Here is a 281,523-nt window from a genome sequence, read left to right as displayed (position 1 = left end):
CATGTCTCTACCATACACGTCTCCAAAGTCGTTTCAGAGAATTTGGCAGTACATCCAACCAGCCTCACAACCGCAGACCACGTGTAACCACACCAGCCCAGGACCTCCACATCCAGCATGTTCACCTCCAAGATCGTCTGAGACCAGCCATTCGGACAGCTGCTGGAACAATCGGTTTGCATAACCAAAGAATTTTTGCACAAACAGTCAGAAACCGTCTCAGGGAAGTTCATCTGCATGCTCGTCGTCCTCATCGGGGTCTCGACCTGACTCCAGTTCGTCGTCGTAACCGACTTGAGTGGGCAAATGCTCACATTCGCTGGCGTTTGGCACATTGGAGAGGTGTTCTCTTCACGGATTATGCGAAGGAGATGTGTTGCACTGCATGAGGCAAATGGTGGTCACACCAGATACTGACTGGTATCCCCCCCAATAAAACAAAACTGCACCTTTCAGAGTGGCCTTTTATTGTGGGCAGTCTAAGGCACACCTGTGCACTAATCATGGTGTCTAATCAGCATCCTGATATGGCACACCTGTGAGGTGGGATGGATTATCTCAGCAAAGGAGAAGTGCTCACTATCACAGATTTAGACTGGTTTGTGAACAATATTTGAGGGAAATGGTGATATTGTGTATGTGGAAAAAGTTTTAGATCTTTGAGTTCATCTCATACAAAATGGGAGCAAAGCCAAAAGTGTTGCGTTTATATTTTTGTTGAGTATACATACATACATACATACATATACATACATACACATATATATACATATACATATATATACATATACATATATATAGGCCATAGGTATTAAAGGCACTGCGCTGCGGTGGTTTGAATCATATTTATCTAATAGATTACAATTTGTTCATGTAAATGGGGAATCTTCTTCACAGACAGTTAATTATGGAGTTCCACAAGGTTCTGTGCTAGGACCAATTTTATTCACTTTATACATGCTTCCCTTAGGCCAGGGGTGGGCAATCATGTGCCATAAAGGGCCAAGACACTGCAGGTTTTCCGTGCAACCAATCGCCTCAGCAGGTGATTTCATTAATGATCAGGTGTCTCAGCAGGTGATTTCATTGACAACCAGGTGTTTATGTTCAGAGCAGAAGCTCATCAGCAACCCACCTGCTGAGGTGATTGGTTACATGGAAAACATGCAGTGTCTCGGCCCTCGATGCCCACCCCTGCCTTAGGCAGTATTATTAGACGGCATTGCTTAAATTTTCATTGTTACGCAGATGATACGCAGCTTTATCTATCCATGAAGCCAGAGTACACACACCAATTAGCTAAACTGCAGGACTGTCTTACAGACATAAAGACATGGATGACCTCTAATTTCCTGCTTTTAAACTCAGATAAAACTGAAGTTATTGTACTTAGCCCCACAAATCTCAGAAACATGTTGTCTAACCAGATCCTTACTCTGGATGGCATTACCCTGACCTCTAGTAATACTGAGTCATTTTTGATCAGGATATGTCATTCAATGCGCATATTAAACAAATATGTAGGACTGCTTTTTTGCATTTGCGCAATATCTCTAAAATTAGAAAGGTCTGTCTCAGAGTGATGCTGAAAAACTAATTCATGCATTTATTTCCTCTAGGCTGGACTATTGTAATTCATTATTATCAGGTTGTCCTAAAAGTTCCCTGAAAAGCCTTCAGTTAATTCAAAATGCTGCAGCTAGAGTACTGACAGGGACTAGAAGGAGAGAGCATATCTCACCCATATTGGCCTCTTCATGGCTTCCTGTTAATTCTAGAATAGAATTTAAAATTCTTCTTCTTACTTATAAGGTTTTGAATAATCAGGTCCCATCTTATCATAGGGACCTCATAGTACCATATCACCCCAATAGAGCGCTTCGCTCTCAGACTGCACTCCCACTGTCGCCAAGTGCTTGCTCACAGGGGGTCACTTTGACCGTTGGGGTTTTTCCGCAATTATTGTATGGCTTTGCCTTACAATATAAAGCGCCTTGGGGCAACTGTTTGTTGTGATTTGGCGCTATATAAATAAAATTGATTTGATTTTGATTTGATTTGAAGTTTACGTTGATATTTGGGGATGATGAAATCATTTTTCAAGATGATAATGCATCTTGCCATAGAGCAAAAACTGTGAAAACATTCCTTGCAAAAAGACACATAGGGTCAATGTCATGGCCTGCAAATGGTCCTTGACAAGGCTCCAACCTGCAAAGCTGATCTGGCAACAGCAATCAGAGAAAGTTGGAGCCAGACTGAAGAAGAGTACTGTTTGTCACTCATTAAGTCCATGCCTCAGAGACTGCAAGCTGTTATAAAAGCCAGAGGTGGTGCAACAAAATATTAGTGATGTGTTGGAGCGTTCTTTTGTTTTTCATGATTCCATAATTTTTTCCTCAGAAATGAGTGATTCCATATTTTTTTCCCCTCTGCTTGGTCTAAAAAGTAACCGTTACTGACTGCCACAATTTTTTTTTTCCTGATTTATTATAGCGTTTCCTAAAGCCAGAAAGTTGCCATTTGAAATGACTTTAGTTTGTGTCATGTCTGTGATCTGCTTTTTTTCTACAAAATTAAACAACTGAATGAACATCCTCTGAGGCCGGGTGATTCCATAATTTTTGCCAGGGGTTGTAGATATGCTTACTTAGTCAGGGGCAGAGAAAGGAACAGACCTAATCTGCATGTTTTTTGTTTGTTTTGTTGTTGTTGACGGTGTAAGGAATGTGTGTAAAGAGTGCTACCAGACACTGGCAGAGCATGCAAACTCCACACAAAAGAAACCAGGCACAGGTGGAATTCAACCCCAGACCTTCTTTGTTGTGAGGCAAGAGTGCTAACCACTGAACCACTGTATGTATAGCAGATGATCATTAGTCACGTTCATAAGAGTATGGATAATGCCAATTTCTGTAATTTTGTTTTTTTAAAAACCACCACAATGGAGTTATAATGAAGCAAGGGTCTGGGTCGTGGATAGCAACCACCCAAACAGATTACAACATTCCTCAATGAGGCGTGTGTCTCTGCCTGCTGTCCTCACGTGGATAAATACAAAACATCTTTTGCCTTTGCACCAGGCTGCAGCGGCCGGACACAGCGCACCTCCTTCATGTCCTTGTTGATTTCAGGCATTTTTCCCCACACTGATTACAGCCCAGCGATGGTACTGCAGTGGTAAAGTTTCCATCTGGTAATCAGAGCCTACGGGTTCAAATCCCGTGAGTGACTTTTTTTTTTTTAACCAAGGTTATTTAACCGCAGGGTTCTGTATTGTGTCCCCTTTTATGTATTATTTATATCAACCCAGTGATATTCACTAATTATACAGCTGTTTTTTATTTTATTGTTCTCCACATCAGCAGTGCGATGTGGTGCAGCTGCTCGCACTGTGTTCCTGCTCGAAAGACACCGTCACGTGCACGAACTGTCGCACTGGGATTATGCATCCCTGCCCGTCTGCACGATGTTTTCGTGGTTCACTCATAGGAGCTGTTTCGCCGTGAGTCGCCCTGAGTTGTACTTATTTGTACTGTGTGTGAAGGGGCCTTTAACATATTATTAGACATAAGATCATGAAAATTTTAAACAGATTTTTTTTTTCATCTTGCAAGACAACAAAACTACTAAGTAATTTTACTTAGTCATATTATCCAAATATGGGACAGGAGATTTAATTAGATTGAATCCTTAACGTCTTGGGCTTAATTTGTCCAGTATGTATTAACTGTAGATAATAAAAAGGTCCAATGTCCAATGATGAAGATTCTCTGCAGTTACAGAAATGACAGTCACTGGTGTTAAACACATTTAGCTGCTAACCAGACATTTCAAGGTCATTTTGTGCCGAGGCACTGTGCAAATGTTGCCATTTCCTTTTTAAATCCATTGCTGGCAGTGGGATGGAAATCGCCATTCCTTGCATCTCTGCATCACACTTGCTTCCACCCCTCCATGCCCCTTCTGCCTGCCCCACTCTCCAAGGTCACTGTACTGACACAAAGGGTTCATCTGTACAGAACCAGCTCCCCTCGGACAGACTGAAACACAGGGCTCCTATTCTCACTGGACCATTATGCCTCCATCCTCCCTCCATCATCATTGTTGTCAAGCTCCTTTTCTTTCATTTTGCCCAAGGTGGTCACCACTTTTCTGTCTCATTGTTACCCTGCTGTAAGCTGCAGTGAGGACAGCACAGAGCATATGTACAGCTTTTATCAATAAAGCCAGGTCCAATGTTTTAACCAAGTCCTCTCATTTTTTTTTGTTTAACAGTGATTTACCTAAGAGCTGCATATGCCAATTTTTGCATTGTTGCTGCAGCAGGGTCTGTTATATCTGTGCACATGCCCAGCGCAGATGAGCTGAGCTCGCCATTTCTGTGTCAATCACTTTTCTGCTAACAATGGATGACAAAATTTATGTTACTAAAAAAAGTCTACTACAACAAAGTTTAAATGAGCGGCCTAATGTCAGAACACCAACACTGACACATACACTGATGTCTGCTTATTGCAGAGGGAAACAAACGAACAATAAGCTAAAGTTTTTCAGTGCCTGTGTCTAAACATTTGAATATTTCCTTGTGACAACCAACCAAACTGTAACATAAGATTTTTTTTTTTTTTTTTTTAAAGTGGTGGCCAAGTGCTTCTAAAAGAGAAGGTTGCTGGTTCAAGGCCACTACACTATTTTTCATGTTTGTGGACTGCATTAGGAAGGACATCCTGTGCACATTTGCATGATTGAATTGCATTGACCGAGATTGTGACTAGGGGCAAGAACTGAAATTTAGCAAGAGAAAGAATATGGATGTGTACACATACACTAATACATGCTACATCTATTTGTAGCAATGCTCAATGTATTGTCGGTAAGAAAAAACAAACATCTTTCAAAATGAACTAATCACTTTGACAAACCTACCAGCAGGTGAGGATGCTGACAGAGGTGAAAGGATGATGGGTACTGGATAGGACGCACAAAGCAAGCCCATGGCGGTAGAAGGCCGCTGATATCTTCTCTCTCAGCTGCTCACGCAGCGTCATCCTGGTGGGACGGGGTCAACTGCCGGCCATTAGGAAGCACTCGGCAGCGAGCACAAGTTGTCGCCGGGCCTCCAGGGACCTGGGAGTGTGAAAATCAATTTTACAGATCAGCTGCTGCAGATATGACTAATCAGACTCAAGGAAAACGACTATAACAACAGCACTTACAAAATTAATGTTGCACTTCTCGACACAATCACCTCAATAATTGCATGATACACAGCTAGAGTAATTTTGGGCTTACACACTAAACAGCTATATTTATGGTAAATGGACTGCATTTATATAGCGCTTTTCCATCTGCATCAGACGCTCAAAGCGCTTTACAATTATGCCTCACATCACCCCAATGTCAGGGTGCTGCCATTACAAGGCGCTCACTACACACCGGGAGCAATAGGGGATAAAACCTTGCCAAGGGCCCTTAGTGATTTTCCAGTCAGACGGCGATTTGAACCCAGGATCTTCTGGTCTCAAGCCCAACACCTTAACCACTAGACCATCACCTCCATTAACTCAATCGTTGAAAGTAAAGGCACAAGTTTATACTTTTACACTTCTAAGATTGACAGTTGAATTTGTTTAAAGTTACTAGAGGATATGAATCTAAAGAAATCACCTGCCCTATGTGGAATACAAGTTATTTTCTGAATGTGTCTGCAGGGTTGATTGCACCTTCACTCACAGGTTCTGCTCTGCCAGTCTCGGTTGCGTACCTTTAGCCTGGAAATATCCTAAGCTGACACCCATATACAAAAGGTTGGGATGAGAATGAACTAAGTATTCCAACCTGATGGAAAGACATGTTCATAACATCTGATTCCATTGCACAAATTCTTGATATTTGATCTATGGCAAACAGTCTGAACAGTCAGATTTTGTGCTTTTCATTCTTGTCAAACAGCTTTGATTCAATTGAGGATAGGTCATACTGGAGCTAACAACCTTGTTGAGATCATATACGTGAATTTCAGAAAGGTGGCTGCTCTTGTAAATCATGAAGTATTAAATGAAAAACAAATGTGCGGTGTACAGGGTAATACTACTAATTTCTTCATTGATTTTCTCAGTGTTCACATTAAGGTTGTTACATTTTGAACGATCAAGAAAATTGATATAACTGTTGGAGTACAGCAGGATAGATTTTATTGCCCCATGTTGTTTCTACACTATATTAATTGCATCCTTTGACAGTTGGAAAAAAAACTGCAGTTATACTGTTTGCACTTTACAACTACAAACTATAAATTAATCTCAATTTTGGAATGCAAACTGAATTCTGATGTGAAAAACAGTGTAAGAAAGATGTGTCCCTACTCTGGAAAAAAGTTATTCTGGTAACTATATCTGCAAAATGAAGCAAATTTCAGAAATGGATGCAAATGTACAATTAACAAGTATTATGCTGGAAAAGGATTCCGAGAAGTTGCTAGGTGCCACAGTACATAATGATTTGTCTTGGACCAAAAATGTTATCAAATATCATTTCAAAGAATACAGCTTATTTTTTGCCTCTGTTCGCTAAGAAACAATTTCTTAATAGCTTCACACTGCCATTTTGATTGCTGCATTATGATCTGGAGCACTTAGTAAAATAAACTGAAGCCTGTGAATAGACTGATGATAAAATCTATGAACATTATACTAACTCAAGCTGTTGGTATATACTCAAAGGAGCTGGGCTGTGAACTTAACTGGTTTCCTCTTAGCGACAGATACAAATTCAAAATGTATGTTCTGGTTTACAAAGCAATCATCAACTTAGCTCTGCTGTAAATTTGTGATCTTGTTGTTGACTACTATAACCCTATCATTAAATCTGCATCTGTTTGAAACTACAAATACTAGGTGTGAAATGTGTTTTACCAACCATACATTGTACAATAATTTTCCCAGCCACATTCACAACATAAATCACTGGTGGAATTCAAGACAGCTTTGTACAACTGGTTTTATCAGTCACTGAAAGAGGAACTCTATTCTTAACCCTTTAATGGTCAACTCAACCATTTGGTAAAGCACATTGATATTTACTACATTCTATTGAAAAATGTGAGGATATTAAAGAGGTTAAATTGCTTTTATTTATATATATATATATATATATATATATATACACACACACACACACACACACACGTATATATGTGTGTGTGTTGTTTTTATTCATTTGTCTATACTGATGTGTTTGTGCATAACTATGTTTGCTTTTGCACATCTGATCCCATCAGATCTCAGATGTGGAGTAGGTCCTGGTTAGTGCTGGTTGTAGACTCTTGTGAACACAGGGGGCTATGTGTGTTTCTCCATGTGGAACTCGGGTGGTATCAGGACGGGCATCTAGTGTAAAAGTTGTGCAAAATCCTAAAGCAAATTTATACTGGATCTGCTGTGGTAACTCAAACGGCAGCAAAAAACAACAATAATGTGTTTTGTAATCACTGTACTCAACCATCATGTAAAAGGCCACGTCTGAAATTTTTAGAATTATATATCACATGCCTATGAAAATAGAATTGAAGTTTAACAAACAGTCAAGGTCTATTTACGCATGTAGCTGACAAATATAGTGAACTAAAAAAAATTCCCACGAAGACAACGGACTATAATTACTTTCTTTCATGCGCAGGCAACTTCATATAGTGTGCTACAGTTATGTCAATTTTCACTGAAACACACCATTCTCACTGAGGCTGCCTATCACATTGGACAATTACACACAGGAGCAAGCTCTAATACTGAGCATGTAGTAAACCACTGAACATACTGCCACTGTTAGCAAACATGCTGCCAAGTTCAGGCAGGGTGTGTTCTTCCTTTAAAACCACTCATACAGGGGCCACATGTTACACCAGAACACACATCTTATTCACCAGCCAAAAAGGTGTGGACACATTCCCCACAGTAGGAACATACCCACATGGTGGGACATGCAGCTAAAGCAAGCAGACATATATCATATGTCAAACTAGAGTAAAACAAGTACACAATGGGATATCATCCTCATTCATATCCTAGGCTAATTCTATATCCATTCAGCATGAGGGGAGAAAAATGCTATAAAATGCTATAACTCACAACCATGTCACTCAGAGCTGCCAATGGAACAACAACTTGGATCTGGGGGATCTTGAGTAGGTGATAGCGTAGGTGGACTTGTTACTAGAAGATCCTCAGTTTCATCCCCCGTCAAACACAAAAACCACTATGCTTTGAACAAGGTTTGTAATTATGAACTTCCAAGCTCCCAGGACTTGCATGGTGTGTGTGTGGTGTGTGTGTGTGTGTGTGTGTGTGTGTGTGTGTGTGTGTGTGTGTGTGTGTGTGTGTGTGTGTGTGTGTGTGTGTGTGTGTGTGTGTGTGAAAATGAGCAAACATGAAGCATCACTACAACTTGAGCACCTGCATCAGATAGAAAAACACAATAGGTATTAGGGTTGGGTATCGATTCAAATTTCAAGAATCGATTCGATTCCGATTCTAAGATTCCGAATCAATTATTTTGATTTGATTCGATCTGGGTTAGTGTTATTAAAACCAGTTTTTGAGCTGTTACCTGATTGTCTAGATATGCAACATAATACTACTTCAAAAAATTGGTCCTTAAAATGCAGGCAATACTGTTTCAGAGAGTTATAAATTTAAAATTTTCAGGGAGAAAATGGCCCCAGTCTCCCTACAAAACTCGTGCATGTACCGTTTGCAGCGCGGCATGCTGAAAGTTCTCTTGTCATGGGGAAAGTTCTCCTAAGCTGTCCTGCAGCAGAATGAGGCTATGGGAAAAAAATTCTCCCACAGTCCACACCAGAGAACCTTGGTGCTCTGTGCCACAGAAATGACAGGAACGAAAAAAAAAAAACCTACTGTGTGAATTAAATGGCAGACGATTCTCTTTTCTTGCTCGCAACAAAAGAGAGTCCCAGTGTCACAGACCAAACAGTCCCCCTCTAAAAACTGATCCACCATGCCTCCACTGTGCATGCATCATTTGCAACCATTGCAGCTCATATGAGCCGGAGTCTCTACACCCAAAGCAATCAAATGGCTTAATGGGATTAGTAACCATCAGGTGATAAAGGTAAAACCACTTAAATCACTCTAAGTCAGTTTTAAGCAGAAACAAGGCGATAATCCGTGACGCTTTGAAATGACGGACACGCAGTGAACGCAACAGCTAGCAAGCTGATGTAGCTGCAGCGCTCTGATCACCTTCCTGTCTTTATGATGAAATAATGCTGAATTTACGTGGAAATGATTGTGTACAAAAGCTTCAGATATCTGTCACTGAGACAGATGATGACTGGAGTGCAGTTCTAAGCAGTAACAAGGTGTAATCAGTGAACCATGGCAGATGATGACGCATGGGCAGTGAAGGCAAGGCCAGACCGACTTTTAGGGAGGACCGTTCGGTCTGCGACATCGGTAGTCAAGATTGACATCTCTAAATGGCTTTAACAGAGGCTGATAATAAATGTGGAGGCGCTGCTTCTAAATCAGAACCAGCACGTCCACAATCAATGTAGAGAAATGATCATGTAATTTTTCCCATTACACACCCTCGGAAACAGAGTAACGGTCCAACTGCAGCATAATTTTTTCAGGCACGCTTTTATAACACTTGTGAGAAGTGCAGCTATACATATTTTTTTAAATCAATTTTTGGATGTATGAATCGATCTGTGGGAATTAAAATGGTAACTGATTTAAAATCGGTGATCTTTTCAACCCAGCACTAATAGGTATGTAGTAAATTTGAACCAAGCAGTGTTCTAGCCAGCTTTTATAAACAGCAGGGTGGAAGCAAGAATTGAGGGCACTTCCACACACAGAATTAGTCAAAGAAGTCAGGTGCCAAAATCACATGATGCTGGGATTGGAAATTATTTTTTCTTCCCAAATGAAAGCAAATGAAGCGCCCGCTTTTATTTTCTCTGACCCCAAATATCTGCAACGAATTGGTTAAACTCTATTCATTTTAGTATCACAGACTATTAACACAAAAGTTCACTAAAGCCTTTAAAGATTGAACTTGCATGAAAGAGACTAATGGGCTGTTTGACAGTGAGGGTACACAAGTATGTGTCACTGGCACCAAAAATTCAGATATGATCTACTATACTTTCCATAAAGGACTTTGTTAAGATGAAGATAATTGTTGTGTAAATTATACAGACTAAGATTAGTGCAATCTACCCATATATACTATCTACTAAAAACAGTTGATGGTAAGTATGTACTCAGAGTATACAACTACTATAGTGTTTCTGCATTCTCAAATAGTGATGGACTATAAGCATTTCCGGACAGGACAGTTTTTGAGAGATGGAGAGTTACACCCTAATAATAAAGACATTTGAGCGAATTAGGTACAACCCCTGGCAAAAATTATGGAATCACCGGCCTCGGAGGATGTTCATTCTGTTGTTTTAATTTTGTAGAAAAAAAGCAGATCACAGACATGACACAAAACTAAAGTCATTTCAAATGGCAACTTTCTGGCTTTAAGAAACACTATAAGAAATCAAGAAAAAAAGATTGTGGCAGTCAGTAACGGTTACTTTTTTAGACCAAGCAGAGGAAAAAAAAATATGGAATCACTCAATTCTGAGGAAAAAATTATGGAATCACCCTGTAAATTTTCATCCCCAAACTAACACCTGCATCATATCAGATCTGCTCGTTAGTCTGCATCTAAAAGGAGTGAACACTCCTTGGAAAGCTGTTGCACCAAGTGGACTGACATGAATCATGGCTCCAACCGAGAGATGTCAATTGAACAAAGGAGAGGATTATCAAACTCTTAAAGAGAGTAACTCATCACGCAATGTTGCAAAAGATGTTGGTTGTTCACAGTCAGCTGTGTCTAAACTCTGGACCAAATACAGACAACATGGGAAGGTTGTTAAAGGCAAACATACTGGTAGACCAAGGAGACATCAAAGCGTCAAGACAGAAACTTAAAGCAATATGTCTCAAAATCGAAAACTGTACAACCAAACAAATGAGGAACGAATGGGAGGAAACCTGGAGTCAACGTCTGTGACCGAACTGTAAGAAACCGCCTAAAGGAAATGGGATTTACATACAGAAAAGCTAAACGAAAGCCATCATTAACACTAACAGAAAAAACAGGTTACAATGGGCTAAGGAAAAGCAATTGTGGACTGTGGATGACTGGATGAAAGTCATATTCAGTGATGAATCTCGAATCTGCATTGGGCAAGGTGATGATGCTGGAACTTTTGTTTGGTGCCTTTCCAATGAGATTTATAAAGATGACTGCCTGAAGAGAACATGTAAATTTCCACAGTCATTGATGATATGGGGCTGCATGTCAGGTAAAGGCACTGGGGAGATGGCTGTCATTACATCATCAATAAATGCACAAGTTTATGTTGATATTTTGGACAATTGAAAGGATGTTTGGGGATGATGTAATCATTTTTCAAGATGATACTGCATCTTGCCATAGAGCAAAAACTGCAAAAACATTCCTTGCAAAACGACACACAGGGTCAATGTCACGGCATAGGGTCAATGTCAATGAGCAGATCTGATTTGATGCAGGTGTTAATTTGGGGATGAAAATTTACAGGGTGATTCCATAATTTTTTCCTCAGAATTGAGTGATTCCATATTTTTTTCCTCTGCTTGGTCTAAAAAAGTAACCGTTACTGACTGCCACAATCTTTTTTCTTGATTTCTTATAGTGTTTCTTAAAGCCAGAAAGTTGCCATTTGAAATGACTTTAGTTTTGTGTCATGTCTGTGATCTGCTTTTTTTCTACAAAATTAAACAACTGAATGAACATCATCCGAGGCCGGGTGATTCCATAATTTTTGCCAGGGGTTGTACACATCCTTTTGTGGATCACAGATAGTGATTACCTCTTACAAACAACAAAAAAATATTATTCACATAACACTGATGCTTGAGTTTGAAATGCAAGCTATTTCCGGAGAGAACATTTTTGACAGACAAGACATTTTATTTTGAATGCCTGTTTCAAGTAATTTCCCCCACTGGGCAATGACCCTGGGAGTTAGGACTGTTATCCAGTAGGCTTGATAGGGAAATTAGTCATTTAGTGGTTACCTACTAAATAAATGATAGTTCTGGCAGCCCATCAAAATTAGACATCATGGAAATTACACAGATATTTTTGTAAAAACTGGTATAATTAGAGTGGGGATATCAACGAAATGACCATTGCTGCTGATAGACCAGTAGTAGTTATCCATGTATGGCAAACTAAACTTTGTTGGTCATTTCCATATTCTCATTAAACCAAACGTCATCTTTAAAATCACTTATGTACCCTGATTGTAAAACAGCCCCAATAAGGGAAGCCGCCCAAAACACTCAGAGTTATAGACAATCTGCATGAACACAAATCTGAAACCGTTATAGCCTTCCTTGGTTGTGACTGCAGAAACCGTGCCTTAATGCTGTAAATGGCTGCAATTTCTAATTGGTTGATGTGACATATTTGTAAGCACAAGCAAAATGATTGTTTAATTTAAACTCCATTGTGGTGTTGTACACAGGCAACATTGGGGGAATTTCATCCTCCCATAGATCAATGTGATTTTTTATTTATTTATTTACAGTCTGATGGGATAAATAAAAAAAACCTTAAACATGTTAATGACACATTCAATTCAATTAAAGTAATCAACAGAAAAGGGTAATTTGTATTTCTAGCAATGAGATATGTGTCTTTCAGTAACAAGAGTAAAGGCTATGTTTGGGCTGTATAAGACAAGCAAAAGGACAGAATTACAGAAAAGCGAAGTATAAGGTACACAGTACATTCATATGAAAGCAGAGGATCATGTAAGAAAATGTTTATAACTTTACATACATGCAACACAAAATGAAAACGTTCTATCATACAGTATATTTACAAATACAATATTGATTGAATACATGTGCATGATGTGATATTAATGCTACGCTGTTCGCCGTTGGAGACTCTGAGCTTCCAAATACCTGGGACCACAACCTTGGACCAGGAGGACCAGAAATAAATTGGTGCTACTGGTCCTAGGCTTAAAAAAAAATTTCTCTAACCCTGCCATGGAAGAAAAAGAAACTAGCTGTAATTTGCACAAACAGTGTTGGTGGATAGAGGAGTTCTCAAAGTACAGGAGTAACTGGTTAGCTGTTCAGAAATTGGGGTCCTCCACTAGCTAACCACAGTGTTACAGTATATTCTATTGTTTAGCAAACAGAAGTAGTACATAACAAGAGACAAACCAGAATTTATAGGTCCTTTCATTCTGATGTTAGTGTGCATCCCAGATTTTAATAGTACAACAGTGTCACGTGAAAAACACACACTAATGTCGGGGTAAAATTAGGGATGCATTTTTTCACTTCCAATACGATCCTGATACCTGAATTTGGATATATGCCGATAGTAATACATTCCAATACCAGAGCTCTGTTTGCTTTATTATTATCATTATTATTGATTTTATACGAAGATCGTTTGTATCTCCAGTTATACAGCTTCATGATGAAGTGACCTGAAGGTTCAGCTACAATTTGCCAGAAGGTACATCTAACATGCAAGCTTAGATTTGATGTTTTGGTGAAAGAATTAAGTACTTTTATTTATTGGTGAGTCAGTGGGTGACATTTCATCTCTTGAACACCAGATGGCACACCCGCACCAAGTACATGTACCATTTTAATAACCAAAAAAAAAAAATAAAAAAATAAAAGCACTTAATTTACTCAGATTTGTCTCAGTCTGGGTAAATTGTTCCACCCTTCCTGCTGGCTCATTTTCTATTTCTGATCCCGGTTAAAAAAAATCCTTGTGCTCTTTAATGTGGTGCTTTTTCAAATGTTTAAGTTTGCTACATTGTAGGTCACGACATAGCTTCCGCATTTCGGTACAATGGCTTTGCAAACATTGCACCTGTTTCAGCATTCTCCTTAATGCTTGCCTAGCTGGCTGCAAACTGTAGAAGGGACCTCCTGAATGATGCCTCCGTTCAGACCGACCCCCCCACTCCGCAGCCAGCAGAGCAGCCCACAGCACTTGGGGAGATGTTTCAGCACGCACATAGACGGCTCCTGGATCGGAAAACTCCACAGATTGTATCGGAAATTTCCGATCCGTGAATTACGTTGGTATCAGAAACCAATACCAATATCCAATCAGTTCGGCCCTATCCCTAGGTAAAATAAAGTATTATCCTTTGAAACACACACAAACTAAAGATCATTCAAACTGCCATTTGTCTTTCAGTTTAAGAAAAGCAGAGTTCAGGAATCCTGTGTGTGAAGGTTTGGCATCACAAGCAGCATACCCCTCTTCAAACAAAAATCACTAACTTCAGTCCTCAGTTTACACCATACTACCAACTGACATCTCTGACCGATCTCAGCTTTGGTCTCACTGTTTACTCAACAGGAAAGATCAGTTCTGCTGATAAGTAACTGAAGGTACACACTGATCCATTACAACATTTAAGTGGCTGTTTTAACTTGATTTGAATCTTGTTCTACTCATGGTACTGCCAACACTCACCCGTCAGCATCCAACATGACAACAAAAAACTGCACTGTCACAGTATTTGTCACTCAGATAGTTGCTATGCTGCATCATTTACACAAATCTTGCTTGACTGTCACCATACCTGCTTGTGGGAGATCACTTTATCGCAGAGGCTCTTGACTGTTTATGCCCACGGAAAGCAGCAAGGCTTGACTTTTTTAGCTTAAGCACTGCTTTGCAGCTTCCATAATGATCCCCTTGTTTCAGAAAAAGCGTGCAACTGTTCAGTTCGGCTGCTCAGGACCGGCAAAAACATTCCCAAGGTGGAAGTCACCTTAGGAGTCTCTTGATCTGCCACTATAAATACCTTGTAAAGTAAACACAGTAATGTCCCTGGAAGCTGCACAATGACTTCTGCTAAGGTCAACAAAGGCCTTTGAATTAAAGGCTTCATGGCTTTCTGAAGGACAGCTGACTCCTAGCTAGGTTCTGGACTTGTTCGGTATCTCGGAAGAGAAAACTTTCAAAGGCTCCTCCATTGCCCAGCTTTCTGTGCAGCTCATTGTGAGCTGTGAGGTAGCAGTAAGGCCCTACTTGGCACAGGCTCAGCAACATCTCCGTCAGTGAACTAATCTGGGATTGAGCTGATTGGAAACACAACGAACAGAACTCTGCGCCTCTGGAAAACCTCTAATGGACTCCCACCTCCTCCAGTCCCTGCTGCAGACAGGCTATACTGTAGGCTGTGCATTCTTTGTGGACACAATACATTCAAATATCAGAAACCGGGACAGTCTGTTAGGGGCACAAGAACCAAATCCTCACCACAAGGGTGCCAACACCAGCTACAGGGTGATAAACTGTTTGGCAGAAAAACAGCAACTGTGTGGAAATTCCTTTCTGTCTGTACTGTAAAACAGTGAAAGCAGTTAGGATTAGATAGGACCAACTCTGTGATCATCATCAACAAAGTAATTGGTCAAAGTTCACCAACAAAACACAAATAACTCCAGAGTTTAGAACACAGAAACTTTCTAATTTCAATAACTATATGCATTTGAGTATACAGAGCAAATAAATACTATATAGTGAATATAAAAATGTACTCTCGTGGGTTTAAAGAAATGTCTGTCAAGAGCAAACCAGGGTTCTCAGCAAGATTTTCTTCTCAGTGTAATAGGATGGAAAAATCACCTTAAAATGCGGGGGTTCAGGGCAGGCAGCGGATCTGCAATCAACGTAGAGAAATTATCATTTAACTGATACCCACCCTCAAAACAACGGCCGCTCCGGCGTAATGTGAACTGAAGGACCAATAAGGGAATCGTTAAACAAAAAGGCTATTGATGTCAGTGGATCGAATCATTTCTTATAGATTCTTAACAGGAACCGGTTTTCGATACCCATTCCTAAGTGAGAGTCAGTCTCACTGTTTCATATCGTAGAGCGATAACAACGATGCAAACAGCCATCACCCCACTGGCTTTTCGTGTCTGTTCTGCAGCTCACACAGACTGGCCCTGGCTACAGATGCACAGGCACAGCTCCCCCCTACCCAAACCCCTAAAGGTCCCCTTTGAAGATATTTTTGCACATACTACTACTACTATTACCTGACCGAACCACCAACCCATTAGTCAAATTACTCTGCTTGTCTACTGTCAAATTTCAGAGAAAGACTAAAATGTAAACCTCTCAAAGACATTATGCCATCAAAATGTACAAAAGATGTATTCTAGCTCTGGGCTATGTCAGAGTTTAAATGCATTTATTTTGAGATTGCATGATCATGCATCTTGGGTTCATTTTATTCCAGAGAAGGTAATCTTTCCATTAATATCCAACATTTGTTGTGAAATAGTGAGAGCACATCCTCGCGAACAGTACTTACACACCTCTTGCATCCCTTTAGGCTACAGTAGTTGGACCTGGGGTAGTTATCAATGACAACAGCAAAACATTAAACATCCATTTCTGCTTACATTTTTACATTTCAAACCATTTTTAATGCCAAATACAAATAACTTATAATAGATAAGACTAACAACAAAGATGGACTGGGTAAATCACTTTAAATTTCTTTACATAATTTCTTTTGGCCTCTCACTTTTTGCTTGGGGTCACCACAGCAAAGCCAATGTGTGTCCACATTTATTTTATTTTTTTTTTTATCAATGAGCAAAATGTAAATGTAATTACCACCTGTTAAAGACTGTATGGATTAAAAATGGATTAACCAAAAATTTGTTAATTGTGAAAGAAGTACTACTAATAATAATAATCAGCATTCTACTACAGAGCAGCACTGATGCCTCACAGCAAGAAGATCATGGGACCCTGCTGTCTTTCTGTGTGAAGTTTCCATGTGCTCCCTGTGTTTGTGCGAGTTCCCTTCACCGGTAACACTGACCGAATGATCCACCTTAAAAATCGAGCCACCCTGCCGTCACTCCACATGCATCATTTCTGTGCATTCACCGATTATCACATTGTTTCTGCTTAAAACTGCACTCTAGTCATCATCTATCTCAGCGACAGATATCTGAAACTTTTGTACAACAATCATTTACACATAAATTCAGCATTATTTCATAATAAAGACAGAGGAAGCGATCAGAGCGCAGCAGCCAGCCAAGCTGCTGCTGACGCGTTCAATGCGCCTTCGTCATTTCAAAGACTCAGTAGCGACTCACCGATTATCGCCTCATTTCTGCTTAACACTGACTTTAGAATGATTTAAGAGGTTTTACCTTGTCACCTGGTTAATAATCACATTCCCTTCGATCGCATGCGTAGTGAAGGCAGGGCAGACCAATTTTTTTTGGCGGAGAGGGGGTGTTCGGTCTGCGACACTGGGTTAGGTGAATTGAGAACTTCAAATTGTCCAGAGGTGTGCATGCAGCTGTGAATGTGTTTGTTTGTCTATATGTGGCCCTGTGACAGACTGGCGGCCTGTCTAGGGTGCACCCCACCTCACGTCCTACGGCCGCTGGGATAGGCTCCAGCCCCACTGTGACCCTTAATTGCAGCAAGCGGTTGAAGATGAGTGAGTGAGTAGTCTACTACATTGAAAAAAATAATATACTATTTAAAATATAATAAGTTATTATTGTCATTATTATGATTGACCGGCCGTGTGATAGACTAGCGTCCTGTCTAGGATGCACCTCGTCTTCCGGCCAACAATATTTAACAATAAAGTCAGGTAGTTTAAAGCACGATGACTTTGAAAGCAAGTTTGATTTTGAATGGGCATATTTATTGTGATAGACGTTTTTTTTTTTTTCTTATTCAATCACATGTCACTGTAAATCACATGCCTGCACCTGAAAAAAGAAAACGCACCATTGCTAAAACAATAACATACTTGAATATGATAATCATTATTACAACAGGAGTTGAGATTGGCCATGCACACACTGCTAACCCATACATTGCTGCAAAAGGCCAGTTGTTTTTCTGACCAGCAGGCTATTGGCCCACTGCCATTTTTACCCAGGAACATCCCTGAACAAATGTATTTTTGTGTTCTAGCAGCAGGGACACTGGAATTAGAATGTGTGACATGGTGTGGGGCATGGCATCATGATATCGATCAGTCAATGGCAATGAAATCATCCAACTGCCAAATCACGTAACAGATTTTATTGTAGTTGCCCACAGATGGAAATCTAAGTTCAAGGCTCACTCATACCTTCTGGCAAATTTAAAATAGTTTATACAGGAAAAAAAGATTTACCTTTTTTTTAATGTTTCTGATTTCTTGATGATTAATGAGCATCATGGTGACACAATCAGTTAGCGTACTTGCTTCTAAATCAGAAAGTATGCAGTTGAAAACCACCTGTGTTCCAGTCTCCATATAAAGTAATAAGGACGTGCATTCAGCCTAAAAGTTGTGCTAAAACCAGCATGCAGATCCATAATGGAACTGCTGTAGCAACTAGAGCCCGACCGATATGGATTTTTTGAGGCCAATGCCGATAACGATATCTGAATGAAAAAAATGCAGATAATCGATAAATCGGCTGATTTGCCGATAGCCAATAAATCAGCTGATATATTTTTTTTTTAATGAATAAAATGTTCTTTTTTGGACCCTTAACAAAAAAGGTATGAGCTAAAAGCTGAAGCTTTGTCCTCTTATTGATTAACTTTATAACAAAGAAGAATTTTCAAGTTAAAAAAAATGCAATAAAGAATTAAACCTTTGTGAAATTAGCAAATACATATCCTTAAAAAGAGTTGTGAAATACATCTGATCTTGTACCTATTGTTGCAACTTAGATATAGGTTCAGGATAAGGATATAGATCCTTATAAACTTACTTGTATGCTTTTGTCAGCTGATCAGTGCAGTGTGACAGTGAGCTACGGGGGCCGGTGATGAACACACTTAAGCAGGGGTGTAAGCAGCTCTCAGTTGAATGGAGTCAGAGCTCCATCTACTGGACAAACGTTGCAAGGACATTTTACATTGCCGACACAAACATTATTTCAGTAACTGTTCTGTTTATGAGAAATTATCGGCATTCTAGCTGCAAAATTTCAGCCGATAGTGAGTACTTTGAAAAGGGCTTACATCCGCCGATAATATCAGCTGGTCGATATATCGGTCGGGCTCTAGTAGCAACACCAAGAAAAAACGGATAAGCCAAACTAAATTACATATATGACATTAATGAAAGCTGTATGGGTCAAAATTTGCCTCTGCAGTGAATAAAGTGGACTATGCATCTTGCGTTTCTTGAGAGTAGAGCACAACCAATACAGGATTTTAAAAAACCATTACCGATTTTTATGATGTTATGATTCTAAAATCTGATATGCCTATATCAATCAATATTCTTTGTGTCCCCGCCCCCCAGAAACACAAAGCAGAAACAAAGAGTTCCCCTAACACTTATTTGGTGTAGTTTCTGTCATGAGTCCTCACCAACATAACTTGACATGAGGCTGTTTGAAATTAAACTTTTTTTTTTTAAAACATGATACACATTTCAAAAGGGTGTTATGTGCTAATGGCCCCTCAGTGTTGTGTGGGCCGCTGAAGAGGAGGTACTGCTGGCCCACTACCACCAGAGGGCGCCCTGCTTGGAGTGCGGGCTCCAAGCACGAGAGGCGCCAGACCCAGAGGAGGTGACAGCTGTCACTCATTACTCCAGCTGTCACTCATCTACACCACCATATAAGCCGGACTGCAACTCCACCTCCCCGCCGAGAAATCGACTACCAGTACTAAGGTAATTTTCTCTGCTGACTTATACGTTGAATAGTAATCTGAACTTCTGTTGCAGCCGTTTTCCTGGTGCTTTCCTTGTCTGGAGGATTGGCGTTTGGTGTGACAGTGACGGCTTCACCTCGCACCCCCGTCCCAGATAAGTGGTTGATCAGGAGCTGCACGAGTGTGTGTGATTTGGAGGTGGCGGTGCTCCCTCCTAACGGTGTCTGGACTGTTAATTACTGAGTGTGCGGACTCACACTCACACATCATCTTTCTGTTTTCTGCCAGCAGTACCAGGGTCGACAGCCGAAGACAGAGGCCACCTGGGGACTCGGGACTTGGCGGCTCGGTGTTCTTCAGGCCGTTGGTGGTGGAGGCCGTGTGGGACGCGGCTTCTCTCTCGTCGGGCGTCTTCTATCTTCGAGCCTGCCCACACGTCACCTGGTGTTTATTGACTGTGAACATTAAGACACGTTTCGTTGTGTAATATCACAACATTAAATACCTACCTAAGCCATAAGTTACCTTTGGCTTACTATTGTCCGTTCATTTGCGCCCCCCTGTTGTGGGTCCGTGCTACGACACCTTCCCAACACACAGTGCCTCAACTAATGGGCCATTTTCTCTATTATGTGCCCTTTTCAGACATCAATGGCTTATGCGAGGCATTAAAAAAATATATTTTTGTATCTACTGTAAGAGCCACAATGTGATCCAATTTAAATGATGGAAATTTCATATTTCACTATTTATGTTTCATGTTATGCACAGATCATGAACAGTGGTGGGTAATCCCAGCTTCAGTGAGTAAAAGTCCTAAAATTGATTTCAGCTCAGCCTTTAATACATTACAGCCATACCTGTTGTTGTCCAAGTTAAAGGAAATGAATGTTAACCCACTTTTAATAAGATGGTATCATTCCTTTTTAACTAATAGATTACAACAAGTTAGAGTTAATCAAGCTCTTTTGGTACTCAAATCATCAAATACAGGTGTACCACAAGGCTGTGTCAGTTCTCCTGTTCTCTTCACTCTTTATACTAATAACTGTACAAATAACTACTGCAATAACTTTGTTTTTAAATTTTCTGATGATACAGCTATTTTGAGCCTACTGCACAAAGATTCAAGTCCAACAAAGTACTTCCTTGAAGTGAAACACTTGTGCAGTGGTGTGATGACAACCACTTGGTTTTAAATGTCAATAAAACCAAGGAAATGATTCTGGATCCAAGGACTGTTGGGGACCATACTCCTGTGGTCATACATGGTATTCCCATTGACCAGGTCAACTCATACAAGTACTTGGGGCTGCACATAGACAATACCTTCAGCTGGACTGCACATGTGGACAGTTTGTGCTCCCGATTCCATCAAAGACTTTATTTCCTTCGTAGACTTCGTTTGTATGGAGTCAATCAGAAAATTATGTTGTTGTTTTACCAGGCAGTGTTAGAGAGCCTAGTTAGGTATGGCATGACTGCCTGGTACGGCAATCTTTCTGTACAATTTAAAACGAAACTTAACAGACAAATTGATGATGCAATGAAGATAATCGGAAAGAAACAATATCAGTCCCTCAGTTCACTCTATGAAGAGGCTTTTGAAAGCAGCTCAGAGGATACTGATGGATTCAGTTCATGTTCTTCACGCAGAGTACACTCTCCTTCCTTCTGGGAGAAGGTACAGAGTTCCTCAGAGTAGACTGAATAGATTTAAAAATTCATTCGTCCCCATGTCTACTAAATTGTTAAACAATAATGTTTAAAATTGGAATTATGCAATATTTATGGTGTTTCTCCTGACTCCTGTCATGTTAATTTGTTATGGATGTGGTTGTGTTTTTATCTGTATTGTTTGTTTTCTCTTTTCTTGTAAGGCACCTAGCATGAGTCCAAGACAAATTTCCCTGAGGGGACAATAAAGTGTATTGTATCGTATCGTAAAACATCACACTGTACAGATTAAAAATGATTGTAGGCAGCATTGCTATTCAGCGAACATCCCATCTATGAAATTCTGTACCAATTCATATAAAATATCAACTTTTTTAATTAGCTTGGTGGCGTCATGTCCTTACTGGTGGCAGTAAGGCAGGCTGAATATGGGGACAGCGCTTCAATTCAAATGTGGATCTGTATGAAATTAGGTTAATATTTTGGAATAAAAAGTAAGATTATGTTTTGAGCTTTGTGATGCTTTCCTCGTCTCTCACTAACTTTTATCAGCCGATTATATTAGTTTGCCAATTTAATGGTCGGGCTATAATTGACAGACCCTTTTCACAACTGAAATAGATTTCATGTCTTTTTTGAACAATAGCTTTTTCCTTGTCACTAGTATTATAAAGCCGTGACTCTCTAATCGCAATGATGCTCAGATGGGAGCAACACTGCGATTAAACAGTGACTGCGACGCTCTACAGTTTTTGTTTTGCTGAGTAAATCAGATTTACAAAGCTATGTTAATATTCCTGCTAGTATTTTACTGTACAGAGCTTAGGAATACGTCAAAGTTACTTTGATAGTTCGTCAATACTGGCAAGACAAAAATAGAGCATGCAAATAAAACAGCTTACCTCTTTGCAACACTTGCCAAAATGCCAATCCTAAATGCATCTCCAGGGATTATAGATGCCATTCACCGGTTTAAGACCACCCTTCTGCACCATACATATAACTTCAGATGTATGATTCCAAACTAAATGCAATGCATGTCTACAAACCATATTCTAACATAAATACATCAAAATTCAACTCAGTTACTGACACTGTTTAAGCACGCTACTCTAATCAGTGAAAGTCCTACTTTATCAGTAGGACACAGAAGCGCTGTATGAATGCAAAGACTGAGACTGCTGCAAAAACACAGTATTACAGTCACAGGAAATGACAAAAGCAGAAAATGTCCTGTTAATAAGTAACCACATTTAAATAGGAAATTATGAAAAAAGGCAACTTCTTGCAGCTTATTGTTATAAAACATTCTTCAGAGAAATATATGAAAATATGAATTAATTAAAATTTCTAATATAACCATCTGGTGGGAAATATAATGCGCACAAGTTTAGGCCTCTACTGGTGGTTGGCTCTCACTGCGGTATTGTATCACTTCCTGTTCCGGAGCACAGCGGTGTTTTTCTGTATCTGTTAGCTGTTTACTCTGCGCAGTTAGATTGATCTAGTTATCTAGATTACGATTTGTTTCCCAGTGTAATCTTTACGTGCCTTAACTAAAGCACTCCTTCTGCTGAATCACCTATAAATTATTTACACATTATTCACTTTGCGTGTTTTTAGGAATCCGCTAGCTTAGCGTAGCTACTAGCTCTTAGCCGATTTAGCATGGCGGCTTCTCCTGTCTCTCCCGCACTTTTCTGCTCTGGGTGTGAAATGTTTAGTTATTCCTCGGCCTCCTTTAGCAGTAACGGTACTTGTAATAAGTGTAGCTTATTCGTAGCTTTGGAGGCCAGGCTGGGCGAATTGGAGACTCGGCTCCGCACCGTGGAAAATTCTACAGTTAGCCAGGCCCCTGTAGTCGGTGCAGACCAAGGTAGCTTAACCGCCGTTAGTTCCCCCCTGGCAGATCCCGAGCAGTCGGGAAAGCAGGCTGACTGGGTGACTGTGAGGAGGAAGCGTAGCCCTAAACAGAAGCCCCGTGTACACCGTCAACCCGTTCACATCTCTAACCGTTTTTCCCCACTCGGCGACACACCCGCCGAGGATCAAACTCTGGTTATTGGCGACTCTGTTTTGAGAAATGTGAAGTTAGCGACACCAGCAACCATAGTCAATTGTCTTCCGGGGGCCAGAGCAGGCGACATTGAAGGAAATTTGAAACTGCTGGCTAAGGCTAAGCGTAAATTTGGTAAGATTGTAATTCACGTCGGCAGTAATGACACCCGGTTACGCCAATCGGAGGTCACTAAAATTAACATTAAATCGGTGTGTAACTTTGCAAAAAACAATGTCGGACTCTGTAGTTTTCTCTGGGCCCCTCCCCAATCGGACCGGGAGTGACATGTTTAGCCGCATGTTCTCCTTGAATTGCTGGCTGTCTGAGTGGTGTCCAAAAATGAGGTGGGCTTCATAGATAATTGGCAAAGCTTCTGGGGAAAACCTGGTCTTGTTAGGACAGACGGCATCCATCCCACTTTGGATGGAGCAGCTCTCATTTCTAGAAATCTGGCCAATTTTCTTAAATCCTCCAAACCGTGACTATCCAGGGTTGGGACCAGGAAGCAGAGTTGTAGTCTTACACACCTCTCTGCAGCTTCTCTCCCCCTGCCATCCCCTCATTACCCCATCCCCGTAGAGACGGTGCCTGCTCCCAGACCACCAATAACCAGCAAAAATCTATTTAATCATAAAAATTCAAAAAAAAAAAATAATATAGCACCTTCAACTGCACCACAGACTAAAACAGTTAAATGTGGTCTATTAAACATTAGGTCTCTCTCTTCTAAGTCCCTGTTGGTAAATGATATAATAATTGATCAACATATTGATTTATTCTGCCTAACAGAAACCTGGTTACAGCAGGATGAATATGTTAGTTTAAATGAGTCAACACCCCCGAGTCACACTAACTGTCAGAATGCTCGTAGCACGGGCCGGGGCGGAGGATTAGCAGCAATCTTCCATTCCACCTTATTAATTAATCAAAAACCCAGACAGAGCTTTAATTCATTTGAAAGCTTGTCTCTTAGTCTTGTCCATCCAAATTGGAAGTCCCAAAAACCAGTTTTATTTGTTATTATCTATCGTCCACCTGGTCGTTACTGTGAGTTTCTCTGTGAATTTTCAGACCTTTTGTCTGACTTAGTGCTTAGCTCAGATAAGATAATTATAGTGGGCGATTTTAACATCCACACAGATGCTGAGAATGACAGCCTCAACACTGCATTTAATCTATTATTAGACTCTATTGGCTTTGCTCAAAAAGTAAATGAGTCCACCCACCACTTGAATCATATCTTAGATCTTGTTCTGACTTATGGTATGGAAATAGAAGACTTAACAGTATTCCCTGAAAACTCCCTTCTGTCTGATCATTTCTTAATAACATTTACATTTACTCTGATGGACTACCCAGCAGTAGGGAATAAGTTTCATTACACTAGAAGTCTTTCAGAAAGCGCTGTAACTAGGTTTAAGGATATGATTCCTTCTTTATGTTCTCTAATGCCATATAACAACACAGTGCAGAGTAGCTACCTAAACTCTGTAAGGGAGATAGAGTATCTCGTCAATAGTTTTACATCCTCATTGAAGACAACTTTGGATGCTGTAGCTCCTCTGAAAAAGAGAGCTTTAAATCAGAAGTGTCTGACTCCGTGGTATAACTCACAAACTCGTAGCTTAAAGCAGATAACCCGTAAGTTGGAGAGGAAATGGCGTCTCACTAATTTAGAAGATCTTCACTTAGCCTGGAAAAAGAGTCTGTTGCTCTATAAAAAAGCCCTCCGTAAAGCTAGGACATCTTTCTACTCATCACTAATTGAAGAAAATAAGAACAACCCCAGGTTTCTTTTCAGCACTGTAGCCAGGCTGACAAAGAGTCAGAGCTCTATTGAGCTGAGTATTCCATTAACTTTAACTAGTAATGACTTCATGACTTTCTTTGCTAACAAAATTTTAACTATTAGAGAAAAAATTACTCATAACCATCCCAAAGACGTATCGTTATCTTTGGCTGCTTTCAGTGATGCCGGTATTTGGTTAGACTCTTTCTCTCCGATTGTTCTGTCTGAGTTATTTTCATTAGTTACTTCATCCAAACCATCAACATGTTTATTAGACCCCATTCCTACCAGGCTGCTCAAGGAAGCCCTACCATTATTTAATGCTTCGATCTTAAATATGATCAATCTATCTTTGTTAGTTGGCTATGTACCACAGGCTTTTAAGGTGGCAGTAATTAAACCATTACTTAAAAAGCCATCACTTGACCCAGCTATCTTAGCTAATTATAGGCCAATCTCCAACCTTCCTTTTCTCTCAAAATTCTTGAAAGGGTAGTTGTAAAACAGCTAACTGATCATCTGCAGAGGAATGGTCTATTTGAAGAGTTTCAGTCAGGTTTTAGAATTCATCATAGTACAGAAACAGCATTAGTGAAGGTTACAAATGATCTTCTTATGGCCTTGGACAGTGGACTCATCTCTGTGCTTGTTCTGTTAGACCTCAGTGCTGCTTTTGATACTGTTGACCATAAAATTTTATTACAGAGATTAGAGCATGCCATAGGTATTAAAGGCACTGCGCTGCGGTGGTTTGAATCATATTTGTCTAATAGATTACAATTTGTTCATGTAAATGGGGAATCTTCTTCACAGACTAAAGTTAATTATGGAGTTCCACAAGGTTCTGTGCTAGGACCAATTTTATTCACTTTATATATGCTTCCCTTAGGCAGTATTATTAGACGGTATTGCTTAAATTTTCATTGTTACGCAGATGATACCCAGCTTTATCTATCCATGAAGCCAGAGGACACACACCAATTAGCTAAACTGCAGGATTGTCTTACAGACATAAAGACATGGATGACCTCTAATTTCCTGCTTTTAAACTCAGATAAAACTGAAGTTATTGTACTTGGCCCCACAAATCTTAGAAACATGGTGTCTAACCAGATCCTTACTCTGGATGGCATTACCCTGACCTCTAGTAATACTGTGAGAAATCTTGGAGTCATTTTTGATCAGGATATGTCATTCAAAGCGCATATTAAACAAATATGTAGGACTGCTTTTTTGCATTTACGCAATATCTCTAAAATCAGAAAGGTCTTGTCTCAGAGTGATGCTGAAAAACTAATTCATGCATTTATTTCCTCTAGGCTGGACTATTGTAATTCATTATTATCAGGTTGTCCTAAAAGTTCCCTAAAAAGCCTTCAGTTAATTCAAAATGCTGCAGCTAGAGTACTGACGGGGACTAGAAGGAGAGAGCATATCTCACCTATATTGGCCTCTCTTCATTGGCTTCCTGTTAATTCTAGAATAGAATTTAAAATTCTTCTTCTTACTTATAAGGTTTTGAATAATCAGGTCCCATCTTATCTTAGGGACCTCGTAGTACCATATCACCCCAATAGAGCGCTTCGCTCTCAGACTGCAGGCTTACTTGTAGTTCCTAGGGTTTGTAAGAGTAGAATGGGAGGCAGAGCCTTCAGCTTTCAGGCTCCTCTCCTGTGGAACCAGCTCCCAATTCAGATCAGGGAGACAGACACCCTCTCTACTTTTAAGATTAGGCTTAAAACTTTCCTTTTTGCTAAAGCTTATAGTTAGGGCTGGATCAGGTGACCCTGAACCATCCCTTAGTTATGCTGCTATAGACGTAGACTGCTGGGGGGTTCCCATGATGCACTGTTTCTTTCTCTTTTTGCTCTGTATGCACCACTCTGCATTTAATCATTAGTGATCGATCTCTGCTCCCCTCCACAGCATGTCTTTTTCCTGGTTCTCTCCCTCAGCCCCAACCAGTCCCAGCAGAAGACTGCCCCTCCCTGAGCCTGGTTCTGCTGGAGGTTTCTTCCTGTTAAAAGGGAGTTTTTCCTTCCCACTGTAGCCAAGTGCTTGCTCACAGGGGGTCGTTTTGACCGTTGGGGTTTTACATAATTATTGTATGGCCTTGCCTTACAATATAAAGCGCCTTGGGGCAACTGTTTGTTGTGATTTGGCGCTATATAAAAAAAATTGATTGATTGATTGACAAGTCCGAGTCACACAAGAAAGGTACCTGAAACTTTTAAAGAAAGTGTTACATCAAGAAAAATGTAAATAATAAAAAAAACAAAACATAAAAACCTATTGGCGATGAAGAAAAATGGTGAAGTGGTTTTTGTAAGACACTCAGCACATGCAGGGATTGTAAGGCTGATGCAACCACGTTGCAACATCACCTGTCATACACACACACACACACACACACACACACACACACACAAACATTTTACAAACACTAAATGATAGGATTGAGTCATGGGATCTCAGTGTTCACCACCTAAAATGGATTATTAACAGTTCCAAATTTGACAATTTGGAGCCAACAAAATTACCACAAGAAATGCATGAATGAAATCAAACCTTTCAAATTCCTCAAGGTAAACAAATCCTCATCTGTGTGTCACCTGCTGACAAATATTTAGTTAGCTAGTAGTATTCTAGTTTTACAAAGCTACACAAAATAGTATGTGAAGTAGAATTTGAAGTACAAGCGTTTGTGTAGCAGCACACACCTACTAATTTAGCTGCAAATACAACCCCTGGCAATAATTATGGAATCACCGGCCTCAGAGGATGTTCATTCAGTTGTTTAATTTTGTAGAAAAAAAGCAGACCACAGACATGACACAAAACTAAAGTCATTTCAAATGGCAACTTTCTGGCTTTAAGAAACACTATAAGAAATCAGGAAAAATAATTGTGGCAGTCAGTAACGGTTACTTTTTTAGACCAAGCAGAGGGAAAGAAATATGGACTCACTCAATTCTGAGGAAAAAATTATGGAATCACCCTGTAAATTTTCATCACCAAAACTAACACCTAACACCTGCATCAAATCAGATCTGCTCGTTAGTCTGCATCTAAAAAGGAGTGATCACACTTCGGAGAGCTGTTGCACCAAGTGCACTGACATGAATCATGGCTCCAACACGAGAGATGTCAATTGAAACAAAGGAGAGGATTATCAAACTCTTAAAAGAGGGTAAATCATCACGCAATGTTGCAAAAGATGTTGGTTGTTCACAATCAGCTGTGTCTAAACTCTGGACCAAATACAAACAACATGGGAAGGTTGTTAAAGGCAAACATACTGGTAGACCAAGAAAGACATCAAAGCGTCAAGACAAAAAACTTCAAGGATTCAAGGATTCAAGAATTCAAAAGAATTTTATTGTCATATGCACAAAAGAACATGTTCCCTGCACAATGAAATGTGTCTACTGCATTTAACCCATCCTAATTGCCAATAGGAGCAGAAGTCGCCATTAGGCGCCCGGGGACCAGCTCTAGATGTACATCCCTGCCTTGGTCAACAGCAGGGCTGAGCAAACCAAGACCGACCCATAACAAACGACACACACATAACACACAACACACATAGGCCAGCCCGGTACATAAACATATATTGAAAAGCAAAACACGAGGGAAAAGGAGAAAAAAAAAACCCTCATAACCGCTGCGTTACACAGCAGCAATGAGGAAAAAAAAAATCCCCATCAGCACAGAAAAACAATAATCACACAGACAAAACAAGGACGCAGGACGACAACCGAGATTTGAAGGTCCAGTTTATCAGAACACTCCGGAGGCAGCCTATTTGGCGCCGTCAACGGCCTTGTCCAACAATCCTGGAGGGGGAGGGGCTCAGCCCTGAGCAGTCCACTGTCCACAGTCAACGTCAGAGCTGGAGAAGCTGAGGGGAGGGGGGATGACCAGGGAGCAAGGCTTAAGTGTTCATCTTCTGAGGAGGTTTTTTATCACAGCAACCTTGAAGTGCAGCCGTGTTGGGGAGGCCAAATGAATAACCAGATTAGCAGACGTCTGAAAGATTCCACGGTTCTGAGAACAGAGTGGCTCTCAATGCATCTGAATGTAGAATGTAAAACTTAAAGCAATATGTCTCAAAAATCAAAAATGTACAACAAATGAGGAACGAATGGGAGGAAACTGGAGTCAACGTCTGTGACCGAACTGTAAGAAACCGCCTAAAGGAAATTGGATTTACATAAAGAAAAGCTAAACGAAAGCCATCATTAACACCTAAACAGAAAAAACAAGGTTACAATGGGCTAAGGAAAAGCAATCGTGGACTGTGGATGACTGGATGAAAGTCATATTCAGTGATGAATCTCGAATCTGCATTGGGCAAGGTGATGATGCTGGAACTTTTGTTTGGTGCCGTTCCAATGAGATTTATAAAGATGACAGCCTGAAGAGAACATGTAAATTTCCACAGTCATTGATGATATGGGGCTGCATGTCAGGTAAAGGTACTGGGGAGATGGCTGTCATTACATCATCAATAAATGCACAAGTTTACGTTGATATTTTGGACACTTTTCTTATTCCATCAATTGAAAGGATGTTTGGGGATGATGAAATCATTTTTCAAGATGATAATGCATCTTGCCATAGAGCAAAAACTGTGAAAACATTCCTTGCAAAAAGATACATAGGGTCAATGTCATGGCCTGCAAATAGTCCGGCTCTTAATCCAATTGAAAATCTTTGGTGGAAGTTGAAGAAAATGGTCCTTGACAAGGCTCCAACCTGCAAAGCTGATCTGGCAACAGCAATCAGAGAAAGTTGGAGCCAGATTGATGAAGAGTACTGTTTATCACTCATTAAGTCCATGCCTCAGAGACTGCAAGCTGTTATAAAAGCCAGAGGTGGTGCAACAAAATACTAGTGATGTGTTGGAGCGTTCTTTTGTTTTTCATGATTCCATAATTTTTTCCTCAGAATTGAGTGATTCCATATTTTTTTCCACTCTGCTTGGTCTAAAAAAGTAACCGTTACTGACTGCCACAATTTTTTTTTTCCTGATTTCTTATAGTGTTTCTTAAAGCCAGAAAGTTGCCATTTGAAATGTTTTGTGTCATGTCTGTGATCTGCTTTTTTCTACAAAATTAAACTGAATGAACATCCTCAGAGGCCGGTGATTCCATAATTTTTGCCAGGGGTTGTACTATTACTACTGCTATTACTTCTACTAAAAACAGTTTATCAAATTCAGCTCTCAGTATGCAAGTTGAGTGTGGGAGCATGCGTTGGTGCTGCACTTTGCCGCATCCACAACACCTGGATGGCAACCACCCAGGCAGAGAACCATATATGCAGCAATATATAAATAATATTTATGAGATCAACTGATATTCAAACCATACTGTCCAATGACAGAGACCCTACATACCAATAGAAGTTCACTGTATGAATACGGCTATGTACAGATAGCCACTGCCTATTATTATAGCCCTACTGATATATCAAAAAAGTACGTTGCTTCAGTTGGTCACCACAGCAATTCTGAGGTGCATCTGCATGTTGAATTGACAAGTTTTATGCCGGATGCCATTCCTAACGCAACTCCACACTGCATGGAGAAATGTGGCAGGGGTGGGGCTTGAACCAGGAACCTTCCACACTTGGCCACCACTCCTGTCTATGTATCACTTTGTAAATGTTCTGAAACTGATTATATATATATATATATATATATATATATATATATAATTATTATTATTTGTAAAGTGCTTCGAGCGTTTGATGCAGATGGAAAAATGCTATATAAATGCAGTCCATTTACCATTATACATTCCAAATCTAAGGTGGAACTCTCCTAGTGTATACTAAGATACATCTAAATATCTTAAATAAAAAATAAAAAAAGTCACTTAGGTGTCTGGTCTTGAGAACTAGGGATGGTAGGTTGAAAAGCTTAGGTTATGTTAGTTTAACAGTGTTGTTACTGTTATTGTGTTTTTATAGCTTGTTTAGTCAGTTTGAATAAGTCTCATGTTGCTATTACTATGAGTGACTAAGTTTCACGTTGGTACCATAAATTAAATGTTTACTGGTATTAATGTCTTCAGCCACTGTCTTTGTCAAATTAAAACCATTTGCTTACAGCAGCTGTGCGTGCATGCTGCTAACTACTTCCTGGACTTACGCCATTCCAGCAGGGGGCGGTCAGCGATCCTTATATTAAAATCATTGAGTGTGGTGAGTGATTTTAAGTTCAACTGTAATTACATAATATAATTGTAAATACATGGATGACACAGGAAAGTGAAAACACTTATTTCCAATGTGGTCCATTCAAAAATCCATCCATCCATTTTCTTCCGCTTTATCCGGAGTCGGGTCGTGGGGGCAACAGCTCAAGCAAAGCCGTCCAGACCTCCCGATCCACACACACCGCCCCCAGCCCACTGGGAAACTCATCTCGGCCGCTTGTACTCGCGATCTCGTTCTTTCGGTCATGAGCCAAATCCCATGACCATAGGTGAGGATCGGAACGTAGATCGATCGGTAAATCGAAAGCTTTGCCCCCCTACTCAGCTCTCACTTCACCACGACGGTCCGATATAGCGACCGCATCACTGCAGATGCTGCACCGATCCATCTATTGATCTCACGCTCCTCCACTTGAGGCAAGGACACTCCACCGACCTGAAGAGGGCAAAGCACCTTTTTCCGGTCGAGAACCATGGCCTCGGATTTGGAGGTGCTGATTTTCATTCCGTACGCTTCACACTCGGCTGCAAATCACCCCAGTGCACGCTGAAGGTCCTGATTTGACGAAGCCAACAGAACCACATCGTCCACAAACAGCAGAAACGAGATTCTGTGGTTCCCAAACCAGACCCCTCTACACCCTGGCTGCGCCTAGAAATTCTGCCCATTAAAAATAATGAACAGAACCGGTGACAAAGGGCAGCCCATTAAAAAATCAAATGACAAAATAGAAGTAGAAATAAAATAATAATAGTGTATATGATAACAAGAACCTAAACAATTTATGAATACATTAAGACAGTAAATTAACATTTAAAAAATTACACAGTTAACAGGAAATAAGGTTGAGTTCTTCTAAAAATTGTTGAAGTCTTAGGTTCTAAAAATATTCCGGACTCACACGCCAGTCCAACTCATACAAGCTTTGCTTAAATTACCACAAAAATATCATCTAACCATTTTATAAACACTACCCAATCTAGAGCCCGTGGATCCCCATAGGCAACGTGCTAGTTCTATATTAACCACCATTACTGTTTCTCAAAACATGCAGGTTGCGAACACGAAAAAAGATCGTTAGCACGCAGAAATTTCGAACATTCGTTCCAGCGAATCCAGTCATTAACCATGTTACGAGTTCAAACAGTGGCACTGTCGAGTTAGTTGTTTACTTAGTCACGATATTACTATTGTTGTCGGCTCCTTCTCATGTGTGGTTTTTCCACAAAAAAACTGATAGGTAATGCAATTCTAAGTCCAGAAATTCGCGCATTTTCACACACGCCAATTTTCACAACGCAGCGAATGCTAGCAGGTTAGCTTCGCAACACACGCTTACCTGGAGAAATTACAGCTATTCCAACTTCACTTTTCTGCCCTTACTGTTAAACAGACACGCAGCGTTTTTTCGTTGTTCTCATAAATTCCTTAACCTTGCAGGCCTTTAGTAACAGCGGCAATATTTACTGGTAGTCAACCGCGAACCCGCTGCACTCCGACCTCTCACCTTCTCCACTCTGCACGTGGACAATGAGATGGCGACACCTAGTGTCGGTACTAGACGTTTACACCCCAAAATGCTTCATTTTCTCAGACCTTCAATTTAAAACTAGTTGTGCTCAGGTATGATGTGAGAACACACAATGAAGACAACAAATGATTCAAACTCTTATTTATTCATCAGTATGGTTTGTGTCAATGTACTTCACTGGATAATCCAGTCATTAAAATGTAGCAGAAGCTTATTTGTACAGTACTGCAGTGTTGTCCTCTCCCCATCATAATAGTAACAAACAACAAACCGGACTGTTGGTACAGCATCCAAAAAGAAACTGCTATAATTATTGCAAGATAAAGAGAGACATCATGGGATTGAAGCTTTACAGGAGTCAAGTGACAAATTTCAAGATCAAAAACTAGGGTGAAGGGAGTTCTCGTGGTTGAGCAGCTATACTAAAATGTAACATGGACGAAATGTAACAAAATGGGGAGTGAAATGGGGACAGATAACGATAAAACTCTTATCACGCTAGATTACCAATTATCTGCGAAATGGGATGAAATGCTGTTGGTATTTGCTTCCGAGATGTATTGTGGCAGCAATTTTGCATTAAGCATATTTAGTAAGAGTAATCTACGATATGAAGTTCATTTTGCCATAATTGAGTGCATGTAATGAAATGTACCGTAATTTCAGGCCTCATTTCATGTTTTGGTATAGCTTGTGGCTGAGGGATTAAGGTACACGACCACGTTGTCCGTGAGGATCCACAGGTTCTGGATTTGGTAGTGTTTATAAACTAGGTAGCAGACATTTTGCAAGTGTGTTAATACGAGTATATTATGCAAAACGTCTATGAGCTGGAATGGCGTGCCAGTCCAGAATGTTTTTATAACCTTAGACCTCAAGTTTTCAGAATAAGAACTCAACCCCTTTTATTCCCTGTTAATTATGTAATTTTTAAAATTTTAATTTACCAATGTATTTATAAATTTAGGTTCTTGTTATCATATACAGTATTGTTATTTTATTACTTCTATTTACTACTTCTATTTTGTCATTTGATTTTTAAATGGACCTCAATGGAAATGTTTTCACTTTCTTGCATCATCCATGTATTTTTAACGTAATTACAATTATATTATGTACTTAAGGAATTAAAGTATGGTTAATCCACTAAAATGAACAGGTACCTTATATTTACACAGTGTGTGAATTTACACTGCATAAGAACACAGCTTTCAGAAAATCAATTGACAGCATCACTGTCGACTTAGGAGAAAGCCTGTAAAAATCCATAAATTAGCTGCATTGTTGTTTTAGCCTCAGTGTTCAAAGTGTGTGAAAAAAGTAGCGCCTTATAGTGTGGAAATTACGGTAAAACCCCAAAACCTCAAACTCCCACGGTGCATTGCAACACAACATCCATTGTTCACTGGTTAGCCAATATCGCTAATTTCTTAGAAAATATTAGTCTTAACTTCTTGTTTTCGCAACATTCATCTTGACCCAAAATACATAACCATACCAAACGGTAAATGTCAGCTCTCCCCAGTTTCTCCCTGATCAAAGCTATCGTGCGCATGAACACAGAGGCCACTTGGCTGTTATAATCTAGACACATATGCAGTTTGACTGATCTGACCAGGGCGTCACTCAAGGGACTAAATCTTTGCATTTTGACAGCAGTGTAGAATCCTTTGCTGTCACATAAAAAACAGGACATCTATATAATTCTGCCAGACAATGTATGTTCCAAAATGTGGCTTTAATGTCAATAAATCAAATATAAAACTTGACAATGTCTATGGTTTAAGTGTATTATCAGATGAAGCAACCATCATTGCAGAGAGGAAAAATAGTTACACTATATCTCACATGGTAGAGAAGGTTCTCTACTATGGAAACCACCTGGACAACTGAGAGCCTACACAGAAACATATCTCATGTCTAACACTGGTTAGATATGATTTACTACAAAACAGCACTGGATGTCCCACGAGCAAAGAATGAGGCTCCTTTATCATGAACTTTATACTGAAAAAGTTTCTTATTTGTGCGCTGCCCATCACATCGTCTCTGCCTCCAATACACCTCCACCTGAAAATTCAAAAATATATCATTACTGCAGGACTTCATCATATTTATCTATCTATCCATCTATAGATATATACCTATATATACATATACACACACAGTACATACTTATTCTATAACCGATGTGCAGCATGTGTCACTACTGGCTGTTTATTTTAACTGTTGGGAGTCAGAGTTTCTTAGTAGAACTGTGAACTACATGAATAAATCCTAGGTTCCTGTATTCAAACAATGTACAGGAAGTTATTCAGACCTAACCTAAAGGTTTACTCAAGCAGGGGAGTTCTGACATGTGCAGCCATGGAATTGGTTAACTCAGAGGATCATTATTATGACAAAATAATCAAGTGTAACTGGAATATTTTTAAAATCACAGTAGTGATTTTAAAAATATGATCCATTTCAGAATGTGATGAAAGTACTGCTCAGCAATTAATAGCTTGAGTAGTTATACTCAAAAAAGAATGTTTGAGTATAAGGTGCAACATTATTAAACAGGAAAAAGACATATGTCATACTTTTGAAATATGGCTTGTGTCTCACACTATCTGTGAAGTCTTCATGTCATTAGAGGTTTTGTTTTAGCTTTATGTATTTAATATTAATTTAATGAAGTATTTTAGGTATTCACCAGCAATACCAACTTCAAATGTACACAATTAAGAATATTTCTTTGTCTAATCTAAAATTTACTAAAAAAGCAGGTCATCATTTGCAAGGCAGACAGCAAATTAATTTAACAATCAGTACCCTCATTATTACTTAATTTGGACACAATCTCTATCTTTAAAGACCCTACCACACAGAAAAAAATTATTTTAAACAAAACTGTGATGCAAGTGTGTGCTGCGAGCTCTTCGTTGATATAGTGGCAAGTATACCCTGGCTGTCATGCAAAAGACAGGGGTTTGATTCTCCAACAGAAGACTTTTCTTTTTTTCTTTTTTTTTAAACTCCCTTCATATCAACATTTCTTGTTTGAGTTTTTCTTTGGGTTCATGTATCTCTGTAAGATTTGGGTTAGGATGTCACATCACAGCTGTAATAATATCCTACAAACACCTAGTTACGGTTACCGTAATGATATCCACTGCCTTTTTTAAATTGCTTCTTCAGTTTTTAGTTTGTTTGTTTAAAAAAAAGGAAACCCACGTGTACTTTTATTTTCAATACTTAAGCACATTTGACATAAGAAATGCAATTCTGATGCTTAATTACAGTTAATGTCCGATACATTGGTAGTTATATTCTAAAGGTTTACTAAATTATTATTTTTTTTTTTTTTTTTTTTTTTTTTTTTTTTTTACCAGTTATTGCTTGTAAGATAGCTGTACTTTTAATGAAGTGCCACTTTCTGGAACTTTATACATCAGGGCAGAAGTATAAAGTACAGTATAAAGCAAGTAATAATTCAATCACAACAACTGAAACACATACACACACACACACACACACACACACACACACACACACACACACACACACACACACCTGCCCATGGATGTCCCTGCAGAAGCCAGTGGGGAGACCCCGCACATGAAGAGAAAGGCTACATTGGTGGGTCAGGCCCTTCAGGAGTCTCTCTGAGCCTTCATCGTCTCCATCGTCTTCCTCCTCTTCACCATCACACCGTGTTAGCATCACAACATTCCCCTGCAGATACAATTCAAATTATTACTCATTCTTTATATCCGTTTATTCCAACTAAGGGTCACCGTTGAGCTGGAACCTATGTCAGTAGTCACTGAGCGAAAGGCAGGGTACACCCTGGACAGGCTGCCAGTCTATCACAGGATCACATATAGACCAAGACATTCACACCTACGGTCAATTTAAAGTTTCCAATTTACCTACCCTGCATGTTTTTGGAAGTGGGGGGTGTTAACTTCCCACACTTGGAAACGTGTTATCACGAGAGGTGACGAGATGTGATGTTTTTTCCTTCTTTGTTCAAAAGGGAGTAATGGCTGAATAAAGAAACTTTCAATGGTACCAGAGACGTTGTGTTTTGGGTATTTACACGGTAGCAGAGGATGGTTTCCAATTATTAAATAACGCTAAAGTTTGACGAAGCCAGGCCGTACAAATACTGGAAAAATGAAGTTAGTATTTGGAGACTTGTTACGGACTTGGACAAGAAGAAGCAGTGGCAGCAAGACTCAAGATGGAGTTTTTTTTTTCACAGATCAAAGGCCACTGGGCAAATTCAGACGGAGCAACAGCTCGTCTCAGAGCGGCCAGCGGCACCTGCAGCAGGGTACAAATCCACTCGACATATATGGTAAGCGAACAAAATGCGCCATTTGTCAGTACACATACCATTGGGCCAAAGATTGTCCTTGCCGACAAAATGAATTAAAGTTAACAGAAGATGAAAAAGTGGAGGAATGCAATATTGCACTGTTTACCAAAGTTATGACTGACTCCAAGATCTTCCTAACTGAATCACTGGGATCAGCCATTATTGACACTGCATGCACGCGTACTGTGTGTGGTGAAAAGTGGCTGGACAGTTACATTAAAGACTTGAGTGAAAGTCAAATCAACAAAATGCTGAAAACAGAATCTCCAAGCTGTAGACCATTCAGATTTGGAGAAGAGCAAGCGGTACACTCCAACAGAAAAGTGAAACTTCCTGCTAAGATCGGTCAAACAAAGTGCCACACTGAAACTGAAGTTGTTTCTGCTGACATCCCCTTGCTGTTGAGCAAAATGTCTCTGAAAAGAGCAGGAACTATTTTACATATGGAAAATGACAGAGTTGTCATGTTCAAGCAACCAGTGCCTTTGGAGCTCACTAATTCGGGACACTATTGTGTGGACATTAGAGATGAAGGTGCTCAAGTGAGTGGCAATGAAAGTGAAGTTCTTGTCCTCACAGCAGAGATGTCAACAAAAGAGAAGCGTAAAGTTGTGCTGAAGCTTCACAAGCAGTTTGGTCACGCAGACCGGCTGCAGCGGCTCATTCACAGCTCTGGGAATACTGACACAGAGTGTCCAGTCATTTTGCCGGAGATCATTCGTGACTGTGAGATATGTCAGAGTTACAGCAGGACCAAGCCCAAGTCAGCTGTTGGTTTGCCACTGGCCTCAGAGTACAATGAGACAGTGGCAATAGATCTACACGAGTTGGAACCTGGCGTGTGGTACCTGCTCATCAACCATTTCACACGCTTCAGCACAGGAAACACTGTCAGGGCCAAGAAACCCTCGGAGATCGTCAATTCCTTCATTCATTCATGGATAAGAGTTCATGGTTCACCCAAGTGGTTATTTACTGACAACGGTGGAGAGCTTAACAATGAGGAAATAAGAGACATGGCAGAAAACTTCAACCCTGAGACCAAGACTACAGCAGAATACAGTCCCTGGAGCAACAGGCTGCTGGAGAGACACAACATGACACTAACTGAAATCCTCCTGAAGGTGAAAAAAAAAAAGAAAACGGGTGCAGTTGGCAAATTGCCCTAGACTGGGCTCTTATGGCCAAAAACAGAATGATCACTGTGCATGGTTACAGTCCACATGAGCTTGTGTTTGGACACAGTCCTAATCTTCCTTCTGTTTTGGTTGATAAACTACCAGCTCAAGAGGGAACTTCTATGAGTACTAAAGTAGGGCAACATCTAGCAGCTTTACATGCTTCAAGGAGGGCTTTCACAGAGGTGGAATGCTCAGAAAGGATAAGAAGAGCATTGTGTAAACAGCTCAGACCTACAGATGAAAAGTATGAGACAGGAGACAGAGTGTACTACAAGTGAGCAGACACTACAGAGTGGAAGGGTCCTGGTGTAGTTATTGGTCAGGACGGAGCTGTTGTGTTCATAAGACACGGTGGGATTCTGGTCACAGCACATCAGTCCAGACTCAAAGTGAATGCACAGGATGAGGATAAACCCATACTGCCCAGTCTACCAGAAAATGAGAAAGAAAATGAAAACATTGTTCATACTGATGTAACAGAGAGTTCAGGTGATGAGATGAGTCTTAATGGAGAAGAACAAGTCACTGAAAACAGAGACAGATGAGAGAGAAAATGTTAGTGGAACTAATGAATCACACAGTGACACAGAGAGTGGTGTAACTAATACTCATGGTTTTCGTAATGTCAAACTAAGAACAGGCCAGATCGTCACATTTACAAAACAGAGATGATGGTACACGGCACACTGCCAAAGTTTTAGGCAGAGCAGGAAAAGCCAAGGGGCAATACAAAACTGGTACGACATGGAACATCTTGAACTTGATGGCAGTGAAGGACAAAAACAAGCGTTAGACATGTCACAGGTTGATAATCTTCACACTGAATGTGATAACACAAATGCTGACGTACTCATTACAAAAGACATTTCTTTTGATGCTGCTAAACAGCAAGAGATTGAAAACTGGAAAAATAATGTCTATGAAGAGGTTACCAACAAAGGTCAAAAATGTGTTTCAACCAGATGGGTCTCTACTGTGAAAGAAACATCCAAAGGTATTGTTCCAAAAGACCGCCTTGTGGTGAGAGGTTTTGAAGAAGTCAATATTCATGAGTTACACAAAGATTCCCCCACATGTGCATCAGAGTCGCTAAGGCTGCTGTTAGCTGTGATCTGTCAAAACAAATGGAAAGTTCATTATATCGATGTTAAATCTGCCTTTTTGTAAGGTATGGAACTCACAAGAGACATTTACATTCGCTCCCCACCTGAAGCAGGCATGGACAATGTTTTGTGGAAACTGAAGAAATGTGTCTATGGACTTGCAGATGCTTCCCTCTACTGATACAATAAGGTCAAAGAACTGATGCTGGGCACTGGTGGCAAAATGTGAAAAGTTGATCCTGCAGTGTTTTACTGGCAGAATGAGCATGCTGAGGTAAGAGGAGTACTGGCATGCCATGTGGATGATTTTTCTTTGGGCAGGGTCAGAGCACTTCGGTACTAAAGTAATCCCACTACTTAGAGTAGTGTTCAGAATAATAGTAGTGCTATGTGACTAAAAAGATTAATCCAGGTTTTGAGTATATTTCTTACTGTTACATGGGAAACAAGGTACCAGTAGAGTCAGCAGATTCTCACAAATCCAACAAGACCAAGCATTCATGATATGCACACTCTTAAGGTTATGCAATTGGGCTATTATTCACAATAATAGTAGCATCTGCTGTTGATGCTACAAACTCCAAACTATTATGTTCAAACTGCTTTTTTAGCAATCCTGTGAATCACTAAACTAGTATTTAATTGTATAACCACAGTGTTTCAAGATTTCTTCACATCTGAGAGGCATTCATTTTGTTGGTTTAGAACCAAGATTTTGCTTACTAGTGTGCTTGGGGTTATTGTCTTGTTGAAACACCCATTTCAAGGGCATGACCTCTTCAGCATAAGGCAACATGACCTCTTCAAGTATTTTGACATATCCAAAGTGATGCATGATACCTGGTATGCGATATATAGGCCCAACACCATAGTAGGAGAAACATGCCCATATCATGATGCTTGCACCACCATGCTTCACTGTCTTCACTGTGAACTGTGGCTTGAATTCAGAGTTTGGAGGTCATCTCACAAACTGGCTGCGGCACTTAGACCCAAAAAGAACAAATTTACTCTCATCAGTCCACAAAATATTCCTCTATTTCTCTTTAGGCCAGTTGATGTGTTCTTTGGCAAATTGTAACCTCTTCTGCACATCTTTTATTTAACAGAGGGACTTTGTGGGGGATTCTTGCAACTAAATTAGTTTCACACAGGCGTCTTCTAACTGTCACAGCACTTACAGGTAACTCCAGACTGTCTTTGATCATACTGGAGCTGATCAATGGGTGAGCCTTTGCCATTCTGGTTAGTCTTCTATCCATTTTGATGGTTGTTTTCCATTTTCTTCCACACGTCTCTGGTTTTTTTTTCTCCATTTTAAATCATTGGAGATCACTGTAGATGAACAGCCTATAATTTTTTGCACCTGCGTATAAGTTTTCCCCTCTCCAATCAACTTTTTAATCAAACTACGCTGTTCTTCTGAACAATGTCTTGAACATCCCATTTTCCTCAGGCTTTCAAAGAGAAAAGCATGTTCAACAGGTACTGGCTTCATCCTTAAATAGGGGACACCTGATTCACACCTGTTTGTTCCACAAAACTGACGAACTCACTGACTGAATGCCACACTACTATCACTGTGAACACCCCCTTTTCTACTTTTTTTTTTTTACTAATAACCCAATTTCATAGCCTTAAGAGTGTGCATATCATGAATGCTTGGTCTTGTTGGATTTGTGAGAATCTACTGGTACCTTGTTTCCCATGTAACAATAAGAAATATACTCAAAACCTAGATTAATCTTTTTAGTCACATAGCACTACTATTATTCTGAACACTACTGTAAGTCTGCTTTTCATGTGGGCCGTGAAGAACATGACAGTTTTTCTTATGTGGGCATGGACATTGTGACTGTGGCTGGAGGAGTGGAGGTGCATCAGCACAATTATATTGACAACTTACAACCAGTTCATTTACAAGCAGCACTGGCTGTACAGAGAAATGCACCACTAAATGAGACAGAGAGAAAACTGATGTCAAAAATAGGACAGATTTTGTGGGTTGCTAAACAAACAAGACCAGATGTTATGTTTGATACAAGTAATCTGGCATCCAGTATTAGAAATGCCACAGTCCATTCATGAAGTGAACAAAGTGATTTGTAAAACTAAAATCAGAAAAGGTCACACTTAAATTTCAATACTTGGGCAACAGTAATGATTTCAGTTTAGTGGTCTTCAGTGATGCCCCTCTTGGCAATCTTACAGATGGAGGTACACAGGGAGGAGCTTTAACTGTCCTCATGGGAAAAACAGGAAAGTTCTCGCCTCCGTTTTGGCAATCTAAGAAAATCAGATGTGTGGTAAGAAGCACACTGGCTGGAAAAACCCTTGCCATGTCAGATGGTACTGACAATGCTACAGGGAGGAAAATAATTTCAACACCCTGCGATTTTGCTTAGAAATCATGGAGGGATCTGAAATTTTCATCTTAGGTGCATGTCCACTGTGAGAGACATAATCTTAAAAAAAAAAAAAACAAAAAAAAAAATCCGGAAGTCACAATGTATGATTTTTTTTAATAATTTATTTGTATGTTACTGCTGCAAATAAGCATTTGAACACCTATCAACCAGCAAGAATTCTGGCTCACACAGACCTGTTAATTTTTCTTTAAGAAGCCCTCTTATTCTGCACTCTTTACCTGTATTAACTGCACCTGTTTGAACTTGTTACCTGTATAAAAGACACCTGTCCACACAATCAATCACACTCCAACCTGTCCACCATAGCCAAGACCAAAGAGCTGTCTAAGGACACCAGGGACAAAACTGTAGACCTGCACAAGGCTGGGATGGACTACAGGACAACAGGCAAGCAGCTTGGTAGAAGACAACTGTTATGATTATTTATTAGAAAGTGGAAGAAACACTGTCAATCTCCCTCGGTCTGGGATTCCATGCAAAATCTCACTTTCTGGGGTAAGGATGATTCTGAGAAAGCTCAGAACTACAGAGCAGGACCTGGTCAATGACATGAAGGGAGCTGGGACCACAGTCACAAAGATTACATTAGTAACACATGATGCTATCATGGTTTAAAATCCTGCAGGGCAGCAAGGTCTCCCTGCTCAAGCCAGCACATGTCCAGGCCTGTTTGAAGTTCACCAGTGACCATCTGGATGATCCAGAGGAGGCGTGAGAGAAGGTCATGTGGTCAGATAATACCAGAATATAGCTTTTTGGGATCAACTCCACTTACCATGTTTAGAGGATGAGAACAACCATCCAAGAAAACCATTCCAACCGTGAAGATGGGATGGAAACATCATACTCTGGGGGTGCTCTTCTGCAAAGGGGACAGGGCGACTGCACCATATTGAAGGCATGAAACCATATTGCTGCTCACAGATCATCACCTGTTTTCTAAGCCTAGCTTCTACTACTCTTTCCCATAACTTCATGCTGTGGCTGATCAGTTTTATGCCTCTGTAGTTGGTGCAGCTCTGCACATCACCCTTGTTCTTGAAAATAGGAACCAGCACACTTCGTCTCCACTCCTCAGGCATCCTCTCAGTTTCCAAGATTTTATTAAACAATCTGCTTAGAAACTCTACTGCCATCTCTCCTAGACATTTCCATGCCTCCACTGGAATGTCATCTGGACCAACTGCCTTTCCACTCTTCATCCTCTTCATAACAGCCCTCAATTCATCCTTGCTAATCTCTTGTACTTCCTGATTTACTCTCACCACATCGTCCAGCCTTTTCTCCCGCTCATTTTCTTTATTCATCAGGTCTTCAAAATATTCCCTCCACCTTCTCAGCACACAGTCCTCACTTGTCACCACATTACCATGTGCATCTTTTACCACCCTAACCTGCTGCACATCCTTTCCTGCTCTGTCCCTTTGTCTGGCCAATCGGTACAAGTCCCTTTTCTCCTTCCTTACTGTTCAACTTCTTGTACAGCTTGCAATATGCCTTTTCCTTTGCTTTTGCCACTCTTTTCGCCTTACGCCGCATCTCCTTGTACTCCTGTCTACTTTCTTCATCTCTCCAACTATCCCAAAACGTTTTCGCCAACGTCTTTCTCCTTATGCTTTCCTGGACCTCTTCATTCCACCACCAAGTCTCCTTGTCTTCCTTCCACTGTCCAGATGTCATACCCAGTACTGTCCTAGATGTCTCCCTCACCACATCTGCAGTACTTTTCCAGTTGTCCAAAATTGCTTCCCCTCCAACCAGTGCTTCTCTCACCTGTTCGCTAAATTTCACACAACAGTCTTCCTCCTTCAGCTTCCACCATCTAATCCTTTGTTGAGCTCTCACTCTCTTCTTCTTTACCTCTAAAGTCATCCTACAAACAACCATCCTATGCTGTCTAACGACACTCTCTCCTGCCACCACCTTACGGTCTCTGATTTCTTTTAGCTTGTATCTCCTATAAAGAATGTAATCCACCTGTGTGCACCTTCCTCCACTCTTATGTTACCCTGTGCTCCTCCCTTTTCTTAAAGTAGGTATTCACTACAGCCATTTAGATCCTTTTTGCAAAATCAACTACCATCTGTCCTTCCCCATTCCTATCCTTGATACCATATCTACCCATTACTTCCTCATCACCTCTGTTCCCTTCACCAACATGCCCATTGAAGTCCACTCCTATCACCACTCTTTCATGCTTGGGCACACTCTCCACCACCTCATCTAACACACTCCAGAAATCTTTTTTCTCCTTCATCTCACAACCTACCTGTGGGGCATATGCACTGATAATATTCATCATCACCCCTTCAATTTCCAACTTCACATGCGTCACTCTGTCAGACACTCGCTTGACCTCCAACACACTTTTAACATACTCTTCCTTTAAAATGACCACAACACCATTTCTCTTCCTGTCCTCACCATGGTACAACAACTTGTACCCACCACCAATGCTCCTGCTCTTACTTCCCTTCCACTTGGTCTCTTGCACACACAATATGTCCACCTTTCTCCTCTCCATCATATCAGCCAGCTCTCTCCCTTTACCAGTCATACTACCAACATTCAAAGTCCCCACTCTCATTTCCACCCTTCTAGTTTTCTTCTTCTCCCTGCTGTTTGTGGAAACGTTCGCCTCCTCTTCTTCGTCATCTTCGCCCAGCAAGAAAAGTAGCATTAAAGAACTCATAGAAGCAAACAAAATAAAAGAGGTTTTCTGGTCAGAAGCCAAGTCACAACTCGCCAATTGACTAAAAAAGGTGCTTCCTCTCTTATGCCTTTTAAGGCACTGGATGAGGGCAGTTTGCACTGTTAAAGGTATTTGCACTAATAACCATTTAATTATTTGGGTGCTGTTTTTGTTAAAGCACACTTAATTTTTTTTTTCATAACTGTTGTGTGTATTATCAGCCAAGGTAACCTTTTGATAATTGTTAATTGCCACTTAGAGAGAGAGCGAGACTGTTAACTTCTCACACCTGGAAACATGTTATCGCGAGAGGCAGTGAGACATGATGGTTTTTTTTTCTTTTTTCTCTTCTTTGTTTGAGAGGGAGTAATGGTGGAATAAAGAAACTTTCAATGGTACCAGAGATGTCTTGTTTTTTGGTATTTACACGAAGAAGCCGGGGCACCTGAAGGGAACCCACACAAACATGGTGAGAGCATTCAAACTCCATGCAGAAAGTACCAGCTGGGAAGTAATCCTAGGACCTTTGTGCTGTGAAGCAACACTACTAACAACTAAAATACCACACTGCCCCAAATTATTATTTACAGTGGTTAATTTGTAAAACTGTGTCAGTCCGTGTGGGATTTTCCCCATCTGCTGCCTGCAGAACAGCACACCACACCTTTCACTTTCTCCTTGCAGGTGGTGACCCCACATGAAGGAAACACTACGTTGAGCTGAGCTGGACCAAACCCCACACTTGTCAATCTGGCCACCAAGCACTCTCCTGCGAACTCCCTTCCTCGGCCTGTCTCCAAGAGGAGGCCCCAGTTTCTCTAATCTGGGCCAGGTGACTATCATTGTATGTGTATATCGTAAAGTGTCTCTCTGAATTTGCCAAGGGTGGCCCTACCAGGAGCTAATTCTCCCGATAATACAGCTCCTAGGATCACAACAGTACACAAACCCCTCCACCACAATAAAGTGGTCCAGGGATCTGGGAGGGACTATTTGTGGAGCTGCTGCTTCTTTACATCAAAAGGAGCCATCTGAGGTGGTTCGGGCATCAGCTGAGGATACCCCCTGGTCGCCTCCCTAGGGAGATCTTCCAGATATGTACAACTGGAAGGAGGCCCTGGAGAAGACCCAGGACACGCTGGAGGGATTATATTTCCCAGTTGGCTTGGGAACGCCTCGGGATCCCCAAGGAATAGTGACAAGACTTGGCAAAGGAATGGGAAGTGTGTGATGGGCTGCTACCATGACAACCCAGATAAGAGGCAAAAAAAATGAATGAATGAATGTATGTCGTCACAATATCAAGGGTCACCCTACTTTCAGCATGTAACGGCATTAAGCAACCACAGAAGGGAAAATAATAATAATTTAACCACTCATTCAATTGCAGCATCTCTGCATAAAATGTTTAAACATCAAAATGTTCCGTGTCCATTTCTGCTGTTTTTGCCTTTATGAGCAGATGATTATGTTTGAAGTCTGTAGGGGTTACACAGTACTCAAGAGGGCTGAACCCCTCCCGGTAGTTTTAAGTGGTGAGTGAACTCAAAGACTGACAGGAGACGGACTTAAAAACCAGATGCTGTATTAAAAAAGATAGTCAACTACAACAGCGCTAGGATCTCAAAGCAAACATCTCATGCACCGTAACATACAAGAGCCCAGACATTAAGGTCAGGTTGCTTCTTAAGCCTGCACTCGGCCCGCCCTCAGGTGGGCAGGTTTAGCCCTGCCATGTGGATCATTGGAGTTGTGTGACTGGTTGTGAAAAGTTGTGCGTTGATGAGGTAAGCGGGTGACATGATCACGTTGTTATGTTCAAGGGTATGTGTCATAACAAAACTTTGTGATGAATGTGTTTGTGTCAGTGTGATAAGCAAATAGAACATTTCATGGTGCCAAGGTTTGTCCCAGACAGAAAGGTAGCCCTGGTTTCATCAGTTTAGACTGTATGCAAATGATGACATTTTTTGGCATGCGTCATGGCTGCACATAAAGCAGCCAGGTCAAATCCAGTTTGTAATATTAAGTGGTCTGAGGACATTTGGACATGCGGCTTGGAACATTCCATCCAACAAGTCATTAATCTAATATATAAGGCTGACTGGACCGTGTGTGCGTATGTTTGTTCACTATGCACAGCCACAGTAATTAAACAACTGACACCAAACTTGCTATGGTGACTGGGGGCACCAAGGGGGAGGTCACCGGGGCCCTTAGGTTGAAAGCGTACATACGCTTTAATTACAATCAGGACCCACTCACTGAGTGGTTGGGCTAAATCTGGAGACATCATGCTTCTCACATGGTCAGCTATATGTAAGATGCTCCCGACTTGGTCACCCTGATGGACTTTTCATTTGTGCACCTCAGGGTCACACTGAGAACATTACATATATCTCACAGCATTGCAGTGAAATGACATGCTATCACCTTTTTATCATCATCCACTTCAGTCTCATGAATTTCACAAATTGCTCTGAAAATTAATGATGACAACATACACACAATGCAATGCAACTTACTACACCTTAACTAAAGTGACATGAAATACACAATGACATGGCTAAAATTCTTCTCTATTACCCGTGCGTAGAACAGGTAAACTCAGCTAGTGATTTCGCCCCAGGCAAGATGGTGCCATTGTATGTGACCTGCCGTCGGCACTCGCTTCTTTTGTCAATTTTATTATAATTTATAATTCATAATTCATTTTCTTATGTGAAATAGTATATACATAGTATAATAAAAGCACACATCAGTACATTAAAATACAATATTAAGCACTCGTAAAAAATAATTTAAAATCCCATCAATATTATAAGGTTAAAAAGAAGCACACATCGAGCCTCAAGTAATCTTGATATAAAAATACAATCTTTTGTACCATATGAACTTAAACAGAGGTGGTATAATATCTGTCATAATTTTAAAAGAATTTACATCAGGTGAGAGTACAATGTGTTCAGGGAGGCTGTTCCACAAACATACAACTCTATTACTAAAACTAAACTTTCTAATATTAAGACATGATCTTTTCACTTCCACAGTGAGTTCATGGCCTCTAAGGCCAAGATACCTTCATCTAGTAAATAAAGCATTGGGGTGTATTGCCTCAAAACCATGTAGAATTTTATACATTTCAATTAGGTCACCCCGAACTCTTCTATCCTCAAGAGTTGTTAAACCTAATTCACTTAATCTTTCTTCATAACTCAAATTTTGCAACCCAGGTACCAATTTGGTTGCACGTCTTTGAACTTTTTCCAGTAACAATTTATCTTTTTCAAAATATGGTGACCATACTTGTACACAGTACTCAAGATGAGGTCGCACATAACTTTTATACAAAACTAAAAATGACTGTCAATAAATGTAAATGCTCTCTTAATCATACCTAGAACACTATTAGCCTTAGCAGCAGCTTTGGATCGTATTTTGAGAAAGACAACCTGTTGGTAATTAAACCAACTAGATCTTTTTCCTCACTTACAGAATTTAACATACTACATTCATAAAGTACTCATGACATGGATTTTGATGACCTACGAGGGCAGGCTGAAAAGTTCTAAGGCTCCCCATGAAGGAGTAATGCATTAACTGCATTGTAGTGAGCCTTAGAACTTTTCAGCCTACCCTCGTACATGTAATACTTTACACTTATCTTCATTAAAACCTAATAACCATTGTTTTGACCATAACATTAAATTGTCGATATCTTTTTGCAAATTTTCTGAGTCAACTAGGGACAAGATTGGATGATACACCTTGGTGTCGTCTGCAAAGAGTTTACTTTTACTTGATATTGCACCAGGCAAGTCGTCAATAAATAGTAAAAATAGGACCGGCCCTAGGACCGATCCCTGAGGCACCCCACTAGTTACACTTAACCATTTTGACTTTGCATTGTTAACACATACCCGTTGTTTCCTGTCTCTAAGGAAATCTTCAACCCAATAACAAAGTTTACCAACAATATCATAGGTCTGAAGTTTATAAATTAATCTGGAATGAGGGACAGAATCAAAGGCTTTTTTGAAATCAAAATATAACACATCAAATGGTAAACCCTCATCATAAAAAGTGGTCCACTCTTCTAGTGTGGTAAGCAAATAAGGGAGACAGGATCTACCTTTTCTAAAACCATGCTGCTCATCACACAGCTTATTAATAGTGTGAGTAACAATGCCATCTCTAACAAGTTTTTCACAAATCTTACATATCTGAGAAGTGAGACTTACTGGTCTATAATTTCCAGTTATACACTTATCCTTCTTAAAAATGGGAATTACATTAGCAAACTTCCAAATATCAGGTACTTTACTTTGGTCAAAAGACTGTCTAAAAATACAAAACAGAGGAAAGTATAACTCATCTGCACATTCCTGAAGGACACGTGGGTGGATCTCGTCTGGACCCATAGCTTTGTTAGGATTGGTTATAAGTAACAATTTCTTGACATCATTAGGTGTAAAAAATATGTTTTCAAGAATGGTTTCATCACTCATTCTATTATGAACAAAAGGTTCTGATACATCATCTCCATATTTACAATGTATGAAATCGTTAAACCTTACATATTGTTCCAGCTAAGGTGCTGAAGGAGGTTTTTAATATTAGATCAGGGTCTGTTCCAGCTGCTTTTAAACATGCTGTGGTGCGACCTCTTCTTAAAAAAACCTCACCTGGACTCATCAGTTTTATCCAATTTTAGACCTGTGTCTCATCTGCCATTTCTGTCTAAGGTTTTAGAACAGGTTGTCTTTTTACAGTTACAATCATTTTTAGAAGACAATATCATCCTTGAAAAATTCCAATCTGGGTTTAGATCGCGACACAGCACTGAGTCAGCACTTTTAAAAGTTCATAATGATATTACTTTGTCAGTGGATGCAGGGAATCCTGCTGTGCTGGTTCTGTTGGACCTCACAGCAGCCATTAATACTGTGGATCACACAGTACTTGTTTCCCGGTAAGAACATTTTATGGGCATTCATGGTACTGCACTTAAGTGGTTTAGATCATATTTGGCTGAAAGGAGCTTTTCTGTCATGATTGGGGACCTCTCCTCATCAACTGCTCATCTGTCTTGTGGTGTGCCGCAGGGTTCTGTCCTTGGGCCGATTCTATTTTCTTTGTACATTCTGCCATTGGTGTCAATTATAACCCAGCACAATCTGTCCTTTCATTGTTATGCAGATGATCTGCAAATCTATTTGCCTGTGAGGACTAATGGGAGTGATGCTTTGTCATCATTATTTAACTGTATTCGCGATGTAAAGCAGTGGCTGTCCCAAAACTTCCTTTACCTGAATGATGGTAAAACGGAGATCATGGTGTTTGAGCGCTCTGGCATACCAAATGTGGTAACAACAAATTTTGGTGCTTTGGCTAACTATGTAAAACCAGCTGTCAAGAATTTGGGAGTGATATTTGACAGCTGTTTGAGGTTTGATCAACAGATAAACTCTGTTGTCAAAGCTAGTTTTTTTTCCAACTTCGCCTTTTGGATAAAATAAAGCACTTTCTCGGTAGACGTGATCTTGAGACAGCCATTCATGCTTTCATCAGCTCCAGACTTGATTATTGTAATGCACTTTATTCGGGCATTAATCAGTCGTCTCTTGCACGTCTCCAATTGGTGCAGAATGCTGCTGCTTGTCTTTTAACAAACACTTTTAGACGTGAGCATATTACGCCCGTCCTGTATTCACTCCACTGGCTTCCAGTTTGTTTTAGAATTGATTTTAAAAATTTAATGTCTGTTTTTAAAGCTATTTATGTCCTTGCACCTCCCTACTTGTCTGAAATTTTAACTTTGCGCACCTACAGTAGGACATTAACGGCACCTGGCCAGCTTTACTTAGATGTTCCAAGGTCAAGATATAAACACTGGGGTGATCATGCTTTTGCGGTAGCTGGCCCAAGACTGTGGAACGAGCTACCTCTTGAGTTACGTACTATTCCTGACCTAGCACTTTTTAAATCTAAGTTAAAGATTTATTTATTTAAACTGGCTTTTAACACTTAGTGGGGAGGTGACATGCTCTGTGTTTTTTTAGGGGAGGTGATGGTCTAGTGGTTAAGGTGTTGGGCTTGAGTCCACAAGCTCATGGGCTCAAATCCCCACCTGACTGGAAAATCACTCAGGGCCCTTGGGCAAGGCCTTTAATCCCCTATTGCTCCCGGTGTGTAGTGAGCGCCTTGTATGGCAGCAACCTGACATCGGGGTGAATGTGAGGCATAATTGTAAAGCGCTTTGAGCATCTGATGCAGATGGAAAAGCGCTATATAAATGCAGTCCATTTACCATTTATGTGCCGTTTTAAAATTTTATTCTATATGCATTTTATTGAATTTGTTTTTAATGTTAAGCACTTTGGACACCAGTGGGTGCTGTAAAGCACTTTATAAATAAATGTTGACTGATTGATTGATTGATTGAAATCAGTAATGACAGCCTACCAGAGGTCCTGCTCATTGGAAATATTGCATCCAATGGACCCATGGAGGGATTTTATGAATAAATCTAGTCCTGACATTCTTACAAAGACATGCTGTGGTAATAAGAATCCAACCTGCAGCTGAGAGCAGACGGTGGCTTTGCAATAGTGGCTGAAGTCCAGAATGGCTCCAATGTGAACCCCCAGACTCAATAGCACACTGAGGTCATCCACCAGCAAAACTGGGGGGCCCCACTTCGCTGTGTCCTCCACCTTCACTCCACCATCGCCAGAACTGCTTACACTAGCACAAACAAACTCATACAGACTCCGCAGGCCAGATGCAGGATCCCTACAATGACAGATGGATTCAGGAAAACGGTAAAAATAGCAAATATGTTAATAGTTTATTTTAGGGTTCAAACTTAGTGATTTTACCTTTTATGCTGAAATCAGAGGCATATTATAATAACAATCACCACCACCCTAGTGATTTGTGAGCAGGCATACTACACTCTGTCAAGTTATTAGTTGCTTGAAAGTATTAAATATCATGGTAGTAACTTTTGTTTTAATTACAGCAAAAGTCCAATATCTACACTCGATGAAATCATACAATAATTATTTTCCATCATGCACATCTTTACATGGTGTGGGAGGAGATGCACTCAAATTCATAACCATACGATACAACAATGAATCACAAAAGTCCAGTTACCTCCCCATGTAGATGTTTGGAACAGAATTATTTTCCTTTATGCACATATTTGAATGGTATGTTATAACTGTGAAATTTCACTGAAATCCACCAAGTGATTTAGGATGGAACTTTGATTTGTTTTTTTGCTGTAATCATATGATTAGTGTAGCATGAACATGTGACTGCTTCAGTGTTTACATGGTCAGAGCTGAAATTTGTCATGTTATTGTGGTTAAGTGTGCTGTTCCCAGTGCGGAAGTATCCCAGTGCCAGACCATCCCTGCACATTCCCCATGTAATGTGGTGTTGCATCAGGAAGGGCACCTGGTATTAAACTCATGGGGACGTTCACGCACAAAACCCCCACATTTGAGACATAGTAATGACAGTTATTAAAAGAAGTTACTTTGGTCTGGAAAGTATTTTAATTTAACCAGGTTAGTCCCATTGAGATTGAGACCTCTTTTGCAAGGGAGACCTGGAAAATTATAAAGTTTCCAAGTCACCTAACCTGCATGTCTTTTAAATGTGGGAGGAAACCGGAGCACCTGGAGGAAACCCACGCAAACACGGGGAGAACATGCAAATTCCATACAGAAAGGACACAGGTGGGAATTGAATCCATGACCTTCTTGCTATGAGGCAACAGTGGTAACCGCAAAGTCACCGTGCTACCCAACAGTATTTCACCTATCTGTGTTACTGACCAGGAGGGAACATTAGGCTCTTTTATGCCTCACATCAGAGAACAACATGATATTAAAGGTGTAACGATACATGCATTTGTATTGAACTGTTTTGGTACGGGACGTTCAGTTCGGTACAGGGCTGTGCACGGGTGAGTTTGCATTGCGTGCATTTACATTCAGTGTTGCCAACCTGGTGACTTTCTCGCCAAATCTGGCAACTTCCCAAACACACTTGACGACTTATTTTCTCAAAAGCCACTAGTGACAAATCTAGCTACTTTTCCTGGCATTACTGGAGACTTTTCTGATATTTGGTGACTGAAAATGAACGTCTCTGTTGTCACCGAGTGGCAGCAGGTCTCCCCCTCCTCTGCTGCAGCAGCCTGTAAAGCACTGAGCGGAGGGATATCTACAATCCTTCACGCTCAAACACTATTGAATGGCAAACCTCACTCGGACTCATTCAGCCTACTGACCTCATTGGCTGTGCTGTGATTAAATAGTCCCCAGACTATGAGAAGCTATTTTATTTTAATAAGTGATGGCCAATTTTAATGGCAAAATAAACAAACCAAGAATCAAGTTTATTTGTGGTTCTAAATATTTTTAAGGTGGTTTTACTCACTTTTTTGCCTCCCCCACAATGTTTTCGTTTTCAAAATTTTATTTAAAAAGATATATTATTAACAAACATTAAATGAACAGTTAATAGAAAGAGATAGTAAATAAAATAAATTATGCAAAACTAAAGGGATTCTTTAACATTATTCTCTTTAAAAAATCCTTATAGAGTGTGACAGTTTTGGACAAGTTAATTTTTCTGGCAAAAAAATCTGAAGGTTGAATAAAACTGAACAGGGCTTCATGCTGGAACTGTTGTGCTGCACTTTACTTGTGGAAAGGTTTTGTTAAAAGCTGTTTACTAGGAATTTATTTTTGTAATATTTTAGACATTTGTTGTTTATTTGAGAACATTTTATTTAACTTATTACCAAGTAGCACTTTGCAATTATTTTATTTTCCTGTTTGTATAATGTTACAATAAATTGCTGGTTTAAACAACAAGCAAATTTAGGTTTTGCATTTTGTCCCCATACTGTACCAAAAATGAACCAAACTGTGACCTCAAAACCGAGGTACGTATTTGATGCTGTTCTTGAAACAATACAAAAAAGTGTCCAAAGGCACAGACATCTAAACCAGTTATTGCTCTCAAAAATACTTTGAGAGACAAAGTCAATGACATCAAAAGAAAAATGATCAAAGTGCGATTGAGATTTTTTTGATGGCCATAACTGAAATATTTTAGTGTATGAAAAGAGACTGTGCAATCAACTCTGAAAAAAGAAATTGTCCATTATGAAAATACTGAGCAGGAGCTATTGCTGCACTGAAACAGGTATTTAAAAGAATGATCTCTTTAATTAAGGTGGTATCGTGTGTAGCAATTTTCACTTTGCATATGAAGGTTTTTTCCAGATTTTGGAATACAGCAGTTATCCTGGACCATTTTGAAAATGGAACTATGCCTTTTAAGCAATGTTGTGCTTTGACGTTTTCCTAAATACATGACCAACGTTCATCCTGTAGTAACTGATGATTCGTTTATGCAGCAGATGCAACTACGAAGAAGTGTAATAAAGCTTCAAATTGTACTTTTTGATACATTTGTCAGAAATTCCTGTTCCATTTTTGCCGTCACGAGTGTAAAGGTTTGGTTGGGTGAAAATGTGAGGAAAAAATACATTGTTTTACAGGAAACGCTACGCTGTAAAATGGAGAAACGTCTATGATTTGTTTTGATTGCAAATTACAGACCTACAGCAAATAAATGTGATGTGGTCAGTGGTGGGCACAGATAACCAAAAAATTTACTTCAATAACAGATAATCAGATAACTGAAAAGTTATCTTTGATAAAAATAAACCAATAAACCACTCAAAAATGTATCGGAAGTTACAGATAACTGATACATTCCAGTGTTGTCTCTGGTACATTTGCAACTACTAACAAGTTGAATTTGAGTTTTAACATCACGATCACTTTAGGAAGCGTCAAAAGCGACAAAAGACACAAACAATGAGCCAGCACTTCTATGTTTGAACATGCTGCCCCCTGCTGGAAGCTACACAGCTATAACACAGATGCACCATGAGAGCAGCCACAAAGCCAGCTCTCTACCGATCACAATGCTCCGGTCAGGCAGAGGTCTTGAAAAATAAAGTCATACTGACTTATGGTTTTGTGTGAATACTGATAGAATAATAATGTCAATTCTGTCATTTGTACAAAGTTAAAATATAACATATCTTTTAATGCTGAATAATGCACTAATTCTGAGGTTTTGTAACAAACACAGACAGATCGCAAAGGATTCTGGGTAAAAGTGCCCCTGCTAAACACTGATTGGTTCAGTCATTCATTATGTAAACCAACACGTTAATGTGACGTGTGTCGTGTGTTGGTGTTTACAGATAAATGTGCTTTTGTAAAATATTCCATTTTTTATTTGTAAAAACAGGCATTTTTACGGAGCCCTGGAAGTGTTATCGCAAAATGTTTTGCATGTGGAGAGAATGTGCGCACGTTTTATTAGTGCTGTGCGCACGTTTTATGATGTGCGCACGTTTTACGATGTTGTAAAACGTGCACTCAATATTGTCTTGACACATAAATGTTGGCTTTACACTGTGCACGTTTTGTCGCTTTTTCAGATGATTTTTCATTTGTGTGAGAATTTTTTTGACCGAGTTTCAGGTTAATCGCGCGTCCTGCATCGTGTAGTGTACATGGAGTAACAAGCTGCGTTTAACATCTCACGACCACCTCCTGATCGCCGATCGTATGGTCGAATGAAAACCAAACCTGTTTGATATTATTCTGGTCTGGCTGCTGAAGAGCTACAAGTATCCAACCACTCGCACTGTGCATGTGCAAACACCTCAGAGCTGTCCTGTAATGTTTTTTTTGTTGTTGTTTTGTTTTTAAACAATCTGTAAAAAAAACAAAACAAAAAAAAAACAATTTGCAAAGACAAAAAGTTGATTTGACAACCATCTGATATAACCGGGGTCAAAATAAATAGAACACTGCCATCTACTGGTGCCCAGACGCTTAGTACTTAGGGCGAATACTGCCATGAACACTACTGGCCAGTAGATGGCAGTAGAGGGCTTGAATACTTGCCAAAACAAAATTCCAGATAATCCGTGTCTGCTACATTTAAGATGCATGGAATTTAACAAACGCAAATACAACAACGTCTATAAACCCAGAGAATATATTCACGAGAGTTTTAGGCACTAGAGTTTAATGTTGTTGTCTGTGGAGCCTGAACAGAGTGTCTGAAATGCATTTGTCCTGTCGTGAACGTACTGAGATTACACTATCCTACCCATAATGCACTGCTGGGCACAGCATGTGCTCACAAAACCTTAAAAATTAGCACATTACTTTAAAACTAAAACATATATCTGATATTTTCACTTTATAAAACTTCAGACATGACAGTAATTTTAAATAACTTGTCCAAAATTAGTTTGGTTAAAATTTGAACCATAAGTTAAAAATGTATGCCTCTGGATGACTTGGGTGATATTGTCAATGTATCAGTATGGTGTTAAAGAAAATTATGTTTTTTTGTGACCAGTTCTCCTTTGCCTGCAGAGGATAAAGTGTTTTTTTTTCTAAAAGCAGCTCTCTTCTGTTTGCAGAGGGTAGAACTATACTCGTACATCTCTTATGCCGCGTTCACACCGGGCGCGACGCGAGCGACTGCAGCCACAGGTTGCCATGTAATTCCTATGTAAGGACGCGTTTTGGCACCAAACCGCATAGCGCGACGCAATGGATGTGAGTGAAGCGACGCGAGTGAAGCGATTTTGAGCGTTTTGCGCGTTTGTAGTGCGATATTGCGTCGCGTCACGTCGTGTCACCCTCCTCCCCAAGTTGAAAAATCTGAACTTTTTCATCTCTTCGCGCCGCGATGACCAATCAGGGACTGAATATGTAGTGACGTGGAGATGTCTGGAGTTTGACTGAAGATGTGAACATGTCCTGTCTCTGGTAGCAGCATGTGAGCAGGACTTATGTCTCTTTTGTCCTTTATTTCACAATTATGACAGTTTTTGGAGCGAGCAGCAGCCCCACAGCAGGGGGAGCGGAGTTTCTTTTTATTTTTATTTTACGTGCGCGCGCGAGGGTCCATGGAGATTATTTTACTTATTAACTACACAGATGTATAATGGTGACTGGTTTCTAAAGACAATTATGACAGTTTTTTGGGAAAGAACAAGGAGCAGCCTCACAGCAAGCCGGAGTTTGTTTCTTTCTTTTTTTTTTTTACGTGCGCACGCGAGCGAATCGTCTGTGTGGAGAATATTTTATTAATTAACTACACAGATGTATAATAAAACAAATGGCGACTGGTTTCTAAACACAATTATGACAGAGTTTTTTGGGGGAAGAGCGAGCTGCAGCAAGCAGTGGAGTTTCTTTTTTTTTTTTTTTTTTTATTGTTTACATGTGCGCGCGTGAACGGGACAGTTGGTCCTCAAACTGGGTCCCGCAGAGGCGGAAGGACCGCTGAAAGCGGCTGTCATCCAGACGCAGCTCCTGCAGCAAATAATGATACTCTCTGTATTGGGAGCTTTTCACAACAACTCGCTCCGTGTGATCAAGGTCCGTCATGATGACTTGACGCCGAGCGGAATGGAAGCTCCTCCTATTTGATGACGCACCGGGGAGAATTTTCGCAGCGAAAGTCCACCCAAGCAGAGCAACACACCGGGCGAAGGATGCGCGTCCGTCGCCACACGACGCCCGCGAATTTGTAGCGTCTGATCACGCCCGGTGTGAACGCAGCATTAGGAAACTTTTAACAGGTAGGTCTCAACTGATTTTAAATTTTAAAAATGTTTGCTGCTGTTCAGCTTGGTTTACTACATTATCGGTCTAAAAGTTATCGGACGACAATTTATCGGAAGATAATTAGTCCAATAATGGTTTTTAAAGTTATCTAAAAAGATAATCCGATCATGAAAACATTATCTTCGATAATTATCTGTTATCGGATTATCGGAAGTGTGTCCACCACTGGATGTGGTAAAATATAAAGTTACAAATACAAATGTGGGCAAGTATGACAGCAACTCGTGACACAATGTGGTCTTAAAAAAACCCAAGAACCATCAATATGATGGGGGCATATCTGAGTTTACCTCAAAAAGTCCACAGTTTGGCTTCCACTGGTACATTCTTGAGAAATTAAAAAAGACAATGAATCCTTCAGTCCTTCAAGGAAAACCAGCTGCCCCCTTTCCTTTGCGCGAGTCAAATTTAAACCCTGCAGACACAGAAAAAAAAAAAAAAATCATACTGCCACCATTAAAAGCCAAGTCAAGTCCAGGAACATGCACTTTTGCTCTGATTCACCACATCCATGAAAGAACAGAACTGCCTTGGGTCCTGGATAGAAACCACGCAGGCAACTAGCTGGTGCATCCCCACATCTCTTATAAGTGTGCAAACCTAATTAAATTCTAAACAATCCAGAGACTCAAAAACATTATTTCAATGTTACACGTCTTCCACCTACAGGTGATATCTTCTGTTTTTGTGTGTGTTTGTCAAATGTTTGAAAATGTCAGCTTATGGCTCTGGGGAATAAGAATGGCTATTCTTGTCCATTTTGTGCCATTTAAGAATTTACAGTAAAGTTTTTAATTAACAGATTAAATGATAATGAAAACAATTTGTTTGTTGGAGCCCCACAATGTAGACAATATTAGGAATAAAGAAGAATGAGGATCTCTGGTAATTCTCCCTTGGCTCAAATTATTGTTTTAATGCTGAAGAAACAGGAAAAAGAAATAAAACAAACCGAGGCAACAGAAAGTTAGGGACCTTTTAGTTTTCAAATTTTGCTTCAGAGTAGGCAACGAAGAAAAAGTTCAAAGACTTGAGAAAATATGATTAAGATGAATTAAGACAACTACAGTGCATAGTGTCATGCGTAATAGTAACATTAAAAAACAAGGGTATTTTCTCAATAACATCTAAAACTAATGCACATTCAACAAGTGAATGTGGCACATTGTAGAGCTGACCGACACTGTCGGACCATTTCTTCACAGTTTCTACAAGTAACAGTACTCTGCACTCTATACATCCAAAGAATCAATCCAAATCTAATCAGCATCTTGATATGCCACACCTGTGAGGTGGGATGGATTATCTCAGCAAAGGAGTAGTGCTCACTAACACAGATTTTGACAGATTTGTGAACAATATTTGAGAGAAACAGGTCTTTTGTGTATGTAGAAAATGTTTTACATCGAGTTCACCTCAGGGAAAAATGGGAGCAAAAACAAAAGTGCTGCATTTATATTTTTGTTCAGTGTACCTTAACCCTAACTTCTGATCTTGAAATTTCTCACTGGATGACAATTATTACTTGGTGCAGCCTGTTTACATTGTGAGGTAAATGGTGCAATTACTGCTAGTCTGCTCAATGACATAGATGGCACCCAACAGCAACGGTCATCTAAAAACCTAAACAAATAAATGTTCTTGACAACGGAGGCAGCAGCAAGGGAAACATTATGAGTTTGAACATTTTAACCTTTCATAAAAACAAATCCTTTACATGAACAACAAATCTAACAATCAGACGAAAGACCCAAAAGAAAAACAAAGAGACAAATGTTTTTCAAATTTTAGTATGATTTAATTTCACATCCTCTTAACCTATAGATAAAACATGTGAAAACAGAAGGAACATAGGACAGAGAACAACACTAAAGACTCACCAGTCTCTGGCTGACTGCACTGTAGTGGCTGAAAGACTGCACCAGACCCAGAAAACACACTCTGCAACGAGCTGAAAGAGAAAACAGCCAGCAAAGAGCTTTAGACCTGGCTTACAATTCCTTCCATTTTGACAGCACATTGACACCTTAAAACTCACCTCGGAGGTAAAAAGAGAGGAAGTGATGAATTAGGAAAGATCCATCAGTCTGTCTGTCAGAGACCAAGATAAACTCTCCCTGCGCACAGTGTAGACAGAACAACACTGAAACACCACGCTGTTCTACAGTCCGTTTGATAATAGTTTGGGTTGTATGTTCTGAAATCGAGTCTGCCAGCTGTGATTATTCGTTGTTAATATTTACCTGTGTGAAGTTGTCCGGAGTGACGTTTAGGATGCTGTTGAGCTCCGTAAACATGCCTGACAGTTTGACAGCTAAAATCAAACATGCTAAATCATTTTAACGTTTGTGTACACAGCTGACCAAGCTAACCAAAACACGAGCGCTCAATGCTTACCAAAAGCTCATATCGCGATTAAAGCTGTATGTGAAAGAAAACGTAAAAAAAAAAAACTGCAAGAATTTACAAGCACATTTAAAAATCTGCGGCTAACTCTATTAGCCTGTAGCAACCACAGACTTCCTTCTTCTTCTCGTAAGGTCACTGAAGCTGAGCAGGTTAATGGCTATATACTGCCACCAACTGGATAGGAGTGTATAATCACTCCCTCCATCTTCAACCGCTTACTTCTAATAATTTTAATTTTAATTTTAACCTTTATTTAAGCAAGTTAGTCTCATTTAGATCGAGATCTCTTTTGCAAGGGAGACTTGGACAATTATAGTTTCCAATCCACCAAATCTGCATGTCTTTGATGTGGGAGGAAACCAGAGCACCCAGAGGAAACCCACACAAACACAGGGAGAACATGCAAACTCCACACAGAAAGGCCGCAGGTGGGAATCGATCCCATGACCTTCTTGCTGTGAGGCAGCAGTGCTAACCACTAATCCAGGTCGACCAACTCAAAGCTGGCAAAAAGCCACTCATCTCTAACTTCCCCTACCAAAAAGAAGGCAGTCCAAGATTACTGGCAGTACAACTCTTTTAAACTAAAAACTATTATACTTTCAGTTCACTTGTTATGTATTTATCAGATATGTAATTAAGAATATACTTAAAGTATACTTAGTTAATACAAGTTTACTGAAAAATCTCAGTATATGTGGTGTATACCTACAATTATAGAGAAAAACAAAGTATACTTGGTGTATGTAAACTGACAGCTACACTTGTAGCTATAAGAAACAATTGCATTCAACTAACACATAAATTGCATGTTGTACATTTGGACTTCATGTAGGGGTTAGGATTCTTTGTTCAATGGATCCTGTGATCAAATCCCCAGCAGAATACAAAATCACTAAACTTCTTTCAGTAAGTATACTTTCATAAACTAAAAAATGGTCTACAAGTGTATATATACTGTAGGTTCACCTGTGCTTTAAAATTAATCTAATTGTGCAATCAAACTTCACTTCTCATGTTTTTACAAGTGTAAAACTCAAAAGTGGTCCAATTTAGTCCCAAGCATTGAAATAATGCACTTACCAGTACATTCTAAAGTATACTTGAAGTAAACTTGAGGTTTATTTCCCTTTATTTAATAAACTTTTCTGTTGTTGGTAAGGGTTAATTTAAACCCAAGTAAATCTCCATCGTTGGAACACAGATAACATGATTTGCCACGGCAACAAGAGAATAAAGGCTCGACCTTATTATGCCTCTTGAGTGGACTGCAAAATCTTCATGAATGTTTATGCAGAAAATTAATATATATTTATATAATAGAAGCAGCAAAAGAATGGGAGCTGGCATGGCAGAAAACTGCTGACAGTCAGTGCATGAGTAATATAAATAGACACAGCCTTGATGGATGCCAAGGTGGAAAATTAATGTACAGTAGGTCGTGCATGGGTGTTGTTTTGCCTTTTGTGTTATATGGATGTACATGCAGACGCATCTGCCAAAAGCTTACTTAAACAAGAGTGTTTCCAGTGTAGCAGTGGAGCTGACTGATGAGATGGATGATGTTTGCTGGGTGGTCATAGTCTTATGAGTCTTCACCTCATGCTTTGAGATACAAAGATACCTGAAAGTCTACTGCGTAATATGATATAAATGTTGATACTTATTACAGACAAGTCTTAAATCAGTTGAGTAAATCTTCATAACAAGCTAAGCCTGGTACCCAAGCAGGTAGCACTCACTGCTAAGTATCTTCTTTGGTTTAGGGCTGCTGCAGAAGGGAAATCTCAGGTTTTATAAGACCCGCTACCACCCCCCCCGGACAGAATTGTATTTGGGTACATGGTACAAATAAGGTAGGATGGAGGTTGGGGTTGGGGTTAGGATTAGCATTAATGGTTTTTATATTTGTTTACGTCTTTTCTTGAGAAGATGGCAATGCAACGTCACAGTTTCTGTAATTGATTGATTTTAAAAAGTATGACATTTATTACTGCTGCTGGAACTTCCTGTTTCAACAAACTGTGGAAGCAGAATTTTCAGAATTTTATTCATTTAGAATTAGAACATAAACCAGACATCTACAAAATGCAATACAGTACTGTGCAAATATTCACAGAGGCATGCTGAAAAAATACTGTCCATGACAACTACAAGGAAGGGCAAGAGTTTATCAGGGGGTCCAGGGGTTGGTAGCCTGTGGTCTTGTCTGGTATAGATCCTTCATTTTGGCTGCAGGGTGCAGGGGAGTATTGATGGGGTTGCAGACAGAGCAAAGAGGAGAAAGTGGGTATAAGTCATCCTCCCATTGCAAGACTTGGTCCTTGGTTCTGTTTCGGCTGTTACCAGTCTTGGCACGTGGTCTGTTGGGGATGCAGGTTTCACCTTTTGGCCCACCGTAGAGGCAGACATTATAATAGGCAAATGGAGTATTTGGGTTCTTCATGTTCGTCCTCTTGGTAAAGTAAAACTTCAACTCGATGGTCACCTTAGAGTGCAAGAACACACAAATTATGGACACACACACACACACACACACACACAGAGAGTACAGGCTGGTTTTTACTTCTATGCTGGTGTCGGCGTGTGTGGCCTCAGTAAGATACAGAGAAATGTGATGAGCTGATTGGTTGAATTTATTGCTGTCATCATTTGAAAGGCTTCATCCACAATCAAATAACGGAACACATGGAGGAGGTCAGTGTTTACATTAAACATCAAAAAATGCATGTGTTTTACACATGTAAGACCATATTTGCTTTCTTTTACAAAATATACTCTCTCCAGAGGGATAATATGTTATGCTGCACGAACAGGGTGAGAACCAGAGCTCTACAATCTTTGGTGAAAACTGGTTCCCCTACTGAGTTTCATCTACCTCTTCTGGTATTAGACAAAATACACCTAGTTGGCCATATTTGCATAGACGATGTACCACTAACGTGTCAGTGATTACAAAGAGGGGTTCATATTATTTCATTGCTATTTTGTGCATTTTGGTGGATTATTTTCACTTGCATGATGGCTGTACACTGTAAGAAAAAAAAATCCATTGTTTTTAATGGGGAAAAAAACAACAACTGGCAGCTGTGATTGTCAGAATAATTCTGTAAAAAAACACAGTAAAAATATGTAAATACCTTTACAGAAAATACTATAATTCTTTACAGTGTAAAACCACTGTAATTTGCAAAAATAAATGATGAAGATGATGATGTTCAAAATAATAATAATAATAATAATAATAATAAAAGGAGGCTGGGGTTAAGGCGGCCTTGAATCAACCAATCCTCCTGTGGTTGCCCTGAATAAAATGGGAGGAGCACAACTAAATTCTGATTGAATAAGACTCAACCAGTCTATAGATGCAACATACAACAAGTACGAGGGGTGATTAATCATATCTTGGATCTTGTTCTGACTTATGGTATGGAAATTGAAGACTTAACAGTATTCCCTGAAAACTCCCTTCTGTCTGATCATTTCTTAATAACATTTACATTTACTCTGATGGACTACCCAGCAGTGGGGAATAAGTTTCATTACACTAGAAGTCTTTCAGAAAGCGCTGTAACTAGGTTTAAGGATATGATTCCTTCTTTATGTTCTCTAATGCCATATACCAACACAGTGCAGAGTAGCTACCTAAACTCTGTAAGTGAGATAGAGTATCTCGTCAATAGTTTTACATCCTCATTGAAGACAACTTTGGATGCTGTAGCTCCTCTGAAAAAGAGAGCTTTAAATCAGAAGTGCCTGACTCCGTGGTATAACTCACAAACTCGCAGCTTAAAGCAGATAACCCGTAAGTTGGAGAGGAAATGGCGTCTCACTAATTTAGAAGATCTTCACTTAGCCTGGAAAAAGAGTCTGTTGCTCTATAAAAAAGCCCACAGTCTTTTAAGGTGGCAGTAATTAAACCATTACTTAAAAAGCCATCACTTGACCCAGCTATCTTAGCTAATTATAGGCCAATCTCCAACCTTCCTTTTCTCTCAAAAATTCTTGAAAGGGTAGTTGTAAAACAGCTAACTGATCATCTGCAGAGGAATGGTCTATTTGAAGAGTTTCAGTCAGGTTTTAGAATTCATCATAGTACAGAAACAGCATTAGTGAAGGTTACAAATGATCTTATGGCCTCAGACAGTGGACTCATCTCTGTGCTTGTTCTGTTAGACCTCAGTGCTGCTTTTGATACTGTTGACCATAAAATTTTATTACAGAGATTAGAGCATGCCATAGGTATTAAAGGCACTGCGCTGCGGTGGTTTGAATCATATTTATCTAATAGATTACAATTTGTTCATGTAAATGGGGAATCTTCTTCACAGACTAAGGTTAATTATGGAGTTCCACAAGGTTCTGTGCTAGGACCAATTTTATTCACTTTATACATGCTTCCCTTAGGCAGTATTATTAGACGGCATTGCTTAAATTTTCATTGTTACGCAGATGATACCCAGCTTTATCTATCCATGAAGCCAGAGGACACACACCAATTAGCTAAACTGCAGGATTGTCTTACAGACATAAAGACATGGATGACCTCTAATTTCCTGCTTTTAAACTCAGATAAAACTGAAGTTATTGTACTTGGCCCCACAAATCTTAGAAACATGGTGTCTAACCAGATCCTTACTCTGGATGGCATTACCCTGACCTCTAGTAATACTGTGAGAAATCTTGGAGTCATTTTTGATCAGGATATGTCATTCAAAGCGCATATTAAACAAATATGTAGGACTGCTTTTTTGCATTTACTCAATATCTCTAAAATTAGAAAGGTCTTGTCTCAGAGTGATGCTGAAAAACTAATTCATGCATTTATTTCCTCTAGGCTGGACTATTGTAATTCATTATTATCAGGTTGTCCTAAAAGTTCCCTGAAAAGCCTTCAGTTAATTCAAAATGCTGCAGCTAGAGTACTAATGGGGACTAGAAGGAGAGAGCATATCTCACCCATATTGGCCTCTCTTCATTGGCTTCCTGTTAATTCTAGAATTGAATTTAAAATTCTTCTTCTTACTTATAAGGTTTTGAATAATCAGGTCCCATCTTATCTTAGGGACCTCATAGTACCATATCACCCCAATAGAGCGCTTCGCTCTCAGACTGCAGGCTTACTTGTAGTTCCTAGGGTTTGTAAGAGTAGAATGGGAGGCAGAGCCTTCAGCTTTCAGGCTCCTCTCCTGTGGAACCAGCTCCCAATTCAGATCAGGGAGACAGACACCCTCTCTACTTTTATGATTAGGCTTAAAACTTTCCTTTTTGCTAAAGCTTATAGTTAGGGCTGGATCAGGTGCCCCTGAACCATTGCATTCTGAGAAACTAACAATTCTTGAGCAGTGGTGTCAAAAGTACACACTTTTGTTACTTAAGTAGAAGTATAGATACTGCAGTTTAAAAACACTCTGGTAAAAGTTGAAGTATCAACTTGACCTCTTTACTCAAGTAAAAGTGAAAAAGTATATGCTCCAAAACCTACTTAAAGTATAAAAGTATAAAGTAACCTTTAAAAAAAAAAAAAAAAAAAAAAAGGTAGATGCCACTATATGAATTGAAAGCTTAATTTAAAAACTGATTCGTTCTACATGTGGCCCAAGACCCAAAACCCAAAATTACCCCCCAACACCAGCTGCACGAAAATGTTTCAATTCTAGAAGCTCTGAAATGCAATCTGGGACTATTCCAGACAATAAACTGCAGTGAGTGCAGAATCCATTTAGTGAGAAAAAAAACAAAAAACAAAACAATTTTCCTTATTCAAATTCATTCCAGTAGTATTCTGCTCTTACAAGGATGCAGCAGTTTACTAGTTTGGCAGATAGTTCTGGAGGAAATCACTGAAGAAATTAAACTGAAAATATGGTTTGACCGAAACAAATTGTCATTAAATAAGACGGATGAAGTGGAGGTGTAAGAGTCACTAGGTGTTCACAGGAAACATTTATTTATGTATGCATTTATATATGTATGTTCATTGTTAGTTGCTTTTATATTTTCTGTTGTGTTTCTATTCAGGTTCTTTTTGCCTCTTTCTCTAAAATTGTATATAATAATCATTAGATTATTAATATATAAACAAAAATAAATATAAGAAATATTACAATTTGAAAACAAATGCACCCGAACGTGATGAGAGCTGCTTAATGCTAACTTTTAACATTGAAAATGCCATACACATGCTAACGCGTTAGCGTCGCTCCCGTTTTTAAGTTATAAAATACATCTATCAACTGTTTCAGAAGACCATAACTGATCGGTTTAACATAGAAAAGATAAATAATACTCACAGAAGTATGCTCTTTAGGGTTTTAGCGGGGGAAAATTAAGCGAAAGAAAGAAAGAATAAACGAAGCAATAGGTCGAAGCATTGCTTCAATCTGCGAACCACTGCTTGGATTGGTTCACGGTTCAAAGCAAAGCCGCGCTGCAGAAAAGTTGATTACAGGCGCACATGACGTGAAAAAAAAATATATATATAAACATTAAACTGAAGCCAAGAGTAACGAGGCTGTTTGTTTTAAAAATGTAAGGAATAGAAAGTACAGATACTTGTGTGAAAATGTAATGAGTAGAAGTCAGAAGTAGGCAGAAAAATAAGTAAAGGAGTAATGTATACGAGGTCTGTCCGTAAAGTATCGTACCTTTTTATCTTTGTCTATCTCGGCTTTCAGTGCTTACCAGTCGAGTGAGTATAAAAGAACTTGTGGAGAGCTGGACATGTCCCAACTTGTCCTCTAACACTCCGAAACGGAGGTGTTCCTTTGTCTCGCTTCATCAGCGAATCGGTCGTGACGCGCAAAGCCTCCGCGCGGCTTTCCATGACAAAATCTCTTGTTAAAAGTGAAATCTGCCGGAAAATGGCTGATGTCCAGGTCTTGTGATAACCAGAGAAAGAGCACACGACGGTCTCGTATCCACAGAGCCATCAGCTTAGAAATGATCCAGTGGTTTGTGCCGCATCGTCGCAGCTCGCAGCGCGGCGCACCGACCGTCCTTTAAAGGGGTCCTTAAACCTGTAGTTAAAGTCCTTATTCTCTGTGAAGCCCGTAAAATTTTCACTGAAAGCCAGATAAATTTTTCGAATGTGTTTCCAGGTGCCAGTCTCTAACAGCTTCTGAAAAAATTCTGATGGAAAAAAAGTCCTTTTCATTCCGCCATTTCCAGACAATGAAAATCCGACGAGGGGGCGGGACCACTCCTTCCACAAGGCGAGCTCACAGGCGAATGACGTCACCGACAGGCGTGGAAAAACTCACGCATGCGCACGAGGGTTCAAGCATGTCTGACGTAAAAACATGAATGAAATCCATATAGTTTTTGAAAAAAATAAAAAGGTACGATACTTTACGGACAGACCTCGTAGATACCTAAAAAGTGTACTTAAGTACAGTAACGAAGTATTTGTACATCGTTACTTGACACCTCTGTTCTTGAGAAATGTTGGTTTCTCAGAATGTAAATGAGGAGAACCACACCCTGCTTTTTCTGGGTCAGGCTCATACTACCCAATCCCCCCCTCGTAACATCTACGTTTATATTGTACTGAAATAATTAAGCTAAACATAGCATGATATTGTTAATTTCACATTACAATGTTGTTGGATTTTCTGGTTTAAAGTGATTGTTTTTTATTACAACAGCTTTATAGTAAACCCCTTCAGCATCTCCCTTGTTTTCACTTGAGGTCGCCACAGCAGATCAGAGGTGGGTCTGCATGTTGATTTAGTATGATGCCCTTCTTGACACGACTCCGTATTGAAGAATGGGTAGAGATGGGTTTGAACCAGGAACCTTCTGCACTAGAAACAAGCATACTTAACCGACTTGTTCTGTAAAAGTATTCACATATTTTTTTTTATTACAGGATTATTTTGGCAGCCACAGGAGCAAGTTTTTTTTTACTGTAAAAACAACAGATTATTTTTACAGTGCACACTCACTCTTCTTCTTCATTCCTTCCTGAACAGTTTTTTTCAAACAAGGATTTCTCATAAACAAAACATTTGTCAAAGGGGAGTAGAGCACTTTGTTGTTTTGCTGCTAACAGTGGTTTGTTGTGACTACCCAGGAAATGTTGCGGTGTTAAATCAACACTGAGTGTAGGTGCTGCCAATAAAAACAATGTTAAATCATTCAAAGCTAAGAGTTAATTTACACAATGACAGAGTTGATTTAAGACCAGCATAGAGTTGATTTATTACTGTTTTGAAAGCAATCATATGCACTCGCAGTGTTCATTTATTACACCGGTGTGTGTGTGTGTGTGTGTGTGTGTGTGTGTGTGTGTGTGTGTGTGTGTGTGTGTGTGTGTGTGTGTGTGTGTGTGTGTGTGTGTGTGTGTGTGTTGGGGGGGGGGGGGTAGCCAAGTGATTAGTGCACTTGCTTCATCGATTTCTATTTAATCCACTAGATGGCAGATGTTGCCAGCAGCCGCCATCTTGCTTAGCCTTATTATGCGTCTTCAGACATTAGATTAAATTGAAATCTAATCTATGATACTGTGATACTGACTTACACTTTGTTTAAAGTGATCTGAAAACGCTGTTTTGTGCAGCAATCGGGTACAGAGACAAGCTGACAAAGGATTGTCAGCTGGTTAAAAAAGGTTTAATAAATAAAAATTAAATAATAAATTGTGGAGTGAGCTTTCATAAGTATTATATGTAATATTAATGATGTGGAGAAATGACTAAAATTGCTGAATATCCATCCATCCATCCATCCATTTTCTTCTGCTTTATCCGGAGTCGGGTCACGGGGGCAGCAGCTCAAGCAAAGCCGCCCAGACCTCCCGATCCACACACACCTCCCCCAGCTCCTCCGGGGGAACCCCAAGGCGTTCCCAAGCCAGCCGAGAGATGTAGTCCCTCCAGCGTGTTCTGGGTCTTCCCCGGGGCCTCCTCCCAGTGGGACGTGCCCGGAACACCTCTCCAGCGAAGCGTCCAGGAGGCATCCGGAAAAGATGCCAGAGCCACCTCAACTGACTCCTTTCGACGTGGAGGAGTAGTGGCTCGACTCCGAGCTCCTCCCGAGTGACCGAGCTCCTCACCTTATCTCTATGGGAGCGCCCAGCCACCCTGCGGAGGAAACTCATCTCGGCCGCTTGTACTCGCGATCTCGTTCTTTCAGTCATGAGCCAAATCTCATGACATAGGTGAGGATCGGAACGTAGATCAATCAGTAAATCAAGAGCTTTGCCCCCCTACTCAGCTCTCTCTTCACCACGACGGTCCGATACAGCGACCGCATCACTGCAGATGCTGCACCGATCCGTCTATCGATCTCACGCTCCATCCGTCCCTCACTCATGAACAAGACCCCGAGATACTTAAACTCCTCCACTTGAGGCAAGGACACTCCACCAACCTGAAGAGGGCAAAGCACCTTTTTCCGGTCGAGAACCATGGCCTCGGATTTGGAGGTGCTGATTTTCATCCCGGATGCTTCACACTCGGCTGCAAACCGCCCCAGTGCACGCTGAAGGTCCTGATTTGACGAAGCCAACAGAACCACATCGTCAGCAGAGACGAGATTCTGTGGTTCCCAAACCAGACCCCCTCTACACCCTGGCTGCGCCTAGAAATTCTGTCCATAAAAATAATGAACAGAACCGGTGACAAAAGGCAGCCCTGGCGGAGGCCAACGTGCACTGGAAACAGGTTTGACTTACTACCGGCAATGCGAACCAAGCTCCTGCTGCGGTCGTACAGGGACCGGATAGCCCTTAGCAAAGGACCCCGGACCCCGTACTCCCGGAGCACTCCCCACAGGGCGCCCCGAGGGACATGGTCGAACGCCTTCTCCAGATCCACAAAACACATGTGGACTGGTTGGGCGAACTCCCATGAACCCTCGAGCACCCGATGGAGCGTGTAGAGCTGGTCCAGTGTGCCGCAACCAGGACGAAAACCACACTGCTCCTCCTGAATCTGAGGTTTGACCATCGGTCAAATTCTCCTCTCCAGTACTCTGGAATAGACCTTACTGGGGAGGCTGAGGAGTGTGATCCCCCTATAGTTGGAACACACCCTCCGGTCCCCCTTCTTAAACAGAGGGACCACCACCCCAGTCTGCCAATCCAGAGGCACTGTCCCCGATCGCCACGCGATGTTGCAGAGGTATGTCAGCCAAGACAGCCCCACAACATCCAGCGACTTAAGGTACTCAGGACGGATTTCATCCACCTCTGGGTAATGGATGAGTCTGCCTCTGAGTCCCCAGTCTCTGCTTCCTCTTCAGAAGATGTGACGATGGGATTGAGGAGATCCTCAAAGTACTCCTTCCACCGCCTGACAACATCCCCAGTCAGGGTCAACAGCTCCCCACCCGCACCGTAAACAGTGCTGGTGGAGAGCTGCTTCCGCCTCCTGAGGCGTCGGACGGTTTGCCAGAATCTCTTTGAGGCCGACCGATAGTCCTCCTCCATAGCCTCCCCAAACTCCTCCCAGACCTGAGTTTTTGCCTCTGCGACCGTACGGGCTGTGGCATGCTTGGCCTGCCGGTACCTGTCAGCTGCCTCTGGGGTCCCACCTACCAACAAAGATAAGTAGGACTCCTTCTTCAGCTTGACGGCATGCCTTACTTCCGGTGTCCACCACCGGGTTCGGGGATTGCCGCCGCGACAGGCACCAGAGACCTTGCGACCACAGCTACGAGCAGCCGCATCGACAATGGAGGTGGAGAACATGGTCCACTCGGACTCCATGTCTCCAACCTCCCCCGGGATCTGGGAGAAGCTCTCCCGGAGGTGGGAGTTGAAGGCTTTGCTGACAGAAGGTTCCGCCAGTCTTTCCCAGCAGACCCTCACGATACGTTTGGGCCTGCCAGGTCTGACCGGCTTCCTACCCTCCCAGCGGATCCAACTCACCACCAGGTGGTGATCAGTCGACAGCTCTGCCCCTCTCTTCACTCGGGTGTCCGAGACACGTGGCCGAAGGTCAGATGATATGACTACAAAGTCGATCATCGACCTCCGGCTCAGGGTGTCCTGGTGCCACGTGCACTTATGGACACCCTTGTGCTCGAACATGGTGTTTGTGATGGACAAACTGTGACTAGCACAGAAGTCCAACAACTGAAGACCACTTGGGTTCAGATCGGGGAGGCCGTGCTTCCCGATCACCCCCTCCAGGTCTCACTGTCGCCGCCCACGTGGGCGTTGAAATCCCCCAGGAGAACAATGGAGTCCCCAGTCGGAGCGCTATCTAGTACCCCTCCCAGGGACTCCAGGAAGGTCGGGTACTCTGCACTGCCGCTCGGCCCGTAGGCCGAGACAACAGTGAGAGACCTGTCCCCGACCCAAAGGCATAGGGACGCGACCCTCTCGTTCACCGGAGTGAACTCCAACACTTGGCGACTGAGCTGGGAAGCAATAAGCAATGCGACCCCAGCTCTCCGCCTCTCCCCGTGGGCAACGCCAGAAAAATGAAGCGTCCAGCCCCTCTCCAGGAGTTGGGTACCAGAGCCCTAGCTGTGCGTGGAGGTGAGCCCGACTATCTCTAGTCGGTATCTCTCAACCTCCCGCACAAGCTCAGGCTCCTTCCCCCCTAGCGAGGTGACATTCCACATCCCAACAGCCAGGGGCTGAGAGCATGGACCGGGCCGCCAGGCCACCCGCCCTCGACCGCCACCCAATCCTCTCTGCACCCGACCCCCATGGCCCCCTCTGCAGGTGGTGAACCCACAGGAGGGCGGGCCCACGTCACTCTTTCGGGCTGAGCCCGGCCGGGCCCCGTGGGCTAAGGCCCGACCACCAGGCGCTCGCGCGCGAGCCCCAAACCCAGGCCTGGCTCCAGGGTGGGACCCCGGCTCCGCCATACCGGGCGACGTCTCGGTCCTTGATCTTTTACTGGTCATGGAGGTTCTGAACCTCCATGACCAGGAAATTGCTGAAATTACTGAATAAATATTAGAAAATGATTTATTTCTTTGTGTCGATCTGTATTCTGTAAAGTAGTGACTTTAGTTTTACTGCCTGAATGCTTTGTCATGATAAATATCATACCATTCGCTTAACAACTCAATTAGAAGTCTCACTTTCACAAGTCTCATTTTATCCATTTTTAATTAGCCTAGGGTTTTTTCTTCACATCAGGTTTTCCATCCTGAAATATTTTATAAGAGCAGATATGTCGAATGGAAATTTCGTTTTTTCTCTCAAGTTTTTTCTCTCAATTTGGTGGGTCACATGACAGTCGCTTTGACATTGTATATTCTACTATTATAAGAATACACATGAATGAGATTAATTTCTCAGTGATATACTGAATATTTCAGTGTTGTGTTTTCAGATTTCCTTCAACTTGGTCCAGAAATTATTGAATAATCTTACTTTCACCCTGACTGGCGTAACTGTTTCATTTTATTTATTTTATTTGATATTTTCGTGGAGAAACACTGCGTAAAGGCAGCGCTGCAGGTGGGTTAAGAGCAGTCTTTAATATTCATATCTTTAATATGATGCAAGAGTACAAATCTCTTACTTTCACCCCTGATTATTATAATGAAATGAATTAAGGATCAGACTAGTATCTCGTGTTGTGGCAGACATAGTGTGTTTGACAAACTGATGGTATTATTTTCTATCTGGACTGAGACAAACGAATTCATTCAAGTTTATTATATAAATAGTCTGATCCTCTTCTGTATTTGTTTTGACAAATATTGACTGTACAAATGTTGGACTAAGTTTGAATAAATGTAACAGCACAGCACGGAAAATGCAGATTTATGGTGAAACTCTTGAAAACATTGATCATGTGCATTACATTGATTTCTATTTATGTCTGGTGCTAACCTAGATGGCAGAGCTCTGGCAACAGCAAAGAAATGAGAGGATCGCCCCAGTCCTCCATCTAGTGATTCAATAGATATCTAAGGCTTGCTTTCACTGCATAAGGTTCCTGGTTCAAACCCCACCCCTGCCACATTTCTCCATGCAATCAGGAAGGGCATCCGGCATAAAACTTGTGCCAAATCAGCATGCAGATCCACTTATTGATTTGTTTTTCAGGTTTTGTCTTTGGACAAAGTGGAAGACCAAACAAAGAACACGTCACATCACTGACCACATTAGCAGAAACAGGGAGGCTCAGTGTTTTATTTAGTCACAGGCCTTGATCAGCAACTGAAGGCTCTGCTGAACTAATAGTTGGGTCACAGACTTCTGAAGCTGCTGCCATCACTGTGTAGCTGCCAAACCACCACTCACTCATTGTGTGATGATAGGGGAGCTTGGGAGGGTATACAGAACGGGTCATAATCACATTTCCATCTGAAAAGAAGCCAAAGCAGCATTCTGCAGAGCCTCATTAGTAAACTATATGGTGCCAAAACGATTCTCTTTCCCTCTCCGCCCTTGATTGTCTTTGGTATCCATCCCTTCTTTTCTGACTGTTTTGTTCAATGTAATATGTGATTTTGTGCAAGCATGCCTACACATGTGCATTTTTCTGTGTCAGTCAGTGTGCATGGATGTGCCAACATGTGTTTTATGTGAGTGACCGTGAAATACAAAAGAAGTTGTGCTTTAATGGACATTTATTGAAATTTGTTCATACTGTGTATTTTCATGCGCATGGTTGTTGCATACACACTTTCATTGCTATGTGTGTTTCCACATCAGCCAATCAGAACAGCCTCTTCAGGGTGCTAATGCCATCATGCCACCACGCTGTTGACCAATCACATCCTGCTAATGAATCTGAAGTCCCAGCTGAGAAAAGCAAACACGAAAGAGAGGGGAAAAAATAATGTTGCCGTGCTTTCTCCCTCCCAGCCATTTTGCCAAAAATCTCCTTTGACAATACGCACGCATTTTATCTGGCTGTAATGAGCAATACACCCTGATTCCACCTCAGAAGAAATGTGCTCAAAGAAATAGAACACATATTAAAATAATACAACAAGATATAATTTTGAGGTACATCCTACTTTATACTCTGTATTCTTCCATATTATTTTGTTCTTTACGTCTGAGTGTTACACACGTTTTGCTTATGTGTATTTTCTTTAAATGAAAATATTTAGGGCTTAAAACCCTTAGAGCCCAAATGGTAATTCTGAATTTTGCAAAACCTTAACAAATTCTCACTTTAAAGTACTTTGAGTATAATGTCCATGTGTTGCATATAAAAATGTTTAGAACAACCTCAGTGGGTTCCCTCCAGGTACCAAAGACATGCAGGTTACGTGAAATGGTGACTCCAAATTGACCGTAGGTGTGAGTGGGAGTGTGGATTTGTTTGTCTGTCTATATGTGGTCCTGCTGTAGACTGGTGGCCTGCCTTAAATAGACTGCATTTATATAGCGCTTTTCCATCTGCATCAGATGCTTCAAAGCGCTTTACAAGTGCCTCCCATTCACCCCGATATGAGGATCCTCTGGTCTCAAGCCCAACACTTTAACCACTAGACCATCACCTCCCCTGTCTTTTTGTTTGTTTTTTGGTAACTCCTGTAGTAGTTGCTTTGTTCATACTCATTCATTCCTTAATAAATTAATTGTTGAAAAATGGATTTCAAGAAAATTAAGTCATCCTCAAAGGTGTGGTTGACGGTTCATCACTAATCATGTGTTAATATGACTAACTCTGTAAAGAGAGAATTTATCCTTTAAGTTTAGTTGAGGTCAGTGTATGTCGTGTATTATGAGGTTTGTTCAGTGATTGTCCTCTTAGTGATAAGAATGCCAGTGCTGTGTGTGTGAAAGAGAACACAGAGTTCACTGAGTTTGTTTACTTCAGACTGGAGTGTTACATCAGAATGGTGTTATGTGTCGGACGCAGCTCGGAGAACCGACCAGCGTTTGAAGGACCCAGTATGAAATAAGCAGAGCACGGTACAAAGGCTAACTGAATTTAATACATAACAGTGATGTGATACAAAACAACAAAAGAGTGTGCGGTCTGGCATGGTGGTGATACGGTGCGCTCCCAGCAGCGCTAACGGTCCGGAGCCAGAAGCCGTTCGGACCCAAGGACCCCGCTGACACCCCCCAGGTGGCCGCAACAAACCGAGTCTGTGAAAGAAGGAACCATTATGTGAGTCCACACTCTACACACAGAGAGACCACTCAAAGGTGTACATAAACAGCAAACACTTCCTGGCTTAATTACTAATCAGCTTCCCAACCTGCAGGCATGGAACATCCAGTTCACCAAACTCCACTGCAGTGGAAGCCGATACATGACTAACGTACAGCTCAATATAATAAGGTGTGAGGGACACCACATTTACTGACTGTATAAACGTTAGTCACAAAATCTAACGTACCTCAGGAAGTGTGCTGACGGGCGTGAGACCTCACCCCCTCCTCTTTCACAGACCGTGCATCCAACCCTGGACGTTCTCTGCATCCACTGATGATGAGATGGCTCCCGAGACGACGATCTCACCCGTCTGGTCACAAGGTCGAGTCTCTGGCAAATACACACTGTACACTCCAGTCTTAAATGCCACCATGTTCCAGTCCATATAGATGCACCACAGCTGTGAGTCCTGACGAACCGCAGGTGATCAGGGTGAGGTCCTGATAACCTCAGCAACACAGCCACTCAGTCCCAAATGCAAGCCACCTGGAAGGAAAACCAAAAGACAGAAACAAAAAGGCAGCCAGGCCCCCCCAGCCATACAACAAATGGGTTTCCATGGTGATAATACCAGTGCTGTCTGAGGATGCAGTAAACATCTCCAACTTCGTCTTTTTCTTTCGGCTGCTCTCTTCAGGGGTCACCACAGCAAATCATCAGTCTCTATCTCACACTGTCATCTACATTTTCCTCTGTCACACCAACCACCTGCACATTTTCCTTCACCACATCCATAAACCTCCTCTTTGGCCTCCCTCTTCTTGTCCTGCCTAGTGGCTCCATTCTCGGCATCCTTCCCCTATATGCTCTGGGTCCCTCCTCTGTACATGTCCAAACCATCTCTATCTCGCTTCTCTGATTTTGTCTCCAAGCTGTCTTACCTGTGTTGTCCCTCTGATATGTTCATCATTCCTAATATTGTCCATGTTCATCACACCCAAAGGAAATCACAACATCTCCAGCTCTACCTGCAGTCTTTTTCTTAAAGACCCCTTTAAATTCTGGATGTGGTTACACACAATGCATCGCACGTCCATAGTGTTGTGCAACCTGCTACGGCAACAGCAGAAGCAGGAACACTCAAAATGTCTTTGAAAATGTGTCAAGGTTTCGATGCCCTGCGCTTGCTACAGAGATTCTTTGGATCATTTGCTAGTTACAAGAAGAAGCTAAGGTGAAGCATTGATCCTTACAAGATAGAAGCTGGTGACTGGAGTTTGGACTTTATTTTTGTCCTGAAAAATATATTTTAGTGTTGAAAACAATGAGTTTTGCAGACAATGTTCAATTTTATATTCCAAACATAAATTGGGAAGGTGATGATCTAGTGGTTAAGCATTGGGCTTCAGACCAGAGGATCCTCAGTTCAACACCCAGCCAAATCAGAAAGGGCCCTTGGGCAATGTCTTAATCCCCTAATTGCTCCAGTGTGTAGTGTGACATTGGTGTCTCTGTGTGAATGTGAGGCATACTTATCAAGCACTTTGAGCTTCTGATGCAGATAGAAAAGTGCTAATGCATTCCATTCACTATTGGTTTGTTTTTTCCAGTGACTGAAGCCAAAGGAGTTAGCATGTTAGCTCAGTGTTGTAGTGATGCTGCTCACCTGTTTGGACAAATAACGCATAATGTGAACTGAGCCGGCAATTCTGATGCATCTCAACCTTTTATGGGTCATATAATCAAGTGATTTGTAATGGCTGTGGTGCGATATGGCTGTGATTCATAGTGGTGAGGGAGAAACGACCGTTATGCGATACATCGTTACCTTTTTAATGTACATTTTATACCCAAATATCACTATGCTATATTTTGGTGTCTTTAAATGAAATCAAGCTAAATTTAACACCTTCTCTAAAGCTATTTGAGCACACTAAATTATTTGTGCAAATCTGAATATCACAGATGGGTGAAGAAAAAAATTAAGGTCCTCAAAATGCAATGATAAAAGGAGAGACAAATAGCAAAATTTCACAAATTTTAGAGCTTGCAATCACTATATTATTGCATCTTATACACCCCCAAGTCCATTGAAGTTGAGACGCTGTGTGAAATGTAAATAAAAACAGAATAAAATGATTTGCAAATCTTCTTCAACCTATATTCAACAGAATACACCACAAAGAAAAGATACGAGGTCTGTCCATAAAGTATCGTACCTTTTTATTTTTTTTTAAACTATATGGATTTGATTCATATGTTTTCACGTCAGACAAGCTTGAACCCTCGTGTGCACGCGTGAGTTTTTCCACGCCTGTCGGTGACGTCATTCGCCTGTGAGCACGCCTTGTGGAAGGAGTGGTCCCGCCCTGTCGGATTTTCATTGTGTGGAAATGGCGGAATGATTTGGGGTTTTTTTCCATCAGAATTTTTTCAGAAGCAGTTAGAGACTGGCACCTGGAAACCATTCGAAAAATTTATCTGGCTTTTGGTGAAAATTTTACGGGCTTCACAGAGAATAAGGACTACTACTACAGCTTTAAGGACGGCCCACAATCGCGCTCGGCACCCCGCGCTCCGACGACAGGCACGAACCACCGGATTATTTCTAAACAGATGGCTGTGTGGAGCTGGGACCGTCGTGTGCACTTTCTCTGGTTATCACAAGAGCTGGACATCAACCATTTTCCAGCAGATTTCACTTTTAACAAGAGATTTTGTCGTGGAAAGCCGCGCGGAGGCTTTGTGCGTCACGACCGATTCGCTGTTCCAGCGAGACAAAGAACGCCTCCGTTTCGGCGTGTTAGAGGACAAGTTGCGACATGCCTATCTCGGCTTTCAATGCTTACCAGTCGAGTGAGTTATAAGAGAAATTGTGGAGAGCTGGGCATGTCCGAACTTGTCCTCTGACAAGTTTAAACTAATAGACTTTGTTGTTTTTGTGCAAATATGTACTCATTTTGAAATGGATGCCTGCAACACATTTCAAAAAAGTTGGGACAGAAGCAACAAAAGACTGGGAAAGTTGATGAATGCTCAAAGAACACCTGTTTGGAACATTTATCAGGTGAACAGGTTAATTGGAAACATGTGAGTGTCATGAATGGGTATAAAAGGAACATCCCCTAAAGGCTCAGCCATTCACAAGCAAAGATAGGGTGAGAATCACCACTTTGTGAATAACTGCGTGAAAAAATAGGTCAAGGTCAGGTTTATTTATAAAGCACATTTACAAACAGTCAACACTGCCCCAAAGTGCTGTACAATAAAAGGAATTAAAATTATATCAAGTTAAATACAAGAACAAAATCAATCAACAAAACAGTAAAAAAAAAAAAAAAAAATGTGGCAGTGTTCAGCTCATCTTGTATTAAAAGCCAGTGCAAAAAGATATGTCTTTAAAAGAGTCTTAAGAGTCAATTGAAGGAGCCAGTCAGACATTCAATGGCAGAGAGTTCCAGAGCTTAGGCCCCGCAACAGCAAAGGCTCTGTCTCCCCTGGTCCTTAGCTTAGATCTGGGACAGACCAGTAAACTCTGGTCCGCAGAGCTCTTCCTGGAGTGTGCAATGACAGCATATCAGATAAATAAAATGGGGCTTGACTGTGAATTGATTTAAAAACAAGCAACAAAATCTTAAAATCAATTCTAAAAGCAACACGCAACCAGTGCAGTGAAAATAAAACAGGAGAAATGTGTTGGTGCCGTTTGGCTCCAGTGAGCAGACGCGCAGCTGCATTTTGCACCATCTGGAGACGATGCAGAGACGACTGATTAAGACCAACATACAAAGAATTGCAGTAGTCTAAACGAGACGTGATCAAGGCGTGCACAACCTGTTCCAGCTGATTTGGGGGCAGGTAACGCTTGATTTTACTTAAAAGTCTAAGCTGGAAGAAGCTTGTTTTGACCACTGTGTTGATCTGCTTCTCGAATTTAAAAGAGCTGTCTATAAAAACACCAAGGGTCTTAGCAGATGAACGACAGTAGGAAGCAAGTGAACCAAGGGCAGAAAGGTCAAGGTCACCAAAGACCACAATCTCTGTTTTGCTTTCATTTAGATTCAAAAAGTTTAAAGACATCCAGTCTTTGACTTCTTGAAAGCAAGTCTGTAGGATGGCAGATGAGTTTGTTTTAAGGTTCAGAGGTAGATAAATCTGCACATCATCAGCAAAGCAGTGAAACTGAATGTTATATTTCTTAAAAATTGATCATAAAGGAAGCAAATACAGCAAAAATAGAATTGGCCCTAAAATTGAACCCTGAGGTACGCCACAAGTCAAAGGGGCTTTCTGTGACACAAAGGGACCAAGGTTTACAGAAAAGCACCGACCAGTCAAATAGGACTTAAACCATTTGAGCACTGTGCCATTTAAGGCAAGATAATAAGACCTGGTGGTCAAAGGCTGCAGTTAAATCCAAAAGCACAAGCACAGCTGAGCTGCCAGAGTCCATGATTAAAAGAAGATAATTAAAAACTTTTAAAAGAGCAGTTTCAGTGCTGTGCAAAGGTTTAAAACCAGACTGGAACTTTTCAGTTATGTCAAATGCAGTAAGGTGCGACTGTAGTTGAGTATAGACCACCTTTTCAAGTATTTTAGATAAAAATTACATCTTAGAAATGGGTCTATAATTAGAAAAAATAGCAGGGTCCAAATTATGTTTTTTAAAAGGGGCTGTATCATGGCCTGTTTAAAGGAACAAGGAACGACACCTGAAGACAGAGAAGCATTAATCAGCTGTAAAATACAAGGGCCAACTGAATCAAGGACTTCTTTCAAAAGCTTAGCAGGAAGGAAATCCAGTGCACAGTCTGAAGGCCTTAAACTTTGAACAGTTTTAGATAGTTCACACAGAGAAATAGGCTCGAATTGACTAAAAACAGCTGTGCACTCAGGAATGATGCAGGGGTCAGCGATGACAGTTGGCAAAGAAGATCGAATGAGTGAAATTTTGTCACTGAAAAATTGACAAAATTTTTCACACAAAGAAACAGAGGGAACAGCACCAGTTGAATCAATAGGGTTAACAATCTTGTTCAAAACATTAAAAAGAACCTGGGGTTTGTGAAGATTTGTAGACACAATATTTGCCATATACTCTGATTTTGCAGTCTTAACAGCATCTTGATAATTCGCAAGTGACTGTCTTAAAATCCCCAGTGATACTTGAAGTTGATCTTTCTTCCATTTCCGTTCTGCACGGCGGCATTCCCGTCTGCGTGCGTGCGTAAAGTCATTGTGCTATGGCTCTGAGCGTTTTGCACGCCGATTAGTGAAAGGGGCGACAACGTTGAGAATCTCTGAACACGTAGTATTGAACAAGCTAACCAACTCATCAATATTTGTATTAGAATCGTAAGACGTGAGTTCAGAAGCATGAAACGCAGCAGAAAAGAGTGGCACAGTAGCGGGGCAGATAGCGCGCCACTGGCGCGCCAGAACGCATTGTTTCCTTATGGTGGAGGACACCACGACAGAAAAAAAACACAGGAAAATGGTCCGATATGCCTGCGTTACAGATCTCTATGACGTTCACATTTAGACCACTGAATAAGATAAGGTCCAGAGTATGATCCTTGTCGTGGGTCGGGACATTTACTGCCTGCTTAAGATTAAAAGAGTCCACAACATTAAGAAAGTCATTGACCAAGGGCTTGGATGGACAACAAACATGAATATTAAAATCCCCAGCAATTAAAAATGCGTTACGATTAAGAGCAATACCTGCCACAAAGTCAGAAAAGTCATTTATAAAATCTTTGTTAAATTTAGGAGGGCGATAGATGAGTGCGCACAAAACAGGTATATCCAATCTGATTTCAAAGAGCTGTAGCTCGAAGCTTGCATAGGCTTTAGTGGGAAGCGGGCAGCAAACAAAGTCAGATTTAAACACTGTCGCCAAACCACCGCCTTTGCCTGTAGTGCGAGGGGAGCTGAAGAAGGAGCAACCCGGGGGAAGTAGCTCCGAGAAGGCGAAGGACTCACCAGCCCGAAGCCATGTCTCTGTTAGAAGCATAAAATCCAGCTTCCGGGATGTGAAAAAGTCATTGAGAATGAAAGTTTTATTGTTCACAGACCTTGTGTTCATCAGAGATAAATGAAGGATGAAGTCGTGAGCCGTCTGTGAACGTAGTTCTCGGAAAAACAATCGAAGATTCGTAAAATCCACACCGCGGTCTGGAACTCGACGTCGCCAGGGAAAGTACTCCAGCTCCGTTGCGCACTGCTCCACAACAGTGTCGTCACAAGCGACGGGAATAATCCAGCGCGTTACCGGAGAGGCTTGGTTTGCCGGAAAGAGACAGCGGCATTGCAGTTCAAAATTATGCCCATGAAGGGACCGAAAGTAGGCCCTTACTCTCACGAGTACTCCACCTCGTTTACCCCGTCTCCTCGGTCGTTTCTTCCGGGGTACAACTGCGGGTGCATGCCTCAGGTAATCTGGCACCGCAGAGAGAAAAGGTGGTAGTGGGCATGAAGTAAAATCATCAAAATATACTTGCTTTAAAAATCTCTCATGATCATCAGGAATACTTAAAAGTAACTGGCGATCATACACAATGAAAGCTGAAACATTTTGTTGCCACAGAAGCAAAAGAAACTGACAGAAAACAGAGCTGAGAGACGCTTCGCCATGCACACTGCTGGCGCCATCTTCCCCTAAAATAGTCCAACAGTTCATCTCAACGTTCAATTGCAAGGAATTTAGGGATTCCATCATCTACAGTCCATAATATAATCAGAAGTTTCAGAGAATCTGGAGAACTTTCTACACGTAAGCGACAAGGCTGAAAACCAACACTGAATGCCCGTGACCTTCGATCCCTCAGGCGGCACTGTATTAAAAATTGACATCATTGTGTAAAGGATCTTACCGCGTGGGCTCAGGAACACCTCAGAAAACCATTGTCAGTTAACACAGTTCGTTGCTACATCTACAAGTGCAAGTTAAAACTCTACCATGCAAAGCGAAAGCCATACATCAACAACATCCAGAAATGCTGCCACCTTCTCTGGGCCCGAGCTCATTGAAATGGACAGGCGCAAAGTAGAAACGTGTGCTGTGGTCTGATGAGTCCACATTTCAAATTGTTTTTGGAAATCATGGACGTCGTGTCCTCAGGACAAAAGAGGAAAAAGACCATCCAGACTGTTACCAGTGCAAAGTTCAAAAGCCAGCATCTGTGATGGTAAGGGGGTGTGTTAGTGCCCATGTCATGGGCAGTTTACACATCTGTGATGGCACCATCAATGCTGAAAGGTACATCCAGGTTTTGGAGCAACACATGCTGCCATCCAAGCAACGTCTTTTTCAGGGACGTCCCTGCTTATTTCAGGAAGACAATGCCAACCCACATTCTGCATGTGTTACAACAGCGTGGCTTCGTAGTAAAAGAGTGCAGGTACTAGACTGGCCTGCCTGCAGTCCAGACCTGTCGCCCATTGAAAATGTGTGGCGCATTATGAAGCGCAAAATACGACAATGGAGACCCAGGACTGTTGAACAACTGAAGTCGTACATCAAGCAAGAATGGGAAAGAATTCCACCTAAAATTAGTGTCCTTAGTTCCCAAACGCTTTATGAGTGTTGTTAGAAGGAAAGGTGATGTAACACAGTGGTAATCATACCACTCTCCCAGCTTTTTTGAAACGTGTTGCATCCATTTCAAAATGAGCAAATATTTGCACAAAACAATAAAGTTTCTCAGTTTGAACATTAAATATCTTGTCTTTGTGGTGTATTCAATTGAATATAGGTTGAAGATGATTTGCAAATCATTGAATTCTGTTTTTATTTATATTTTATACAACATCCCAACTTCATTGGAATTGGGTTTGTATTACTTTACTCATTTCAGAATTATCCACCAAAAACACTTAGATGAGATGCACACTGCAATGCTGTTTGCTCAGGTATGGGTAAGTTAGCTCTGTTGATCTGAGCTAAGCACAGTCAGCATTGCTCACTACAAAGCTCCTTAGTCCTTTCTCCTTGATGTTTCCCGACTCAAGGAGATTAATTAGGTATTCTCTGCCTTTCGCGACAACTGGCGCATCACAGCTCATTTGCACTCACTCTTTGATAACATTTTCTGCGCAACGCTATGGATGCTCGCAATGCATTATGGGTATCCATGTCCAGAATGGAAAGGGGTCTATTGTCACTGCCTCTAAGCCATACAACATAGCTGGTCTCACTACTGTCTTGCAAACTTTCATTCCCCTTCTCTCCAGAGTGTATCGTTACCTTTTCAGACTACAGTAGTCTCAACCTACTCTCTACTCTCAATACAGATTTTAATGTCATCTGCAAACAACATAGTCCACAGAGACATACCGTATCGCATCACGGTCATTTCACCCTCACCGGCAGCACGGTGGATTAGTGGTTAGCACTGTTGCCTCACAGGAAGAAGGTTATAGGATCGATTCCTACTTGTGGCCTTTCTGTGTGGAGTTTGCATAGGGGCCCATCCTTGTTTGCTTGGGTTTCCTCCCACATATAAAGACATTCAGGTTAGGTGAATTGTAAACTTTAGAATTACCCAGGTCTCCCTTTGCAAAAGAGATCTCAATCTCAATGGATCTAACCTGGTTAAATTTAAAAATTTTAAATGATCTCATCCATCAACTTGTCCATCACATTGCTCAAATATTCTTAATGCAATCCCACCTCCACTTTGAATGCATCTTTCATTCCTCCTGTGCATCTCACCACTCTCATACTGTCCTTGTAGATATCCTGCACCACCCTCACATACTTCTAAGCCACTCCAGACGTCCTCATACAATACCACAACTCTCACCCTGTCATAAGCTCTTTTTTTAATCCACAAACACACAATTCAACTCCTTCTGGCCTTCTCTATACGTCTCCATCAGCTCTGTCAGCACAAACAGTGTGTGTAGTGCTCCTTCAAGAAAAACAGATGAGACAGAGAGGGAGAGACAGACGGGGGGCAAGCACATATTCAAAGTGGCAGTGGACATGAAATTGTGGTCACAGTGGGGTGGCATGTAATGTCGCTTTGCTTCTGTAATAAATATGAACTTCTTTTACGCTCCTCTTGTTCTGTGAAAGATAAGTGAATTCCTAAAGCATATTGGCAAGGTAGCAGTTAGCTCATATAAATATAATATAATGTCATATAAGTTCAAAGCAACATAAATCTAATTACTTGGTTCTTAATATTATAATGAAGTGATTTGGTGTCAGAACTGGCAAGTTTGCTCATAGAGCGCAAACCTCCGCCAACACTAGTTTCCAGTTCCACAAAATTTTACCTTGGAAAACATTTTCAAGGTCAAAGTCCTGTTAGAAGTGGCTTTTCTTAAGCTAAATTAGACGTAATCAAATGTCAGGAGTACAGTAGTGCATTTACATACCCTGGTAGAATTTTTGGGATTTTGGCCATTTTTCAGAGAATATTAATAACACAAAAACTTTTTTCACTCATAGTTAGTGGTTGGGTGAAGCCATTTATTGTCAAACAACTGTGTTTACTCTTTTTAAATCATAATGACAACAGAAACGATCCAAATTACCCTGATCAAAAGTTTACATACCTCTGTTCTTAATACCGTGTTTTGCCCCCTTTAACATCAATGACAGCTTGGAGTTTTTTGTGGTAGTTGTAGACGAGGTTTTCTGATAGTGAAGCTGCTACTGAATATTTATTGGACTTTATTTACATCAATTATAAAGAAATACAAGTTCAGATTAATCTAAATTCAGAAAAATACAGATTCATCCCATCCTGTCTATGGCTGACTCCCCCACCAACTACGGCCCTCTTAGCCCACTGTCATTTTCAGCATTTTTCTTTATTTTGTCTCACATGCCTGGAAAGTCCTCATCATGTCATTTAGGTCCTTCACACTTTATTTTTTAGGAAGTACTTCTGGGCAGCATTTCCATGGCTAAAAACCTTCATGCAATTTACACACTAAATAGTCACCGACTGACCTCATGTGCTGTCAAGGTGCGTGCTGTCTCCCACTTTAGCGTTCCTGGATTCAATGTCAACTTACATTTAGCATCATACTCTCACGAGCGCCACTAGCTTAGTTTATGGCAAGCTAAAGGTGGACGCTCTCGTTTTGGCCAAACAACTAAACAGTTGTTGTGTTAGTACGTTAACCCATGGCCAACATGCTTGATGAATTCCTGCGCAAAAGTAGTTCCCAAACAATGCTGTATTTGCGATGACAGTGCGTTTTAATGGGTAACAAAAACATAAGGAGTATATCTGGCACAAGAACTTGTGTATCTTGAGTGTTTTTACGCCTAAATGATCATAAGTCAATATACTCGCACTCATCCATCAGCAGGTGAAAGTAGTCCAGCAAGCTATCCCACAATGCCAAAATGGCAAAGATGTCGCTCCAACGAGAGCAGCACGCTGAGGAGGGTGATTTAGCGTTTCCTGTTTCAGTGTTGACTGCACACTGAATTCCCGTGAGATCTCCTCTATTCATATGAGATCTCCTCTTTCTCTTTTTTTACTTTTTTTTTTCAATTGAGACAAACAAAAAGTTACATAAAAACCTTACAGAGGATAAACATAGCAGTGCAAAAACAACATAAAGAAAAATAGGTTAATATCTACTGCTGTAGCTCCAGGAATTGTTCAACATTTGAAATTTTCTGTTTCACTGTGAGATCAAAATTTGGCACTTCCTGTTTCAGTGTGAACCTGCCACTGAATTCCCGTGAGATTCCCTGAGATCTCATCTACTGTCAATTCAGGAAGTGTCGATCCAGGAAGTGTTCAACATTTGACATTTCCTGTTTCCCTGTGGACTCAAAATTTGGCACTTCCTGTTTGGGACACAGTGTACCATGAGTGAGCTTTGTGCCGCTGCATGACGCTTCGCTCATAATATTTTACTGCCTCAAATGCTACAAGAACATCTTGTTTAATTTCACCTTTATTGTAGTGGAGTACAGAAGCAAAATTTATAAGATTACATGTAACTGTCCAAATGCTGATTTACCTGACTGTACTTAATGCTTCAGTGTTTGCAGCAGGTTTGTGTTTTTATTCTGGTATGTGATTTGCACTCATGTCTGAGGTATGTGTTTCAATCTCGCATTATCAGCCTTCATTGGGACATTACTGCAAACACAACAGTATAAATCTACTTTTGAAAGGACAGAGATGTCCTTCCACCCACAGTATGTAATTGACAGCTAATTCCTTTGCAATGCTGTGCAGAAACAGCAATGTAGGAGACAAAATTGAAAATGAAAAAGAAAAAGTAATTGATATCGCAGATTCTAAATGGGTAACATTTGTTGGATTTCTCTTCATATTTGGCTGGTTTTCTTCCAAAGTGTTACACGAAGACATGATGGCACCTTTTCCCTCATGCTTTACTTTTGTTGTACTTCTTACCATGGTGCTTCCACCTTTGCCTGTCAGTTCAGCTGACTCTTCTTGGCTTGTGTGTGTGAGTGCACATTTAATTCCTCCCCTGCTTGCATTTGTCCATGTTGATAAACACGTTGTGTTTCTCTAATTTCACAATTAAACATCTGATCATGGCAAGGACTAGCCAAAGGGTCCATGTTTGAATATATATACAGTAGTGTTCAGAATAATAGTAGTGCTATGTGACTAAAAAGATTAATCCAGATTTGAGTATATTTCTTATTGTTACATGGGAAACAAGGTACCAGTAGATTCAGTAGATTCTCACAAATCCAACAATACCAAGCATTCATGATATGCACACTCTTAAGGCTATGAAATTGGGCTATTAGTAAAAAAGTAGAAAAGGGGGTGTTCACAATAATAGTAACATCTGCTGTTGGCTACAAACTCAAAACTATTATGTTCAAACTGCTTTTTTTTTTAGCAATCCTATGAATCACTAAACTAGTATTTAGTTGTATAACCACAGTTTTTCATGATTTCTTCACATCTGCGAGGCATTAATTTTGTTGGTTTGGAACCAAGATTTTGCTTGTGTACTAGTGTGCTTGGGGTCATTATCTTGTTGAAACACCCATTTCAAGGGCATGTTTGCTCTCATCAGTCCACAAAATATTCCTCCATTTCTCTTTAGGCCAGTTGATGTGTTCTTTGGCAAATTGTAACCTCTTCTCCACGTCTTTTATTTAACAGAGGGACTTTGCGGGGGATTCTTGCAAATAAATTAGCTTCACACAGGCGTCTTCTAACTGTCACAGCACTTACAGGTAACTCCAGACTGTCTTTGATCATCCTGGAGCTGATCAATGGGTGAGCCTTTGCCATTCTGGTTATTCTTTCCATTTTGATGGTTGTTTTCCGTTTTCTTCCACGTGTCTCTGGTTTTTTTTGTCCATTTTAAAGCATTGGAGATCATTGTAGATGAACAGCCTATAATTTTTTGCACCTGTGTATAAGTTTTCCCCTCTCCAATCAACTTTTTAATCAAACTACGCTGTTCTTCTTAACAATGTCTTGAACGTTCCATTTTCCTCAGGCTTTCAAAGAGAAAAGCATGTTCAACAGGTGCTGGCTTCATCCTTAAATAGGGGACACCTGATTCACACCTGTTTGTTCCACAAAACTGACAAACTCACTGACTGAATGCCACACTACTGTTATTGTGAACACCCGCTTTTCTTTTCTTTCTTTTTTTTTACTAATAACCCAATTTCATAGCCTAAAGAGTGTGCATATCATGAATGCTAGGTCTTGTTGGATTTGTGAGAATCTACTGAATCTACTGGTACGTTGTTTCCCATGTAACAATAAGAAATATACTAAAAACCTGGATTAATCTTTTTAGTCACATAGCACTACTATTATTCTGAACACTACTGTATATATATATATATATATATATATATATATATATATATATATGTGTGTGTGTGTGTGTGTGAGACCATTGGGTTCTTGGTTACCTTCAACCCCGATCGCTCAGTTTAGATGGGCGTCCAGCTCTAGGATGAGTCCCCCGATTTGTGAAGTTCCCCAGATTTGTGGCTCAAGAAAATTCTGTCTCTGAGGTCTACAGACAATTCCTTTGACTTCATGATTGGTTTCTGCTCTGACATACAGTCAACTGTGGGACCTTATATGTAGACAGGTGTGTGCCTTTCCAAACCATGTCCAATCAACTGATTTTACCCCAGGTGGATTCCAGTTAAGCTGCAGAAACATCTCAAAGATGATCAGTGGAAACAGGATGCACCTGAGCTCAATTTTGAGCTTCATGACAAAGGCTGTGAATACTTATGCATGCGTGATTTCTTAATTTTTATTTTTTTTTTTTTATAAATTAGCAAAAATCTTTTTTTCTTTCTTTTTTTACTTTTTCACATTGTCATTATGGGGTATTGTGTGTAGAACTTTGAGGGAAAAATTAATTTAATTCATTTTGGAGTAAAGCTTAACAAAATGTTGAAAAAAGGAAACGCTGTGAATACTTTCTGGATGCACCATACTTGATTGCACATTCATTATGTTTGCACTCTCTAAGTGATGTGCTGGTGTTTTGTTTGTGCTTTTATGAAGAAAATTTTTATGAAAAAAAAACTGAAAAATGTGCAGAGAGTGTAAAAACACTAAATTGAGAATGAGAAGCTGACAGATGCTTCGTGATTATTGAGTCTTTTCAACCATATGCGTGCTTACATTATTGTACCAATTTTGCAACCTGAATGTGAAGAAAAAAAAATCTATACTGAATGAATAACAAATGTGTGGGAGGTGCAATTGGCTTTGTGCATGTGTAGGATAAACCCATGAGTTAATTTGCACAGTTACGTACATATGTGCATCTACAAAGGTATCACCTGTTATTATGCTGAATATCTTTTATACACTTTTGGGTGTTATATGGCTGGGGGGGCCTGGCTGCCGGTTTGTTTCTGTTTTTTGGTTTTCCTTCCAGGTGACGTGCGTTTGGGACTGAGTGGCTGTGTTGCTGAGGCTGTCAGGACCTCACCCTGATCACCTGCGACTCGTCAGGACTCACAGCTGTGGTGCATCTGGATGGATTGGAACATGTTGGCATTTAAGACTGGAGTGCACAGTGTGTATTTGCCAGAGACTCGACCTTGTGACCAGACGGGTGAGATCGTCGTCTCGGGAGCCATCTCATCAACAGCGGATGCTGAGAACGTCCAGGTTTGATGCACAGTCTGTGAAAGAGGAGGGGGTGAGGTTTCACGCTCGTCAGCACACTTCCTGAGGTACGTTAGATTTTGTGACTAACATTTATACAGTCAGTAAATGTGGTGTCCCTCACACCTTATTATATTGAGCTGTACGTTAGTCATGTATCAGCTTTCACTGCAGTGGAGTTTTGTGAACTGGATGTTCCATGCCTGCAGGTTGGGAAGCTGATCAGTAATCAAGCCAGGAAGTGTTTGCTGTTTGTACACCTTTAAGTGTTCTGTGTGTAGAGTGTGGACTCACATAATGGTTCCTTCTTTCACAGACTCGGTTGTTGCGGCCACCTGGGGGGTGTCGGCGGGGTCCTTGGGTCCGAAACAGCTTCTGGCTCCGGACCGTTAGCGCTGCTGGGAGCGCACCACGCCAGGCCGCACCTTTTTGTTATTATATTATCACTGTTATGTATTAAATTCAGTTAGCCTTTGAACCGTGCTCTGCTTATTTCATACTGGGTCCTTCAAACGCTGGTCGGTTCTCCGAGCTGCGTCCGACACATAACATTGGGGCTTCTTTGTAATTGAGCGCATGTGTATTTGCAGGTGTTTGTGCAGCTAGAAGCAGGGAAACATCTCTGGAGGCAGGAAACATGCAGCGGCAGCAGCAGCAGCATTTTCTCAGTGTTTGCTGTCACATTCTGTGTGCTGTGAACATGATTTTTCTGACAGCATGCCAGCTGTTGATTCTGCAAACAACAACAAAAAAAACCCTGCAGAAATATTATCAACCTGAATACTTTGTGAATTTAGGTTTCATATCTGCATCTTTTCAAAACCACAAAAAGCAATTTGTTTGATGGTAAAGTATTCTGGAAAATGTGCTTACAATTTCCGATTCAATATGAATTAAACTGAGCTACAGTTTCACTAAAACTAAATATTTGTCCTTTTTTAGCCTCACTGTTTTGGCTCAGAAGCACTTTTCAGTCTGATGACTAATACCACAGCAGGCGCACACTCTTCTGATCACCTGGTCTCTGTGTAACTTTCTTTATATGTATGAAACATCTTAAGACCTACAGTAATCCATTGGTGATCAAATTTGGCAGCTAAATTGGGCTTTTGGATGGGAAGAAGTGATTTGATGCTTTCGGCAGTCGGATACTGTGGAGACTTTTAAGTCACGTCTAAAGACTCATTTGTTTTCCCTGTTTTATCATTAGTGTTATGATGTGTTTTTATTCTTGTATTCTTTTATGGTCGTCTTTTTATTGTGTTTTAAATTTTTAATTCAGTTTTTTTATGCTGTGTGAAGCACCTTGAGACGATTTCATCATGAATTGGTGCTATATAAATTAATACATTTGATTTGATTTGATGCTGATCAGGATCGTCAGCGATCAACATCAGATATCAAGGTTAAATGGCTTCATACTAATATTTGCAGCAATGGTTAATTTTTATGGAAATGATTTCCAATTACTTTATTGTTTAAGTTGACTATTTAAAACCCTAAGATGCATTTTCTCAACGTGTATGCAAAGAATTATGCTGAAAGCGACCCTGGATTTTAAAGATGTCTCCCCTGACCACTGGGAGGAGCCACAAGACCTCTGATGAAGGCCGTCTGGTTGTTTTCAGGTCAACATTGAAAACTAAAGGTCATCAACGTCTTTGTTACGCCTACTTTAGACGTCTTACAAAATGTCAAGAGAAATCAAATAAAATGTGCCTAAAGGCTAATTTAGCTAAAATCTGTCTTGTCTATGTGTCACAGCATGATGAATAGAACCCTACAACACAACATGACTGTCATCTGTTGAGATACTAAATAATTTCTACTTTGGACTTTTTAATTTAAAACCATTTAGCAACGTGTCTTCATCTAGATTTAAAGAACTGTGCTGCCAATAGGCAGACAGAACTCAACAAAATTATTTTGGGTGAACAATATTTTGGTTTTACAAGAATTTTATGTTGATCAATGCATTATTCATTGATCTTCATATACATCTTGCAGTGCAGTGGGCCCCAGAGTAGTACCACGTTATTCATTGTTATTCTGTTTGTTGTCTTTGTGGAGTCATACATTGTACCATAAACTTACAATGTAGTAATCTGAAAGAGTCCTCTGCTTTTTTTAAATATCCTTTTTATATAATAAAACAGACAAAATTCTCTCCTTGCACTGGTATCAGCACAGGGCAGTACAGCAGAAATGTACGAGTGAGTGAGTGAGTGAGTGAAACCCGCGAAACGCTAAGAATTTATACCCGTACAGTAATAGAGATGCATTAATTTTGTGTCTCCTCCCATCCTGAAAACACATCATTAAGGCTATTAATAACAAGATTGTTGTTAATTTCGATTCTACTATTTGGTTGTTTTCATTTACTTTATAGACAGTTTCATGTGTGTGCCATATATGTGCATGGTGTGTTGCCACAGTAATTGTCTGTGCTGTGTGTCTCTCTGTATGTGTACCTGTTCACTCCTGTTATGTCTGCTGCTCCTGTTAAAGATGTTTTATTTAAGCTGAGTGTGTGGACACCACATACTATTCTTTGTTGACTGAACATTCATTAGTGCCTGTTTGTACAATTTGAAAATTAATATTTTAAAATTTAACATTTGGTCTTTTACCCACATGTGAGGTACCCACGATGGTCCCTGGACAAAGTGCAGAAATCCCAGAGAACAAAGAGACCAGATAGACAGGAGACGGAGACAAGAAGAAGAGGAGTGTCTCTCCCTTATTTAGCAGGAGTAGGGGAAAAACTACAGAGGATCTTCAGACAACACAAAATCCCAGTTTACTTTAAACCGGTTAACACCTTGAGACAGAAATTAATTCACCCTAAGGACAGGATCCCTAGTTACAAACAGAGCAATGTAGTGTATTCTATCAGATGTCAGGAAAACTGTAACGAACACTACATAGGTGAGACTAAGCAACCTTTACACAAAAGGCTATACCAGCACCGCAGAGAGGGTGCCAGTGGACCTCAGTCTGCAGTTCACCTCCACCTTAAAGACACTAACCACACGTTTGAGGACAAGGAAGTTAAAATCTTAGCCAGAGAGAAGAAATGGTTTGAGAGAAGGGTCAAGGAGGCATTCTATGTAAAACAGTTGAAACCCAGCCTTAACCGGGGAGGGGGTCTGAGACACTCTTTGTCCCCTGTTTACAATGTGTACTCAGGTCAAAGCAGTTTCAGTCTTTTGTTCATGGTAATGAATCATTCACGTCGTCAGGAGAGTAGTCAAGGGAGCCATCAGAGGAGGCGTCCATCCCATCATTAGGAGGGACAGCTGCCCTGTCATTAGGAGGGTGCTAACTAGAGCACAATAGTTGCTAATTAGAGCTATTGTTTAGTCAGTAGCCTATAGCAGTCTGCCTCTCGGTAGGAGGGGTCTGGTTAGGTTTAAAACTCCAGCTTTTGTGGCTTCTGTTTATTCTTCTCTACAAGAGTCAAGGCATAAGTCAGACTACCAGAGCAAGAATTTTAGCTGAGGAAGCTTCTGCGATTTGAAGCGAAACGTCCTCGCGTCAAGCAACCCAGTCCAGTCGAAGATTCAAGCTTCTCTACTATGGAAACCACCTGGACAACTGAGAGCCTACACAGAAACATCTGGTCTTTTACTGACACTCTAATGAATTACTAAAGAAAACAAAAACTAAACATTAGAAATCACATCTATCTTGAAATACTGAGGTGCTTAACAGTTTGCAAATTACGGCATCACTGTGTATTTTTTTTAAAGAAACACCCATAAGGACAAATTATTTTAACTCTGAGGATTTCCCAGTTAAAGACTAAGGTGTTCACGTGTGTTGTGTGTGTGCGTGTGTGTACGTGTATGAGGGACATTGTGTATGTATGACGAGGGTGCAGAAAGCTGCATTCAAAGCCATGCAGACAGTGTCAGGGTGCAGGAATGACGGTGAGGAAAACACAGGATCCATAAATGTCATGTTAAAAAGGTTTATTTCAACAACTGTCTGAATATCTTTTGTTTCTTTTGTTTGAAATTCCAAAAAAAGTACAAAAAGAAAAAAATAAAACAAGTACATCAAAGGATTAGAAATCACATCAATAAATCCAAGACACATTGTGTTGCTTCTTTTAAATCAATCCAAGCATATTTTCCCCCAATATTTATACATACTCACTGGATTAGTCAGACAAAACATCAAAACCTCTCAGTAGCTTTAGCTTATCCTCTTTTTCTTCTCTTTTTTTTTTACAATGACATTTTACGTACCTTTTAAACTTCTGTAAGATTTCTGTCTTTTTTACAAAATACACCAATGCAGGCAGGAGAAGGTGTGGGTGTACATAGAAATGTGGTTTCTCTTTTCACCGTGTCTGTATGCTTTTTATGTTTGCATGTGTTTTTGTGTGCAGGTAGGAGGTATAAGGAACAGCAGTGACAACAACAAAGGGGCGGGGCTGCGAAACAGGGGTATGAGTGGATGTAAAGGGGGAGTCGCAAGTCGGTGGTGGGATGGGTTGTCAGGAGCGCTATTTACTCGCAGCTTTAACAGTGGCGGTGTAGGTTTTTTTTTTGCGGCAGCCTGGGCCGCTTGGTGGCAGTGTTGCCGTGTCAGTTGCAGACTGAGTTGGTTGGTTGGCTGGTAAGTCGGTAGGCTGGTTTGTAGGTTGACCGGTTAGGCGCACTCGGCAGTGGACGGATAGAGAGCGTGGAGGGCAATGGGGCTCCCGTTGGCGGCACACCTTGTGTTGTCAGGTTGCTGGGGCCTTTTTAAAATTTTTGTTTCATTTCACATCATGTTGTTCTGAAGTGAGTTTACCTCCGAGGAGTTGTCCTCGCCCAGGACCTTATGGTTCTCGTGTTTGGGGGTCAGAGAGTTGTGGATGTTGAGGGAGTCATCCTCCTTGGGCGGGGCCTTCAAGGGGTCCTCCAGCTTGTTCTGGGAATTAGGATCATCCTAACCAGAGAGCGGTGGAGGGGTGCAAAGTACAGTTAGAACCACAACTGCAGATGTCTCTATTTATACAAAATGACAACTATGACCTGAATGAATTGTGGAAAACTGCTTTGAAATCTATTTGTACCTTTTTGGAAATAATTCTAACCATTTGTATCTGGATTTACGTATTGATGATCATCATGTTTTGCAGTTCCAGAAATAAAGATGATCCCATTTTCTGTCTTTAAGATCATAAACATTTGACATGTTTGTTAACATTTTCAAATGTTTTTTTTAATCTTTTTATTTATTTTTTGTTTTGTTTGTCTTTACGATTCCAGTCAGCCACTTTCCCCCACTCATTTCCATCCAGCATGAAAATCATTACAAATTTTCTTGAAACATGCGTGAGTTGTGTCATTCAACATTCGCAAAGAGAATATCTACAGTACTCAAATCAGCCTCAACTGCACCCCATGTGATCAGAGGTCCATATTAGGGATTAGAATTGCTTGTGAGTATCCGTACATCCATTTGTCTGTCTGGAGCTAGATCTTAGCAACTACTCACTGGAATCCCTTCATATTTGAATAACATCAGGACCAAATCCTGGTTTAAAACCCCTTACTGTCACAATTTAAACAGATGGCAATGTGACAATTGACGTCAAATGTGCACAAAAAAAAAAAAAAAAAAAATTTTAGCTCTTTAGCCAAGATGTAAGCAACAATTTTTTTTTTTCAGTTTTCTTGATATTTGGTCTGTTAGTACTTATCACTGGTGTGATGTGCCCCACAATATAGTGGTATATTTTGATGTAGGTATTTGTTGCCTCTTGCTCATTGTTTGAGGTGCAGAGTGGTGGCTAGTATTCAGATATGATTACCTCCACCAAGGAGGTAAAGTTTTCAACAGCATTTGTCTGTTTATCTGTGGTGAGGATCACTGAAAAAATAATGAAGAGATCTTAATGAAATTTGGTGAGCAAATAAATACATAATAGTCCGGGAAAAACGTGATTCTGTTTTGGAGGTGAACAGATGGATAATTTTCTTTAAAAAAGTAGATAATGTTTAAATGCAAAATTGTTTGGGCTGAATTACCTGACAGTGATAATATATTAAGATGACTATGCTGTGAATGATTAGACAACTCTCACAAGTTTGAAGAATCCTGCAAGGAGATTTTCAGAAAAATGAATGCAAACCAGTGGATGACTGGAATGGGATTATGAGTAAATGTAAATTGTACTTCGGGGCATTTTGGTTTGCAAAATGGTTAGGTGTAATGTGAAGCATATTAGATGTGAATTAAAAAGATATCCCCACATAGAAGAAAAAGAACACTGAAAGGATAAATATACTTCCATAAGTAAAAGTGTGAGTCACTGCAATTGTGGAAAGTGTATTAATTATCACCAAATAGAAAAAATCGCAGATTATCCACAAAATAATTTTTTCTTTAAATCTTGAATAAAGAAAACAAAAATCACAGATTATCCACACAATAAAAAAAAAAATTACATCTTGAATAATTTTACATCTAAGGGGGTGGGTCTTTTTCTCCTGTGTGAAGGAAATGTTTATATTTGATAGATTTGTCTGATTGTACATCTTTGCAAACCTGCGAAGATATGAAATGCAAACCTTTCCACGATAACAACACTGTAAAAAAAAGAAAGAAAAACTTGAGAAAAAAATGTAAAATCTTAAGACTGCAATACATTTTTGAGTTCACTCAACTTAAAAAAATGTTCGCTATTATGTTTATAGGTTAAGTAAACTCAAGCAGATCTCTGCAGCCGGGTTACCTTAAGTTTTTACATTTTCCCAGCTTTTTTTTTTTTTTTTGACAGTGTGCAGCCTATATTGCATAAATCAAACCATGCAAATCATTTGTCTACAGCCATTAAAATATTTCCATTATGCAGCACACCAACCCAACGCACCAAAAAAATTCAACTAAATTGAACTGCATCTGATTAGTTCCTAAAATGAAACATTTCAGATGCAGTCATTGCCGGTTTGGCAGCAGCGCTCTTTGGTCATCGTTATACTCGGCTCATATTTATGTGGTTGCGGAGACGCTGAGGTGAACTGCTTGAGTGACAAAAACCCACCCAGTCCTCTGTGCAGGCAACACAGGAAGCACATGCACATCCACATGCAAAAGCCCCTTTAATATGACCCTCATAGTTGCTCATGCAGAACACCCCATCTCCTTCTGCTTCACTTCTCACTTGCATATATTGTCAGGAAAAAAGGACAAAAGACAAAAAACAAACAAACAAAAAAAGCAGTGCTGGCCACAAATGCACTGTGCATCTTGGCTGATAATTTGTGTGTACCACCATTATACATACCCAGACAGTTGCTGGGAAACAAAAAACAAAACAAAACAACAAAACATAAGAAAAAACAACAACACTGCATTTTAAGAGTTTTCAACTGAGTTCCTCTGAATTTAATTAAGGTCAAGTGGGAAACATTGATTACTGCATCTATTTTGGCTTTGTTTTTCCAGCTTGTTATCCCCGTTAATATTGCATGACATCATTGATCCTGCTGCACTAAAGCTTCCTGTGGTGTCTTGTCTGGCACACACACACACACACACACACACACACACACACACACACACACACACACACACACACACACACACACACACACACACACACACACACACACACACACACACACACACAAAATCACACAATCACGAGTGCACAGAAACCATCATACATGCAGGTCTCAGCACACAAGCTGAAAATCTTAAGATCAGTTCTCTCTCACACACATACATATTCATGATGGTTGGCAAGCGTACTGGTCGTCTTACAGACTGTTATTCACACAGATTCCCACAGGAACACACACCACACACATCAAATTCCAGACCCCGAGGTTGTGCCATTTAGCACACCCTAATTGAATGTTTGTGTTTGATTTCAATGGCACTTTTAGAGAACAAGAGCGGTAAGAGCATTTACCCAGTGGCTGTTGGCCTAGATAGTAACTTCAGGCAGGACGTGCGGATACGCCACTTCCATGGTTACGGGATAGGGGCCCTCTGTCCTCCCGTCAGCGTGAAACTGGAAAACGTTTTTGTTTGTTGGTTGGCGGATTTCAAAGTTGTGCAAGAGGAGGGGAGCGGGAGTGGGAAGGGACAAGTCACAAGGACTTTAGAGTGGGTGTCATTTTTTGGATGTGGGAACAGAGATAAACAGGATTTTGATGATGAAGACGATGGAGGCACATGGACAGTTCTTAATGTCCTTTGTGTGATTGCAGCTGATGAAGTGGATGCAGATTTTAGGGCCCTGTCCCACTGGGGAGAGGATTAATTGCGCATGAATTGAGTATACAAATCACGGGCATTCGTTGTCATCCGCAACAAAAATGGCCAAAAATGACAAATGTCCCAATATGAATTAGGGATATATTAATAATGTATAGCGAATATATGATGAACAATCACGGTTATATAATGCATGTAGTGAGGAAACTGATCCGACACATTGAGATTTTCATGGCAGTATTACAGGTGTATTATGAATGCATCACGCACGCACGTGTTGCGCGTGCACGGCATCTGCATTGCGGTCATAAAAGAAGCGCACTGGGGCCGTCGGCATCACTATTCACACCAACAATACAGCCTCTGGAGCATTTGCTGGACTTGGACAGGTTGATCACAGAGTGTTGTCATGCGAGGGTTAACTGTTCATGAGTTTGGGGAGCGGGAAGGGGGAAGCCGCTCGGGGTGCGAGATGTTGTTTTTTTGGGGGGTTTTTTTTTGAGTGAGTTGTGGCTAAACAGCAACTCTTCCTTTTGTTGGTGTTAAATAAAAGTCCTGGAGGAGACACGATTGCAGCAGCTAAGTCTTTGTGGATTTACACAGCTGGACCGGCACTGACTGGCAGGTATGTCGCTTTCTGCCACACTTTGGGTTTACGTGACGTGTTTGTTATGCATTCACAGACTGTCCGCAAATCAGCTGCAAAGCAGATGTAATAAAAATGCTTTATTTGTGGCCAATTTGTATGCATTCGCTACAACATATTTTAGTTTGTGATGTGGACATGATGGGCATGCAATATATCTGTTTTACACACTGTCCCGGTCCGCTGCCAAGCCGAAAATCCCCATCAGTTGCGGATATCAGCGGTTAACGGCAGATATACAGAGCATAGAGTGAGTATGTATTGTGTATGAATTGAGTATGTATGGAATATGTAAGGCGGATGTTATCCACATCCAGATTTTTGAACAGCTGAAAAATCCTGGCTGCGGACATGCGTGCCTCTGCGGATGATCACGGGCGTGTTCGGATGACAGCCGACTCATACAGGCATGTTACACGAATATTGCGGATGTTTGGCGAATATGGGCCAATTTTGTGCGCAATCCATACGCAAATCCTTCCAAACGCCAGTGGGACAGGGCCCTTAGAGAAAAAGTTAGATGTCTATTTCCAAAAATTTGGCAAGTCAAGTTCCTCTTCTGTGTGTGTGTCTCTGTGTGTGTACGTGCATGTGTGTGGTTGCTCAAACGTTTAGAAACAGGAGACTTTTAAAAACTCTAAACTAAAGTCAGCATTGAAATGTGTTTCTTAGTGACTGCTTCTAATGAATATTAAATTGATAAATTTTTATCTCTTTCCACAACTTTAAAGGCAATTCAAACTATTAAAAATAAACCACAATGTGTTTAAATATGAGGATTTTATTTGAACATTGTATTTCCAAATAAATAAGAAAAAAGTTTGATGTTTCAAGCTTTTGAACACACACACACACACACACACACACACACACACACACACACACACACACACACACACACACACACACACACACACACACACACACACACACACACACACACACACACACACACAAAAGAAACTTAACTTATGGAAATCCAAATGTGTGACTTAATTAGTTGCTTTTTTCTGCTCTTAAATGAAAGAAGGCACCAGATCTACAGGTTAATATTTAAAAACAGCCAAAGGTTCCCCAATTAACCATTAGCAAATATTCCAAATAGTCATATTATGTTGGATACTTTTAAAGCAATTCCATCTATTTTTGTTATTTGGGAGATTTCATGCTGTTTAAAGGCACATTGGAAACTACCAGTGACAACGGCATTGTGCTACAGGGCCCATGTTGTTTGATAAAATGGAATATGTGCAGGAAGGAAAAATAGTGTTTGAAAGTTTGCAGTAATAGTGTATGAAAACATATGTTTGCAACTCGGGATATTCCATTCCGATCGCAGCAAGTGGTACTGGTGCTAATCAAAGCATTTTTTGACTCCTCGGGAATCGGCTTTATATGCATCTCACAGGGGTCAGTTTGTGTTCCGTCACTGGTTTGTTTGATAAGTGGAACAGTGATGGAGCTGTAGCCACCATTCTATTCAACGATGCACACGTTTCAAAAGCATATTCACTCTGCTTTGTGCATATGGTGCGCTTCTGCCACTTAGGTAGTGCTTTCTACATGAATATGTGACATTTTGTGAACATTTCTGTTTATAAACAGCTTTAAGGTCTATTTCATTTTTACACAAGGCCATTGAGTATTGCAAAGACTTTGCGTGCTGAATTCATTTGGCATTGATAAAAACAATTTGATTTCACTGTTTGCTGCACAACAAACTGTGGAGCTGGATTTCTATGGTTTGTGGAATAACTGGGGACAGAACAATGTCCTCCCACAAGCAAAGTGATGTTACTCTGCAGAGCTTATGCAATATTGTGCAGAGGTCCTGTCTGTGTGCCAAAACTGTACATATGCAAATATATTATATATATTATACTTTGGTTTGCTGTGGCATCTACTTCAAGCTTCTGAAGCTTTAAAGATATAATTCCTTTTGATTTTTTTTAACCATTTAAGTCAAAAAATTTTTTTGTTGTTGTACATATCACCAATGCAATGAAAATTCTCTTTTTGTCTGGAAACAGTTTAAGATTTTGACCAACATGAGATAAAATACGGCACCAAGAGGCCATGACACACTTTTTGTGGTGACATGGTCAATTATGTTGGAGAGCTTTTCTGAACCCTCCAGAGTTGCTTTTACATATCACCTATATAGATCCTTGTCTTTGGATTGGTGGATTGTATATTATGTGGCAGTGATTATTTGTTCTATTGTGTGGAAAAATACTCCACTGTTTGACATTTTTGTGCAATTTGGTTCCACTTACCGTTCATTTTGGTTCCATAGGTTTTGCTCCACTGAATGACTCCACTACCTTTTTGTAAAAATGTGTCCATGATACAGCCCCAATTCCAATGAAGTTGGGACATTGTGTAAAATGTAAATAAAAACAGAATACAATGATTTGCAAATCCTCTTCAACCTATATTCAACTGAATACACCGCAAAGACCAGATATTTGATGTTCAAACTGATAAACCTTGTTGTTTTTGTGCAAATATTTGCTAATTTTGAAATGGATGCCTGCAACACATTTCAAAAAAGGAAGGGGCAACAAAAGACTGGGAAAGTTGACGAATGCTCAAAGAACACCTAATTGGAAACAGGTGAGTGTCATGATTGGTTATAAACGCAGCATCATCCAAAAGGCTCAGCCATTCACAAGCAAAGATGGGGCAAGGATCACCACTTTGTCAACAACTGCATGAAAAAATAGTCCAACAGTTTAAGAACAAGTTTCTCAACATTCAATTGGAAGGAATTTAGGGATTCCATCATCTACAGTCCATAATATAATCAGAAGATTAAGAGAATCTGGAGAACTTTCTACACGTAAGCAGCAAGACTGAATGAACCAACATTGAATGCCCGTGACCTTCGATCCCTCAGGTGGCACTGCATTAAAAACCAACATCATTGTTATGTGGGCCGCTGAAGAGGAGGTACTGCTGGCCCACCACCACCAGAGGGCGCCCTGCTTGGAGTGGGGGCTCCAAGCACGAGAGGGCGCCGGACCCTGAGGAAGTGACAGCTGTCATTCATCCCCTGCACCAGCTGTCACTCGTTCATCATCATCATCACCATCTTAAAAGCCGGATCGGGACTCCACCTCCTCGCCGAGAAATCGACTACCGTGAGGTACACTTCTCTGCTGATTAACACGTTGTGTAGGATTCTGAATTTCTGTTGCAGCCGGTATCCTGTGGTGTTCACCCTTATCTGGGAAGTGGCGTGGAGCGTGACGACGACAACCGCGCTACAGATAAGTGGACACACTAGGAGCTGCACGAGTGTGTGATTCGGAGGTGGAGGTTCTCCTCCTACTGTGCACAAACTGTAGACCACTGAGTGTAAGGAGTTACACTCATTCATCTTTTTTCTGCTTTCTGCCAGCAGTACCAGGGTCGACAGCCGAAGACAGAGGTCACCTGGGGATTTGGGACTTGGCGGCTCCGGTGTTCTTCAGACCGTTGGTGGTGGAGGCCGTGTGGGACGCGGTCTCTCTCTCGTCGGGGTCTTCTATCTTCGAGCCTGCCCACACGTCACCTGGTGTTCATTGACTTTGCAATTTCTGTACATTTAGTTGTGTTTTGTCACAACAGTAAATTGTTACCTTTTGGCTTACTCATTGTCCGTTCATTTGCGCCCCCTGTTGTGGGTCCGTGCTACGACACCTTCCCAACAGGATTTCTCGGCCAATCGTCATGGATTCCGAGGGGCGTCAGCTCGAGCGTGAACGGCCAATGGCAGAGCCAGGAGCGCAGGCGTCAGCGGGAGGCGTGTTGAGTGAGCTGCAGCAGATCTTAACCGCCTTCACGGCTCGGTTGGATTTAGTGACCGAGCAGAATGTCCTCCTTAATCGGAGAGTGGAGGCTCTCGCCGCCAGGGTGGAAGCGCACGATCAGGGCGCTGCTGCAGCTCCTCCTCTGGCTGGTCCTGGGCCTGAATCAGACGTACCACTGGTCGTTCAACAAACCCCCCCACCATCCCCTGAAGCTTACATAAGCCCTCCGGAGCCGTACGGGGGCTGTGTCGAGACGTGCGCGGACTTCCTCCTTCCTCGTGCAGTGTTCGCTCGTCTTTTCACAGCGCCCTGTCATGTACGCCTCAGATGCTAGCCGGGTAGCTTATGTTATCAATCTGCTTCGAGGAGAGGCACGCGCATGGGCTACGGCGCTTTGGGAGCAGAACTCACGGCTCCTAACGTCTTATACTGGGTTTGTACGGGAGTTCAAACAAGTGTTTGATCATCCTAACAGAGGCGAGACTGCTTCAAACGTGCTGCTGTCGATAAGACAGGGGCGCCGTAGCGCAGCCGAGTATGCAGTCGACTTCCGCATCGCGGCAGCGAGGTCCGGCTGGAATAACGTTGCGCTCCGCGCCGCCTTCGTAAATGGACTGTCACCGGTCCTCAAGGAGCACCTACTGGCGAAGGAGGAACCGCGGGATTTTGACGGGCTTGTCGATTTGGTTATACGCTTAGACAACCGTTTGACTGAGCATCGTCGGGAGCAGGCCGGGGGGCGTGACCGGGTACGAGCCGTCCCTCCCCCTTCTGGTTCCGATAAGACGTTGTCCCCACGCTTCACTGCCAGAGGGCCCCGTGGGGCTACAGCTCCCCCTGCTGAGGAGGCTATGGACACGAGCAGGGCCAAAGTACACTTAAGTGACAGACAAAGGAGACTGGCCCGCGGGGAGTGTTTTGTCTGCGGCTCTTGTGAGCATATGCAGAGGGACTGCCCTGAACGGTCAAACTACAACGCCCGTCCTTAGAAACTGGGCTAAGGGTGGGCCATAACACACACGCGGAGAGACCCCGCAGATTGGCACGAATCCCAGTAACAATCCTTTGTGAGGAGTTAACCCTTCACGCCCCAGCACTGATAGACACGGGGTCAGAGGGGAATCTGCTGGACAGCAGATGGGCAAGGGAAGTAGGGCTCCCTCTGGTGGCTCTGCCGGCACCATTGCAGGTGCGAGCACTAGATGGCACCCTGCTTCCATTGATCACACATCAGACACAACCAGTGACATTGATTGTGTCTGGAAATCACAGGGAGGAGATAGTGTTCCATGTAACACCATCTACCTCCCGAGTGATTTTGGGCTTTCCATGGATGGTGAAGCACAATCCCCGGGTTGATTGGCCGTCCGGGGTTGTGACGCAGTGGAGCGAAGCCTGCCACCGGGAGTGTTTAGGATCCTCGGTTCCCCCCGGCACTACAGCTAATGAGGAGGTCACAGTCCCCCCCAATCTATCGGCGGTGCCAGAGGAGTACCACGATCTTGCTGATGTTTTCAGCAAAGATCTGGCGCTCACTCTTCCTCCGCACCGGCCGTACGATTGTGCCATCGATTTAGTCCCGGGCGGTGAGTACCCGTCCAGTAGGTTGTACAACCTCTCACGTCCGGAACGCGAATCAATGGAGACCTACATCCAGGACTCCTTAGCTGCCGGGCTGATCCGGAACTCCACCTCCCCGATGGGTGCTGGTTTCTTTTTTGTGGGCAAGAAAGACGGCGGACTCCGTCCATGCATTGATTACAGAGGGCTGAACGAGATCACGGTTCGCAACCGATACCCGTTACCTCTGTTGGATTCAGTGTTCACGCCCCTGCATGGAGCCCAAATCTTTACGAAATTGGATCTTAGAAATGCGTACCACCTGGTTCGGATCCGGAAGGGAGACGAATGGAAGACGACATTCAACACCCCGTTAGGTCACTTCGAGTACCTGGTCATGCCGTTCGGCCTCACTAACGCCCCCGCGACGTTCCAAGCCTTGGTAAATGACGTCTTGCGGGACTTCCTGCATCGGTTCGTCTTCGTATATCTGGATGATATACTCATCTTTTCTCCGGACCCTGAGACCCATGTCCAGCATGTACGTCAGGTCCTACAGCGGTTGTTGGAGAACCGGCTGTTTGTGAAGGGCGAGAAGTGCGAGTTCCACCGCACTTCTTTGTCCTTCCTGGGGTTCATCATCTCCTCCAACTCCGTCGCCCCTGATCCGGCTAAGGTTGCGGCGGTGAGAGATTGGCCCCAACCAACAAGCCGCAGGAAACTACAGCAGTTCCTCGGTTTTGCAAATTTTTACAGGAGGTTCATCAAAGGTTACAGTCAGGTAGTTAGCCCCCTGACTGCCCTGACCTCCACCAAGGTCCCCTTTGCCTGGTCGGATCGGTGCGAAGCCGCGTTCCAGGAGTTGAAACGCCGGTTCTCGACTGCGCCAGTTCTGGTGCAGCCTGATCCTGATCGCCAGTACGTAGTAGAAGTGGACGCCTCTGACTCAGGGATAGGAGCCGTGCTGTCCCAGAGCGTGGAGGCTGATAAAGTTCTCCATCCTTGTGCCTTTTATTCCCGCAGGTTGACCCCAGCTGAACGGAACTATGACGTTGGCAATCGGGAACTTCTTGCGGTGAAGGAGGCTCTTGAAGAGTGGAGACACCTACTGGAGGGGGCTTCGTTGCCCTTCACGGTTTTCACTGACCATCGGAACCTGGAGTACATCCGGACCGCCAAGCGGCTGAACCCCAGGCAAGCCCGCTGGTCTCTGTTCTTCGGGCGCTTTGACTTCCGGATTACATACCGCCCCGGGACCAAGAACCAAAAATCAGACGCCTTGTCCCGGGTGCACGAAGAAGAAGCCAAAGCGGGGCTGTCGAACCCCACCGAGACCATCATCCCCGAGTCCACTGTCGTGGCCGCCCTTACCTGGGACGTGGAGAAGACCGTCCGGGAGGCCCTGACCAGGAGCCCGGACCCGGGGACTGGCCCCAAGAACAGACTGTACGTCCCACCAGAGGCAAGAGCTGCCGTATTGGACTTCTGTCACGGGTCCAAGCTCTCCTGTCATCCCGGGGTGCGTAGGACCGTGGCAGTGGTCCAGCAGCGCTTCTGGTGGGCGTCCCTGGAAACCGACGTCCGGGACTACATCCAGGCCTGTACCATCTGCGCCAGGGGCAAGGCAGATCATCGGAGGACGACGGGCCTCCTCCAACCCCTGCCGGTGCCTCATCGCCCCTGGTCTCACATCGGCCTGGATTTCATCACGGGCCTCCCGCCGTCCCAGGGCAACAACGTAATCCTCACGATAGTGGACCGGTTCTCCAAGGCGGCCCACTTCGTGGCCCTCCCGAAGCTCCCGACGGCCCAGGAGACGGCAGACCTCCTGGTCCACCACGTCATGCGGCTGCATGGGATACCGTCGGACATCGTCTCGGATCGTGGTCCCCAGTTCTCTTCACAGGTGTGGAAGAGTTTCTGCAAGGAGCTGGGGGCCACCGTGAGTCTCTCGTCCGGGTACCACCCCCAGACCAACGGCCAGGCAGAGCGGGCTAACCAGGAGTTGGAGCAGGCCCTTCGGTGTGTCACCTCCGCACATCCGGCGGCCTGGAGTCACCATCTGGCCTGGATCGAGTATGCCCACAACAGCCAAGTTTCGTCTGCTACCAGCCTCTCCCCTTTTGAGGTGTGTTTGGGGTACCAGCCCCCATTGTTCCCGCTGGTGGAGGGAGAGGTCGGTGTGCCCTCGGTCCAGGCCCACCTTCGGAGATGTCGCCGGGTGTGGCGGACCGCCCGCTCTGCCCTGTTAAAGGCCCGGACGAGGGCCAAGTCCCATGCAGACCGCCGACGGTCCCCGGCCCCCACGTTCCAGCCCGGGCAGGAGGTGTGGCTCTCGACCAAGGACATTCCCCTCTGTGTGGACTCCCCCAAACTGAAAGACAGATACATCGGACCCTTCACCATCCTCAAGATCATCAACCCGGCCGCAGTGAAGCTCCAACTCCCAGCTTCACTGCGGATCCACCCGGTATTCCACGTGTCCCATATAAAGCCTCACCACACCTCGCCCCTCTGTGCACCTGGACCTACGCCGCCTCCTGCCCGGCTCATCGACGGGGAGCCTGCTTGGACGGTCCGCAGGCTCCTGGACGTCCGTCGTAAGGGCCGGGGGTTCCAATATCTGGTGGACTGGGAGGGGTATGGACCTGAGGAACGCTCCTGGGTGAAGAGGAGCTTCATCCTGGACCCGGCCCTCCTGGCCGAGTTCTACAGCCGACACCCGGACAAGCCCGGTCGGGCGCCAGGAGGCGCCCGTTGAGGGGGGGGGTCCTGTTATGTGGGCCGCTGAAGAGGAGGTACTGCTGGCCCACCACCACCAGAGGGCGCCCTGCTTGGAGCCCGCACTCCAAGCACGAGAGGGCGCCGGACCCTGAGGAAGTGACAGCTGTCATTCATCCCCTGCACCAGCTGTCACTCGTTCATCATCATCATAGCCACCATTCTATTCAACGATGCACACGTTTCAAAAGCATATTCACTCTGCTTTGTGCATATGGTGCGCTTCTGCCACTTAGGTAGTGCTTTCTACATGAATATGTGACATTTTGTGAACATTTCTGTTTATAAACAGCTTTAAGGTCTATTTCATTTTTACACAAGGCCATTGAGTATTGCAAAGACTTTGCGTGCTGAATTCATTTGGCATTGATAAAAACAATTTGATTTCACTGTTTGCTGCACAACAAACTGTGGAGCTGGATTTCTATGGTTTGTGGAATAACTGGGGACAGAACAATGTCCTCCCACAAGCAAAGTGATGTTACTCTGCAGAGCTTATGCAATATTGTGCAGAGGTCCTGTCTGTGTGCCAAAACTGTACATATGCAAATATATAATATATTATACTTTGGTTTGCTGTGGCATCTACTTCAAGCTTCTGAAGCTTTAAAGATATAATTCCTTTTGATTTTTTTTAACCATTTAAGTCAAAAATTTTTTTTGTTGTTGTACATATCACCAATGCAATGAAAATTCTCTTTTTGTCTGGAAACAGTTTAAGATTTTGACCAACATGAGATAAAATACGGCACCAAGAGGCCATGACACACTTTTTGTGGTGACATGGTCAATTATGTTGGAGAGCTTTTCTGAACCCTCCAGAGTTGCTTTTACATATCACCTATATAGATCCTTGTCTTTGGATTGGTGGATTGTATATTATGTGGCAGTGATTATTTGTTCTATTGTGTGGAAAAATACTCCACTGTTTGACATTTTTGTGCAATTTGGTTCCACTTACCGTTCATTTTGGTTCCATAGGTTTTGCTCCACTGAATGACTCCACTACCTTTTTGTAAAAATGTGTCCATGATACAGCCCCAATTCCAATGAAGTTGGGACATTGTGTAAAATGTAAATAAAAACAGAATACAATGATTTGCAAATCCTCTTCAACCTATATTCAACTGAATACACCGCAAAGACCAGATATTTGATGTTCAAACTGATAAACCTTGTTGTTTTTGTGCAAATATTTGCTAATTTTGAAATGGATGCCTGCAACACATTTCAAAAAAGGAAGGGGCAACAAAAGACTGGGAAAGTTGACGAATGCTCAAAGAACACCTAATTGGAAACAGGTGAGTGTCATGATTGGTTATAAACGCAGCATCATCCAAAAGGCTCAGCCATTCACAAGCAAAGATGGGGCAAGGATCACCACTTTGTCAACAACTGCATGAAAAAATAGTCCAACAGTTTAAGAACAAGTTTCTCAACATTCAATTGGAAGGAATTTAGGGATTCCATCATCTACAGTCCATAATATAATCAGAAGATTAAGAGAATCTGGAGAACTTTCTACACGTAAGCAGCAAGACTGAATGAACCAACATTGAATGCCCGTGACCTTCGATCCCTCAGGTGGCACTGCATTAAAAACCAACATCATTGTTATGTGGGCCGCTGAAGAGGAGGTACTGCTGGCCCACCACCACCAGAGGGCGCCCTGCTTGGAGTGGGGGCTCCAAGCACGAGAGGGCGCCGGACCCTGAGGAAGTGACAGCTGTCATTCATCCCCTGCACCAGCTGTCACTCGTTCATCATCATCATCACCATCTTAAAAGCCGGATCGGGACTCCACCTCCTCGCCGAGAAATCGACTACCGTGAGGTACACTTCTCTGCTGATTAACACGTTGTGTAGGATTCTGAATTTCTGTTGCAGCCGGTATCCTGTGGTGTTCACCCTTATCTGGGAAGTGGCGTGGAGCGTGACGACGACAACCGCGCTACAGATAAGTGGACACACTAGGAGCTGCACGAGTGTGTGATTCGGAGGTGGAGGTTCTCCTCCTACTGTGCACAAACTGTAGACCACTGAGTGTAAGGAGTTACACTCATTCATCTTTTTTCTGCTTTCTGCCAGCAGTACCAGGGTCGACAGCCGAAGACAGAGGTCACCTGGGGATTCGGGACTTGGCGGCTCCGGTGTTCTTCAGACCGTTGGTGGTGGAGGCCGTGTGGGACGCGGTCTCTCTCTTGTCGGGGTCTTCTATCTTCGAGCCTGCCCACACGTCACCTGGTGTTCATTGACTTTGCAATTTCTGTACATTTAGTTGTGTTTTGTCACAACAGTAAATTGTTACCTTTTGGCTTACTCATTGTCCGTTCATTTGCGCCCCCTGTTGTGGGTCCGTGCTACGACACCTTCCCAACAATCATTGTACAAAGGATCTTACCGCGTGGGCTCAAGAACACTTCAGAAAACCATTGTCAGTTAACACAGTTCATTGCTACATCTACAAGTGCAAGTTAAAACTCTAAAGCGAAAGCCATACATCAACAACATCCAGAAACACAGCCGCCTTCTCTGGGCCCAAGCTCATTTGAAATGGACAGACGCAAAGTGGAAAAATGTGCTGTGGTCTGATGAGTCCACATTTCAAATTGTTTTTGGAAGTCATGGCCGTTGACAAAAGAGGAAAAAGACCATCCAGATTATTACCAGAGCAAAGTTCAAAAGCCAGCATCTGTGATGGTATGGGGGTGTGTTAGTGCCCATGGCATGGGCAACTTACACATCTGTGATGGCACCATCAATGCTGAAAGGTACATCCAGGTTTTGGAGCAACACATGCTGCCATCCAAGCAACATCTTTTTCAGGGACATCCTTGCTTATTTCAGCAAAACAATGCCAAGCCACATTCTGCACATGTTACAACAGCATGGCTTCATAGTAAATGAGTGCAGGTACTAGACTCGCACATCAAGCAAGAATGGGAAAGAATTAAACATACAAAGCTTCAACAATTAGTGTCCTCAGTTCCCAAATGCTTACTGAGTGTTGTTAGCAGTGGTGTCAAAAGTACACACATTTGTTACTTAAGTAGAAGTATAGATACTGCAGTTTAAAAACACTCTGGTAAAAGTTGAAGTATCAACTTGACTTCTTTACTCAAGTAAAAGTGAAAAAGTATGTGCTCCAAAACCTACTTAAAGTATAAAAGTATAAAGTAACCTTTAAAAAAAAAAAAAAAAAAGGTAGATGCCACTATATGAATTGAAAGCTTAATTTAAAAACTGATTCGTTCTACATGTGGCCCAAGACCCAAAACCCCAAATTACCCCCCAACACCACCTGCACGAAAATGTTTCAATTCTAGAAGCTCTGAAATACAATCTGGGACTATTCCAGACAATAAACTGCAGTGAGTGCAGCATCCATTTAGTGAAGGAAAAAAAACAAACAAAAAAAAAACTTTCCTATTCATTCCAGTAGTATTCTGCTCTTACTAGGATGCAGCAGTTTTCTAGTTTGGCAGATAGTTCTGGAGGAAATCACTGAAGAAATTAAGACATTGAAAATATGGTTTGACCAAAACAAACTGTCATTAAATAAGACAGAGATGAAGTGGAGGTGTAAGAATCACTAGGTGTTCACAGGAAACACTTATTTATTTATGTATGTATGTATTTATTTATGTATGTTCATTGTTAGTTGCTTTTATATTTTCTGTTGTGTTTCTGTTCAGGTTCTTTTTGCCTCTTTCTCTAAAATTGTATATAATAATCATTAGATTATTAATATATAAACAAAAATAAATTTAAGAAATATTACAATTTGAAAACAAATGTACCCGAACGTGAAGACAGCTGGAACTGCTTCATGCTAACTTTTAACATTGAAAATGCCATAGACATGCTAACGCGTTAGCGTCACTCACGTTTTTAAGTTATAAAATACATCTATCAACTGTTTCAGAAGACCATAACAGGTCGGTTTAATATAGAAAAGGTAAATAATACTCACAGAAGTATGCTCTTTAGGGTTTTAGCGGGGGAAAATTAAGTGAAAGAAAGAAAGAATAAACGAAGCAATAGGTCGAAGCATTGCTTCAATCTGCGAACCACTGCTTCGATTGGTTCACAGTTCAAAGCAAAGCCGCGCTGCAGAAAAGTTGATTACAGGTGCACATGACGTGAAATATATATATATATATATATATATATATATATATATATATATAAACATTAAACTGAAGCCAAGAGTAACAAGGCTGTTTGTTTTAAAAATGTAAGGAATAGAAAGTACAGATACTTGTGTGAAAATGTAATGAGTAGAAGTCAGAAGTAGGCAGAAAAATAAGTAATGGAGTAAAGTATAGATACCTAAAAAGTGTACTTAAGTACAGTAACGAAGTATTTGTACTTCGTTACTTGACACCTCTGGTTGTTAGAAAGAAAGGTGATGTAACACAGTGGTAAACATACCGCTGTCCCAGCTTTTTTTGAAACGTGTTGCAGGCATCCATTTCAAAATAAGCAAATATTTGCACAAAAACAATAAAGTTTATCAGTCTGAACATTGAATATCTTGTCTTTGTGGTGTATTCAGTTGAATATAGGTTGAAAAGGATTTGCAAATCATTGTATTCTGTTTTTATTTACATTTTACACAATGTCCCAACTTCATTGGAATTGGGGCTGTATGAAGGAGCTGCTGTGATCTATTTAGGTGTCATATAAAACAAATAATGAATGTTTTCATGCAATGGAACAGAATATTTTGATGAGTTGCCCTTAAGGGTCAAGGTTAGTGTCACTGGAGTCAAAGGGCAACATTTTGGTTTATATGTTTGTTTGTTGCTTTACTTCTCCCAGGTCCATTGGCTAATTTCCACAAGACTTGGCATGTGGATGATAATCAAACAAGAACTACCCATGAAGGGTTTGTTTTGGTAAAGGTTGAGGTCAGTGGGATCAAAGGTAATAAATATTGATTTTTCTCTCCAATGTCTTCCAAATTTGACAAAGGCCAGTTACTTGTGTCAAGATCAAGATCATGCCTGTCTGTTTGTGGCCCTACTCCTCCCACATACTTTCGATTATTTCTACCAATCCTGGTATTTTTATGAAGGTCGACTTTATAATTGCCCTTAATATTTAAATTTTGGCAAAGGTCACTGGGGTAAAGGACAAGGAAATAGATTTTAAACTTGATCTGAACTAAACTTTGCATACGTTCTTCGATGGATTCAGGAATTGCAATGGCAAGGTCAGCCAAAGGTCAAACTTGCAAGGTTAATGTAATAGGGGTAAAGGTCACTGGGGTAACAGTCAGATTTCCATCAGTTGTGACACATGTGACTACATTCTTTTTCTACCTATCTGCTAAAGTCCTTTGTGCCTTCATGTCTAAGGGTACAGTTGTTTAGTACCACAAAAATAAAGGTACTTTATAATATATTTTAACAAATTTTGTGGGAATTTGAAGGGGACTACACCTTTTATGTAGGTTAAAGGGTGGTTTCCTGGATTTTCTATGGAAAAATCCCTTTGCATCTCTTTACGAATGCAGAAGGGTGCTTCCACATCCAATGACAACAACCAAATTATTGTTATGTCAACATTTTGGGAGCAGTAGCACAGGCTTACTTGACAACAATCATAAATATACATTTAGGGTAAATTTACAGGAATTGGTATTATCCCAACTTTACTTACAGTCGAGAAAGGTATGGTAGTTTAATGGGCAAGGCAGAAATTATTGAGGTGTACAAAATTAATTCATCGCTGTTTGCATCCGTATAGGAACATTAAGTGACGTTTATAATGTGTAAATAAATAAATATGTTCTGTTTATTTTAACCATTTGTTTAGTTTGTATGTATTGGGGGTTTTGTGGGTGGGGTTCAGGCTTGGTTGGGCCATTGACAGCTGAGAAAGGGTGATTGACACTGTCACAGTAACAATGAAAGCTGTTTGGGGAGGTGAGGTGAGGGCGGGACTGTCTGACAAAGTTTCTGGACGTGGGGGATTTGGTCTTACCTCACAGTCGGACTCCTCTTTGGTCTTACACTCCCAGGTGTATCTGCTCATGGTTTTCTGAGGGGAGGGGGATGGGGCAAAGGGTTATACTCCTCAAAACCAAACAAGGCAGAAAAGACAGTGAGAGATGATCAGAAAGAGTGACAGATCAGAGATAATGCAGAAAATGAGTAAGGGATAAAAATGGAGAGACAGTGGAAGAGAGGACAGAAAGAAGTAGAAGTAGACAGACAAAAAGGACAAAGGCTGAGTGCTGGAGACAGAGACAATACTAGGAGTAACTTGGCTTCCTTTTAGCTGACAGTTAATATTCCCAGCTGTGTGCAGAGTCTCTGAGGTAAACTGTCTGCTGGCACTCGGTCCTCACATCACTGCTGCGTTGGGATATTTATGCTGTACCGCTCAACCATCGTGTCACACACATTCAGCTGTTAGTTTGCACTGGTTATTTATTTTATTAGTGGCTCTGTTTTGAGTTTATGTGGGGAAGGTCTGGTTTTAGTTTTGGGAAGATGATGTACCAAGATGGGTTTTGTGTGTGGTTGGAAAAACTGGGGAGACTTGTTAGAAAAAGGTGTTAGTTTGAATAGTAATTGTAAATATTTCTGTCATGTTTGTTTTAAACAGAATGGTTGGAACCATGTAGCTTGTTCAAGCTGTACCGTGCCTCTCACCCGATGACCGCTGGGAGAGGCTCCAGTCAATTGGGACCCTTAACTGGAATAAACAGCTTTAGAAAATAGATGGATGATGGGAGAAATTTACCAGTGCAGAAAGAATATTTATATTTAGATTAAAAACATTAATTTCATGACTTTTCTAGAAGTCAGTCTGCACTGCCCCCCACCCCACCGCCTCCAAAAAAGACTAGTTGGTCAGGAAGGATAACAAAACTACTCTGGAGAAACTCAAGGTAATCTGCTCTTGAAATAACATTAATGTTGGATCTCTGTACTGAAGAAAATTTGTGTGGGGTCAGTGTAGGAAATGTGTATCAATTCAAGCAGTTTTTTGGTTTTCAGTATCTTATTGATCCTCATCTGTAATTGAGGATCAAAGTCGCCAACATTTTGGTTAACAGACGATGTGCTCTACCAAGTGAGCTGCAGCATGGCATACATAGATTATTAAATCTGATAAAACAAAACATTTAAGGCATTTACAAATACTATTCAATCCAAGTGGGTGACTAAGACCTTTAGAGTTATGATATGCGGCTGGTGTTAGTTAAATTTTCAGAAATGTGGTTTGGAGATGAAGGTAGGCATGGGTTTTTTAAAGTAGTTTTAGTTGTTTCTGGATTGTGGAAATTCTGTGTTTGTGTTGAGTGAAATATTTTCTCCTAAATACACAAAAATAACAACAACAAACTAAAAAACTATTAAGCTATCATGAAATAAGCATTATAAGTTAATACTTATTTGCTTTATAAAGTGAACAGAACTGCAGATGGTGTTGTTAGAGGGTGGTACCACATTTTAAAAGAATATTTCAACATTTTGGGAAATCTGCTTATTTTCTGTCCTCCAAAGAGTGTAGATGAAAAAAAAATCATGCATCCAAAAATGGGTTAATATCTTTAGCCCTAAAAACTAAAGCCAGGGAAAATTTATACAGCAAAGATTTAACAAAGTTTGTTCATGAACAAACACTAAAATCACACTTTATAGTCAAATGTATTATATACGAGGTCTGTTAGAAAAGTATCAGACCTTTTTATTTTTTGCAAAAACCTGATGGATTTGAATCACGTGTGCTTGCATGAGCAAACCTTGAACCTTCGTGCGCATGTGTGAATTTTTTCATGCCTGTCGATTGCGTCATTTGCTGGTAAGCAGCCATTGTGTGTTGACGTGTGTCGTGCGCTCAGCGGATTTTCATTGCAAGGAAAATGGTGGAACGACTGGAGCAGCACCGCATCAAATTTTGCCAGAAACTGGGCAACAGCCAGGTGGAAACCATTCGGATGATTCAGATGGCTTTCGGTGACAATCCTATGGGCATCACACAGATTAAGGAGCGGTACAACCGGTTTAAAGACGTCCGCACAACAGTGGAGAGCAAGCCACGCTCCGGTCGGTCATCAACATGCTGAAATGACCAGATCATTTCCAAAGTGAACACTGTGGTGATGTGGGACCGTCGTGTGACTATCCGAAAATTGCGGAAGAGGTGGACATCAGCACTTTTTAGGCACATTCCACTGTGACAGAAGATTTGGCCATGAAAAGAGTGGCTGTGAAATTCATGCTGCTGCTGACGGCGGAGCAAAAGCAACTTCGTGTTGAAGTCTCACAGGACATGTTGTTACATGCCCACCTCTTCCACAATTTCTCAGATAGTCACACAACTGAAAAGTCACTGAAAGCCGTCTGAATCATCCGAATGGTTTCCACCTGGCAGTCGCCCAGTTTCTGGCAAAATTTGATGCGGTGCTGCTCCAGTCGTTCTGTCTTTTTCCTTGCAATGAAAATCCGCCGAGTGCACTATACATGTCCTCACACAAAGGCTGCTTACCAGCAAATGACGCAATTGACAGGCGTGAAAAAAATCACGCATGCACATGAAGGTTCAAGGTTGGCTCATGCAAGCACACGTGATTCAAATCCATGAGGTTTTTGCAAAAAATGAAAAGGTCCGATATTTTTCTAACAGACCTTGTACGTTAAAGGCCTTTACTGATGAGTAGCAATGTACTTTTACATGGAACCCAATAACTTTTAATAACCAGAATGATGAGACCAACAAAGTAAATTTTACAATTCTCGTTCTATGGAAACATTGCACTAACTAATTAGTCTGCTTCAAATTTGTTACAGACACATTATTATTATTATTGCTGTTATTATCATTTTAATTTGGGAAAAATAGCCAGGGTAGCTGTTTCTCATTCCTACATTGTTGAAGCTAAGTTACCATTTCAATCTTGGACTCTCTCTCACTGAAAGAAAGTTTTTACATTTATTTCCCAAAATGTTGAATTAACAAGACAATGTATACCAATAAAGAGTACGCTGGTTCAGCTGTAGCCCAAAAACTACCCATGCTGCTACAACTTTAGCATAGCTGCCTGCTACAGCTACTCATGCTTGTGTTAGTGAACTGTTGGTTGGTTCTCTGCTGCTTCCCGCAGGCTGCAGCAAGGCATTGCATCTCAGATGTTTATCCTGATAATCCCGCCCACTTCTCGCAAATCTTTCACCTTTAGCTTACCTGGTTGTGAGGCCAATCCTGACCTTCACCCCACCACAAGGAAAGCGTAAACCCTATTTGACCAATAACATTCCCCTTTGTATTTTCAGGATAAACAAGTCAGGCTGACATTTTGTAGTAAGGACACAGATAGCAAAGCAGAGCTGCGGCGGCTACTGTGGCCACCGGGAGGCACATGTTAGCGATAGAGCAGGTATGCCATGACACACCAATGCAAGAAGTGATCAGAGGGTGAGCAGGCTAGGTATTTGAGGAGGGGAGGTTGCAGCAAAGGATTGTGGGAGATCTCTCTGAACAAAGCCAGGACAAAGTTAGGTTATCTAGCCTTACTATGACAAGGTCATTTTGACTTTTTATGGTTTTAGCGTTAATTTAACCTCTACTCTAGCTCTGTTTCATCCAGTGATTTGGTTGGTAGATTGCGGCTGCCATTTATCATGAGTATAAATTGTCTCTAAGGCATTTTTCGGTGAAAGTAAATTAGCAGGATGTTCCTGAATATTCCCTGAAAATAAGCCTCAAAAAGATTAGCTTTTTAATGTATTTACCCTGTGCAAAAACAAGACGTCAACTCTAGATATGTAGAGTATTTAAGCTCTCTTAGATTCTTTTAGTGATCTGTTTTCTCTGTGCAGTGTGCATGTGTGCTTTGTCATCATGTTCATATTGAAATCAATAAGTAATAAAGCATGAAACTAAATCAATAACGACAATGAAACCATGAGACTGGTCTGCCATTATTGTGTTGCCATAGTAACAGGCAACTAGGGCTCAGTTACTGGTGTAATGATTGCTGACATAACAGCATAACTGATATATTTGCCCTCAGGTTCATGTTAATGTTGGTTAATGTATAATAATACAATAACATGCTTTTGGAGGGCGGTATGAATTTTCAAGAGGCCCGACGTTCACGCCCAGTCACCCAAAATGACAGATATTTGCCCAAGTTAGATGAGGGCAAATATTTCTGTACATTTGTATTTTATATATATAGATACAATTATGTGTTTGCATTTGTACATTGTCATCAACTGTCTGGAATTTATGACTTGATAACTAAAGATCATCTGTTGGTTGAGTTACTTTGAAAACTGCTCCTGAAAATTCATCTTAAATGACAAGGTGCAGTGTAATTATTCATCAAGTGGCAATTAGTCAACAATATTTTTGGATGGTTGGATGAATATCGTGATGTTTTAAACTGCTTGTTAGATGAAACAATATTATATTACATTACTGACAAAAGAAAAAGGAGCTACATAAACAATTTAGAATTAATTTCAAGATCAAAATCACCATTAAAAATGCTTTATAGTGGCAGGTGTAAAGTGTATCTACGTATTCTGTAACCATTTAGTACCTAAGATTTGCATTTCCCTCCTTTGTTGCAGTTTGACCACGCCCACTACCTTCTCAGCATTTTGACATCTTGGCATATCAGCGAAAACACATGCCCATGCATTAAGAAGGAGGTCTGGGGGGGGGGGGGGCAAGCAGGAATTGGGGGATGCAGAAAAGGGGTGAGAGAGAGGCGAGAACCACGTTACCTGACAGATAATGTTATCATAGTAAGCCAATGCACGGGCATGAGGGACGTTAGGAGGGGTGTCGCACAGTTTCCTTACATTTGGGTGGGAGCCCTCAGCGATGGTGGACAGCGAGAAATTATCATTGTGCTGCTCCAATGAAGGCCGGTACTTACTGCTGGATGCCGGAGGTCAGAAGATTTGAGAGGGAGAGGGTGGAGAGGAAGATCAATTAATGGAGACGAGGAAAAGAACAGCAAGAGGACGGGAAGAAGTGGGAGTTTTGGGAGTAAAAGGTAAAAAAAAAAAAAAAAAGAGAACAGATACTAAGAAAGGTGTAAAGAAGAAGAAATAAGCTTAAAAGGTGGAGAAGAAGAGAAAAGGCTCAACACAGAAAACATAGAGAAGAATATGAGAGTTCCAAATGAAAAGGATATAAATATAGGACATTTAGGACAAATGAAGAGGAAACAGGAGTCACATGGGAAAACAGGGCAGCAGGTTGAATGAAAAGGAGGAACAATTTGGTTCCAAAAATTGAGAAATAAGTTTGAGGAGACAGGAGGACAATTCGGCAGGAGGACAAGACGGACAAGGACGAGTGACATTTTCAGGCAATCATGTAAGGTGAGATGAAAGAGAAAAGGAGAATGAAACAAAGAAAAAGAAAGTGACAATGAAAGAATGCGACAAAAGAAGAAAGAAAGAGGAGACAGTAGGGGAAAGATGTGAGGAAACAGGAAAAATTTACATCAAGATTACATTTTTGAAGAAAAGGAAGGATTATTAAAGAAAAAGGGAGGGAGACAAAGCAAGAAAGCAGAATTAGTGAGACAATAAGTGGACGTCTTCTGTTTGTGAAATGCAAACCAAGGTCAAACCAAAACAAAACAAAAAACAATAGAACATGTTCTATCTGTGATGCAACAATCTTACAATAATCAGTTTTCATTTCTTCATCAAAAAATGAATAGGCATCAATTACACATACATATTTTACGTATATAAAGAATGTAATATTTATGTCCCAAAAGCTACTTCACTCTGACCTGCTGACTGACAAGTCGAGTGTTTGATTGAACCATGTTATGATAAGGTTTATTTTACACTAAATAAAATTTGTCATTACAGCTCTAATAATAAATTAAGGTCTACAACACTAGGGACTCCAGATGAAAAATACCTTTTTGGTTCATTCTCAAATCTTTACAACATTACTAATGAGCACTGCCCTGCAATATGAATTTAAACAAAATAAAACATTTATGTACATTATATATATACACTCAACAAAAATATAAACGCAACACTTTTGGTTTTGCTCCCATTTTGTATGAGATGAACTCAAAGATCTAAAACTTTTTCCACATACACAATATCACCATTTCTCTCAAATATTGTTCACAAACCAGTCTAAATCTGTGATAGTGAGCACTTCTCCTTTGCTGAGATAATCCATCCCACCTCACAGGTGTGCCATATCAAGATGCTGATTAGACACCATGATTAGTGCACAGGTGTGCCTTAGACTGCCCACAATAAAAGGCCACTCTGAAAGGTGCAGTTTTATCACACAGCACAATGCCACAGATGTCGCAAGATTTGAGGGAGCGTGCAATTGGCATGCTGACACCAGGAATGTCAACCAGAGCTGTTGCTCGTGTATTGAATGTTCATGTCTCTACCATAAGCCGTCTCCAAAGTCGTTTCAGAGAATTTGGCAGTACATCCAACCAGCCTCACAACCGCAGACCACGTGTAACCACACCAGCCCAGGACCTCCACATCCAGCATGTTCACCTCCAAGATCGTCTGAGACCAGCCACTCGGACAGCTGCTGGAACAATCGGTTTGCATAACCAAAGAATTTCTGCACAAACTGTCAGAAACCGTCTCTGGGAAGCTCATCTGCATGCTCGTCGTCCTCATCGGGGTCTTGACCTGACTCCAGTTCGTCGTCGTAACCAACGTGAGTGGGCAAATGCTCACATTCGCTGGCGTTTGGCACGTTGGAGAGGTGTTCTCTTCATGGATGATGCGAAGGAGATGTGTTGCACTGCATGAGGCAAATGGTGGTCACACCAGATACTGACTGGTATCCCCCCCCAATAAAACAAAACTGCAACTTCCAGAGTGGCCTTTTATTGTGGGCAGTCTAAGGCACACCTGTGCACTAATCATGATGTCTAATCAGCATCTTGATATGGCACACCTGTGAGGTGGGATGGATTATCTCAGCAAAGGAGAAGTGCTCACTATCACAGATTTAGACTGGTTTGTGAACAATATTTGAGGGAAATGGTGATATTGTGTATGTGGAAAAAGTTTTAGATCTTTGAGTTCATCTCATACAAAATGGGAGCAAAACCAAAAGTGTTGCGTTTATATTTTTGTTGAGTATACGAGTATATATATCAGAGGTGTCAAGTAACGAAGTACAAATGCTTCATTACTGTACTTAAGTACACTTTTTAGGTATCTATACTTTACTCCATTACTTATTTTTCTGCCTACTTCTGACTTCTACTCATTACATTTTCACACAAGTATCTGTACTTTCTATTCCTTACATTTTTAAAACAAACAGCCTTGTTACTCTTGGCTTCAGTTTAATGTTTATATATATACGAGGTCTCTTAGATAATAAACCGACCCTTTTATTTTTTTTTTTAACTATATGGATTTGAATGACATGCGATTACACCAATCATGCTTGAACCCTCGTGCGCATGCGTGAGTTTTTTCACGCGTGTCGGTGACGTCATTTCCCTGTGGGCAGGGCCACATCTCACCCTGTGAGTGAGATGTGGTCCCGCCCTCTCGGCTGAATTCCTTTGTTTCACACGCTGCTCGAGACGGCGCGCGTTGCTTTATCAAAATTTTTTCTGGACCTGTGAGGAATATCCGAGTGGACACTATTCGAGAAATTAAGCTGGTTTTCTGTGAAAAGTTTAACGGCTGATGAGAGATTATGGGGTGTTTCTGTCGGTGTAAGGACTTCCCACGGAGCGGGACGTCCTGCAGCGCTTCCAGGCGCTGTCGTCGGCCTGTTTCGAGCTGAAAACATCCTAATTTAAGGCTTAATTCACCCAGGACATCGTGAGAGAACAGAGAAGATTCAGAAGAGGCCGGCATGAGGAATTTATGCGGACATTCCACTGTTTAAGGACATTTTTTTAATGAAAGACGTCCGCGCAAATTCGCCGAGTCGTTTCCGTGACGACTCGGCAAATCTGTGTGCGCCGCGACAGGAAAAACACCTCCGTGTTGAAAACCATTTGTAGAATTCAGGCGGCTTTTAATGGCTTTCAACAAGTGAGTAACTGAGAAATTGTTTAACAGCTTGGGCATGTTCCAACTTGCCCGTTAAGATTTCCAACGGAGGTGTTTTTCCTGCCGCGACCCCCCGCGGTCGGGTCCAGCCCGACATGCGACTCTGCCCGCACGTTCTTTCATTACAAAATGACCGTTAACAATGGAATGTCCGAATAAACTCCTCATGCCGACTTCTTCTGAAAGTTCTCTGTTCTCTGACGACTTACTGCGTCAACAGAGCCTGAAATGTGGAAGTTTTCAACTTGAAACGGCGAGACGCTGCCGCCTCGAAGCGCAGATCGCCGTCAGGCGCCGTGGACCGTCCTTAAAGCGACACTACCGAAAACCAGCTGAATTTATTGAATGGTGTCCACTCAGTTGTGCCTTACAGTTTTGAAAAAATTTTTATCAAACAAAGCAACAGTCTCTGAGCCATTCCTAAACAATGAAAAAAATCGACGAGCGGGTGGACGACTCCTCACTCAAAGACTGCCCACAGGCGAATGATGTAACCGACAGGCGTGAAAAAACTCTCGCATGCCCACGAGGGTTCAAGCATGTCTGATGTAATCACACGTGATTCAAATCCATATGGTTTTTGAAAAAAATAATAAGGTCGGATACTTTCTAATAGACCTCGTATATATATATATATATATATATATATATATATATATATATACGAGGTCTGTCAATAAAGTAACGGTCCTTTTTATTTTTTTCAAAAACTATATGGATTTCATTCATATGTTTTTACGTCAGACATGCTTGAACCCTCGTGCGCATGCGTGAGTTTTTCCACGCCTGTCGGTGACGTCATTCGCCTGTGAGCACTCCTTGTGGGAGGAGTCGTCCAGCCCCTCGTCGGAATTCCTTTGTCTGAGAAGTTGCTGAGAGACTGGCGCGTTGTTTGATCAAAATTTTTTCTAAACCTGTGAGACACATCGAAGTGGACACGGTTCGAAAAATTAAGCTGGTTTTCAGTGAAAATTTTAACGGCTGATGAGAGATTTTGAGGTGAGACTGTCGCTTTAAGGACTTTTCACGGTGCGAGACGTCGCTCAGTGCTCTCAGGCGCCGTCATCAGCCTGTTCAAGCTGAAAACCTCCACATTTCAGGCTCTATTGATCCAGGACGTCGTGAGAGAACAGAGAAGTTTCAGAAGAAGTCGGTTTCAGCATTTTATCCAGATATTCCACTGTTAAAGGAGATTTTTTTAATGAAAGACGTGCGGACGGGTCCGCGCGTCGGGACGCAGCCGCCGCGACGCTCCGCCACAGGAAAAACACCTCTGTTGAAAGCGTTAAGGACAAGTTGGAACATGTCCTGCCTGTTAAACAATTTCTCATATACTCACTCCACTGAAAGCCATCAAAAGCCGCCTGGATTTTACAAATGGTTATCAACACGGAGGTGTTTTTCCTGTGCCGCTGCACCGCGCCGGCTGCGTCCCGACGCGCGGACCCGTCCGCACGTCTTTCATTAAAAAAATCTCCTTTAACAGTGGAATATCCGGATAAAATGCTGAAACCGACTTCTTCTGAAACTTCTCTGTTCTCTCACGACGTCCTGGATCAATAGAGCCTGAAATGTGGAGGTTTTCAGCTTGAACAGGCTGATGACGCCGCCTGAGAGCGCAGCGCGACGTCTCGCACCGTGAAAAGTCCTTAAAGCGACAGAATCACCTCAAAATCTCTCATCAGCCGTTAAAATTTTCACTGAAAACCAGCTTAATTTTTCGAACCATGTCCACTTCGATGTGTCTCACAGGTTTAGAAAAAATTTTGATCAAACAACGCGCCAGTCTCTCACCAACTTCTCAGACAAAGGAATTCCGACGAGGGGCTGGACGACTCCTCCCACAAGGAGTACTCACAGGCGAATGACGTCACCGACAGGCGTGGAAAAACTCACACATGCGCACGAGGGTTCAAGCATGTCTGACGTAAAAACATATGAATGAAATCCATATAGTTTTTGAAAAAACTAAAATGGACCGTTACTTTATTGACAGCCCTCGTATATATATATATATATATATATATATATATATATATATATATATATATATATATATATATATATATATATATATTTCACGTCATGTGTGCCAGTAATCAACTTTTCTGCAGCGCGGCTTTGCTTTGAACCGTGAACCATTTGAAGCAGTGGTTCGCAGATTGAAGCAATGCTTCGACCTATTGCTTCATTTATTCTTTCTTTCTTTCGCTTAATTTTCCCCCAGCTAAAACCCTAAAGAGCATACTTCTGTGAGTATTATTTACATTTTCTATGTTAAACTGACCTGTTATGGTCTTCTGAAACAGTTGATAGATGTATTTTATAACTTAAAAACGCTAATGCGTTAGCATGTCTATGGCATTTTCAATGTTAAAACTTAGCATTAAGCAGTTGCAGCTCTCATCACGTTCGGGTGCATTTGTTTTCAAATTGTAATATTTCTTAAATTTATTTTTGTTTATATATTAATAATCTAATGATTATTATATACAATTTTAGAGAAAGAGGCAAAAAGAACCTGAATAGAAACACAACAGAAAATATAAAAGCAACTAGCAATGAACATGCATAAATACATACATACATAAATAAATAAGTGTTTCCTGTGAACACCTAGTGACTCTTACACCTCCACTTCATCCCTGTCTTATTTAATGACAGTTTGTTTTGGTCAAACCATATTTTCAATTTAATTTCTTCAGTGATTTTCTCCAGAACTTTCTGCCAAACTAGAAAACTGCTGCATCCTAGTAAGAGCAGAATACTACTGGAATGAATCTGAATAAGGAAAGTTGTGGGTTTTTTTTTCCTTCACTAAATGGATTCTGCACTCACTGCAGTTTATTGTCTGGAATAGTCCCAGATTGCATTTCAGAGCTTCTAGAATTGAAACATTTTCGTGCAGGTGGTGTTGGGGGGTAATTTTGGGTCTTGGGCCACATGTAGAACGAATCAGTTTTTAAATTAAACTTTCAATTCATATAGTGGCATCTACCTTTTTTTTTTTTTTTTTTTTTAAGGTTACTTTATACTTTTATACTTTAAGTAGGTTTTGGAGCACATACCTTTTCACTTTTACTTGAGTAAAGAGGTCAAGTTGATACTTCAACTTTTATCAGAGTGTTTTTAAACTGCAGTATCTATACTTCTACTTAAGTAACAAATGTGTGTACTTTTGACACCACTGATATATATATATGTGTGTGTGTGTGTGTGTGTCTCCATTTTCTCAAACTCGTTAGCCTGCACTAGCAACCAGTAGACAGTGTATAAAGGAACAACCTCTGATTCCTCTTCTTTTTTCTTCAGTCTTTCAGCAAAATGGGCTACCAAGACAACACAGCACTGCAATATGGTGGACTCCATGAGGGAGCCCGCTCCCATTTAGATATGAAGGCACCATTCTGGGTCTTTCACACTGAACATTTGATCATTTTGATGCCTCCCCTTGCGGTTGAACACACTGGGTGTGGCAAGGGAGGGGCGGAGATTACTACATCACTATCCGGCTTTTTGAGAACCTGGTGAACAAGCAGGACAATCGCCATCTTGGATTTGCAGGAAAAAGCAAAACAGGCTGCCAGTCATAACCACAAAAGAAAGCAGAAGAATCACCCATCACCCTGCTGGAGAAGTTTTTTTTTTTTTCAGTGACTGTTCGGAGTGACTCCAAGCCGATTTAGAACTGATCAGACGGGGGTATTGATCAGACCGCAACAACGGGCAGAGACACACACACAGCAGAGTTCATCATGAGGTTTATATCACATAGAGAAATCCTAATTAACAGACACACTGCAGTCATTGTTACATCATCTCCTGTTGTGTTTATAATAAATATTTATACTGATTTACGCTGTATTTTTTCCTGGTTGAAATGTAGATATGAATGGTTGAATCTACCAGACTTACAAATGTACATATTACTTTTCATGCTATTTGTCTAAAAATAAATGTCCAAGGTTCATTATCGTGTTAATCAAGAAATCAACTCATTTGAAACAACAGATAAGTTATGGTTTTAATTTAGAGATGAACAAAGATTTGTAAAGAATTTTTTTACTTAAACGTATTTTAATTACAAGTTTTTTAAAACTTCAAAATGTACAGTATTCAGAAATTTATCTTGAGGTAAAAAAAAACATTTGCCAGGATTTTCTTCAGAAAACCGCTGTGTATAACATAACAGTTCTGTGACACAATTCTGCACGCCTGATGCCTTGTTTTTATTGGAAGTGCAAAGCTACGTCACAGTGCGCAGCTATGAAAGTTGGATTGGTTTTAACTTTGACTGTGGCGGCCTGATGACAAACGGCAACGCGCTCCCGGCGGAGTGTAGCGCTAGCTCAGTTATGAGCTGCAACGCATCAAAAATTCAACGCTTCTCATTGAAAATAACAGGTTTTAGAGCTATGCACGACGTGTTTAACGCCCTGAATGCATGCAGTGTGAAAGGCCCTTAAACTTATGAAAAAACATTGATTTTCTGTTGCAAGTAATTATACATGAATGAACAAATGAATGCTACTTTCTATTTCTGTAAAAACAAAAAAAAAAAAAAGAAAAGAAAAAGAAAAATCCTGCACACTGTAGCTTTAAGACAGAATTTATTCCTTGGAGCTGAAGGTGTTACCTGATGGGAGAACATCAAGCACCAAATATTCTCTGCAGATATTATATGAGCAGAATTTTCACCTCGTAATTTTCAGAAATGAGTGGGTTATGAGAAAGGGAAAAAAAGTTATGTTTAATCTTACAGCATTTCACACTGCATTAAATTACCTCAAATAAGGCTAATGGAAGTGGTTTATATAAAAAGTTTCACTGCAGGTGAAAGTGTCAAAGTGATCTTCTGCCTCCAGAAGTGGATACTGCAGAAAGCAAATGCTACTGTTTGCAAGAAAAACACACTCCACAGCTTAACACTGTCTGCATGTTTGTCCTGATAAATATGAGACACCAGGTCTGAATTTTGAGTATTTAAAAATTATGTGATAACTAGGCACATTTGTAATTCCACAAAGACAGGCAAAGCTGATTGCAGAGGTCCCCTGATTTACCCTCATGGCAGAAGATTGATGCGTACACCTGTCTGATTTCATCTCTGACTGTCACACAGTGTTATATGTGCTTACATCTCTTTCATATGAGTGTCACAGGTTGTCAAGCAGTAAGAGAAATGGCAACCACTTGTCAGTGTGCATCATCACACTAGAAGCGCTGACCTGCTAGGGGAGGGGGGTACATGTTTCCTCACACAGAGGCCATGGCTCTCCTGTCCGGTTGAAGGAGAAAGGTGTCCAGTGGAAACCAAGGAGCAACATGCATTAATTCTGAGTCTAAGAAAGCAGCGTGCATGAGCAGTCCAGCACAGGTCAGAGGAGCGGTATGCAGCAAGGCTATTGCTGGTTGCCGCAACTGTGGGGCAATGCCTTTTAGGGCCTTGTCCAGATTTCGGCTACATCGAATCAGCTGTCACACCATGACAATTTAGCCAGCGTATGCTGACAGCCCCGTTTCCACTGAGCAGTTCGGGTGAGTATGGCACAGTATTGTGCAGGTTGGAACATTTAAGTTTGGCTTGGTTCGCGTTTGCATCACCAGCAGAACCTTTTTCTCTGCCAGGCGGTGCACGTAGACATTGACAAGCATGTCATCATGCGTGCATACGCTTTCATGCAGCCCCACCCCTCCACATGGAGGCCAAACAGAGTAATTTAACATTGTGTAATTTTTTATTTTATTTTTGTCTTGGTAGATCATGGGATTTATTTTCATGTCATGCAGGATGCTGAAGAGCCAACTGATGTCTGTGGTAAACGCTGATATGACAAAGTGCCGGCGTTCTGTGATTCAGGCTGAGAAACGCACAAAACACAGAGGGACTTCTTTAAAAACACCATGTTTCTTCAGCCATGACAAAGAATTAAAGTATTTTCAGACGTCGTTTTCCAAAATCAGGACACTTTATGTTGATACGCTTTCGTCAGGCTGTGATGGTGAATCCGACTGAAATAATGTAACAGTTAATATTAAGAAAGAAAAATAACTGGTGCAACACAGGAATGAGTGCCAAAAAATGTAATAAGATCCTGAAAGTAAAAAATGTTCAACAGGACTAACGTTTCGATGTGAGAGTCACATCTTCCTCAGAGTCCTGCACAGTCCTGCACACTGTAGTTAATATTAAGACTTTATATTGACTCAGAATGGTTTTAATATTTGAAACAGTCTGAACTGTTTGCATGACTGCAGCTTTCATTTGTTCAGCCAATCAATGGACAGCATCAATGGACGTATTCTGACTTACAAGTAAAACGTAAAAGAACCGTGTGTCAATAATCGCATAACTTACCTACAATTTATGGTCTGCATATGCTGGGACGTATGAGACGTGTGCTAACGTGTGTCAAAAATATTGTGCATGCCCAAAATCTTTCAATGTACTCCTCGTACTACGCCATATGCCAGCGTGATCTTAACTTACACAAAACTTACCCATAACTTACTAGATGTACGCCATTGTTGGCATACACTGGCTAAATTGTCAAGGTTTGACCTGTAGTGATGTCTCTGCCAAATTCTTTAATTGGAGGCAGGGACTGGGTAAGGTGAAGGTATGGCTGATTGAAGCTGTGCACTGGGTATGCATGCCTGGATGGGATCACATCAAAGGGCATTACCAGGGTAGACTTACAGCATACCATGTTCTTGCTGCCGAAGTTGCAGCACTCACTCCAGACAGAGCGTCTTCTATCGTCGAGCCTGCCCACACGTCACCTGGTGTATGATTGACAGTCACTGTATTGTTATTGTCTGTACATCGTTGTGTGATTCACAACATTAAATTGTTACTTTTTGGCTTATCCATTGTCCGTTCATTAACGCCCCCTGTTGTGGGTCCGTGTAACGATACTTTCACAACAGGATTTCTCGGCCAGCATCATGGATCCCGAGGGGCGTCAACCATCGCTTGAACAGCCAATGGAAGAGCGAGGTGCACAGGCGCCAGCAGGAGGCGTGTTGGGTGAGCTGCAGCACATCTTAACCACCTTTACCGCTCGGTTGGACTTAATTACCGAGCAGAGCAGTGTTCTCAATCGTAGGATGGAGGCTCTCACCGCCCAGGTGGAAGCGCGTGCTCAGGGCGCTGCTGCAGCACCTCCTCCTGCTGACCGTGTGCCAGAAACAGACATTCCGCTGGTCGTTCAACGAACCCCCCCACCTTCCCCTGAAGCATACATAAGTCCTCCGGAGCCGTACGGAGGCTGTGTGGAGACATGCGCGGACTTCTTGATGCAATGCTCGCTCGTCTTTTCACAGTGTCCCGTCATGTACGCAGCAGATGCCAGCCGGGTGGCTTATGTGATCAATTTGCTTCGAGGAGAGGCACGCGCCTGGGCTACGGCGCTTTGGGAGCAGAATTCACGGCTCCTAACAGTTTATACTGAGTTTGTGAGGGAGTTCCGACAGGTGTTCGACTACCTTCATAGAGGCGAGACCGCTTCAAGTGTGCTGCTGTCGATACGGCAGGGGCGTCGGAGCCCAGCGAAGTATGCAGTCGACTTCCGCATCGCGGCAGCGCGAGCCGGCTGGAATGCTGTTGCGCTCCGCGCCGCCTTTGTAAACGGACTGTCTCTGGTCCTTAAGGAGCACCTGGTGGCAAAGGACGAGCCGCGGGATGTAGATGGGCTCGTTAGCTACTGGGTTGATCCAGAACTCCACCTCCCCGATGGGTGCTGGTTTCTTTTTTGTGGGCAAGAAGGACGGCGGACTCCGTCCATGCATTGATTACAGAGGGCTGAACGAGATCACGGTTCGCAACCGATACCCGTTACCTCTGTTGGATTCAGTTACGCCAATCGGAGGTCACTAAAATTAACATTGAATCGGTGTGTAACTTTGCAAAAACAATGTCGGACTCTGTTGTTTTCTCTGGGCCCCTCCCCAATCAGACCGGGAGTGACATGTTTAGCCGCATGTTCTCCTTGAATTGCTGGCTGTCTGAGTGGTGTCCAAAAAATGAGGTGGGCTTCATTGATAATTGGCAAAGCTTCTGGGGAAAACCTGGTCTTGTTAGGAGAGACGGCATCCATCCCACTTTAGAGGGAGCAGCTCTCATTTCTAGAAATCTGGCCAATTTTTTGGGATCCTCCAAACTGTGACTGTCTAGCGTTGGGACCAGGAGGCAGAGCTGTGGTCTTATACACCTCTCTGCAGCTTCTCTCCCCCTGCCATCCCCCTATTACCCCATCCCCGTAGAGACGGTGCCTGCTCCCAGACCACCAATAACTAGCAAAAATCTATTTAAGCATAAAAATTCAAAAAGAAAAAATAATATAGCACCTTCAATTGCACCACAGACTAAAACAGTTAAATGTGGTCTATTAAACATTAGGTCTCTTTCTTCTAAGTCCCTGTTGGTAAATGATATAATAATTGATCAACGTATTGATTTATTCTGCCTAACAGAAACTTGGTTACAGCAGGATGAATATGTTAGTTTAAATGAGTCAACACCCCCGAGTCACACTAACTGTCAGAATGCTCGTAGCACGGGCCGGGGCGGAGGATTAGCAGCAATCTTCCATTCCAGCTTATTAATTAATCAAAAACCTAGACAGAGCTTTAATTCATTTGAAAGCTTGTCTCTTAGTCTTGTCCATCCAAATTGGAAGTCCCAAAAACCAGTTTTATTTGTTATTATCTATCGTCCACCTGGTCGTTACTGTGAGTTTCTCTGTGAATTTTCAGACCTTTTGTCTGACTTAGTGCTTAGCTCAGATAAGATAATTATAGTGGGCGATTTTAACATCCACACAGATGCTGAGAATGACAGCCTCAACACTGCATTTAATCTATTATTAGACTCTATCGGCTTTGCTCAAAAAGTAAATGAGTCCACCCACCACTTTAATCATATTTTAGATCTTGTTCTGACTTATGGTATGGAAATAGAAGACTTAACAGTATTCCCTGAAAACTCCCTTTTGTCTGATCATTTTTTAATAACATTTACATTTACCCTGATGGACTACCCTGCAGTGGGGAATAAGTTTCATTACACTAGAAGTCTTTCAGAAAGCGCTGTAACTAGGTTTAAGGATATGATTCCTTCTTTATGTTCTCTAATGTCATATACCAACACAGAGCAGAGTAGCTACCTAAACTCTGTAAGGGAGTTAGAGTATCTTGTCAATAGTTTTACATCCTCATTGAAGACAACTTTGGATGCTGTAGCTCCTCTGAAAAAGAGAGCTTTAAATCAGAAGTGTCTGACTCCGTGGTATAACTCACAAACTCGTAGCTTAAAGCTGATAACCCGTAAGTTGGAGAGGAAATGGCGTCTCACTAATTTAGAAGATCTTCACTTAGCCTGGAAAAAGAGTTTGTTGCTCTATAAGAAAGCCCTTCGTGAAGCTAGGACATCTTTCTACTCATCACTAATTGAAGAAAATAAGAACAACCCCAGGTTTCTTTTCAGCACTGTAGCCAGGCTGACAAAGAGTCAGAGCTCTATTGAGCTGAGTATTCCATTAACTTTAACTAGTAATGACTTCATGACTTTCTTTGCTAACAAAATTTTGACTATTAGAGAAAAAATTACTCATAACCATCCCAAAGATGTATCGTTATCTTTGGCTGCTTTCAGTGATGCCGGTATTTGGTTAGACTCTTTCTCTCCGATTGTTCTGTCTGAGTTATTTTCATTAGTTACTTCATCCAAACCATCAACATGCTTATTAGACCCCATTCCTGCCAGGCTGCTCAAGGAAGTCCTACCATTATTTAATGCTTCAATCTTAAATATGATCAATCTATCTTTGTTAGTTGGTTATGTACCACAGGCCTTTAAGGTGGCAGTAATTAAACCATTACTTAAAAAGCCATCACTTGACCCAGCTATCTTAGCTAATTATAGGCCAATCTCCAACCTTCCTTTTCTCTCAAAGATTCTTGAGAGGGTAGTTGTAAAACAGCTAACTGATCACCTGCAGAGGAATGGTCTATTTGAAGAGTTTCAGTCAGGTTTTAGAATTCATCATAGTACAGAAACAGCATTAGTGAAGGTTACAAATGATCTTCTTATGGCTTCGGACAGTGGACTTATCTCTGTGCTTGTTCTGTTGGACCTCAGTGCTGCTTTTGATACTGTTGACCATAAAATTTTATTACAGAGATTAGAGCATGTCATAGGTATTAAAGGCATTGCGCTGCGGTGGTTTGAATCATATTTGTCTAATAGATTACAGTTTGTTCATGTAAATGGGGAATCTTCTTCACAGACTAAAGTTAATTATGGAGTTCCACAAGGTTCTGTGCTAGGACCAATTTTATTCACTTTATACATGCTTCCCTTGGGCAGTATTATTAGACGGTATTGCTTAAATTTTCATTGTTACGCAGATGATACCCAGCTTTATCTATCCATGAAGCCAGAGGATACGCACCAATTAGCTAAACTGCAGGATTGTCTTACAGACATAAAGACATGGATGACCTCTAATTTCCTGCTTTTAAACTCAGATAAAACTGAAGTTATTGTACTTGGCCCCACAAATCTTAGAAGCATGGTGTCTAACCAGATCGTTACTCTGGATGGCATTTCCCTGATCTCTAGTAATACTGTGAGAAATCTTGGAGTTATTTTTGATCAGGATATGTCATTCAAAGCGCATATTAAACAAATATGTAGGACTGCCTTTTTGCATTTACGCAATATCTCTAAAATCAGAAAGGTCTTGTCTCAGAGTGATGCTGAAAAACTAATTCATGCATTTATTTCCTCTAGGCTGGACTATTGTAATTCATTATTATCAGGTTGTCCTAAAAGTTCCCTAAAAAGCCTTCAGTTGGTTCAGAATGCTGCAGCTAGAGTACTGACGGGGACTAGCAGGAGAGAGCATATCTCACCCGTGTTGGCCTCCCTTCATTGGCTTCCTGTTAATGCTAGAATAGAATTTAAAATTCTTCTTCTTACTTATAAGGTTTTGAATAATCAGGTCCCATCTTATCTTAGGGACCTCGTAGTACCATATTACCCCATTAGAGCGCTTCGCTCTCAGACTGCGGGCTTACTTGTAGTTCCTAGGGTTTGTAAGAGTAGAATGGGAGGCAGAGCCTTCAGCTTTCAGGCTCCTCTCCTGTGGAACCAGCTCCCAATTCAGATCAGGGAGACAGATACCCTCTCTACTTTTAAGATTAGGCTTAAAACTTTCCTTTTCGCTAAGGCTTATAGTTAGGGCTGGATCGGGTGACCCTGGACCATCCCTTGGTTATGTTGCTTTAGACGTAGACTGTGTTTCATAATTATTGTATGGCCTTGCCTTGCAATGTGGAGCGCCTTGGGGCAACTGTTTGTTGTGATTTGGCGCTATACAAGAAAAAAGTTGATTGATTGATTGATTGATTGATTGATTGATTCAGTGTTCACGCCCCTGCATGGAGCCCAAATTTTCACGAAATTGGATCTTAGGAATGTTTATCACCTGGTTCGGATCCGGGAGGGAGACGAGTGGAAAACGGCATTTAACACCCCGTTAGGTCACTTTGAGTACCTGGTCATGCCGTTCGGCCTCACCAATGTGCCCGCGACGTTCCAAGCATTGGTTAATGACGTCTTGCGGGACTTCCTGCATCGGTTTGTCTTCGTATATCTAGACGATATACTCATCTTTTCTCCGGATCCTGAGACCCATGTCAAGCATGTACGTCAGGTCCTACAGCAGTTGTTGGAGAACCGGCTGTTTGTGAAGGGCGAGAAATGTGAGTTCCACCGCACTTCTTTGTCCTTCTTGGGGTTCATCATCTCCTCCAACTCCGTCGCCCCTGATCCGGCCAAGGTTGCGGCGGTGAGAGATTGGCCCCAACCAACGAACCGTAGGAAACTACAACAGTTCCTCGGTTTTGCAAATTTCTACCGGAGGTTCATCAAGGGCTACAGTCAGGTAGTTAGCCCCCTGACAGCCCTGACCTCCACAAAAGTCCCCTTCACCTGGTCGGATCGGTGCGAAGCCGCGTTTAGGGAGTTGAAACGCCGGTTCTCGACTGCACCGGTTCTGGTGCAGCCCGATCCCAAGCGCCAGTTTGTTGTTGAAGTGGATGCCTCTGACTCAGGGATAGGAGCCGTGCTGTCCCAGAGCGGGGAGTCCGACAAGGTTCTCCATCCGTGTGCCTACTTTTCCCGCAGGTTGACCTCAGCTGAACGGAACTATGACATTGGCAATCGGGAACTTCTTGCGGTGAAGGAGGCTCTTGAGGAGTGGAGACACCTGTTGGAGGGAGCATCGGTACCATTTACGGTTTTCACGGACCATCGGAACCTGGAGTACATCCGGACCGCGAAGCGTCTAAACCCCAGGCAAGCCCGCTGGTCGCTGTTCTTCGGGCGTTTTGACTTCCAGATCAGCTACCGCCCCGGGACAAAGAACCAACAATCTGACGCCCTGTCCCGGGTGCACGAAGAGGAGGTCAAGACCAAGCTGTCAGACCCCCCTGAAACCATCATCCCCGAGTCCACTGTCGTGGCCGCCCTTACCTGGGACGTGGAGAAGACCGTCCGGGAGGCCCTGACACGGAGCCCGGACCTGGGGACAGGTCCAAAGAACAAACTGTATGTCCCACCAGAGGCCAGGGCTGCGGTCCTTGACTTCTGTCACGGTTCCAAGCTCTCCTGTCACCCAGGGGTGCGAAGGACTGTGGCAGTGGTCCGGCAGCGCTTCTGGTGGGCGTCTATGGAAGCCGACGTCCGGGAGTATGTCCAGGCCTGCACCACCTGTGCCAGGGGCAAAGCCGACCATCACAAGGCCCAAGGCCTCCTCCAGCCTCTGCCTGTGCCTCGTTGCCCCTGGTCTCATATCGGCCTGGACTTTGTCACGGGCCTCCCGCCGTCCCAGGGCAACACCACCATCTTCACGATAGTGGACCGGTTCTCCAAGGCGGGCCACTTCGTGGCCGTCCCGAAGCTCCCGACGGCCCAGGAGACTGCAGACCTCCTGGTCCACCACGTCGTGCGTCTGCATGGGATTCCATCAGACATTGTCTCGGATCGTGGTCCTCAGTTCTCCTCCCAGGTCTGGAGGAGTTTCTGCAGGGAACTGGGGGCCACCGTCAGTCTCTCGTCTGGGTACCACCCCCAGACGAACGGACAGGCAGAGCGGACTAACCAGGAACTGGAGCAGGCCCTCCGCTGCATGACCTCCACGCACCCGATGGCCTGGAGTGACCATCTGGCCTGGATCGAGTACGCTCATAATAGCCAAGTCTCATCTGGCACCGGCCTCTCCCCGTTTGAGGCGTGTTTGGGGTACCAGCCCCCATTGTTTCCACTGGTGGAGGGAGAGGTCGGGGTGCCCTCGGTCCAGGCCCATCTGAGGAAGTGCCGTCGGGTGTGGCGTACCGCCCGCTCTGCCCTGCTCAGAGCCCGGACGAGGGCTAAGGCCCATGCAGACCGCCGGCGTTCCCCAGCCCCTGCATACCAGCCCGGGCAGGAGGTCTGGCTATCCAATAAGGACATCCCCCTGCAGGTGGAATCCCACAAACTAACGGACCATTTCCCATACTCAAAGTCCTCAGTCCGGCCGCAGTGAAGCTGAAGCTGCCAGCTTCACTGCGGATACACCCCGTGTTTCATGTGTCAAGACTCAAGTCCTGCCATACCTCACCACTGTGTGCCCCGGGACCAGTGCCGCCTCCTGCCCGGATCATTGACGGGGAGCCCGCGTGGACGGTATGCCGGCTCCTGGACGTCCGTCGAAAGGGCCGGGAGTTCCAGTATCTGGTGGACTGGGAGGGTTATGGCCCCGAAGAGCGCTCCTGGGTGAAGAGGAGCTTCATCCTCGACCCGGCCCTCCTGGCCGACTTCTACACACGTCACCCGGACAAGCCTGGTCGGGCGCCAGGAGGCGCCCATTGAGGGGGGGGTCCTGTTGTGTGGGCCGCTGAAGAGGAGGTACTGCTGGCCCACCACCACAAGATGGCGCCCTGCTTCAAGTGCGGGCTTCAAGCACGAGAGGACGTCGGAGCGACCAGGAGTGACAGCTGTCACTCATCATCCGTACCAGCTGTCACTCATCCACTACTCATCACCACCACCATAAAGGCCGGACTGCAACTCCACCTCCCCGCCGAGAAATCAACTACCAATCAGGTCATTTTCTCTGCTGACTTAAATTCGAGTATTAGTCTGATCTCTTTTTGCAGCCGTTTTCCTGGGATGGATACCCTGTCTGCGGAGTTGGCGTTTGGTGTGGACTGCGACGGCTTCGCCTCACACCCCACCCAGATAAGTGGTTATCTCAGGAGCTGCACGAGTGTGTGATTGGAGGTGGAGGTTCTCCCTCCTTTACTGAATACAGACTGTGGGATTACTGAGTGTGTGACCTCACACTCATCTGGACTGTCTCTGTTCTCTGCCAGCAGTACCGGGTCTGACTGCTGAAGACAGCGGCCACCTGGGGCGCAGGGCTTGGTGACTCCAGTGTTCTTCAGCTCCGTTGGCGGTGGAAGCTGTGTGGATCCGGCTTTTCTCTCGCCAGGCGTCTTCTATCGTCGAGCCTGCCCACACGTCACCTGGTGTATGATTGACAGTCACTGTATTGTTATTGTCTGTACATCGTTGTGTGATTCACAACATTAAATTGTTACTTTTTGGCTTATCCATTGTCCGTTCATTAACGCCCCCTGTTGTGGGTCTGTGTCACGACACTTTCACAACAGTCAAGTTGCAATTGAGGTGGAAATATATCGAATGGCGGGTGGAGTGCAGTCTGACCGCAATCTGACTGCAATCTAAAAATTTGTACGACATAAAAATGGCATTCGAAGCAATCTGATCGCGTTCGTCGGGCCCAATGTCCTGACTGTACCTGAACACACTATGAGTGCAGTGTGAGTGCTGCAGGAATATATTTCCTGCACCCACAATCGGACCTCACTCGTATGCCAATATAAGTGCATTCATCATAATCTTGCTGCATTCTGCCAGCTGTTTAGGTAATACTAATGTGTTCCACCAACATTTGTACTGCGTTCAGAGGCTTAATGCGCACGGCGTGTGTACAAATCATTCAGGGCGGGTGGAAGCACAGTCTGTGTGGTTGGACAGTTGTCTTCCGCAGTTTTTATTCCCTCCCAGATGTGGCACGAACTTTGTTTTTTTTTTAACATTCCGCCTGGGTCGGCTTGATTCTTGCTAAGTGTGACGGGGCCATAAACCGTAGTGCTCTCCTAGCCAACCAAAAACCTGAAAACCACATAACTACAATAAAAACTTGCACACAGTATCGCCAAAACAAGTCATCTTGCCCACACAAGTGCAGAAGTGTCAATCAACAGAGCAACTGTCTCTGCCAGTCACGACAATATTTTGAGGGTTCTTTTGATCGCGTTAAAGTGAATTCTCTCAGTTTCGTCCTCTTTCTTCTTCTTGACTTGTCAAAAGGGATGAAGATGTTTGTTTCAAGGAACTTCAAACAATAACACTGACAAGACATGTCACAGAATTACTTCTTCACATTCCTCTAAAAAATATATATGCTCTCATTTTCACCAGGCAGTAAAAAGCTTCACTCTGAATATTTTATCATGCACTGAGCATCCTGCACTCTGGAATTTCTCATTTTGTTACACCCTCTCATCTCTTCAGTACTCAGTCATATGGAGGCTGTGATCTGCTCAGCAGTTCAAAAAATGCCCTTTTCTATGATCCACAAGCAAATGCCCTTATTTTTATTTTATGAGTGCTGGGACAGGCTCCCATGCTGTGTCAATGGAGAGAGAGAGAGAGAAAGAGAGAGAGAGAGAGAGAGAGAGAGAGAGAGAGAGAGAGAGAGAGAGAGAGAGAGAGAGAGAGAGAGAGAGAGAGAGAGAGAGAGAGAGAGAGAGAGGCGAAAGAGCGGGAGATCTGTTATCCAATCAGCACTTGTGATCTTAGTTCTCAGACCTTTGATACCAGAAACCATCAAACTCTGAGCCCACTCTTTCCCTCTTTACTGCCATGCCTTCTTTCTTTCCCTCCATTCTTACCTTAGCTTTTATTACCTTTCCTCCATCTCTTTTAAACTCCTTCTCTCTTTCCTTCTCTGCATTTTGCATCTCTCTCTCCTTTCTTACCTTGAACCTTCCCTCCATCATTCTGTCTTCTTTTTTGGCTTCTTTCTTCAGGTTTTTACTTTCAGTTTTAACTGCATCTATTTTGTGGACCAGCTTTTCCTCCATTTTCCTCTTCTCTCCTTCTTTCATACCCTTTGTTTCTTTATGTGCTTTTCACTGATAGCCTTCTTTCATTTTCTTCATTCATTTTATGCATACTTTCCGCTTTCATCTTTGCATCTTTCCGTGTCACCTCACCATATATTATCTGGTGTGGAGCACCATGTCTATCCTTTCTAAACATTTTATTTCAATTATCTGTGATACTATGACTTTGTTGATTATCCTAGCATATCATCTAAGAAGTCTGTGCTCCCGTATTTCAGTCAAGTGAAATTGTTGTTTTATTTAATTTTATATGTTAGCGAGGTTAGCATCAGATAGCGCTTTTGACAGCTATCAGGAGCTTGAAGACTTTAGGTCCAGTTAATCTGCAATTACTATGGAACTAAGACGATCAGAAACTTTTATGAAAACTGCCACTCAGCCCTCAAAAATAGGGTAATGTTTGGGCTTCATTCGTCTCACCCAGGTCATGCAGGGTATCACCAATGCTCCACCTGTTTGCTGAGTTATGGGTTAGTCTAGATGTGATCAAAACATCAAAAGTATTGTTGACCATGCACTTGTGCATCTGCCCACCCCCTTTTTAGGCATATTTACAAGCAGAAAGCTTCAAGGTTTCCAGTGCACAAGTTTAAGTCAGGTTTGTGAGCATGCAGTGGTGCAGCGCACCACACCACAGAACCGCGTCGGATTCTAGATGACAACCACCAAGCAACTGGTGTATCCCCCTTCTCAAAAGGAACCATCTATCTGTTTTGATCAACTGATATGCCGGCATCCCCGTGGCCTGTTGCAGGGATCCTCATTACTGAGTCACCTACATACTGGATCATGAGATGAAGTTAACAAGCCACCTGAACATACTGCACACTCAGACACATGCATGATTCATTATGTACAAAGAAACGTGCCACACAGCCAAAATGTTATAACTGATGTTCCGTCACAATGCAAGTGATGCACCTTGTCTGAGTCCAGTTTGACACAGTGGTACCAAAGGATTCTCAGTAGATACATACAGATACACTGCCAGTCAAACTTTTGGACACACTTGCCCATTTTGGGAAAGTGTGTTTGACTGGTACTGTATAGCTCATCATTTTGTCTGGGTGGCTTCTCTTTGTTTCTTTTTCAGTCACTCCCTCACCCTTTCTCCCTCTCCTGTTCACACTGCCCTACTTTCAGCTGGATCCAGAGTAACAATGACATCATCCTTTTTTCATTTCTGCTTGCTAACACTACATCTGCTACTGGCTGCACCATTTTTCATTTTCCATGCCATGACATGACCAGCTGGCTTCATCGTCCTCTTCATCCTAATCTCTTTCACCATTACTAGCATGATCACCTTACCAATCAAGCTAAAAATAGATCCTAGTGTGGGATCTGGCTTTGGTCCTTTGGTCCACATTTGCATTTGCAGTGCTTAGTCTCGTCCGCCGGGCTGCTGATCATCTGCAGTAGCTCTGTTGCTAGGGAGAAACAGTCTGAAACAGGCTCACTGGCAAAGCTGTGCCGAAACAACCCCCAACAAGTTTCTTTATATATTCAATCCCAGACTTTCAGTCTGTCACACTCTCATTTTCTCAGTCACCATTTATATAATAGTAACCATAGTGATGTTAATCTGTGTATCTTTAAGTGTTGAGGCACCTTGACACTTGCACAAATTTGATCCCTGCACTGGCACGCAATTTTGCGTGCCAAAGAGTAAACGTGCTGTCAGCTGTTGTAAACTGTGAGTGAACTGTGTGTGGCTGCATAAACTTCACCCCACTTGCATGAACTAGTCGTGAACATTGCGCAACCTATTCAAAAAACACTGTGTGAATGCGCGCAGGGCATCTGAACCTGAAATTATTATTATGAAGAGCTGCTACATCTATAATAAACACAACTTTACAGATACATTATCTAACTCATAAGAAGGAATGAAAGTGAAACTGTTTTACCAATCCAGTAAAATATATATACACTCAACAAAAATATAAACGCAACACTTTTGGTTTTGCTCCCATTTTGTATGAGATGAACTCAAAGATCTAAAACTTTTTCCACATACACAATATCACCATTTCCCTCAAATATTGTTCACAAACCAGTCTAAATCTGTGATAGTGAGCACTTCTCCTTTGCTGAGATAATCACCCATTGAGCATGTTTGGGATGCTCTGGACCGGCGTATACGACAGCGTGTACCAGTTCCTTCCAATATCCAGCAACTTCGCACAGCCATTGAAGAGGAGTGGACCAACATTCCACAGGCCACAATTGACAACCTGATCAACTCTATGCAAAGGAGATGTGTTGCACTGCATGAGGCAAATGGTGGTCACACCAGATACTGACTGGTATCCCCCCCCCCCCCCCCAATAAAACAAAACTGCACCTTTCAGAGTGGCCTTTTATTGTCTAAGGCACACCTGTGCACTAATCATGGTGTCTAATCAGCATCTTGATATGGCACACCTGTGAGGTGGGATGGATTATCTCAGCAAAGGAGAAGTGCTCACTATCACAGATTTGTAAACAATATTTGAGGGAAATGGTGATATTGTGTATGTGGAAAAAGTTTTAGATCTTTGAGTTCATCTCATACAAAATGGGAGCAAAACCAAAAGTGTTGCGTTTATATTTTTGTTGAGTGTATTCTAAATAATTACCTTTGAGACAGGATTCCAAATGCGTTCTCCACCGCACGATGATCACGAGACAACCTGTAGCTGTAGAAGGAATTTCTCTGTGATTCTGGGAACGATGAGAGAATGGATTCTTCAGCCAAGTTCTGAGAGCAAATGTGTCATCGGCTACGAAATGATATGACACAGGCTTTATTTTATATAACGTGGCATCAAGCGGGACAAAGCAGGACAAAAGCGGGACAAGGAATTGCACAGCACTTCGGGGGTCAAATTCATGCAGGTGTCAAGGTGCCTTAACCCTGAGACATCTGGAGCTAATGTTGGATGTCCTTAAACAAATATGGAACAGTGGACCCTATAGGCTAGGCCAGTCTGTAATTATTTTTTCCACTGTAAGCTGATCAGAACCCTAAACATTATTTGAGTTCAAGCATCACTACCTTTATCCTACTAGACAAGCAGATTTTTGAAGTGCCACTTAGCTCCTGTACCATGCATCTATGTTATATTTGGCACAGAGTTTTATTTTAGTGTTGGCTGGTGCATACTCTGGTTGATTGTGATGGAAAACTAAACAGATTTGATTGTTAATTTCTTCATGCTGTGCACAAATAGCACAGGGCTCAAATCTTTGCTGCATGTCTGAAGAAAACTGGCAATAAAACTGATTATTTGCAGATGTTATACCAAAGTGTTCCATTACTTATACACCCTATCATCTTGACTTTTATATTTGAATTCATTTATATCAAGTTGCAGAGATTTGGTTTCAGTTTGAGTTTAAGGAAGATAATTTTACAATTTTTTTTTTTTTTTTTGTATTTTTTGTATTTGAAATGACCGAAACAAAATGTGTGAAATACCAAGTGTTCCAATACTTTTGGAGGGCGCTGTATGTACCACATTTCCATCTCGATGTCAGAGTGCTGCCATGCAAGGCACTCAATTGCACAACAGAAGGATCTGGGAAAATAAGGACCTTGCCCAAGGGCCCGTAGTGATTTCCCAGTCTAGCGGGTGTCTGAACACAGGACCCTCTGGTCTCAAGCCTACTGCTTAACCACCATCACCTGCTGCAACAAAACAAATCAGTCATTCAATAAGTAATATTAAGAGGGCTCATAAAATTTAGTCAGGTTAGCTCTGGGAGCATACGGGTATCCCATGCATTGTCACACCCGCCACACTATGGAAGCACCTTTGGTCCTGGATGGTAACTACCCAGGCAGACAACTGGTTGATCCTCATCTCTTTAAAGTAACCATATATGACCCAACCACAGGCTGAACTTGATAGAATTTATTTGTTTTGAACTGCCTACAATTAACCTGGTTTTAATTCATAGTTAATTAATTTAGTTGGTTTGTTGTTGTTGTGTTGTTGTTGCGTTTCACGGGGATCTTCAACACCTCCCTGGAGTCATGCCACGTTCCAGTCTGTTTCAAGTCCTCCATCATAGTTCCAGTCCCCAAGAAACCACGCGTCACTGGACTTAATGACTACAGGCCTGTGGCTCTCACGTCTGCAGTCATGAAGACCTTCGAACGCCTGGTTTTATCCCACCTGAAGTCCATCACCGACCCCCTGCAGTTTGCCTACAGAGCCAACAGGTCTGTAGATGACGCCATAAACCTGGCCCTGCACTCCATCCTGCAGCACCTGGACTCCCCAGGAACCTATGCTAGGATCCTGTTTGTGGACTTCAGCTCTGCATTCAAAACCATCCTTCCGGCTTTGCTCCAGGGCAAGCTTTCTATGCTCCACGTGCCCGACTCCACCTGCAGGTGGATCACAGACTTCCTGACAGACCGGAGTCAGCGTGTGAGGCTGGGAAAGAATGTCTCGAACACTCGGGCTCTCAGCACAGGATCTCCACAGGGCTGTGTCCTTTCCCCTCTGCTCTTCTCCCTGTACACTAACTGCTGCACCTCCAGCCACGACTCCGTAAAGCTCATCAAGTTTGCGGATGACACCACCCTCACCGTCTAATTTCGGATGGGGATGAGTCTGCCTACAGGAGGGAGGTGGACCGGCTGGTGACCTGGTGCAGCAGCAACAACTTGGAGCTCAACGCCCAGAAAACACTGGAGATGATCGTGGACTTCAGGAAAGCCACAGCCCCCCCACCCTCCCTCGCCCTCACCAACAGCCCCATCATCACTGTAGACTGTCACCGCTTCCTCTGCACCACCATCACCCAGGACCTCAAGTAGGAGTCAACCATCAGCTCCCTCATCAAGAAGGCCCAGCAGAGGATATACTTCCTGCAGCAGCTGAAGAAGGCCAAGCTGCCTGTCCAGCTGATGGTGCAGTTCTACACGGCCGTCATCAAGTCCATCCTCTGCTCCTCCATCATGGTGTGGTACACCAGGGCCACAGCCAGGGACAGACACAGACTGCAGCGCATTGTGGCCTCTGCTGAGAAGGTGATCGGCTGTAGCCTTCCATCTCTCCACGACCTGCACGTCTCCAGGACTCTGGGCCGAGCAGGTTGGATTACAGCTGACCCTTCTCACCCTGCACACGGTTTATTTGAACCACTCCCCTCAGGCAGGAGGCTACGGTCCATCCGGACCAGAACCTCCCGCCATAAGAACAGTTTCTTCCCCTCTGCCGTTAGACTCATGAACACTTCATAACTCAGTCACCTTAACCTTAACTCTGTCACTTTATCATTTTATCATGGGTCACTTTAGACAATGTACTCTGGTTTTTAATTGCACTCCTCCCACTGCACTGTTGTTCTGTTTGTGTCGTTGTACATAGCCCTTCATATTTCATATTTCTATTTCATATTTTATCTTATTTTAGCACATATTTTATCTTAGCATTTTATATTGCTCTCTGTTTAATGTTGCACCATTATACCAAAGCAAATTCCTAGTCTGTGAATCCTGTTCATTGGCAATGGCAATAAACTTCTTCTGAGTTCTGAGTTACAGTATATGGTGTTTTTATGAAGAACACTGACATTTTCTATTTGAAAGTGCTATAAAAGTGATTACTATTATTATGAAAACATGTTGGTTTTTGATAATTTGGTAATAATGATAACTTGGCTCTGTGTAACTTTTAAAAGTATAATTAATAATTGTCCTGAAAAGGCATCTGGGTGACTGAATTTGACATCACTGACCTAAACTGTCGCTTCATGCAGTGGTTATGGCCATTTAGTTGTTGGAATTACTTGCAGCTGAGTCATCCTTGACTGCAAGTGTCCTTGAGCAAGGCACATAATCTCTGATGGCTGCAAGCAGATGTTGAGCAGTTGATGTTGCTACCTCCATTTTTTGCTGGTGTAAACATGATGGTGATGCCAAATGTGACCTAACAGCCAATGGCAAGGAGAGAAAGGGCGTCTGCTGTCTGTGCTGACGGTCGGTGTGTTCTCACTGCTGTGCTTCAGAGGAGTTACCACAGCAACCATGGAGCAAAAAACCAACCATCCGTGTAAAATGTAACAATTTTAAAGACAACAAGACTGAAATAACAACGCTGAAAATTCATTATCTGAAATGCGCCAACAAACTACTGAAAGTATACGCTACATAGGTTTTATTTATTTATATATTTGTATTGCTCATCTCACCTCTTTTAAGGTTACAATTACGAGGGGTGACTGAGTTTTGAGACTGACCCAGAAAAAGTAGGACATAGTTCTCCACCTTTTGCATTCTGAGAAACCAGCATTTCTCTGCACTGTACCCAGTGAGTCAAAACATCACACATTCCCGAGAAAGTTATTCATGGGCTCGCCCATGACCCTTAATTACAATAAGCGAGTACAGAAAAAGACTGGCTGTAATGAGTCTAGAATAAATAAATAAATAAACATATATATATATATATATATATATATATATCACTTTCTGAAATAAAATTTTCACTGTATATACTGCTCCTAAAAAAAATGAAAGGAGAACTTTTAAAACACATTAGATCTTAATGGGGGAAACAACATGCTGGAAACCTTTCCTGATATGGACTGGGTAATGCGTTAGGAACGAAAGGATGCCACATAATTTGATGGAAATGAAAACTGAGGGCTGAATTCAAAGTCACCCGGAAAATCACAGGAAAAAAAAAAAAAGATACGGCAGGCTTGTCCATTTTGCCCAAATTTCATTGTAGCAACTCAAAATGGTACTCTGTAGTTTTTATGGCCCCCAGATGCTTGTATGGATGCCTAACAATGTCGGGGCATGCTCCTAATGAGACAACGGATGGTGTCCTGGGGGATCTCCTCACAGATCTGGACTAGGGCTTCACTTAGCTCCTGGACAGTCTGAGGTGAGTCGGATGGACCGAAACATAATGTCCCAGAGGTGTTCTATTGGATTTAGGTCAGGCAAGTGTGGGGTTCAGTCACTATATCTTCCAGGAACAGCCTGCACACTGAGTCCGGGCATTGTTGTGCACCAGGAGGAACCAAGGACCCACTGCATCAGCTTAGGGTCTGACAGTGGGTCTAAGGATTTCATCTCAATACCTAATAGCAGTCAGATTGCCGTTGTCTAGCCTGTAGAGGTCTGTGTGTCCTTCCAGGGACATGCCTCCCCAGACCATCACCGACCCATCACCAATGCTGAATGATGTTGCAGGCAGCATAATATGTTCCACAGTGTCTCCAGACTCTTTCACATGTCACGTGTTCAGGTTGAAACTGCTCTCATCTGTGCCGGTCAATGAGTACATTGTCCACTACAGGATATCGGGCCTTCAGACCACCCCCATGAAGCCTGTTTCTGCTTGATTAGTCAGAGATATTCACACAAATGGCCTGCTGGAGATCATTTTGTAGGGCTCTGGCAGCGCTCATCATGTTCCGCCTTGCACAGAGGAGCAGATACCCGTCCTGCTGATGGGTTAAGGACCTTCTATGGCTCTTTCCAGCTCTCCTAGAGTAACTGCTTGAGTCCTGGAATTTCCTCCATGCTCTTGAGACTGTGCTGGGAGACATAGCAAACCTTCTGGCAATGGCACGTATTAATGTGCCATCCTGGAGGAGCTGGACTACCTGTGGAACCACTGTAAGGTCCAGGTACCACACCATGACCCTAGCCAAATGCAAAACTAGGGAAAAATTAGTCAGAAAAGATAATGAGGGAAAAATGTCAGACCACCTGTAAAACCATTCCTGTTTTGAGTGTTGTCTCATTGATGCCCCTCTAGTGCACCTGCTATTAATTTCATTAACACCAAAACAGCTGAAACTGATTAGTACCTCCTCTGCTACTCAACTGACCAGATCAATATCCCAGAAGGTGAACTGACTTGATGCTATACTCGGATTAAAAACTGCTCCTTTACTTTTTTGAGTAGTGAGTATATTACATGCATTTGTATTATTTGGTCAACAATCTGGTTCAACATCACCTTCATCACTAACAATTTAATGGAAAAAAAGTCCATCAGTGTTGTTGATCCCAGTATCCTGATTGGACGTCTGTGTCATATACGGACAAGGCACACAGCCTTATTTGGTATTTTGGGACCGTTATGTATTGTAATTCATTGTTGTTGTGAACACATTAAAATACAAACAGGTGGAATTCAGGTGACTGATGACTGGGATAGTTTAAGCAATTACCTGGATTTACAAGTGTTTCATAAATCTGGCATGGCACCTCTGGACAAGCACATCGTACTAATAATGGTATTAATATTTGAGAAAAGATTATAAAACTGGACCCAATGTGATGAGGACTACCATCATGTAACATCAAAACGAGGAGGTCAGGGTGTAATAATGTAGACTGCATGATGTTTTGTCACCAAACAATACTCAACTTTGGTTTCCCAGACACTTGATAGTTTGATCAAAAGTTGTTTCTTCCTTTTCAGCTGCACAAATCTATGCAGAGACATTTTTTGACACAAATGGTCCAAGAAATCATTCCCTGCTTCGGGCTTCGAAATGAACAGGTGATTTATTTATTTATGTATTTGTTTGTTTGTTTGTTTTTTATCTTTTAGTTGCTCCCACAGCTGACCTGGGATTTGGCACACATTTTAGACCAGACAGTCTGCCTGAATCATGTGTGCAGCTCCTGGTGGTCTGAAGTGCTCTCCCAACCAAGCACTAATCTGGATGCTCTACTTATCTTCTGATCTGATGTGATCAGATGTGCACATATTTTTTCACATATTTTTCTTCATGAATTAGAATGGATTGACACTTAAAACTGAAAGAGGGTGAATCAAACAATAAAATCTTGTGAAGATGATCTACAACTGTAACTAAAGTTTTACAGTTCACAAAAAAGACTTCTTTAACTAAAAAGACACAGGTCTTTGGTGAAAGAAAACCTCACCTGCGCTTGCGCAGCTTCTTGTTCTCCGTCTTCAGCATGTGGAGCTTTTTGGCAAAGCAGACGACAATCATGAAGAGCAGCAGGACGACGACAGCCAAGGCGCCCACGGCTAGGCACATCACCTGGAACTCAGTTACCACCGACTCGCAGCGAACACCCTTATGCCAGATGTAATCCTGGACATTACATCTGCAAAAGAGACAGAAAACAGCAAATAGAGGACAAGAAGACTGTGATTTAAAAAAAATTACAGCAGTTGGTAATTAACTATGGAGTGAAAAAGAATAAAGAACCAACAAAAAGGTGGCAAAAAAGAAAAAGGAAATGACAAATTCCTCAGGGTGAAACACGAGCTGACACTGCTGGTTTTTATGTTACTAACTTGCCAGATTTTGTATTTAATAATTAAACATGACGTGAATGCCTCCATGATTCAGTTTACTGGTTGTTGACATTCTGAGGATCTGCTCTCTGTTCTTCATTATCTTTACGTGCTTCCTTGTGTAAACTGAAAACACTTTTCATATGCAGCCCTAAAACCTTCAAGCGGTGGACAACATGTCACATGACATGTTCATCTTTATTACTTATGGGATGTAGAAAAAAGGGGTGAGTCACTGTTAGGTATAGATTACAGTTTTATTCATGGTGGCATGATTTTTTAAATAACTTTCTGGCTCTCAAAATAATTTAATTAATTTAATTTTTAATTAGCTTATAATGCGCTTTATCACAGCAAAAGCCATCTCAAGGCGCCTTACATAAAACAAGTCAACATAAAATTGAATAAATAATTAAAAATGAATTAAAAAAAATTCAAATACATAAATAAAAACAGAAGTAAAAGAATAAAAAAAAATAAAAATAAAAACTATCCATAAGAAAGAGAATAAAAATAGATTTTGAGTCTTGACTTAAAAATGTCCATGGACTCAGACTGTCTCACGGTCGCAGGAAGACTGTTCCACAGGGTGGGTGCATGATACGATAAAAGACAAAATAAAAGACAATTAAAACTGTACATTCTAACACAATGGATATGGACATCCCTGTGTGGATGTATGGATACATCTGTGACACACATACACACTCATAATAAATAAATACAAGTACACCCGCCATCTGAGTCCCAGACTCCCTCGGCCGTCATTTGGCAGAGTATGGTGTCTGCTTAGGGACATGGAGGACAAAGACAGATGGGTTTGTCTACAGACTTTCTGGCATGTATCATAATAAATTTGTCTTATTGCTTAATAAGACTTGAATACTTGCACTGTGGCTGTGCATTATTCTGTGTATGTCACCGTAGGATGTACGGCTATTTACATTTAAATAATTACACTGTTCAACATTTATAGCCATTTTTAATAATGACTGCAGTTTAATCAACCTATACAGGTTTTAAATAAATAATCTTAAATAATAAGGAATGGGGTGGATTTAGGAGTTAAACCAGGTGGTTCTACAGGATGACGCGGACTGAGTGGAGGAGGGAGAAAAATGAGAATGGTGGCTAGGCGACAAATAATACGAGAATGATAATAATAATAATGTCTTTAATAATCCATCTCTCGCTGTTCGTTTGTCCTCCTTGTTACGGACAAAAAAGAGCCAGCCCCCACCTCTGGATGTGACGGCAGCAGCTGCGCACCACAACGGCACTTGCCATCAAAAGTTAAAAGTTTTCAACTGTTGCTGCTTACAGGAGCGACAAGGACTAATTGGATGTTTTGAAGTGCAGAGGGTGGCCTGGCTTTAAACAGGTAAACTTGAATTTGTGTGATATTTCAGAAAGGAATTAATTTATAATCTCACAAAAACGTAGCCTTTTAAGCTAGGGAGGTGATGGTCTTGTGGTTAGGCTTTTGGCTTGAGACCAGAGGATCCTTTGTTCAAATCCCAGCCTGACCAGAAAATCACCTGGGCAAGGTCCTTAATCCTCAAGTCGCTCCCGGTGTGTAGTGAGCGCCTTGTATGGCATCAAGGTGAATGTGAGGCATTATTGTAAAGCGCTTTGAGTGTCTGATGCAGATGGAAAAAGCGTTATATAAATGTAGTCCATCTACCATCACAGCCAGGGTTTCCTGCTTAAATATAACTGTGGAAAACACTCAAACTCCTGCTGTATCTTTCAATGAAGTAAATTAATGTCCTCATCATTATCACTGATGATCACATGCCTTAACACCGGAAATTTAACACTAACAAATTTCCTGTGTATTTACATCTCAATAATCACTTTATCCAGTGTGTCATGAAGCTCTGCATTTCTTCATAATGATTCTCTTGGAATTGAACAGCTCAGAACATTCAGCACCATCCATCGATTGTTTTATTTTTTTGGGGGGGGTGGGTTGTTGCTTTTGTCAGGGTCAACTAATCAAAAAGACAAATGCTTCCTTAAAGATTTCTGGCCAGGATGATGCAGTTATGCTCAATGGTGAGAAAGACTGGAAAGATGAATGGACAGCAGGCCAGCAGCATGAGCAGAGCAGGCGAGTAGAACATGAATGAAGGTGTAACAATATACGACCACTCTGGCTACACTCCCTCCATGCTAAGCAGACTCCTTTCAGCAAAGACTTCCTGTATCCTTCCTGACTCCTTGATGCTTTTTCTGAAGGAACTGCTGGCAATGAGCCGTTACTGCAGTGTCTGCAAGCGTTTTCGTGTATATACACCAAGGAGAGGACGAATTCTGATGTGACTTTTTAAATGCACTCAGCCTTCGAGCGTGTCTGTGTTCGCACAAAGAGGTTTATGTAAGCCAGAGTCAGATGTGAGGGGGATGCAAATATAAAATGGTAGAGGGGGACACATAAAGGAAGAAGGCGAGCAAGCAAGGATGGTGTGGTCGTCATAGCAACCCAGCTAAGTGACAAAGGAAGCAGATGCGGCGCTGCCATGCCATTACATCACACTCAAACATTCTCAGAGAACCGTTTTGAGACAGTCGTGTTTTAGCAGCTACAGCCAATCTTGCTTCTTGTCTTTCTTCATCGGTCTTCCTCTCCATTAGTCTTTCCCTCCTCTTGCTTTTTCTTACTCACCACTAACTTCTTGAGAATCTGTTTTCCTGCTCATTGGTCTTTACCACCCTCACTCTTTCATTCTTGTCTTGTTCCACCACCTCCTTAAATACAACAGTCTCCACAAAGACCAGGGTGACTATATTAGACCCGTTACGTCTATGTGGTGGCCCAATGGTCAGTACATTTGCTTTCAAACTGGAAAGATCCCAGTTCAGCACCATGTGTTCTCCATATAACATGGAGTATGCCAGGAAGGATGTCAATTTAAAGGTTGTCCATTATAAAGCCTGTCCCAAATCAACAAGAGAATCCACTGGGGTGACTCTGAGAGAAAAGGGGACAACTGAAAGAATTTACTGACAAGTCCCAAAATTTCAAGTCACACAGTTTTCTGCTAACTGCTAAAGCAGAAGAAATGTTCTTGTGAACAAACCAGCAAAGATGTGGACAAAAAAACAGGGTTGACCCTCTTTTGCCTTCAGAACTGCCTTAATTCTTAGTGGCATATTCAACAAGGTGTTGGAAACAGTCCTCAGAGATGTTAGTCCATACTGATATGACAGCATCACGCAATCAATTATTGCACATTCTCCTCTGACACACAACTGCCACTCACTGGATGTCTTCTCTTTTTCAGGCCATTCTCTGTAAACCCTAGAGATGGTTGTATGTGAAAATCCCAGTTGATCAGCAGTTTCCAAAATACTCAGAACAGCCCGTCCAGCACCAACAACCATGCCATGTTCAAAGTCACTAAAATCCCCCCAATTCCGATGCTCGGTTTGAACTTCAACAAGTTGTCTTCACCACGTCTAGATGCCTAAATGCATTGAGTTGCTCCCATGTCGTTGGCTGATTACCCATTTCTGTTCACAAGCAATTGCTGATCACAAACATTCACATTGCTTGTGATCAGTAATTGAATTGTACCTAATGAAGTGGCTGTGAGTGTAAGTATAAATCCTACAGAGCACTGAAGCTCCAGTATTTCAAACAGTTTATCCTTGAGTGGAGGCACATTTTCTTATGTAACAGCTGCAAGAATGGAAAGATGAGAAAATGAAGCACAACTGAAGAAAAGCCATAAGAGAATTTCGAGGATAGCATCAAGACAGAAGGTGAGAAGATAAAAAGTTTGCAAAAGAAGGTAGAAGATAAAGGCTGGTGCTTCTGGAACTTTTAAAAATTTCCTCTCAAATACTAAAGATTCTAAACACAGCCTTATTGGCATTTGTTTGCAAAGTAAAGGTACATTTTTATTGCACAGAGGACTTTGTGAAGAACACAATAAGACCCAAAAAACCAAAATGTGATGGTGAATATCTGAAAGAGGACAAGAGATGATGGTTTGGTCTCATGTGATTAGAGAACATTAAAGAAACTAGCGCACCACACTCGTAGAGTGCAAACCTCCGCCAACACTAGTTTCCAATTCCACAAATTTTGACCTTGAAAAAAAACTTTGCACTGGAATCTGTTTTTTTGTGTGTGTGTGTGTTGTCAGATTTTTGTTTTTGTTGGGTTTTTTTCTTACTTTTTGGTTTCTGAATTCATTTTCAGATCATTTTCACAGAACATTGCTTAAGACAAACAGGCATAAAATTGGAACCTCCATCCAATTTTGGTGGTGTAGGTAAATCCATAACAGAAAAATGAGAGTGACTGAGGCACTTTTGATTGATTTATAATAGAAAATGTACACCAAATGGGATTTTCAATATTAAATTCAAATGTCCACAAAATCCACAATCTGGATCAGATCCGGATCTAACTTTGTCAGGCGATAGTGAGTGCCAGTCTGCACCTCACTTTCAAATATTGTCATGATTTTGGCCTGATCAGGGTGTTGGGCCCCCCCGTTTCTGTTGTCGTCTTTCTGCCCCATCTTTGATTTATTAGTAGTTTATTTTCATCTTGGTTTATTCTCTGTTATGTTTTATGTTGTCATTTTGTTTTGTTTTTTTGTTACTATTTACTTTGGTTGTTATTATGGTTCTTATGGTTTGTTTTACCATCTTGTTTTCTTAAGTCAGTTTCTGTTTAATTTAGTTTTAGTATTTATCTCTATTTTCTCATGTAGTTTTCATTAGGTTATCACTTGTTTATTTTATTACTGTCACCAGTTTAGCTTTGCTTTAGTATTCATGCTCCATGTTTCCCGATCAGTTCTCATGTAGTTTCTTTTGCTCTCATGTTCATGCCTCCTTCTAGTTCTCATAGTTATATTCTATATTTGCTCAGTTCATCGTTCCCTGTTTCCCTCACACCTATCCGATTATGTTCTCACTTCACATCTCTGCACCTGTCTCATGTCTTTGTCTTTCACTTTGTTTCTGTCCTCTCTGTGTTTTCTTTCACTCTCACTCTTGGCACTTGCTCACACATCTTTGTATCCTACGTCACTTCACTTTATGCATGCTATTCCTCCCCATCTTGCACAGTGTTTAATCTATGTTCACTAGCCACGCCCCCTTTTCTAGATTGTTCCTCACGTGCACCTTGTTAACTCCTGTCCTATTTAACCACCTCCCAGCCACCACTTCCCCACCAGTTTGTCGTCGTTCGTACACATCCTAGCTCTTGTTTCCTGTCCTGTTTTGCCTTGCCGTGTTTTTGAAATCTGCTCTGTGTTTTTGACTATGCTTTCTGCCTCATCCCTGAATACTGTGTTTGCTCGTGCCACAAACCCCTGCTTGATTATGACTGTGTATTTGCGTAGCCCTGTTTGTACCTTTGCTCCGCTGACTGACAACCTGTGTACCAAACTTGAGCCTGAATTAAAGATGACGACTTCTATTACACCTAAGCATGGTCTGGGAGTCTGCATAGAGGGTCCACCCTCTTTGGGTGCCTGGCACCCGCCCGGCTTGTCAAATATGAGAGTGATTGAGGCATGTTTGATTAAGATAGAATGCAAAATACACATGAAATTGTTTTTTTTAAATGGCCACAAAAACTTTAATCTGGATCAGATCAGGATCAAACTTTGTCACTCGATAAAAGACAACATCCTACATAACGCTCTCAAATATAAAAGAAATTCAGTCTTTTTGACAGAGTTATGAAGTGAAGGAGTTCAAGTACCCCGGGGTCTTGTGCACGACTGAGGGGACAATGGAGCATGACATTGGTCAGAGAATCAGCGCATTAGGAGCTTCCTTAGGAGGGTGACTGGTGTCTCCCTTAGAGATAGGGTGAGAAGCTCGGTCGTCTGCGAGGAGCTCGGAGAAGAGCCACTGCTCCTTCACGTTAAAAGGAGCCACCTGAGGTGGTTCGGGCATCTGGCAAGGATGCCTGGTGGGCACGTCCATCTGGGAGGAGACCCCGGGGAAGACCCAGGACTAGGTGGAGAGATTATATCTCTACACTGGCCTGGGAACACCTCCAGATCCCCCAGTCAGAGGTGGTCAATCTGGCCCAGGAAAGGGAAGTCTGGGATCACCCGCTAGAGTTGTTGCCCCAGTGATGCGATCCCAGATAAGCAGCTGAAGATGAGTGATGAGTGAGTGAGTGAATTTGTGAAAAGTCCTTCAATGTCAAAGGATAGGGATTTTCCCTTTTTTCTGACTTTGACCTTTGTCCTATGACCTTGAAAATTGAATCAGTTCTTGCCTATCAGGATATGAATCCTCTGTAAAAAAAAAAAAAGTTCCTAACAATATATGAAAAATTGGGGGTTCCAGGCTGTTCACAAACACGACAAACAAACAGGGGCGAAAACATAACGTCTGTCCAACTTCGTTGGTGGAGGTAATAATGAAGATGGAGAATAAAAGTTCAATGTGTTTTTAATTTATTTCTCTTAATAACAAAAAGGCGTGTGGTTTGAATAAGGAACATTTTCTACAATCTGAATTCATTTCACATTGATCTATTGTGGACTGGATGACTTAAACTTCTGCATGTCTACTAAACCTTACTTTAATTTTAATTTGTTTCAGTGTTTTTTTTTTCCTTTTGGCACAAAGATGTTCTAAGTTTTAAGTTCTGTAAATTGTGTGAAGGAATTTATTGTCTAACAATGAACTCTGTATTTGCAGCATTGTCAGCACACACACACAAAATGCACAATTTAATTTCAGACTTATGGTACTTCTAAAACAGCTGTTTGAATTCATGCACTGCAAATAGCCTGCAAGCACTAACATCTGTAGGTTAGGGTGCAAACTTTATCACCTCAGCTACATGCACAGTGGACTGTGAAACATAAATCCCCATAAATCAGCTTCCTACTAAAATACCAAATGTGTATGTGTCTCCCAGAGCCAGACCAAAAGGTGGTTGTCGCAAGCTTTCTGCATGACCAAACGATACTGTGACCATGAAAAATTGTAAGATGATTTTACAGAATTTATGTACCGGTTGTATTTACATGCACTAAATATAAAATTATGCAATAAAAGTATTTGCAAAATGTCTGAATATTCGTGAAGTCCCCTCCTTCCTAGTCCAAGTACTTGTAGCTTTCAAGTCCAAATTGTCATTAGTTTGAGTCCTTGGTATTCAAGAACATGTCCAAAGTTGTTGTCCATTCAGCTGCTCCCATTTTTTGTTCGGGGTCACCACAGCGGATACAGCCAGATCCACATTGGCATCTGGCACAAGTTTTACGCCGGATGCCCTTCCTGACACAACTCCAATGTAACCTGGAGAAACACACAGCCGCTGGTGTTCCAAAGAGGTCTCCCATCCAAGTACTAACCAGGCCCCACACTGCTTAGCTTTCGAAATCTGACGGGATCAGGCTGACAGAGCAGATCGGCTGTGCAAGAACATGTCCAAAGTTAAAACAATAAAATACAATAACATACAAAGATGAAATAGGTTTTAACTAGAGACATCACGAAATGCCCCATGCGCAGTATTATTTTCCATACAAAGTGCAGTAATATGTACTTGTATGGGGTGGGTATTTGGTTGAAGCCTTATGTGTTTGATGTAAAGTGGAATATACAATGAAAAAATTGGAGTTTGGCATAATATTTATTTAGAGGATGTGACAAACAGTGACCATAAAAAGTCGGTCATGGTCTCCAGCCTTCAAAACAAATGCAACCACTGGCGACCTTGAAACAGAGGTCAAGGTTACTGGCCTTCGAACCCATGCGAAGTACTCCTCCAAGGCATGTACCCACCAAATATGAAGTTTCTGTGAGCAATAGGTGCCGAGCTACGTTGTGGCGAAGGATTTGACAGTTGTGACCATTGGTGACCTTGAAAAGCAGGTCAATTTCACTGGCCTTCGAACCCATGTGAAGTACTCCTCCAAAGCATGTACCCACCAAATACGAAGTTTCTGCAAGCAATAGGTGCCGAGCTACGTTGTGGTGAAGGATTTGACAGTTGTGACCATTGGTGACCTTGAAAAGCAGGTCAAGGTCACTGACCTTCGAACCCATGCGAAGCACTCCTCCAAGGCATGTACCCACCAAATATGAAGTTTTTGTGAGCAATAGGTGCCGAGCTACGCTGCGGCGAACGAATTGCAACCGGACAGATGGACAAACAGACGGGCACACGAACTGACGGACGGACGGGCAACCTGGATGCTATATGCCCCGCCTAAAAATAAAATCTAGTTAATTCAGTCGTGTGGAAAGAGCAACCTTTTAAAACTGATAATAATAATTCTGAATAAGCAGGGGGGGTGGCCAAGTGGTTAGTGTGCTTGGTGTCAGTGCAGAAGGTTCCCGGTTCAAATCCCACCCCTGCCATATTTCTCCATGTGATGTGGAGTTGCATCAGGAAGGGCATCTGGCGTAAAACCTGTGCCAATTCAACATGCAGATCCACCTTGGATTTGCTGTGGCGACCCCGAGTGCAAACAAGGGAGCAGCCGAAGGGAGTTACTTTACTATATATATATATATATATATATATATATATATATATATATATATATATACGAGGTCTATTAAAAAAGTATCCGACCTTATTATTTTTTTCAAAAACCATATGGATTTGAATCACATGTGATTGCGTCAGCCAAGCTTGAACCTTCGTGCGCATGCGTGAGTTTTTTCACGCCTGTCGGTTGCGTCATTCGCCTGTGAGCAGGCTTTGAGTGAGGAGTGGTCCACCCCCTCATCGTTTTTTTCATTGTTTAGGAATGGCTCAGAGACTGCCGCTTTGCTTGATCAAAATTTTTTCAGAAACTGTGAGGGACATCAAAGTGGACACCATTCGAGAAATTCAGATGGTTTTTGGTGAAAATGTTATGGGCTTCAAAGAGATTACGGAGTGTTACTGTCGCTTTAAGGACGGCCCAGAGTGACTGGTGGTGCGCCGCGCTCCGAAGCCGCCATCGACAGGCTGAGCGACCATTTCATTTCTAAACTGATGGCTGTATGGATCCGTGACCATCGTGTGCCATTTCTCTGGTTATCACAAGAGCTGGACATCAACCTTTTTCCAGCAGATTTCAATTTTAACAAGAGATTTTGTCATGGAAAGCCGAGCGGAGGCTTCGCGTGTCACGATGGATTTGCTGCTGGAACGAGACAAAACCACCTCCGTTTTGGTCTCACAGGACGGCTTTGAGATGGCGTTCAGACAGCTGTCGGTGGTTTTTCCATCGAGTGATTATCCGAGAAATTGTGGATGTGCCTGGACCTGCCAGAACATGTCCTGTGAGGCTTCATCACGGCGTTGCTTTGCGCCATGCGGCACCGCCGCGACGCGCGGAATTCCTCCGCACGTCTGTCTCAATGTGCCGAAAAAGTGCTGATTTCCACGTCTTTTCACAATTCCTGTGCTAGCCAGATGACATCCCGGATAAAACACAGCGTCCAGTTTGGAAATGAACGGCACATTCCACTGTTACAGGAGTTTTTGTCATGGAAAGAGGAGCGGAGGCTTCCACCTGAGGTAAATTCAGGTGATTGGACGTGATTTGGAAAGATACACAACTGTCTACATATAAGGTCTCACAGTTGACAGTGCATGTCAGAGCACAAACCAAGCATGAAGTCAAAGAAATTGTCTGTCGACCACCAAGACAGGATTGTCTCAAGGCACAAATCTGGGGACGGGTACAGAAATATTTCTGCTGCTTTGAAGGTCCCAATGAGCACAGTGGCCTCCATCATTGGAAATAAAAGAAGTTCAGATCCACAAGACTCTTTCTAGATCTAGCTACCCATCTAAAGTGAGTGATTGAGGGTGAAGGGCCTTAGATAGGGATGTGACCAACAACCCGATGCTCACTCTGTCACAGCTCCAGCATTCCTCTGTGGAGAGAGGAGAACCTTCCAGAAAGACAACCATCTCTGCAGCAATCCACCAATCAGGCCTGTATGGTAGAGAGTCCAGATGGAAACCACTCCTAAGTAAAAGGCACATGACAGCCTGCCTGGAGTTTGCCAAAAGGCACCTGAAGGACTCTCAGACCACGAGAAACAAAATTCTGATGAGAGAAAGACTGAACTTTGATGTAAATGCCATGCATCATGTTTGGAGGAAACCAGGTACCATCCCTTCAGTGAAGCATGGTGGTGGCAGCATCATGCTGTGGAGATGTTCTTCAGCGGGAGGAAGTGGAAGACTAGTCAGGATTGAGGGAAAGATAAATACTGTAATGTACAGATACATCCTGGATGAAAATCTGTTCCAGAGCACTCCTGACCTCAGACTGGGGTGACGGTTCATCTTTCAGCAGGACAATGACTGTAAGCACACAGCCAAGATATCAAAGGAGTGACTTCAGGACAACTCTGTGAATGTCCTTGAGTGGTCCAGCCAAAGCTTAGACCTAAAACCAATTAAACATCTCTGGAGAGATCTGAAAATGGCTGTCACCCATGCTCTCCATCCAAGCTGAGGGAGCTTGAGAGGTGCTGCAAAGAGGAATGGACAAAACTGCCCAAAAACAGGTGCACCAAGCAAGTGGCATCAGATTCAAGAAGACCTGAGGCTGTAATTGCTGCCAAAGATGCATCAACAAAATATTAAGCAAAGGATGTGAATACTTATGTACATGTGATTTCTTAGGTTTTTATTTTTAATAAATTTGCGAAAATTAAAAAAACTTTTTTCAAGTCATTATGGGGTGTTGTGAGTAGAATTCTGAGGGAAATATATTAATTTACTCTATTTTGGAATAAGGCTGTAACATAAAACGTGGAAAAAGTGAAACCCTGTGATTCCTCGAGCCTATCCTAGCAGTCATAGGGCAGGAGGCGGGGTACACCCTGGACAGGATGCCAATCTATCACAGGGCCACATATAGCCAGACAAACACATTCACACCCCTATGCATACCTTCGGTCAATTTAAAGTTTCAAATTCACATAAATTGCATGTCTTTGGATGTGGGAGGAAGCTGAAGCACCTGGAGGAAACCCAAACGAACATGGGAAGAGCATGTGAATTGAGATACTGTAAACTGCTTTGATTAAAATCCTACACTGGATGACCTCATATACTAACTCATAAGATCCTCTGGTATGTAACTGGTGCCTTGGAGTCAGTTTTAGATTGTGCCAGGCTAAAGGAATATAATCTCTTTAAGTCAACATCATGTTTTGTACTCAGTGGCCCCTGTGACCAAATGAATATGCAAATCAGGTAACTGTTGGTACGCTGATCATTCCCCCCACAGGGACTATGTGTCAAGTTTGGATATCTTGGGTCAAAAGGCCTTGGGGATACAAGTATACTGGATACAGTAATCTTGACTGTATCCCTGGCCAATATTTTGTTCAGGTGGGTGAAAATTATTCTTTGCTTATCCCTATCATAGCATGCAGTTGTGGGTTTTTATTTAATTATTGTATTTTTTATTTTTTTGCCATTCTTTTATCATCATTTGATGTGGAATTTGGACTCACATGGCAAGAACTTGGCATTGAATCATGAAAGCTCAGACTTTGAAGCTAGGGACTACTATGTTACTATGAAACAGTGCTTCCAACAAATGTCCAAGCATGCAAACAGTTACAGAAAAATCTGCAATATCAGGCCCAGTAGCGGAATCCAACAAAAGAACCAGTGGGTCTGTAAAGTAATCTGGTTTACTAGGATTCTGTATTTTGGTCGACGTCATGTGAGGTTTCTTCTACTTCAAAACAAGATGATCTGTAATCACTGCATAGGTTTTTGAGGAACTGTGTGTCATGAACTAACAAACAAATTGCGACAACTGGAAATGATCCTTCCTGACTGAGGTAATAACTCTCTTCTCCATCTCTACTTTCAACGTTTATAAAAAGTGACTCACTGGCAAATATGGAAACAGAGTACTAAAAGATTCCATGTTGTTCCACTTGGGAGTATTAGCCCCGTGCACATGGAGATCAATAAAAATCTGTTGACTTTTTTCCATATGTGTGTTTTAGTTTATGAGTCTTTAAAGGTGCACGTGCAGTGAAGCTAAACGTCAACGTATTCTGCAACAAAAACACCACTGCCAAAAACAGAGCCGAGCATTTCTGTGAGCCCGAACACATCATGCCAGATGACATTTGGCAAAAACAAGCCTGAGTGCATATTTTTGTGCCTTTTGTCCCCAACCTCCTCAGTACTTGTAAATCTCCTTGTGTTTGACCTTTGGCCTGACTCCGTGACCCTGGACTCTGATTTTGTTCTCTTAAATAGTTGTGATCCCGTCTGTTTCAATGTGTTTCCATGTTGTGATTCTGAAATCTGAAATGAACACAAAGTGCTCAAAGCTTCTCTTAATTACATCAAGATGCACACACGTGCACGTGCGCGCACCCATACTCACACACACGTAAACTGGCTTACGCCATTCGTTTCCATACTGGCAAGCTTTTTAACATTCTGACTCATTCTTTCACTCAGTTTCTCCTCCACCCCCCCCCCCCCCCCCCCCCACCTCTCCCTGTTTTTTTCAAATTCCTTTATGTTAGTTGTTATTGTTCTCTTTTATTTCAGGCCTCCCTTGTTTCATTTCCTTCTGCCTTCACACATCATGAATATAAACAGCATCTCTCTCTCTCTTCCTTCATTCTTTTCACTCACAGACACCCTCGTTCCTATCCTCCCTACGTGTCCTCGGCTGTTTCTCCGAATATGGTCGTCAGCTCTGCTGCTCCAGAGGAAGTGATTTATGACCATAATGCTGTGTGATCACATCGGTCGGTGCGACGGCAGAGCCAGCACCGGATATGCCGCAGATAGTTTTGCTGGCTGTTCAAGTCTCCCTAAAATCAATACAGTGTTTTCAAAGTGAACATCAAGTTGCTTCATTATTAGTGAGATTTCTCTATCTGTGCTTTCTGCAGAACAGATTTTATTGTATTTTTTATTTGCCCTTTATTTAACCAGGTAAAATCAATTGAGGACTAGTTATCTTTTTCAGTGATGACTTGGCAAAGAGGTTTTAGCAAAAGCATAAACCCACAGACCACATAAAATGACACATCTGGCACAACACCATACAATATATAACTAGGGATGGGTGTTATTTCAAAAAATTTGGAAATCTATAAATGTTTGCATGGAATATGGAAATATACGCGGAATAAACCATAGCAGGATGAATTTTGGGTCATTTGGTTTCAAAAACCCATATGGACGGTGCCAGCGAAGATATCGGTTTCAAAAATCGCCAAAAATATCGCCGAAAATGTCATATCTTGACAACCGCTGCACCTAGAGACTTGAAATTTGGCTCCAAATGTTGCTTGACCCCAAGTTTATATTAAACGTCTATAGTAACAATAAGCCTATCTGGTGTTTTTTTTAAGAGTAATTGACAAAAAACCTAATTTCAGTACATATGTTACGATCAACTGTAACAAACAAAATCTATGTAGTTTTTATTTCAGGAACATGAGTTGAGTATAATCATCACATGTAAAGAATGACATGGCCACAATAAACTAATTATAAGCAACAGAGTGGTTTTCTACATCAACAGCACATATACGACACACGCGTTACTTGAAATTTTCAAACGCTCCGTCCATATGGGTTTTTGGAACCAAATGACCCAAAAATTATCCTGCTATGGTTCATTCCGTGTATATTTCCATATTTCATGCAAACATTTATAGATTTCCAAATTTTTTGAAATAACACCCCTCCCTAATATAACATTCTTCCAGTGTGACAAACCATTATAGAATGATGAATGTTAACACATATAAACTCAACTCATAGATCAAGATTAAACTGCTAGACATAAAAGGTGATTGAGTGAATATTTTTAAAGAATAGAACAGAAAGCAAGATGGCTAACAGTTAGTTAAACAGTCAACTGCGACTTGTTGCAATTTTTGTTTGAACATGATGGTTCCCTCCAGGTGCTCCAGCTTCCTCCCACTTCCAAAGACACACAGGTTAAAAGGAACCCCGACTATAAATACATGTTTATTCTATATGACTTGTTGTGATATTAGTAACATAACTATGGCTATGGGACAAAATTTGCAAAAATAATGTCAAGTTTTATGATATTTTAAGAAACGTTATTTCTACATAGGTTGCCATTGTTGTTTGTAACGCAATGCATTCTGGGTAGTGACGTCAAACGGGGGCAGAGCTTCCCGTGTTTACATTACAACTAGTGGCGATTAACAACGATGAGCTCCTCTGTTCACCCTTTTCAGTTCGAACCAGAGCGTGATCTGCAGTGTGAGGAAGAGAACTTTGAAAATACTGTCAGAAATGAAGATCAGCGCTCTGATCAAGCAAGAGTTGGCCATTGTAGGTGGTGTCTGTGTGGGGGCTGCTTGCCGATGCTGACAGAGAAAGAGAGCGTCTGCTGCTCTTTCGCGTGTTTTAGTCCTATTTTCACTAGTTACTCGTGGATGATTTTTCTTCTTGTGGGGAAATATGATGGGCACTGCATCTGGTTTAAGACGTCGTTTGTATCCAGAAACACCAACAAGCTCCCTCATTAGTTGAAGTTGATGAAAAGCCTCAAATGCATCCGCGTTGAAGTGACGTGAGCACAGCCGCGGGTCTTTCGGCAACTGCACTCTTCCACAAGCATCCTCCCACTTTTTCCTTAACTTTCTTTCTTTTGGAAAGCAATGAAGGCTTACCTCGCTTTCTTTGTTGCCCTTAGACTGAAAACTGCATCCAAAAGCCGCGCAATGTGGCATTTTATCTTGGTAGAAGAACTAGCTTTAACACTGTTTTCGCTTGCATGAAAGATTTCAAAAACCTTTCCACGTCATCACCCCCAGAATGCATTGTGCAGGCAAAAACATGGCGGCCGCGTTGTATTTAAATACGTGATAAATAAACGCTATTTTATATCATTCAAGACTTGTTTATGCACTTCTAACTATATATTATAATAGCAGACGTCAGTGTTTCAATTTTTTGACAAATTTGATGTTATAGTCGGGGTTCCTTTCAAGTGAACTGGAATCATTGAATTGACTCTAGGTGTGAGTGTGAATGTGATTGCGTGTGTATATGTGGCCCTGCCATGGTCTGGCGGGCTGTCAGGGGTACACCCCACCACTCCCCCTCACCCACTAATTGGAACAGAAAATGAAGTTTTAATGTCTTTTGTAGTGAGTTACACTCATTTGCAGGGAAAGATGGCCGAAACAACAGTACAAGTTTTTGGAATGGTGAGTAGAATGAAACTGTTGGCTCTTAAATGCTAACTTGTCTTGGAAATGTGTAGAAGGTCTGAGAGGTAAAGAGGTGTCTCCCCCAGAACTGTTTTATAGATTAGTTGCAGCCAATGTTGTAGCCGCCTGATATGAAGGGCCGGCCAAGTCACCCGTTTATAGGGATCACAGTGGGGATTGGTAAAGCGTACGCCTGTGGCAAAACGAATTGCTGACTGATGTGGTGTTTCAAATTTGGAGAGTGTTCCCCCTTTGATGCCATTTTATAAAGTGTGTCATCATAATCAAACACAGGAGGAATGGTCATTTTTACAAGAATGTGTTTAGCTGAGTAAGTGAAGGAAGGTTTTCTGGTAAAGCCGAGTTTTGATTTTTGCCAGGAAATTATCGAGTGTGATATACAAGTGTGAAATGAGAGAGAGAGATGACTCAAACCAGAACCCAAGGTACACTGCTAGAACAGCCAGTAGAATACTGAGTAGGATAATGTGATATCTTCCAATTTGCTTGGACATCACCACAACAGTTCTAATGTGGGATCCACATGTTGATTTGCCTTTTTTAACTCAACTCCAACTGTACAGATAAAATGGGACATGGTCAGCCTTGAACAAAGGATCGTCTTTTTGGGAGCCAACTGAAAAGGTGTACCTAATAAAGTGGCAGGTAAATGTACGTTAAATCTGTGTAGAGGCAACATTTACTTCTCTGGGCTCAGAGGGGACCATCACTCAGTGGAAATGTGTACTGTAGTCAGACAAATCAGTATTCCAAATCTTTTTGGAAAAAAATGGACACTGTGCGCTTGCAGTTCGGACCTGTCTCCAAGAGAGAACATGCAGAGAATATTGAAACAAAAAATAGATCAATGATGATCCCATATTGTTGCACACCTTAAGATTTGTTTGCAAGAAGAATGAGAAAAAATAGTACTTGAAATGCTTCATTGCTTGGTGTCCTCAATGCAAAAACATATTTTAACTGCTGTGAGAAGGAATGGTAACATTACAAAGTGGTAAATGCTTTGGCATCCCAAGTTTTTTCAGGCCTGAAATGCAGACATGGACGTATATTCACAAACATTGGGTAGGTGATGGTCTACTCTAGTGGTTAAGCATTGAGCTTGAGACCAGAGAACCCCTGCCAGACCAGACAATCACTAAAGGCCCTTGTGCAAGGTCCTTAATCCTCAAGTTCCTCCTGGTGTGTAGTGAACATATTGCATGGCAGCACCCTGACATTGGTGTGTGTGTGTGTGTGTGTGTGTGTGTGTGTGTGTGTGTGTGTGTGTGTGTGTGTGTGTGTGTGTGTGTGTGTGTGTGTGTGTGTGTGTGTGTGTGTGTCTGTGTGTGCTGAGTGAATGGGTGAATATAAAGCATCATTGTAAAGCAATCATTAGAAAGCTTAGGATGATTATGAAAAGAACTTTTAACAGTAAAAAATACCTATAAGCATTTTTAAGAAAATGTAAAGTCTAATATTTTTTCCGCACAACATGAAGCGTTAGCCAAATCGTCATCTTTTAAGCAAATAGGACATATAAGACACCAAATGAAGATTGTTTTTATATAAAATCTACTACATTTTGAATGACATGCACAGCTTTCTTGTTCAGATCAGAGGGTATGCCTTCATATAAACCTCCATAAACCTCCATGTCGTAGGTTGTAATGACATATTCTTGACGCACTTCACGTGTGGCCTCTTCTGCTACTCGCAGGCATTCTTTAACAGCTTTGTATTCCGTAACAGGGTGGTTAATGACAGGGTAGTCATCCAGTGTTGTAATATGTTATAGTAAGTCTCAGTATTTTTACTGTTACCAGTTATTTTTGTAATCTAGACATCCTTGGCTTTGTAATGATAACAAATTTATAGGGTTGTGTGGAGGGGGGGAGGAGGATTGGGGGTATGTGCAGGACTATGCTGGCCCATGGCCTATCATGCCTTCTGCCTGCTAATGGAAGCAATATTATGGATTCAACCCGGTAGATGCAATTTAACTTTTTCTTTTACGAATGAAGGCTGCCCTGAGTTTTGCAGAAGTTGGGTTTTGTCATCCCATTTCTATGGTCACTTCAATAATCACAAATGAAAAAATGATAATGAGCTCTTTGGAAACATCCCGGCCCTAAAGGTACAACAATTCCCAGAGAGACATATGACAGGCTGGTCTCAGGTCAGTAAACAGCACTTGAAAGGCTGTAGCTTTATCGAGTGGAGAGTTTAAGGTCTGAACATTCATCCTGTTGTAACTGAATCGGCCTGATGGATGAAGCTGCCTCACATCAGCTACACACACAATATACATTTAAAAACTGTGCACAAGAAGATTTATATGTACTCACTAAGTCAGACAGATGTATGATTTTACACACACACACACACACACACACACACACACACACACACACACACACACACACACACACACACACACACACACACACACACACACACACACACACACACACACACACACACACACACACACACACACACACACACACACAGATACTGTCATTGCTACACTGAACCATAATGCACTGCTGCCCAGCAGTCAAATGCCTCATTCCTCTCTAACCCTTGTTTGACTCCCTCTCGGGAGGCTCAACCCTGCAACTGCATACTGACTGAAATTCAAAATCTGCCAAAAAATATCTGGAACATATTGCACAATTAGCAGACATTTTTGAAAGTGGTCCTGTGCAATCACTGCTCCATGTCTCAAATCACACTGGTGCTCTGCTGCACTCATAAAATGTGAGCACTTCTTTTCTAAACAATCAAACAACATTATCAAAAGAAATACAACCACTGGAGAATTGTGTGTCTTCCCTTTGACCACCAGTCTGTAAGTATCAGGTCGGGTGTGGGACCATGCACTTGTGCGACACATCGTCACATCCACCACACCACAGAACCGCCCTGAGTTCTGGATGGCAACCATAGAGATCGATAACAGTCCAGCCACACCTCTCAAAAGTAGCCATCTATATACCCCAACCAGGTGAAACATGGAGGTCCCCTTGGTCTTCTTCAGCTGCTGGGGCCCTCAACACTGAGGCACCTGCATGCTGGATCACCATCATATGAGTGTCCCTAAGTAACCATTCATTTCACACAAAGTCATTCCATTAGTGCATGAGTCTATAAGCTCTTCCCAGGTGTCTCCTGAGTCCTGACCTCAAAGGCCAAGGATCCAGAGGCATGAAAGTCGCTGCAGATGTAAGAGAATGAGCCTACAAGTTCAACAATTTGGCCACATACAGATACACATCTGATAGCCGAGTCCAAGAAGCCATTAAAAGCCTGGATCTTAATCTTGATTCAGGACATTTGCAAACCCAGACATTCCAATTACTCACTCAGCTTCTCAAGTGCTGCAATCAGAGTATCCATTGATCCAGCAAAGATCACAGCATCGTCCACAAAGTCAAGATCAGTAAGTGCATTGTTCATGTTTCGACACTACAACCACGTGCTCAATAATTCCCTTTGAAGAGCATTCAGTGAAAATTTTAGGAGTGCAAACAGGAAAAAAAAAGGTTTGAAGAAAAGAATAATGGTCAAAAAGGATGAAGTGATATATTTATTGAAAAGTAGACGGTGAAGATCTGATTCTTTCTGCAGCTTCCATATTACTTCCTTCATATCTCTTCCAGTATGAACACCTTCACTGTAATACCAGAAATCAGGGCGGCTAACCGACAAACATCTCCACCCTTCCCCCTCCACAGCCGCTGTAATCCTCAGCTGCTGTGCTGCTGTCTTGTTTTTGTCGTTGTTGTTGTTTTAAACTCATATGGAGCTGTTGTGATGTTTGGCTCCACAGATGCTTTGTGATTTCTAACCTTGATTTTTACATGCCCTGGCAAAGGACTGATTCTGAGCTGAGATTTACACCATATTTTCATAAATCAATCTCTAATCCGTCTGACTGCTGACCTCCACCTACATTCATCACCATGGCAACCATGTTAAATCATGTACTGAGCAAAGTCATTCTTCCACTTTGTTTCTGATGGCTGAATACTAGCTATTACAGTAAAAGCACAGAATAGTGTTCAAGGACTGATGCTTAAAATGTTGCAAAGTAAGAAAACAATACTGTTGCAATCATCCTTTCCACACAGCAGGATTCTCTGTCTTGAAATCATGAATGTGTCTGAGATGGTGGACAGTAGACTGTAGAAATAAGTAAATCAGCATAGTTCCAAATTGTTTTTATGACCAAAGTGAACACTAAGATGGCACAGATTGCTGGAAGAGAAGTGATTGCACTTGTGTTTGTGCTGACGTCGTACCTGCAGAAGACGCCCATGTCCTCCAGCACGTAACACTGTCCTCCGTTGAAGCAGTAGTTGGGCAACATGTCACAACGTGAGCGACAGCTTCCATTCTGCATCTGGTAGCCCACACGGCACCCGCCTTTTCCATGTGACCCATCCACCGGTGAGGCTGCTGGTGGAGCTGCTACGGGGCCACTTGGTGCTGAGGCTCCCCTCCCAGGAAATGATGCTTCTGGTTTGAAAGAGCTAGATCCTGGGACAGGGGGCCTGGGGCGAGATGGAGACCCAGCAGATATCCTAAGGTCTTCATCGCTCTCGTACGCATCGGTGGTGATACTGTAGGTGTACTCATCGGCAGTGGGGGACACGCTGTCCTCATATGGCGTGAGGTAGTCATAGCTGTCAGGCATCGCCCAGGAGGTCGGGTCGCCACCCTGCAGCTCATGTGCCAGTGATGAAGGAGACGGGGGGGCAAGGTCCAGGCTTCGCCCATGAGAGGAGGGGTCAAAGAAGTCTACATGGAGGATGTCGGGGTAAGAGGGCTTGGTGGAAGCTGAGGGTGGGGTGGTGGTGGGAACATGGTCTAGGTCAACGACAGCCGTGTCCTTAGCGTGAAGCCAAGGTGGTTCAGTGTGAGGCAAATGCTCCTCCTCATCTTCCTCCTCTTCACCTTCATTGCTTTCCTGTCTGCGTGGGTTACTAGGCAGCAAGTGCTCCGTCTCAGCAGAATCAGGGCTGAGCTGGGGCGGGGCCACCACACCCACGTCCTCCACTGTGGGCACCACCGATTCACTGAACATGCCGCTGCTCTGCTCCTCCTCCTCGCCAGCGCGGGGGATTCTGCCCGCTCTTGGGGTAACAGTGTTGACTGTGTCGGGACTGGCTGAGCGGCTCACTCCGGTTACCATGGTAATGACTTCATTGACCTTAACAGGTCCAGCTTCCTCATTAAGCAAGGAGGTGGCATTGCCTGTGCCCTCTGGCTCAGTGGCATTCATCATAACATTTCCTGTAAAAGTACAAAAAAAGAATAAATATATTGATTAAAACATTTTACATATAAAATAAGCTCAGAGAGAGCTCCTATTACAAACCATCACCAAAGCCCAGAGAACTTTCTCTGACAAAATATTTTACCAGCTGTGTCTTATTATGCAGATCTGTCCCAAACTGCCATCATTCCTTATAATTTGCTCCATTCCTCACATTTTCCCAGTGTTTTTTGATATTTGGTTGACTGCTGTTTCAGTTGTACAAACTTACAGCTGTAGGTGAATACATAACCTACTTAATGGGAGAAACGAAAGACTTAATTCTCATTCATATGCAAACAAACAACCTTATAATTAATCATGTGCTCCTCAAGGGGACACCTACGGTGTAAGTATGTGTCTACCATGTATTGTTAATGATTAATCACTGTAACAAAATCAGTAATAGCCCCGGCAACTCTAAACAACTTAAGAGCACCACGCTCATAGAGCACAAACCTCCGCAACACTAGTTTTCAATTCCACAAATTTTTACCTTGGAAAAAATTTTCAAGGTCAAAGTCCTGTTAGACGTGGCTTTTCATAAACTAAAATATAATACAAAATATAGATCCAAAGGGTTTTCAATGTTAAACTCACATGTCCCCAAAATACGCAATACGGATCATATGTGGATCAAACTTAGTGGGTTAGAGGCTGTTCACAAACAAGGGCGAAAACGTACCCCCCGCCCCAACTTAGTTGGTGGAAGTTATCATCTGCTCAGACCCCAAACCACACCTGTATTAATCCCAGTAAGGAGCAGTGCAGTAGTTTCATTGCTTATTTCACAAACAAGGTAGACACCGCTCCGTCCGCTCCTCGTTGTCTCTCTCCAGCCCCCCACCCCTTGACTTGCTCATATGAAACCAGTAGGCTGTCTCTCTCGGTACTTCCCCACCACAGTGAGAGAGGTTGAGGACCTCACCCAAAGGATCACCTCACCACCAGAGCTTCAGGATCACCTCAAAAAACACAATCTGTTTGAAAAATTTCAATCTGGTTTTCGACCCTCCCATAGTACTGAGCCCTGGTCAGAGTCACCAATGACCGCATGGTGGCTGCTGACCTGGGTTCTCCAACACTCCTCATCCTTACTCCAGCTGAATTCAGCAAAGACCGAAGCTCTTTTATTCGGTAACCCCCCCCACCCCGCAAACCAACTCTATTCCTCCCCCATTTACTGTATTCCTTTTTCTGGCCGAACCATCACCCTTTCCTCCTCTGTCACAAATCTGGTGGTCAAGTTTGACCCCCACCTGCCATTTGATACACACGTAAAATTACATTCCTCCATCTCAGGGAGATAGCCAAACCCCACTCCCTCCCTTTCTCTCTGATGCTGAAAGGCTGGTCCATGCCTTTGTCTCCTCTAGGCTGGACTATTGTAATCACTCCTTTTAGTGACCATTGGAGGTCACTAAAATTAACATTGAATCGGTGTGTAACTTTGCAAAAACAATGTCGGACTCTGTAGTTTTCTCTGGGCCCCTCCCCAATCGGACCAGGAGGGACATGTTTAGCCGCATGTTCTCCTTGAATTGCTGGCTGTCTGAGTGGTGTCCAAAAAATGAGGTGGGCTTCATAGATAATTGGCAAAGCTTCTGGGGAAAACCTGGTCTTGTTAGGAGAGACGGCATCCATCCCACTTTGGATGGAGCAGCTCTCATTTCTAGAAATCTGGCCAATTTTCTTAAATCCTCCAAACCGTGACTATCCAGGGTTGGGACCAGGAAGCAGAGTTGTAGTCTTGCACACCTCTCTGCAGCTTCTCTCCCCCTGCCATCCCCTCATTACCCCATCCCCGTAGAGACGGTGCCTGCTCCCAGACTACCAATAACCAGCAAAAATCTATTTAAGGATAAAAATTCAAAAAGAAAAAATAATATAGCACCTTCAATTAGCTCCCAATTCAGATCAGGGAGACAGACACCCTCTCTACTTTTAAGATTAGGCTTAAAACTTTCCTTTTTGCTAAAGCTTATAGTTAGGGCTGGATCAGGTGACCCTGAACCATCCCTTAGTTATGCTGCTATAGACGTAGACTGCTGGGGGGTTCCCATGATGCACTGTTGTCTTTCTCTTTTTGCTCTGTATGCACCACTCTGCATTTAATCATTAGTGATCGATCTCTGCTCCCCTCCACAGCATGTCTTTTTCCTGGTTCTCATCCCTCAGCCCAACCAGTCCCAGCAGAAGACTGCCCCTCCCTGAGCCTGGTTCTGCTGGAGGTTTCTTCCTGTTAAAAGGGAGTTTTCCTTCCCACTGTAGCCAAGTGCTTGCTCACAGGGGGTCGTTTGACCGTTGGGGTTTTACATAATTATTGTATGGCCTTGCCTTACAATATAAAGCGCCTTGGGGCAACTGTTTGTTGTGATTTGGCGCTATATAAAAAAAAAAATTGAAATTGATTGAACTGCACCACAGACTAAAACAGTTAAATGTGGTCTATTAAACATTAGGTCTCTCTCTTCTAAGTCACTGTTATTAAATGATATAATAATTGATCAACATATTGATTTATTCTGCCTTACAGAAACCTGGTTACAGCAGGATGAATATGTTAGTTTAAATGAGTCAACACTAACTGCCAGAATGCTCGTAGCACGGGCCGAGGAGGAGGATTAGCAGCAATCTTCCATTCCAGCTTATTAATTAATCAAAAACCCAGACAGAGCTTTAATTCATTTGAAAGCTTGACTCTTAGTCTTGTCCATCCAAATTGGAAGTCCCAAAACCAGTTTTATTTGTTATTATCTATCGTCCACCTGGTCGTTACTGTGAGTTTCTCTGCAAATTTTCAGACCTTTTGTCTGACTTAGTGCTTAGCTCAGATAAGATAATTATAGTGGGCGATTTTAACATCCACACAGATGCTGAGAATGACAGCCTCAACACTGCATTTAATCTAGTATTAGACTCAACTGGCTTTGCTCAAAATGTAAATGAGTCCACCCACCACTTTAATCATATCTTAGATCTTGTTCTGACTTATGGTATGGAAATTGAAGACTTAACAGTATTCCCTGAAAACTCCCTTCTGTCTGATCATTTCTTAATAACATTTACATTTACTCTGATGGACTACCCAGCAGTGGGGAATAAGTTTCATTACCCTAGAAGTCTTTCAGAAAGCACTGTACTAGTTTAGGGATATGATTCCTTCTTTATGTTCTCTAATGCCATATACCAACACAGTGCAGAGTAGCTACGTAAACTCTGTAAGTGAGATAATAGAGTATCTCGTCAATAGTTTTACATCCTCATTGAAGACAACTTTGGATGCTGTAGCTCCTCTGAAAAAGAGAGCTTTAAATCAGAAGTGCCTGACTCTGTGGTATAACTCACAAACTCGCAGCTTAAAGCAGATAACCCGTAAGTTGGAGAGGAAATGGCGTCTCACTAATTTAGAAGATCTTCACTTAGCCTGGAAAAAGAGTCTGTTGCTCTATAAAAAAGCCCTCCGTAAAGCTAGGACATCTTAAAATTTTAACTATTAGAGAAAAAAATACTCATAACCATCCCAAAGACGTATCGTTATCCTTGGCTGCTTTCAGTGATACCGGTATTTGGTTAGACTCTTTCTCTCCGATTGTTCTGTTCATTAGTTACTTCATCCAAACCATCAACATGTCTATTAGACCCCATTCCTACCAGGCTGCTCAAGGAAGCCCTACCATTATTTAATGCTTCGATCTTAAATATAATCAATCTATCTTTATTAGTTGGCTATGTACCACAGGCTTTTAAGGTGGCAGTAATTAAACCATTACTTAAAAAGCCATCACTTGACCCAGCTATCTTAGCTAATTATAGGCCAATCTCCAACCTTCCTTTTCTCTCAAAAATTCTTGAAAGGGTAGTTGTAAAACAGCTAACTGATCATCTGCAGAGGAATGGTCTATTTGAAGAGTTTCAGTCAGGTTTTAGAATTCATCATAGTACAGAAACAGCATTAGTGAAGGTTACAAATGATCTTCTTATGGCCTCAGACAGTGGACTCATCTCTGTGCTTTTTCTGTTAGACCTCAGTGCTGCTTTTGATACTGTTGACCATAAAATTTTATTACAGAGATTAGAGCATGCCATAGGTATTAAAGGCACTGCGCTGCGGTGGTTTGAATCATATTTATCTAATAGATTACAATTTGTTCATGTAAATGGGGAACCTTCTTCACAGACTAAGGTTAATTATGGAGTTCCACAAGGTTCTGTGCTAGGACCAATTTTATTCACTTTATACATGCTTCCCTTAGGCAGTATTATTAGACGGCATTGCTTAAATTTTCATTGTTACGCAGATGATACCCAGCTTTATCTATCCATGAAGCCAGAGGACACACACCAATTAGCTAAACTGCAGGATTGTCTTACAGACATAAAGACATGGATGACCTCTAATTTCCTGCTTTTAAACTCAGATAAAACTGAAGTTATTGTACTTGGCCCCGCAAATCTTAGAAACATGGTGTCTAACCAGATCCTTACTCTGGATGGCATTACCCTGACCTCTAGTAATACTGTGAGAAATCTTGGAGTCATTTTGGATCAGGATATGTCATTCAATGCGCATATTAAACAAATATGTGGGACTGCTTTTTTGCATTTGCGCAATATCTCTAAAATTAGAAAGGTCTTGTCTCAGAGTGATGCTGAAAAACTAATTCATGCATTTATTTCCTCTAGGCTGGACTATTGTAATTCATTATTATCAGGTTGTCCTAAAAGTTCCCTGAAAAGCCTTCAGTTAATTCAAAATGCTGCAGCAAGAGTACTAACAGGGACTAGAAGGAGAGAGCATATCTCGCCCATATTGGCCTCTCTTCATTGGCTTCCTGTTAATTCTAGAATAGAATTTAAAATTCTTCTTCTTACTTATAAGGTTTTGAATAATCAGGTCCCATCTTATCTTAGGGACCTCATAGTACCATATCACCCCAATAGAGCGCTTTGCTCTCAGACTGCAGGCTTACTTGTAGTTCCTAGGGTTTGTAAGAGTAGAATGGGAGGCAGAGCCTTCAGCTTTCAGGCTCCTCTCCTGTGGAACCAGCTCCCAATTCAGATCAGGGAGACAGACACCCTCTCTACTTTTAAGATTAGGCTTAAAACTTTCCTTTTTGCTAAAGCTTATAGTTAGGGCTGGATCAGGTGACCCTGAGCCATCCCTTAGTTATGCTGCTATAGACTTAGACTGCTGGGGGGTTCCCATGATGCACTGAGTGTTTCTTTCTCCTTTTGCTCTGTATGCACAACTCTGCATTTAATCATTAGTGATTGATCTCTGCTCCCCTCCACAGCATGTCTTTTTCCTGGTTCTCTCCCTCAGCCCCAACCAGTCCCAGCAGAAGACTGCCCCTCCCTGAGCCTGGTTCTGCTGGAGGTTTCTTCCTGTTAAAAGGGAGTTTTTCCTTCCCACTGTCGCCAAGTGCTTGCTCACAGGGGGTCGTTTTGACCGTTGGGGTTTTTACGTAATTATTGTATGGCCTTGCCTTACAATATAAAGTGCCTTGGGGCAACTGTTTGTTGTGATTTGGCGCTATATAAATAAAATTGATTGATTGATTGACTCCTTGTGGGGATCCTGGGTCGGAGCCTTCAAAAGCTCCAACTTATCCAAACAGCGCAGTCAGGATCCTGGTGAGGATGCGGAAATATGAGCACATCACGCCAACCCTCAGAACACTTTACTGGTTCCTAATTCACCTGCGCATTAAATACAAACTCAAACTACTTACCCACCAGTGGATCCATGCAAATGCTTCACAATATCACAGCACAATCCACAACAAAACACCTCTGCTCCACAAATACTCACCATCTCTGCCCCCCAGGACCAAACCTCACACAATGGGAGATGGAGCCTACATAGTGGCTGCTCCAGTGCTCTGGAATGCCCTACCAGAAAGTCTGAGGGCACCACAGACTATGGAGTTGCTACTGCCAGTTGCCACCTGATCTCAAGTGGCCTCCGGCGACCAACGAGTCTTCAGACCATTCTTTGCATCACTGTGGCAGACAGTGGTGGGCACAGATAACCAAAAAATTAACTTTGATAACAGATAATCAGATAACTGAAAAGTTATCTTTGATGAAGTTAAAACGATAAACCACCCACAAATGTATCGGAAGTTACAGATAACCGATAAATTTCAGTATTGTCTCTGGTATACTTGCAACTACTAAGCTGATTTTGAGTTTAACACCATGATCACTTCTGGAAGCATCAAAGGCAACAACAGACCCAATCAATGAGTCAGCACTTCTGTCTTTGAGCATGCTGCCCCCTGCTGGAAGCTCCAGTTTACTACAAGGCTTCCAGCACAGAAGCAAGCTGAGAGGAGCCACAAAGCTCAACTCTCTACTCAAGCACAACGCTGCTGTCAGGCAGAGGTCTTGAAAAATAAAGCAGTGCTGACTTATGGTTTGGTGTAAATAAAATGAATACTGATAGAATAACTCCATTAATGTCAATTCTGTCATTTGTGCAAAGTTAAGATATAACATATATCTTTTAATGTTGAATGATGCACTAATTCTGAAGTTTTGTAACAAACACAGACAGATGGCATTCTGGGTAAAATGTGTCTACGGGGTGAATACTGCCATGAACACTACTGGCCAGTAGATGGCAGTAAAGACCTTGAAAACTTGCCAAAACAAAATTCCAGATAATCTGTGTCTGCTACTCTGCTACGTTTAAGTTGCGTGGAATTTAATAAACGCAAAAACAATAACGTCTATAAACCCAGAGAATATATTCACGAGAGTTTTAGGCACTAGAGTTTAACACTGTTGTCCGTGGAGCCTGATCAGAGTGTCTCAAATGCATTTCTCATGTCGTGAACGTACTGAGATACCCATAATGCACCTGGACACAGCATGTCCACACTAAAACCTTAAGAATTAACGCATTACTTTATAACTAAAACATATATCTGATATTTTGACTTTATAAAACTTCAAAAACATGACGTTAATTTAAATAACTTGTCCAAAATTAGTTTGGTTAAAATTTGAACCATAAGTTAAAAATGTGTGTGAGTGTGTGTGTGTGTGTGTGTGTGAGATCAGTTATCCTTTGCTTGCAGAGGATAGAGTGGTTTCTTCCAGAAGCAGCTCTCCTTTGTTTGCAGAGGATAGAACTACACATCTGCTACAAAACATTTAACAGGTAGGTGCTCAACTGATTTTAAATTTTATAAGAGTTTGTAGCTGTTCAGCTTTGTTTACCACGTTAACAGTCTAAAAATTATCAGACAAAAATTTATCGGAAGATAACTAGTCCGATAATGGTTTTTAAAGTTATCTGAAAAGATAATCCGATAATGAAAACATTATCTTCGATAATTATCGGTTATTGGATTATCGGAACTGTGCCCACCACTGCCAACAGAGGATAAATATTTGAATCCCATGATTATATCGTAAATCTGATCAAGCTTTTGAGATGACGAAGGAACTAAACAAGTCCAGTTGACCTGACTCAACCTGCTTCAATACCACAATCTGAATGACTGACAACACAGACAACAAACGCAGATGGTTCACACAAGAATGTGACAAATGCAAGTATGGTAAAATCATCTAAAACAGGGATGCCCATATCTTTCTCCTGGAGGGCACATGCCCTGTATGCTTACTCTCTCTGATTGACCCAAGGCTAATTAACTGACAGGGGTGCTCAGCCAATGAGCAATTAGGAAGCAACAGAATTAAATAATCAGGTATGATTAGAGCAGGGAGACATGAAAACATGTAAGGCATGTGCCTTTCAGCAACATATCTAGGAAGCCCTTGTCTAAAACATACTATATTTTCTCCACGCGGCTCTCATCTCGCTTGTTTTCCCAAATATCAGGCACATGCAGCAGGTGGAACACCTGCAGGAGCGTGCTGAGGAGCATTGGAAGGAGACTTTTAGCCGGCATGGCGTCACTGTCCTCCTTTACCATACTGCAGCAATGAAACTGGTTGTGGTGCAGCAGGGTTTAATTGTGCGCATGTCAGAGAAGAACGCTGTCACATTCTATTAAGGATCACCATTAATCAAGACGGATCAAAACGCTCTGTTGCGACCTCCATGAAATTAGGCAAAATTAGGGTGGTGTGTGACATTCATGCAAGATTCTTTGACAGCCAAAAACATGCTCCACGAAAATCATAAATATCACCTACCAACACGCACTATTAAGAAACCTATTCAGATGTGTTAAGTCACGTTAAGAATGTCAGGAATGTGCCAAGAATGATGCAAATATGACATTCGTAACGCATCCTACCTATGTGTAAATGCAGCATAAGATAGAGAATGGGGCACGGGTGGCCTCGACCCATGGACCATCTTTCGGGAGTCAGACACACAAACAGCTTGCACCACCATGCTATCTAACACATAAGATGAATTAACAGAGCAGAGATTACCTTAGTTACAATCTTGATCTTCCTTCTGAAGCACAGAAATTGTAACAGAAAAATCTAAATGTCAAATGTTAATAGGTAATACTGAATATACTGAGTGAGTGGCTGCAAAGAGAACCTGCACCCTCTCAGCCCTTTCTGGAATTAGTTGACTACTCCTGACCTAGGCTGTGTGCATTTGATTATTTGCACAGTATCCAATTGTTCTTCTTTCGGCTGTTCCTGTTCACTCTGGGTCATCACAGAGGATCTGGATTGGATTTGCATATTTATTTGGCACAAGCTTTTTATGCCGGATGCTCTTCCAGATGCATCTCCAGATCTACAAGGATACAGAACATAATATGCATGTTTTGATGGTGAGAAGAAAGCAGAGCACCCAGAGGAAACCCACGCAGACACATCAGGAAAATATTCAAACTCCAAACAGAAAGACACAGCGGTCAATTCACGGTGAGAAAATAAACAAAATGCAAGCATAGCTTTAGTTTAGAATGCTAAGTATGTCCAGTTACACATTTTATTTACAACCCCAATTCCAACAAAGTTGGGACGTTGCCTCTACTGGTGGTTGGCTCTCACTGCGGTATTGTATCACTTCCTGTTCCGGAGCACAGCGGTGTTTTTCTGTATCTGTTAGCTGTTTAATCTGCGCAGTTAGATTGATCTAGTTATCTAGATTACGATTTGTTTCCCAGTGTAATCTTTACGTGCCTTAACTAAAGCACTCCTTCTGCTGAATCACCTCTAAATTATTCACTTTGCGTGTTTTTAGGAATCCGCTAGGTTAGCGTAGCTACTAGCTCTTAGCCGATTTAGCATGGCGGCTTCTCCTGTCTCTCCCACACTTTTCTGCTCTGGGTGTGAAATGTTTAGTTATTCCTCTGCCTCCTTTAGCAGTAATGGTACTTGTAATAAGTGTAGCTTATTCGTAGCTTTGGAGGCCAGGCTGGGCGAATTGGAGACTCGGCTCCGCACCGTGGAAAATTCTACAGCTAGCCAGGCCCCTGTAGTCGGTGCGGACCAAGGTAGCTTAGCCGCAGTTCCCCCCTGGCAGATCCCAAGCAGGCTGACTGGGTGACTGTGAGGAGGAAGCGTAGTTCTAAACAGAAGCCCCGTGTACACCGCCAACCCGTTCACATTTCTAACCGTTTTTCCCCACTCGACGACACACCCGCCGAGGATCAAACTCTGGTTATTGGCGACTCTATTTTGAGAAATGTGAAGTTAGCGACACCAGCAACCATAGTCAATTGTCTTCCGGGGGCCAGAGCAGGCGACATTGAAGGAAATTTGAAACTGCTGGCTAAGGCTAAGCGTAAATTTGGTAAGATTGTAATTCACGACGGCAGTAATGACACCCGGTTACGCCAATCGGAGGTCACTAAAATTAACATTAAATCGGTGTGTAACTTTGCAAAAACAATGTCGGACTCTGTAGTTTTCTCTGGGCCCCTCCCCAATCGGACCGGGAGTGACATGTTTAGCCGCCTGTTCTCCTTGAATTGCTGGCTGTTTGAGTGGTGTCCAAAAAATGAGGTGGGCTTCATAGATAATTGGCAAAGCTTCTGGGGAAAACCTGGTCTTGTTAGGAGAGACGGCATCCATCCCACTTTGGATGGAGCAGCTCTCATTTCTAGAAATCTGGCCAATTTTCTTAAATCCTCCAAACCGTGACTATCCAGGGTTGGGACCAGGAAGCAGAGTTGTAGTCTTACACACCTCTCTGCAGCTTCTCTCCCCCTGCCATCCCCTCATTACCCCATCCCCGTAGAGACGGTGCCTGCTCCCAGACCACCAACAACCAGCAAAAATCTATTTAAGCATAAAAATTCAAAAAGAAAAAATAATATAGCACCTTCAACTGCACCACAGACTAAAACAGTTAAATGTGGTCTATTAAACATTAGGTCTCTCTCTTCTAAGTCCCTGTTGGTAAATGATATAATAATTGATCAACATATTGATTTATTCTGCCTAACAGAAACCTGGTTACAGCAGGATGAATATGTTAGTTTAAATGAGTCAACACCCCCGAGTCACACTAACTGTCAGAATGCTCGTAGCACGGGCCGAGGAGGAGGATTAGCAGCAATCTTCCATTCCAGCTTATTAATTAATCAAAAACCCAGACAGAGCTTTAATTCATTTGAAAGCTTGTCTCTTAGTCTTGTCCATCCAAATTGGAAGTCCCAAAAAACAGTTTTATTTGTTATTATCTATCGTCCACCTGGTCGTTACTGTGAGTTTCTCTGTGAATTTTCAGACCTTTTGTCTGACTTAGTGCTTAGCTCAGATAAGATAATTATAGTGGGCGATTTTAACATCCACACAGATGCTGAGAATGACAGCCTCAACACTGCATTTAATCTATTATTAGACTCTATTGGCTTTGCTCAAAAAGTAAATGAGTCCACCCACCACTTAATCATATCTTAGATCTTGTTCTGACTTATGGTATGGAAATAGAAGACTTAACAGTATTCCCTGAAAACTCCCTTCTGTCTGATCATTTCTTAATAACATTTACATTTACTCTGATGGACTACCCAGCAGTGGGGAATAAGTTTCATTACACTAGAAGTCTTTCAGAAAGCGCTGTAACTAGGTTTAAGGATATGATTCCTTCTTTATGTTCTCTAATGCCATATACCAACACAGTGCAGAGTAGCTACCTAAACTCTGTAAGGGAGATAGAGTATCTCGTCAATAGTTTTACATCCTCATTGAAGACAACTTTGGATGCTGTAGCTCCTCTGAAAAAGAGAGCTTTAAATCAGAAGTGCCTGACTCCGTGGTATAACTCACAAACTCGCAGCTTAAAGCAGATAACCCATAAGTTGGAGAGGAAATGGCGTCTCACTAATTTAGAAGATCTTCACTTAGCCTGGAAAAAGAGTCTGTTGCTCTATAAAAAAGCCCTCCGTAAAGCTAGGACATCTTTCTACTCATCACTAATTGAAGAAAATAAGAACAACCCCAGGTTTCTTTTCAGCACTGTAGCCAGGCTGACAAAGAGTCAGAGCTCTATTGAGCTGAGTATTCATTAACTTTAACTAGTAATGACTTCATGACTTTCTTTGCTAACAAAATTTTAACTATTAGAGAAAAAATTACTCATAACCATCCCAAAGACGTATCGTTATCTTTGGCTGCTTTCAGTGATGCCGGTATTTGGTTAGACTCTTTCTCTCCGATTGTTCTGTCTGAGTTATTTTCATTAGTTACTTCATCCAAACCATCAACATGTTTATTAGACCCCATTCCTACCAGGCTGCTCAAGGAAGCCCTACCATTATTTAATGCTTCGATCTTAAATATGATCAATCTATCTTTGTTAGTTGGCTATGTACCACAGGCTTTTAAGGTGGCAGTAATTAAACCATTACTTAAAAAGCCATCACTTGACCCAGCTATCTTAGCTAATTATAGGCCAATCTCCAACCTTCCTTTTCTCTCAAAAATTCTTGAAAGGGTAGTTGTAAAACAGCTAACTGATCATCTGCAGAGGAATGGTCTATTTGAAGAGTTTCAGTCAGGTTTTAGAATTCATCATAGTACAGAAACAGCATTAGTGAAGGTTACAAATGATCTTCTTATGGCCTCGGACAGTGGACTCGTCTCTGTGCTTGTTCTGTTGGACCTCAGTGCTGCTTTTGATACTGTTGACCATAAAATTTTATTACAGAGATTAGAGCATGCCATAGGTATTAAAGGCACTGCGCTGCGGTGGTTTGAATCATATTTGTCTAATAGATTACAATTTGTTCATGTAAATGGGGAATCTTCTTCACAGACTAAAGTTAATTATGGAGTTCCACAAGGTTCTGTGCTAGGACCAATTTTATTCACTTTATACATGCTTCCCTTAGGCAGTATTATTAGACAGTATTGCTTAAATTTTCATTGTTACGCAGATGATACCCAGCTTTATCTATCCATGAAGCCAGAGGACACACACCAATTAGCTAAACTGCAGGATTGTCTTACAGACATAAAGACATGGATGACCTCTAATTTCCTGCTTTTAAACTCAGATAAAACTGAAGTTATTGTACTTGCTCCTTTTATGCCCAATCATGACACTCACATGTTTCCAATTAGGTGTTCTTTGAGCATTCATCAACTTTCCCAGTCTTTTGTTGCCCCATCCAAACATTTTTGAAACGTGTTGCAGGCATCCATTTCAAAATAAGCAAATATTTGCACAAAAACAAAAAAGTTTATCAGTTTGAACATTAAATACGAGGTCTGTTAGAAAAGTATCGGACCTTTTTATTTTTTTTTTCAAAAACCTGATGGATTTGAATCACATGTGCTTACATGAGCCAACCTTGAACCTTCGTGCGCATGCGTGAACTTTTTCACGCCTGTCGATTGCATCATTTTCTGGTAAGCAGCCTTTGTGTGAGGTGTGTGTCGTGCGCTCGGCAGATTTTCATTCCAAGGAAAAAGACAGAACGACTGGAGCAGCGCCGCATCAAATTTTGCCAGAAACTGGGCGACAGCCAGGAGGAAACCATTCGGATGATTCAGATGGCTTTCGGTGACTTTTCAGTCGTGTGACTATCCGAGAAATTGTGGAAGAGGTGGGCATGTCACAACATGTCCTGTGAGACTTTAACACAAAGGCACTTTTGCTGCGCCATCAGCAGCAGCATGAATTTCACCTCCACTCTTTTCATGGCCAAATCTTCTGTCACAGTGGAATGTGCCGAAAAAGTGCTGATGTCCACCTCTTCCGCAATTTCTCGGATAGTCACACGACGGTCCCACATCACCACAGCGTTCACTTTGGAAATGATCTGGTCATTTCAGCATGTTGATGGCCGACCGGAGCGCGGCTCGCTCTCCACCGTTGTGCAGACGTCTTAAAACCGGTTGTACCGCCCCTTAATATGTGTGATGCCCATAGGATTGTCACCGAAAGCCGTTTGAATCTTCCAAATGATTTCCACCTGGCTGTCGCCCAGTTTCTGGCAAAATTTGATGCGGCGCTGCTCCTGTCATTCCGTCTTTTTCCTTGGAATGAAAAAACACAGAGCGCACGACACACACCTCACACAAAGGCTGCTTACCAGGAAATGATGCAATCGACAGGCATGAAAAAGTTCACGCATGCGCACGAAGGTTCAAGGTTGGCTCATACAAGCACACGTGATTCAAATCCATCAGGTTTTTGAAAAAATAAAAGGTCAGATACTTTTCTAACAGACCTCGTATCTTGTCTTTGTGGTGTATTCATTTGAATATGGGTCGAAGAGGATTTGCAAATCACTGTATTCTGTGTTTAGGCAGCAAGGTGGCTTAGTGGTTAGCACTGTTGCCTCACAGCAAGAAGGGTTCATGGGTTCAATTCCCACCTGTGGCCTTTCTGTGAGGAGTTTGCACGTTCTCCCCGTGTTTGCGTGGGTTATCCTCCGGGTGCTCCGGTTTCCTCCCACATCCAAAGACGGGTTAGGTGGATTGGAATTGTCCATAGGTGTGCGAGTGGGTGTGAATGTGTTTGTGGCCTGCAACGGACTGGCGTCCTGTCCTGGGTGTACCCTGCCTCACGCTCTACTGGTCTACTGCTGGGATAGGCTCCAGCCCCGCGACCCTTGATTGGACAAAGCGGTTGAAGATGAGTGTGTGTGTGTGTGTGTGTGTGTATTCTGTTTTTATTTACATTTTACACAATGTCCCAACTTCATTGGAATTGGGGTTGTATTTTATCTCAGACTTTTCCAACTGTTTACTGTTACTGGACTAACACAGGTGATTCACTGGTATTTATTAACCTGTCATGGTGAGAAAACATACACAGAATAAAGCTATACAAAATGTGGTGCTGTGCAGCAATGTTACAAAATGTTGATCCACAGCAGCCACTGTGCCATCAGAAATACAGCAACCATTACTATAAAAAATTGAACAATTGAGGGCTTAAAAATAGAATGGTATAGAAGGGAAACTGTCCATATCTTAAAGTGCACTGGAAGTTCACAGAAAAATGTCACTTGCAATGCAACATTTATTAGGCCTAAAAAACTGCTTTGCAACCAGATCTCGTGTGACGATATATAAATTCTCACTGTGCTGCATGATGATGTTTTTCTCAACACTATGAATACATGAACACAGAAAAAAAATCAACGAAAAAACCCCCCCAAAAACAAAAAGACAAACCAATTTTTTGCCTTCACACATTAGCGATCCAGTGATGTCACAGGCCAAGCCGTCATTAAAGTCATTTGGGGTTATGGGAAGGACTACGTGAGCTCAGAGTATAGTTGTAGGTATAGTTAGCATATGGTCGATTACTTGATTCGAGAAAAGCACCTTGAGCGGTGCAAAATACTGCTTCTGGATTAAAAGGTATAATTCACTCATGTACTTGAATGGCAAGGTTTTGAGTTTAGGGATCAGTGGTTGAGGGATTTAGGAGCCATTGGGGGTGTGATTGTGAGAAGACAGACAACTCAGTACCTCCACCATTGTCATAGTGCTGTAAATATGTGCATGGCACAGTTCAATGTGCAGCTTTATTCTGAAGCACAATACGTAAAAGACAACTGAAAGTAAACCATTCAATAACACAAGCAGCAAACTATCATGACCAGAGTCACTTTATTTTTTTTCTCATCAATATTTACCACGAAGAGCCAAAAATAAACAGTGAACTGGTCTATATGATGAGCAACAGCATGACTGAGGTGCATACAAGGTGACCCCCCAAAAACTACAACCCCCAAAAAATTGTAATAAATTCTACAAAAGTCCAACAAATTGCTTGAAATAAGTGGAACAATAGTCTCCTCTCACTCACTCCCCTCGGGACACGAACTTGTGATCTCTGGCATGGGAGGCGGATGCTCTGACCAGTCAGATAAAAACCTGAGTATCCTTTTGCTGTCGGGGGAGTGAGGCCTATTGACTACTATTGCACAGCGATTCTTGCTGGCCTCTATCACACCTACTAAGGGGTTTCTCACATTTGGAACATCACAATGACTATAACAACAATGGATATACATACAACATATAATCTGGCTCACAGGATGCCCATGGGTCATGTAACCCCTAAAAAATATTTTGGATTTGAGATCCAGGCTCTACTGTTGCCAGAGTAACAATTTAGGATTAAAATTTGAACTCACAAGTTGAAAGAGGGAATACTGGTCTATGGGTGACTTTTACACAGTATTGTATCTGTTAATACAATGCTATCTTAAATTAATACAATGTGATTTTATGTAAATAAAATCCAAGACATAATCAGTGTCTTGGAAATGTTTATGTATCCATCCCATGACTTGTCTGAAGAAAACCGGATGTAAAAGTGATGTTTTACATGTTATATTAAAGGGTTCACTTACTTTTTCACACCATCGTTTTGGCTTTTAGATTTTTATTTCTTTTAATTCAAGATGCAGAGATTACTTTTCACTATGAGTTTAAAGGACATAATTTTAGAAATTTTAATATAAAAAGCCTGAATTTCTTTTTTCTTTTTTTTTTTTGACGTCATAATAATATCAAGCATGTAAAAGCTCAAGAGTGCATTAACTAATTTTTTCACAGCACTGTACAAACGACATTGAGTTACACCATTCTGAGAAATGCTGACATTTTGTAAGCGTTACCATTTTTAAAATGACAGTTTTGTATACAGGTTTGTGTGTATAAACCAGCATTTTATTGATCTGAAACATAAACCAATTTTACTATAAATGCATTGTGTTGATGAATAGTTGGGAGTGCACATACACTACGCATATTTGTATTTTAAAATGTATTCCAGACCTGATTTATTGCAAACTCTGTTGCTTCTAATTATTTCTATGAGCTTTAATGAGAAAGTAAAACTTCTTGATGACTTATTCATGACTGTGACTCAGAGACTGGAAAACCAGAGGAACAATTCATACATTTTCATATGAATAATTCATTATTGAAAGAAGACCAATAATCCAAGTACTCCACAACATATTCTTCTTTTTTCTTTTTTTTATTCAATATGCCACTTGATGTGTGGTTTAATGTGAGCTGGTCTCCTCGGGGCACTGTAGGTGTACAAGTACTGAGTTTTCTTTTATCGACAATTGTTAAAATTCACTTCAAAGCTGAAACTGTACTTTAAAGCCCTCAACTTCCTGAGAAAATGACACCAAAACATAATGTTTACTCCATGTGTAACAATTAATCTATATGAATCAGAAATCAATTTTAAAGTAATAATCCAACCACAATTCCAGTGGAGTTGGGACGTTGTGTAAATGTACATAAAACAGAATACAATGATTGTAAATCCTCTTCAACCTATATTCAATTGAATACACCACGAAGACATAAATATCTTGTCTTTGTGGTGTATTCAATTGAATATAGGTTGAAGAGGATTTGTAAATTATTCTTTAATCTTGATGTACTCTGAACTGGTCAACAGCTCGATTTCAATCACATAAATCGGTTGGATTAAGCTTGTTTTGTTTTTACTCCTGCATCTTCAAATTCTTGTAAAAGTTCAAAGGTTGGTGTGAGGCTCTCACAAGACTGGTCACAGGAATGTTGTCTTTGTGAGACACAAATAAAATCATTGTGTCCAGTAGTGGTGGGTGGTATAATGGACAAATGTAGCTGTTTAAACTTTATGTTTGTTAATAATTTATTAATACTGTCATACTGATTCAGCTTGTGAAAGTTATGCTATGCTATGCTAACAATAGCTAGCTTGTACTCCTGGGCTTCTTCTATGCTGCACTATTTGCTACTGCATGTGGTGCTGCTAGTGGTAAACAAAAGGCAAACACAGGCAGCACCAACGTGCTATAGTACAATAGCAAAAACCTGAAGAAGGACCCTGGATTTTCATGAATTATGTACTTGAAGGCAAGCCACTTTTCATTTAAAATGAATGCTTACATTAATCATGATTTAGCCACATTGTAGTTAGTCAGCGTGTAGTCAACAGTCTTGAGTGGTAAGTCTGAAGCTATGGTCACATTAGCTGCAAGCGACAGGGGCAAAGTAGCGACTTGCCATTCATTTTCAATGAGAGTGGTTGTTTTGCAGCAGCAAGAGACAATGGTTGCTCTGCCAACAATTAGGCAGAGCCAAAACAGACTTGAAATAAACTGCAAATGCGACAATATGACTGGATGACTGTCAATCCAAGTAAATAGCCAATGTAACATCAGCTGATTGGTCACTCAAATTTATCCAAGACGAGGGAAAATGCTCTGAAACAGCTCGGTTCCTGTATAAATCTAACATGTTTCTCATATATTTTGTAAAAGTTAGCGAGAAATGAACACCTATCTAAAAATGCTGTCATTTTAATAAAATAACACCTCTGAAGTGATTTAGAAAACATTTTACAGAGATGTTGCATGCATGCCCCGGGAACGCCCATCAAGCTACAAAACCAACTGCTTGTCCCCATCGTTTGTAGCTAATGTGACTGTAGCATTAATTGGTCACAGTGTAGTTGATGGCAGTGTTTCAAGAGTAACCTAATCTAAAGCATCATAGTTATTCATATTATAGTACTGGGGAGACATCTGATATCCCCACAGACTAGTAACAGCTGTTGGGTATTGATTGTTGGGAGGCCTTGACCAGACTATAACAAGCTAATAGCTGTCAGTATTATCATTGTACTTGTAGCTGTCAGGTGCCCCTATAATAACTACATCAAAGACTGTCAAGGACTTTGGCACAGCTAATTACAGCGTGGCTAAAAGCCACCATGTAGGTGTTATAAGATCAACCTGTTCTCTAATAAAAAGTATTGTCCTTGAAGCCCGTGTATCTAGATAGGTATCAGATTTTATCAAGTTGTGACCAGTCTACTTCCCGAGTGTCAAACCAGAGTACAAAAATGCAAAAAAGGTGATAAAAAGCCATCCTTTCCTGTATCAAGATATACTCTTTAAGGAAATATACCAATATGTTTGCATGTTATGTTCGCTCTCAATAGTGGTGTGAGGTGTTGGACAGGTGGGATGCCTCGGGTTTATTCAGAGTTGGTTTTCTGGCATGGCGGCAGTGAGCTGTGTGTTTGAAGCCAGGGTCGTTCTTGGGCTAATCTTTCCAGCAGTTCCACAATCCACTGCTGGTTAACACATCAACTAAACAGCCTGAGATAATATGTCAAACCCACTCTGAGAAACACATTATGAAATAGGCTTTACTATAACTACGCAAACCCACATTACACAATGAAACGCTCGATGCTCACCAAGAAATCAGAATTTCAGCCTGTAAATGTGCACGTCTACCGCCCTTAAACACACAGTACACACACAGGAATACTTTCTTTCTTCTCAAAAACACCTGGCAATTAAAGCAACAGATTTTTTTCAGATGAACACTGTGTCTGATGAAAACAAGCTGGACTGTTTGAAAACTGTAATGGCTTCTGCAAGACCGCAGAGATAAAAAGAGTGTGAGAGTGATGAAGGAGGAGACATGATATACAGAGCCAGACAGAAATGAAAGACTACAGGGTGACAAAGTGAAACGGTGAAACAGACAGTAAGCAAGGATGGGGAGATGATTTCATGATCAAGACTTTTCCTCCACTCTACCACCTGCAGCCAAGAAAACACTCTGCAGGGATCTGCTCAACTCTGCTGTTCATGACAAATGGCTTTAAAAAGCTACTCAATTAATTTATATTCATAAGAAATTAACATAGAATTTGAGGAGAAAATGATTTAATACTAGTGAAATTATACGAGGGCTGTCAATAAAGTAACGGTCCTTTTTATTTTTTTCAAAAACTATATGGATTTCATTCATATGTTTTTACGTCAGACATGCTTGAACCCTCGTGCGGATGCGTGAGTTTTTCCACGCCTGTCGGTGACGTCATTGGCCTGTGAGCAGTCCTTGTGGGAGGAGTCGTCCAGCCCCTCGTCGGAATTCCTTTGTCTGAGACGTTGCTGAGAGACTGGCGCTTTGTTTGATCAAAATTTTTTCTAAACCTGTGAGACACATCGAAGTGGACACGGTTCGAAAAATTAAGCTGGTTTTCAGTGAAAATTTTAACAGCTGATGAGAGATTTTGAGGTGATTCTGTCGCTTTAAGGACTTCCCACGGTGCGAGACGTCGCTCAGCGCTCTCAGCCGCCGTCGTCAGCCTGTTCAAGCTGAAAACCTCCACATTTCAGGCTCTATTGATCCAGGACGTCGTGAGAGAACAGAGAAGTTTCAGAAGAAGTCGGTTTCAGCATTTTATCCGGATATTCCACTGTTAAAGGAGATTTTTTTAATGAAAGACGTGCGGACGGGTCAGCGCGTCGGGACGCAGCCGACGCGGTGCGGCGGCACAGGAAAAACACCTCCGTGTTGATAACCATTTGTAAAATCCAGGCGGCTTTTGATGGCTTTCAGTGGAGTGAGTATATGAGAAATTGTTTAACAGCTGGACATGTTCCAACTTGTCCTTAAGGCTTCCAACAGAGGTGTTTTTCCTGTGGCGGAGCGTCGCGGCGACTGCGTCCCGACGCACGGACCCGTCCGCACGTCTTTCATTAAAAAAAATCTCCTTTAACAGTGGAATATCCGGATAAAATGCTGAAACCGACTTCTTCTGAAACTTCTCTGTTCTCTCACGACGTCCTGGATCAATAGAGCCTGAAATGTGGAGGTTTTCAGCTTGAACAGGCTGACGACGGCGGCTGAGAGCGCTGAGCGACGTCTCGCACCGTGGGAAGTCCTTAAAGCGACAGAATCACCTCAAAATCTCTCATCAGCCGTTAAAATTTTCACTGAAAACCAGCTTAATTTTTCGAACCGTGTCCACTTCGATGTGTCTCACAGGTTTAGAAAAAATTTTGATCAAACAAAGCGCCAGTCTCTCAGCAACTTCTCAGACAAAGGAATTCTGACGAGGGGCTGGACGACTCCTCCCACAAGGAGTGCTCACAGGCGAATGACGTCACCGACAGGCGTGGAAAAACTCACGCATGCGCACGAGGGTTCAAGCATGTCTGACGTAAAAACATATGAATGAAATCCATATAGTTTTTGAAAAAAATAAAAAGGACCTATACTTTATTGACAGACCTCGTATGTCCATACAGAAGACAATTTTACTTGACAATAAATCTTAAAATAAGCTGCTTGTTGTGTGGGCCGCTGAAGAGGAGGTACTGCTGGCCCACCACCACCAGAGGGCGCCCTGCCTGGAGTGCGGGCTCCAGGCACCAGAGGGCGCCGCCGCCTCACGGGAGCAGCCTCGGTGACAGCTGTCACCCATCACCTGAGACAGCTGACGGCAATCATCAGTGGGGTATATCAGCAGGACGGCGTCTCCACCTCATTGCCGAGATATCGTTTTTACCGGAGAGGTAACGTATTGACGCTAACAGAGTGTATCTTTTTTGGATTGAGCTAGTTATTTGGATTACTGTTCCAACGAGAGGTGGAGGTAACTTTCCTGCTGTTCGGAGTCCTGGGTGCAAACGCGCCCCCATCTGACTGTACTTTGTTTCCTCGCCAGCAGTACCAGGTCCGACACGCGGAGGCAGTGGCCACCTGGGAGTTCGGGACTTGGCGGCTCCAGTATTCCCGGGGTCCTGTGGCGGAGGAAGCCGTGTGGTTCCGGTCTTACCTTGGAGAGGCGTCTCCTATCTTCGAGCCTGCCCACACGACACTTTTGTGAATTGACTGTTGTCCATTTCTGTGATTGGTTGTATTCGTTGTGCACATTCACAACAGTAAAACGTTGTTATTTGACTTACTCCATTGTCCGTTCATTTGCGCCCCCTGTTGTGGGTCCGTGTTCCTACACTTTCCCAACAGGATATCTCGGCCAGCGTCATGGATCCCGAGGGGCGTCAACCGGCTGTTGAACGGCCAATGGAAGAACAAGGCGCACAGGCGTCCGCAGGAGGGGTAATCGGTGACTTGCAGCGGATCCTCACCGCTTTCACAACTCGGTTAGATTTGATGACCGAGCAGAACGTCCTCCTGAACCGCAGGGTGGAGGCTCTCGCCGCGCAGGTGGAAGCGCGCCCTCCGGGCGCCGCTGCGGCTCTCCCTCCCGTAGAACCTGTGCGTAACAACGACGTTCCACTGGTTGTCCAACGACCCCTCCCACCTTCCCCTGAAGCATACATAAGCCCCCCAGAGCCGTACGGAGGCTGTGTGGAGATGTGCGTGGATTTTCTTATGCAGTGTTCGCTCGTCTTCGCACAGCGTCCCGTCATGTACGCGACTGACGCTAGCAAAGTAGCTTATGTGATAAATCTGCTTCGTGGTGAGGCACGCGCTTGGGCTACAGCGCTCTGGGAGGAAAGTTCACGGCTCCTTCTGACATATGATGGGTTTGTGAGGGAGCTCAGAACGGTGTTCGATCACCCTAATAGAGGAGAGACCGCTTCAGCCGTGCTGCTGTCAATGAGACAGGGGCGCCGGAGCGCAGCTGCCTATGCAGTCGACTTCCGCATCGCGGCTGCGAGGTCCGGCTGGAATAGCGCTGCCCTCCACGCTGCCTTCGTAAACGGACTGTCATTGGTCCTCAAGGAGCACCTGGTGGCTAAGGACGAACCGCGGGATTTAGATGGGCTTATCGATCTTGTTATACGTTTAGACAATCGGTTAAATGAGCGCCGTCGGGAACGAGACGAAGGGCGTGGCCAGGCACGCGTCGTCCCTCTCCCTTCCGGTTCCGACCGCGTTCCGCCCTCCCCACGCTCCACGGCCCCTGCGCTCCGTGTGGTTACAGCCCCCCCTGCTGACGAAGCTATGGACACGAGTAGGGCAACATTTAGGGCACCGGTCACACAAAGGAGGCTGGCCCGCGGGGCGTGTTTTGTTTGTGGCTCGATTGAGCATCAAGTAAGGGACTGCCCCGAGCGGTTAAACACCAACGCCCGCCCCTAGAAACTGGGCTAGGGGTGGGCCGAGACGTTCATGTGGGACATACCCACATCGCCACACGACTCCCAGTTACAATCCTTTATGAGGATTTAACCCTGAAGGCCCCAGCACTGGTGGACACGGGCTCAGAAGGGAATTTGCTAGATAGCAAATGGGCTAGGGAGATAGGGCTCCCTCTGGTGGCGCTTACCTCGCCTGTGCAGGTACGGGCGCTAGATGGCTCCCTACTCCCTCCAATCACTCACAAGACACCACCAGTAACTCTGGTGGTGTCGGGGAATCACCGGGAGGAAATCGAGTTTTTCGTGACTCCGGCCACCTCCCGTGTGATTTTAGGTTTTCCCTGGATGTTGAAACACAATCCCCGGATCGATTGGCCGTCCGGGGTAGTGGTTCAGTGGAGCGAGACCTGCCATCGGGTATGTTTAGGTTCCTCGGTTCCTCCCGGTTCCCAGGCCAGGGAGGAGGTCAGAGCCCCGCCCAATCTAGGGACGGTGCCGGTGCAGTACCATGACCTTGCGGAGGTGTTCAGCAAGGATCTGGCACTCACCCTTCCCCCGCACCGCCCGTATGATTGTGCCATTGATTTGGTTCCAGGCGTTGAGTTCCCGTCCAGTAGGCTGTACAACCTCTCACGACCTGAACGCGAATCAATGGAGACCTACATCCGGGACTCTTTGGCTGCCGGGTTGATCCGGAATTCCACCTCCCCGATGGGTGCGGGTTTCTTTTTTGTGGGGAAAAAGGATGGCGGATTACGTCCATGCATCGATTACAGGGGGCTGAACGAAATCACGGTTCGTAACCGATACCCCTTACCCTTGTTGGATTCGGTGTTCACGCCCCTCCATGGAGCCAAGATATTCACCAAGCTTGATCTTAGGAATGCGTATCACCTGGTTCGGATCCGGAAGGGAGACGAGTGGAAGACGGCATTTAACACCCCGTTAGGTCATTTTGAGTACCTGGTCATGCCGTTCGGTCTTACAAATGCTCCCGCGACGTTCCAAGCATTGGTTAATGATGTCTCGCGGGACTTCCTGCACCGATTCGTCTTCGTGTATTTAGACGACATACTCATCTTTTCTCCGGATCCTGAGACCCATGTCCGACATGTACGTCAGGTCCTGCAGAGGTTATTGGAGAACCGGCTGTTTGTTAAGGGCGAGAAGTGTGAGTTTCACCGCACCTCTTTGTCCTTCCTGGGGTTCATCATCTCCCCCAACTCCGTCGCTCCTGATCCGACCAAGGTTGCGGCGGTGAGAGACTGGCCCCAACCCACAAGCCGTAGGAAGCTGCAACAGTTCCTCGGCTTTGCGAATTTCTACAGGAGGTTCATTAAGGGCTACAGTCAGGTTGTTAGCCCCCTGACAGCCCTGACCTCACCAAAAGTCCCCTTCACCTGGTCGGATCGGTGCGATGCCGCGGTCAAGGAGTTGAAACGGCGCTTCTCGTCTGCACCCGTTCTGGTGCAGCCCGATCCTAGTCGCCAGTTAGTGGTTGAAGTGGACGCCTCGGACTCAGGGATAGGAGCTGTGCTGTCCCAGAGTGGGAAGACCGATAAGGTCCTTCACCTGTGTGCCTATTTTTCCCGCAGGTTGACCCCGGCTGAACGGAACTATGACGTCGGCAACCGAGAACTCCTTGCGGTGAAAGAGGCTCTTGAAGAGTGGAGACATCTGTTGGAGGGAACGTCCGTGCCATTCACGGTTTTCACTGACCACCGGAACCTGGAATATATCAGGACCGCAAAGCGGCTGAATCCCAGGCAAGCCCGCTGGTCACTGTTCTTCGGCCGTTTTGACTTCCGCATCACCTACCGGCCCGGGACCAAGAACCAGAAATCTGATGCCTTGTCCCGGGTGCACGAAGACGAGGTCAAAACGGAGTTGTCGGATCCACCGGAACCCATCATCCCGGAGTCCACTATCGTGGCCACCCTCACCTGGGACGTAGAGAGAACCGTCCGGGAGGCCCTGGCACGAAGCCCGGACCCCGGGACTGGACCAAAGAACAGACTTTACGTCCCACCAGAGGCAAGGGCTGCAGTCCTGGACTTCTGTCACGGCTCTAAGCTCTCCTGTCATCCAGGGGTGCGAAGAACCGTGGCAGTTGTCCGGCAGCGCTTCTGGTGGGCGTCCCTGGAGGCCGACGTCCGGGACTATATCCAGGCCTGTACCACCTGTGCCAGGGGCAAGGCCGACCATCGCAAGGCTCCGGGACTGCTACAGCCGCTGCCCGTGCCTCATCGCCCCTGGTCCCACATCGGCCTGGATTTTGTCACGGGCCTCCCGCCGTCCCAGGGAAACACCGTCATCCTCACGATAGTGGACCGATTCTCCAAGGCGGCCCACTTCGTGGCCCTCCCGAAGCTCCCAACGGCCCAGAAGACAGCGGACCTCCTGGTCCACCACGTCGTCCGCCTGCATGGGATACCATCAGACATCGTCTCTGATCGCGGTCCCCAGTTCTCCTCGCATGTCTGGAGGAGCTTTTGCCGGGAACTGGGGGCCACGGTCAGTCTCTCATCCGGGTATCACCCCCAGACCAACGGGCAAGCAGAGCGGGCCAATCAAGAAATGGAGCAAACGCTACGTTGTGTGACAGCCGCGCACCTGGCGGCCTGGGGTACTCATCTGGCCTGGATCGAGTACGCCCACAACAGTCAAGTGTCATCAGCCACCGGCCTCTCCCCCTTTGAGGTGTGTTTGGGGTATCAGCCCCCATTATTCCCGGTGGTTGAGGGAGAGGTCGGTGTGCCCTCGGTCCAGGCCCACCTGCGGAAGTGCCGTCGGGTGTGGCGTGCCGCCCGTTCTGCTTTGTTGAGGGCCCGGATGAGGGCGAAGACCCATGCAGACCGGCGGCGGACCCCGGCCCCTACGTATCGCCCCGGGCAGGAAGTGTGGTTGTCCACCAAGGACATTCCACTGCAAGTGGCCTCCCCAAAACTGCAAGACAGGTACATAGGTCCGTTTAAGATTCTCAAGGTCATCAATCCCGCCGCAGTGAGGCTTCGGCTTCCAGCCTCACTGCGGATCCATCCAGTATTCCATGTGTCAAAAATCAAGCCCCATCACACCTCGCCCCTCTGTACACCCGGTCCGGCGCCACCTCCTGCCCGGATCATCGATGGCGAGCCGGCTTGGACAGTGCGCCGGTTGTTGGACGTCCGACGGATGGGCCGGGGCTTTCAATATCTGGTGGACTGGGAGGGGTACGGCCCTGAAGAACGCTCCTGGGTGAAGAGGAGCTTCATCCTGGACCCGGCCCTCCTGGCCGACTTCTACCGTCGCCACCCGGACAAGCCCGGTCGGGCGCCAGGAGGCGCCCGTTGAGGGGGGGCTCCTGTTGTGTGGGCCGCTGAAGAGGAGGTACTGCTGGCCCACCACCACCAGAGGGCGCCCTGCCTGGAGTGCGGGCTCCAGGCACCAGAGGGCGCCGCCGCCTCACGGGAGCAGCCTCGGTGACAGCTGTCACCCATCACCTGAGACAGCTGACGGCAATCATCAGTGGGGTATATCAGCAGGACGGCATCTCCACCTCATTGCCGAGATATCGTTTTTACCGGAGAGGTAACGTATTGACGCTAACAGAGTGTATCTTTTTTGGATTGAGCTAGTTATTTGGATTACTGTTCCAACGAGAGGTGGAGGTAACTTTCCTGCTGTTCGGAGTCCTGGGTGCAAACGCGCCCCCATCTGACTGTACTTTGTTTCCTCGCCAGCAGTACCAGGTCCGACACGCGGAGGCAGTGGCCACCTGGGAGTTCGGGACTTGGCGGCTCCAGTATTCCCGGGGTCCTGTGGCGGAGGAAGCCGTGTGGTTCCGGTCTTACCTTGGAGAGGCGTCTCCTATCTTCGAGCCTGCCCACACGACACTTTTGTGAATTGACTGTTGTCCATTTCTGTGATTGGTTGTATTCGTTGTGCACATTCACAACAGTAAAACGTTGTTATTTGACTTACTCCATTGTCCGTTCATTTGCGCCCCCTGTTGTGGGTCCGTGTTCCTACACTTTCCCAACACTGCTTCCGGTCTAGTCAGCACTGGTAAGAGTTCAAAGACTTGAAATAAGTAGAAAAGGTTTGTTTCTCAATCAATTTACTTCAGCTCACACTTCCTATAGCATAGTAACAAGTGAAATACACTCAATATTTGCAAATAAATCTTAATTCAATGTTTTTCATCCTTAATTTTAGCACACTGTTTCTCCCATGCTTGGAGAAGTTGTTCTCTTTTTAATCCTGCTATCCAGCATTACAACATGAACCAACAATTGACAGCTACAAAAAATAATGCATTATTCATTAGGTCACTGGACCACCCACACATTATAAACAAGCACAGTATCCACCTTTGGGTTTGTTTCTAGATATAAGGCTGACGGTGCCTTGCATGAAATTTACTTCCTAAAGCATCTTGAAATACATGGTGGCCATTTTGGACACCATTTTGAATCTTAAATCCATGAATGAATTTAGTTTAGGCACAAATGAGTTTGCTGTGACCTGCAATGGTCTTCCCATTGAATCTCTGTGATATTTAAGTTGTTTATATGTTGTGTACAGGTGTTTTAGTGGGAAACAAAAACCCTATTCTGGCGGCCATCTTGAATAAACTAAAAACAGTTGGTTTGGTTTAGTCCTGGCGGGGTGCAAAGGTAGTGGTCGTAGCTCCCCTAGTATTAAGCCAAATTGACAACCCGCCATATGTGCTACTACATGCAGTGTATGATGAAAAATTCGGTAAAACCTTGCTTGAGACTTGTGCGTCTCGTGTGTGTTCAGTGTTGCAGAAGGTCACAGACTGGTTGTGGAGACTTTTGGTCATGCACATGCAAATTCATTCAAGAATGCATACAGTACATATGGGAGCCATACTCCTTTTGTATGCTTGAACCAAATCAGCAGCAGGGTTAGTAGGGGCTTTCCAATGACAGTAAGATGACAAGTGACACACAGTCATTGTACAACTGACACGCCTCAGATGTAGTACACAACTACTCCACACTTGCTATTTGTGCAGCCCACAAAACAGAAGTACATCTCCTGTCAATGTGCATACAGGACACATGGGGATGGGTATCGAGAACCAGTTCCTTTCGGGTATCGTTAAGAAATGATTCGATCCACCGACATCAATAAGCTTTGTGCTTAACGATTCTGTTATCAGTCCTTCGGAGTGGCTGTTGTTTTGGGGGGTGTTTGTCAGGAAAATGATAATTTCTCTACATTGATTACAGACCCTGCAGCGGGTCTGTAATCAACCTTTCTGCAGCGCGGCTTTGCTTTGAACCTTGAACCAATCGAATCAGTGGTTCACAGATTGAAGCAATGCTTCGATCTATTGCTTTGTTTATTCTTTCTTTCTTTCACTTTATTTTCCCCCGCTAAAACCCTAAAGAACATACGTCTGTGAGTATTATTTACCTTTTCTATGTTAAACCGACCTGTTATGGTCTTTTGAAACAGTTGATAGATGTATTTTATAACTTAAAAATGGGAGCGATGCTAACGCATTAGCATGTCTATGGCATTTTCAATGTTAAAAGTTAGCATTAAGCAGCTGCAGCTGTTATCACATTCGGGTGCATTTGTTTTCAAATTGTAATATTTCTTAAATTTATTTTTGTTTATATATTAATAATCTAATGATTATTATATACAATATATACTTATTATATACAATTTTAGAGAAAGAGACAAAAAGAACCTGAATAGAAACACAACAGAAAATATAAAAGCAACTAACAATGAACATACATAAATAAATAAATACATACATACAGAAATAAATAAGTGTTTCCTGTGAACAACTAGTGACTCTTACACCTCCATTTCATCCCTGTCTTATTTAAGTTGAATGACAGTTTGTTTCGGTCAAACCATATTTTCAGTTTGTTAATTTCTTCAGTGATTTCCTCCAGAACTATCTGCCAAACTAGAAAACTGCTGCATCCTAGTAAGAGCAGAATACTACCGGAATGAATCTGAATAAGGAAAGTTGAATTTTTTCCTCACTAAATGGATGCTGCACTCACTGCAGTTTATTGTGTGGAATAACCCCAGATTGCATTTCAGAACTTCTAGAATTCAAACATTTTCGTGCACGTGGTGTTGGGGGGTAATTTTTGGGTTTCAGCTTTTTTTGTTTTTCACCACTTTCATCCCTGAATATGTGAAATCGTGAGTCACTTTTGTGCAGATTAAAGTTACTAACTGGGACTCCTGTGTTGTTGGGAGAAAGAAACGAGAATCGTCCTCCGTTCTGTTCACACAGCTCCAAACGCTGTGCGGCTCTCTGCCAAGTCAAGTTAGAACGATAGAATCCAGTCGGAATTAATAACTTCAAAGCAAAACACCGTTTTGTTTATTTTTAATGTCCAGAGATCAAGGATACACTGACCAATTTCATATTTATTTACTTTAAGACTCAATGAAATACATATAAAACCTGTAAAACCTACTTTTAGTACAAAATTCACGAGGTATCGATAAGGGAATCGATAAGGAATCGGATCGATAAGCAGAATCGATAATGGCATCGATATCGATAAAATCTTATCAATACCCATCCCTATATAGGACATTGTGTAACATATAGCATTGTAGAAAGATGATGTGTGTTGCCATTCTGCTGCGATGACTGAGGATATAGGGAGCTGATATAAGCTGAGGATAGGCACGAGCTACCATGCTAACCGCATGCGTTACAACTGCGTGCAGTTACTCCTGGCTTATGAAACTGGTTAACTGCAGTCCACACACACTAATCATGTGGGCCAGACATACACTTAGCACAGGCTAATGGCACAATTTTCCTCATTGTTCGTGCAAGTCAGGCAGGCAACCTGTACAAGTACTCTTTCCCAAATTTTCCCCCAGTTCCTGCACCCCAGCTGTGAACTACCAAACCCTGTGACCTGTACGTGTCCAAATCACGTAGGGCAGGTTGTGAGTAAGGCTTTAGATTGGTAGTTCAGATTGCTATCTTAAAGCACTTATATGTCTCCAAAGTACAAGTTGAATCTTTTATCTGTTTTATCAGCTCTGGGATTGTTGTGCTTTGTTGTAGTGTAGTCTTTATTATTGGCATTTATTATTTTATTATTAGAGTTTATTTTGTTTCATGCTTTGATTCTTGGGAAAGTCCTTTATAAACATGAATTATTATTATTATTATTATTATTATTATTGTTGTTGTTACTATTATTATTAAGAACAGATGTCTTTTTTTTTTGGAATCTAAGTCACAGTACTCCCAAACTAGCAAAAATAAAACTACAGCTCATACTCCGGAAAATACAGTTTGTCTCTTATACCCGCTTAAAAAGAACTCAAATAAAGACAGTTTCTTATCAAGACAGGCCAAATCACAATTAAATAAATTAAGTTAAAGGATATCCCTTAAAAGGCACTAGACAGCCCATTTATACTAAAAAGATCAATGAGATTTTGAATCGAAATATAAGATGTTTACGCTTGTTTAGATTTGCAGCTTTAGCAGTGTACAAGCATTTTAAACTGTATCCACCCCATGAGCAAGTACACTGGTAACTTTGGTATAAAAAAAAAAATCTGAGTTTTTGTTTGGGTTTTTTTTTAAATATAAGCAGAAACCTCATACAGAACCGACTCAGTGGTGTGACCATGCACTTTGGCCATACTAACCAAATAATAGTACAATAAAGAATCAAACATACAGTGACAGAAATGTTGCAGTGACACAACAACATACAGTTCAGTGTTTACCATGACGGTTGAAAAGACAACCATGAGGCGAAAAAACCAGAGTCCCATCAGAATGAACTGCAAATAGTAAATCAGTAATTGCACTGATGTTAGAATATCACTTCAGTAAGGACAGTCCTCGTTTCTCTCCCTAACTATCTGAAGTTCAAATTTCCCACTTAGAGTTATAGACATTGTTTTCTCAACACGTGGTGATATTCTAGTATTCTGACTCTGGCTATTACACACCAGTGGAGCTGTTTCGCTTTCACTGCCTCGTCTGCATCACTGGATTAACGAGGGGAAACATTTTGTTAGACAGCCAGTTCAGACAACTTTCACACAAAGTATAATAAGAGACCATCATTTTCTAATATCGCAAAAAATCTGGAACTACATATGAGAACAAAATAATGTGCCCAAAAGAGACCCACTGGCCCATGATTCTTTAATCACAGACCACAGCATAGTGCATAGCTACACTGTAAAGAAAGCTGGGGACCCTCACTGACAAATCTCTGCTTTATGAATTAAGCGGTACTTATATAAATAAATAAGTATGATGTTAAAATAAGATTGCAACACAATTTGAAGAATAAGAACTAACTGCTGCAGAGTTGCTGAGCATTGTGCATAACAAATTCATAAACACCTTTTTGTCAAAAAAACAAAAGATATGACAAAGGAATTTTCTGTTTCAACTCTTAGACCTGGTTAAGTTCAGCGTCAGGTTTTCCCAAACAATGCCTCTGCACTGCTCCTGTGTGTCTCAGGCTGTTACTTGGCACATATCCCGCACAAGTCGGGAACGGTCAGTTAAAATCACATCTGTGTTCAACATGTTCAACATTTTCAGGAGCTCAGCAAAACCCACATTCAGCTTGGGGCAGCTCGGTGCCAACTCAGCAATTCATCATCCAATTTTCACACCAAGCATGGAAAGAGTTCCCCCAAGATACAAAAAAAAAAAAAAGAGTATGGAGTGTACACCAAGTTCACCTGGTGTCGAGTTGCCGCATTCCAACTTGAGTGCAGGCAGGGCCAAAAACGCTGCCAAATGTTGGCAGGTGAGAACTGCTTGGGGAAAAAAAGTGCAATGAGAAAAGTCACCAAACATGGCCAGGGGAAGGAGCAGATTTCTTGGATTAACTTTTGTTGAAATTACGTCATTGATAAACGCCACAGTAAACTTACAGTATCACACATTTGCTGTATAAAATAGTGTCACACAGGACAGCAGAAACACAATCAGAGCATTTTAGGAGTCATTCAGCTGTTGAAGGTCTACCACATTTCTAAAATTCCACTCATAACTTCAGTGTTTTAGTCCTGCTGAACTGATGATACAGATTCTTTATTATCATTGTACAATGAAAAGTAAGGTGTAAGCCTTTTCAGTGCAAATATAAACCTGAGTAAACCACATGCAGACTTAAAAGGTGTAGGAAAGAAAATAAAATAAAAGTAAAATTTAACAGAATGATAAAGGTATGTTCAAATCGCAAGTAAAAAAATGAGTGTGCTCAATGTTCATTTAAAACTTGCTAAAAGACTAAATGAGATGGTAAAATTCAGGATTTTTTTAATATAAACATGAATCACCAATTAGCTGTGCAGGCAGCAGCAACAATCTGAACTAAAACTATGATGCCAACGGTCTTTTCCCTAATTACAGCCACAGAGCTGGCAGACCAGCCATCAGCTGGCAGCGTCGTTTGGGCCCAAACAGGACGGGTCAGATCAGATTTTCAGTTTGTCTGGTGTGAGACAGAGCAGCTGAAGCCCAAATAAGACAAAAATGAATGACATAATAGAAGAGAGTCTTTGTTTGGTTGTGTCCTTCACCTTATACGGGTTCATCAAAAACTGTTACATAAGGAGATGCCTCACAATGCCTGTCTGTAAATCTGTTTGTGTGGACCGTTGCTATGCCAGGGTAACCCATCCATAACCAAAGCACCTTCCAAACCATGTGCCGAAGTGTGTGGGCTGTAATAATCTGTGTGTGTGTGTGTGTGTGTGTGTCAGACTGATTGATTTGGGGTGATAAAGCTTCAAGATTGAGAGTTGTTATCCTGCGTTGGATAGCTGCCGACGCTTTGCCTTTTGTTTAACCCAGATGAGTTTGGAGAGGATAAACCACTAAACCACCCACAGATCCAAGGGACTATGATTGGCTGTGACGGACTGTAAAAGGGTGCCTGATTGGTTGTGACAGTTGGAACCCGTTAGCGTGTTTACTGACCCAGACTGGCGCGAGGAGAGAAAATTTTGGATGCTGGATGGCGGGCCGTCCAGAGAGAACAAACAAACCCTGACAGAAGAAAACACAGCGTTCATCCCTTAAGATGCTGCTGTTTACATGACGCGTACCTCTTATTATCAGTAAAAACCATTCATTTTCTATTCAAGTTAAGGGTCACAGGGGAGCTGGAGCCTATTGCAGCAGTCATTAGGCAAGTGGATGGGTACACCCTGGACAGGACCCCAGTCCATCGCAGGGTCACAGATAGACAGAAACACATTCACACCTACTGTCAATTTAAAGCTTCAAATTCACCCAACCCTCATGAGTTTGGAGGTGGGAGGAAGGCAGAGCGAACCCAAGCAAACACGGGGAGAACATGCAAACTCCACATAGAAAGGTCCAGGCAGGAAGCAACCCCAGGACCTTCTTGTGTGAGACAACAGTGCTAACCACTAATCCACTGCGCCGCCCAGTAAAAGCAATGCATCACATTTATTTTAAGATTCTACTCTGTTTGCACATTTTGCATTGTATCTCCAGTGATATGTCCAGTCATAAAATAAAAAGATATGTTAGCCAATCCACATGAAAATTATGAAGTTCTAATGGTTCTTCATGGGACATCATGGGACAGAACCTAGTCTGGCTTTTGTGCCATTCAAAACACTCGTGGTCATTTCTAATTGTTCCTCTTTCATTTGTATTGTTTCAGTCCACCCAGCTATAAATGAGGACCAGTTTTGGCTGATGAAGTAACGTGCATTGAACTGACATCTGCTTCACACTCCACAATCCAGGGATTAACACAGATCAGCAATTTTGTTTTTGTGACTGGTTTGTGTATTTACCGTTAGCATAAAAACACACCGGAGAGAACATTTTAGAAGTGACTTAATGAATACGGTAGGACTCAGGAAACAAACCGCAGGCCTCAGATGGAGGACGGGCAAGCAGAGGGTGAGAGAGGCTTTTAACTCATTCACATTGATTTCAGCTTCAAATGCCTCAGGCTCAAGAGAACTGTATGTATGCACACACACACACACACACACACACACACACACACACACACACACACACACACACACACACACATACACACACACACACACACACACACACACACACACACACACACACACACACACACACACAAACTTGTGCTTTGTTCACATTTACAGTTTCCCTCATAAATCAGAAGCTTTTTTACCTTTACTCAACACCGCTCAATCAGATCGATATAAAATATAAAATGTTCAGATAGTCATCAATCATAAGATTTATTTTTCGTTCACTCCTTTCTCTCCGCTCATTTCTTCACGTCACCTCACTAAATTCTTTCATTTCATCGCCTCCTTTTCCCTATACCTCATTATTTCTTCATCGCCCGCCATATCTACAATTCCTCCCTCTCCCGCTGTCTGTCTCTTCTTCCTTTCTCTGAGCCTGTCTCCTTGTTTCTCCTTGCTGCCTCATCCCCGCTCTATCTCCTTCTCGCACACCAATCCTTTCATTTCTGACTCCACAGGTGGTAGGGATGGAAAAAGGATGTGTTGCCATGGAAACGTTCCTGGCCTCGCTTGGTGCGATGCAGCGCTGCAAACCCAGCAGATCTGCATCTGCACATTAAACACGTGTTGTTGTACAGATCTGTACAGAAATGTGCCTGCATTGTATATTTTCTGCAAGTGTGTACATGTCCTCACACACATCCAAAATGTGTCTAAAATTTTTAAATTTACAGAAAGCCTTTTTTAATGCATTGATTTATGTATGACAGAACATATCCATACACAGAACTGTCCATACGTCCTTTCTCTTCTTCATATTGAATTTGCTCATTTCCCATCAAACCCTGATTTTTAGGCTATTAATGAGATACTGAGCACTCACTGCACTCTGCACACTTGCTGTAGTTCTTCCAAGTTCTCAAAAAGACTACTTAAGGCTCGTATCTCACTGACACGCGACTGGTAAAGAGGGGATGGAGACACAAAATCACATGAAAACAGGCAAAAAGGCGATAACTTTCTCATGTGTAATCTCACTGAACTGGTCCTCCCGACACAAGCGTGCATGACAGATGACTATCTGCTGAATGGCATCCAGAGTGCTGGCGGAAATTACGGCCACAAATCTCGAGCATTCCGCACACATGCCACGCAAGAACCACTGACATGGTGCGCAGCACACATGCAAAATTCAAACAGCACTGGCATGGTCTTTGCAGGTGCAAGGAAAATCAGAAAAATAAATTAATAAAAAGAGAAAATCTGGTTCACACATTTGCGCCCCTCTGTGGCCGGGCACACCGTGGCCACCATGTATGCACAACCGGACTATGCGTTCATAGCTGGGCCAGGCATAAAACCGAGTTCTATTAGATGGTGCAGCTCCTTTGTGGCAGGACGGGACACGTTGGCATCATGATCCTTTGGAATCACTCCAATAAAAATAAAATAAAAGAATGAGGCCAGAGTGCTGACATCATCTGTCCAGCATGGCATGCACACATGCACAGAGGATGGCTACTAACCAGGACCATTAAACTTAAATCCACTTCTGTCCTCAGAATAATAAATAAATAAATAAATAAACAAACAAACAAACAATAAATCCGGTTTGTGCAGGCCATCCGTGGCCCAACAGGATGTGGCCAGCCATGCGTGCATGTCGGGTGTGCACTGACCAAGAGCATTAAACTTAAATCCACTTCTGTCCTCAGAATAATAAATAAATAAATAAATAAACAAACAAACAAACAATAAATCCGGTTTGTGCAGGCCATCCGTGGCCCAACAGGATGTGGCCAGCCATGCGTGCATGTCGGGTGTGCACTGACCAAGAGCATTAAACTTAAATCCACTTCTGTGCTCAGAATAATAAATAAATAAATAAATAAACAAACAAACAATAAATCCGGTTTGTGCAGGCCGTCCGTGGCCCAACAGGATGTGGCCAGCCATGCGTGCATGTCGGGTGTGCACTGACCAAGAGCATTAAACTTAAATCCACTTCTATCCTAAGAAAAATAAACAGATCATTAAACCGGTTTGTGCAGCTTGTGCGTGCAACCCAGCACGCATGCACTTCAGGTATGCACCGACCAGTAGTGTTCAGTCACTTCCAAAAGCGCTGCTCCTCTCCAATCATATAAAAAGAAAAGTGTGTGTCAACCCCTCACAATTTGTCTCACATGTTGCGCACGTTCTGAGTCGCAGGGTTGACATGGTGAGAGATACCAGGTGCCCACTTGACGAATTGGAGAGGGAGTTCATTGCACTGTCACTGTAGCATTCACCTCCTTTAACAGTGGAATATCCGGTTAAAATGCTGAAACCGACTTCTTCTGAAACTTCTCTGTTCTCTCACGACGTCCTGGATCAATAGAGCCTGAAATGTGGAGGTTTTCAGCTTGAAACAGGCTGACGACGGCGCCTGGGAGCGCTGCACGACGTCTCGCTCCGTGGGAAGTCCTTAAAGCGACAGTATCACCTCAAAATCTCTCATCAGCCGTTAAAAGTTTCACCGAAAACCAGCTTAATTTTTCGAACCGTGTCCACTTCGATGTGTCTCACAGGTTTAGAAAAAATTTTGATCAAACAAAGCACCAGTCTCTCAGCAACTTCTCAGACAAAGGAATTCCGACGAGGGGCTGGACGACTCCTCCCACAAGGAGTGCTCACAGGCGAATGACGTCACCGACAGGTGTGGAAAAACTCACGCATGTGCACGAGGGTTCAAGCATGTCTGACGTAAAAACATATGAATGAAATCCATATAGTTTTTGAAAAAAATAAAAAGGACCTATACTTTATTGACAGACCTCGTACAAAGTCAGAAGTGAACCTGGGACCTTCTTGCTCTGAGGCAGTATGTTAACCACTAAACCACCAATTTACCAATTTTACACAATCTTATTCTGTAAATTATCTTTATTATACACTAGAAAACTGTCGATCCTGGAACAGGAAAAGCAAGGTGAAGACTAAAACTGCTGTCTATGACAGTAGGACTAAATTCCCTCCAAATGCCGCAAATTCTCATTTCCTGTAGCACCTGTCTTATTTTCTTACTCAGATCATTATTCTGGTGGTGTGTAGAAACATCTCAGACTTGATATAAAAGTAAATTAAAATTGCCCTCACATATCACTAATCCCTATGCTTTGGTTATCATTAGTTCAAAAATGTGTTTAAAAAAATTTCATTTGAGGGGTCGTCTCCATGCCATTCTGGCAATGGCAGGCCCTCCCTTACAGTTCTTTGGTCTGTGCTTTCAATAGCTTTCAACGAGTCGGATCCCTCAACGAATCCAGCATCCCTCATAAAGAACACCCTGAGCCCATGTCCAAGGAAACAGCTTTGTGGTGATGCCACAATGTGTATTTCACCCTTTTCTCCTTGTCTGTCCAGTTTGAGAGATGACTGTAGAAATTAAAAGGTGTTACCTCAGAATGGTGTTGTCCAATATTCAAAAGGAGTGTTTCTGTGCGTTACTGGCTTCTAAAAGCTTCCAGCTTCTTTTGATATCCATTCCCTGGCACTTCTGCATGTTTTCCTGCATTTGAAGCCCTGGCCATGTGTCACGACAGGCTTTTAATTCTGTCCATTCAGTTCACCGAAGACTTGTACATCGTTACCAGGAGCCCATTTCTCACCATGTCCTTAGTGGCTTCTTCTACAGAGTAGCATATACACCCTTGTAAAAAAACCCTCAGCTTAACTGGAAATGTATTTTATTCTCTGGCAGCACGCTGTTTTTTCATATATATGCCCAATGCTTCCTGAGGATTTTTGGAGCACTGGTCTAAAATCACCTTTCTGTATTGCAGTGGAAACCTTTTCTTTTGCCATGCAAACTTTAAAACTACTTCTTCAGTTTTGAAACTGGCAAATGTAATCATGACAAATCATGGGGGAAGGGGGGTGCTGGGGGGTGACCCCCCGGTGTGCTCTTCCAATGCTAAGATTAGTTGCTTGATGAATTCCCAGTTTCTCTTTTAATAAATCTTCCACAAGCTCTGTCATCAATAATGAATTATCCTCCAAACTCTCTGGATTCTCATATTATCCCATCTTAACCTCAATTCTTGATCAGTTAGCCTAGCTTCCAATTTTGCTTGTTGTTTTAGCAACTTGATTGTAACTTCTTCAAGCACGTGCATGCTTTCATCTGAATCCAAAATTCGACGTTTGCCCTCATCTAGTCTGCTATTTGTTTTGTGTAAGTTGTCTTGTATTTCATGGACAGCTTCACTATTTTCACAATGAAAATATTTCAGTTCTTGTAGGATTGTTAGTCATGTTGTTAGCCTCCTGTAGTTAGTTTTCTTCCAAAAAACTGTTATGTCACTGATTTTGCTTCTCTGGTGGGTAACATCCATTATTATCACTTACTGAGGCTTTGCTGGGCCAGTAGCATAGATTTACATTTACGCTACCTGTCTATACCCGCCCGCAGTAATGGGCAGGTATCCCAATACTGTGTATAAAGTGATGACGTCATAGCATGCGCAACCCAAGAACTGTCCGCAGACGATAACATGAAAAGGCAAGAAGTGTGTGTTGGTCCCAATATGGATATTCCAGATGATTTTATCATGGACGGTCCAACAATGACCAGCAGCCAAAGCAGCCAGCTTGATGAGGACGCCCTGGCAAATTTGGGGAGCAGCGCGGTACCAGCCAACACGACAAAAGTTAAAGTGAGCCAACTCTTTATGTATGCGTTTGCTGGGTGTCATGCATTTTGAAATGACATTAAATATTGTTAATGTGATTCCACGTGCTGTGTATCTCATTAATTGAGTCGCCCAAAATGACCAATATTCACCCAAGTTAGACGGGGGCATTTTGGGCAACTGGGCAAAAAAGCATGTTACTGTATTATTGTTTGACATTTGAGAAGCTCTTTAGTCATATTACTGATTTGTTGTGTAAATCCCAATAACTTTACTCAAAATATGACAGTAATGCACAGTATTTTAAAGCTTGGATCGGCGAGGTCTGCAGTTAAGCTGCAGCCCTCATGGGTGGAACAAGCTTGGAGGTCCATATCTGGACTGCTGTTCTGGGAGATGTGTCCATTGAGGCCGCCTGTTCTCTATGAGATACGCACACAGTCTGTGGGAGTGGAAGCTCATTAAGGACTCTACCAAAACATTATAGGCCCATTTTCATTGCAGAAACTGCTGGACTACTTTGCATGTGTCTCTCCCACAGGGACCACACCTGAAAAGGGGTTTTTCTGAACCTTCCTTGGTGGTGACGCAAGCCCCTGCTATTGAGTATGCTCTTTTGAGCAGCCCTGAAATGCCATTAGGCAGGGCTCGATGCTGATTGGTCAATTTCATGCATGAGAAGACGCAAAACGCAAGAAGTACCATTTGTGAAAATGAAAGTAAGCAGAAATGAGCAGAAGAACTGCATTGCAGAGAAAATGCGAGAAATGGACTGACAAAGAGGTACAGGCGACAAATGAGGCACAGCGAGGATTCAAATCCTCGAGGAGCCATGAGAAAATCTATGTCAGGGCACCTGGATATTTGCAGAATTAAACACACCGCTAAGCGGTGCAGAAAGAAAAGACAAAAGTAGAAACATGACAACAAGCATCTGAATGACCACAACAACAAAAGTAGCTCTGAACCACAAACCCAACAGAAAACTGCACCACAGACCTTTGTGGACCCTCAATTTTTGCTTTTTTGTTTAATGACAAATGTTGCATTGTAAAGACCATTGCGATCATGAAGGGTATACAATTAATGAAATACAGGTATTTTAAAAGTTTGTATGATAGCCCCATGTAAGCCATCTAATGGGAAGCCAAATAAAAAAAATAGTCCTATTTTGCCTTCTGACCAGCACATTAATGCTGGATGCTAGCAATATTGAACAAGCAAGCTGTTGTTTTGTATCTAACATGAAGGTTAAAGTTTGCTGGCTCGCTATTGCAAGCATTAGATGGTCAGTGTCACTGCGAGTCTAGTGGGTCTTCACCGCAGTGGAGGCTCAACAGCTGAGAGGGCCCGCTGCTGGGCTGTTCTTGTAAATGTTTGTGAAATCTGGGGAGAAGGTCGAGTTCATCTGGTGGAAATTTCACCTTATGTTATTTCCAATGAATATCACATGACCACAGTAGCTTGTTGAACATCCACAAATGGTGGACCTCCCCAATTCCCGAAGACACAAACCTGTCTGTGACAAATGGAGGAGACAACACAGACCTTAAACTAAATTGTTTCTCCATTTTGTTTGTTTTTTCAGAAATAGATAGTTTTCATGAATGTGAGGTGTGATGTCTGTCTACAAACAAACACAGCAATCAGGGTTTTAACCAAGAATTAAACTCACAACATCTGATTCACAGTCAAAACGAAGAAATGTGGGTGGCACCTAGTGAATTTCATTGCCAATCAGACATGAACATACATATTGTACTATGATGGTAAAAGTGTGCAAATATTTGCTCATTTTGAAATGGATGCCTGCAACACATTTCAAAAAGCTGGGACAGTGGCAACAAAAGACTGGGAAAGTTGATGAATGCTCAAAGAACACCTGTTTGGAACATTCCACAAGTGAACAGGTTAATAAATATAAAAGGTATAAAAGGAGCATCCCCAAAAGTCTCAGCCATTCACATGCAAAGATGAGGTGAGGATCACCACTTTGTGAACGACTGCATGAAAAAATAGTCCAACAGTTTAAAAACAATGTTTCTCAAGGTTCAATTGCAAGGAATTTAGGGATTCCATCATCTACAGTCCATAATATAATCAGAAGATTCAGAGAATCTGGAGAACTTTCTACATGTAAGCAGCAAAGCTGAAAACCAACACTGAATGCCCGTGATCTTCGATCCCTCGGGCGGCAATGCATTAAAAACTGACATCATTGTGTAAAGGATCTTACTATGTGGGCTCAGGAACACTTCAGAAAACCATTGTCAGTTAACAGAGTTTGTCGCTACATCTACAAGTGCAAGTTAAAACTCTACCATGCAAAGTGAAAGCCATACATTAACAACATCCAGAAACACTGCCGTCTTCTCTGGGCCTGAGCTCATTTGAATATGACAGACGCAAAGTGGAAAAGTGTGCTGTGGTCTGATGAGTCCACATTTCAAATTGTTTTTGTAAATCATGGATGTTGTGTCCTCTGGACAAAAAAGGAAAAAGACCATCCAGATTGTTACCAGAGCAAAGTCCAAAAGCAAGCATCTGTGATGGTATGGGGGTGTGTTAGTGCCCATGTCATGGGCAACTTACACATCTGTGACGGCACCATCAATGCTGAAAGGTACATCCAGGTTTTGGAGGAACACATGCTGCCATCCAAGCAACGTCTTTTTCAGGGACGTCCCTGCTTATTTCAGCAAGACAATGCCAAGCCACGTTCTGCACGTGTTACAACAGTGTGGCTTCGTAGTAAAAGAGTGCGGGTACTAGACTGGCCTGCCTGCAGTCCAGGCCTGTCACCCATTGAAAATGTGTGGCACATTATGAAGCACAAAATATGACAACGGAGACCCAGGACTGTTGAACAACTGAAGTTGTACATCAAGCATTAATGTGAAAGAATTCCACCTACAAAGCTTCAACAATTAATGTCCTCAGTTCCCAAATGCTTATTGAGTGTTGTTAGAAGGAAAGGTGATGTAACACAATGGTAAACATACCACTGTCCCAGCTTTTTTGAAACATGTTGCAGGCACCCATTTCAAAATGAGCAGATATTTGCACAAAAACAATAAAGTTTATCAGTTTGAACATTAATTATCTTGTTTTTGTGGTGTATTCAATTGAATATAGGTTGAAGAGGATTTACAAATCATTGTATTCTGTTTTTATTTACATTTTACACAACGTCCCAACTTCAATGGAATTGGGGCTGTATAATACTACTACTAATAATAGCGCTTTACACAGTGCTAAAAGACACTTTACACAACCGAGAAAATAACAAAGAACAAAGCAACTTTATTATAGAAGGATAAAAAATAAATAAATAAACACGATTATAAAATCAAACCTTCACTGTGCCTTGTGATGGAATCACTACGATGACCAGTTCAAGATGGCAGCCGCATTTCTTGCACCTCAACAACCAATGCGGCGTCTACTCTTTCTCTGTGTTCGTCTACCATCTGTTTATGGCTTTTTATGGCTTTTTATGAAATGTTGTCTGGTTTGTGGCTTTTTCCCCACTGGGCAGACTGTTTTGTGCCATTTCCGGTTTGTGCCTTCGTCTACCATAAGAGCAAGCTTCAGGCCGCTGCGCGGCACTTCACTCGTATAATAATCATGATCCCTCACCACCACCCATTTTGTAATAGATAATGGATTTTTACATTTGGATATTCAGAACACTGTGATAAAGACAAACAGCACAAAATGCAATTTAAATGATGATGACTGATCATACAAAAAAAGAGATAAAAATGGTCCATTTTTCACTTCCTGAGTTTTGTGTGAAAAATAAAAATACAAATAAATCCTTCCACACATCATTGCTAACACCCTATTTATAAAAAGACTGGAACAATGTGCTGGTTGTCACTGGAAACAAGACATCTGAAGAAGTAGAAAATCTGCATAACGTGTTAACGTGTTATTGTATTAACACACATGCACCCACCCACCCACCCACACACACACACACACACACACACACACACACACACACACACACACACGCACACACACACACACAGAGGGCATTTTCACAGAAAAGAAAAATTGTCCTTTCCTGAACAGTGACGATGGGAGCAGATAAAAGGCATTTTTGCAAGTCAAGTATGCACAATTTTATTAGAGTATCATTACAAACTATCAGAAGGTTCATCACTCAGGAGACAGCACAGTACTACTGAGGCAGGTATCAATACTGCTTTATTGCTATTGCTGATTATTTTTCATTAAAATCTCTCCTTTCCTGAACAAGTATGTACAGCGAAAGTGAGGCCAAGAGAATTCAATTTATGACTGTACTCTGCATTCAGATGGAGGCTAAGGACAAACGCTGGCTTTTGATTTGACTTCCACTTTTAATACACTCAACAAAAATATAAACGCAACACTTTTGGTTTTGCTCCCATTTTGTATGAGATGAACTCAAAGATCTAAAACTTTTTCCACATACACAATATCACCATTTCCCTCAAATACTGTTCACAAACCAGTCTAAATCTGTGATAGTGAGCACTTCTCCTTTGCTGAGATAATCCATCCCACCTCACAGGTGTGCCATACCAAGATGCTGATTAGACACCATGATTAGTGCACAGGTGTGCCTTAGACTGCCCACAATAAAAGGCCACTCTGAAAGGTGCAGTTTTGTTTTATTGGGGGGGAGATACCAGTCAGTATCTGGTGTGACCACCATTTGCCTCATGCAGTGTAACACATCTCCTTCGCATAGAGTTGATCAGGTTGTCAATTGTGGCCTGTGGAATGTTGGTCCACTCCTCTTCAATGGCTGTGCGAAGTTGCTGGATATTGGCAGGAACTGGTACACGCTGTCGTATACGCCGGTCCCATGCTCAATGGGTGACATGTCCGGTGAGTATGCCGGCCATGCAAGAACTGGGACATTTTCAGCTTACAAGAATTGTGTACAGATCCTTGCAACATGGGGCCGTGCATTATCCTGCTGCAACATGAGGTGATGTTCTTGGATGTATGGTGATTAGACACCATGATTAGTGCACAGGTGTGCCTTAGACTGCCCACAATAAAAGGCCACTCTGAAAGGTGCAGTTTTATCACACAGCACAATGCCACAGATGTCGCAAAATTTGAGGGAGCATGCAATTGGCATGCTGACAGCAGGAATGTCAACCAGAGCTGTTGCTCGTGTATTGAATGTTCATTTCTCTACCATAAGCTGTCTCCAAAGGCGTTTCAGAGAGTTTGGCAGTACATCCAACCAGCCTCACAACCGCAGACCACGTTTAACCACACCAGCCCAGGACCTCCACATCCAGCATGTTCACCTCCAAGATCGTCTGAGACCAGCCACTCGGACAGCTGCTGAAACAATCGGTTTGCATAACCAAAGAGTTTCTGCACAAACTGTCAGAAACCGTCTCAGGGAAGCTCATCTACATGCTCGTCGTCCTCATCGGGGTCTCGACCTGACTCCAGTTCGTCGTCGTAACAAACTTGAGTGGGCAAATGCTCACATTCGCTGGCGTTTGGCACGTTGGAGAGGTGTTCTCTTCACGGATGAATCCCGGTTCACACTGTCCAGGGCAGATGGCAGACAGCGTGTGTGGCGTCGTGTGGGTGAGCGGTTTTCTGTCATTCATGTCAATGTTGTGGATCAAGTGGTCCATGGTGGCGGTGGGGTTATGGTATGGGCAGGCGTCTGTTATAGACGAAGAACACAGGTGCATTTTATTGATGGCATTTTGAATGCACAGAGATACCGTGATGAGATCCTGAGGCCCATTGTTGTGCCATACATCCAAGAACATCACCTCATGTTGCAGCAGGATAATGCATGGCCCCATGTTGCAAGGATCTGTACACAATTCTTGGAAGCTGAAAATATCCCAGTTCTTGCATGGCCGGCATACTCACCGGACATGTCACCCATTGAGCATGGGACCGGCGTATACGACAGCGTGTACCAGTTCCTGCCAATATCCAGCAACTTCGCACAGCCATTGAAGAGGAGTGGACCAACATTCCACAGGCCACAATTGACAACCTGATCAACTCTATGCGAAGGAGATGTGTTGCACTGCATGAGGCAAATGGTGGTCACACCAGATACTGACTGGTATCCCCCCCCAATAAAACAAAACTGCACCTTTCAGAGTGGCCTTTTATTGTGGACAGTCTAAGGCACACCTGTGCACTAATCATGGTGTCTAATCAGCATCTTGATATGGCACACCTGTGAGGTGGGATGGATTATCTCAGCAAAGGAGAAGTGCTCACTATCACAGATTTAGACTGGTTTGTGAACAATATTTGAGGGAAATGGTGATATTGTGTATGTGGAAAAAGTTTTAGATCTTTGAGTTCATCTCATACAAAATGGGAGCAAAACCAAAAGTGTTGCGTTTATATTTTTGTTGATGTGTTTAAAGAAACATTTAACATGACCATTTATTTAACAACATAAGTGGGAATTTTTTGTAATCTTTCCCATGAATGCCGTATTATTATGATAACAAGAGCAATCGAAGATTTCTGACATCCACCAAGGGTTGATGAGGGCTCAAAAAAACAGATATGTGATTCATACTGTGACCCGTACTGGATCCAGAATCCACAACACAATGCAATAATTGCATACTGATCCAGAATGGTCTGAATAATCAAAGTCAAAGTGTCTTTATTTGTCTCCCTAAGGAGAAATTTGCCTTGGACAGAGGGGTTTGCTGCACAACACATCTGACACATACCGCCCATTCATCAAAAACAACCACATAACAGATCCAAATTAAAATACTAATATATAATCAATAAAAACCATATGAAAGGCCCTGTCCCACTGGCGTTTAGGAGGATTTGCGTATGGATTGCACACAAAATTGGCTCATATTTGCTTAACATCCGCAATATGCGTGAAACATGCTTGTATGAGTCGGCCGACACCCGCACACATCCGCAATTATCCGCAGAGGCACGTTTTTCCGTTACCAGGATTTTTGAGCCGCACAAAATTTTGGCTGCGGATGACATCCACATTACATACTCCATACATACTCAATGCATACACAAACATACATATACATACTCAATCTATGCACTGTATATTCGCCGTCAACTGCTGATATCCGCAACTGACAGGGATTTGCGGCTTGGCAACGGACTGGGACAGTGTGTAAAACGGATATTTTGCATGCCCATCATGTCCACATCATGGACTAAAATAAGTTGTAGCGACTGCATACAGATTGGCCACGAATAAAGCGTTTTTATTACATCTGCTTTGCATCTGATTAGCGGCAGATACAAATCAGATGTGTTGTGTTCACAGCTGGACCCGTTCTTTGTTCTACCGGCTCCCATGCGCTCGATCTGCGCTGGACGCTGCCTATATAAAATAATTATTTCATGGTGGATTAATCATTTTATTCTGCAAATTGGCTGTTGAAAACGGCTCTAATCACCTCCTGAATCACAGAGGAAGCTGCAGTTGGGCTGATGTGCACAAGCGCGCGAACAGCTAACAAGCTGCAGAAAGCATTTTGAGCCGTCTAAAAAGGTAATTATTTGACTTGTTTACATTGTCAAGGCTTGATAAAACAGTTGCATGTTTTTTCCTTCTTGTCTGCAGCTGTTACAGTATTTATTCCTCTGTTTATACCTTCTTGTTATAATCATTCAGACGAGCTGCGCTCTGATGCGATCCGCTGATGTCACCACTCACCCCGTGCACTGATTCTTTACTCCAATCAACTTGTCCAAGTCCAGCTATTGCTCCAGAGGCTGTATTGTTGGTGTGAATAGTGATGCAGACGGCCCGAGTGCGCTTCTTTTATGACTGCAATGCAGATGCCGTGCATGCGCAACACGTGCACGATGCATTCATAATACACCCGTAATACTGCCGTGATAATCTCAATGTGTCGGATCCGTTTCCTCACTACACGCTTTATACAACCGTGATTGTTCATCATATATTCGCTGTATATTATTAATATATCCGTAATTCATACTGGGACATTTGTCATTTTTGGGCATTTTTGTTGCGGACGACAACGAATGCCTGTAATTTCTGTACTCAATTCATGCGCAATTAATCCTCTCCCCAGTAGGACCGGGCCCTAACATCTTAGTCCAAATTCCGCAACACATGACCTCATACTATCTTCCCTGAGCTATCTGCTCATTTATGTGCTTCACTGACTATGGAATAAACAAATGTTTAAATCATTTATATTTACAAAGAGAAACCCTGTGCCTCCTTCCAGAGTTAAGCAAAATATACGAGGTCTGTCAATAAAGTATAGGTCCTTTTTATTTTTTTCAAAAACTATATGGATTTCATTCATATGTTTTTACGTCAGACATGCTTGAACCCTCGTGCGCATGCGTGAGTTTTTCCACACCTGTCGGTGACGTCATTCGCCTGTGAGCACTCCTTGTGGGAGGAGTCGTCCAGCCCCTCGTCGGAATTCCTTTGTCTGAGAAGTTGCTGAGAGACTGGTGCTTTGTTTGATCAAAATTTTTTCTAAACCTGTGAGACACATCAAAGTGGACACGGTTCGAAAAATTAAGCTGGTTTTCGGTGAAAATTTTAACGGCTGATGAGAGATTTTGAGGTGATACTGTCGCTTTAAGGACTTCCCACGGTGCGAGACGTCGCGCAGTGCTCTCAGGCGCCGTCGTCAGCCTGTTTCAAGCTGAAAACCTTCACATTTCAGGCTCTATTGATCCAGGACGTCGTGAGAGAACAGAGAAGTTTCAGAAGAAGTCGGTTTCAGCATTTTATCCGGATATTCCACAGTTAAAGGAGATTTTTTTTAATGAAAGACGTGCGGGCGGATTGGAGCGTCGGCTCGCGGCCACCGCGACGCTCCGCCACAGGAAAAACACCTCTGTTGGAAGCCTTAAGGACAAGTTGGAACATGTCCAACAATTTCTCATATACTCACTCCACTGAAAACGATCAAAAGCCGCCTGGATTTTACAAATGGTTATCAACACGGAGGTGTTTTTCCTGTGCTGCCGCACCGCGCCGGCTGCGTCCCAACGCACGGACCTGTCCGCACGTCTTTCATTAAAAAAATCTCCTTTAACAGTGGAATATCCAGATGAAATGCTGAAACCGACTTCTTCTGAAACTTCTCTGTTCTCTCACGATGTCCTGGATCACCTCAAAATCTCTCATCAGCCGTTAAAATTTTCACCGAAAACCAGCTTAATTTTTCGAACTGTGTCCACTTCGATGTGTCTCACAGGTTTAGAAAAAATTTTGATCAAACAAAGCGCCAGTCTCTCAGCAACTTCTTAGACAAAGGAATTCTGACGAGGGGCTGGACGACTCCTCCCACAAGGAGTGCTCACAGGCGAATGACGTCACCGACAGGCGTGGAAAAACTCACGCATGCGCACGAGGGTTCAAGCATGTCTGACGTAAAAACATATGAATGAAATCCATATAGTTTTTGAAAAAAATAAAAAGGACCGTTACTTTATTGACAGCCCTCGTATTCAGAGTGCAGTACATGAGAAACATCTGATAAGATACTGTCTACAAGTCTGAGAATTGTCTCTTCAAACAACTCTTGGGGAGTTACAGGTACCACCATACCAATGATTTTGCCAGCTATTTTTGTCAGATTTAGTATTTGAGTTTTTGATTTAACCGTTAAATTACCAGTTAAATCAAAAACTGACATTGGTCAAGATGCTGCAATCTGATATTTAATTCACAAGCTGAAACAAAATACTGTCTTCCTGATCTTGGTTTTACATCAATGTCGTATCTGCAAAGATGTCTTGACATAATCCTTAAAAGTCTACAAAGAGAAATCCTGATCCAGAATTCGATCTGGATCCAGATCACCTCCAAATTTAATGGGTTCTTTCATGGTCTAATATATATCTGTGGTGAAAATTTGGTTAAAACCCGTGCAGTAGTTTTGACATAATCCTGCTAATAGTCAGACAAATAAATAAACGCAGATGATCTCAATTTTCTCCACCTTCTCTCGGACTACTGAGATGTACTCATTTCAATCGACTGTAGATATGTGACAAAACATGTTAAAAATCCAAATATATTAATATGTGTGCATGTATGTGTGCACGTGTATGTGTGTGTCAAGGGTGTGATGGGCAGACTGAATGTTAATGTGACTGTGCAGCATAAGAAGGATGTGCATGGAGCCAGACGGCGAAGCGAGCAGTGTGCACATGAACTCAATGACTCGCTTCAACAAGGACACATTGATACACACAAGGGTCGAACACACATTTAAAGGTGCAGATATATATTATATATATATATATATATATATATATATATATATATATATATATATATATACATATATATATATATATATATAGAGCGCACACACATGCTGCTGATACACTTCAAAATGTAGTCAGACAGGTAGTAACGCACAAAGGATGTGCTGCTCACCACCTACACAAACTCCCACACAAACATGTAAATTACCACTGAAGGGCACCCAGAGCTTTGAGAACAATGCCAGCTCAGCACTACTAAAAAAAAACAACACATGTCCAAATTATTCTGTCTTTGACCAACCGTTGTGCACTTTGAAGCTGGTCGGTAAAGTTTTTGTTTCGTTTCCACCAGCAGTAAAGCTTCTGGGTGATGATTACCAAGGCCAGACACAGACAGTGTCACACAGGTTGATTTGAGGGTAAAACACCTGCACGATGACGAGGATACTGACACTCACAGACACCGTTTGAAAAAGAAAATGAGCATGAATAAAACGGATGTGAACTTCAGAAGGTGCAATTACTCTGAATCTTACAATGTAAGCACCTATCATAAATGGATGAAATTATAGTACTTTCATGCTCAAAGTGCTTTACAGTGATGCCTCACATTCAGCCATTTACACATTCACACAGCAATATCACGGTGCTGCTATGCAAGGCGGTCAACTGCACACTGAGAGCAGCTTGAGCATTAAGGACCTTGCCCCCGGCCCCTTTGTGATCTTCTGGTGTGACGGGGACTTGAATCAAGAATCCTCTGCATCGCTTTATCTGCCTGATTATCACATCCAACAAGAATTTTATTTTATGTTGTCTTTTACTCTGTATTTATCAAAAATGACTTAGGCCCCATAAAAAACCCAAAACATTAGTTTATCATCCCCACCTGCATGCCAAAATCGGCCTGCATCATTTTTTTATTTGTATTTTTTTGCTAATTTCATTGACGGCAGTACAGCTGATGCAAGAACATCCGCTAGGTGGCAAGTGTGGCTTGGCCAAAGACTGGGCCCGGAACTTGCTGTTTGTAGTCACTGACGACCACACAGTCAGTGGTTCTGTCTCACTCACACACAGTTATCACACTGTTAACATGCAGTACATTAACTGTATTCAACATAGAAACAAGATTTATTTTAAAAATAGCTAATATTTTCTGTTCCTCACTTGGTATGCTGGTGCTGTGTGTGTCGTTTTTCAGGTTTGAAATGACGTTGCACGTACCTGTTTCTAAGAAAAATAAATAAATAATCTAACAATCCGCCTGCCCTCACCACTTTTTTTCTGATGCCAAAGATGATAAACTAATGTTTTTTATGGGGTCATATGACATCTATTGAGTTTTCTGGCTTTAATCTCAGACTGCTTTAGGATTTCACAAAGACTTCAAGACCAGTTTAAAGCATCTCCACTGTCACTTGGTGGAGGTAATAACTGCTGAAATATGCATTTTCTTGAAGTCTGAGTGATACAATTAGTTCAAACCTGCAATTCTAGTGTGAAATTTACATAATCCAAGTGAAGAAAAAATAAAATAAAATAAACAAAAGCAAGTTACAAGCTTCACTAAAATACGAGGGCTGTCCGTAAAGTATAGGTCCTTTTTATTTTTTTCAAAAACTATATGGATTTCATTCATATGTTTTTACGTCAGACATGCTTGAACCCTCGTGCGCATGCGTGAGTTTTTCCACGCCTGTCGGTGACGTCATTCGCCTGTGAGCACTCCTTGTGGGAGGAGTCATCCAGCCCCTCGTCGGAATTCCTTTGTCTGAGAAGTTGCTGAGAGACTGGCGCTTTGTTTGATCAAAATTTTTTCTAAACCTGTGAGACACATCGAAGTAGACACAGTTCGAAAAATTAAGCTGGTTTTCGGTGAAAATTTTAACAGCTGATGAGAGATTTTGAGGTGATTCTGTCGCTTTAAGGACTTCCCACGGTGCGAGACGTCGCGCAGCGCTCTCAGGCGGCGTCATCAGCCTGTTTCAAGCTTAAAACCTCCACATTTTAGGCTCTGTTGATGCAGGACGTCGTGAGAGAACAGAGAAGTTTCAGAAGAAGTCGGTTTCAGCATTTTATCCGGATATTCCACTGTTAAAGGAGATTTTTTTAATGAAAGACGTGCGGGCGGATTGCAGCGTCGGCTCGCAGCTGCCGCGACGCTCCGCCACAGGAAAAACACCTCTGTTGGAAGCCTTGAGGACAAGTTGGAACATCTCCAGCTGATAAACAATTTCTCATATACTCACTCCACTGAAAGCCATCAAAAGCCAACTGGATTTTAACAAATGGTTATCAACACGGAGGTGTTTTTCCTGTGCCGCCGCGCCGCGTCGGCTGCATCCCGACGCGCGGACCCGTCCGCACGTCTTTCATTAAAAAAATCTCCTTTAACAGTGGAATATCCGGATAAAATGCTGAAACCGACTTCTTCTGAAACGTCTCTGTTCTCTCACGACGTCCTGGATCAATAGAGCCTGAAATGTGGAGGTTTTAAGCTTGAAACAGGCTGATGACGCTGCCTGAGAGCGTTGCGCGACGTCTCGCACCGTGAAAAGTCCTTAAAGCGACAGAATCACCTCAAAATCTCTCATCAGCTGTTAAAATTTTCACTGAAAACCAGCTTAATTTTTCGAACCATATCCACTTCGATGTGTCTCACAGGTTTAGAAAAAATTTTGATCAAACAAAGCGCCAGTCTCTCAGCAACTTCTCAGACAAAGGAATTCCGATGAGGGCTGGACGACTCCTCCCACAAGGAGTGCTCACAGGCGAATGACGTCACCGACAGGCGTGGAAAAACTCACGCATGCGCACGAGGGTTCAAGCATGTCTGACGTAAAAACATATGAATGAAATCCATATAGTTTTTGAAAAAAATAAAAAGGACCTATACTTTACGGACAACCCTCGTACATACTCTCAAATATATCAAACACTTTTCATATTTTTGTGTCTCACCAGCCAGTGATGAATTACTAGTCAAACAATGTTTTAAAAAAATCTGTTCCACTAATGACTGATCATGCTGCCTCAACCAGTCATATAAAATATTAAATCAAACCACTTAGCAAAAACCAGTATTTCAGTCTATTTTTGACTTTCCAGATTTCTTCTTCTGCCAAAAAAAAAAAAAAAAAAAAAGGAGTGTTCTATGACATCAGATTAGTGCCAAAAGCACTTGCGCGATAAAACATGCATTCGGGCGTATTATATTATTTCACACATTCGGGCGTATTATATTATTTCACACACGTAGATATGAATTACGTGCATGCAAATTATCTCTGGGTGCGCTCCAGTGGTGGTAATCTGCTAACCATGATTAGTGAAGCTAACTTTTTCGTTAGCGGATTAGCTTTTCAGCTAATTTTGAAAACCATCAGCAGACCAATTAGCTTCTGCTAAATTTAGTTCCACTAATTTTCAGTCCACTAACTTTTTTTTTTTTTGCTTGCATAGGGAGTAAAGCTTAACGGTCAAAAACATCCGTAAATCCTAAAATCCTACATGTTTGTTCCTGTCGTATGTTTTGCAATAATCAGACTGTGAGAAGCTCAGTCCCCCCCACCAGCAGAAGGAGGCAGAACAGGTGCAAGCTGCTGTTGCAAAGAAGAAGAAAAAAAATGTAATTTACTTTCAACATGCATCCACTCAGACAGTGGACAGAAGACATGAAACGCAAAGCACCTTTCACTCATGGTTTCATTTAAAACCAACTACCAACATTTTAATGGCCCAGTCACACAGCACACAACGATTCCTGAATGAAGGGGAAAAAGTACAAAAAGTCACAATTCGTTGAGAAAAGATGGATGAATCACGAATAGCCTGCAAAGCAAGAGCGCAAAAGGGACAAAACAGGAACTAAACAAAACCAAAGCTAATGATCTTGACACTTTAAACGAAACACACCTAGAGCTACAGCTGGAGCAGTGTGTGTGCATCTCTGAGTTCCAGGACTCGGCGTTGGGACGCTGCTCGTCGCGCCTGAGTCCTGGAGAAACTGCAAACAGAAGCTGTGGAGATCTGTGTGCACGTCAGTGGACCCACCTGCTCTGGTTCCTCGTTCAGAACAAAAGAGGGATCATCTCATTCATCATCAGAATCCACACTGTCTGACGACACGCTGCGCACTCCGTCTTGTTCCAATTAAAAAAAAAAAAAAACCTGGTGTGCCGTGGTCACTGCTGTATCAGTGTATAATGTTCTACACACACATATATATATATATACACACACGCACACATATATATATGTATATATATATATATATATATATATATATATATATATATATATATATATATATATATATGAGGTCTGTTAGAAAAGTATCTGACCTTTTTATTTTTTTCAAAAACCATATGGATTTGAATCACGTGTGATTGCATCAGCCAAGCTTGAACCTTCGTGCGCATGCGTGAGTTTTTCACACCTGTCGGTTGCGTCATTCGCCTGTGAGCAGGCTTTGTGTGAGCACTGGTCCACCCCTCTCGTCGTTTTTTCATTGTCAGCAGAATGTCTGAAGGACTGCCGTTTTGTTGCATTAAAATTTTTTCAGAAACTCTGCCAGACAACCAGCTGGAAACCATTTCGAAGATTCGGTTGGCTTTCGGTGAAAGTTTTATGGGCTTCAGAGAGATTAAGGAGCGTTACTGCCGCTTTAAGGACGGCCCACAGCGCCGGAGGGCGCACCGCGCTCCGGTCCGCGATCGACAGGCTGAAATGAGCTGATCACTTCCAAATTTAAGGTTCTGTTGATGCAGGACGTCGTGTAACTAGCAGAGAAGTTTCATAAAGGGTTGGGATCAGCACTTTATCGGCACATTCCACTGTTAAAGGAGATTTTGTAATGAAAGACGTGCGGACGGATTTTGTAAATATCTCATGATACAACACGGAGACCTGCGGCTTATAGACAAGTGCAGCTTGTTTATGTACAATTTCTTTTTCCTTTTTAAAATTGGTGGGTACGACTAATATTCAGGTGCGCTTTATAGTCTGGAAATTACGGTAATTCTGAAGGTTTGAGAATCCGATTGTTAAGTGTGACGTAACGCATCATGTGATTTTCAACTTCTGGCGCGCTGTCATTAACATTGAGAACTGCACTGAGATGATCTGATCGGGCTGCACTTACACCGTTGCACACGGACAACAGCATTAACGTCGCAACATGAAACTCTTTGTATATTGTGCCTAAAACTCTCCTGGATATATTAACTGGGTTTTTGGACGTTGTTACTGCGTTTGTTTTATGTAAAAATGTCAGACGCTCAGGTTGTTTCTCCGTTATTTTCAATGGGAGTTGCTGTGAGCTGCGATCGCTTCCTGTTCATGTCGTTCGGGGAGAAAGTGAAGTTTGCACTTTAACGTCCTGTTTATTGTAATAAATAATTTTTTATTAACAAACAGACATGTATATTTTACCTGTGCATAATAAAATATGTAAAGTAAAAGAAAAAAAAAGTTTTATTAAGTGTTCTGACCATAGTGTTGTGAAAGTGTAGTGACACAGACCCACAACAGGGGGCGTAAATGAACGGACAATGAAAGAGTCAAATATGAACACTTTACTGTTGTGAAAAGCACAACCAAACACAGCAGATTACAGAATGTGTACAATAGTCAATTAACAAAGGTGACGTGTGGGCAGGCTCGAGGATAGAGGACGTCTGTCCTGAGAAGAACCGGAACCACACGATTTCCTCCGCCACCGAACCTGGAGAATACTGGAGCCGCCAAGTCCCAAAAACCCCAGGTGGCCACCATCTCCGCGTGTCGGATCTGGTACTGCTGGCGAGGAGCAGAGACAATCAGATGTGGGTGTGTGAACACCCAGTAACAACAATGGTGGAACTCCACCTCCACCTCTCATTCAGAAAGCTGGCACGTGCAGTAGTATGTGTACTTATCAAAGGTTTGGAGTGAAGACGTCAGTCCAAACCCAGCCTCCAGCTGCAAGCACTCACAAAACCTACTGCAAAAATAGCACAAGCAAACACTGTCTGTGGTAGACAAAACAATGGCTGAGAACAAATTACCTCCTAAGGTAGACGATATCTCAGCAGCGAGGTGGAGATGAAGTCCGGTCTTTATGGAGTGGCAAGATGAAGTGCAGAAGAGTGACAGCTGTTGTGAGATAATGAGTGACAGCTGTCACTCCCGGCTGTGTCCATGGTGACTGCGCCCTCTCGTGCCTGAAGCCCGCACTCCAGGCAGGGCGCCATCTGGTGGTGGTGGGCCAGCAGTACCTCCTCTTCTGGCGGCCCACACAACACATAGAACCAGACGAATGCGGTTAATGGAGGTGGAGGCAGAGAACGGAGGGACGGAGGTTTGCACGCAATGTAAACACAAACTAAACTTAAACTGTAAATCCTTAAAGGATCAAACAGACGTAACTTTAATTGTAAACTTTGAGGTCTTTGGACCCGGAAACAGATTTATCACGTGATGCATTACGTCAGCGCTTACGGACCCGGCGCCACGTGGGGGCGTTTGGGGGCGACGCCCCTGCACGTCATCAACCTCGCCCCCTTGGATGTGAGAGTTATCAAAAATAAAAATAAAAAAGAAAGAAAAAGAAATACTGGAAAATATAGCGCCTTGCAGTTTCGCAGATTTTTTTAGTCCAATTTTGCATGCTTTTTTTTTTACAGTGCATTGTGCTCTGCGTCCTCATCAAGCAGGCCGATGTTCTGTCGAGATGACGGGACACCTGTTGCGGCACCGCGAAGGGAGAGCATGCGCATTGTGCTCTGCGTGTCTGTTTATAAGAATCTTCTCGCCCAGAAGAAAAAAGAGCACCAACAACTACCCATAACTGTGTTCTTCACTCGGAAAAAGACCTGCAGCGAGGTGTGAGTGGAAAAAGGCGCGACAGTGGCGTGGCGCCAGGACGAAGAGGCGCGATCAGAGGAACTGTGAAATACTGGTCAGTCACTATTAATAATTTCTTATGTGTCCCTAACCCTCGTAGGTTGATCCGTTAAAATTAAATTCGTTAGTTCTAAAAGCCATCATAATTATTTATAGGAAAACGTTCTATTTTTATTTCTCAAACAAATGTTTGGGCCTGAAAACAGGTTGGTCTTATTTTTCTACTAAGGTTTGAACTTTGAGAGTGAGAAAATGTTAATGGCTGTTTGAGAAAAGTGTATGAAGTGTGTAGTGAGGGCCTTAAAACGTCTATAACAATTATAAAAAATAACGCTGACTACTTCACGGATTTTGCCTATTGTGGGCTATTTTTAGAAGGTAACTCCCGCGATAAATGAGGGACCACTGTACATCTACATGAAAGGTTTATGTGGGGTTAATCTACTGTCTCGTGTCGTTTCTCAGATCAGTTGGTTTGGTTTTGTGGTATGCAGGAGATCACCTGACCAAGGGTCTATACGTTCAAATAATAATTAAAAAATACTGTCATCACTCTTTACTCTTACTCAGTCAGTCTCTTACAACGGTGTAGCCTAAATACACAAGCTTTCTAGGAGCGCACCCAATTCATTACACACGCTCAGAGGCAGGTACCCTGAAAATAGCTAAGGTTGTGCCGCTGTATAAGACTGGGGATAGACACCACTTCACAAATTATAGACCTGTTTCTTTGCTTCCACAATTTTCCAAATTATTAGAAAAGTTATTCAATAATAGATTAGACAAATTCATAAATAAACATAAATTACTTACTGATAGTCAATATGGATTCAGAGCACATAGTTCAACATCACTTGCATTAATAGAATCAGTTGAGGAGATTACAAACGCCATAGACCACAAATTACATTCAGTTGGAATATTTATAGACCTTAAAAAGGCTTTTGATACAATTAATCATGACATATTAATCAATAAACTTGAACAGTATGGGATTAGGGGGTTGGTGTTGCACTGGGTGAGAAGCTACTTAAGTAACAGAAAACAGTTTGTGAAGTTGGGGGAATATACATCATCATGCTTGGACAATGCTTGTGGCGTCCCACAGGGGTCAGTATTGGGTCCAAAACTGTTTCTAATTTATATAAATGATATTGTCAATGTTTCCAAAATATTAAAATTAGTATTATTTGCAGATGACACAAGCATTTTTTGTTCAGGGGGGGATTTGCAGGAGTTACTGAGGAGGATCAGTATAGAAATGGGAAAATTGAAAATATGGTTTGACAGAAACAAATTATCATTAAACTTAAGTAAAACAAAATACATGTTATTTGGCTATTGTAATACAGACATACAGGTTCAATTACAAGTCGAGGGGGTAGATATTGAAAGGGTACATGAAAATAAGTTTCTGGGGGTGATAATAGATGATAAGATAAACTGGAAGACTCATATAAAACATATACAAAGTAAACTGTCAAGAAGCATTTCAGTTCTAAACAAAGCGAAACATATTCTGGACCACAACTCACTCCGCATTCTTTACTGCTCACTGGTTTTACCATATTTACAGTACTGTGCAGAGGTATGGGGTAATACTTATAAAGGTACAACACAATCACTATCAGTAATGCAGAAAAGAGCTATAAGAATTATTCATAATACTGGCTATAGAGATCATACAAATCCACTATTTTTACAATCCAAATTCTTAAAATTCACAGACTTGGTTCATTTTCAAACAGTACAAATTGTGTATAAAGCAATAAACAATTTACTTCCAGCAAATATTAAAAATATGTTTTTTAACAGATCAGGGGATTACAGTCTGAGGGGGAAATTTAATTTAAAGCATCAGTGGGCACGAACAACATTAAAAGGTTTCTGTATTTCTGTCTGTGGGGTGAGGATGTGGAACAGATTGGGAGTGGGGCTCAAGCAATGTCCAAGCATGAACCAGTTCAAACAGCGGTACAAAAATATGGTTTTTTGTGGGTATAGGGAGGAGGAAGGGTAATGAGGGTTAGGGTGTTTTTGTTTTTTGCTTCGTCTTGTAAATATATAGTATTTTGTATGTAAGTAGGTATGTGTAGGTGTATATTTATGTTTGTGTATATATATGTGTATATATGTATATGTGTATATATGTGTATGTATATGTGTATGTATGTTGATGTGTGTATGTATATATATATGTGTATGTGTATGTATATATATATATATTGATATCGGTTTAGGTGTGTAGGAATCTATGTGTATATGTGGCAAAGGGTATTACTGGTTGTGGGGAAGAAGGGGTAGGGATAAATAAGCTGATGCTTCACCCTACCCCTTTTCGGACATGTTGGGTACACAGTAGGAACTTTTTTGTTGTTGTCTTTACTGATCTATCTTGTAATTGTTGTTGTATCAAATGTTCGAAATAAACAGTTTTCATTCATTCATTCATTCATTCATGACAGTGTTCTATGCATTTTGACGGGGGGGGGGGATTTCCCATAATGCCTTTTGGCACATGTGTCTTAATGTTCAAACCTTCAGAATTAGCGCATTATTTTAAAAGATATGTGATATATCATATTTTCACTTTGTAGAAATGGGATTAGTTGGTTTTAAATGACACCATGAGTGAAAGGTGCTTTGCGTTTCATGTCTTCTGCCCACTGTCTGAGTGGAAGCATGTTGAACGTAAATGATGGTTTTTATTTATTTATTATTATTATTTAATAGTTAACCAGCAGCACTTGCAGTGCTTAAACTCAAAACTGGCTTAGCCTAGCTTAGTGTACCTCGTCAATGCTACAAGTTAGCAGTTAGCGGTTAGCTGTAACTTCCACTAAACTTTTTAGGGGTTTATCGCTTTAGCGTTAAAAATGTTAACTTTTTCAGTTAGCGGATTAGCGATTATTGAAGCTAACTTTTTGGTCAGCTGCGCCCACCACTGGTGTGCGCGCACTCAGAGGAAACTGCTCGCTAACTGAGGAAGACATGCTGCGAGTGAGGAGGGATATGCAACCAGCATGCTGAACAACCACTCAAACATCACCCCGCTTTCTCGAAGTTCATTTCTGCTCGCGCCTGCAGAGAGAACCAGGGTTGGTACTGGCTCTGCTGTGATTGGGCGTTTCTGAAGAGCAAGATTTTATGGACAGCCCAATGCCTGAATTCAGCCAAGGGTTTGTTACCTGAAGGAACCTCGACACTGAGACGCCGTTGTCTTCTTTGTTTCAGCAGACTTCCTTGTCTGAAAAATCGTGTATGGTTTTGTTTTCGGCCAAAGCAGTCATGAAAAGTGCACTTCTTTTCTGTTCCCAGTGGAGAAGGGAAAACAAGGCAAACGGGAGAAGTTGTGTTACACCCTGCTCAGTGTGGTGCTTTCGTTGGAGTGACATCTCTGCTATTTTGGCATTGTGGGATAGCTCGCCGGACCCAGCTCTGAATTTGCCGACATGAGAAGCTGCTGATGGATGAGTGTGAGTACTGACTTATGATCATTTAGACATAAAAACACACGAGATACACAAGTTCATGTGCCAGATATACTCCTGAAGTTTTTTTACCCATGAAAACGCACTTTCATCGCAGGTCTGTGAACTACTTTTTGCGCAGGAATTCATCAAGCACCTCGGCTGTGGCCGTGTACTAACACAGAATACCAAGAAACTGGTTAGTTGTTTGGCAAAAACAAGAGCGTCCACTTTTAGCTTGCCATAAGCTAAGCTAGTGGCGCTCGTGACAGTATTGTCATGTTGGTAAGTGTTAGCCTACACAGCTAGCCAGAGTAGCTGCGTTCTCTCGCCTGCACAACCGCCTTGACATGAACAAACCGCAACACATGTCCACTTTCCACCACAATGTCACTTTTTCTTTGAATTTTCACTCTGTGTGCAATTTGCTCAAAAACTCAGAGAGGGTTGTCCCTGGATGTAGGATTATTGCGTCATACACTCAACAAAAATATAAACGCAACACTTTTGGTTTTGCTCCCATTTTGTATGAGATGAACTCAAAGATCTAAAACTTTTTCCACATACACAATATCACCATTTCCCTCAAATATTGTTCACAAACCAGTCTAAATCTGTGATAGTGAGCACTTCTCCTTTGCTGAGATAATCCGTCCCACCTCACAGGTGTGCCATACCAAGATGCTGATTAGACACCATGATTAGTGCACAGGTGTGCCTTAGACTGTCCACAATAAAAGGCCACTCTGAAAGGTGCAGTTTTGTTTTATTGGGGGGGGATACCAGTCAGTATCTGGTGTGACCACCATTTGCCTCATGCAGTGCAACACATCTCCTTCGCATAGAGTTGATCAGGTTGTCAATTGTGGCCTGTGGAATGTTGGTCCACTCCTCTTCAATGGCTGTGCAAAGTTGCTGGATATTGGCAGGAACTGGTACACGCTGTCGTATACGCTGGTCCAGAGCATCCCAAACATGCTCAATGGGTGACATGTCCGGTGAGTATGCCGGCCATGCAAGAACTGGGACATTTTCAGCTTCCAAGAATTGTGTACAGATCCTTGCAACATGGGGCCGTGCATTATCCTGCTGCAACATGAGGTGATGTTCTTGGATGTATGGCACAACAATGGGCCTCAGGATCTCGTCACGGTATCTCTGTGCATTCAAAATGCCATCAATAAAATGCACCTGTGTTCTTCGTCCATAACAGATGCCTGCCCATACCATAACCCCACCGCCACCATGGGCCACTTGATCCACAACATTGACATCAGAAAACCGCTCACCCACACGACGCCACACACGCTGTCTGCCATCTGCCCTGAACAGTGTGAACCAGGATTCATCCGTGAAGAGAACACCTCTCCAATGTGCCAAACGCCAGCAAATGTGAGCATTTGCCCACTCAAGTTGGTTACGACGACGAACTGGAGTCAGGTCGAGACCCCGATGAGGACGACGAGCATGCAGATGAGCTTCCCTGAGACGGTTTCTGACAGTTTGTGCAGAAATTCTTTGGTTATGCAAACCGATTGTTTCAGCAGCTGTCCGAGTGGCTGGTCTCAGACGATGTTGGAGGTGAACATGCTGGATGTGGAGGTCCTGGGCTGGTGTGGTTACACGTGGTCTGCATTTGTGAGGCTGGTTGGATGTACTGCCAAATTCTCTGAAATGCCTTTGGAGACAGCTTATGGTAGAGAAATGAACATTCAATACACGAGCAACAGCTCTGGTTGACATTCCTGCTGTCAGCATGCCAATTGCACGCTCCCTCAAATCTTGCGGAATCTGTGGCATTGTTCTGTGTGATAAAACTGCACCTTTCAGAGTGGCCTTTTATTGTGGGCAGTCTAAGGCACACCTGTGCACTAATCATGGTGTCTAATCAGCATCTTGGTATGGCACACCTGTGAGGTGGGATGGATTATCTCAGCAAAGGAGAAGTGCTCACTATCACAGATTTAGACTGGTTTGTGAACAATATTTGAGGGAAATGGTGATATTGTGTATGTGGAAAAAGTTTTAGATCTTTGAGTTCATCTCATACAAAATGGGAGCAAAACCAAAAGTGTTGCGTTTATATTTTTGTTGAGTGTATGTGTCATATTTTAACCCTTTAGCACCCACCCTCAAACAAGACTGTGCTGCCCAATTTGCGCACTCACAATTAATATCTACATATGTGGAATAATATAATACGTGCATGTTGATGAAATAGTGACACCTAGTGGTGAGCCTCTAACACTAATCACAGGGTTCTGTGACCACTGGAGGCCACTGTTGCTTGTCTTATAACCAGCTCTTGCCAGCAACAGATGGTGCTTCTCAGTTCACAGGAAAAACTGACAAACACCAGTTTTACTGAGTACAGTAGTGCCCCCATGTGGGTACAACTGTGGGTGCAACAACTTCACTTCAAAGTAAAGTTATCAATCTCATATTACCGGTTATATTTTGTTCACAATAATTTTTAATTTGAAGCATTACCTACCATCAGTTTGTTGAAAATGCACATTACATGCAAATTGATTACACTGAGAAGAATTTGTTTTCATATATTGTAATACAGTTAGAGATATACGTGTAATAAGTGAAGATTTGATCATTCCTACATTCTGATACCCTTAATAAAATGATTTTGTATCACCATAGGTGTCGGTTAACTTTTTCTGTTAAAACAATTAAAATGTAATAAAGGAAAACGACCCACACATCCTTCATGTAAGCAACACACAACATGCATTTCAGGTTTTAAACTTATTTCACACAATGCTATTGCTGCATTATGTGCAGCGTCAAACACACAAAGCAGTAACACACACAGAGAGGAGCCAGCAGCTGGTGGGTCAGACCTGTGGCTGCAACCGAGTGATAATGTTGCAGATGGTGAAGGACACTTCAAATGAGATTAGGATCAAGTAGCTTTCTAAAAAACAGATTTATCTGGGATGAGGTAGGTAATAAATATTGCTAATCCACAAACAGCAGCAGGAGAAAAGTTTATCTTGCTCTTGGTTGTCATCTTTGATTTTGGTGATTTTACTCAAATGACACCAAAAACACTGAGGTTCAGAGAAAAGGCTCCGTGGTTGATTAACTGCTTCAGGAAGATAAGGTAATATAAGATAAGCTTTATTTATCCCGAAGGAAATTATTTCACCAGAGTACAGAAACAGTAAACAGATTTGTTTTTGTTTTGTTTTACAATAAGTAAACAGATATACTCAGAATAACGCTTAATAGTTCTGTTCATTATGTAGTCATCCTGCAGAAGGGGAAGGAATCATAGTGTCTGAGTGCCACAGGTAGGAAATGCCTCCTGTAGTGTTCTGTGGTGCACCTCGGTGGTCTCAGTCTATGGCTGAAGGTATTCTGACAGTGTGGCACGCAGGAGGTGGAAGGTGATGTTCAGGATGCTGAGCAGTTTCCTCAACATCCTCCTCTCTGACACCTCCACCACGGACTCTAGCTCAACCCCCAGGACAGAGCTAACTCTCCTGATGAGCTTGTTGAGTCTGTTCATGTTCAGCTGCCTTCAGTCTGCTGCCCAGCACACTACAGCACAGAAGATGATGCTGGAGACCACAGAGTGATAAAACATCTGCAACATATTTCTGCAGAGATTGAAAGATCTGAGCCTCCTGAGGAAGTACAGTCGGCTCTGACCTTTCTTATACACAGCATGTGTGTTTACAGTCCAGTCCAGTTTGTTGTCTATGTGGACACCCAGGTACTTGTAGTAGTCCACCTCAGTTCCACTGATGGTAACTGGGTTCAGATAGGTCTTCTGTCTTCTGAAGTCCACCACCAGCTCCTTCATCTTAGATACCTTGAGCTGCAAGTGGTTGAGTCCACATCACTACACAAACCTGTCCACCACACTCCTGTACTCAGTCTCCTGGTCCCCGCAGATGCAGCCCACAATGGCAGAGTCGTTCGAAAACTTCCGCAGGTGGCAGATCTGTGACCAGAACATGAAGTCTGAGGTGTAGAGTGTGAACAGGAAGGGAGACAGGACCGACCCCTGTGGTGCCACCTGCTGCCCTCGTGCTGCTCTTGATGGCGTCGGATGTAATGTCTCAAAGCCTCACATACGGTGGGCAGCCTGTGAGGCAGTTGGTATTAACTCAGTATGTCAAAAATGGCAAGAGTGCTGGTTGTACCTAATGAATGTGTAACAAAAATCTACTTCTATTTATGTGGCTGATCCCTCCCTGCTCCATCTCCTTTATTCTTTCCATCCACCTGTACTTCATCCTTCATCCCCTTTACATTCATCCTCATCACTCTTCGACTGACATATTAACCATTTCTTCTTTGTTCTTAACATTTCCACCACATAAATCTCTCTTTCTGTCTATGCCTCAGCCAATAGTCTTGAATAAAGCAACCTTTTTCAGGATTAAGGACTTCTTTACAAGATAGAACACATCCACCACACTATGTACCCGCCTTGGGTCCCAGAAGGCATTCTCCCAGTCAGACAACTGGTCCATGCCCACCTCTTGAATATAACCATCTATCTGCTGTAGCCTTGTGAAACGTGGGCGTTGCCTTGGCATTTTCCTACTGTTGGGGTCCTCAGCACTGTAGGACCATGCACAGAACAATGCAACCACTTAATCAAAATGCTTAGATGATGTTCCTTCATTGTGGGTCGATAGCAGCATTAAACTTGGTCCGTGGGCAGGAGGTCGGGGTTCGACTGAACTGACCACTTTAAGTGAGCTGTGAGCTTTTCATCCACGGTTTTTTGCAGCTGCTCGACTCGTCGTCTCCTCGTAAAGCGCGGTGATCAGCACACCTGCACTGAGCTTTACAAAGACATTTTTATACTTTTTTCCTCCTTTATTTAGAATTCTGAGCTGAGCTGCTCCGTATCTGCACGTTAAAACAGCTGATCCTCCGCGACGCGTCAACAACTGACACTATTTTCCACTCAAATGCACCTAAACTCTCTTTCTGAGGACCACATGATGTGAAAACACAATAAAACTTTCTTACCTGTAAATCTGGTCACGTTTTCTGCATAAATAAATGTTATCCATTCTTTGTGCTCAAACGCCAAAGTAGGGGCGAATCCAGATGGAATGGGGGCGTGGGGCAGGGATGTGCCCCCCCCCCCCACAACACCCCTAGATTAAAGGTCCAGTTTTGAAGCCTTTTTTTACTACAACTACTAATACTCCTTAAAATAATATTAATTTCGACAAGTAAAATATTTAGAGAGAATTTAAATGTTAGAAATATGCTAGAATGAATTTAATAGTTACATTTATAAACAATGTAGGTTTGAAATTGCAAGTTTTACTGTTACAGTGCTGTCAACAGTTAAATATGAGGTCAAGAAAGAGGTCTTTATTTTACTTTTTATAAAACAAGTATTTATTTTCATTGAAGTCAAGAAAGGGTGACTATAAAGTGAATTTTGGCAAAACAGGTATCATTGTCATGTTGAGGTGGCAGAGGGTTGTTGTCGACAGCTGGGGAAAGTAACTAAAAAAGTAACTAGTAATCTAACTTAGTTACTTTTACAATTGAGTAATCAGTAAAGTAACTAAGTTACTTTTTCAAGGAGTAATCAGTAATCAGTAATTGGATTACTTTTTCAAAGTAACTGTGGCAACACTGCTTGCTACTGACATTAACAGATACAATGTGTTAGGAAAACAGGTCTTATTTCTTTCTTTAAAACCTTTCCTTTAAAAAGTAAAAACAACAACAAAAACATTAATTACAAATATTACTTAGATGAAATAAAGTTTGCTGAGTGTGTGGTGGAGGCATCTTAGCTGATTTAGGCTTTTCTTGGGCAGCGGTGACTTTCTTTCCATATTCTTCTTATTTCTTAGTTTGCAGGTGGCGAAACAAGCTCACTGTTGAGCTGTTTCAAACAACAACAGGTTTGTGGTCTTTTTTGTTTACAGCAACATCCATCTTTTCAAATCCAAACCACCTCCACGAGTGACGCTGATCCAAGTATAGCAACTAAATCTTCTGCTGTAAATTGTGAGGGTGGAGGTGTCTGATTGTTTCCTTTTTCCCCTCTTTTTACATCAGTCATCTTAAGAGCTAAGCCGATCTGTGTTGTGGTGATGCTGCTAGTGAGAGATCATGTGACTGTGAATCTGCAGTTCTGTTGCAATGTTGCCGAAAGACTTTTCAATAACCACCTTCAGCCTGAAAAATAAAATTCAAAACCGCCCAGTGTGGCAACAACAATCAAGATATTATCAATGATATATTCTCACACACTTCTACTCATCCTCTGAGTCTCCCTAAGTAACCGCTAGTTTGACTCAAAGTCATTGCAGCATTCTCCAAGAATCCTCCAAAGAGACTTTGCAGCAAAGACACCTTCGAGATGAGAGACTGAGAAGTTCTGAGCCTGACACAAGCTCAAAACTGAGAAACCTTTGCATTCTGAGAAACCAAAATTTCTCGAGAATCTGTGAAGTTTTGATTCACTGAGTGCAGTGTTGAGAAATGTTGGTTTTTCAGAATGCAAAAGATGGAGAACCACACCCTACTTTTTCTGGGTCAGGCTCAAAACTTCTCAATCGACCCTTGTATCTTGGCATCACCTTAAGTTACTGGTTAACGCTCAAGTCTCACAACCAACCATGCACCAAAAGACCCAAAAGACTTGTACCTTTAGTCTCCTGCAAATATATCTCCATCACCAAACACCTCTGTCCAGGGACCTCATGACTACATGCGTTCTTCCCAGATGTCTTTAAATCTCAAAGGCTGAGGACCCAGGGACATGAATGTCACTGCAGAGATAAATGAATGTCTCAACACTTTCACTGCATATAGATACACTTCTGATGGTCAAAAAACCTGGTTAAAAACCTGAATCTTTGACTTGACACCACAAACCGAGAGACTCTAATTTCTCACTCATCCTCTCAAGTGCTGCAATCAGGGTATCCTTTGATTACACAAAGATCACTGCATTTTCTAGGAAGTCAAGAAAGTAAACCTTTCCTTGCTAACAAAGGCAGTGAATCCAGTGATTTCCACAACCCTACCCAATACCCAGTCAGTGCACGCATTGAACAGTGCAGAAGCGAGATCACATCCTTGAAGAACACCAGTCCTCACTGGGAAATATTTCTTCTCCTACTCTGCACATCACTTAAAGTACCCGTGTATAGGCTGGCTGGGCATCAAAACGTTCTTGGGGGTCTCCCAAATTTTCAGGATGTCCCAGAGAACAACCCAGACAACCAAATCAATTGCTTTGCAAAAATCAGCATTCGCTGCAAAGAAGCACTGCTGGTATTGGTGGTGTATGTTGTGTTCAGTAAATACTCGCACAGCTACAACCCCTGGCAATAATTATGGAATCACCGGCCTCGGAGGATGTTCATTCAGTTTTTAATTTTGTAGAAAAAAGCAGATCACAGACATGACACAAAACTAAAGTAATTTCAAATGGCAACTTTCTGGCTTTAAGAAACACTATAGGAAATCAAGAAAAAAGATTGTGGCAGTCAGTAACAGTTACTTTTTTAGACCAAGCAGAGGAAAAAAATATGGACTCACTCAATTCTGAGGAATAAATTATGGAATCACCCTGTAAATTTTCATCCCCAAAACTAACACCTGCATCAAATCAGATCTGCTCTTTAGGCTGCATCTAAAAAGGAGTGATCACACCTTGGAGAGCTGTTGCACCAAGTGGACTGACATGAATCATGGGTCCAACATGAGAGATGTCAATTGAAACAAAGGAGAGGATTATCAAACTCTTAAAAGAGGGTAAATCTCATCACGCAATGTTGCAAAAGATGTTGGTTGTTCACAGTCAAAACTTGTGTCTAAACTCTGGACCAAATACAAACAACATGGGAAGGTTGTTAAAGGCAAACATACTGGTAGACCAAGGAAGACATTAAAGCGTCAAGACAGAAAACTTAAAGCAATATGTCTTAATAATCAAAAATGCACAACAAAACAAATGAGGAACGAATGGGAGGAAACTGGAGTCAACGTCTGTGACCGAACTGTAAGAAACTGCCTAAAGGAAATGGGATTTACATACAGAAAAGCTAAACGAAAGCCATCATTAACACCTAAACAGAAAAAAACAAGGTTACAATGGGCTTTCAAGATGATAATGCATCTTGCCATAGAGCAAAAACTGTGAAAACATTCCTTGCAAAAAGACACATAGGGTCAATGTCATGACATAGGGTCAATGTCAACGAGCAGATGTGATTTGATGCAGGTGTTAGTTTTGGGGATGGAAATTTACAGGGTGATGAGTCCATATTTTTTTCCTCTGCTTGGTGTAAAAAAGTAATCGTTACTGACTGCCACAATCTTTTTTTCTTGATTTCTTATAGTGTTTCTTAAAGCCAGAAAGTTGCCATTTGAAATGACTTTAGTTTTGTGTCATGTCTGTGATCTGCTTTTTTTCTACAAAATTAAACAACAGAATGAACATCCTCCGAGGCCGGTGATTCCATAATTTTTGCCAGGGGTTGTATGACGCAGTCGATGGTTATCTTCTTGAGTATGAAGCCAGATGGCTCCCATCACTGAGCGGCAAGTAACTGGTATTGAATCTTGTTAAGAATAATCCTTGCATCACCCTTCATGATGCAAAGAGCAAGCTGGAGTATGTCAAGTCTGCAAGCGCACACGTTCTATCCACACACTGTATTATACTTAGGAAAAACAAAGGTGCACTCACATCACAGAGTAGCTAAAACTACTTTCTGACCAACTAAACCACTGCAGTATTTTCCCTTCATGAATATGATTAGTAGATAAGTGTAAAACATCATTAAAATTTTGCATTTTACAGTAAAGGCACCAAATTTTGCACAGATACTGTTTGATACGCCAAGCTCGTTTTTCTTTTTAAGTCAATGCAATTGTGGTTGGAATGGATTCAGCATGTTAAGAAAATAGAAAAAAAGACATTGCATTTGGTTGATTTAAAAATGAACTTGGCATGATATCTACTCATACATTTTTTTCATATAGTATATCAAACACAGTCTGTGCAAAATTCGGTGCCTTTACTGTAAAACGCACATTCATTTCACATGTCTACCCCGCTGGATTGAAAATTACCGTCCCGACAGCGCCTGATCAGCTTCAGCTGTTTGTCTCATCAGCTGTTGCAATGACTTCATAAACTGTCACTCATCCATTCTGTCTATCCATCACTCGCTCACACAGAATAACAAGCAGCTGGCACACACACAACAAACATGACTTTATGTGATTTCTGCTGAAGGATTCAATAAGCGAGTTTGTTTTCACCATATCAGGATGAAATGTTGAACACTGCCAATCTGGAAAAAAAAACATGAAAAAACAAACAAATGAGGTGATGCAATTACATGCAACTTTGAAGATCAATTTTTATGCTTCTTTCTGACAAAAGTGTGCAACTGATGAAAAACAATCCCCATATGCAGTGCACAGATTTAATCAATGCATTGGTAAAAAGTGGTCAAGGTGATGGTCGACTCATCGGCAGTGGAACACTCGTGCGCGGCCTGCAGGCTCACAGCCACGTGGACTGTAACGAAATTGGATTGTGTGCCAACATCAGACTGGCATTATGAGCTTAATGAAATTCAAAGTGTGAACACATTATGGCGGCGATGTGAACACACTGCTTTGCCAACTGGTGTTAACGGATGTGTGGTTTCCATGGACACCGAGAGGAGGCAGATGAGAGGAGAGACGGAGAGCAAAGCTATTGTTCGCCAATAAACCACAGCTACAGACAATGCAAACAGGAGGAAATAAGATAAAACAACGTGCCAGATAGGAGCTGTGTGTCATCAGAGAGAAAAGAAAGGGTGAAGCAGGAGGAGGACGGGGAGAACGTGTAAGAGGCACCATTGTGTTCCATGAGTTACAGTATGTGTTCACAATGATGGCCACCATTAATCTGTCACTCCGTACCACCTTAACCATGCATGGAGAGGTGAGGGGGAGGAGGGGAAAGGGCAAATTATTGGTGCTAAACACGGGGGAGGAGCAAAACGAGTGCAAATGGCCACCAAAAAACAAACCAACAGGAAATGACTGGCAGTATTCTGGCAGGTCGTTTTCAGGTAGGGATGCTGGACCCGGTGTCGCAGACCGAATGGTCCGCCCCTAAAAATTGGTCCACCCTGCTTCCACTATGCATGCATTATTTTGGAGCTGAGCTGCTGAGTTCATCAGATGACAAGGTAAAACCTCTTAAATCATTCTAAAGTCAGTTTAAAGCAGAAACTAGGCCATTCTAAATAGAAATGAGGCAAAACTCTGTGACATTTTGAAATGACCAATGTGCAGTGAACGCATCAGCTAGCAGCTCGTGTAGCTGCGGCGCTCTGATCGCTTCTTTCCTCTTTTATGATGAAATAATGCTCAATTTATGTGGAAGTGATTGTTGCACAAAAGTTTCAGATATCTGTCGCTGAGATACATGATGACTGGAGTGCAGTTTGAAGTAGAAACAAGGTGATAATCAGTGAACTGCGGCCAACAACACATGCGCAGTGAAAGCAGGGCGGACCAATTTTTAGGGAGAGACCGTTCGGTTGGCAACACCGGTAGTCCAAACATCACTCACACACTCAAAAAACTGATGCATTGGATGAACTCAATTCATTTATGAGTAGAATTTTCATGTAACAAATATATGTAGTCCCAACTCTAATAAAGTGCATTTATGCAAGATAGTTTAATTTAGTTGGGACAACACATATTTATTAGATGGAAATCCTGCCCATAATTGAACTGAGTTCATCCAAAGAGTCATTTGTTTGAGTGTATCACTCAAACAAATGACTCTTTGGATTGGATTCCATCTAATAAATATACAGTATGTAGTCCCAACTAAATGAATAATTATCTTACATGGATGTGTTTTATTTGAGTTGAGGCTACATATACATGGAAATCCTGCACATAATTGAATTGAGTTCATCCAATGAGCCATTTTTTGAGTGCAGGTGTCATGCTTTCACACTACACCAGTGAGGTGAGAACATATGTGAGTGTGCACGCTGATGGGTTATGTGTGTCAGGTTATGTATGGGAGTGAACTCGAGGGCATTTAAAGACGTTGTTGGTTCCAGACCGCGAGCATCGTTCTGCTGCTCAGACACCTGAATGTGAAGTGACACAAGCCACACTGATATTTTGAAACTATCTTCCAATCAGCATGAAAATATTTTGAATGCTCATTCTGTACTTCAGGATTTAGATTTTTCTCCATCCAATCAGGCATGATCGAGGTGCAATCTAACATGTCACCTTTGGATTAGCAAAAACAGGTTTGCTCAAAAGCAGGGGTATTCAACCCTATCCCTATAGGGTAGGGTTGAATACCTACATGTATTTACATGTTAGCAGTAAACTGGATAGTCTATCCTTTTCAAAGAGAAGATGATGGGAAAACTCTGCCCTTGAGCAAAATCCGCTATCCTCAAGTTGCTCCAGGTGTGCTGTTGAGCATCTTAAGATGGTCATGCAGTACACATCGATGCAGTACAAATACGCATTATGCCACAATAACAGAGAAATGCAGCCCCTATTGGAATGATTAAGGAGTAACTGCACTAAGATGGTATGTGTTGCTGGGTTCAGGCTGCATCGCAACAATTCAGTGCCACCAGTGCCGCATTTTTCAGACTGAACAAAATCAATTCTGCACTCAATTAATAAGATCTGACAAAGTCACAGATTTAGGATGTGTAGAAATGTTCTAAAATGCTATCTTACCCACATTTTTAAATGCCAGACATGAGGCCAAGGTTTGGTATGAACATTAAATCAATTGTGAAGGAAATCTCTGGACTGAGTGTTGAGATCTAGCTCCAGCTGGCAGGTGTACTACAGACACACAAATACATAATCTCTCATGTGGGACTGCCGTGAGGACATAGAATAGTAATATGTTTGTTTCTATTTACATATTATAATCCATAACATTTAAGATTGATGGAGCGATCACTACAAGGACAAACCAATCCAAACTTCACAACACACAGAACATCAACTTTTGCTTTTTAAGACCCGAGTTATATGAAAACATACACACGCCAAATTCAAAATGCACCTGCTCTCTGGAAAGGAGAGAAAATGTAATCACAGGAAAACACTTTCATCCAGTCTTTTTGGGTGAAATGGAATGGGCACCAGTGTTAAAATCACAAAATTTGGCTCAGCTGTGGACATCTGACCAAAAATTCTTTCCGGATGCTCCGCTGATGTGACTTTTCCTTTAAGAGCTTTCCAAGCTTCATCTTTGTCTTCCAAAACCCCACACATGATCACATTTTGGATCTCACTTGATAACGGGTCGCCTTGTGAATGTCAGTGCCATCAAAAAAAAAAAAAAAAGTGACAGTATATGTTTATTTTAATGCCTGATGGATTTCATCTCATGGCTGCTGCTGCATTATTAATTTGACAAAAATGACAAATGCTGTGGGTAATGAAGCTCCCAGACAAAGAGACAGTGGCCGAACACTTGATGTTTTTTGTTTTTTATGTTTTTTTTTCTCTTCTTTTCTGTGTATCAGAATGTCCACATTCCTTCATGAATTATTCATCCACCCCCGCCCTAATCCTTGCTTTTGTGTGGCTGTAGTGCCAGTGTGCCTCTGGGGAGCCAATGTTCTGCATCCACTGTCAGTTACAAATCTCTTCATTTCCTGAGGTTTGATTCACTGGGTGAATTATGACCCCCTTGCAGGGGGTCATAATGAACCTCTGATATTATAGATCATACTTTATCTGCTGTGATGGCCTCCTATGACATAATTTTGATATCTTTATAGGCAGTCTATGCCATCCCCCCCACACTATGGTGAGCGTCAATATTAAACAATGAGCCTGAAGTGACCTTATTAAGCATTTATGAGGTTTTCCTATCACCTTACTATCATATTCTTTATGCCCAGCCATATAATGATATTACAGAGTATGTGATGTATTTTAAATATTCATATTAGAACTATTTTTTCTAGTTTCTATTTATCATGGCATTGCTGTCTTCTTAAATTCATGTTGGCTGTTTTATTGTGACCCAATTAAGGTTTATGCCATTTTTTCTCTCCTCCCTTCCAACATCAATGTGTCTTTAAGTGATGGACTCATAAAATAATACGTTGCATTTTCTGTCATATATATATATATATATATATATATATATATATATATATATATATATATATATATATATATATATATATATATATATATATTGGATTATTACATTTTACAGTACATTTTTTGTGGATTAGAGCCTCTCAAACACAGTTTATTTGCAGGTTTGCACTTTTTATTTGCACAGATTGCCACGTTAATACCAGTTGAATGTGGAGCTTCGAACCTACAATCGGAGGCTCACTGACCCGCTTTGGACCTGTAGCTGAAGGAGCGCGTTTCGGCACCGTGGCTCCATAGAAGTGGATGCTGAAGCGGTTGCTAAACTCGGACATGAACTGCAGACGTTTTGCATGAAAACGAAGCGCACAGCGCAGGCGGGTGTCTTACCGTGGACCGACAGCGGGATCAAGTGCAGCGCCAGGACGCACGACAGCAGCGCACGTCTCCAGCATCCCGTGCAAAAGCTCGCCTCCTTCCTCTGCATCCTCAACGTGATAGTGCGCCGAAAAGAAGCCAAAACGATCAGAGAGAGAAACGACAAAATAAAAACGCACACACACAAAACAATCCGTGTGGGCTTCGTGTAAAAATCCGGGTCTTTAAATGTGCGTGCGGCCGCGTCTAGACTGCAGCTTCCATCGGAGCCTTCTCCATACTGGTCTCCAGTTGTGTCCTCGGTTCGGTTCGAACACGCTTTGATTAGGGTTCCATCGCTGCACGGCAGCGGTCTGGGGGCTTGGATCGGTGCTTTGGGCACTTTGTGGCGCAGAAGGAATGAGAAGCGCACAGCGGAGCGCACGCTTCAGCAGCTGAGAAAGAAAAAAAATCTGGATTGTTGATGCCCCTTTTCCTCCTCCCCCTCACGGTTTATCCTTCCCTTTCCGAAAACTTCTTCCTACTTCTTTTATTCTGCTCTGTTCCACTTCCTTTCTGTTTTTTTTTTTGTTTTTTTCCTGGACATCTGTCCTTTCTCTACTTTACAAAACCGTGGCTCTTTCATTTTCCTGGCACCTTTTTCCAAAACGTTTTTTCCTTTTTTGGCTCTTTATTCTTCTCGAACATCCCGACTAACAGTTTATTTTTTTCACATTTGCTTCTAACAGTGATCTATCTGACTGGACAATCAAAGAACAAAAAGCCTGTGTCGATATGTGATCAGTTTCTTAATAAAGCCTGATACATTTGTAAAGTTGAACCCAGAAATTGAAAACAAGTTAGAAAACTAATACAAATACACCCCTTTTAATTATGGATGGAACTCAGCAGTCAGTGGCGGCTCCTGAAAAATTTCTCAGGAGGGGCAGTTTTTCTTGATAATGATTAAAGCAACCCAGTCATCCATACATCCATTTTCCTTTCCCGCTTACTCCCATTAAGGGTCATGGGATGGGGGGCTGGAGCCTATCCCAGCAGTCATAGGGTGTGAGGCGGGGTACACCCTTGACAAGACACCACTCTGTCACAGGGACACATATAGACAGACAAGTACATTTACACCCACATGCAGAATTTAAAGTTTCCTGTTCACCTAACCTGCATGACTTTATTCTGGAGAACATGCAAACTCCACACAGAAAGGCCACAGGTGAAAAACGATGCTACCCACAGGCCACGACCTATTCAGCAAGACAATCGTATCAATTTGTTGCTAGCTGATTAAATCATAAAGCAATACTTCTACTAGATGGCAGCATACACTAGAAAGATTTCTCCTCCAGCTACATAAACTGCAGGAGGAAAGCTATAGAAGAAAGTTGCATCCAGGAATGTTCACAAGCAAAATGTTAATCTAGATTAAATGGCCCCAGAATAAATTAAGGACCTTGGCCAAGGGCCCTTAGTGATTTTCAGATGGAAGAGCGCTATATAGATGTGTGTGTTTAATATTCTGAGGTAAAATCAGAGGATCAGGTAATGAACATTTTCTCATGACTCATAATAACAGTTCATCAGCTGAATATCAGCATTTGAGAGACAGAATTCTGGACAATGTAATTAAATTAAGTTCATTCGAATCCACAGAGCATGGGGAGTATGATCCAGAGAAAGACATGGACCCAGACAATGTTTTTTTTTTCTAATGTGAATGTAAATTGTAAATATTACTCTGATGAGGATTACAACTCTATGGATACTCTGAATAACTTATCAATTATACACTTCAATAGTAGGAGCATGTACAAAAATTTTAGTAGCATTAAAGAGTAGCTTGATAAATTTAGTGTCCCTTTTAGCATTGTAACACTATCTGAAACATGGCTCAATAATGATAAAGGGACAGATTTCTATTTAGAAGGCTATGAACTCAGTTACAGAAATAGAAAAAATACTAGGACTGCAAGCAGTCATATACGGGCCCTCGTTCCGTGCGACCGCCTACCGAGGCCAGTGGGTACCATTGTGACCACATGTGGGCATGTGTATGCAGGGGCAACCACTCATCACACAGTTAAAATTTTAAACAAATCACACAATGCATCAAGGAGTTATGACATGTTGATTGTTCATCCACTAGGGGGCGCTCAATGTACAAACAGAGGGGCTGGGTGTGTTCAGGGGCCAACCGTCATACATGTGAAGTTTCAAGTCAATCAGGCAAAGCATGAAGGAGTTATCATGACTTGATGTTCCATGGCAAAGGGTAAAAATGGCGGCACCATAGCAGCCACACCCTTCAACATAGAGAAAAGCTTTCGATAACTTTTGGTCAGTATCATCTTTGGATGCTGTCAAAGAAATTTGAAGTGCAATGGACAAAATGCCTAGGACGAGTTCGTTCAAATACAACATGTGGAAATCATTTCAAAATGAGAAGAAAATTCAAAATGGCCGACTTCCTGTTTGGAGTAGACTCATGGTGCAAAAGACTTTTTTGTACGTCTATGCAAGTCACACATGTGTACCAATTTTCATCTCCCTACTCCACAAAAACCCCTATCGGGAGGGGTTTTTGAAATTTTCAAGGGGGCGCTATTGAGGCACTTTGCCCCGCCCATGGGCGAGGCCCCTATGAATTGTAGGAGGTTGTCATGCTTGACCTGTGTATCAATTTTCATGATGATATGACAAAATTAAAGCCGTCAAAAGGAAGAACGTAATTTCATGGCAAAGGGGCGATATTCGGTACGCCACCACACAGAAGCCGTTACTCGTAAGCTCACGGCGATCATCGCCTACGTTCACCAACTTGTTCTGCATGTTTTAGAAGTGGAAGGAAGTTGATGGTGTTAAGTATGTGACATCAGTACCTGTTTAAGTATAATGTTCCATGGCGAAGGGTCAAAATGGCGGCGCCATAGCGGCCACACCCTTCGACATAAAGAAAAGCTTTCGATAACTTTTGGTCAGTATCGTCTGTGGGTGATGTGGAAGAAATTTGAAGTGCATTGGACAAAATCCCTAGGAGGAGTTTGTTCAAATACAACATGTGGAAATCACGCCAAAATGAGAAGAAAATTCAAAATGGCCGACTTCCTGTTTGGAGTAGACCCATGGTGCAAGAGACTTTTTTGTACGTCTATGCAAGTCACACGTGTACCAATTTTCATCTCCCTACTCCAAAAAAACCCCTATGTGGAGGGGGTTTTGAAAGTTTCAAGGGGGCGCTATTGAGGCATTTTGCCCCGCCCATGGGCGACGCCCCTATGAATTGTAAGAGGTTGTCATGCTCGACTTGTGTATCAATTTTTATGATGATGTGACAAAATTAAAGCCGTCAAAAGGAAGAACGTAATTTCATGGCGAATGGGCAATATTCGGTACGCCGCCACACGGACGCCGTTACGCGTAACTTCACGGCGTTTATCGCCTATGTTCACCAATTTGTTCTGCATGTTTTAAAAGTGGAATGAAGTTGATTGGGTTAAGTATGTGACATCAGGACCTCTTAAAGTAAAAATAGGACATTACCCGCCACCACCGGGGGGCGCTATGGCGCAGGTGGGAACTTAAGATATGCAGACGTTCAGGGCGGAGCCATCATCATGTCCAGCAAGTTTGAAGGATCTACGATGAAGTATGTGGGCGTGACAGCCGTTCAAAGTGAAATGGCGTGCTCCGAAAAGCTCGCCAAAGTTTGACGACCCCTAGCAGCCACGCCTTTTGACTTAATTAGAATCTTTTGATAACTTTTGATCACCATTGTGTTGTGATGATTTTGACCAAATTTGAAGTCGATCGGATGAAATCCCTAGGACGAGTTTGCTCAAATGTAAGTTGTGGAAATGGCCAAAAATGGCAAAAATTTGCTCAAAATCGAAACTTAAAATCAAAATGGCCGACTTCCTGTCGATATTTCACCATGACAGTAAGAGACTTTTTCGTGCGTCCTGGCATGGTAAATATGTGTACCGAATTTCGTGAGGCTACGACAAAAAAAGCCGAATGCGGTGGGGTTTTTGAAAATGTCTAGGGGGCGCTATTTCGCGATTTTTCTGCGACCATGTGCGAGGCCCCCAAAATATCGAATTTTGGATCCGACCGGACGACTTTGGAAAGTTTGGTGAGTTTTTGAGCATAGGAAGAGGCCGAAATTTCGATTTCAAGAGTGATAATAATAATAATAATAATAATAATAATAATAAACAGTGCAATTACAATAGGGTCCTCGTAGGACGTTGCCTACTCGGGCCCTAAAAATAGGGGGAGGGGTAGCTATTTATGTACACAAGAACTTAAAATTTAAAATTGTTGAAAATATGTCAGTTACAGTCGACGGTCTATTTGAATGTATATCTACTGAGGTTATTTGTGAGAGAAAAAAAACATAATAGTAAGTTGCTTATACAGAACACCGGGTTCAAGTATAGAAGACTTTATGGTGCATATGGAAAAACTATTTCCCAACACAAATAAAACAATGTATATCACTGGTGACTATAATATAGACCTAATAGAATCCCAATAGACATAAGATGACAGATGAATTTAACAACTGTATGTATAGTATGAGCTCATTTCCTGCAATTACCAGGCCTAGTAGAATCACATTACAGAGTGCTACTCTTATTGATAATATTTTTACAAATGACATTGAATTATTGAAATTAAGTGGATTAATGATATGTGATATAACTGACCACCTACCTGTTTTTATTTTATATCAACATGGGAATATGAAGAGCACAAACACTCAGAATGATATTTACAAAAGATTACTATCTGAAAGATGTATTGAATCGTTGAAATATGATCTATCAACTCAAAACTGGAGTGGTGTATTAAGGGAAAGGGATGTTAATGAGGCTTACAACATGTTTCTTGAAATGTTTTGTAACCTGTATGATAAAAATTGCCCTGTGAAAAAATACAAAAGAAAGAACATAATTGTCAAATGTCCCTGGTTGACCAAGGGACTACAAAATGCTTGTAAGAAGAAAAATTATCTATATAAACAGTTCTTGAAAGTTAAAACTATGGAATCTGAAAAAAAAAAGGTATACAAAAATAAGTTGACCACAATACTAAGAATGAGTAGGAAGTTGTATTTTGAAAGGTTATTGTATCAAAACAAAAATAACATTAAAGGAATATGGAATGTAATTAATGGATTACTTAAAGATAAGGTAGATATCATGGACACCTATCACAGTATTTTATTGACAGAAATGATGAGAATTATAATATGCAAAATGTGGTGAACAAATTTAATGAGTTTTTTGTAAATGTGGGACCAGATCTACCGGCTGGAATCCCTGCAAGTAATGGTCAATCACTAATTAAAAGAAATCCAAAAAGTATCTTTCTCTTAGGAGTAAATGAAACAGAAATTAAAGAAATTGTTCGTAAGTGTAAAAATAAATGCTCCACTGATTGTTTTGACATAGACATGAGATTAGTAAAAAAAAAAAAAAAAAAAGTCATAGATGGCATAACAAAACCATTAACTTATATTTGTAATATTTCACTGCAAAATGGGATATTCCCAAACAAAATTAAAACTGCTAAGGTAATTCCAATTTTTAAGACTGGTAACAAGTGTTATATGGCTGGGGGGGGGGGCCTGGCTGCCGGTTTGTTTGTCTTTTTGTTTTCCTCCCAGGTGGCGTGCATTTGGGACTGAGTGGCTGTGTTGCTGAGGCTGTCAGGACCTCACCCTGATCACCTGCGACTCGTCAGGACTCACAGCTGAGGTGCATCTGGATGGATTGGAGCATGTTGGCATTTAAGACTGGAGTGCACAGTGTGTATTTGCCAGAGACTCGACCTTGTGACCAGACGGGTGAGATCGTCGTCTTGGGAGCCATCTCATCAGCAGCGGACGCTGAGAATGTCCAGGTTTGATGCACGGTCTGTGAAAGAGGAGGGGGTGAGGTCTCACGCTCGTCAGCACACTCCTGAGGTACGTTGGATTTTGTGACTAACATTTATACAGTCAGTAAATGTGGTGTCCCTCACACCTTATTGTATTGAGCTGTATGTTAGTCATGTATCAGCTTACACTGCGGTGGAGTTTTGTGAACTGGATGTTCCATGCCTGCAGGTTGGGAAGCTGATCAGTAATCAAGCCAGGAAGTGTTTGCTGTTTGTACACCTTTAAGTGTTCTGTGTGTAGAGTGTGGACTCACATAATGGTTCCTTCTTTCACAGACTCGGTTGTTGCGGCCACCTGGGGGGTGTCGGCGGGGTCCTTGGGTCCGAAACAGCTTCTGGCTCCGGACCGTTAGCGCTGCTGGGAGCGCACCACGCCAGGCCGCACCTTTTTGTTATTATATTATCACTGTTATGTATTAAATTCAGTTAGCCTTTGTACCGTGCTCTGCTTATTTCATACTGGGTCCTTCAAACGCTGGTCGGTTCTCCGAGCTGCGTCCGACACATAACAACAAGTACATCTTTACTAACTATAGACCTGTCTCTCTCCTCCCACAATTTTTAAAAATACTTGAGAAAGTATTTAATGACAGACTTGAAAATTTTATAGAAAAAAATTGCCTGTTAAATGAAGGTCAGTATGGTTTTAGATCTGGAAGATCTACATCTATAGCCATTATTGATACTGTAGAGGAAATTGCACATGCATTGGAAAAGAAAAAAAAATGCTATTTGTGTTTTTATTGACTTAAAAAAGCGTTTGACACAATTAATCATTCAATTTTACTAGAAAAATTAGAAAAGTATGGGATTCGAGGGGTAGCATGGGAATGGATCAAACATTATGTAACTGAGAGGCAGCAGATCGTAAAGATGGGTAAGTACGAATCTTCATGTAAAATTATCACATGTGGACTGCCACAGGGTTCCATATTGGGTCCGAAATTATTTAATCTGTATATAAATGACATCTTCAATGTATCTGCACTGCTGAAACTGGTCTTATTCGCTGACGATACAAATATTTTCTATGCAGATGATGATTATGACGACGTTATAAACACTGTAAATGAGGAATTGGCAAAAATTAAAATATGGATGCACAATAATAAACTGTCACTTAATCTTGAAAAAACTAAAGTAATGATGTTTGGTAACAGCAAGGAAAATCCAAATATATCTATAACTATTGATGGTAAAGTAATAGAAAAGGTAACAGAAATCAAATTTTTGGGAATAATAATAGATAAGAAATTAAACTGGAAATCCCACATTAATTACATACAAAAGAAAGTATCAAAAAATATAGCTATTATAAATAAAGCAAAGTGGGTACTTAACTATAACGCCCTGTACATTTTATACTTCAGTTTAATTTATCCTTATTTATCATATGTTATATAAGTTTGGGGTAACAATTACAAGAGTACTCTAAGGCCATTGGTACTACTTCAAAAGCGTGTAGTACGCGTTATCCACAAGAAAAGCTACCTGGAACACACAAACGCACTCTTCTTACAGTCCAAATTATTGAAATTAATTGATTTGGTGGATTTCTGCACAGCTCAACTGCTATACAAAGCCAGTAAAAATTCTTTACTGGCCAACATTCAAGCCCAGTTTATAGAGAGGGAAGGTGGCTACAATCTGAGGGGAAATGGTAAACTTATACCAAAAGCTGTAAGAACCACGAGAAGAAGTATGTGTGTTTCAGTGTGTGGAGTGCGATTGTGGAATAGTTTAGAATGGAATTAAAAACAATGTCCAAACATTTACCAATTCAAAGCCAAATACAAAGAAAACATTTTACTATGGTACAGTACACAGTGAAAATTCTTACTATAGTCATTATAGTATTAAGATTATAAAACATTAAATCATTTTGTAACAATAAGTATATCAGAGTTAAGGTATTGTACTGTATTAAATATTGAATCTTTACTAAATTATTTAGTATTTGTAGTATATTGATGAGTGATTGAAGAGTAAGCATATTCACGGGTACTGGAATTGTAAGTCCATTCATGAGCTATTGAAATTGTAAGTATATTGATAAGTTATTGAAATTGTTGTCTATTCATGTGTTATTGCAATCGTAAATATATTGAGGTATTGTAAATTAATTGCAGTTGTATTCACTGTCAATTAAGCAACCACTGAAGATATGTGTACCGGGGGTGGGATTTAAAAAGTATTTACTTTTTCCCACTCCCTTTCGAACTTTCTTGTTGTCAATTTTTGTTTTGCTTCTTTTTTGATTTTGTTTATTTTTCATATGAGTATAGAGGTACAGAGAGTACAAAGAAGCTTTGTTCATTTGATTTGCTTATATTGTGAACTGCCATGATACTGGAATTGACAACTAAGTTCGAAATAAAAAAATGATTGATTGATATGTCTCAGAGGTGTTAAACAAGCTGTGACATAAATTAATCTTAAATCAGGAGAATATCTGAAAATACCGTATTTTTCAGACTACAAGTCGCACTTTTTTACATGTTTTGGCCGGGGGTGCGACCTATACTCCAGAGCGACTTATAAATAAAAAATATACCGATAGATTCTCAATTAATTTACCGTAATAAAACAATTTTACGTGACAGAGTCGCTCTATGTTTTAAAATGGCCACCGGAAACGGAAATGCAATGCATCATGGGCACTGTAGTATGGCGGCTGCCCTATAGGTCACGCTGGTCGCGATAACCAATCAGAGAACAGAACACTGGACGCGTATTCCTCACCTCACCCAGACAATGATTGTGAAACAGCGTGTGAAGCAGACGAACACTGTGCTTGCTTCAGGGAGGGCTAACAAAACAGTTTCAACCCTTGGATATCAGTGTGAGCAGAGTGTTTAAGTTGACGCTGAGAGCTGCGGGGGAGCATTGGGTGAGTTACGGCAGAGGATTAGCGTCTGCACTTGGATGGAGCTGGTGTCGACACCACGGGGAGGTCATGAGTTGCGCAGGTAGGTGCTGCACGAACATCGGCAGCTGACACCTGGTGTGTACTATGGTCCACAGTGGGTAATATGTTAGAAAAGAATCGTTCAGCGATGGTGCGGGTTATGGTTCGGCTCGCAGTGTGGTCTGCAAAATACAAACATATCCGTAGGTAAAATGCAGCTCACGAGAGGGCACTCAAGGCTTGTGTGACTGTTCCTGCGACTTCTGACTACCATAGAAAAATAAAAATTTCAACATTACTGATAACTTAACAAGACAACGGAGAAGGCCCGAAAAAATGCCACCAAAAAGAAAATCATACTCTGCAGATTACAAGTTACGACTGGTGAAATATGCATCCGAAAACGGTAGCCGTCACAATATTATCATCTGAACTTTTCATGTTAACATACCTGTATGTCCATGCGACTTATAGTCCAATGCGACTTATTTATGGTTTATTTTTTCTTATAATGGATAAAGTGGCTGGTGCGACTTATAGTCCAGAAAATACAGTACTCAAAGAATTGTGGGACTTTGTTGATGTTATGTAAAAGGTGATTTTGCACAATATGACTCTCACTCACTCATCTTCAACCACTTATCTGGGATCAGGTCATGGGAGCAACAGGGGACCCCAAACTTCCCTTTCCCGTGCCAAAATCCACCGGAAATGAGTCAGACTTACTGCAGACGACCCAAACACAGCTCTCACTTTGTGTGTAGAGAGACGGGATGGCCCTGATAAGGGACCCCCTCACTCCATACTCTCACAGCACCTCCCACAACATCTCCTGGGGTACCAATTATACGCTTTCTCCAAGTCAACAAAACACATGTAGACTGGATGGGCATACTCGAACTCATACTGGGCATACTCGAACCTGCTTTAAAACTCAAAGAGACCGATCTTTTAAAGCCGTAGCGCCTCGTCTCTGGAACAAACTGCCTCTGTCCCTGCGATCCCTGGACTCTGTTGAGATGTTCAAAAAGCAACTAAAGACTCTACTTTTTAAACAGGCTTTTCATGGCCAATAATCTTTTAGTACTGTGTATTTTTACTGTATATTTTTATTGTTTTACCTTGTAAAGCGCTTTGTGACCCCTGTCTGTGAAAAGCGCTATATAAATAAAGTTTACTTACTTACTTACTTACATACTCCCAGGCACCCTCCAGGATCCTTGTGACAGTGAAGAGCTGGTCAGTTATTCCACAACCAGGACGGAACCCTCATTGTTCCTCTTCAGTCTGAGGTTTGACTATTTTTCCAAACTGAATGCTGTTGTACAACCAGAGGGAGACCACTGATGTGTTCAGTGAATTTGGTGACACCACACCTGAATTTATTTAATATTTTTCTGGTGTCCCTTTTCATTTTTGCACTTTGTAGACATTCCCTATGCTTCCGTCTGTCTTCCTGAGGTTAGAAACTAGTGTGTTTGTTTTTCTACAATGTTTCTCTTAAGATTAATTGATCTGTGAACTTTGAATCTGTGAATATCTTTCTAACATTACTGGAGTCTCCAGGGGAGGTTTCTGTCATCCCTGAGTTTGACACCTGCGTTACCGTTTGAGGAAGAATCTGGCTTAAATCTGAATAGCGTTGTTCAGAATCAGAAAAAACCTATCTGTCTTAAACCAGATTCAATTTGAATACAACACAAGCCAGATTGCCAACCCCAGTCTTAATAGCTTCTTGGTCTTTAGAGTCCTGGTGAATCCTGTCTCGCAGTTGTGAGATGTGGACGCTGACTAGGGACCTAAAGTCCAGTCACACTGAGATTTATGACCATCCTGCCACAGGTTCACAACAGAATGTTACAGGTGCACATGCCACATTCACTTTATTGTAGCAGAAAAAAAGGGGTTTCCGTATTAAAGGGTGAGGATTATATTTGAATATGCCCAAAATACACTCTGTGACTCTAAAATTCAGGGACAGGCTTTAAAGGGGAGGGGGTGGTCAAGTGGTTAAAGTGGTGGGCTTGAGACCAGAAGATCCTTGGTTCAAATATCCACCAGACTGTAAAATCACTAAGGGCATTGGGTGAGGTCCTTAATCCCCAAGTTGCTCCTGATGTGCAATTGTATGGTAGCATCCTGATATTAGTGTGTGAACTAGTGAATGTGAAGCGTTACTGTAAAGTGCTTTGACTGTAAAAATGCTATATCAACAGAGCTGCAACTGCAATCCATCCATTTTCCATAACCGCTGACTCCAATTAAGGGTTACGGGCCGGCCTGGAGCCTATCCCAGCAGTAAAAAAGAGTTATATGACACACAGAAAACATGCACATTAGTGCAGCAGAATGCATATTTTGCACAAGAGTTGTGGTCAGAAAAAAGCGCACTTCAGATGCACGACAATCCTGCCCAGTCCTACCACATCAAGTAATTTTATGAAAAAAGGAAAGCAGCCATAAATTTGTGCAACATGTACATGACATCACACTATTGTACGTTTGTTGTGTGACAGTGCCTTTGCGACAATCACAAGTCTTATGTATCAGAGTATGACTTTTATTTTTTTTCCAAATAATAATAATAATAATAATAATAAATAATAATAAAAATTGGTGACAGTTTTTTGAGGGGGCTTGGATGGAGACTATCAGTGACTCTCTGAACTCACTGACATATCTTGGTACTAGGCCTCTTTGAAGTATCCTTGGGAACCACTGAATTGACTTTGTGTCAAATAAGCTTTTACTTTGGGAGACAAAGATGATGAGTATCACTTACATTGCAAGGGAGCCTGTACAACATTTATATGTGGTGTGATATGTCAGAAAACATGGGTGCCCATAGTTAAGCCAGTTGTATAATGTATACACACATATATACATACATGCACACATAAACATAAATACATATACACATACACACACATACATATACAACCCCTGGCAAAAATTATGGAATCACCGGCCTCAGAGGATGTTCATTCAGTTGTTTAATTTTGTAAAAAAAAAAGCAGATCACAGACATGACACAAAACTAAAGTCTTTCAAATGGCAACTTTCTGGCTTTAAGAAACACTATAAGAAATCAAGAAAAAAAGATTGTGGCAGTCAGTAACGGTTACTTTTTTAGACCAAGCAGAGGAAAAAAATATGGAATCACTCAATTCTGAGGAAAAAATTATGGAATCACCCTGTAAATTTTCATCCCCCAAATTAACACCTGCATCAAATCAGATCTGCTCATTGACATTGACCCTATGCCATGACATTGACACTATGTGTCTTTTTGCAAGGAATGTTTTTGCAGTTTTTGCTCTATGGCAAGATGCATTATCATCTTGAAAAATGATTTCATCATCCCCAAACATCCTTTCAATTGTCCAAAATATCAACATAAACTTGTGCATTTATTGATTATGTAATGACAGCCATCTCCCCAGTGCCTTTACCTGACATGCAGCCCCATATCATCAATGACTGTGGAAATTTACATGTTCTCTTCAGGCAGTCATCTTTATAAATCTCATTGGAAAGTTCCAGCATCATCACCTTGCCCAATGCAGATTCGAGATTCATCACTGAATATGACTTTCATCCAGTCATCCACAGTCCACAATTGCTTTTCCTTAGCCCATTGTAACCTTGTTTTTTTTTCTGTTTAGGTGTTAATGATGCCTTTCGTTTAGCTTTTCTGTATGTAAATCCCATTTCCTTTAGGCGGTTTCTTACAGTTCGGTCAGAGACGTTGACTCCAGTTTCCTCCCATTCGTTCCTCATTTGTTTTGTTGTCGATTTTTCAATTTTTGAGACATATTGCTTTAAGTTTTCTGTCTTGACGCTTTGTCTTCCTTGGTCTACCAGTATGTTTGCCTTTAACAACCTTCCCATGTTGTTTGTATTTGGTCCAGAGTTTAGACACAGCTGACTGTGAACAACCAACATCTTTTGCAACATTGCGTGATGATTTACTGTCTTTTAAGAGTTTGATAATCCTCTCCTTTGTTTCAATTGACATCTCTCATGTTGGAGCCATGATTCATGTCAGTCCACTTGGTGCAACAGCTCTCCAAGGTGTGTTCACTCCTTTTTAGATGCAGACTAACGAGCAGATCTGATATGATGCAGGTGTTAGTTTTGGGGATGAAAATTTACAGGGTGATTCCATAATTTTTTCCTCAGAATTGAGTGATTCCATATTTTTTTCCTCTGCTTGGTCTAAAAAAGTAACCGTTACTGACTGCCACAATCATTTTTTCTTGATTTCTTATAGTGTTTCTTAAAGCCAGAAAGTTGCCATTTGAAATGACTTTAGTTTTGTGTCATGTCTGTGATCTGCTTTTTTTCTACAAAATTAAACAACTGAATGAACATCTTCCGAGGCCGGTGATTCCATAATTTTTGCCAGGGGTTGTAATCATTCCCTGGAACCTATTCCCTCTGTATGTGATGACTTTCCTTGCCTTATTCCTCCTACTGCTGTAAGAGTCAAACCTTCCCCCTGCTTTTTTCCTTTCATTTCTCCCTCCCTTCTTCCTCTTTCGTTCCTTTGCCAACATATATATATTTATACTCCTTCTCCTCATCCTCACTCCCTCCCTTCAGTTCTCACTTTGCTATTCAGCCGAGAGTGCTGGAACTCAATAGGCGAGCACACAGTGGGTACCTGACAGTTTTCACTCCACATTTTATTTCGAAGGCACCTACATCTGTGTGTGTGTGTGTGTGTGTGTGTGTGTGTGTGTGTGTGTGTGTGTGTGTGTGTGTGTGTGTGTGTGTGTGTGTGTGTGTGTGTGCACCAAGTCAGGCAGGATGAGGCTGTTTGACATGGCATAAAAAAACTAAAAGTGACACTGTCAAAACAGTCGTCTTTAGTTAATGATGTGATACGGAAACCAAGACACAAGCAGTGTGGAGGAGTCTGGGTAGGATGGGGGTTGCAGCGGTAAATGGGGGATGCACATGATGGTGAATGGTTGGGGGAGGGGGATGCTTGGGGATAATGATGGTGGTGGGGGTCGTGGGCATTCTTCCACACACACATGCACAAAAAGCATAAAGGAAAAAAGAAGGCCTGGCCTACGTGAGGTGTTTGTGTGTGTGTTCGTGGGTAAGTGAGCTGGTGTCGCCGACTGAATGGTCCCCCCAAACAATCAGTCCGCCCTGCCTTCACTGTGCATTCACGGATTATCACCTCGTTTCTGCTTCAAACTGCACTCCAGTCATCATCTATCTCAGCGACAGATATCTGAAGCTTTTGTACAACAATCATTTATACATAAATTCAGCACTATTTCATCATAAAAGACGGAGGAAGCGATCAGAGCACCGCGGCTACACGAGCTGCTAACTGATGCGTTCACTGCGCGTCGGTCATTTTGAAGCGTCACAGAGTTTCACCTCATTTCTGTTTAAAACAGCCTCATTTCTGACTTTAAATCTGACTTTAGGTTGATTTAAGAGGTTTTACCTTGTCATCTGATGGTTAACAATCCCATTAATCCATTTGATCGCTTTGGATGAAGAGAGTCAGACTCAGATGAGCTGCTGTGGTCCCAAATGATGCATGCACAGTGAAGGCAGGCGGACCGATTTTTAGGGGCGGAGCGTTCGGTCTGCGACATCGGAATCAACTGCAAGTTTGTGCATCGCAACACTAGCTTCATTTGTTGAACCAAAAGAAGAAATGTTTAACAGGGAAGATGACATGTTTAGTCAGATGCAGAAAGTAGGTCAACAGGACATTTCGGTGTCTGTCTGCTGTTTAAATAATATAAAATATGCACCATTTCTGGGAGAGAAATGTTTCAGCATAATACAATGTCACCTCAAACCCTCCTCAAAAACAAGAATTAGCAGGTGTACCCTTTAAACATCTTGTTTTGTTTTGTTTTTGTTTTTTTTTTGTCCTTCTTCTCTGCCACTAAAAATCTAATTTTACTGTTATACTAATGCACATTTCTGGGATTGTTGGGCGGAAGAATGTTAAATGAAGGCATATTTTGGAGGAAAAACAACAATTTGGGGGCTTCAAAGCATTTAAATATCCTTCTTCCCTGTAACTGTAAACATTGCAATATATGCCCCAGATTCATGCCTGGAAGAATCTTCTAATACACATTCTGTCACCCCTAAAGTGGACCGTACCATTTCTAAACTTTAATTGAACTTTAGGTGGCATGGTGGCTTAGTGGTTAGCCTGGTGCTTCATAGCAAGAAGGTCGTGGGATTGCTTCCCACCCTTTCTGTGTGGAGTTTGTATGTTCTCCCCATATCTGCACGGGTTTCCTCCGGGCACTCTGGTTTCTTTCCACAATTAAAAAACATGCTTATTTAGGACTGTGGCAGCTCACTGCTCCTAGTGGTTGGATTGTGTCCATCTGTAATTAGGATGGGTTAAATGCAGAGGACAAATTTCATTGTATGTTTGTATACGAGGTCTGTGATAAAAGTAACGGACCTTATTATTTTTTTCAAAAACCATATGGATTTGAATCATGTGTGATTACATCAGACATGCTTGAACCCTCGTGGGCATGCAAGAGTTTTTTCACGCCTGTCGGTTATGTCATTCGCCTGTGGGCAGTCTTTGAGTGAGGAGTCGCCCACCCTCTCGTCGATTTTTCATTGTTTAGGAATGGCTCAGAGATTGCTGCTTTGTTTGATAAAAAATTTTTCAAAAACTGTAAGGCACAACTGAGTGGACACCATTCGATAAATTCAGCTGGTTTTCGGTAAAAATTTTAATGGCTGATGAGAGATTTTGGTCTGTAGTGTCGCTTTAAGGACGGCCCACGGCACCTGACGACGATCTGCGCTTCGAGGCAGCAGCGTCTCACCGTTTCAAGTTGAAAACTTCCACATTTCAGGCTCTGTTGACCCAGTAAGTCGTCAGAGAACAGAGAACTTTCAAAAGAAGTCGGCATGAGGAGTTTATTCGGACATTCCATTGTTAACGGACATTTTGTAATGAAAGAACGTGCGGGCAGAGTCGCATGTCGGGCTGGACCCGACCGCGGGGGGTCGCGACAGGAAAAACACCTCCGTTGGAAACCTTAACGGACAAGTTGGAACATGCCCAAGCTGTTAAACAATTTCTCAGTTACTCACTTGTTGAAAGCCATCAAAAGCCACCTGAATTTTACAAATGGTTTTCAACACGGAGGTGTTTTTCCTGTCGCGGCGCACACAACTCGGCGAATTTGCGCGCAAGTCTTTCATTACAAAATGTCCTTAAATAGTGGAATGTCCGCATAAAGTCCTCATGCCGGCCTCTTCTGAATCTTCTCTGTTCTCTCACGACGTCCTGGGTAAATTAAGCCTTAAATTAGGATGTTTTCTGCGTGACGTCCCACTCCATGGGAAGTCCTTACAGCAACAGAAACACCCCATAATCTCTCATCAGCCATTAAACTTTTCACCGAAAACCAGCTTAATTTCTCGAATAGTGTCCACTCGGATATTCCTCACAGGTCCAGAAAAAATGTTGATAAAGCAACGTGCGCCATCCGCAGCGGCTATTCAGACAAAGAGATTCCGACGGGTGGGGTGGAGCACTCCTCACTCAAGGCCTGCCCACAGGCGAATGACGTCACCGACACGCATTAAAAAACGCACGCATGTGCACGAGGGTTCAAGCTTGTCTGACGTAAAAACATATGAATCAAATCCATTTATTTTTTGAAAAAAATAAAAAGGACTGCTTTTTTCATCACAGACCTCGTATATGTGCAATGACAATAAAAGCTCTATTCTATTTTAGTCTAACCAAAGCAGTGAACTTTGATGGCCTCACATGAAGCCTTACTGGAAGAAGAAAAAGCTGTAGTTCCTTGACTGGCCGCTTGAGGCTGGCTCCAAAAAGAAGCACATTCCCATAGGAGTCCATGTTAAAATGTTCAACATTAGAGCAGAAATAAATATACAAAAATGGTTTTGGTCTCTATACAGCTGTAATTTCTAATTTCTTTTTTAAGACACTTTTAGCCATAAAGTGTCTGTAAAATTAGGGGCGTGGTCACTTTGAGTGACAGCTAAGCATCTCCACCTCTCAGTCTGTAACTCAGTGTCCACTCAATGTGTGTGCTAGCTGTTGTGGAGGCTGTGTCTGTTTCATTTGGAGTATTTTATTACAAACAAGTGGAATAATATGTCTTGTTGTGTGGGGAAATGTCGGAAAGGATCTTATTGTTCAAACATCACAGACAGTTGCATATTTACATCAGCATGACAGTGGATGTTGTCCTTGGCAGATGTATCCACGTCTGCTTCTGATCGCTGTCGTAGGTATTTTATAAATCACTTAAACATTTCATCTTTCATCAAAACTGTAACTTTTCAGATGATCAACTCATGATTTTAGCACTGCATAAAGTACATATACTTCAAACATTGCAGTTGTTGATATCAGAAGTGCACCCAAACATAACAGTTACAGAGAAACAGGTTTTCTTTCAAAGACACACATGCAATCACAAACACAGCCCCCAGCCTTCTGTCTGGCAGAGCAGTGTTTTTCAGTATTTTGAGGTTAATGCCTCTTACAGATATCATGTCTGCTTCAGGATCACGTGCTGTTGTTGTAACACACCGGGCCAAGTGCTTTATTAAATAAGGGACAGCGCTCATCAGCACATGGATTAGGGTCACTTAATCCTTCACATTCACCTCCTAAATATAAGAGAAGAGGACCTCCCTGAGCTCTGCTCTCTCAGAGAATAATGAATTTGGGTATGTCACTCTGACCATAACAAGCATAAACCATCACCTAACTCCTGTGATTCCTCTTGTTTACATTTTGTGAGATAAAATTTGTGCAAACAACAATCAGAAAGTAACCTTGCTAAGACTTACTGACGACATATCTTCGCTGTATCAGACGCTGTCTCAGTCAAAACTGTCAAACGTTTCTGGTTTTCATAGTTTTCCTCACTCACTCATCTTCAACCACTTCAGTTAACGGACATGTCACACCAAAATCATAACAATTTATATTTAGGCTGTTAGTGACCATCAGGTGATCCACCAGGATTACTTTGTGCACTTCTGTGACCGGATTCAAAGTATACAGCATTCCCAACAAACAGCTATGGAGACGTCCGAAAACAACATACTTGTGAGTACTCAAGTGTTTCAGACAAGTGACGTCACTACTAGAAGCGTGTGCTTCAATGGAATGTAGCTGATGACATTAAGAACGGAGGCACAGATTAATTCCAAAGTTGACATAAGTGTGATGTTGTGTTATGATGACTCGTTTTTAAGTGAAAACTGTTAATTTTGCTGCAGTCACAGTAAAAGCTGCGGCTCCAAGAAGGCTGATGTGCACCTGCAGCCACGAGTCATAAACGCAGCCTGTCAGTAACAATCTCTGCTCCAGGATCAGTTTTGTGCACAATTAATTATGAGTGTTGTTATCAATATCAAAATCTAAAAGCTCAGTTAAATGCTAGCTGTGTGAAGCTCACACAGCGAGCTTCACAGCACACATACATATCCACATTCCAGCTCCAAATTTACACTCTCTCTCTCTCTCAAAAAAAAAAAAATGTAGCCACAATACAGGTAAAATCCTGAACATGCCAGACTCACAGTCCTGTTATGTATTAATTTCTAAATGTAAAGTCCATGCGATTAAAGAAGCGCACGTGTGTGAGTTTGCCGCAGCTGCAGCTCTGCCTCTTTGTCAATCGTAGCACGTAAAATAACATCCATGAACGTCTGGAAATAATGTATTCGGACTTATAGTAGGGAAGCTTGAATCTTCGACTGGACTGGGTTGCTTGACGCGAGGACGTTTCGCTTCAAATCGCAGAAGCTTCCTCAGCTAAAATTCTTGCTCTGGTGGTCTGACTTCTGTCTTAGGAAGTTAAAATATTAACCAGAGAGAAGAAATGGTTTGAGAGAGGGGTCAAGGAGGCATTCTTTGTGAAATGTTTGAAACCTAGCCTTAACCGGGGAGGGGGTCTGAGACATGCTTTATCCCCTGTTTACAATGGGGTACTCAGGTCAAAGCAGTTTCAGTCTTTTGTTCATGGTAATGAGTCATTCACGTCATCAGCAGAGTCGTCAAGGGAGCCATCAGGAGAGGGACAGCTGCCCTGTCATTAGGAGGGTGTTAACTAGAGCACAATAGGTGCTAATTAGAGCTATTGTTTAGTCACCAGCCTATAGCAGTCTGCCTCTCGGTAGGAGGGGTCTGGTTAGGTTTAAAACTCCAGCTTTTGTGACTTCTTGATTATTCTTCTCTACAAGAATCAAGACAGAAGTCAGACCACCAGAGCAACAATTTTAGCTGAGGAAGCTTCTGCGATTTGAAGCAAAACGTCCTCGTGTCAAGCAACCCAGTCCAGTTGAAGATTCAAGCTTCTCTACTATGGAAACCACCTGGACAACTGAGGGCCTACACAGAAACATATTCGGGCTTATTCCAATGTAACAAATCCATCTCTGTGTCCAAGCAGTCTATTAAAAACACTGTCAGATGTCCTCACGTCCACGTCCATGTACACAGCTTCAGTAACCAGTATCCACACAAACTGCGCCTCTCCACACTTTAGGCTCCAAAATCCGACACTCTGAGAAAGTTAAGAGTTTTGTGGTGACGCGTGTCGTCTCCTCTCTGTAAATCTGAGCCATCATGTTCAAACAGCAGCTCAGAAGCTTCGTTTTCAGACAGAGCATGTTCATTTCCCTCCATCTGTCAGTCACTGGGATGTTTCTCTTTTGCTAATAAGGACGTCACACACTGAAAAATGCTAAGAATTGCAGAGTGAAGTGTTTTCTGGAAGGAATAAAATACATCAGAGATCACTAATTATTAGTATGTGTGCAGAAACACTTACAATCATGAGTACTTTTATGTTGTCTTACTAACTGGGATGTTAAAAAATGTGAGAAATGTCCTTTAAGGGTCACATGGGAGCTGCAGCCTATCTCAGCAATCTTAGGGTGTGAGGTGGGGTACACCCTGAACAGGACGCCGGTCTGTCGCAGGACCACATAGAGATAAACAACGCACGCACACCCACAGACAATTTAAAGGTTCCATTCCACCTAACCTGCAAACCTGCATGTCTTTGGATGTGGGAGGAAGCAGGAGCACCTGGAGGGAACCCACACAACCCCACACAGAAAGGCCACAGGTGAAAATCAATCCCATGACCTTCTTGCTGTGAGGCAACAGTGCTAACCACTCACCCATCGTGGTGCCTTCATAGTTTTCCTACTTAAGTAAAATATAATCCAACCATTGAAAATGACATACACTTTAAACCAGGGGTGGGCAACTTGTTCCAGAAAGGGCCAAGAGGGTGCAGGTTTTCTTTGCAGCCAATGGCTCTACCAGGTGATTTCACTGATTAACTGATTCCATCTGCTCAAAGTGATATTAATCAGTGAAATCACCTGGTAGAGTCATTGGCTGCAAAGAAAACCTGCACCCTCTTGGCCCTTTCTGGAACAAGTTGCCCACCCCTGATTTAAAACATTAACTGGATTTGAGGGAAAAAGACAGAAAATATGAAAAGTGATGCTTGATGAATGATGATGGCGCTTGTTGTTTAGATCCATTATGTCTTTGTTATTTTGTATTGCAGGGTGGGGAAGGGGTGGAGAGAGAGAGAGACTGCATGCTGCCATGAGTGACTTTGGAATAAATGTGGGGTAGTAAGGCTGAGATGTGCTGTTCGTTCACCCCAACCTATATTTTTTGTCTGTCAGAGGATCAAGCTTAAAAGACTAGTCACAAGGTCAAGTTGGGTAATCCTCATTATCACATACAATCAATCAATCAATCAATCAATCAATTTTTTTATATAGCGCCAAATCACAACAAACAGTTGCCCCAAGGCGCTTTATATTGTAAGGCAAGGCCATACAATAATTATGTAAAACCCCAACGGTCAAAACGACCCCCTGTGAGCAAGCACTTGGCTACAGTGGGAAGGAAAAACTCCCTTTTAACAGGAAGAAACCTCCAGCAGAACCAGGCTCAGGGAGGGGCAGTCTTCTGCTGGGACTGGTTGGGGCTGAGGGAGAGAACCAGGAAAAAGACATGCTGTGGAGGGGAGCAGAGATCGATCATTAATGATTAAATGCAGAGTGGTGCATACAGAGCAAAAAGAGAAAGAAACAGTGCATCATGGGAACCCCCCAGCAGTCTACGTCTATAGCAGCATAACTAAGGGATGGTTCAGGGTCACCTGATCCAGCCCTAACTATAAGCTTTAGCAAAAAGGAAAGTTTTAAGCCTAATCTTAAAAGTAGAGAGGGTGTCTGTCTCCCTGATCTGAATTGGGAGCTGGTTCCACAGGAGAGGAACCTGAAAGCTGAAGGCTCTGCCTCCCATTCTACTCTTACAAACCCTAGGAACTACAAGTAAGCCTGCAGTCTGAGAGCGAAGCGCTCTATTGGGGTGATATGGTACTATGAGGTCCCTAAGATAAGATGGGACCTGATTATGCAAAACCTTATAAGTAAGAAGAAGAATTTTAAATTCTATTCTAGAATTAACAGGAAGCCAATGAAGAGAGGCCAATATGGGTGAGATATGCTCTCTCCTTCTAGACCCCGTCAGTACTCTAGCTGCAGCATTTTGAATTAACTGAAGGCTTTTTAGGGAACTTTTAGGACAACCTGATAATAATGAATTACAATAGTCCAGCCTAGAGGAAATAAATGCATGAATTAGTTTTTCAGCATCACTCTGAGACAAGACCTTTCTGATTTTAGAGATATTGCGTAAATGCAAAAAAGCAGTCCTACATATTTGTTTAATATGCGCTTTGAATGACATATCCTGATCAAAAATGACTCCAAGATTTCTCACAGTATTACTAGAGGTCAGGGTAATGCCATCCAGAGTAAGGATCTGGTTAGACACCATGTTTCTAAGATTTGTGGGGCCAAGTACAATAACTTCAGTTTTATCTGAGTTTAAAAGCAGGAAATTAGAGGTCATCCATGTCTTTATGTCTGTAAGATAATCCTGCAGTTTAGCTAATTGGTGTGTGTCCTCTGGCTTCATGGATAGATAAAGCTGGGTATCATCTGCGTAACAATGAAAATTGAAGCAATACCGTCTAATAATACTGCCTAAGGGAAGCATGTATAAAGTGAATAAAATTGGTCCTAGCACAGAACCTTGTGGAACTCCATAATTAGCTTTAGTCTGTGAAGAAGATTCCCCATTTACATGAACAAATTGTAATCTATTAGACAAATATGATTCAAACCACCGCAGCGCAGTGCCTTTAATACCTATGGCATGCTCTAATCTCTGTAATAAAATTTTATGGTCAACAGTATCAAAAGCAGCACTGAGGTCTAACAGAACAAGCACAGAGATGAGTCCACTGTCCGAGGCCATAAGAAGATCATTTGTAACCTTCACTAATGCTGTTTCTGTACTATGATGAATTCTAAAACCTGACTGAAACTCTTCAAATAGACCATTCCTCTGCAGATGATCAGTTAGCTGTTTTACAACTACCCTTTCAAGAATTTTTGAGAGAAAAGGAAGGTTGGAGATTGGCCTATAATTAGCTAAGATAGCTGGGTCAAGTGATGGCTTTTTAAGTAATGGTTTAATTACTGCCACCTTAAAAGCCTGTGGTACATAGCCAACTAACAAAGATAGATTGATCATATTTAAGATCGAAGCATTAAATAATGGTAGGGCTTCCTTGAGCAGCCTGGTAGGAATGGGGTCTAATAAACATGTTGATGGTTTGGATGAAGTAACTAATGAAAATAACTCAGACAGAACAATCGGAGAGAAAGAGTCTAACCAAATACCGGCATCACTGAAAGCAGCCAAAGATAACGATACGTCTTTGGGATGGTTATGAGTAATTTTTTCTCTAATAGTTAAAATTTTGTTAGCAAAGAAAGTCATGAAGTCATTACTAGTTAAAGTTAATGGAATACTCAGCTCAATAGAGCTCTGACTCTTTGTCAGCCTGGCTACAGTGCTGAAAAGAAACCTGGGGTTGTTCTTATTTTCTTCAATTAGTGATGAGTAGAAAGATGTCCTAGCTTTACGGAGGGCTTTTTTATAGAGCAACAGACTCTTTTTCCAGGCTAAGTGAAGATCTTCTAAATTAGTGAGACGCCATTTCCTCTCCAACTTACGGGTTATCTGCTTTAAGCTATGAGTTTGTGAGTTATACCACGGAGTCAGGCACTTCTGATTTAAAGCTCTCTTTTTTAGAGGAGCTACAGCATCCAAAGTTGTCTTCAATGAGGATGTAAAACTATTGACGAGATACTCTATCTCACTTACAGAGTTTAGGTAGCTACTCTGCACTGTGTTGGTATATGGCATTAGAGAACATAAAGAAGGAATCATATCCTTAAACCTAGTTACAGCGCTTTCTGAAAGACTTCTAGTGTAATGAAACTTATTCCCCACTGCTGGGTAGTCCATCAGAGTAAATGTAAATGTTATTAAGAAATGATCAGACAGAAGGGAGTTTTCAGGGAATACTGTTAAGTCTTCTATTTCCATACCATAAGTCAGAACAAGATCTAAGATATGATTAAAATGGTGGGTGGACTCATTTACTTTTTGAGCAAAGCCAATAGAGTCTAATAATAGATTAAATGCAGTGTTGAGGCTGTCATTCTCAGCATCTGTGTGGATGTTAAAATCGCCCACTATAATTATCTTATCTGAGCTAAGCACTAAGTCAGACAAAAGGTCTGAAAATTCACAGAGAAACTCACAGTAACGACCAGGTGGACGATAGATAATAACAAATAAAACTGGTTTTTGGGACTTCCAATTTGGATGGACAAGACTAAGAGACAAGCTTTCAAATGAATTAAAGCTCTGTCTGGGTTTTTGATTAATTAATAAGCTGGAATGGAAGATTGCTGCTAATCCTCCGCCCCGGCCCGTGCTACGAGCATTCTGACAGTTAGTGTGACTCGGGGGTGTTGACTCATTTAAACTAACATATTCATCCTGCTGTAACCAGGTTTCTGTAAGGCAGAATAAATCAATATGTTGATCAATTATTATATCATGTACCAACAGGGACTTAGAAGAGAGAGACCTAATGTTTAACAGACCACATTTAACTGTTTTAGTCTGTGGTGCAGTTGAAGGTGCTATATTATTTTTTCTTTTTGAATTTTTATGCTTAAATAGATTTTTGCTGGTTATTGGTAGTCTGGGAGCAGGCACCGTCTCTACGGGGATGGGGTAATGAGGGGATGGCAGGGGGAGAGAAGCTGCAGAGAGGTGTGTAAGACTACAACTCTGCTTCCTGGTCCCAACCCTGGATAGTCACGGTTTGGAGGATTTAAGAAAATTGGCCAGATTTCTAGAAATGAGAGCTGCTCCATCCAAAGTGGGATGGATGCCGTCTCTCCTAACAAGACCAGGTTTTCCCCAGAAGCTTTGCCAATTATCTATGAAGCCCACCTCATTTTTTGGACACCACTCAGACAGCCAGCAATTCAAGGAGAACATGCGGCTAAACATGTCACTCCCGGTCCGATTGGGGAGGGGCCCAGAGAAAATGGTGACAACACAATGGTGACAACAGGCAACACTGATTTCATTCAAATCCAACACAAACACCACATGGGGACGTAGCATCGTGCAGCCAAATACAGCCCTCATAAAAGAAGAAGAAAAAAAAAATAGTCAAAGCAGCAGACATTCCCAAAGTAGCTATAATGTTTTTAAAGGGGTGAAGGAGGTGTGGCTGGATGTGACCATTCTGCTGAAAAACTAGTGTTCAACTGAAAACCACATGATTCATTTTTCACCACAGTGGAACAGGGGTTTGCAACCATCCTGTCTTCATTTTAATCAGTGTACCACTTTCTTTATGCATGAAGTTTGCATGAGCCTCCCGTGTGTGCGCATGGCTTTCCTCTCACCATCAAAACACGTACATGAGGTAAAATGCGCCTTCATCTGCCATTGACCAACGCTGTGTCTATAGACCTGAAATTGGTCCCCGGTTACTGGACTGTGGCTTAACATTACTATGTATTTAAGTCAGGTCAGGTGTGGAAGCGTGCACTAGTAGCACACGTTGATGCACCACATTATAGAATGGTCTTAGATCCCACATGGCAATTTTAAAAAAAGTTTTTTCAGTTTATTTCATTTATGTAGCACCAAATCACAACAAAGTTGCCTCAAGGTGCTTCACACAAGTAAGGTCTAACCTTATCAACCTCCAGAACAAGCACACAGGCAACAGTGGTAAGTAAAAACTTCCTCTGAGGAAGAAACCTCAAGCAGACCAGACTCAAAGGGGTGACCCTCTGCTTGGGCCATGCTACAGACACAAATTACAGAAACACTTCACAAAACAAATATACAGGAAATGTTGACGTGCACAGGACAGGAGGGTTTCAGAAACAGACACCACCCCCATCTCTGGATGGAGCTGCACCTCAAACAGAAAAAAAAAAACAGAATCAGGCATCACAAAGACAACAAATACAATATAATTTGTCAGCATTACGCAACAAGAAGAACAAAAGAAATACTAAGGTGACCGCCAGCAACCTAGACAAATTTGAGGCTGTGGCCCGCTCTGTTTCCTAGTAAAATGAATTTAATAGAGTAAAAAGCATAGTAACATACCATGCCAGTATGCTAGCCATACGAAAGGGAAAATAAGTGCGTCTTAAGTCTGGACTTGAAAGTCTCTACAGAATCTGACTGTTTTATTGATGCAAGGAGATCATTCCACACAACAGGGGCACGATAAGAGAAAGTGACCCGCAGACTTATTATTCACCCTAGAGACACAAAGTAGTCCTGCACCCTGAGAACGTAGAGCCCGGGCCGGTACGTATAGGGTTTAATTAGGTCAGCTAGGTAGGGAGGTGCCAGTCCGTGAACAGTTTTATAGGCTAGTACCAGAACTTTAAATCTGATCTCACAGGGACAGGAAGTCAGTGAAGAGATGCCAAAATGGATGTAATGTGGTCAAACTTTCTGCTTCATGTCAAAAGTCTGGCTGCAGTATATTGAGTCAAATAGAGATCCCTAATGCTAGCAACCACCCAGGCAGACAACTAGTCCATCCCCACCTATGAAAGGAACCATCTATGTGCCACAGCCATGCAAAACGTGGGAGTCCCACTGAGCAACTGGGGTCCTTAACACTGAGGTGCGTGCATGCTGGATCATCTCAAAAAGTGTCTTAACAGTTAGTGAGGTAAACATGGACATTTATCTCTGCAGGGATCCTGTCCTTGTAGACACTTTTAATGACGTTTTTGCCTGTTCAGTAACAACAACATTACAGACCACAAACTGTCGTATATGTGCTTTTGAAAAAAATTGTAGTTGTGCGCACATCCAAGCCAGGTGCAGGATAATCAAGAATAGCAGACAAAAAAAGAAGGAAAATCTGCACACTGGTATAGAGCTCCCAAAATCTTTTAATTGACTAAAAAAACAAACGCAACGTTTCGGCCATGAGGTCTTCTTCAGGCAACTAAGAAGACCTCACGGTCGAAACATTGCGTTTGCTTTTTTAGTCAATTACAAAATTTTGGGAGCTCTATACCAGTGTGCGGATTTTCCTTCTTTTTTATATATATGCACTTTTGCCACAAGTCCAAAAGTACACCCATGTGCAAAAGTTTGATGCAAAACATTAGAAAAAATATATAATTTTAACTACCTAATATTTACAAATACATGTAAAAATACAAAATATGTGAAAACTTTTCATTTATAACAATACAAAGTTTGTAATAAAACTGTGTAATTTGTTTTAAGTGGTCTCCTGCAGTTGTTAAGAAAATGGGGTTAAATTGAATCAAGTTCATTTAATTATTTTATGAATGAGTGATTACTGACAGCTGTCTTTACGTGGTTTTTCCCCAGTACACCTATAAAGGCATCAAGTTGGTGCAGTATTTATTTGGGAAAAACTCAGTTCATAACTTGATAATTGTACTGAATTGGTGAAATGGAAGAAACTAATTTAGTTAGCACAGAAATATATGCACATTATAAATTTGATATTTTGTGACATATCAGTGACGAAAAATGACTAATGAACACCACATTGTCAGTACAGTGACTACATGCTGCATTACAGAAGAGAGATGCTGAAATATGTGCTTTTAATAAAAATGATGACAGAAAAGTGTGTGTATGTGTGTGTGTGTGTGTGTGTGTATGTGTGTGTGTGTGTGTGTGTGTGTGTGTGTGTGTGTGTGTGTGTGTGTGTGTGTGTCACCTACTAAATCTCTAAAAGAACAAATAATAAACCAATAATAAGTATTTGTAAATTGTATTATGACACTATTAATGCTGGTACACAGTTTAATTTTAGGCCAGAAAATAAGTATTGCATTATATTCAGGTGCATTATGGTTCTGGCAGTGATTTTTTCATTAAAAACAATAATTAGTGATATGATATGTTTGATCAGAATTAGTTTTTGGCCTTTGTGACTCATACCGCTGTGAAAAAGTTACACAAAGGACAAAGAACACTGAGGAGGTGGGCAGAGTGAGAGGGGAAGTGTGTGTCTCCTTCACGCCACAGTTTTCTTTGGTCCTGTGAGCTGCTGGCCTACTTTAGCCTACTCCATTTTTAATGTCACACAAACTTATTGCCACATATAAATCCTTGAGCGCTGAGAGGCCTTCACGAGTGCATGCACGTGTGCAGTTATCATAATGCGACTGTGAGAAAGCAACCTGTCAGCGTGATGTGCACACACAAACTGAAAAGCACAGCGCTACTGCTATACTTACTTACTGACATACTTACTGTATGTCACAGAAATGCATGCTGGGATATCTATCACAAACACACAAAAATCTGCAGTCAAAGCATTATTCATAAACTCCAACATTTTGCAGCGAGTGATCCTGGTAAAGTTACAGACCATACTGACGTACCGACAATGTGTGTAACTCAGTTTCAGTGTTCCGGGGCCTCCAGAGCAGGCGGCTCTGTGGAACAGCAGTTGGACTGTCAGTGTTCGATTCCAGCTGCATGCTTCAGGCTATCTGTCTGTGTCCTTGGATAGGACACTTCATCTGCATTTTCCCAGTCCACCCAGCTGTAACTGTTTACCAGCACTGCCCCGGGAAGTAACCCGAGATGGACTGGGGGAGTAAAGGACAAGTTGGACTCATCGGTTTCATGCTGCAGTATTATCCAGGGATGCGCACCACACTGATGGGCCTCAAAGTGTGAATACAACTAATTTCTTCTTAATTATGTTGAGAAATATATCACATTATTTATCTGATCATAAAGATTAAAAAAGAAAAACTAGAGGACTGTTCTCTGAGAGCGCAAACCTCCACCAACACTCGCTTCCAATTCCACAAATTTATACTTTGGAAAAAATTTTCAAGGCCAAAGTCCTGTTAGAAGTGACTTTTAATAAGCTAAAATATAATACAAACTATAGATCAAAATGACTTTTCAATGTTAAAATCAAATATCCACTGAATCTGCAATACAGATTAGATCAAACTTAGTCTATTCATTGAGAGTGCCAGTTTGCACCTCATTGTCTCAAATGAGAGTGACTGAGGCACTTTGATTGAGATATAATGCAAAATGTACATGAAATGGGTTTACTGATATTAAATCCAAATGTCCACAAAATCCACAATCTGGTGTCACAGACCAAACGGTCCCCCTTCAAAATTGGTCCGCCCTGTCTTCACTGTGCATGCATCATTTGGGACCACAGCAGCACGTCTGAGTCTGATCTCTTCACACAAAGTGATGAAAGGGATTAATGTGACTGTTAGCCATTAGTTGACAAAGTAAAACCTCAAGTCACACAGTAAATATCTGCTTGCTATATCAACTTGGGACTCCAACGAGGGCGGTCGCATCTCCTCCACTCTCCCTTATCTCTCTGCTTTTAACCTTCAAGTCCCTACTCCACCAGACTGTGAATTCCTCAAAACTATATTGGATTCTGGATCTATTGGACTACTATTGGATTAACCATGGAATTGATCAGCTGGTCTCTGAACGCTGTTGACACCATTTTTTCTACAAGAAGGTCAGAACCAGGGGATCCTGCCTGCCCAGTTGGAACGTATCCTGCGGGCTATGTCCTCAACTCCTGGAGTTCCTGGCGTGTGGCATGCTTGGCGCATTTCTCTGTTGAGGATGTCGAGGATTTATTCATTTTTGGTCTCATGGTAGCAGGGCTGGTACTTTTTGGCTTATGTGCTGCCCTGATCTACCGGAAAATTGGCAAGACGGCGGCATCAAGAACCACGGGCCCTCGCTTGTCCATCATGATTAACGAGGTTGGCAAGGCAGTGCATTCTCAGACTGCGTTGACTCTTGAACTCAGACGCAAATTGGATGACACCTTGGAGCTGATGTGTGCCTTGCAGTTGAAGCTGAAGGTTTCGGAGGCCGGTGAATATTCTTAATTCATAATTGGGATTTGGCTGTGCGAGTGGAACTGTTAATAGTGTTTTTCACTGCTCGGCTGCAACACTACAGGCTATCTAGCATCAAGGTCAATTGCCCACTGTTTACCTCCAGAGGAATTTATCCAGGCTCTGGTGAGATTATTCGGCTCCATTCTTATCTCATCCCACAAGGACAATAAACTGACAGACTTACATATGGACTGAAGCATGCTCCAGTTTTCTCCTCTCACCTCTTTCCTGTCCCTCTCTAACTGTGGCCGGCGTCCGTTCTTTCCCAAGCTGGCAGGCAGTTCGACTTGATAGTTGCAGCGGCTACCAACACACTCACATCGGCTCAATTGGAAAACGGACTGTTTCAAGTTTAGTGCACATAAACAATGTCAAATGTATATGTGTTGTCCTAATTCTGATGTGTGCCATTATTACGGTAAACAAGTAATAATTGTAGATCACTTGCTGTTTGTATGTGGAATGTAAGTGTGGAAATATGAAATTTCCCTATTGAGGAATGAATAAAGGTTTATCTAATCTAATCTAATCTAAAATCACCAGTGTGTGTCCTACTCTGGTCAGAGTGGGACTATATGTACACTGTCAGTGTTAATTTAACACTGTCTGTGTTAGTTTTACACTGGTGAATTTACTGTGCAGTTTTAAGTACAAACGAGACTGTTTTAAGCAGAAAACGAAACAATAATCAGTGAGCCGTTACAGACGCTCTGAAATGACATAGATGCAGCAGCAGCACGTCTTGCTGCTGTGGCGCTGTGATCGCTTCCCTCGTCTTTTATGATGAAATAATGCTGAATTTATATGGAAATGATTGTTGTACAAAAGCTTCAGATATCTGTCGCTGAGATAGACGATGACTGGAGTGGAGTTTTAAGCAGAAACGAGGTGATAATCGGTGAATCGTTGGTGATGCTCAGAAATTATGCTGCTGAGCTCCAAAATGACGCATGCACAGTGAAGGCAAGGGGGACTGTTCAGCCGGTGACACCAGATCAGATTCGGATCAAACTTTGTCAGGTGATAGTGAGTACCACTCTGCACCTCACTTTCAAATATGAGAGTGATTGGAGCATGGTTGAATAAGATATAATGTAAAATATACATTAAATGGTGTTTTCAATGTTAAATTTAAATGGTCACAAAATCTGTAATCTGGATCAGATCTGGATCAAATGTTGTCAGTCAGTGAAGGATATCATCCTACAAAACGCTCTCAAATATGAAAGAAATTTGATCTTTTTTTGACAGTTATGAATTTTTGAAAATTCATTGAATGTTAAAGGATAGGCATTTTTCCAAGTTTCCAAGAGTTTTCCTGACTTTGACTGTTGTCCTTGAAAATGAAATCAATTCTTGCCTATCAAGATATGAATCCTCTGTAAAACTTTCATAACGATAGATGAAAACGTGTGGGTTACAGGCTGTTCACAAACAGACAAACAGGGCTGAAACAAGTAACAGGGCTGATTTTTACCTCTGCCCAATGTCAAAATCAGGCTTCTTTATTTTAAAATTTCTAAAATGACACCGAAACTCAGAGTAAAAAACTAATCTCTACAAGATGACAAAAACAGAAAAGCCAAAACAATGGCATGCATTAGTATTCACACCCTAAAGTATAATACAACCCAATCTGTCAGGAGTTCACTCAGAGCCTGGTTTTAACTGTTCTACCAGTGTCATCTGTTAGTTTCTCCATTAAATGGCGCCTTCAGTTTTGTTTCACACCTGGGTCAGATGAGTGACTTGATAAACTATTTAAACCCTGACTGTCTGTTCATGTATTGCCAGATACGTGTGTGCCGTGTTTGTCTGTTGCCTTGCTTGCCTCGTTTTGCCTTGCCAGCTTCCAGAGCCACCTTCGATGATCCAGGCAGTCTCCAAGATGATCAAACCTGAATGCCGTCCTGTGACCTTGACTGCATCTTCCAGCTGTGTGCTTAAGACGCTGAAGCATCCCACAGCAAAAGCTCAGGTAACCTGGCCTCCCCTCTACATCCCATATTCAAGCGAACTGTCTTTTCCTGATGTTCCGACGATTCCGGTATGGCTCCCAAGCGGACCTGGATCCTGGCTCTGACTACCTGTACAGCAACGTCACTTTGGAACTTCTTGGCTCTTGGCGCAGAGCGCGTCTCGACTACACGCCAGCTAAGTTCCTCTTCGTCTCAGTGAGATCCCGTTCTCACTCGTTCCTGTTTGTGACTGGGCTATGATAAAGAATGGTTCCAAGAACTCTTCTGAAGAACCACATGAATTCTGATATCAAACAATTGAGAACCAACCTGTATCAAGTCCCATTTAATTAACTGGAACTGCGTTACAACACACAGCACTAGACCTCTGACCTTTGGATACAATTTATGAACTATGAACAATTCCTGAACAGTGAACTTTATTTCTTAAGAAGAGAACTTTATTTCCTGACCTCTGAAACAACCTGTGTTAAACCTTTTATGAACTGTGACTGTTTTGAGGCTCCAGCGTTACGAGTGCATTCACTCACCCAGTGTGTCTTTATTCCCTATAGTTCCTGGTGTCGGAGGCAAGCATTCCACCTGGTCCTGAACCCTGAAACCTTAGTTGATATTATCCTTCAAGACTGGCTCGGGATCCTGCAGCGCCATCATTTCACCACCAGGAGGCGGGCCATCTCTCCACACTGCAGGCATCCCAGCGCAGCACCTTTATTTATTATAAATAAATATATTTTCCTTTGTGATTTTGTCCGTGTCCAGCAGCTCCCTGCATTTGGGTCCATTTCCTACCACGGTTTGGTTCTACCCGAAACTCTAACCATAACACAATCATGATTTTTATATCCAGTTTTGGTCAGACAAGTCAGAGGATGGATACATGAACATTTCCAAGTCCCTGAATATGTCTTAGACTTCATTTACATCAAACTTTAAGAAATACAGGCAGTAGGGTACTGTGTGGTATATCTGTGTCATGTAGGCAGTTCTCAAACACTGTGAATGTGCCAGAACAAAACTAGTGAGAAAAGCCACCAAGACAACTCTTAAGACGTTATAGGATATGATTGGCAAAAAGGTGCATAGTGCAACTTTTAATTGTTGCCATTTATTTATTTATTTAAAAATTAATAACTTTATATTTGCCTTGATATATGTGTACTTTCTCTGTGCTGGGAACAACATAAGGCTGTACAGCCAAACTCAAGATAATTGGAGTCAGCTTGAGTAAACAATAATTCAAAAACAATGCTATAATTTTGTAACTCACTACATTAAAAGCGCACATAATGATAACATGAGGAGTCAGAGATTTCTGACGTCCACCAATTCGGATCCGGATCACTTCCAAAATTCAGTGTCTTCCATGCCCAAATATCTATCTGTGGTGCAAATTTGGTGAGAACCTGCGAAGTAGTTTTGAAGAAATTCTTCAAAGACTATATAAAGGGAAATCTTGATCCAAAATCCTGATCTGGATCCAGATCACCTCCAAAATTCAGTGGAGTCTTCCATGCCCTAATATCTATCTGTGGTGCAAATTTGGTGAGAATCTTTGAAGTAGTTTTGAAGTAATCATTCAAAGCCTATATAAAGTGAAATCTTGATCCAGAAACTGGATTCGAATCTGGATCACCTCCAAAATGTAATGGAGTCTTCCATGGCCTAATTATCTGTGGTGAAAATTTGGTGAAAATCGTTGAAGTAGTTTTGAAGTAATCGTTCAAAGCCTATATAAGGTGAAATCTTGATCCAGAATACGGCTCCGGAACCAGATCACATCCAAAATTCAGTGAAGTCTTCCATGCCCTAATATCCATCTGTGGTGCAAATTTGGTGAGAACATGCGAAGTAGTTTTGAAGAAATTTGTCAAAGACTATATAAAAGGAAATCTTAATCCAAAATGCGGATCTGGATCCGGATCACCTCCAGATTTGAGAAGTAAAATGAAGTTTATACGATTTACAGAAAATGTGCAATAATTCTTTAAACAAAATTAGGCAGTTGCATAAGTTTGGGCACCCCAACAGAAAAAAATGCATCAATATTTAGTAGATCCTCCTTTTGCAGAAATAACAGCTTCTAAATGCTTCCTAGCTTCCAACAAGAGTCTGGATTCTGGTTGAAGGTATTTGGGACCATTCTTCTTTACCATACATCTCCAATTCAGTCAGATTTGTTGTTTTCTGAGCATGGACAGCCCATTTAAAATCACACCACAGATTTTCAATAATATTCAGGTCTGGGGACTGAGATGGCCATTCCAGAATGTTGTACTTGTTCCTCTCCATGAATGTTTCTGTGAAGGATCTCAGTTGTCCAGGTGGTTTCCATAGTAGAGAAGCTTGAATCTTCGACTGGACTGGGTTGCTTGAAGCGAGGAGAGGCGTCCGTCCCATCATTAGGAGGGACAGCTGCAATGTCATTAGGAGGGTGCTAACTAGAGCACAATAGGTGCTAATTAGAGCTATTGTTTAGTCACTAGCCAATAGCAGTCTGCCTCTCGGTAGGAGGGGTCTGGTTAGGTTTAAAACTCCATCTTTTGTGGCTTCTGTTATTCTTCTCTACAAGAGTCAAGACAGAAGTCAGATGACCAGAGCAAGAATTTTAACTGAGGAAGTTTCTGTGATTTGAAGCGAAACGTCCTCACGTCAAGCAACCCAGCCCTGGCGTAACTTCAACTTTGTCACTGATTCATGAACATTGTTCTCAAGAATCTGCTGATATTGACTGGAATCCACCATGTGACCCTCAACTTTAACAAGATTCTCAGTACCTGCACTGGCCACACAGCCCCACAGCAAGATGGAACCACCTACAAATTTTACTGTAGGTAGCAAGTGTTTTTCTTGGAATGCTGTGTTCTTTTTCAGCCATGCATACTGCCCCTTGTTATGTCCAAATAACTCAGTTTTAGTTTCATCAGTCCACAGCACCTTATTCCAAAATTAAGCAGGCTTATCCAAATGTGCTTTAGTATATCTCAAGCGACTCTGCTTGTGGTGTGTACGCAGAAAAGGCTTCCTCTGCATTACAGCATCATACAGCATCTCTTTGTGCAAAGTGCGCTGTATAGTTGAACGATGCACAGAGGCACTATCTGCAGCGAGATCATGTTGTAGGTCTTTGGAACAGGTCTGTGGGTTGAGTATGACTGTTCTCACCATCCTTCGCTTCAGCTTATCTGAGGTTTTTCTTGGCCTGCCACTTTGGGCCTTAACTAGTACTGTGCCTGTGGTCTTCCATTTCCTCACTATTTTCCTCACAGTGGAAACTGACAGCTGAAATCTCTGAGACAGCTTTTTGTATCCTTCCCCTAAACCATGATGTTGAACAATCTTTGTTTTCAGGTCATTTGAGAGTTGTTTAGAGGCTGCCATGTTGCCACTCATTAGAAGAAATGCAAAGAGGGGAAACATTTGCAAATGGTCACCTTAAATACCCTTTCTCATGAATGGATTCACCTGTGTAAGGAGGTCAAGGGTCAATGAGTTTAACAAACCAATTTTGTGTTCCAATAAATATTCAATGTGCTAAATGTATTCAAATCAATAAAATGACAAGGGTGCCCAAATTTATGCACCTGCCCAATTTTGTTTTAATAATTATTGCACACTTTCTGTAAATACAAGAAACTTCACTTCTCTTCTCAAATATCAGTGTGTTTGTTTGCCATATGATATATTTAACTGATTTCTGATCCAGACAACCAAAGATTTATAAAGGAAAATTATAAAGGAAAATCAAGGAAGTTATCAGGGGTGCCCATACTTTTACATACAACTGTATATAAAGTGAAACTTGATCCAGAATCCGGATCCAGATCACCTAAAAAATTGAATGGGTTCTTCCATCTTCTAATATCTATCTGTGGTGAAAATGTCTTCAAAATCTGTGCAGTAGTTTTGACATAATGCTGTTAATAGTCAGACAGACAGGCAGACAAATAAATAAATAAACACAGATGATTTTATTATGTCCTTGGCAGAACTAATGAAGGCTCATGATACAGTGTTTAAATTTGATGCACAAGATCAATGAAAAAGGCAACTGTTTCACTTATGTATGTAGGCATGCGAAGATACCATAAACATGTCTGCCACCTGCTGGATGGTTCAAGAATGTGCATCCTTATCAAATTATGACTTCCATATTGAAAGGTTACAATCAGCACAGGATCTGTGCATGCACAAGCTCGTACGATGCTTGTTGTATTATGTTGAACAGTTAGTGATTGTTGTCTTGATGGTGACATCATCTGTTTCACCTCATCGACACACAGACAACATGGCAACGACTTGAAACCAACAAATTATTTTTTTTCTGGAAATTTGCAGTACCGGGTGGGGCCGCCCAGTGCCGCCCACCGTGGCTAGAACCCTGATCTGGGTAATCCTAATGTGTTCCACATACATTTGTACTGAGTTCGGAGACTCATGCACACAGCATGTGCACGAATCAATTAGGGTGAGTCAAAGCGCAGTCTGGGTGTTCAGGCAGCTGTTCTCTGCAATTTTTATTCCCTCCCAGATGTGGCACAAATTTAGTTTTTGTTGTTGTTTTTACATTCTACCTGATTTTGCCTGGCTAAGTGTGATGGGAGTCTTAGGGACAGAAAGTAGTCCTGAGAACGCACAGCATTGGGCTGTACGTAGGGTTTAATTAGGTCGGCTAGGTAGGGAGGCACTAGTCCGCAAATTATTTTATAAGTTAGTAACAATTTTTTACAATTTTCAATTTATTTCATTTTATATAGCGCAAAATCACAAAAAAGCTGCCTCAAGACACTTCACACAAGTAAGGTCTAACCTTACCAACCCCTAGAGCAGCACACAGGTGACAGTGGTAAGGAAAAACTCCCTCTGATGATATTGAGGAAGAAACCTCAAGCAGACCAGACTCAGAGGGGTGACCCACTGCTTAGTAACAAAACCTTAAAATCAGACCTCACAGACACAGAAAACCAATGAAGGGAGGCCAAAATCAGTATGTTGTGGTCAAACTTTGTACATCTAGTCAAAGTTCTGGCAGTAGCATTTTGAACAATTTGGAGACCCCTCATGCTGGACTGCAGTAAGACAGAGAATAGGACAATACAATAATCCAGTCAAAAAGAGGATCAGAGTCTCTGATCTTGAATCCTCACTATGTTACAAAGATGTAAGAAATCTTTATCTCATCATATGTCCTGCCATTATAGGGCAAGGTCTTTTTTCCCCTACAGGACAAGCTAACATATTGCTCAAAATGCTTACTGTCTATGTCCAAGGAGTGTCTTTCATGTAACCCTGAAAGCATAAGAATGTGCTGAAAACACCACATGTTGGACAGGTTGCGTACATTCCCAGATTAAAGACAGAAAGTAAGGAAAGGTAATTTGACTGTCTGTTGATCATTACTGCAGAATTTCCACAGCAACGATTATAAAGCGTCTGTAATTAACAGCTGTTTGCTGGCATTGTCAAACACCATCCTGTCAGACAGAACGGTGGTGATCACAGGCTTGGCAACAGTAACTATGGCACCATTGCTATAGCAACTGGCTCCTCTACAAAAGTGGTGATTCACTTCGTGCAAGTGCAGGCAAACACATACATAGTTGGGCAGATATGTGAAATGATTGTGTTTTATCATAAAAGGACCAGATTTTAAACAGACAGCTGACAAAATGTAGAAAATGTGGTTTTCTGTTTTCTTACACGTTGAATCCATTCCAGTCACAACTACACTGATTTTTGTCCCTTGCAATCTCTCCAATCCAAATCCCCCAACACACAAAACAAGTCACAATGCCTACTGTATAAATTGACATCTGACAGCAGCAACGATAAACACATATAATAAAAAGAAAATACTGGAGACTGTATTTTTAAAAAGAGGAAAAAATACATAAAAAAAAGAAAACTTATGAATCTAAAGGGAGAGTCTTCAAACGATCAAAGTGTCACCGCAGAAACACGTATATATAAGGAAACCCAAATTAAAGGAGAAATGCTTCTTTTACCAACTTGGACCTTATTTCTGGCATAAAATACAGTTGTTTACTCACCAATATAACTTTGGCAGCATTAGGAGTCTGTGGTTCAGATGACATTCTCAAGTTCAAATCTGGCGCAAAGATTTTTCTTCTACTAAGGTGGATAAGTACTTTTTGTGGTACACACCGCCAACTACTGTACAGGAGGGACCTAGCAGTCAATATGTGTCACCGATTTCAAAATGCAGCTGGCTCTTTTCAACCAGATGTGCGGTGCTGTGACATGTCAATCATCTGGGGTGGCACTTGGGGAGTCCAATTCCAATTTTAGGGCAGTCCAATGCCATCCTCGCCTCTCCTTTAGCTCTGCCCATGCCAGGAAGTGTTCAACATTTGACATTTCCGGTTTCACTGTGGACTCAAAATTGGGCACTTCCTGTTTCAGTCTCAACTTGCTGCTGAATTCCCGTGAGCGCTCACAAGGTCTCGTCTATTGTCAATCCAGGAAGTACTCAACATTTGGCATTTCCTGTTTCACTGTGGACTCAAAATTTGGCTCTTTCTGTTTGGGACACAGCATACCATGAGGGAGCTTCACTCGTATAAGCTATGACATCATAATGGTGAAAGCTCAATGAGGAGACATGGGGACTTTCTGCATGTTATCAAGGCTACTGAGGGGAGATCATACACCAATTTTCAGCTTTTTACAAATTTTTTCTGACCTTTTTGCCCATTTTGACTGGACTAACAACGATCTATGACATTCGAATGTATTTTTGAGAGTTTGGATTTCAAGTAGTGCAGGCAGCGTCATACTTTGAATTGAACAACATTGAACTTTGTACACATTGAGCTTTTATTAACCTTAATTAGAAATGGGTCTAGTATGCACAAAGTTCTTTTTCCCCACTCTGTCTTGATTTAGACTATTTTAGTGTCAATAACTGAATTGGTAATTTTATAAATTTGAGATATAAATTTGAGATATCCCGTAATCTTTAGTGACGTGTTAAGAATTGCATCATACGCTGAGTTTTGTGGCATATTAAGAAAACTGGGATTATTACATTTAGCAAAATGGGCTACATTGAAGTAGCAGAAAAGGTGAGATTGAGCGATATTAAATTTTTCAAATATGGTCCCAGGGCTTCCAAAACCCCAACAAGACAAAACCCAGTATTAAAAATACCATTTTTAAGCCAAAGAGAGAATGCAGAGTCTAACCTCTGTGGCTGAAAGAGGTGATTGTCATGAATGAGGGTTAAAGCTGTACAAATACAGTATTATAAATAAATACTTAAAATTAATGTTTTTGTTTTGTTGAACATAATGATGAATGATAATTGTTCCTACACTCATGATGAAATCTGACATATGACTGAAAGACGGCAGAACCAGCCGGCATGAACGAGGAGGTCAGAAGCAATGTCAGATTCAGTACAGATGTGGGAGGTCGAAGGATGGAAGCAAGTGTGGAGGACAGTATGAAAACCCCAAAATTGCAGTGTTTTACCCTCTAATAGTCACACAATTATGGAACATATAACCATGGACCAGGAATATCTTAAAAGGCACATTTATTTATCTATTTATTATGTCATTTATTTACCTTCAGCCTCTGCATGTTCTCACTCCACTGTTATTTAGTCCACAGGAAGAAACACAAACGACTGACATAAGAGTTGTGGGTTGATGCAAACAGGCAGCAGAGAAAATTGGAGCATTACAGATCTAAGCATAAAAGCTGTAAGGTTAAATGAGAGAAAAAACAAAGTGGATGCATGAGGAGGGATTACTGAATAAAACACAACATACATTTTGCTCTTTTTCAGAAAGGCCATGTTGACTTTGTATTTACAGCCCTCACCCTGAGAGTGCTGCAATCGGCTTTGATGTTTGCCAGAATTTTTTCATTGTATTTATTTATTTATTTATTGTCAAATTCATTTATGAACTAAAGAGCAAGCGTAAAGGGAGCAGCCATCGCAGAAATCACAAAAATGCATTGTACGCTCAAAATAGAAACAAAATAACACAAGCAGCCTATGGTACGTTGGCAGTATAAGGACTTCTGAACAAATATGGTCAGGGTGGCATTACAAATAAATAACTACATAAACTACCTTGTTTATATTAACTCACCCTGCATCAGTTTTGACCTTTGCTCAGGTCCGTTTGTTAACGTGGATGGATCTTACATTGCATAGCCTTTTGATCGTTTTTGTTTTGCACACGCACACATCAGTGTCCCCAACCTTTCTGCATGGCAACAGCCATGTTACACATATTTTTATACACTAAATAGTTTGCCTGCTGCCATGGCTAAATAAAGTGATATTAGAGAATTTTAAAAGTGAGATCTGCCTGCAAGTGACAAAGGCACCGTTTATTTCGGAAGCTAATGTTGTGCTTTTGTTGCATTTTTCTTGGGAACACATAAAACATAAAATGCCACACGATCATGACTACAACTGTGTACACACAAAGGCAGAAATGTGCAGTTGCATTCCTTAGACCATGTGCACGCAAGGTTTTCCTTTGTAAAGCTCAGTGCCCATGAAATCATGCACATGCGTGATCCTGCTTTGACTATAAATGGATATAAGCACACCCTTAAATAATCATTTGCATATAAAAACACTGAGCACAAGATGTTAAACATGCGATGAAGAAGAAGACTGACAGTCACAATTTGAATGGAGACATGGAGAAAAGCAAATACAAGCAAATACAATTAATTTAGGAGGCTCATTTCTGGAATCACAAAAAGAGAAAAGCAACTGAATGGAGAAAAGTAATGGATATAATCAATTTGCACACAGCTACAATATTTACAGTGCATCCGGAAAGTATTCACAGGACTTCACTTTTTCCACATTTTTTTTATTTTTTATGTTGGAGCCTTGTTCCAAAATGAATGAAATAATTTTCTCCCTTCAAAATTCTACACACAACACCCCATAATGACAACATGAAAAAGTTTTTTTTTCCCCAAAATTTCTTAAAAACAAACAAACAAAAAAAAAACTAAGACATCACTTGGACATAGGTATTCATGCCCTTTGCTCAATACTTTGTTGATGCACCTTTGACAGCAATTACAGCTTCAAGTCCTCTTGAATTTCATGCCACAAGCTTGGCGCACCTATCTTTGAGCAGTTTTGTCCATTCCTCTTTGCAGCACCTCTCAAGCTCCATCAGGTTGGATGGGGAGCATTGGTGCACAGCCATTTTCAGATCTCTCCAGAGATGTTCAACTGGATTCAGGTCTGGTTCTGGCTGGGCCACTCAAGGACATTCACGGAGTTGTCCTGAAGCTAATATAATTAGCTATCTTAGCTAATTATAGGCCAATCTCCAACCTTCCTTTTCTCTCAAAAATTCTTGAAAGGGTAGTTGTAAAACAGCTAACTGATCATCTGCAGAGGAATGGTCTATTTGAAGAGTTTCAGTCAGGTTTTAGAATTCATCATAGTACAGAAACAGCATTAGTGAAGGTTACAAATGATCTTCTTATGGCCTCGGACAGTGGACTCGTCTCTGTGCTTGTTCTGTTGGACCTCAGTGCTGCTTTTGATACTGTTGACCATAAAATTTTATTACAGAGATTAGAGCATGCCATAGGTATTAAAGGCACTGCGCTGCGGTGGTTTGAATCATATTTGTCTAATAGATTACAATTTGTTCATGTAAATGGGGAATCTTCTTCACAGACTAAAGTTAATTATGGAGTTCCACAAGGTTCTGTGCTAGGACCAATTTTATTCACTTTATACATGCTTCCCTTAGGCAGTATTATTAGACGGTATTGCTTAAATTTTCATTGTTACGCAGATGATACCCACCTTTATCTATCCATGAAGCCAGAGGACACACACCAATTAGCTAAACTGCAGGATTGTCTTACAGACATAAAGACATGGATGACCTCTAATTTCCTGCTTTTAAACTCAGATAAAACTGAAGTTATTGTACTTGGCCCCACAAATCTTAGAAACATGGTGTCTAACCAGATCCTTACTCTGGATGGCATTACCCTGACCTCTAGTAATACTGTGAGAAATCTTGGAGTCATTTTTGATCAGGATATGTCATTCAAAGCGCATATTAAACAAATATGAAGGACTGCTTTTTTGCATTTACGCAATATCTCTAAAATCAGAAAGGTCTTGTCTCAGAGTGATGCTGAAAAACTAATTCATGCATTTATTTCCTCTAGGCTGGACTATTGTAATTCATTATTATCAGGTTGTCCTAAAAGTTCCCTAAAAAGCCTTCAGTTAATTCAAAATGCTGCAGCTAGAGTACTGACGGGGACTAGAAGGAGAGAGCATATCTCACCCATATTGGCCTCTCTTCATTGGCTTCCTGTTAATTCTAGAATAGAATTTAAAATTCTTCTTCTTACTTATAAGGTTTTGAATAATCAGGTCCCATCTTATCTTAGGGACCTCGTAGTACCATATCACCCCAATAGAGCGCTTCGCTCTCAGACTGCAGGCTTACTTGTAGTTCCTAGGGTTTGTAAGAGTAGAATGGGAGGCAGAGCCTTCAGCTTTCAGGCTCCTCTCCTGTGGAACCAGCTCCCAATTCAGATCAGGGAGACAGACACCCTCTCTACTTTTAAGATTAGGCTTAAAACTTTCCTTTTTGCTAAAGCTTATAGTTAGGGCTGGATCAGGTGACCCTAAACCATCCCTTAGTTATGCTGCTATAGACGTAGACTGCTGGGGGGTTCCCATGATGCACTGTTTCTTTCTCTTTTTGCTCTGTATGCACCACTCTGCATTTAATCATTAGTGATCGATCTCTGCTCCCCTCCACAGCATGTCTTTTTCCTGGTTCTCTCCCTCAGCCCCAACCAGTCCCAGCAGAAGACTGCCCCTCCCTGAGCCTGGTTCTGCTGGAGGTTTCTTCCTGTTAAAAGGGAGTTTTTCCTTCCCACTGTAGCCAAGTGCTTGCTCACAGGGGGTCGTTTTGACCGTTGGGGTTTTACATAATTATTGTATGGCCTTGCCTTACAATATAAAGCGCCTTGGGGCAACTGTTTGTTGTGATTTGGCGCTATATAAAAAAATTGATTGATTGATTGAAGTCACTCCTTTGATATCTTGGCTGTGTGCTTAGGGTCATTGTCCTCCTGAAGGATGAACTGTCACCCTAGTCTGAGGTCAAGAGCGCTCTGGAGCAGGTTTTAATCCAGGATGTCTCTGTACATTGCTGCATTTATCTTTCCCTCAACCTTGACTAGTCTCCCAGTTTCTGCCACTGAAAAACATCCCCACAGCATGATGCTGCCACCACCATGCTTCACTGTAGGGATGATACCTGGTTTCCTCCAAACATGACGCCTGGCATTCACACCAAAGAGTTCAGTGCAGATGCAATATGGGACAATGACAATGTGGGATCAGTGCAATAAGAGTTATTTTTGTCTCTGAGCTTGCCTTACTGCCCCCCCCCCCCATATCTCCTGATGCTTTTAATGTTTATTGAAGTACAGTGAGGAAAATAAATATTTGAACACCCTGCAATTTTGCACGTTCTCCCTCTTAGAAATCATGGAGGGGTCTGAAATTTTCATCTTAGGTGCATGTCCATTGTGAGAGACATAATCTAAAAAAAATAAAAAAATAAAAAAATCCGGAAATCACAATGTATGGTTTTTTAATAATTTATTGAGTATTTGAACACCTACCAACCAGCAAGAATTCTGGTTCACACAGACCTGTTAATTTTTCTTTAAGAAGTCCTCTTATTCTGCATTCTTTACCTGTATTAACTGCACCTGTTTGAACTTGTTACCTGTATAAAAGACACCTATTCACACACTCAATCAATCACACTCCAACCTGTCCACCATAACCAAGACCATAGAGC

At 41.8% G+C, this 281,523-nt stretch overlaps 3 protein-coding genes and 1 long non-coding RNA gene across 15 annotated transcripts in view; all 4 read right to left on the bottom strand.

The window, feature by feature from the left end:
• scap (SREBF chaperone) overlaps positions 1-5,076 on the bottom strand; it is a 96,069-nt gene extending 90,993 nt beyond the window's left edge. The window contains 3 exon segments of the mRNA XM_034174359.1: positions 4,930-4,960; positions 4,963-4,996; positions 4,998-5,076. Coding sequence (XP_034030250.1) covers positions 4,930-4,960; positions 4,963-4,996; positions 4,998-5,051 — 119 coding nt within the window. The 5' untranslated portion in view covers positions 5,052-5,076.
• A 29,709-nt stretch (positions 5,077-34,785) lies between these two features.
• elp6 (elongator acetyltransferase complex subunit 6) lies at positions 34,786-60,103 on the bottom strand. Its single transcript, XM_034174357.1, has 7 exons — positions 59,845-60,103; positions 59,640-59,718; positions 59,482-59,552; positions 57,892-58,016; positions 51,419-51,635; positions 36,625-36,786; positions 34,786-35,136 (listed from the first exon to the last, which is right to left on the bottom strand). Exons 1-7 carry the CDS (start codon positions 59,896-59,898, stop codon positions 35,011-35,013), a joined length of 834 nt encoding a protein of 277 aa, XP_034030248.1. The 5' UTR covers positions 59,899-60,103; the 3' UTR covers positions 34,786-35,010.
• Positions 60,104-93,130: 33,027 nt separating this feature from the next.
• cspg5a (chondroitin sulfate proteoglycan 5a) lies at positions 93,131-238,955 on the bottom strand. Of its 12 annotated transcripts, none has more exons than XR_004561786.1 (7): positions 238,430-238,955; positions 165,312-166,305; positions 145,419-145,607; positions 116,930-117,086; positions 112,167-112,223; positions 97,087-97,211; positions 93,992-94,112 (listed from the first exon to the last, which is right to left on the bottom strand). XR_004561786.1 is itself a non-coding variant. In XM_034174353.1 (7 exons), the coding sequence occupies exons 1-6, from the start codon at positions 238,524-238,526 to the stop codon at positions 97,102-97,104; spliced, it is 1,581 nt and encodes a 526-aa protein (XP_034030244.1). In that variant the 5' UTR covers positions 238,527-238,955; the 3' UTR covers positions 93,992-94,112; positions 97,087-97,101. The 12 variants fall into 12 exon arrangements, 10 of the variants coding, with proteins under 10 accessions (XP_034030238.1, XP_034030242.1, XP_034030239.1 ...); XR_004561788.1 differs by having other exon boundaries at positions 117,008-117,086; positions 238,430-238,954; XM_034174353.1 differs by having other exon boundaries at positions 97,087-97,188.
• LOC117514060 lies at positions 113,454-115,075 on the bottom strand. The gene is made up of 2 exons (XR_004561789.1): positions 114,831-115,075; positions 113,454-113,858 (listed from the first exon to the last, which is right to left on the bottom strand). It is a non-coding gene; the product is annotated as an uncharacterized LOC117514060 (long non-coding RNA).
• Positions 238,956-281,523: the final 42,568 nt, after the last annotated feature.

The sequence above is a fragment of the Thalassophryne amazonica genome, chromosome 7 (genome assembly GCF_902500255.1).
Source record: "Thalassophryne amazonica chromosome 7, fThaAma1.1, whole genome shotgun sequence".
NCBI classification, from domain to species: Eukaryota; Metazoa; Chordata; class Actinopteri; order Batrachoidiformes; family Batrachoididae; genus Thalassophryne; species Thalassophryne amazonica.
This window is presented reverse-complemented; position numbering and strand designations above follow the sequence as displayed.

Coding starts and splice junctions, on each gene's coding strand:
- elp6 (XM_034174357.1), bottom strand. CDS start 59,898: ATGTTTACGGAGCTCAACAGCATCCTAAACGTCACTCCGGACAACTTC. Junction 51,636..57,891: donor CAAACTGTGGACTTTTTGAG/GTAAACTCAGAT, acceptor CTGTCATTGTAG/GGATCCTGCATCTGGCCTGC. Junction 35,137..36,624: donor GCAGGGACATCCATGGGCAG/GTGTGTGTGTGT, acceptor TTGAATTTTCAG/GTGGAGGTGTATTGGAGGCA.
- cspg5a (XM_034174347.1), bottom strand. CDS start 238,526: ATGCAGAGGAAGGAGGCGAGCTTTTGCACGGGATGCTGGAGACGTGCG. Junction 117,087..145,418: donor AAGAAGCTGCGCAAGCGCAG/GTGAGGTTTTCT, acceptor TCCGGCATCCAG/CAGTAAGTACCGGCCTTCAT. Junction 112,224..116,929: donor ATGATAACATTATCTGTCAG/GTAACGTGGTTC, acceptor CCCTCCCCTCAG/AAAACCATGAGCAGATACAC.